The sequence below is a fragment of the Lithobates pipiens genome, unplaced genomic scaffold (assembly GCF_037356315.1).
Source record: "Lithobates pipiens isolate NorthernLeopardFrog02 unplaced genomic scaffold, aLitPip1_a1.2 Scaffold_8, whole genome shotgun sequence".
Classification (NCBI taxonomy): Eukaryota; Metazoa; Chordata; class Amphibia; order Anura; family Ranidae; genus Lithobates; species Lithobates pipiens.
The window spans coordinates 49,855,140-50,143,497 of record NW_027507903.1 but is presented as its reverse complement, the minus strand read 5'-3'; the positions used below and the strand labels follow the sequence as shown (position 1 = coordinate 50,143,497).

Here is a 288,358-nt window from a genome sequence, read left to right as displayed (position 1 = left end):
CTTCTGAAAACAGTCTGAGTATCGGCAAGTGTTTTTTAATCAGTACATTATTCGTCTAGAAAAAAAAAATCGGAAGAGCAAGACCACACATGCTCAGAAACGAAAGAATACATTACAATATAACACATTATATCGCTTCCGAAGTTATATTCTGTCGTACAATATTTTTGTACGTTTAGTAACCTCTTCATTTTTGATATGAGACTAGCATGCAAAAAAAACAGACGATCATTCGTCTAATATTCTCATCATGTATGTATGTCTTAAGGCTATGTTGGTCCAAATGTGACTGTGTTGTCTATAGGGATGAGCCGAACACCCCCCGGTTCGGTTCGCACCAGAACTTTCGAACGGACCTCAAATTCGAACGAACTTTAGAACCCCATTGACGTCTATGGGACTCGAACGTTCGAAATTAAAAGTGCTAATTTTAACAGCTAATATGCAAGATACTGTCCTAAAAATGTTTTTAAAAATGGCCGTTTTGGCGGGAGGACTGATTTTAATGATGATTAAAGTGAAAAAAAAGTGAAATATTCCTTTAAATATGGTGCCTGGGGGGTGTCTGTAGTATGCCTGTGAAGTGCCACGTGTTTCCCGTGTTTAGAACAGTCCCTGCACAAAATGACATTAAACAGAAATAACATAATTGAAAACTGCTTGCGGTTTTAATGTTATATCTGGTTCCTGCAATATGGTTGAAAACCATTGAGAAAAATGGCTTGGGTAGCCCTCCCTGCCCATTACCAGCCCCTTTGGGTCTTGTACGCATATCAAGGGGAACCCTGTACCCATATTAAAAAAAGGAAATGTGTGTGGCCCCCAGGCCCTATATACTCAGAACAGCAGTATACAGGCGGTGCAAACAAGACAGGGACTGTGTAGGTTTGTTGTGTTAAGTTGAATCTATTTGTAATTTTCAACTGGTACATTTTTAAAGTGTAGCTCCAGTCAAAAAAACTATTTTTAAGCTTTTTGGAAAACATAGGGAAGGGTTATCACCCCTGTATAATTTGTTTTGTCGTACGTCTTTTTTCATCTCACTTGCTGTTGTCTCCTTCTGTTTGCAAGTAGGAGATGTTTGTAAGTTGGATGTTTGAAAGTAGGGGCCTGCCCTATATGCTCTGCAGAAATGGCGGAACAAGGTGTTGGTTTTGCCACAACATTGTAAGCCCTCAAAGTGACTCTTGGTGGGCGCTGGAGCGCCCTGCTGTGAACGATTATATCAAGAATTGTAATTACATGCCATTGTTGAACAGTGGTAGAAAAATTGACCTTTGGTGGTTGTGGTGCTGGTGCCACAACACTATAAGTCCTCACAGTTACTCTGGGTGGGCACAGGAACGGGCCCTCCTGTGAAATATTATATCAAGAATTGTAATTACATGTCCCTGTTAAACAGGGGCAGAAAAATTGGGCCTTAGGCACTGGTGCTGGTGCCACGACACTGCAACCTCTCCCATATACTCTAGTTTTATTGCAGGAATTAGCCCTGCTGCAAAGCATTGCATCAAAAATTGTAATTAAACGCCCCTGTTAAACAGGGGCAGAAAAATTGGGCCTTAGGCACTGGTGCCGCGACACTGCAACCTCTCCCATATACTCTAGTTTTATTGCAGGAATTAGCCCTGCTGCAAAGCATTGCATCAAAAATTGTACTTAAACGCCCCTGTTAAACAGGGGCAGAAAAATTGGGCTGATGGCATCACCCAGAACCAGAAATGTTCTTCCAACATATCAGCGGAGGAGGAAGAGGATAGACAATCAACATAACAGGACAGTCACTCAGCATCAGCATAGGCAGTCTTGAAGGGATGTGATATTTCAAAAAAAATGATTCTGTTACATCAGCTTCAGGTGCTTGGTAGCAGTGGGTGATCCAAGACTGATTCATCTTGATGAAGGTCAGTCGATCAACTGATTCGGTGGACAGGCGCACTCTGTGATCGGTAACAAAGCCACCAGCAGCACTGAAGGTGCGTTCCGAAAGAACGCTGGATGCAGGACAGGCCAGTAGCTCAATTGCATACTGTGCAAGCTCTGGCCAGTGATCCATCCTCAAGACCCAGTAAGCCAGAGGATTTTCGGTGGGAAAGGTGTCCAAGTCTGACCTTGCCCCTAGGTATTCCTGCACCATGTAAATCAGACGCTGGCGATGGTTACTGGAACCGATCATACCTTGGGGCTGCGGACTAAAAAATTGTCTGAAAGCATCAGTCAGACAGCCACCTTCTCCACCGCTCCTTCTGACCGATGCCTCAGCAACACGTTGTCCAGGACCAGGAGTTTGTAACCTCCCAGTCTCTGGGAACGCGTTGCACAGAGCTTTCTGCAAGGCCTCCCGGAGATGTCTCCTCCTCTGCTCCCTCTGCGATGGCAAGATAAGGTCGGCAACCTTACCCTTGTACCGTGGATCAAGGAGAGTGGCCAGCCAGTAATAGTCCCTCTCCTTGATCCGAAGAATACGAGGATCCTTCCGCAGGCTTTGCAGGATCAGGGAGGCCATGCAGCGTAGGTTAGCTGAGGCATTCGGTCCAGAGTCCTCTGGGTCACTAAGGGCAACATGATCCGCAGCTACCTCCTCCCAGCCACGTACAAGTCCACGTGTTTCTTGGGACTGTAAATCATCCCTACAAGACTGCTGCTGCTCATGCTGAGTGCCAGCCTCCACCTCCATGCTGACACAATCATCCTCCTCCTCCTCTTCCTGTGTGATGGGTGGCACAGCAGGAACACTGTCTGGATAAAGGGGGCCTTGAGAGGCAAGGAAGTCCTCCTCTTCCTGCCTCTGTTCTGCCTCAAGTGCCCTGTCCATTATTCCACGCAGCGTATGCTCCAAGAGGTGGACAAGAGGTACAGTGTCACTGATGCATGCACTGTCACTGCTCACCATCCTTGTGGCCTCCTCAAACGGTGACAGGACAGTGCATCCCTGATCATGCCCCACTGGCGTGGTGAGAAAAAAACCGAGCTCCCCCGACCCTGTCCTGGTGCCGTAGTCGCACAGGTACTTATTGATGGCCCTCTGCTGCGTGTGCAGCCGCTGCAGCATGGCCAACGTTGAGTTCCACCTGGTGGGCATGTCACATATAAGGCAGTTCTTGGGCAGGTTCAACTCCTTTTGGAGCTCAGCCAGCCGAGCACAGGCATTAAATGATCGGCGGAAATGCACACCGACTTTCCTGGCCTGCTTCAGTACATCCTGTAAGCCGGGGTACCTGCCCAAGAACCACTGCACCACCAGGTTAAGGACGTGAGCTACACAGGGCACATGGGTCAGTTGTCCCTGTCAGAGGGCGGAGAGGAGGTTGGTGCCATTGTCACAAACCACCATTCCTGGCTTAAGCTGGCGTGGCGTCAACCACCTCTCGGCCTGCCCCTGCAGAGCTGACAAAACATCCGCCCCAGTGTGGCTCCTGTCCCCCAAACAAACCAGCGCAAGCACGGCATGGCATCGTTTTGCCTGCGTACTTGCGTAGCCCCTGGAACGCCTACGGAGCACCGCTGGTTCTGAGGACAGAGTACTGGAAGAGGCCATGGAGGAAGAAGAAGAGGAGGGGGTGGAGGAGAGAGGTGTGTCACAACCAATAGTAGCATTTTGGAGGTGTGGTGGCGGAACAACCTCCAACACTACTGCACCTTTTCCTGCATCCTTCCCAGCTGCCAGAAGAGTGACCCAATGGGCCGTGAAAGACAGGTAACGTCCCTGTCCATGCCTGCTGGACCATGAGTCAGGGGTAGAATGCACCTTACCTCTGACCACCCTGTCCAGCGAGGCAAGGACATTGCCTTCCACATGCCGGTAGAGAGCCGGAATCGCCTTCCGTGAGAAAAAGTGGCGTTTGGGGTCCTGCCACTGAGGAACCGCACATTGTACAAACTCATGGAAGGGGGCCGAGTCTACCAACTGAAAAGGCAGCAGTTGAAGTGCTAGCAATTTAGCCAAGCTAGCATTCAACCGCTGGGCATGTGGATGGCTGGGAGTGAACTTCTTTCGCCGGTCCAGCAGCTGGGGCAGGGACATTTGCCTGCTATAATCGGAAGTGGGTGTACCGCTAGCAGAGTTCCCGGAAGCACTTGGCTGTGACACACCTAATTCTACACCTTCATTCCTCTCAGAGCAGGTTTCAGAGAGGACTGAGGGTCTAGTGGGGTTGGAGATGCCAGCTGATGAGGAGCCAGGAGAGGTCCGCTTTGTTCTTTGGTGTGGGTCTTTGAGGTACGCTTGCCAACGAGCTGCATGGCAGGTCAACATATGTCTGGTCAAGCATGTGGTGCCCAAGCCGCTGATGTTTTGGCCACGCGAGATACGCTTGAGACATATGTTGCAAATAGCAGCGGAGCTATCTGATGCACTCGTCTCAAAAAAGGCCCACACCAAAGAACTTTTAGAATAACGCGCAGAAGCAGCGCCCTGCACAGGAGGAGCTCTGCGGTGTGATTCAGTCGGTGTGCTGCCCCTAAGCTGGCCCCCGGAGGGCATCCTGCCTCGTTGGACATGTGCCTCCTCCTCCTCCTCCTCCTCTCTCCTACCAGGCACCCACGTGGAGTCAGTGCCCTCATCATCCCCTCCCTCTTCATCGCTGTAGCAAACCTGGCAATATGCTGCAGCTTGTGGAACATGACTGCCAGATTGCTGTTCTTCTAGAGCATCCCCTCTCTCTGCGCTCACGCTACTGCCTTCCTCTAGCTGAGTGTCATCATCAGAGCCCACAAAACACTGGGCATCCTCCTGGAGCATGTACCCAACACTGTGCTCAAAGAGTTCAGGAGACTCCTTAGGAGGACGTGGTGGGTCTAGGGAAGGAGTCACTGATGATGACATTGAGAGAAGGGAAGACGATGCGTTGGCAGCTGCTTTGCTAGTACCCTGAGACTGGGTGAGAGAGGATGAGGAGGATGAAGAGGGCTTGGTCATCCACTCTACCAAGTCGTTGGCATGTTGCGGTTCAACATGTCCAGCTGCCGAAAAGAAGGACAAGCGTGTCCCATGGCCACGTGCTGATGACAATGCACCGTGTCCACGACCAGCACTGTTGTCTCTAGACACAGAGCCTGCTTGCCCTCTTTTATCGGCTCGCGCCTGTCTGCCTCTCCTTGCTGGCCTTCCAGACATGGTAATGGCCTGAAGGGAGTTGGGTAAAACAGCAGTGTAATGGAGTCACACAACACCCACTAAGCCCTGCAGATGGCTCTATTAGAGAACAGCAATAAACGGTAGATACAGGTGTATATTGTGCTGGAGTCACACAACACCCACTAACTCCTGCATATGCCTTTATTATAGAACACCAGAGATAAAGGGGTATACTGTAATTGAGTCACACAACACCCACTTAACCCTGCAGATGCCTCTATTAGAGAACAGCAATAAAGGGTAGATACAGGTGTATATTGTGCTGGAGGCACAAAAAACCCACTAACTCCTGCTGATGCCTTTTTTATAGAACACCAGAGATAAAGGGGTATATACAGATGTATACTGTGCTGTGTTGGAGGCACACACAACTTCCAATAACTCCTGCAGATGGCAAGTGGGCTCAAATAGAGAAGAGCTATGTAGGTGGATATAGCGGTGTGTACTGGGTACAGAGCATGCAGACAGCACGCACAAGCTCCTAACACTACTGACTGCAAGCTCTATTATAAAGGATAGATCACTAGCTATATAGGTGAGGTGAATATAGCGGTGTATACTGCGGTCAGGGCACAAAGACAACAACCACTACACAACAGCAAGATCGAAAATCGGCCGAAAACGATCGGTGTGTACTGTGTTGAAGGTACACAGAACACCCACTAACTGCTTCAGACGCCAACACACTACACTAGGCCGCCGTGCTGGCGACCTTATATAGTGTGGGGCGTGTACTACACAGCCTGAGCTATGATTGGCCACAGGCATCCTGCCTGTGGCCAATCATGGCTCTCCTCGCTGCTGGCGCTGTGATTGGCCAAGCATGCGGGGTCACAGTGCATGCTTGGCCAATCGTGAGCCAGCAATGCACTGCGATGACGCAGTGCATTGTGGGCCGTGAGCGCCACACGAATTTGGCGCGAACGGCCCATAACGTTCGGAATTCGCCGAACGGGCAAACAGCCGATGTTCGAGTCGAACGTATGTTCGACTCGAACATGAAGCTCATCCCTAGTTGTCTATCTTTTTCTGGTTTCTTCTAAGCTCCAGTGAGCAGAGCCCCTTTGGTCCTTTATGTTCTATATTGTCCAACTTATGTTTATTGTATTACCTTTTCATACCTGATATAAACATATTCATACTTGTGTATTGGGGTGATTATACTCATGTGGCAGATGCTTTTACCAGATCATTTCACCAATACAGACGGAATTTTAGGGCATGGCAGCCCACTTTTAATAAAACGTAAAGCTCACATAAACATTAGTTGCCCATGCCGGTGTTCTTCCACATCAATATTAATTAATTATAATTATACAGGATTTATATAGTGCCAACAGTTTGCACAATATATAAAAAGACAACTGAAAATGCCGAACCACCTGGCTCCCTTGTCAGCATCACCATTGCTCTTCTTACCAGTCCCTCTTATTGTGTTGTCCAGCTCGGTTAGCCTTTGGTTGCAGATTCCTGCTGCACGGCCCAATTCTGGCCTCTGGATAGGAATTCTCCTGCCACCCTGATAGAAGCCCATCTGACTCATGGAAGAAGACCTCCCAACTCCTGGCTGGGGCTCCTCTGATCCCTGGGTGAGACCTTCTGTCTCCAAACTGGGAGCTCTGACTTATCCTCAGGCTTTAGTATATAACGACACTGCGCATAGGCTGTGTACTTACACAGGCTGCCAAAATGACTTACTAAGCTATTGCTAGACTTGCCCGGCTTCACAAGTTTGTTGCACAATTGCAGCAAGTCCGCATTGCATGACTCCAGATCAACTTTCTTTGCACACACTCTGCAAGTCTGCTGCAAGTTCTGGTTCAGTTATGTTGTGTAATGGTTATCACACCACAGGGGTCACGGTGGCTGAATTTTCATCATTGCTCCCTGCTGTATGTAAGGTTTTTCTTTAATCGGTGCTGAGGCAGCCATGGAATCACTCTGGGAGTGATGTGCAGAGAGGTGAGCGGTAACCATGAGCTCTGATATGGAGTTCAGGGAGGTAGAAATCAAGGAGTGACTAACCTGAATATCACATTGGTGGAGCACAATTTGGAATTATGTTTCCTTGTTTATATGATGAGATTTAGCAGAAAATTTAATTAACGAGAAGAACAAACCTGGTAGTTCCACCACTGTATATAGCAGAGGTCCCCAACCCCAAGCCGTGGCCCACTACCGGGCCCTGGCCTCTCTGCAGCCAGGCTGCAGGTGTGGCAGGGGGCGAGTGGCATGAGAGAGAAAGGCAGGCGGGTGGATGGATGAGAGAGCCGGGTGGGTCAGAGAGGCAGGTAAGTGGATGAGAGAAGGGGGCTGGCGAGCAGAGATGACATCATCTCTCTCTGCCGCCCCGCATCACCACTCTTCCCCCTCATGGTGCAGGCCTCTTTAATGTCAGAGCTGCGCCGGGGAGCAGAGAGATGACATCATCTCACCGCCCGCCCCGCTTCACTGCTCTCTTGCCCTCACTCAGAAACGGCCACTGCACAGAGACCTGCCTCTGTGCTAAATGGACCAGTGCTGCCACCAATGCAGTGACAATCCATATCTGCTGGCACTGGCAGTCGACCTAACAAGTGACATTCCCAGGGGCGGGCTGGGCCGGGGGGCAGGGTGGCAATTTCCCCCTAGGCTGCATTAACAATATATGCAAAATGGCCGAAGGCCACCGCTCACGATTTTATTTTATTTTTTTCGGGTCAGGACAGGGGTTACAAGCTGAGGCAGAGGGAGGGGCGTGGAAACTCAAGAGGCACTCACACTCACTTATGTAGTGGAGGCCGCTCTGTTCCTGCACCTCCCGTCGGTCGCGCTCACACTAACCCTATGACAGTGGAGTGAGAGCCAACCTGTCAGCTCGTCTGGGGGATTCCCCCCCTCCTCTCCTCCTCCTCTCCTCCGAACACTGCAGCTTGTGTGAGCGTCCGCCCACTCTGTTCCCTCCCCTGCTTCCTCATTGGTAGAGGGAGGGAGCCCATCAGAGCCTCCAGCAGCTGCAAAGCTTCATGGGACATGTAGTCCCGGTGGCCTGATAGCAATTCCTGGGTGCAAACAATTCCCTAGCTTGACAACAGGAAGAGAACAAACGAGAGGCTGCGGGGGAGCAGACTGTCACCCCATGAGGCTGATCCTGAGGACAGAGCACAGATAATGTAAGTTTTTTGGTGAATGTGTTTTTTTTATTAAAAAGAAAAGTCTTAGTGCGCATGCGCGCGGCGCCGCGATCGGACATGCTTTGATCGGGCTCCGCACTTCTCCGGCTAAATTCAGCTACTACTAGCGAGGGGGAACGACCGGAACGCCGCCGGACCTCCAGACAGACTCCCGCGAGCGGAGGATGCAGCGGAGAGCGACGGGGAAAGGCTCACACAAACGAAAACATCCCCAGGAGCCTCGTAAGTCCCGCACTTCACAGGCCTCACAGCAGGCCAAAATGGCGCCCGGGAGGAGAGACACACAGAGAGGCAGCCCACAGCCCCCTCTGCAGCGCCCGGCACAGACTGAGCGGCAGCGAGGTGAGGAGATAACAGACAGCAGCAGGCCTAACATCCAGCGACCCCAGGCAGCACTGGATCCCACAGACACAGACAATGTTCCGGCCTATGCCTATTCCCCTCAAGCCATGCAGGAGGGGGAGAGGGGGGGCGCAGCACGAGGAGGGGGACAAGCTCTGCTGACAACACGGCCCCGCTCTAGCCTTATCACCCAGGCTGAAGTCCACAGGGACCCCTTCTCATCCCAGTCCCAGGAAGAGCTTTTTTCCTCACAGAGGGGTCACCCTCAATCGTCTCCCCTGCCAGACTCCCCTGAACTAGCTCTAAGGTTCACAGATTCCCCAGCCTCCTCCACAGACAGGCAGATGGCTGAAATGGCTGAGGCTGTGCTGAGCCAAAATGAAGACGGGCCGGCCCAATACCCCCCCCCTACAGTTGCATACTCGGGGGACACTGTCCTGTTGGCCAGATTTTCTGCCCTGTTGCAACAAGAACTGTCCAAAGCGTGTGATGTAATTACAACAGGCATAAAAAACGACTTTCAAAACATTGGAGAAAGGCTAGACACCATTGAGTCTAAAATGGATGGTACGGTGAAGCGTGTGAACCAGAACTCTAGAATGATCACATCTCTCCAAGATCAACTTGACCAAGCGAACGCAAAGATCGAGGATCTGGAGAACAGATCTCGGAGATACAACTTTCGAGTACGAGGCCTCCCAGAGACAGAGACGAATTTAGAAGAATCGATCCATGCCCTGATGACGGAATTGATACCAGATATCTCCCCCCATCAGCTAGAGCTGGACAGGGTCCACAGGGCCCTGATTGCCCCAAGAGCGGATGGACTACCGCGAGATGTGATAGTCAAACCTCACTTCTACCGGATTAAAGAAAGGCTAATGTTGGAAGCAAGACAGAGGGGAGACATTTCTATGGCGGGACACTCGATCCAGATTTTCGCGGACCTAGCTCCATCGACGATCCAAAAGAGGAGGACACTAAAACCGCTTCTGACTCAACTTATCGATCACCGCATCAAATATAGATGGTCTTTTCCTTTCAGATTGACATTCGCCTACAAGGGTAAAACCCACTACTTCACTGATTTCCAGTCTGGGGAGGAACTGCTCCAGAATCTGGGTTTGCTTTCTATGGAACCTCACGCCCCCAACATCCCTGGGGACGAGAGTCGTCCAGTGTCCCCCTTGTGGTCACGGCAAGGCAAGTCCAGGGCCAAGAAGTCTCAGTCGGTCACCTGACTTGTCGTGGGACCTCCATACCCCAAATCGGCCCTGATGGGCCTTTTCCAAAATTGTACCTGATATGGCTCAGGGATTCGGACGCTGTCCTGTGACTCTTCAGGGGTTTTTTTTTCTTGTTTTGTTTTGCTATTTTTTCCTTTTTCCTTTTTTGTGTGTCCCCCCCCCCCCTAGACTGAGAGAAGTTATTGTTCCTCTGATGGTTTTTTTTTTTTTTTCTTTGGGGGGGGGGGGGGGAGTGCTGTTTTACGGTTGCCTGGGGAGTTACTTTCCTGGAGTTTATTCGTTTCCTCTTCCAAATAGCTTGAGGATGACTATGTTAAGCTCCCTAATGTTACCTTGCTTTTATTTATCTTAGCATGCTCGGATTCCGATGGCGGCCTGGCCTGACCCCTTCAACGGCCGTGTTCTTAGAGCCGGAGGAGGGCGCACGCCACTCGTGGTGGACTTGTTGCTACACTATTAGTGGGGACAACTCCACAAAAAATAAAGGGGACTTGGTGCCCCAATAGGTGTACTGTCAGACAGTGCACGGGTTACTGCTAGTTGTAACTTTAGTTACCTCTGCCATCCTTGTGGTGGCACTAAATGCGCAGTTCTACTGTTATTGTTATGCTTCTAACCTTATGTCTTTCCTCTTTCCTCTTTTCTTTCCTTTCTCCAACCTCTTCCTCTACGGATGCGCTCTGGTTCCGGGACCGGATCCGGCCGAGAATTCCTGGCGGCCTCGGAGGGTTCCACCTCCAGCGGCAACACAGTGAGTACAACCTGCTAAACCATCATGGCCAATAATCCACAACTGACTTATTCCATAGTGACACATAATGTACAAGGCCTTAACTCTCCTACCAAGCGAGCAAAGGCTTTTCACCAATACCATAAAATGGGGGTAGACGTTTTACTATTACAAGAGACACATTTTTCACGAAACTCAGCCCCTAAATACCTGAATGCCAGATACCCCACAGCTTATCTGTCTAGCGGACCCGATAAGAAAAGGGGGGTGGCCATATGCTTTGCGAAACGCGTCCCTTTCACTCCGACAAATGTTATAAAAGATAGGGAAGGTCGATATATTCTGGTGGTCGGGAAGATAGATGACAGCGTTGTCACCTTTCTCTCCTACTATGCCCCTAATACGGGTCAATTATCCTTCTTCCGGGCAATGTTACAGGTGGTAATGCCCCATGTAACCGGCCATGTAGTGTTAGGGGGCGACAGCAATGCTTCTCTGGATCGGACCTTGGATAGGTCTAACCTGGGGAAGCCTATTCTGAAACACGCCCCAAAACACAGCTGCGAAATAGCTCGTTTATTGCACAGCTATGACCTCATCGACCTTTGGCGCAATGCACACCCCTCTGTTAGAGATTATACGTTCTATTCTCCAGTGCACAAAACATACTCCCGTATAGATCACTTGTTTACTCTGTCCCCTTTGTTCCCATATGTTTTGGAATCCAAAATTATCCCTGTGGCATGGTCTGACCACTCTCTGGTCCAGGTGGTCCTAACGGGCTTATGGACCAGACCGTGTTCGACCGCGTGGAGATTGAACGAATCCTTATTGAATGACCCAGTCATTGCGGATGAGATAGAAAAAACTCTACGTCATTATTTCCAGGACAATCCCTCTAAGGATACCTCTCCCTCCATAGTGTGGGCGGCCCATAAGGCCACTGTTCGGGGCAAATTAATACAGCTATCTGCCAGAATCAAACGGGATAGGGACCGGCTGATTCAGCAGCAAGAGAAGGAGCTGTCAGACATAACTCAGACACAAAAATCCAACCCGCAAACAGATCTTAGGAGCCAGATTGACGCAGCGCGATTGGCCCTAAATCTGAGCCTCACCACAAGAGCGGACAAATACGTCAGATGGAATAGGCACCGGTACTATTCTCTCGGAGACAAGCCTAACACACTACTGGCTAGGAAACTCAATCCAAGACCTTTTAATCCAGCACCCCCCAAATTGAGACTACAAACTGGCCACGCCTCCCAAAATCCTCAGCTCATCATGAAGGAATTCCACACATTCTACTCTAAGTTGTACGATTCTCCCAATGATCTTAATGTACAGGAAGCGGAAGCATTCTTGCGGGATCTACCGCTCCCCACATTATCTAGAGACCATGCGGAAATAATGGAGTCAGAGTTTACAGAGCGGGAAATAGCGGCGGCCATCAAATCCCTGCACCCGTCAAAATCGCCGGGCCCGGATGGTCTTTCGGGCCACTATTACCGCAAATATAGCGAGATTCTGACTCCTCATCTCTGCTCTTTCTACAATGAGCTACGCAGGGGCTGCCCTTTGCCTCCACACGAGAACAGGGCTTACATACACGTAATTCCCAAGCCAAACAAAGACCACGGTGATTGCACAAACTATAGGCCCATTTCTCTAATCAACGTGGACCTTAAATTAATGACCAAGATATTGGCTACGCGTTTGAATGGGTTCCTAGCACACTATATTCATCCGGACCAGTCGGGGTTTGTCCCTGCTAGACAGGCCCCGGATCAGACCAGACGCGTCATTGATCTTATCTCTGCATTAAATTCAGGCTGGGATGGCGGGGGACAGAGAGGAGCACTACTGGTCTCTCTCGACCTACATAAAGCGTTCGATTCTTTGTCCTGGAATTATTTATTCTTTATTTTGGGTAAATATGGATTCGGACCGAGTTTCTTGGCCACGCTTAAAATGATTTATGACACCCCCACGGCGAATTTAATGATCAAAGGTTACCAATCACCGAACATCTACATACGCAGGGGGACCCGTCAAGGGTGCCCCCTGTCCCCCCTATTGTTTATACTAGCTTTGGAGCCATTGGCAATTAAAATTCGTGAACATCCAGATATACTGGGTATTCAAAGCGGCGGACGGGAACATAAATGCGCATTGTTCGCAGACGATATCTTACTGCTCCTCTCCTCCCCAGTCACCTCTTTACCTACTTTGCACGGGGTATTGCAACATTTTACAACATTCTCAGGGTTAAAGGTAAACCATTCCAAATCCCAGGCACTTAATGTATCCCTACAACCACACATAGTCCGAGCATTACGGAGCTCTTTTCCCTTCCAATGGCAAGACAAGGCCTTACAATACTTAGGTATCACACTGACCCCTACTCTTACATCATTGTATAAACATAATTTCCCCCCACTGTTTAAGAAAATCTCTGCAGATCTCAAAAGATGGTCGAATAACCCTCCGTCATGGTTTGGCAGGTTGTGTTCAATCAAGATGACAGTCTTGCCTAAGGTGCTCTACCTATTCAGGTCTCTACCGATCTCTATTGATAGGCGAGAACTCCAGAGGTTCCAGAGTAAACTGTTGGACTATATATGGGAGCACGGAAGACCCAGGGTGAATAGACAGACGATGTTTACTCCAAAGGCGAGGGGTGGCCTGGGCATGCCGGATTTGCTTAAATACCACCAGGCGGCACTAATTTCCCAATTAATTCGGTTCCATACCTATCGCGACAGGCCGCTCTGGATGCTGTTTGAATCCTCTCAATTTCCAGGAAAAGAAATTAGTCACTTAATGTGGTTGAGGGCAAAAGATAGGCCTAAGGTGATGTGCCCGACTTTGTCCCTCTCTCTAAATTTGTGGGATAGGCTAGCTGCTACCCACAACTTCAGATCCGGACATGTTCCACTAGCCCCTTTGCTTAACAATCCCATGTTCGCCCCGGGTCTCCGCCCCCAAGATTTTTCATGGTGGACCAACAAAGGTTTACTACGTATAGCAGACTTATGTGACCATAGGGGGGCTCTGTCGCGAACATCCCTACAAGAAAGGTATCAGCTCCCGAGGTCGGAACTCTACCGCTACACTCAAATAGCGCACTTTTTGGCGACATTAAGTCGCATTTCTGCACTCACTACATACACCCCGATGGAAACTATTTGTAAGACACACGACAACCTCACGGGCCACATATCTCTGCTATACAATATTTTATTCCCTCCTTCTCAGAAATTGCCTTATATGGAGAAATGGGAAGGGGATATGCATACCACTTTGAAGATGGAAGAGTGGAACAAAATAATACAAGGTGCCTCTAAATCTTTTATTAACACTTCCTTGATTGAAGCAAACTATAAGGTACTGATGAGGTGGTATATGGTTCCAGCTCGATTGGCCACCTTCGCCCCTGGGGCGTCCCCGAGGTGTTTTAGGGGCTGTAATGCGGATGGTACCATGTATCATATATGGTGGTCGTGCCCGAAGGTGCGACGGTTTTGGATCCGTACGTACAACTTTATATATTCTTTGACCCGTGTGAACCTCCGCAAATCGCCCCTGCATGCGCTTCTGGGTCGCCCCGTAGAAGGGGCTTCAAAGCCAATGAGCAAGCTTATAGCTTTTATCTTTGTGGCAGCAAGGATTTCCATAGCCAAATCGTGGAGATCACCAATTGTCCCGTTTTATTTACTTAAAACAAAATTGTCCTGGATAATGGTGAATGAACGTTTATCGGCAATACTTGCTGATAGAATGGCTTGGTTCAACAGAGTGTGGGAACCTTGGATTAAAGATCTCGTAACTGGGTAAGAGGGTTTTTCTGGTGAGTGGCTGGGGGGTGGTCCCCGGGATCTGGAGTGCATCCCCCTTTTTCTTCCTCTTCTTCTCCTTCTTCTTCTTTTCCTCTTTCTTTGCTTTTTATCCTCTATTTCTTTATCCCATCTTACTAGAGTTACTTTTCTTCTTTTCCTTCTTTATTGGAGTACACCTGAAAACAAATGCGCCAGTACCTTTTTATTATCATTCATTTAGGATTTATTTTAGTACTGAAGTCAAAAGGGAGGGTTGGATAATCAGCGCTCAGATGTGTGCCTCTTGACCCCTAAATGAAGCAAGATCCAGGGCGATTACCTGGAGGGGGTGGGCCAGTAACTATTTGAAGTGCCCTCGCAACTTTACACATGTAATGCCAGTTTATCCTTTTCCGTCTCTCTACTTGAATTGTTTCGTATTGTTTTCTTGTACTTTTAAGTATCTTTATTGTCAGATACTGAACTTGTCATTTTCTCTTGCCGAAAATTTGAATAAAAATATTGGAAAAAAAAAAAAAAAAGAAAAGTCTTACACTATGAAGATTTCTCACTTCTTTCCCATTGTTTCAAGCTGGCAGCTGATATTATTAACCCCTTCATGCCTAAACCTTTTTTGACACTTGTTTACAAGTAACAAATCTTTTGTTAGAAAATTACTTAGAACCCCCAAGCATTATATATATATATATATATATATATATATATATATATATATATATATATATATATATATCTATATCTATATTATTTTTTTTTAGCAGAGACCCTAGAGAATAAAATGGCAATTGTTGCAATATTTTATGTCACACTGTATTTATGTAGCTGTTTTTCAAATACAATTTTTTTTGGAAGAAATACACTTTCATTAATTTACCACTTTAATACTGGGCATTTTCATCCCTTCCTGCCCAGGTCAGTTTTCATTGTGCGGTCATGCAACATTGTACCCAAATTAATTTTTCCCCACAAATAGAGCTTTCTTTTGGTGGTATTTGGTGACATCACCTCTGCGGTTTTTATTATTTGCACTTTAAACAAAAAGAGTGCCAACTTTAACCACTTCAGCCCTGGACCATTTTACTGGCCAAAGACCAGACCACTTTTTGCGATTCGGCACTGCGACGCTTTAACTGACAATTGCGCGGTCGTGCGACGTGGCTCCCAAACAAAATTGACGTCCTTTTTTTCCCACAAATAGAGCTTTCTTTTGGTGGTATTTGATCACCTCTGCGATTTTTATTTTTTGCGCTATAAACAAAAATAGAGCGACAATTTTGAAAAAAACGCATTATTTTTTACTTTTTGTTATAATAAATATCCCCCAAAAATATATAAAAAAAAACATTTTTTCCCTCAGTTTAGGCCGATACGTATTCTTCTACATATTTTTGGTAAAAAAAAATCGCAATAAGCGATTATTGATTGGTTTGCACAAAAGTTGTAGCGTTTACAAAATAGGGGATAGTTTTATGGCATTTTTTAATATTTTTTTTTTACTAGTAATGGCGGCGATCAGTGATTTTTATTGTGACTGCGACATTACGGCGGACACATTGGACATTTTTGGGACCATTGTCATTTATACAGCAATCACTGCTATACAAATGCAGTGATTCCTGTGTAAATGACACTGGCAGTGAAGGGGTTAACCAGTGGGTGGCAGAGTAGGGGTTAAGTGTTCCTAAGGGTGTGTTACTAACTGTGGGGGGCTGGGCTTTCATTTAGTGAACACTGATCTCTGCTCCAATCACATGGAGCAGAGATCAGCGTCACTTGTTGCTAGGCAGAACGGGGAGATGCTGTTTACAACGGCATCTCTCCGTTCAGCCGCCCCGTGAGATGATCGTGGGTATGCCCGCAGCGATAGAGTCCGCGGGACCCGCGACCGGACTCACAGGGGTCCCGACCAGATTGGACGTACCTGTACGCCAATATGCCTGCCTGTGCCATTGTGCCGACGTATATTGGCGTGTGCTGGTCTGGAACTGGTTAAAAAAAACACAATATTTTTTACTTTTTGCTATAATATGCCAACTTAAGCCTTAACAGTTTAGGCTGATGTGTAATTTTCTACATATTTTTGGTAAAAAAAAATTGCGATAAGAAGTAATAAGTTATAGCGTCTACAAAATAGATTATTGATTTATGGAATTTTTATAATTTTTTTATTTTTACTAGTAATGCAGCAATTTTTATTGTGACTGTGACCGCAATGGTGGACAGATCGGACACTTTTGACACTATTTTGGGACCAGTGACTTTTATACAGCGATCAGTGCTATAAAAATGCACTGATTACTGTATATCACTGGCAGGGAAGGGGTTAACACTAGGGGGCAATCAAGGGGTTAAATGTGTTACCTAGGGAGTGATTCTAACTGTGGGGGAGATGGGACTGACTAGCGAGGAGACCAATCCTATATACTAGGAACATACGATCTGTCTCCTCTCCCCTGACAGGATGTGGATCTGTGTATTTACACACACAGATCCACATTCCTACTCTGTCATGAGCGATTGCGGGTGCCCGGCAGACATCACAGCAACCGGGTACGTGCATCGGCTCCTCGGTGACGTGTACCTTTAGTGTACCACCAGGAAGCCAAGGATGGCCTATGATAAAGAGCACACTGGTGACATCTATCATAGATCCTGGTCCAGGAGGCAGGACTTCGTATGACAGAAGCCGCACTGGGTAAGCGGGAGATCACCGCTCTGTGTTATCCAGCAGCTTTTCTCTCTCTAATCCCCATGCACTGAACAGACTGCATTGATGGGTACTGACAAGGCTGAGCTGATGGGCACTGCTGAGGCTGCATTGATAGACACTAGTAAGGCTGCATTGATGGGCATTGGTGGGGCTGCATTGATGGGCATTGGTAAGGCTTCATTGATGGGCATTGGTGAGGCTTCATTGATGGGCATTGGTGAGGCTGCATTGATGGGCACTGTTGATGGTGAGCTGATTCGTGGATTAATGGGCCACTTGACTAGACTTGCCCCCCAGACCTAAGGCTGCCAGCCCTCCCCTGGACATTCCTCATCTGGTGGCAGGCAGCATGGCAAGTGATATTCCTCATCTGGTGGTAGGCGAATAAAAAAAAAACCCCCAAAAAAAAAAACACAAAACAAAAATTGCAATACTATGCTAAAATATGTGAAACGGTGATAAAGTGCACTAATTCAAGAAGCTATGCAGCAAAAATAGACAAATATGCATGCATGACTATACCTAATTTAAAAAAAAAAATACAATAATATGTAAAACAGTGATAAAAGTGCTCAAATCATAAGCAGATATTCTATTTTTTATGTAACATCAGATAAATATTTGCTTTTGATTCAAGCAATTTTATCACTGTTTCACATATTGACGCATATTAATGTATTTTTTAGGTTTTTTAAAATGAGGAATAGTAATTTATGCATATTTGTCTACTTTTGCTGCATAGCTTCTTGAATTAGTGCACGTTGTCATTGTTTCCCAACATTATTGCATATTACTGCATTTTTTTTTTTTTAATTAGGGATAGTAATTCATGCATATCTGTCTATTTTTGCTGCACAGCTTCTTGATTTAGCGCATCATTTTTTAAAATTATTATTAATATATATATATATATATATATATATATATATATACACACACACACACACACACACACACACACACACACACACACACACACAAATACACAGGGCATCCCATGATGGGAATCATGTTTTCAGATCGAGGGGCAACAGATGCATAAATACAGATATTGCAGAGAATAGCCAGCCAGGAATAAAGCTACAGAAGACATCAACAGAATGTAAGAGGGAAATGGTAGACATTGCACACAATGTATGAGACAAATCTAACCATTTAGTCAGAAACCATGAAATCAGACCAAGACAGAAGTACAATTAAATCACACTTGTTTATTAATAAAAGTAAATAGAACAAACATAGCCAGAGTTTAGGAACCAGAATGGATAGTCAGACAAGCCAAACCTCAGGGAGCCGGAGATGAGCATAATAAAACAGCAAGCAGGATCAGGAGCCAGAAGGGATGTCAGCCAAACAAGTCTTTTAACTCAGTGGTCCCCAGCCTTTTTGGCCCCGGGGACCGGCTGCGTGTAAGAAAATTGTGCCAAGGCCCAGCGAGGGACTGGGGGTGATGTATGCACACACGTGGGGGGGGGGGGGGGGGTAAGCCAATTTTGCTGGCAATTTATCGGGCAAAAGCTGGTGTTCGGCTGTTGATACTTCAGTCATCCCGGCACCATGGTTGGTATGGTGTCAGAATGATTAAAGCGCATTATTTCTTATATTACATTGTAATATAAATGAAATAGTTCAACTCAACATAATGCAGAATCAGTGGGAGCCCTGAATGTGTCACTTTCCAAGTCGCCTGCCACCAGATGAGAAATGCCACTTGTCACGCTGCCTGCCACCAGTTGAGGAATGCCACTTGCCATGCTGTCTGCCACCAGTTGAGGAATGCCACATCACCCGCCAGTGCCACCAGATGAGGATTGTCACTGCATTGGTGACACTGGTTCAGTGGTCTTTGTTATATGAGGGCAGGAGAGCAGAGATTCGGGGCGAGCAGTGAGAGATGATGTCATCTCTCTGCTCCCCGCCGCACCTCCGACATTCTGTATGCTGTGAGGGTGGAAGACCGGTGATGCTAGGCGGGCAGGGAGAGATGATGTCATCTCTCTGCTCCCCGCTGCATCTCCGACATTCCACACGTTGTGAGGGCGGAAGAGCGGAGAGCGGGGATGCTAGGCGGGCGGAGAGAGATGTCATCTCTGCTCGCCAGCCCGCTGCTCTTATTCACCCGCCCGCTTTCCTCTCAATCCACCAGTGTCTTAGAGTCTGCCACGGCCCAGCTGCAAAGACACTACGGCCCGGTAGTGGGCTGCGGACCGGGGGTTGATGACCCCTGTTTTAACTGGAATGCAGGAGAGCTTCTCTGTGATGTTGACTAAGGCGAAGGCAGAGATCCTCTGGGCTGGACGGCTTAAGGATTGTTTCACACTAGGACGACTTGTCAGGCGACTTAGCCATCTGACAAGTCGCGTCCCGTTCTGTACAATGGAACCGTTCTAATCGGAGCGACACAAGTCGCTCCGACTTAGAAACAGGTTCCCATACGACTTTGGGGGCGACTTGCATGGACTTCTATACAGAAGTCGTCTGCAAGTCGCCGCAGTGGTCGCATCTGGGTCGCCTGAGGAAGTCGCGTTGTAAGTCATGCTGCCTCAGTGTGAACCGGACCTAAGTAGGCAGGACTGACGAGCAGGATATCATCATCAGCTGAGTACCTGTGGAATGATAGTAGCTGGCAATTAGCCGACAGCTGAGCAGCCAGCTCAGAGAAGGAAGGGCTGAGCCCAGCCCTGACACATTTATAGACCAAGCACAATAGAGAAAACAGTAGTGGTGGAACCCTCCGTTCATCTCTCTGCTTTAGCTTAGGTTCAGATTGCTGCGGGTTAGAAATCGTGCGAGTTCAGCTGAACTTGCACAATTTCAATCCAGCAATGCAGTCTGACACGGCTTGATCTCCACCAGGTACGTGACATCACCCGTCATCCTGCCCAGGCCGACTTCAATCTCTCAGGCACTCGTAGACATATAACAGTCCATAATCTTTGTTATGTTTGTTATTTTATTGAGGGGATTAAACTTAGATGGGAATGGGAAATTATGGGTTGCCCAGAAATATTCAGTATAACTTGCTTGGAACCACTATATACACTCCTGTGTACACGTTCCAATCTTCTCGCCAGAACAACTCTTGCTTAACCACTTGCTTACTGGGCACTTAAACACCCTTCCTAACCAGACCAATTTTCAGCTTTCGGTGCTCTCACACTTTGAATGACAATTACTCAGTCATGCAACACTGTACCCAAATTAATTTTTTGTCCTTTTTTTCCCACAAATAGAGCTTTCTTTTGGTGGTATTTGATCACCTCTGGGGTTTTTATTTTTTGCGCTATAAATGAAAAAAGACCGAAAATTTTGAAAAAAAACGCATATTTCTTTGTTTCTGTGACAGAATTATGCAAATTATTAATTTTTCTTCATAAATTTTGGCCACAATTTATACTGCTACATATCTTTGGTAAAAATAACCCAAATTAGTGGATATTATTTGGTCTTTGTGAAAGTTAGAGAGTCTACAAGCTGTGGTGCGAATCGCACAAAATTGATCACATCTGATGTACTGGTGGCCTATCTCGCTTCCTGTGACCCGAACTCAGGAAGTCAGGAAAGTCAGGAAAGTACAAATACCCCCCAAATGACCCCTTTTTGGAAAGTAGACATTCCAAGGTATTTAGTAAGAGGCATAGTGAGCTTTTTGATGTTGTCATTTTTTTCCCACAATTCTTTGCAAAATTAAGATTTTTCATTTTTTTTTTCCACAAAATTGTCATTGTAATAGGTTATTTCTCTCACGTGGCATGTGTATACCACAAATGACACCCCCCAAAAAATTCTGCTACTCCTCCTGAGTATTACAATACCACATGTGTGGGACTTTTTCACAGCCTGGCCACATAGAGAGGCCCAACATGCAGGTAGCGCCATCATGTGTTCTAGGAACATAAATTACACATCTAACTTGTTGACTATTTATTACACTTTTGAAGCACCAGGACAATGACACGTGACACTGATGACAGATGGCACTGATACGTGGCAATTTTGACACTTATACGTGGCACTGATGACACGTGGCACTGATGACAGATGGCACTAATATGTGGCACTGATGACAGATGGCACTAATATGTGGCACTGATGACACGTGGCACTTATACGTGGCACTGATGACACGTGGCACTAATACGTGGCACTGAAGACACGTGGCACTAATACGTGGCACTGATGACAGATGGCACGAATACGTGGCACTAATACGTGCCACCGATGACAGATGGCACTAATACATGGCACCGATGACGCATGACACTGATGACAGATGGCACTGATAAGTGGCATTGATGACACGTGACACTGACAACAGATGGCACGTGACACTGACAGGTGGCACTTATGACAAATGGCACTGATACGTGGCACTGATGACAGATGGCACTAATACGTGGCACTGATGACAGATGGCACTATGTGGCACTGATGACACGTGGCACTGATGACAGATGGCACTGATACGTGGCACTGATGACAGATGGCACTGGGGACAAATGGCACTGACAACAGGTGGCACTGGGGGCAGGTGGCACTGGGGGCAGGTGGCACTGGGGGCAGGTGGCACTGAGGGCAGGTAGCACTGAGGGCAGGTAGCACTGAGGGCAGGTAGCACTGGGGTGGATGGCACTGGGGCGGATGGCACTGGGGCGGATGGCACTGGGGCGGATGGCACTGCTGGGGGAGGATGGCACTTTTTTTTTTCTCAAAGCAGAACGGCTGCCGCTGCAGCCGTTCATCTCTCCCCTCTCACACTGTCTGTGTGAGGAGGGAGAGCGGCGCTGAGAGATGATCTCATATGTTTACATATGAGATCATCTCCCATTGGACACGCCGATCACGCTGTAAACGGCCGCTGTGATTGGCCGTTTACAGCGATCTGTGTTTGCCTGTCCCCGGGGGACACGGCGAACACAGAACTTCCGCGATGCGCGCCCGCGGCGGCGCGCATTGCGTAAGTAAACATTAGGACGTCCAGGGACGGCCTCCCGGACGAACGCGCCTGCTCTACGGCCGTCATTCGGCTATAGGGCGGGCGCAAGGTGGTTAAAGCAGTGTTCCGACCAAAAAAAAAAAAAGGCCAGCAGCTAAACATACTGCAGCTGCTGGCTTTTAACAATAGGACACTTACCCGTCCCAGAGTCCAGCGACGTTGGCACTGCAGCTGATGTTTCCATCAGCTGTTGGGTGCTGCCACCGCCATTTTGGGTAAGGGTACCCGGCAGTGTAGCCTTGCGGCTTCACGCCGGGAACCCTATTGTGCATGCTCAAAGCCCCGCTCCTCTCTCCTACTGGCCTGGCGACAGGGAGAGGAGGAGGGAGCCCTGTGGTGATGTCACGGGCCGTGGCCCGGACTCCAGGAAGTGGGAACAGGATACGTATCAAAGACAGGTGTCCCTCTCCCCCCCCCCCCCCCCCGAGAGGTGCCAATTGTGGCACCGGAGGGGAGAGGAGACAAATGACTGGAACTCTTCTTTAAGACCTCTTTTCCTTCACTCCTCCAGAACTTCACTTGCTGCAGACCATTACTCCTCCAGCACTTCACTTACTGCAGATTCCCAGACCAGCTAGCACCACATGGTTAGGCCTGACACTATCTCAGCCAGGCCTCACTGAATTGCCTTTTGCAGGCAGGGACCCCGGGCCCCTATGATGCAGAAATAGTTATGGTGCTAACTGTCCTAAACTCGGCTACTGATCCCAGTAAACCCTCTTCAGGCCCTGCCAGCCCTTATGACTGCAGCTGCCTCTTTGCACTGCCCTTTTATCCACAGTCCACTCTTCTGGTTCTGCACCCATCTCAAACTGCAATCTCCCAGTTCTCTCATGTGTGCCTCCCCAGTCTTCCCGACTGTGCCTCACTCACCAGCCCTCCTGGCCAGGAGGGCCATGAGGTCGGGACAGCGGACCCTGGAAAACGAACCACCAAAAATGGCGTTGGTACCTTAAATACCCTCTCGCAGAATGCACAGCAGGGAAATCACTCCCACTGAGCCACCCCCGAGCAAGCAGTGGCACTCAAAACATCCAGCCTGCTAGATTTCCACACTCAACGGCGGTGGCAGCGACACCTACGGCTGGACTGGCACAAAAACCAGAACTTTTAAAGAAAATTAGTCTGAGCCAACTACAGCTTCAGACAACTAAATTTGAAAAATAATAGCGTCTGCCCATCAGGAGCAGTGCAGTACATTGAGTCAATACAACAAGATGCAGTAGTCTTGATAATTAAGAGTTTGAGGCGGTCAAATAGGTATTGGCATTTCTAGCAACAATTTGTGTGTCGTAAGGGAAGAAAACCTTTTTTTCTGAATTGTTATTTTATTAAGTATCCAAGTGTTTTTCATTTATAAGTTTTCTGGATTTTAATTCTGTTTGGTTTGTTACCGGCCTCAAAATGTGAATTAAGAGAGCCGATGATTGTAGACGCGATGAGATAAGGTGATCAGCTTGGCGTGGACTGCAAAGAATCACACAAACAGCATGAGATATGACCACTGACTTTATGGCTGGAAGTAGTTTAATTTTTACATAACAATACATCTTTTACATTTTTATAGTCACATGTTTATAAACATTAACAATATATATAATACCGATTTTAACTAAAGTATTTTAAAACGTAGTTATAACAATGAACATTACTAAATTTAATAACATATATATCCCTGTTATTCAGTGTTATAGATAATTATCTTTATCTCTCTGGTACACTTTAAGTGTGCAATAATCATACTAGCAATACATTGCTTTAATACAAATATTTTCATAGTAGTACTCTTTTTTAACCACTAGATGGTGCACATTGCATGTCTGTATGATGCAATACATAAGCTTTACATACAATAGTTTTTTTTCTATATTAAATAACAGAAAACATATGCTTCTATAAATCTATGCCATTTTCAATAAATCAGGTTTAAATATACCTATTTAGAAAGGTTTAGTGTTTATCATAGACATTTGTTCTGACTAATGCAGTATTTTCATGTTCTTATGCACTTTTCACTTGTTTCTGACACATGCTGTTCTAAACTTCTAATTACAGCAAAACTATAGCATAAAATCTGCTGAGACTTTTTCTGCATCTGCTCAAGATGTTTAGGAATCTTTCTATCACAGGTTAATACAGATTAGGAACAATTTAGAGTACATACCTGCAAAGAATCACACAAACAGCATGAGATATGACCACTGACTTTATGGCTGGAAGTAGTTTAATTTCCAGTCACATGGTGTGTGGCCTTATATAGACTCTGTTTGTGTACCTTCTCTGCCATCTACTGGTTATTAATAGAATAGAAGGGAGATGATTAGAAATATAAAAAAAAAATGAATATGTACTTTGCTTTGGGGTGTCTGTTTTGTGACCATATAAACCCCAGTCCGTCACAGGTTCTTTAAAAGCAGTATTAAACCCAAAACCAAAAATGTAATGTATTGCATCTGAACCAATCATTAGATGTAGTGGCTGCAGTTTTCTTTTTTTAGGCTTTTTTCCCCTGTGTTTTCACCTGGTGATAAGACCAGTAACACACCTCTTGAATTATAGTGTCCCCTCTCTGGATGAAGGAGCACAGGGTAACCTTTGAACAGCAGCATTGTCAGTATGGTGGAGAAGGGAGTGTTATCCCGCGTACACAAGACTGGACTTTCTGGCAGACTAGGTCCGACTGTCTTCCCGACGGACTTTTGGCGGAGTTCCGACGGACCTTCTGAACAAATGGACTTGCACACACACGAACGGACTAAGTCTGTTTGAAAGTCCTTTCATTTTGAACGTGATGACGTAAGACGGGTCTAAAAAAGGAAGTTCAATAGCCAGTAGCCAATAGCTTCCCTTGCGTTGTATTTGGTCCATTGGACCAGCATACAGACAAATAGTTTTTCCGATAGGAATTGAGTCCATCGGACAGATTTGAAACATGTTCTATTTCTAGGTCCGTCTGATTTTTTAAGTGGACATAGAGTTGGAATAAAAAGAGCCAAGCGCGGCGAGGCTGAGCCCGAAGTGTGGCGATCCCGCGAGGGGCCCTTTAATATCGCCAGCCCTATGTCCGCTTGGATGGTGGGGCTAGCACCTCGACTCACGGCGCAGGCGCTGTTCATCTTCGGAGATTTTCTGAAGCTTCTTTTGCTCCGTACTGCGCAAGTACTGCGCATGCGCAGTACGGGGCGGACATTATCCGATGCCAGGACACTATATGCCAGAACACCGGCTTGGCTCGGGTGCCCCCATAGAAAGCTGCTTGCTGTGGAAGCATGCAACAGGAGGGTGGGGCCAGGAGCACCAACCGGGGACCAAGAAGAGGAGGATCTGGGCTACTCTGTGCAAAACCATTACATAGAGGAGGTATAACATGTTCCTGATTTTTAAAGAAAAAAAATGAGACTTTGGTATCACTTTAATTCTATTTTCTACAACCCTCTGGGCTCCAGGTCACATCCATGAAAGTTCCTCAACTTTCCTCTCTCAGCAGCTCAGAGAGGCCACAACAGATAAGGCAGAGGTAGCTGGGCAAGTGATATGTAGCCAGGGGAGTGGCTCTCCACCATCAAAACCAGTGTGTGGGCAGTTGGGCCACAGCCTAATAGCACACAGCTTCTCCCAAAGACTCAGGTACTGTTGGGAACCACTACCCAATTACTACCAGAGTATTGCAGTTACAGTGGGGGTGATGCTTTATCCTTGAGCCTTGGACTCCTCCAGCCCTTTGCCTGTGTTACCAGAGCTACCCTAGACTTTACTGAGAGGGATGCTATTTATGAGGATAAGCAAAAGTAGTGGTTTGTGTTCCGAAATGTTTTACTGAAGCAGTGATTCTCAGCAAGACTCTGTTGTAATAGAGTTCTACAGAGGCTATGCTGTGCAGCCACATTATCCTGATTGAGCACAGAGACATTGCTGGGAAGAGTTCATGTTTGTGCAGCTTTCATGATCTGCTTTGGATTTTTCTGCAGTGAACTCGCACTCTTTGCTATATTCATTTTAACTATGCATCTGTTTAGTAATTTGCAAGTTATAATCATTCACTGTATGATCTTGCAGCCCATTACCTAGTCTGTTAAAGAAGGTCTACTCTTGTATGAACTGTTCTTGCACAATTGGGGAACCAATACTTAAAGCGGAGTTCTACCCTTTTTTTTTTAAGTTAACAGCTGCAAAAACTGTAGCTGCTGACTTTTTATAAGGACACTTACCTGTTCAGGGAGCCTGTGATGTCGCAGCCCCCCCCCCCCCCCCCACATAAATATTATATTATTATTATAATATATTCTTATATTACATATTTTATTATATCTTTTCATGTGGCAACACTGAAAATTACACTTTGCTACAATGTAAAGTAGTGAGTGTACAGCTTGTATAACAGTGTACATTTGATGTCCCCTCAAAATAACTCACACAGCCATTAATGTCTAAACCGCTGGGAACAAAAGTGAGTACACCTCTAAGTGAAACTGTCCAAATTGGGCCCAATTAGCCATTTTCCCTCCCCGGTGCCATGTGACTTGTTATTGTTACAAGGTCTCAGGTGTGAATGTAGAGCAGGTGTGTTAAATTTAGTGTTATCACTCTTACGCACTCATACTGGTCACTGGAAGTTCAACATGGCACCTCATAGCAAAGAACTCTCTAAGGATCTGAAAAAAAAGAATTGTTGCTCTACATAAAGATGGCCTAGGCTATAAGAAGATTGCCAAGACCCTGAAACTGAGCTGCAGCACTATGGCCATAAATTGGTTTAACAGGACAGGTCCCACTCAGAACAGGCCTCACCATGGTCGACCAAAGAAGTTGAGTGCACGTGCTCAGCATCATATCCAGAGGTTTTCTTTGGGAAATAGACGTATGATTGCTGCCAGCATTGCTGCAGAGGCTGAAGGGGTGGGGGGGGGGTTAGCCTGTCAGTGCTCAGACTATATGCCGCACACTGCATCAAATTGGTCTGCATGGCTGTCATCCCAGAAGGAAGCCTCCTCTAAAGATGATGCACAAGAAAGCCTGCAAACAAACAGCTTGTTGAAGACAAGCAGACTAAGGACATGGATTACTGGAACCATGTCCTGTGGTCTGATGAGACCAAGATAAAATTATTTGGTTCAGATGGTGTCAAGCGTGTGTGGCGGCAACCAGGTGAGGAGTAAAAAGACAAGTGTGTCTTGCCTACAGTCAAGCATGGTGGTGGGAGTGTCATGGTCTGGGGCTGCATGAGTGCTACCAGCACTGGAGAGCTACAGTTCATTGAGGGAACCATGAATACCAACATGTACTGTGACATACTGAAGCTGAGCATGCTCCTCTCCCTTCGGAGACTGGGCCACAGGGCAGTATTCCAACTCAATAACGACCCCAAACACACCTCCAAGATGATCACTGCCTTGCTAAAGAAGCTGAGGGTAAAGGTGATGGACTGGCCAAGTATGTCTCCAGACCTAAACCCTGTTGAGTGTAGCGGATGACATTTTGGATCAAATGTCATATGCATTGTAAATTTCGTTTTTGGCCTCAGGACAATAAAGGTTCTGAGGGTTAATTATTGTAGGTAGGCCTAACACCAGTCTGGCCAGGCTGTGTTTAAAAGTTATGCCTGGTCATGTGAATGGTGAGGTGCGCATGACAGGCCAGAACCAAGTCTGGTTGGATGTTTGGGTATCGGCCCTCTCGAAGCCAATCAGCGGGAGTGCCGGGGGCCCGCTGAGAAGTCTGGGAGGGGGTACTTAAACAGGTGTGGGTCACGTGTTCACGGTTCCGGAGTTGTTCGTGAGATCCGTGTGGTCTGTTCTGGTTCCAGGACCGGGGTAGCCCCGTGAGGGGTCCCGGTCAGGGGGTGTTCGACATCCATGTTCCTGTTAGTGGCCCCTGATAGACCTGTTTGGTCTGGGGTAGGGATCCGTCTGTTCCCGAGTCTCAGAACCTGCCGGTCCGAGGTCCAGTAACTGAGGGAGGATTCAAAGTGTCCGGGTGTGCTCTCAGCTTAGAGGGACACCACAGCTTGTGGAAGTGACCGGGGGAGGACTCTTCGGAGGAGGGCCGGTAAGTGGCATCCTGAGAAGTGCCTGGTTGCTGAGTTGGGAAGGACATTGACAAATTCACATTTTTCCAGTACCATAAAGGAAGCGGGAAACCTTCCAGGTATGGTTGGAAAAGGGTTCCTGTATACACTCAGTTGATTGTTTAAGTTTTGAGTCAACGTTCTGACTGCCATAATCTCTGGCTAGAGATCTGTTCAGCCTTTAAGTACCCAGCTGTGAGTGGCTACTCTCTGGGTGGAAATAGAGACTTTGCTAAACCTGCAGTTCAAGGTGCCTGAGTTCTTCACCCGTGCCCTCTGTTCCCTAAGAGACTGTGTTTGTGAAAGTTCTACTGCAAAATAAACCTTTTTGAAAGGACTTCATCTGTGTCAGTCTACAAGTCATTGGGTATCAACCCTGGGAACCCCTAGATGCGGAGGAGCAGGCCGAGAGAAGGTAAACGGTGAGCCCATTAAGTTAAGGCCGCCCTGCAACGGGTAGTGGCTGCTACATGAGCATCTGTGGGGCATCCTCAAACGGAAGGTGGAGGAGTGCAATTTCTCTAACATCTACCAGCTCTGTGATTTCGTTATGGGCGAGTGGAAGAGGACTCCATCTACAACCTGTGAAGCTCTGGTGAACTCCATGCCCAAGAGGGTTAAGGCAGTGATGCAAAATAATGGTGGCCACACAAAATATTGATACTTTGGGCCCAATTTTGACATTTTCACTTAGGGGTGTACTCACTTTTGTTACCAGCGGTTTAGACATTAATGGCTGTGTGTTGAGTTATTTTGAGGGGACAGCAAATTTACACTGTTATACAAGCTGTACACTCACTACTTTACATTGTAGCAAAGTGTCATTTCTTCAGTGTTGTCACATCAAAAGATAGAATAAAATATTTACAGAAATGTGGGAAGCGTACTCACTTTTGTGAGATACTGTATATATAGATACATATAGTTCTAATGCATGTACAATAATATGTATGTAGCGCCAGCTCCTGAAGAGCATGCGCTATGTTTTTGAAATTTAACGTTACACTTGAACTGCAGTTTGGTTTGGGTATAATTATTCCAAATTTGGACCTCAGCGTCAGTCTGACTGGACTATAGGGTGTTCAGCCTGGCCATAGGGGTGTCTCTTCTGGCAGGCATGGAACCACAGTCTGGTTGGGTGCTTTAACCACTTCCCGACCAGCGCACGACGATGTACGTCGACAGCATGGCACGGGCAGGCATATTGGCGTACATGTACGTCCAATATTCGTTGCCGCCGTGCCATCGGGAGCGCGCCGCCGGCGGCGCGCTCCTGCGCTGGTCGGGACCCCCGTGAGTCCGGTCGCGGGACCCGCCGACTCGATCGCCGCGGGCATCCCCGCGATCGTCTCACGGAGCGGCCGAATGGAGGAAATGCTGTATAAACAACATTTTTCCATTCTGCCTAGCAACTAGTGACGCTGATCTCTGCTCCATGTGATTGGAGCAGAGATCAGTGTACACTAAATGAAAGCCCAACCCCCCCACAGTTAGTAACACACCCCTAGGAACACTTAACCCCTACACTGCCACCCACTGGTTAACCCTTTCACTGCCAGTGTCATTTACACAGGAATCACTGCATTTATATAGCAGTGATTACTGTACAAATGACAATGGTCCCAAAAATGTGTCAAAAATGTCCGATGGGTCCCCGACAATGTCGCAGTCACAATAAAAATCGCAGATCGCCGCCATTACTAGTAAAAAAAAAAAAAAAAAAATTATTAATAAAAATGCTATAAAACTATCCCTATTTTGTAAACGCTATAACTTTTGCGCAAACCAATCAATAATCGCTTATTGCGATTTTTTTTACCAAAAATATGTAGAAGAATACGTATCGGCCTAAATTGAGGGAAAAAAATGTTTTTTTATAAATTTTTGGGGGATATTTATTATAACAAAAAGTAAAAAATAATGCGTTTTTTTCAAAATTGTCGCTCTATTTTTGTTTATAGCACAAAAAATAAAAACCGCAGGGGTGATCAAATACCACCAAAAGAAAGCTCTATTTGTGGGAAAAAAAGGACGTCAATTTTGTTTGGGAGCCACGTCGCACGACCGCGCAATTGTCAGTTAAAGTGACGCAGTGCCGAATCGCAAAAAGTGGTCTGGTCTTTGACCAGCAAATTGGTCCGGTCTGAAAGTGGTTAAGGTTACTTTCTCTCGGAGCCAGCCCAGTTCCGGTCCAGACTTCTACAAGTTCTACAACAACATCTGTGGCAGAGACTTGTTCCTGATTTAAACACCTTGTTGGCTGCTAGGCCTTGTGAGAGGGACTATCCAACTAGAGTGAACATCCAGCTGTGATTGGCTATTCTCTGGATTTAGTCGAAGTAAGCAAGTCCTTTATTATTGACTTTGACACAAAGAGTACCTGGACTTTCTTCCTAACCCTCTGATCCTATACTAAGTGACTGTTCGTTAATTACATTTTGGAAATAAAAATCCCTTTAAGCGGATCTGTCGTCAGTCTCTTAAGTTTCTGGGCCATCTACCACGGGAAACCCCTAGACACAAATCGAGGTGAAGAAGGTAACGGTAAGCCCAATCAAACCAGCAGCTCCTTCGGGGGTCAGTGCTACATGTACATATGCAGAAATGTGCAATTAACTTGTACAGAAGTATGCATGTGATTGTGTACCCTCTATTGCCAGAATGGGGCCAACAGATATTTTCATGGTAACCCCATTGCCACAGCAATTTTAATTAAAATCTTTTGATATAGATTCTGCAGTCAAAAAAGATTCATGGTGATGAAGGGGTTGAGACTTAGGAAATAGATACGTTACGCATATAAAATTGCCTCTGGTTAATAGCGCCTGCGGTACCATTTGGCCCAGTTGTAGATGTCACTAAATACAGCAAAACAGGGGTATAAAGAACTTGTGATTCTGTTCATGCATTCACACAGAGACATGTGAACAGTACATTGGTCACGTTGTTCTGTATTAACGATGTAAAGATCTTGTACACATTGAATACTTTGAGTACGTTTCCTCCATTTGTGGTTAAGAGCACATTTATTTTTTATTTTTTTGAAATCACATTATACTTCCACTTTAACCTAGTTGTGTTGGCTTCTCTGAATTACATAATCACCTTATCGCTAATTCTGTCGGCCGGGCTTATATTTTCAGTTTATTTTTGGGTTTCTTCTTGGAAATATGTCATGGAAACAGTCAGGGGTGCCAAGTTTCCACAAGATTTCAGTGAAAGGTTAGCACTGGGCTGGACAGTAACCTATTCCAATCAGCCCCATGTTCTGATATTCTCTCTAGTTTTGGTCTATAACAGTTCCTTTTGGACAGAACATAAAAATAAACTGCTAAAGCTAAATAATATCCCAAATATAAACTTCTGTTGGATGGGAGAAAACCGTATTCACTCAGTTCTTTAATTAACTTTGATTGCCTCAATTTAAAGTGAAATTAAAAGCTTTTTTTTTTTTTTACTGTAAATAACAAACATGTTATACTTACCTGCTCTGTGTAATGGTTTTGCACAGAGCAGCCCAGATCTTCCTCTTCTCAGGTCTCCTGCTGGTGCTCCTGGCCCCTCCTTTCTGCTTAGTGCCCCCACAGCAAGCAGCTTGCTATGGGGGCACCTGAGCAGGCTCGCTTCTGAGTTGCTGCTTCGTGTGTCCATTCACACATGGAGCATGGCTCGGCCTCATCCCCGTTCTATCCTTATTAGCTCACTGGCTGTGATTGACAGTAGTGGGAGCCAATGGCTACCACTGCTGTCTCAGCCAATTAGGAGGGAGAAACCCAGGAGAGCCAAGGCTCTTGTGCATATTGCTGGATTGATATGGGGCTCAGGCAAGTAATGGGGGGCTTGGGGTGCTACTGTACACAGAAGGTTTATTACCTTCATGCATAGAGGTGGTGGGAATCGAGGAAAGAGAACCAGTTGTGTTTGAGGATGTAGGATAACAGCCTCAGCACAAATGAGTAGAACTCCAAACTGTCGGTGATCCTGTTCCATTAAGAACATTTTAATGGTTTTCAAGGCTAGCTTGTGGGGGATGCTGGAATATAATGCTTCTACATCAATTGTGACCAATAATGCGTCCGGATTTTATAAACAATGTGTTGTATATGTATGAATTTTATGTGAACTATTAAAAATTTGTTATTATTTTTATACTTGCCTACAAAGTCCATTATTCCCAAATTTCAGTATTCATATAAGCTGGCATAGATAGACAAGACAGTCAGAAAGAGCAGGGCATATTTGCACTGGGAATGCCGTTATGGATGTTAACGCTGCTGCTCAGGGCTTGTGGGTTTCTAGGGTGGCAATGTCTGCCAACATCCTAGCAACCAATGACACATCCCAGGCCCCACACAGTTTCCAGCTGAGAGATTCCCAGATGGCAGTTGAATATAAACAAATGGGCTGGGCATGCTGGCTGATCTAATTTCCCAAATATATCAATGGTCAATGACGCAAATCTCCCAGCCATCAGCTGAAGAAGGCCGGGTTGCATCCTTGGTTGCTATGAAGCTGATGGCTGCACAACCAACAAGACCAAGCAACCAATAATGGATCTCCAGCCTGGGGACTAAACATGCACTGAGGATGAAGTGTCTAGTCTGGAAGCTCAGGCCTCAGTGCTGCCCCCTATCATGCCTCCATGTGATAAATTCATGTACATCTACATAAGGCCCCTTTCACACATGCAGGCCGTATGTCCGTATTTCATCCATCCATTTGTGGATAAAATACGGACATACATGCATCCCTATGGGATAGCGGGTGTCTGCGGATGTTCATCCGCAGACACCCGATATCGTCCGCCTCCACTATTGTCTGATTCTGCAGACGGAGGAAAATCCTATTCTGCAGTCCCCATAGAGGAGAGCGGAGAACTGACAGAGCGGTCCCTGCACAGTGTGCTGGGACCACCCTGTTATCCGCCGGTTCAGCGGGGACAACGGAGCGATCGCCGCTGAGCAAGCGGATCATCACGGGGCGGATCATTACTGATCCGTCCCGTGTGAAAGGGGCCTAAGTCTGCGGTGTTGCAGTATTCAACATTCCCTATGCAAGTGTTTCATTATGAAAGCTAGCATTGTCTTGTGATAATTACACAAGGGGAAATTACTAAGGGGTCTATTTATCAATCTTTTTACCCAACGTTCACCCAAGAGTCACACATCTTAAAATTGAAAACATTGCTGACTCTTAATTGTCCTATATTTATAATTACAGAATACGTATCACCTTTTACCACAATGGCATTTTGTGTCCTTGATGAAAATCATGCAATTATAATGTATATAGTCAATCAGAAACTCAAAAGACAGGTACTCACCTACAGGGGGCAGTCTCAGCAAAGTTTCGTGGCATTGCTAAACATCAGTAACAATTCACCTGAAGAATTTATATTGTTAACCAACGCATGTTTGAGAGACGATTAAAAAAAAAAAATGTCTCCAGTCTGCTAAGAAGAGGTATCACATGCAGAGAGATATCATTCTCCTGACCTCGTACAGCAGAAAATGACTATCAAGGGGTTGCAGTTCCACCCAGAGGCACTGTAAAAAGCCTACATGATCTGCCTGCAAGGGATCCTGGGAAATGTATATCAACTTTTTATTGGGCTAATATGAGTAAACTTTCTGGCTTAAAAATGGTTTCATTGCTTCGTTTCTTTTTAATCACCGAAAAAGATATGAAATATTAGGAAGAGTTGCCCATTAAAGTGGCACTAAAAGCAAAACTTTTTTCATTGTGGATAAAGTAAGGGAGGCTTATAACCACTGCCAGGTTTTATTTTGCCATCTGTGTCCCCTTGGGGAGATTTCTCTTCACTTCCTGTCCCAATAGCCAAAACTGGAAGTGAGGGGAAATCCCCTAAATGTGAGGGAATCCCTAGTTGTCACCAGAACTAGTATCCCCATTGGATGGTGCCCCCTCTATTCCTGTTCTGGTGACAACCCAAAGTTTGGGATTTTCTTTCACCTTGATTCTCAGTGATAATGTTATACAGGCCAAATAGAGAAGGTGAATCTCCCAACAGGGGCACAAACAGCCAGCTCCCCCCTCCCCCCTCCCCCCAAAAAAACACACACTCTCTAGGGTTGCCACCTGTCCCGGTGTCATCTGGACAGTCCGGGTTTTAAATCGTGTGTCCGGACACAATATTCAGAATGGACTGTGGCTCCCCAAGTCACCGAGTACCACAGTCGTTGAGTGCATAGGTGTGCACATGGGCCCCATCCCCATACATGGACAGGAGAGAAGAGAGGGCTTGATCTTCTCCTCCTCCTCCCACCCATACCCCTTTGTCCGCCCACCCACACTCCAATCCCCAGTATTCTATGCCTCAGGAAAGGGATGTGTGGGCTGAAAGTTTGAAGCTCAACAAGTCAGCTCAGTTACATTGTGGATGAAAAGTGTTGATGCCTGAGCCTCCATCCTCAGGTGAGTGAGCTCCCCATCCACTGTCTGCGAGTGCAGTCTACCCCCTTCCCTCCCTTCTCTCTCCTGCCTCCAAGCGAGTGAGTACACTAAGTCCCCTTTCACACTGGGTCGTTTTGCAGGCCCTATTGCACTTTGGTATATAGTGCCTGCAAACAACCTGAAACAGCCGCTGCTGTCTCTCCAATGTGAAAGCCCAGAGGGCGCCGAGGGCTTTCACACTGGAGCGGTGCGCTGGCAGGACGGTTAAAAAAGCCCTGCTAGCAGCATCTTTGGAGCTGTGTATACACCGTTCCTTCACCGATCCTACTCATTGAAATCAGTGGGGCAGTGCGGCTATACCACCAGCAAAGTGCCTCTGCAGAGGCGCTTTGCGGTGGTTTTTAACCCTTTCTCGGCCGCTAGCGGGGGGTAAAACCACCCCGCTAGTGGCCGAATAGTGCCGCAAATCCGACGGTAAAACGCAGCTAAAAATAGCGGCGCTTTACCGCCGACGCACCTCCCGCCCCAGTGTGAAAGGGGCCTAAGGCAAGTGGTGTCCTGTGGACTCTGATGTAATGGGTGCTTTGGGAACTCTAATATAAGGGGAAGGCTGGGAACTCTGATGAAAGTGGGAGGTTTGATGAGCAGAAACTCCCTTACTTTAGGGCCGGTTCACACTGCAGGCGAGGCGAGGCGACTCCGACTTGCCTCGCCGCGACCTGCCGCGACCTCAGCGGCAACTTGCAGATGACTTCTGTATAGAAGTCAATGCAAGTCGCCCCGAGGTCGCCCAAAAGTAGTACAGGAACCTTTTTTCTGAGTCGGAGCGACTCGAGTTGCTCCTCTCAGAACGGTTCCATTGTACAGAACGGGGGCGACTTGCGAGAGCGAGGCGAGGCGAGTCGTGTCGCCTCGCATCGCCCGCTGTGTGAACCGGCTCTTAGAGTTCCCCTTTACAGAGTCCACAGTGTTCCCCCTTAAAAATAAAATAGCTGTGTGCCACTAAAGCATTCGGGTTTGGCTTGAAGAAAAAGTGGCAAACCTAACATACTCAGTCTATCCAAAACAAAAATAAAATGCCTTTAGTTTCACTTTAAAGTGTATCTATACCCAAGAACAAAAATTTATAGTATTGCAACTTACCAGGTCTTAGATGTGATGGACACATTATTTGTCTTTTTTCACACTGCCATTAAGTCACTTACTGTTTGAGTTTTACAACCGTGCTGAGAAGCGTTGTCACACTAGGATAGGGAGTGTATTAGGACTACATAACACCTTCATCTCTTCTGCATAACAGAGGGGGAGGCATTTTGTAGTTCACAGAGATGGCAGGGGAACAATGATAACTGATAACAGTCCAGTGCAGAGAGCACAGAAGTTATCAGCTCGCAAAATTTCTGGCTGGGTGAACAGCTATTATTTTTGATCTTGTAAAACAGATACAGGGGTGGGCTGACAACTCATGGGGCCCCCTGGGCAATAGGGGAAGATTATGGGGCCCCCCGGCAATAGGAGAAGATTATGGGGCCCCCGGGCAATATTAGAAGATTACGGGTCCCCCAGGCAATAAGAAATTATGGGGCCACACACTATACACACACAGACACACAATATACACACACAGAAAAACGTACTGGAGAGACGGGGCAGCTATAATATTAAAAAACACAGATTTTTACATACTGTCCCTGGTTTTATTGAGGCTGGCAACCCTGATGGGGCACCTTAGTGGCATGGGGCCCTCGGGCAGTGCCCAAGTGCCCGAATGGTCAGTCCGCCCCTGAACAGATATAATAAAGCACTTTTCATGGTAAAATTAAAAGAATAAAAGGGAGCAAATTAGAGAAATTTTGTATCTGAGTTTACATAACACTATAAATACGCTCTGTGTTGCCCGCTAATGAGATTCATTCTCTCAGTTCCTGCCATTGGTGCCACCGTTATATAATAAACCATGTGCTGCGTTTCTGCATACTAATGGGATAGTTATTAACATGAAATATCTTCATAAAAGATAAAGGGACTTCCCTTCCCCATCATCGTTATTTATTTAATGCATTGACTTCTCTTTAGTGTTAATGAGCAGAATTGGTTGAAAGTTATTTCTGCAGGAAAATTGCGTCTTATCATTTCAGACAATGTTTAGATTCCAGCAATTCCCCTTTAATGGCAGAGTGAACTCGTCAGTTATTGCTCAGATTTGGCACTTTTTACACAAACCAGTTCTGTTTTCATCTGCCACTGGTATTTGGCATTGAGAAGTAACAGTCCTTTGTATCTGAGTGTTAAAATGTCCGTGTCAGCAATATTTCACTGACTTTCTCTGTAATTAGTATAAAAACTGATTTAGGGTTCATTTGTATGTGTAGCAGCCCTTGCCGTCCCTCTCCATACCTCCCAACATTTTGAGATGGAAATTAAGGACACCTACCAGCAAATGTATGTAGGCATAGGGCACGCCCACTGCCACACCCCCTTAAAGGAGAATTAATTTAAAAAAAAGGTTAAATAAATACACAAGGGCTTATTTTTATCCCTGCTATTCCTTTATATTGGCTTTTAAAATGTACAAATGCAGCAATTTAGAATTTGGATGAAAGGTTTAGCACTGGGAAACACTATTTGAAAGATAAAAAAGTGCATTTTATATACAGCTTTATAGATCAGATTAAAATGAGGAGGAAACAGGGACATTGCTCCAAATCACGGACAGTCCCTCGAAATCCGGGACAGTTGGAAGCTATGCCTCTGAAAAGTGATCTGCAAAGTTTCCCCTTTCAAATGTAAACAGGGGCTACTATGTCAATTTCGTTTTCAGCTGGGCTGTAGTTACCTCAGACTGATTGTATAGTTTTTCACCTGGTTTTTCCCTAAGCTTAAGTTGGCTTGTGATTTCTCACTATCACCAGTAGATATCACTGGTCATAGTATGAGATTCCACAAACAAAACGAAGTTAGGAATATTTATATTTCCTTCAGCCAATCCAGTAGGAGGTTTATGCCACTGGTGCATGGTGTGGGGGGGTTGGAGACCCAGGGGAGGTCCCCTGCTGGAGAGAGCCAGGTAGAATCCTCAGAAGGGCCTGGTGACTCACTTGGAGGATGCACTGAAATCTGGGAATGTGCTTACAGTGTTGCCAGGTCAGCTTAAAGCTTTTGACATTGTGAAGCAGGACATTGATCTGGATCTGGAGAGTCTGCAAGTGATCTGCTACAGTATCTGTGACCCATAACCCTCACCTCTATAACCATTCTGCAATATGGAATCAGCCCTTGGGGGAAATATTAGCCCACCCCTGGCCTCTGGAGGTGCTATCCTGCCTTTGGGGTGTCAAAGGGGTGCTAAACAGATATGTGTGCCCAGCAGAGTCCTACCATACATCCATGTGTGCCCAGGAGACACTCCCATACATCCATGTGTGCCCAAGAGACACCCCCATACATCCACGTGTGCCCAGGAGACACCCCCATACATCCACGTGTGCCCAGGAGACACCCCCATAAATCCATGGGTGACAAGGAGACTTCTCCATACATCCATGTGTGTCCAGGAGACTCCCCATACATCCATGTGTGCCCAGCAGAGTCCCCCCATATATCCATGTGTGCCCATAAGACACCCCCATACACCCATGTGTGCCAAGGAGACTCCTCCATACATCCATGTGTGCCCAAAGAAAACCCATAAATCCAGGGGTGCCCAGCAGAGTTATCCCATACATCCATGTGTGCCCAAGAGACCCCTCCATACATCCATGTCTGCCCAGAAGACTCCCCAATGCATTCATATGTGCCCAGGAGACTCCTCCATACATCCAGGTTGGCCAAACAGACTCCTCCCATACATTCATGTATGCCCAGCAGAGTCCTCCTATACATCCATGCATGCTCAGCAGAGTATTCCCATACATCCATGTGTGCCCGGCTGGATGTGGGTCATAGTTTGGAGAACCCTTATCTAGATTACAGCAGATGCCCACTAAGCAACCATTCTCGATAGGAAAAATCAAATGGCCACGTAGCGCACTACTCCCTTGGGAGCTGCTGGGTGTGTTCATACCTTTCTGTTAACTGCTTCCGTTCTTCCACCCCTGCATGAATTCCATTAAACAGCCGACAGTCCATTAAACTTTGAAAACTTATTTCTTGCTTGGTGAATGTTACATTGCTGTTAGAGGATATGAGTTGCCTCTAGCACCTTTGTTCCTATTTCTGTCCCACGTTCTTTCCTATAGTGAACTGGAAGCCTCAGACCTCACCTGCCTATCTTGACTACTGCAATCCTCCCGCCGTCAGTTCAGGAAAGTCCTTGATGGATAAGCACTGCTGGGTTTCACTCCCTTTGCTCTCTCCCATCGACGGTCCATGATTGCCACAGAAGGCCGATCCCAGAACTCCGTCCTCTTTGTAGCTACTTCCCGCTCTGCATGGTCGGATACATCCCAGGTTGGGATGCCCGGTCCACACCTACAGACTACATGATGGATGTGGTTGTGACTATGCAGCACTGAGGTCTCTGAACCCTCAGGCCTTCAAGTCTGTTCCTGCTATCCAGCGATGGGGTCTCTGAACCCCTAGGCCTTCAAGCTTGCCTCTGTTCGCTACATTTCTGCTCCATACTCCTCCCATCTCCCCAGAAAGCATGTGACCCCCAGCTTATATGCGAGTCCTGCCCCTGCCAATACAATTTAATGATTGGTCTAGAGCTCTCCATACAAGCTGCCTGCACCCCAGTCCCCAGTCCGCCTTACTTCCAGAGCATTTCCAATGAATGGTAAGGGAGATCTTTCAGGGTCAGAATGCAGGTGGCCACACCCTCCTCTCTCTACTCTGTCACTCCCCTCTCCCAAAACAGAAACCAGGCTTAAAAATGCAAGGCCCTCGTTAAAATTGAAATAACACTTACCCTAGCTAAACCTATTTAGCACCCACCTAAGTGTGGCGGGTGCTACAGACAGGTCAGAAAACAACTACTAGTATTGTTGTCCTCAACAGAGATAAAAAATGATGAGATCTTTCTGCACCTTCGTTCTACTCTTCATTCATCCCACCATATGAGGTGAGTTCCTCCACCCCAAACTTGCTCATCCATGTCTTTATAGACCTTTGTGCACTGGTGAGCAATCATTCTCTGCAGCTATTACCTTTTGTACCACCACCCCCTCCCTTTAGAATGTAAACTCTATGAGCAGGGCCCTCCTGTACCTTCTGTATTGTACTGTAATTGTGTTGTCCCCCCTATACATTGCAAAGCACTGTGTAAACTGTTGGCGCTATATAAATCATCTATAATGATAATAATAATAATGTTGGAACAGGAAGGGGCCACCCCCAAAACTGTTCCCACAAAGTTGGGAGCATGAAATGGTCCAAAATGACTTGGTATGCTGACGCCTTAAGTGTTCCCCACAAGCTCAACCCCTGAAAAATAACCCCACACCATAACCCCCCCCCTCCACCAAATAATTTGGACCAGTGGATAAAGCAAGGTCCTTAAAGACATGGATGAGAGAGTTTGGGGTGGAGGAATTTGACTGGTCTGCACAGAGTCCTGACCTCAACCCGATAGAACACCTTTGGGATGAATTAGAGCAGAGACTGCGAGCCAGGCCTTCTCATCCAACATCTGTGCCTGACCTCCCAAATGAGCTTCCAGAAGAATGGTCAAACATTCCCATAGACACACTCCTAAACCTTGTGGACGGCCTTCCCAGAAGAGTTGAAGCGGTTATAGCTGCAAAGGGTGGGCCAACTCAATATTGAAACCTACAGACTAAGATGGGGATGCCATTAAAGTTATTGTGTGTGTAAAGGCAGGTGTCCCTATACTTTTGGCAACAAAATGTATGTGCAAGATCATGTTGAATTAGACATTGTGGCCAGCAGGGGGCAGGTTCTCCACAATCAATATAAAAAAATCATAGAAGATGTCTGTCATTATTCTTATGTCCAATAAAAGCTAAATATAGTATCCATTCATCTTGAATGTGGATAAACCACAGTATGAAATAGGGTCATAAATATACAATATGCACAGGGAAAATGCAACTGTCCAGATTTATTAAACATGAACTCAAGACAGATAGGAAAAAAAAAAAAATTATAATAATAAAGTGTACGTAAACCCAACAATGAACTTCTTCTATTCTTCCCTTTTTTCTCTGTTGTATATACCATCCTTAAAGCGGAGGTCCACCCTAAAGTGGACCTTCCGCTCATCGGAACCCTCCCCCTCTCCGGCGCCACAATTGGCACCTTTCAGGGGGGAGGGGGGTGCAGATACCTGTACAGTACAGGTATTCTGCACCCACTTCCGGGATAGCTCTCTGCGGAAAGGGGCGTAGATTACGCCCCTTTCCGCAAGTGCCCGCCCCTTTCCGCAAGTGCCCCGCTGCCTGCTGGGAAACACACAGATCCCAGAGGCAGCGGGGACCGTCCTTATTGCGCAGCGCGGCTCGCGCATGCACAGTAGGGAACCGGGAAATGAAGCCGAAAGGCTCCATTTCCTGATTCCCATACCCAAGATGGCGGCGGCAGCACCTGACAGACGATCTAGAGATCTAGAGATCGGCTTTGGCTGCCGACATCGCGGGCGCGCTGGACAGGTAAGTGTCACTATTTTAAAAGTCAGCAGCTGCAGTATTTGTAGCTGCTGGCTTTTTAAAAAAAAAAAAAAAAACGCGGAGTCCTGACGGACTCCCGCTTTAAGTGTTTTGTTATATCAATTCAATATGAGAAAAAAGTATCTGTTGATCTTGTCAGAGATTCAGAGCTGTCCCGTGGCCTGTACACACTTTGTTGTCACCCTAAAACGGAACAAAAAGCTAAAATAATTACCTTAGTTCCAATGGTCCGACGCCCATGAGGTCCCTCATCAGCACCGACATCTCCCCATTTAACTCTGGATGCCAGTCTTTAGCTGTCTTGATTGGCCAAAGTGGGATGACATCAATCCTGCGCATGTGCAGGAGTCATGTCATCCCAGCACACAGGCAGTGTGCCACAATATAAACTGAGCTGCCCATGTGCAGCTCAGTGTACAGTCTACAGGGGACTGTGAACAGGCAGGTAAGACCCCTTTCACACCGGGGCATTTTTCAGGTGCTTTATAGCTAAAAATAGCCCCTGAAAAATGCCTCATCTGCAGTTCCAGTTTGAAAGCCTGAGTGCTTTCACACGGGGGGCAGGGGCGGACTGACAACTCATGGGGCCCCCGGGCAATCAGAGATTATGGGACCACACAGTATACACAAACACACACATATACGTATACAGGGCCGTCTTTAAGGCAGGGCAAAAGGGGCAGCTGCCCTGGGCCCTGTCATTGTTGTGGGGCCCAAAGCAGCTGCCTTATACTTGCCAACCATTCCAGTTTAAATTCCCTTGTCCCTTGAAGTTTTAGACCTGTGCTAATGCTGCCCAGCTCTGCCCTATTGTTGTGTAAAGATGACTCACCTGCACACCATGTGTTTACATGTAAATAACCATCATTCGTATGTAAATAGCAGCAGCATTCATATCTAAATATCTGAGCGCGGGGGCATTGATAGGTAAATAAAGGTGGCATTGATATGCATATCATGCCCCCCTGCAGAGAGGAGAAGATGTGCTGTAAATTATAGCAACCAGTGAGCAGTATTACTATACAGTAATCTCTAGCAACAAGCAGAAATCATGTGCTGTAACCTTTAGCAACTAATCAGTGAGCCTTAATGTGTGCTGTAACCTCTAGCAACCAGTCAATAAGCGGTAATGATATGCTGTAACCTCTGGCAACCAATCCCAATCGCTGCCTGATCTGATACAGTAAACTGATTTTAAGTCTAGCTGCTATTTATTGTATGACTCAGGGAAGGTGGAGAGTGAAATTGCATGGGGGTAGGGGGGCCCCCAAGAAATTTTTTGCCCCGGGTCCAATCAATATTAAAGACGGCCCTGTACGTATACAATCACACAGTATACACAGACATGTTTCTATTGGCTGAGAAGGTACTTGAGAGGTGGGGCAGCTATAATCTTGGGATTTGTAGACCAAAAGGATGTCGGTAAGGGACATTTCAGAGACAGATGTAAAAAAAAAACACACATCTTTACATAATGTCCCTGGTTTTACTGAGGCTGGCAACCCTGATGGGGCCCCTTAGTGGCATGGGGCCCTCGGGCAGTGCCTGAGTGGCCCAATGGTCAGTTTGCCCCTGCACGGGGGCGGTGCGCTTGCAGGACGTTAGAAAAATTCATCTTTGGGGCGGTTTGTGAGTGGTGTATATGCCGCCCCTCCACCGCCCCTGCCCATTGGAATGCATGGGCAGCGATGCCAAAGAGCCTGTAAAGCAATTTGGCAGCGGTGCTACACGGGTGCTTTTAACCCTTTTTAACGCATTCTAGGGGGTTAAAAGCACCCCACTCCTGCCCGAAAACCAGCGGTGCTTTACTGCTACCGCCCTCACGGCCCCAGTGTGAAGTGGCTCTAAATCTATTTTTTTCCCAAATAACAGTTTTATTGGATATCTCAGAAGAGAAACAGTACAAAAAAGATAAAGCAATGTGTGAAAGCTCGAAATAGCGATGAAAAAGGAGGGAGGTTCACATTATACATTTCAATGCCAGTAATGATATTGCGAGAGAAACCAGGAGATAACAACTGCAAACAACATAGTTTAGAATGGGGGTCTCAAAGTACCGCCCCCCGGGCCATTTACGGCCCGAAGACCAGTTACAAATGGCCTGCAGGCAGGGCCGATCCTAGGCGGGTGTGACATGTGGCAGTACGCTGGGAGCTTTTTCTCTCTCTGTCTCCTCTCCCCTGCATGCTGCTACAGCCCAGCGCGCCCAACACAGGAGAGCAGAGTGGAGGGAGGATCCGCTCATCGCCCTGCCCACCTAGTTCTATAGAGAAATGCCCATTATCGAATAGTGCCCGGGACGAACTGCGCATGCACCATACATAACACCACAACAGCTTATGTTACGATCAGCTGTTGTGTCGGGGAGATGGCGCCTGCGTACAATAGCCGACTGAAGATATTTTTCAGTCAGATTGTGCCGAGGCACATTTATGTAGGTGAGGGGCGGAATTTAACATGAAGGGGCGGATGTTTTCATTGAAGGCCAGTGCTGATCTAACATGAAGGGGGCGGATGTTTTCATTGAAGGCCAGTGCTGATCTAACATGAAGGGGGCGAATGTTTTCATTGATGGCCAGTGCTGCTCTAACATGAAGGGGGCGGATAATTTCGTTGATGGCCAGTGCTGATCTAACATGAAGGGGGCGGATAATTTCGTTGATGGCCAGTGCTGATCTAACATGAAGGGGGCAGATAATTTCATTGATGGCCAGTGCTGATCTAACATGAAGGGGGTGAATGTTTTCATTGAAGGCCAGTGCTGATGTAACATGAAGGGGGCGGATGTTTTCATTGATGGCCAGTGCTGATCTAACATGAAGGGGGCAGATGTTTTCATTGATGGCCAGTGCTGATCTAACATGAAGGGGGCGGATGTTTTCATTGATAGCCAGTGCCGATCTAACATGAAGAGAGTGGATATTTTCATTGAAGGCCAGTGCTGATCTAACATCTAGGGGGCGAATGTTTTCAAGGATGGCCACTGCTGCAAACATGGGGGCAGAATTTTGAACGTTTAGCTAGCTAAATAGGCCCTCCAGGAAGAATAGCAGGTAAAGATTTGTTGATTAGATTTGTTTGGCCTTCGTTAAAAATTCCGCCCCCATATTTGCAGCACTGGCCATCATTGAAAACATCCGTGCCCTTCATGCTAAATTACACCCTTCACCTACATGAACACTCCCCAGCAGCACGAGGCACAATCCGACTGAAAAATGATTGTAAAATCAGCTGTTGTGCTATCGCATATGGCGCATGCGCAGTTCGTCCCAGGCACTATTCGGTGGTGGGCATTTCTCGGCAGAACACCGGCCCCGGATCCAGGATCCTGCTGCCCCCTCAGGTCGAAAGATTGTGGCTTTCTCAGGGTGCCTTGCCACTAGGCCTGTGATGAAGACAGGATCTGACAGGAGGAGAGGACTCAGGAGGTAGAAGATCAGGCCACCAGCTGACTGCCAGGAGGAGAGGTAAGTGAGCCATCACACAGAGGCTGAGCAAAGTCCTTAGTTGCGTGACTGGGGTAGAAATTTGTGAACAGGGGTTATTTGTGGAGTGTGTGTGTGGGGGTGGTATTTGTGGAGTGTGAGGGGGGATATTTGTGAAGTGAAGTGTGGGGGGTATTTGTGTGAAGTGCAGTGGGGGAGGGATTTGTGTAGTGTAGGGGGTAATGCAGGGAGTTGATATTGCATCCGCTGAGACCAGTGCTGGGGATTAATAGTGCGTCCGCTGACACCAGTGCTGGGGGTTAATATTGCGTCCACTGACACCAGCTCTGGGGGAAAGGAAAGTTTGCATGCGGCCCCCATTGGATGTGAAAACTTGTCCTGTGGCCCTCAGGTAATTTGAGTTTGAGACCCTTGCTTTAGAATCATACAGTATTGCTGCTGGAACATTAAGACAGCATTAGACGATACATGACATCTGACATTACACAAAATGAAGCACGGAGAGTAAAGAGGAGGAAAGAAGAAAAAAGTAAAGATGAAGAGAAGAATGAAAGGTAGAGGATCATCACATTAGCTCCATCACTGGATCAAGGCGGGTCCTCTCATAGATGCCACAGCTCCCAGACCTTATTCATTGTAGTCCCCCAATCTGTCCCATATACTAGCGGTCATTTTCTCTATAGCTCCACATATTTGACCCCAACATAGGTAGGGTCATTGCTAGGTGGAAAAAAGACCAGGAGCCTCAGCCCGAAGTCCGAGCCCAGCACCGGGGGGGGGGGTGCCCCTCTCAGCCCCCCCCTCCTGACGCCACTGCATACAGGGCATCTGGGGAAGGTGGTGAGCACCTCTTCCTGTTCACGGCGATAAGGCAGTGTGCGGCCATAAGGATGTGTCTAAGTAGCTTCTTATAGGGTTTGGCTATTTTCAATGGGGAGAGGCGGAAATAATTTTGATGTCATAGGTACCGGCACCTCAAAGAGGCGAGTCAGTAATTGTTGTGTTGAACACCAGAATGGAGCTATTAGAGGGCAGGTCCAATAGATGTGGAAAAGGATGCCTCTATCCCCCTCAACGCCTACAGCGGTCAGAACTAGAGGGGTAGATAACTAGGAGCACATCTGGAGTCAGGTACCAGAAGTATAGAATTTAAGCGTTTTCCTTATAGAGAGTACATAAAGAACTCTTGGCCACCTGAGCCAGATCACCTGCCACGTCTCCACAGGAATTTCTTCATCCAACATCCTCTCCCAATGGAGCATGCAAGCATGTTTACTCTGGTCTGGTAGAGAGTTGTCATTAAGTATCCGATAAATATCGGAGATCAGCCCCCTGCATGTGGAACCTTCCAATGTAATGCGTTCAAAAGGGAAAGGCTCTGAGAATTGCAGATTTAGGGTTATGGTTTGGGCATAATGCACAATATGCAGATATGTATAAAAAACCTGGCGAGATAGATCATATTTATCCTGAAGTTCAGGAAATGGTAGCAATTTGCGGGCTCTAGGGTCTACCAAGTGTCCAAAGTGGAATAAGTTCTGTGACGCCCGGGGCGATGTCATCTGACGGGTAAGGCTAGCAGGCACTTTAGGATTGCAGAGGAAGGAGGTCAGCAGTGATTTTTTGGATTTAAGCTCATGTTCATGAGTTAACTTGTGCCAAAGCAGCCGAAGCTGGGACATCAATCCCATCTAAGTGAATTTTATTGTATTGTAAGACAAATTGCATGTCTCTTCTTCACTAAAGTGTTTGCTTGTTTGCAAAGTTAAGGAGCCTAATTATCTCTCCAAATTGGAACTATGGAACAATAAGGGGTTCATCTATAAAGAATTTGCATAGCCATTTGCCCAGTGGAGTTGCATGTACATACGTTATCTGTAAATGGGGAAAAAACAAATGTTAAAAGGCTATATCCTGTGCTTTTTAATTGTAGATTTAAAACAGTACCACACTTGTCCACTAGATGGAGCTAAGTATCATTGGAATGGCCTATAATACTTTGCCCCCAGCACAGTGACCGAGCTGTCATATTCTAGCAATAATTGGGTGGCAGCGGGACTGTGACAGCCAATCACAGAAGGTCAAATGATCGAGCAGTCATTTCCACCCTCTGGGCATAAAGACCCAGTTAAAAGGACACTGGGGTTGGGTGGGAAGGGGTTAAAGAAGAACTATAGTCATTTCATTAGTTTTTTTTACACTTTAAAGAAATCAACTTATTAAGTTTATTCTACTTTATATTGTAACTATTGCAGGCCCATGAGTGCAGTCAGATATTCTCATTATGTATACTTCCTGGTTGCACATTGCTGATCACTTTATTTCACTAAAATTGATACCAGACAGCGGTTGTCTAATTTAAAGCTGCAGACTTTCTGGGGCCTCTAATAATTTAAAATGCAAAAAAAAAAAAAAACAACAACAAAAAAATTTATATTGTGACATGCTCCCTTCTGATTCCTGTGAAGTGGGAATTTAAACAGCTGATGAATCCAAAATAAGCCAACCTGGATTCAGATGGAGGAGATTAATTATGGCGCCATCACTTCTAATTTAATTACCATAAATACAGAATCATGAATGGATGTGTATGGGTATACAATATATGGGAATATACATGGGTATATATAAGAATACATAGTTACATTAGTTACATAGTAGGTGAGGTTGAAGAAAAGACATAAGTCTATCAAGTCCAACCTATGTGTGTGATTAAATGTCAGCATTACATTGTATATCCCTGTATGTTGCTGTCATTTAGGTGCTTATATAATAGTTTCTTGAAACTATCGATGCCCCCCGCTGAGACCACCGCCTGTGGAAGGGAATTCCACATCCTTGCCACTCTTACAGTAAAGAACCCTCTACATAGTTTAAGGTTAAACCTCTTTTCTTCAAATTTTAATGAGTGGTCACGTGTCTTGTTAAACTCCCTTCTACAAAAAAGTTTTATCCCTATTGTGGGGTCACCAGTATGTTATTTGTATATTGAAATCGCACATGGGTATATATGCATGGGTATATATGTATGGGTATATATAAGAATATACATGGGTATATATGTATGGGTATATATAAGAATACACATGGGTATATAAGTATGGGTATATATATAAGAATACACATGGGTATATATGTATGGGTATATATAAGAATACACATGGGTATATATGTATGGGTATATATATAAGAATACACATGGGTATATATGTATGGGTATATATAAGAATACACATGGGTAAATAAATGTACAACACTAATGAGCATACATTTTCTGTTAGCGGGAGGAGAGATAATAGATGTATCCTTACAAATAAAAATGAAGGAAACATTGAATGGAAGGAACACTGCCAGTTTTGATTTCCATGTTTCCATTATTAAATGTGTCAGAATATCTGACAATGGAAAGCCTAACAATGAAATTCAGAGTAAGCAAAATGGAAAAAAAATAAAGGAAATTCTGTAACATCTCTTTTTACTGCCAATATCGACCGTAAGGTCTCCGGGCGTCAGACTGTGAAGCGGTCATATGGGCCTGCCTGTAACCCGACAAGAGAAGGGGGTCCAATGGTGCGCTGTCACCGCTGACAGGGCTTCCATCTTCCCCAGCTCTTCCTTCCGGGTTTGTGGGCTCTAACTGTGTGAGTGGCCGGGGCTGCGATGAGGTCAATGACCACAGTTGGCTGCGGCACAGAGCTCTGAAGGTCCGGCGTGGTATACCGAACCTTCAGAGCACATTCACCAGTGACATTACCGGCTGCTTTTAGTGTGAATTTGTCCTAAATGGTGCAACTTTAGGAGATATTCAATGTACCTACAAGTAAGCCTCATTATAGGCTTACCTGTAGATACAAGTCCAAAAAGAGGAAAAGGAGGGTAAAATGGAAGGGGGGGGGGCTTTTTTTCAACAATGGCTTTCTTCTTGCCACTCTTCCATAAAGGCCAGATTTGTGGAGTGCACCACTAATAGTTGTCTTGTGGACAGATTCTCCCACCTGAGCTGTGGATCTCTGCAGCTCCTCCAGAGTTACCATGGGCCTCTTAGTGGCTTCTCTTATTAATGCTCTCCTTGCCCGGCCTGTCAGTTTAGGTGGATGGCCATGTCTTGGTAGGTTTGCAGTTGCCACCTCGTTCTTGATGGCCAAAAGTACAGAGAACTTTTGTGTGACCATGTGTATGCAAGCCAAGCTTGAGCGGAATTCCGTCAGAAAAACCATCCGAGATTTTTCTGACGAAAACTCTGATCCTGTGTATGCAGCATTATAGACATTATGTAAAGCTTTTCAAATATTTTCAGTGCCAAAAGCATGGCACCATCACCACAAACCATGCGATAACATACATTACAAACTATTCATTACTGCATGCGCATAGGTGTGAAATGTCCCCAATATGCTGTATGTTTATTTATTTACATTATTGTCATTTCTCGCTATCCTGACCCTTCCCTGTATTCACCCCTTGCTGTATGTCATTAACACTTCTCCGTACTTTGTTGGTACTTGGCACTGTGCTGCATATAATTGAAAGTATGCAGAGGCTTTCTGAAGGATTACTACATCACAGCTAAATGTCAGTGTGAAAACTCAGTGAGTCATTAAAGAGGCATGTATTCTCCTTGTACACAATGCCATAATGCTGTATCCACAGTGTATAAGTGCCTGTACCAGAACCCTCACATTATTAGCACCCTTCAGCTGCATTTATATTATTTGTTTTATTAATACTGTATTTTTCACTCCATAAGATGCACCTTGGTTTTAGAGGACGAAAACAAGAAAAAAAATATTCTGAACCAAATGGTGTACTAAAATATTTACCAGTGTCCACGAAATGCAGCCTGAGCTGTGCCAAAGAAATGAAGCCTTACCAGTCCCAAATATGCACCCTTAACAGTCCCATAAATGCAGCCTTAACAGTCCCATAAATGCAGCCTTACCAGTCCCATAAACGCAGCCTTACCAGTCCCAAAAATTCAGCCTTACCAGTCCCATAAATGCAACCTGACCTGTGCCAAAGAAATACAGCCTTACCAGTCCCATAAATGTAGCCTTACCAGTCCCATAAATGCAACCTTACCAGTCCCATAAATGCAACCTGACCTCTGCCAAAGAAATACAGCCTTACCATTCCCATAAATGCAACCTGACCAGTGACAAAGAAATACAGCCTTACCAGTCCCATAAATGCAGCCTTACCAGTCCCAAAAATGCACCCTTAACAGTCCCATAAATTCAGCCCTAACAATCTCATAAATGCAGCCTTACCAGTCCCATAAGTGCAGCCTTACCAGTCCCATAAGTGCAGCCTTACCAGTCCCATAAATTCAGCCTTACCAGTCCCATAAATTCAGCCTTACCAGTCCCATAAATGCAGCCTTACCAGTCCCAAAAATGCAGCCTTACCAGTCCCACAAATGCAAATTGACCTGTGACAAAGAAATACAGCCTTACCAGTCCCATAACTGCACCCTTACCAGTCCCAAAAATGCACCCTTAACAGTCCCATAAATGCAGCCTTATCAGTTCCATAAATGCACCCTTAACAGTCCCATACATGCAGCCTTACCAGTCCCAAAAATGCACCCTTAACAGTCCCATAAATGCAGCCTGACCTGTGCCAAAGAAATAAAGCCTTACCAGTCCCATAAATGCACCTTTAACAGTCCCATAAATGCAGCCTTACCAGTCCCACAAATGCAGCCTGACCTGACGTCATCACATCCACCTGACAGTAGACAGAGCAGCCCGAGCAGCCGCACCCCATTCGGCCGCTCGCCCTGCGCAGGCGGGAGCTTGGGGTGTCTGTCCTCCGCTCTCCTACCTCTCTTCTGCAGGTACTAACATGGCGGCAGCGGGGGAAGGGGGATTAGTATTCACTCCGTAAGACAAAGAGACATTTCAACCAAATTTTTTGGGGGAAAAAGTGCGTCATATGGAGCGAAAAATACAGTAAGTAAGTTACAGTGGAACTATACTCACCTTATCTCCAGAGCTGTGGTTTTCCGGAGCTCCCCTCCAACCACTGTCAACTTCGGTCAGTCGGCTTCAGGTACCGATCTCTGGCCATTTTCATTGGCTCCATCAAGATGACATCGCTCCCGTGCATGTGCAGGAGTTCTTTCATCTTGGCATTCCTGAAATTGTACACTGAACTGCACATGCTCAGCTCAATGTACCAGGCTTTTCTGCATTAAAAATCCTTCCTGTTTGCCAAATTTTTTTTTTTTTTTTTTGTTAACGTTCCACTTTAACTGTATTTGAGTACCACGAACTGAAAACATGATTTGATTTTCAATACTCAAAGCAAACTTACCCATCTATCCATATCTTAATGCTTTATTTTGTTGAGATTAGGGATGAGCTTCGTGTTCGAGTCGAACATACGTTCGACTCGAACATCGGCTGTTCGCCCGTTCTGCGAATTCCGAACGTTATGGGCCGTTCGCGCCAAATTCGTGTGGTGCTCACGACCCACAATGCACTGCGCCATCGCAGTGCATTGCTGGCTCATGATTGGCCAAGCATGCACTGTGACCCCGCATGCTTGGCCAATCACAGCGCCAGCAGCGAGGAGAGCTATGATTGGCCACAGGCAGGATGCCTGTGGCCAATCATAGCTCAGGCTGTATAGTACACGCCCCACACTATATAAGGCCTCTAGCGCGGCGGCCTTGTGTAGTGTGTTGGCGTCTGAAGCAGTTAGTGGGTGTTCTGTGTACCTTCAACACAGTATACACCGATCGTTATCGGACAATTTTCGATCTTGCTCTTCTGTAGTGGTTGTTGTCTGTGTGCTCTGACCGCAGTATACACCGCTATATTCACCTCACCTATATAGCTAGTGATCTATCTTTTATAATAGAGCTTGCAGTCAGTAGTGTTAGGAGCTTGTGCGTGCTGTCTGCATGCTCTGTACCCTGTACACACCGCTATATCCACCTACATAGCTCTTCTCTATTTGAGCCCACTTGCCATCTGCAGGAGTTATTGGAAGTTGTGTGTGCCTCCAGCACAGCACAGTATACATCTGTATATACCCCTTTATCTCTAGTGTTCTATAAAAAAAGGCATCTGCAGGAGTTAGTGGGTGTTTTGTGCCTCCAGCACAATATACACCTGTATCTACCCTTTATTGCTGTTCTCTAATAGAGCCATCTGTAGGGCTTAGTGGGTGTTGTGTGACTCCATTACAGTATACCCCTTTATCTCTGGTGTTCTATAATAAAGGCATCTGCAGGGCTTAGTGGGTGTTGTGTGACTCCATTACAGTATACCCCTTTATCTATGGTGTTCTATAATAAAGGCATCTGTAGGAGTTAGTGGGTGTTGTGTGCCTCCAGCACAATATACACTACCCAACTGCTGTTTTACCCAACTCCCTTCAGGCCATTACCATGTCTGGAAGGCCAGCAAGGAGAGGCAGACAGGCGCAAGCCGATAAAAGAGGGCAAGCAGGCTCTGTGTCTAGAGACAACAGTGCTGGTCGTGGACGCGGTGCATTGTCATCAGCACGTGGCCATGGGACACTCTTGTCCTTCTTTTCGGAAGCTGGACATGTTGAACCGCAACATGCCAATGACTTGGTAGAGTGGATGACCAAGCCCTCTTCATCCTCCTCATCCTCTCTCACCCAGTCTCAGGGTACTAGCAAAGCAGCTGCCAACGCATCGTCTTCCCTCGTCTCAATGTCATCATCAGTGACTCCTTCCCTAGACCCACCACGTCCTCCTGAGGAGTCTCCTGAACTCTTTGAGCACAGTGTTGGGTACATGCTCCAGGAGGATGCCCAGTGTTTTGTAGCCTCTGATGATGACACTCAGCTAGAGGAAGGCACTAGCGTGAATGCAGAGAGAGGGGATGCTCAAGAAGGACAGCAATCTGGCAGTCATGTTCCACAAGCTGCAGCATATTGCCAGGTTTGCTACAGCGATGAAGAGGGAGGGGATGATGAGGGCACTGACTCCACGTGGGTGCCTGGTAGGAGAGAGGAGGAGGAGGAGGCACATGTCCAACGAGGCAGGATGCCCTCCGGGGGCCAGCTTAGGGGCAGCACACCGACTGAATCACACCGCAGAGCTCCGCCTGTGCAGGGCGCTGCCTCTGCGCGTTATTCTAAAAGTTCTTTGGTGTGGGCCTTTTTTGAGACGAGTGCATCAGATCGCACCGCTGCTATTTGCAACATATGTCTCAAGCGTATCTCGCGTGGCCAAAACATCAGCCCCTTGGGCACCACATGCTTGACCAGACATATGTTGACCTGCAGCTCGTTGGCAAGTGTACCTCAAAGACCCACACCAAGAACAAAGCGGACCTCTCCTTGCTCCTCATCAGCTGGCATCTCCAACCCCACTAGACCTTCAGTCCTCTCTGAAACCTGCTCTGAGAGGAATGAAGGTGTAGAATTAGGTGTGTCACAGCCAAGTGCTTCCGGGCACTCTGCTAGCAGTACACCCACGTCCGATTATAGCAGGCAAATGCCCCTGCCCCAGCTGCTGGACCGGCAAAAGAAGTTCACTCCCAGCCATCCACATGCCCAGCGGTTGAATGCTAGCTTGGCTAAATTGCTAGCACTTCAACTGCTTCAACTGCTGCCTTTTCAGTTGGTAGACTCGGCCCCCTTCCGTGAGTTTGTACAATGTGCGGTTCCTCAGTGGCAGGTCCCCAAACGCCACTTTTTCTCACGGAAGGCGTTTCCGGCTCTCTACCGGCATGTGGAAGGCAATGTCCTTACCTCACTGGACAGGGCAGTCAGCGGTAAGGTGCATATTACCGCTGACTTATGGTCCAGCAGGCATGGACAGGGACGTTACCTGTCTTTCACGGCCCATTGGGTCACTCTTCTGGCAGCTGGGAAGGATACAGGACAAGGTGCAGTAGTGTTGGAGGTTGTTCCGCCACCACGCCTCCAAAATGCTACTATTGGTTGTGACACACCTCTCTCCTCCACCCCCTCCTCTTCTTCTTCCTCCATGGCCTCTTCCAGTGCTCTGTCCTCAGAACCAGCGGTGCTCCGTAGGCGTTCCAGGGGCTACGCAAGTACGCAGGCAAAACGATGCCATGCCGTGCTTGCGCTGGTTTGTTTGGGGGACAGGAGCCACACTGGGGCGGATGTTTTGTCAGCTCTGCAGGGGCAGGCCGAGAGGTGGTTGACGCCACGCCAGCTTAAGCCAGGAATGGTGGTTTGCGACAATGGCACCAACCTCCTCTCAGCCCTCCGACAGGGACAACTGACCCATGTGCCCTGTGTAGCTCACGTCCTTAACCTGGTGGTGCAGCGGTTCTTGGGCAGGTACCCCGGCTTACAGGATGTCCTGAAGCAGGCCAGGAAAGTCTGTGTGCATTTCCGCCGATCATTTAATGCCTGTGCTCGGCTGGATGAGCTCCAAAAGGAGTTGAACCTGCCCAAGAACAGCCTTATATGTGACATGCCCACCAGGTGGAACTCAACCATGGCCATGTTGCAGCGGCTGCACACGCAGCAGAGGGCCATCAATGAGTACCTGTGCGACTACGGCACCAGGACAGGGTCAGGGGAGCTCGGTTTTTTCTCACCACGCCAGTGGGGCATGATCAGGGATGCATGCACTGTCCTGTCACCGTTTGAGGAGGTCACAAGGATGGTGAGCAGTGACAGTGCATGCATCAGTGACACTGTACCTCTTGTCGTCCTCTTGGAGCATACGCTGCGTGGAATAATGGACAGGGCACTTGAGGCAGAACAGAGGCAGGAAGAGGAGGACTTCCTTGCCTCTTAAGGCCCCCTTTATCCAGACAGTGTTCCTGCTGTGCCACCTAACACACAGGAAGAGGATGAGGAGGAGGAAGAGGAGGAGGAGGATGATTGTGTCAGCATGGAGGTGGAGGCTGGCACTCAGCATCAGCAGCAGCTGTCTTGTAGGGATTTACAGTCCCAAGAAACACGTGGAGTTGTACGTGGCTGGGAGGAGGTAGCTGCGGATCATGTTGCCCTTAGTGACCCAGAGGACTCCGGACCGAATGCCTCAGTTAACCTACGCCGCATGGCTCGTATTCTTCGGATCAAGTAGAGGGACCATTACTGGCTGGCCACTCTCCTTGATCCACGGTACAAGGGTAAGGTTGCCGACCTTATCTTGCCATCGCAGAGGGAGCAGAGGATGAGACATCTCAGGGAGGCCTTGCAGAAAGGCCTGTGCAACGCGTTCCCAGAGACTGGGAGGTTACAAACTCCTGGTCCTGGACAACGTGTTGCTGAGGCATCGGTCAGAAGGAGCGGTGGAGAAGGTGGCCGTCTGACTGAGGCTTTCAGACAATTTTTTAGTCAGCAGCCCCAAGGTATGATCGGTTCCAGCAACCATCGCCAGCGTCTGATTTACATGGTGCAGGAATACCTAGGGGCAAGGTCAGACTTGGACACCTTTCCCACCGAAAATTCTCTGGCTTACTGGGTCTTGAGGATGGATCACTGGCCAGAGCTTGCACAGTATGCAATTGAGCTACTGGCCTGTCCTGCATCCAGCGTTCTTTCGGAACGCACCTTCAGTGCTGCTGGTGGCTTTGTTACCGATCACAGGGTGCGCCTGTCCACCGAATCAGTTGATCGACTTACCTTCATCAAGATGAATCAGTCTTGGATCACCCACAGCTACCAAGCACCTGAAGCTGATGTAACCGAATAATTTTTTTTGAAATATCACATCCCTTCAAGACTGCCTATGCTGATGCTGAGTGACTGTCCTGTTATGTTGATTGTCTATCCTCTTCCTCCTCCGCTGATATGTTGGAAGAACATTTCTGGCTCTGGGTGATGCCATCAGCCCAATTTTTCTGCCCCTGTTTAACAGGGGCGTTTAATTACAATTTTTGATGCAATGCTTTGCAGCAGGGCTAATTCCTGCAATAAAACTAGAGTATATGGGAGAGGTTGCAGTTTGGTGGCACCAGCACCAGTGCCTAAGGCGCAATTTTTCTGCCCCTGTTTAACAGGGGCGTTTAATTACAATTTTTGATGCAATGCGTTGCAGCAGGGCTAATTCCTGCAATAAAACTAGAGTATATGGGAGAGGTTTCAGTGTGGTGGCACCAGCACCAGTGCCTAAGGCCCAATTTTTCTGTCCCTGTTCAACAGGGGCGTTTAATTACAATTTTTGATGCAATGCTTTGCAGCAGGGCTAATTCCTGCAATAAAACTAGAGTATATGGGAGAGGTTGCAGTTTGGTGGCACCAGCACCAGTGCCTAAGGCCCAATTTTTCTGCCCCTGTTTAACAGGGGCCTTTAATTACAATTTTTGATGCAATGCTTTGCAGCAGGGCTAATTCCTGCAATAAAACTAGAGTATATGGGAGAGGTTGCAGTGTCGTGGCACAGGCACCAGTGCCTAAGGCCCAATTTTTCTGCCCCTGTTTAACAGGGACATGTAATTACAATTCTTGATATAATATTTCACAGGAGGGCCTGTTCCTGTGCCCACCCAGAGTAACTGTGAGGACTTATAGTGTTGTGGCACCAGCACCACAACCACCAAAGGTCAATTTTTCTACCACTGTTCAACAATGGCATGTAATTACAATTCTTGATATAATCGTTCACAGCAGGGAGCTCCAGCGCCCACCAAGAGTCACTTTGAGGGCTTACAATGTTGTGGCAAAACCAACACCTTGTTCCGCAATTTCTGCAGAGCATATAGGGCAGGCCCCTACTTTCAAACATCCAACTTACAAACATCTACTACTTGCAAACGGAAGGAGACAACAGCAAGTGAGATGAAAAAAGATGGATGACAAAACATATTATACAGGGGTGATAACCCTTCCCTATGTTTTCCAAAAAGCTTAAAAATAGTTTTTTTGACTGGAGCTACACTTTAAAAATGTACCAGTTCAAAATTACAAGCAGATTCAACTTAACACAACAAACCTACACAGTCCCTGTCTTGTTTGCACCGCCTGTATACTGCTGTTCTGAGTATATAGGACCTGGGGGCCACACGCATTTGCTTTTTTTAATATGGGTACTGGGTTCCCCTTAATATGCGTACAAGACCCAAAGGGGCTGGTAATAGGCAGGGAGGGCTACCCATGCCATTTTTCTCAATGATTTTCAACCATATTGCAGGAACCAGATATAACATTAAAACCGCAAGCAGTTTTAAATGGTGTTATTTCCGTTTAATGTCATTTTGTGCAGGGACTGTTCTAAACACGGGAAACACGTGGCACTTCACAGGCATACTACAGACACCCCCCATGCACCATATTTAAAGGAATATTTCACTTTTTTTTTCACTTTAATCGTCATTAAAATCAGTGTTCCCGCCAAAACGGCCATTTTTAAAAACATTTTAGGCATTGACCCATGTCCCCTGGGGCAGGAGCCAGGTCCCCAAACCCTTTTTAGGACAGTATCTTGCATATTAGCCATTAAAATTAGCACTTTTAATTTCGAGCGTTCGAGTCACATAGACTTCAATGGGGTTCTAAAGTTCGTACGAATCTGGGGTCCGTTCGAAAGTTCTGGTGCGAACCGAACCGGGGGGTGTTCGGCTCATCCCTAGTTGAGATGTAGATTACTTCAAATTTCCACTGTATCACATCCTTAAAGATATACTAGCAAAAGACAGCGGAGAGACAGGCTTATTAAGAAATGTGTCTTGTAAAAAAAATTAAAAATTAAAAAATTGTATAAAATCCGTTAAAAAAATCCCTTAAAAGTCAGTACAAAATACATAGACACCGCCCAGAACGGGTACTAAATCTCTGGAAAATTCTACAACCAGTATCCACCAATTTACAATCACATCTGTGAGAATGGGTGTCAAGACATTCTTCCTGTGTTCCCCATTGATGAATTTCATGACAGATGCTGCTTCTTCAGGACAAGACGGTGATATGATGACACACTGAATATTAATCAGAATATGGATAAGTATTTTCATCAAATTCTATATACAATATACAGTGCCTTGAAAAAGTATTCATATCCCTTGAAATTTTGCACATTTTGCCATGTTACAACCATAAATGTATTTTATTGGGATTTTATATGATAGACCAACACAAAGTGGCACATAATTGTGAAGTGGGAGGAACATGATAAATGGTTTTCAATTTTTTTTACAAATATGTGAAAAGTTTGGCGTGCATTTGTATTCAGTCCCCTTTACTATGATACCCCTAACTAAAATCTAGTGGAATCAATTGTCTTCAGAAGTCACCAATTAGTAAATAGAGTCCACCTCTGTGTAGTTCAATCCCAGTATAAATACAGCTGTTCTGTGAAGCCCTCATAGGTTTGTTAGAGAACCGTAGTGAACAAAAAGCATCATGAAGGCCAGAAACACACCAGGTCGGGGATAAAGTTGTGGAGAACTTTAAAGCAAGGTTAGGTTATAAAAACATATCCCAAGCTTTGAACATCTCACGGCACACTGTTCAATCCATCATCCGAAAGTGGAAAGCGTATGGCACAACTGCAAACCTACCAAGACATGGCTGTCCACCTAAACTGACAGGCTGGGCAAGGAGAGCATTAATTGGAGAAGCAGCCAAGAGGCCCATGGTATCTCTTGAGGAGCATGTCGAGATCCACAGCTCCGGTAGAAGAATCTGTCCACAGGACAACTATTAGTCATGCACTCCACAAATCTGGCATTTATGGAAGTGTGGCAAGAAGAAGGCCATAAGAAGTCCTGTTTGCCGTTTGTGAGAAGCCATGTGGGGGACACAGCAAACATGTGGAAGAAGGTGCTCTGGTCAGATGAGACCAAAATGTAACTTTTTGTCCTAAAAGCAAAACGCTATGTGTGATGGAAAACTAACACTGCACATCACCCTGAACACACCGTACCCACCGGGAAACATGGTGGTGGCAGCATCATTTTGTGGGGATGCTTTTCTTCAGCATGGACAGGGAAGCTGGTCAGAGTTTTTATTTATTTATTTCAGTTACTTATATAGCGCCATCAATTTACGCAGCTCTTTACATATACATTGTACAATCACATCAGTCCCTACCCTCAAGGAGCTTACAATCTAAGGTCCCTAACTCACATTCATACATACATACTAGGGACAATTTAGACAGGATCCAATTAACCTACCAGCATGTCTTTGGAGTGTGGGAGGAAACCCACGCAGGCACAGGGAGAACATGCAAACTCCAGGCAGGTAGTGTCATGGTTGGGATTTGAACCAGCGACCCTTCTTACTGCTAGGCAAAAGTGCAACCCACTACACCACTGTGCCACCCCAACACCACTGTGCCACCCCAACACCACTGTGCCGCCCCAGAGTTGATGGGAAGATGAATGGAGCCAAATACAAGGCAATCTTAAAAAAAACCTGTTAGAGTCTGCAAAATCTTGAGACTGGGGCAGAGGTTCACCTTCCAGCAGGACAATGACTCTAAACATACAGCCAGAGCTACAATAGATGGTTTAGATCAAAGCATATCCATGTGTTAGAATGACCCAGTCAAAGTCCAGACTTAAATCCAATTGAAAATCTGTGGCAAGACTTGAAAATTGCTGTTCACAGACGCTCTCCATCCAATCTGACAGCTTGAGCAATTTTGCAAAGAAGAATGGGCAAAAATGTCACTCTCTAGATGTGCAAAGCTGGTAGAGGCATCCCCAAAAAGACTTGCAGCTGTAATTGCAAGGACAATTGGTTCTACAAAGTATTGACTCAGGGGGGCTGAGTACAAATACCCTCCACACTTTACACATATTTATTTATAAAAAATGATGAAAACCATTTCCACTTCCACTTCACAATTGTGTGCCACTTTGTGTTGGTCTATCACAGTGATGGCGAACCTTGGCACTCCAGCTGTTTTGGAACTACATTTCCCATGATGCTCCTGCACTCTGCAGTGTAGTGGAGCATCATGGGAAATGTAGTTTCAAAACATCTGGGGTGCCAAGGTTCGCCATCACTGGTCTATCACATCCCTAAAAAATACATTTACGTTTTTGATTGTAAGATGACAAAATGTAGAAAATTTCAAGGGGTAGTAATACTTTTTCAAGGCACTGTGTATATAAATATATAGCGCACTACCCCCTTAGGAGCTGCTGTGTTTGTTCATTACTTTTTAGTCAATGACCCTGCTTTCAATCCCCCAGGCAATTTCAGGACACCAAACAAACTCTGGATTTTATAAGGCTTTATTCTGGTTGTAATCGGTGGGCTGTTGAATGGAATATATGAGATGCCTCATCCGACCCCAGCTCTGAAACCAAAAAGTTGATTAGTTGCTGTAGTATTTGGTAGTTAAACCCTTCTAGCGATCCTTTACTGATTCAAATTCCTATTTCAGACCTTGGCACTTCCAATATGGACAGACCAGCATCACTCAGAATAATGCTGTGGATGTAGACTCCAAAGTCACAGGCCACACTGCCTATTTTCATGACTCTTGTTGTCAAATTTCCCATCCTGGAAAAATTCTTAATACTGTGGTCCTTGGATGCACAATATTAAGTTATGGAATAGCACCACTGGGTTGCACTTCCTTTGCTCTCTCCCAATCAACAGTCCACATTCTATTCACAAAAAGTCAATTCCCAGTTTTCTCCATCCGCTTAGATCCTACTTCCTCCTCCGCTATCCGTCACATCCCCGCATGGGACACCTAGTCTTCCTGCAGTACTACATGATGGCTGTTCCTCCAGGGACCACAGGTTGGCCTCCCTGGAATCCTCCTCCGGTTATCCAGCTCTGGGGTCTCTGAACCCCCAGGCCTTCAAGCCTCTGCCCGGAGGCTCTGGGGTCTCTGAACCCCCAGCCCTCTTGACCTTCTCCCTCTCAACTCTCTGGACTCCCCGGGACTCTCCCTGGAGCATGTGACACCCCCCCTTTTTATATGAGAGACCTCCCATTGACCAAGAAAATTAACCATTGGACAACTCTCTCACATGGGTTTCCTGTCACTCAGGTCTCAGTCCTTCCTCCCTTTCCAGCAAATTCCACTGTCAAGCAGAGGAGGTATCCCTGAGCCTAAGTGTAGGCGGTCACACCCCCATCTACTCTGACACTCCCATCCCCAAATAAACAACCCGGCCTAGAAAAGAATAGGACCCTGGCCAAATTTACCTATCTCTACATCCTACTCTCTCAAAAAAAACACCACTAAGCACCTTCCTAAACAGAGGGGACGCTGACACAGGAGCCTGCAATGTCACCGTTGTCCCCTCTTCCACGAAGCATCCATCTTCCTTCCGGGTATCGTTGTTCCGGCACTGTGATTGGCCGGCGCCACAATGACATCACTCCCGCGCATGCGTGCGGGAGCCACCGCTAACGGCATGATTGCTGTTAGCAGCGCCATAGACAGTGGTGCCTGCCTTTTGCAAATATCACCTAAACTGTGTAGGTTTAGGAGATATTTCTTTCACCTACAGGTAAGCCTTAATCTAGGCTTACCTTTAAGTAAAAGTGGTCTGTAAGGGTTTACAACCACTTTAATCTCTTCTTATATATCTATGTACTTTTGGTTAATGTTATATGCTGGTTGCAGTAGTTTTCATGCTCTCATTTACTTTGTTTATATTACTGATTACTAATTTCCCAGGAAGGGAATCCCTTTTGTTCACAGAGTCCCTGTCCTGGGTGGGGGCACTGCCAACTTTATTATCAAACTCACTCTTCCACTTAGCGAAGGTTTTGGCTCTCTTATTTAACCCTATGTTTAGTGCTATATCCTGTTGGGGAGAGCGATTTGTCATACCCCCCCCCCCCCAAAAAAAAGACAGCTCCACATGAAAAGGGTTTTATTGCTTTAACATATATTTTATCACTGTTGTTTCATCATACAGTATATGGCTGTTCACAAGCAAGATTTGGGGGAAACCTAGAAGTTGGCAGAGTGGGAAAACATACTTTCCAAGAAATCCAAAATCCAATGCTTTACATTAAGTGTTTATCCTCTTGGGTTTTTCTCAATTTTACAGTTTAGACTGAACCCACTGACTGCCCTAGCATGTACTACACATATCCTAGAGAGCCAATGATGTGTTCTAACTGATTTTGCATGGCAGGTGTTCCGTAAATCCCCATGCAGGCAGTCCCATTGATGTCTATTGGGACGCAGCAGCTGCATGGACACAGATGCTGCCTCCAATGTGACATCTGTGTGGGTGCAGGTGCAGATTCACGTCAACTAACAGACACTGTCTGAGTTCATAGATACCCACAATGCTGCCAGATTGGAAGCATTGTGTAATTGTAGCCACTGCTCCCAATTGGCATCTATGGGATTCCCTGCACCGGGATGCATGGGGCATCGGCAGCCTGCCTGACAGGGCCTCCCAAACGCCGCAGATCCTAATTTGACAGATGTGTGGATGCAAATGTATGGCCCTGAACACAAAGAGTGTGCATTAGGGCCCCTCACCCACCCCTGTAAACCTGTCATAATTGGACCTGCAGCTGTGTGCGTACAGCCACTGCATCCCCATAGAGTAATAGGTGGCTTTAGCCGCAAACAGACTGTTCATTCACACTGCATGGACCAGAGAACCTATGTGAATGATCCCTTAATTATGTGTGTTTTATTTTGCACAGTCCTGTTGTAGGGCTTTGGTGAAATGTCAGGGGTGTAAATAGACCCTCAAGGTCTCTCTTTTGAGACAAAGAAGGTGATTGAGGTCACAGCCCTCAATCTCTATTTTTGCAACTTCAGTTGAAATAGATCCCCCATTTACTGAAACTGCCCAGGCCATCCTGTTGAACTGATGTGGCCCACGTCCCATACAGGGAGACTAGTGGTAGGCTCTGTGTGTGGTTAAACATGACCCTCCATGGGCATACACATTAGTATGCTCGTATGAACAAAGCCACTTTGCAGTACACCCGGGATCCCATAGGACAACCTGCAAGACATATACACTGAGGTAAACTGCCTACACTTCTGGGACTCTTCAGTGGGTTCAAAAATTATTGCCAGCTATGCCCCCTTGTCTGTATAGTTGTCAAGAGTTTCCTATTTTACAAAACAGTTTGGATATGGTAATATGTGTAAAATGCAGAAAATGTGTACTGTACAAGGCTCTATTCAGGTCTTAAAGTATATCCATCGCCAAAATACTTTCTTTTTTTTTTTTGGATGGCGTGAGAGAGGATTGAAACCACTGCTGGGTTTTCATACTGTATACGGTGCCTTGAAAAAGTATTCATACCCCTTAAAATTTTCCACCTTTTGTCATGTTACAACCAAAAACATAAATGTATTTTATTGGAATTTTATATGATAGACCAACACAAAGTGGTACATAATTGTGAAGTGGAAGGAAAAACGATAAATGATTTTTAAAACTTACAAATAAATATCTGAAAAGTGTGGCGTGCATTTGTATTCAGCCTCCTTTACTCTGATAACCCTAACTAAAATCTAGTGGAACCAATTGCCTTCAGACGTCACCTAACTTTTAAATGGAGTCCACCTGTGTGTAATTTAATCTCAGTATAAATACAGCTGTTCTGTGAACCCCTCAGAGGTTTGTTAGAGAACCTTGGAGAACAAACAGCATCATGAAGGCCAAGGAACACACCAGACAGGTCAGAGATAAAGTTGTGGAGAAGTTTAAAGCAGGGTTAGACTATAAAAAATGATCCCAAGCTTTGAACATCTCACGGACTACTGTTCATACCATCATGCGAAAATGGAAAGAGTATGGCACAACTGTAAACCTACCAAGACATGGCCGTCCACCTAAACTGACAGGCCAGACAAGGAGTTCACTAATCAGAGATTTTATCTGGCCCTCTGATGTAAGATGGACTCTGATGGGGGCTCTAATGTAAGGGGGACTTTGATGGGGACTACCATGTAAAAGGGGACTCTGATGGGCACCCTGATGTGATGGGGGACTCTGAAAGGGCTAAAGTTTGTTTTCAAATTCTTTGCTTTGTTTTACTGTTTTGTTTTTTCTCTAAACAATATTATGTTAATTACAAAAAAAAATCCAAGAAAAAACGTACTCCTTAACTTTTTATTTGTTCATTTATTATAAATATATTCATTTATTATTATCATTTATAATAAATAAAAAAATATAAAAACACATTTTTTTTCGTCCCGCAAATATTTATAAAATATATGATTTGACAGTGAAAAGTTTGGAGATCCCTGCTCTATACAGTTGCACCTGAAAGAGCGCCAAACAAATGTTCCAAGAGTCCAACAATGAGTCATTGGTTCAATGCATGACCAATAAAAGGACAACAGTCCATAACAAACTTACTTAACCTTTTCAACACAGAGGAACCCTTGAAATAACTTTCTGGTCTCAGGGAACCCATACTAAAAATGACTATATCTACATCTCATGGTACAGTGTAGCACTGAATCCCGAAGGAGCGGCTGATTTATTGGGCTTACCGTTACCTTCTTGACCTCGTGTATATCTAGGGGCTTTCCTGAGGTTGATGGCCCAAAGGATTGTAGAAGCTGGCACTGGATCCAATTCAAGGGTTTTTATTTGCAAAAGAGGGTAGACAAACACAGTCTCTCAATGAGGGTTAGAGGGTTTTAGGTAGAAGTTCAGGTACTCTTGGAACTTAGTCAAAATAGGTAGTCTCTCACAGTAGAAATCCAGAGAATAGCCATTCACAACTGGATCCTCACTGCTAACGGGTAGACCCTCTCTCACTAGGCCTAGCAGCCGATAGAGTGTTCAGATAACGCAAAGTCTCTGCCACAGACTTGCAAATAGAACATTTGGGTAAAGTCTCTGCTACAGACTTGTTGTAGAACACTTGTGAAATAAAGTCTCTGACACAGACTTATTGTAGAACACTTGTAAAATAAAGTCTCTGCCACAAACTTGTTGTGGAACACTTGTAGTAACTGAAGGATGTAGACAAATTTAGAGAGCCCTCATACGGTACCAGTATCTTGCAGCCGGTACGGTGATACCGTACAAGTGTAGATTCACTTGGGGTCTTTCAACTAAGCCTCCAGGCTCTTTCTGAGAAGCCAGCCTTCCACGTGGCCTTCTCCGAAGAGTTCACCCTGGTTGCTTCTTCAGTTGCTGGGCCTCTCCACAGATAAGACGGCACCCGACCACCTCCGAATCCTCCCTCCAGTTACTTTGCCTCAGGCTAGCCAGCCTGAGACTCAGAATTGGATGGATCCGCACCCAAGGCTATAAGAGCCATGGGGGCTGGTCAGGAGGACCAGGACCAAACAGACAGAAAGATCTTCTGGACCGGAACCCAGAAGCACGTGACAACACTCCCACTAGGCTGATTCCAAAAAATAATTTCCACTCAATGCGCCTAGCTGAACTGCGTTCTCACACCTGCCAGTGATGACAGCACCACCTATGGCCAAGCAGAACACAGTGCAATCCAGTTAGACTGGTGCTGAAACCATAATTTGGTATAATTAAACCCAAAACCAAACTGCCGTTGTAGGAACTTTAAATAGAGAAAAACACATAGCGCGTGCTCTTCAGGAGCCAGCGCTACATTAGTGTGACAGTCACTGGTAAGAATGCTCTATAACACAATACTAAGCTTTGTACAGCCCCGGGGTCCCCACACTCGCATTCCGTGTCACAATACTAAGCTTTGTACAGCACCGTGGTCCCCACACTCGCATTCTGTGTCACAGCACAGAGCTCTGTACAGCATCAGGGTCCCCACACTCGCATTCCCTGTCACTCCGCAGCCATGACGCAACGAAGAGCTCTGTACAGCACCGGTGTCCCCACACTCGCATTCCATGTCACAGTACAGAGCTCTGTAGAGCACCGGGGTCGCCACACTACAATTTCGTGTCACAATACAGAGCTTTGCATGGCACCGGGGTCCCTGCACTCCCATTCCGTGTCACAATACAGAGCTCTGTCACCACACTCACATTCCATGTCACTCCACAGCCGTCACTTAACAGCGCTCTGCTCTTGTTAAAAAAAAAAAAAACAGCGCTCTGTATGGCACTGGGGTCACCACACTTACATTCCATGTCACTCCCCAGCCGTGACACAACACAGAGCTGTGTACAGCATCGGGGTCCCCAAACTCCCATTCCGTGTCATAATACAGAGCTTTGTATGGCACTGGAGTCCCCACACTCACATTCCGTGTCATAATATAGAGGTCTGTACAGCACCGAGGTCCCCACACTCACATTCTGTGAAGCAACACAGAACTTAGTATGGCACCCGGGTCCCCACATTCACATTCCGTGACGTAATACAGAGCTCTGTACGGCATCGGGGTTCCCACACTTACATTCCGTGACGCAACGTCAAGTGGTCCTGAGATATGAGCCTCGGAGCTCTGTACGGCACCATGGGGCCACCACACTCACATTTCATGTCACTCAGCAGCCATGACGTTACAGAGCTCTATATGGCACCAGGGTGCCACCACACTCTCATTCCGTGACAGTCCACAGCTGTAGTAGAACACAGAGCAATGCTGAATAATGAGACAGAACTCTGTATGACATCGGGGGCCACCACACTCAGATTCCGTGTCATTCCCCAGTCATGATACAACTCAGAGCAGTGCAGAGATACGAGACACGGAATTCTGTACAGCACCAGGGACCTCCATGCTCACATTCTGTGTCGCACATAGAACTATATGTATGATGTTACTGTTTCCTGCTTGGTTTGTGCAGGTTCCAGCTGCTGTATTGTGTTGCAATTCATTTGTTTTATTATTTATTATTATTATTATTATTATTATTATCTGTATGGTTTTAGTTATTATTTTAATTAGTAAATTATGGTCAACCTGCAAAAAAAAAAAAAAAAAGAATGCTCTATAAACTTGTGGTCATTGGGAAGAATGATCCACTTACAGATTCCTATAAATATCAATGACGTCCTTGGGAAATTATCTGAAAGGCAGAAATTGCTGATTGCTCAAGGAATCCCTAGCAACCTCTGGAGGAACCTTAGGGTTCCATGGAACCCTGTTTAAGAAACCCTGGTCTATACGCTTCCTCAGGGCTTAGGTACAATGAAATTCTTTAGGGTCTCAAAAGAGTGTTAAAATTCCTTGATTTACCGATCCTGCTCATATCTGACTTCTCACCAGTGGTGGTGCATCCATTAAGGATGCACGGGCGCCGCCCCCTCTGTCACGCCTCCCCCCATATGACTAATGTATAGATTCATGCGTTGCATAAATCTATCCATGGCTGCCGCTGCCACCCCCTATTCAGGCGTGTTTTTGAAGCACCTGATTAGAGCCATAGGCTCTAATAGGCTCCAAAAAAGGTGGACTTGGAGCGCAGAGCATTGCTCTCAGAGCCCACCCAGGTGTGTTAGAAAATCAAATGAATATTTGCTTTTCTAACACGGAACCGCCTCTCCGCCAATCAGGAAGTGCGGGTCTAATACCGTCACCTGATTGGCTGAAGGCAGAGCCGATCCTATTGGATGCCTAGCAGAATGGAAGAAGAGACGCAGGGCAGCATGGAGGACCCGCATGCTAGTCCCACACAGCTCGCCGCCATCACCTGGTTCCTGACCTACCACCAAGATGGGGTAAGTGCCGGGCAGACAGCCGGGGGGGGGGTCAAATTGGCTGCATCTGATGGAGCACAAGTGGCTGTATATTATGGGCACAAGTGGCTGCATATGATGGTCACAGGTGGCTGCATATTATGGGGCACAAGTGACTGCATTTGATGGGGCACAAGAGGCTGCATTTAATGGGGCACAAGTGGCTGCATATTATGGGACACAAGTGGCTGCATATGATGGGATACAAGTGGCTGCATATGATGGGACACAAGTGGCTGCATATGATGGGGCACAAGTGGCTGCATATGATGGGGCACAAGTGGCTGCATATGATGGGTCACAAGTGGCTGCATATGATAGGCACAAGTGGCTGCATATGATAAGCACAAGTGGCTGCATATGAGGGGCACAAGTGGCTGCATATGATGGGGCACAGTGGCTGTATTTGATGGGGCACAGTGGCTGCATTTGATGGGGCACAGTGGCTGCAATTGATGGGCACAAGGGCTGCTTTTGAAGGGGCACAAGTGGCTGCATTTGATGGGCATAGTGAGGTTGCAATTGATGGCCTTTTTTTCTGTATTTTTCAGTTTGTTTGTGCCCCACAAACATTTTGAGTACCAGCCGCCACAGCTTCTCACACAGTAAGCAACCGCATCCTGGTGCTCACGTCACTTTTGAGTCCTTAAAACATTTCATTGTGCTCATGCCCTGAGGAAGGGGGACATCTATGAGCCACCTGAATGTGTTGGTTATCCTTTCCATGGTCATTTACTGTTGGACTCTTGGGTCATTTCCTGACACTCTTACTCGTGTAACTGTATATTGACTACTTACGTACTTTAGACAGGGTTACCCCTGTTTTTCAGGACCCCACTTTGTGGAAAGCTGCCGAACCCAAGCCATTTGACTCCACTAGGGACTTACTTTCTATTGGTAGAGAACCCATATCCACCTCACCCCCATCTTGTCTAGGCTTTCGTTGTCCCCATTATAGAAATTCAGCTTCTCAGCTTTGATGACCATTGTCACAAAGACAGTAAAAAAAAGAAAACAAAAACAATAGAGAATACAATTTTTTACAGTTGTCCCTGGAACAGGAACAGGGACAGGGAGGTAAATAAGGACACATGTTCTGGAGAAAACTATCTTAAAAGAAGAGTCACCCCTGATTTTTTGTAGAGTTCCCATATTTTTCCTGTTACATCTCCAGGGCAAGACGTGAAGGGTAGCTTCCCCAATGGGACACAATTGGCAAAAAATAAACTTACAAGAGTTTTAACCCTTCCTCACTGTATCCAGAATATAAAACATTTTGGTTATACATACAGTTTAATTCTGAGGTGCCATTTCTTGAGTGCAGTAACCCCAGTGACCAGCCATAATTCACCTTGTACTTGTTTGATTTAGGAATTAGCACACAAGAATAAGACTGAATGTGGCAAAAAAAACATATTTAGGCCCCAATTACACTATAATGTGCAGCGTCATGCATACGAGCATTGTCGACTACATGCCCAAACTATAACGTGGCATTAGGCATTGCTCATTGTTGCGCCACAAGCATAGGACAGTCCATTAATTAATTGGGCTGCCCTATGCATGCCAAATGTTGCATTTTGTCATTGAATGATACTACAAGCAAGAACGTTTTTTTTCAATGTTTTGTGAATGCATAAAAAATTGCCTGATATTTTGCGCACGTTCATACGCCCCTATAGTGTGAAAACAGCCTTTTATAAGAGCTCTTTTATACTGTACAGGGGAGATCAAGCACACAACTCCTTTTTCCTGCCTTTTAATTCCTAATATGTGCCTGATGAACCCTGAAAATAAATGAATTGTTGCAGATTATCCTGTAGCAATTTTTCCTATCTGCAGCTCCCAGGTTAAAGATAGCTACACTTAGCACTGAGCCAGTGTGTACTGCCAGCTCCGCATGCATGAATGCTTCTTAAGTATCACTGGGCACTTTACTCAGAGGCACTGGGCACATACACTTATTGTTATTACATTCGGAGCTTGGCTGAACCAGTTCTTGTTAGATAATTGGATCTGTTGCTACAATATCTGCTATAGGATGTACAATATAATTGGTAAGAGACTGCATCTGGATAATATAAGAACAATAGGTAATATGAAGCATAGTGGTTTAGCACTTCTGCCTGGTAGCACTAGGGTCATTGGTTTAAATCCCAACCACAACACTACCTGCATTGAGTTTGCACTCTTCTGCGAGGAGCTGACATTCTGTAGCAGTCATTAGGACATAGAACGCCAGCATATAAATACATAAGTCATCCTCCCTTAAAACCTCCTGTTTCCTTGGGAGCTCCACAGTGTTGGGATCAATCTCCCTGTTTACTTGATCCACAGCATTCTGCTTCTGTCATTGAGATTAACTGTGGTATACCAGTATACCAGTATTCCTGGCCGACCACCCTGATATCAGCATATTCATGAAATCAAGTTGAAAGGGTTATTTCCTGTGGGACAGACCAGCTGTTTTAACCCTCCCTGGCTTATAGGTATCATATTGATACCAAACAGTATTGGCACTTTCAGAAAAGGAATTGTTCAGGTGGCATTTTTCTGAAGTTTGTTGCTAGCATATGAAGTATGCATCCTGGGGAGGATACTTGTGTCAGTCTACTAATTTGTCAAACTTCCCGATATAATAGGGTGTAAATACAGGGTTATTTACGGTACATAGACACCTCATTAGAGCTCTTGATGGGCTCTGAGGACTCCTTGGAACCATGACCTTCATAAAGGGTGGTAATGTAATAAGGTCCTACAAAAGCTCCAGAAGAAGCCACGATAGAGGCACCTATTCTTTTCTATAGTGGCCACTGAGCTCTATTGTGCTCTTTTTTTATATTAATTGTTTTCTTTTTATATTTGTTTAATAAAATTATATATTTTTCTTTGATCAAATTTCTATTGATTGTTTGCACCTTCATACTCCAAATTTGTCTCTGTTAATATTTCTGTAGTATATCAGTCTTTATGTCCCAGACTATAGCTTGGCCTCTTCTGAGCATGCTACCAGATGTCATTCTCACCCCCAGGTGTCCTGGAATCACGTCAGAAGACATTTAGCCTGGCCCAAAAAGGCCTTTTACATCCCATTCACACTCCATATAAAACAGTAAAAAGAGTCAGGGTGACCACAACTGGTTCTTTTGGGTGTTGTATAAGGACACTTACCTGTCCAGGGATCCCGCGATGTCGACACCTCAGCCGATTTTCCAATCGGCTCTCGGGTGCTGTCGCTGCCATTTCTTCTAAGGGAGACCGGCAGTGAATCCTTGAAGCCAGTTCCCTACTGTGCATGCGTGAAGCACGTTGTGCTTTGCGAATGGCTCAGCGGTGGGAAAAGGAGGAGGGGGGCCGAACTTTGGGGACCTCATTGCGGCAAGGTCTCCGGGAAAGTGGGGGATGGGTGCCTGTCAAAAATTCCCCCCTGGAAGGTGCCAGATGTAGGACCGGGGGAGGCAGCAAACAAGCGGAACACAATTTAAGCACAATTACATAATTCCCTTGACCATACTGTTTTGGGACAGAACCCCCTAGTGGCAGACTAGCTATCTGCAACTGCTAACATGCTGAGGGCAGGGGTTTATGTGAATGTGCAATACAGTATATATGTAAAGCACTGTGTAAATTGTTGGCGCTATATAAGTTCTTGTAATTAAAAATATGAACAATGCAGGAAGAAAATCACAGTCATTGCAGGTACTTAGTGCTGAAGTCGTAAGGCCTTTTGATAAGGTGACCAGATTTTTAAAATGGAATCTGGGGACATATATTTTTTTTTTTATTGGCAAATGGTAAACTATTTTATAAGCATATTTTCCTAAAATGATATATGTAGTGTATGTGGTTTGTGTTTATAGAATGATTGTATAATATATATGTTATTTTTCACATTTTATCCATGAGATAAGGAAAAAAAAAATAGTGCTTAGAATTTTTTGAGATATGACTACCAAATGTTATGAAGATAAAACAGAGACAGAATGTAGAGTTTACGAGTGCATTACATAAGCTTCACCAGTGCCCATCTATGCAGCCTCACCAATGCCCAGCAATGCAGCCTCACTGGTGCCCAGGAATTCAGCCTCACCAGTGCCCAGAAATGCAGCCTCACCTGTGCCCAGAAATGCAGCCTCACCTGTGCCCAGCAATGCAGCTGTGGTCTGCCCCGGGTGCCACACAATGGAGGTGTGTCAGGCCGGTGTCTCGGTTGGCAACTTTAATTTGATTCGCCATGCACTTGCCGTCACTCAAGTCCTGCCTCCTGAACGGCTCCTACTTATGATAGACAGCACACATGTCCCAGCATTGTATACGTGTGTTGTCTGTCAAAGGAGAAAAGCAGGAGGCAGGACTTGTTTGATGGCAGATTCAATAAAGTTGACACAGCGGGAGGCGCCGGCCTCACACCCCCTCCGTGAGTAGCACCTGGGGTGGACCATCCCCCTCTGCCTCAGCACCAGTCCAGCGGCCCAGGGTCGATCTGCACTTGGCACCACCCCTCCAATCCGGGGACAGACGGGCTCCAGGGACAGTGTCCTTAATCTGGGGACTGTCCCCAGTAACTGGGGATGTCTGGTCCCCCTAACTTATGAATCAAATTTGCAGACAGATAGGATGGAGTGACAGAAAAGAACAGTGCAGAGGTTTTCTGTTTTGTCATGTGCCTGTTCTTGTATACTAGTGTTATGACTTCTTAGCATCGGTTTTCGTCCGTCAGACTAGCATACAGACAAACGGATTTTTCGCCCGGACTCAAGTCTGTCGTAAAGATTTGAAACATGTTCTAAATCTAAAGTCCGCCTGACTTTTCGACAGCAAAGGTCCGATGAAGCCCACACACGGTCGAATTGTCTGACGGATTCATTCTGTCGGACCTTTGCTGTCAAAGTCTGAACATTTATGTGATATTAGCCTATATGGAATTTTTTTTTTTTTATTATTCCAGGTTGTTAATTTCTTTTGATCACAGAGATTTCTATTTATTGATTGCATTTTTGCACTAGAATCAGTCTACTTATATAGATAGGTAGCGAATGGTACTATAATTTTATGACCTTTTTTTACACTTTTGTGTTCATGGAATTTGAATGAGCCTCACTTCTGACACATTACCCCTGCCCTTTATAAACTCCCCCCCCCCCCACCTTTCCTTTTCTTCCTTTTTTTCCCCCTAGCCCCTTCTCTTCACCCCACCCCCCTTTTCTTTCTTTCCTTTTTTTCTGCGCAGCGTATGCAGCAATACCCTCCCTTATCCACTTAACTGGCTGGCGCAGAGATACTTCCAGGTATGGCATGGTGGCATGCATTTTCTCAATGAATGCAAAGCACTCTCTGAATGGTGCCCATGCCAAGCCACCGACTTTCTGAGTTCAGAATGCACCAGAGCAGCCACTCGGCACAGGACATGGAAGGTATTGGAGATCACTGGAAAAACTGTGTCTTCTACAGTGGTTCCCAGCTTCTAGAGTAGGCATATGCAATTAGCGGACCACCAGCTGTTCTAAAACTACAAGTCCCATCATGCCTCTGCCTCTGGGTGTCATGCTTGTGGCTATTAGAGTCTTGCTATGCCTCATGGGACTTGTAGTTCTGCAACAGCTGGAGGCCTGCTAATTGCATACCCCTGTTCTAGAGGGATCCCAAGCTGGGCCAATGTAACTATGTGAAAAAAAGTCATACGTTGAATTCTATCTGAAAGTTCATATGTTGGTAAGCTTACACTTACTTCCCCATTTAACAGCTGTTTGCTATGGGACAGTTAGTGCAGGTTCACACTGGGGCGGCTTCAAAGCTGTCCGACTTGAAGCCGCTCTGCACAGTGCAACCTCAGCATGGCTTGCAAACAACTTCATTGATAGAAGTCAATGCAAGACGCTCCGAAGTCGCCCCAAGTAGTACAGGAATCTTTTTCTAAGTTGGAACGACTCAAACCACTCCCATTAGAATGGCTCCATTGCACTGCATGGAGCGCGACTTGCAGGGCTGTTTTTAAGGCAGGGCAAAAGGGGTAGCTGCCCGGGGCCCTGTCATTGTTGTGGGGCCCAAAGCAGCTGCCTCATACTTGCCAACTATCCTGGTTTAAATTCCCTCATCCCTTGAGGTTTTAGTCCTGTGCTGTGTCCCAATATCTCAGTGTGAAGTGCTGCTACTAATGCTGACCAGCTCTGCCCTATTGTTGTGTACAGATGACTCACCTGCAGACTCTGTGTTTAAATGTAAATTACTGGCATTCATACGTAAATAGCAGCGGCATTCATATGTAAATAGCGGTGGCCGGTGGCATTAATATGTATATCATGCCCCCCTGAGGTGATATACACAGTAATCTCTAGCAACCAATCAACAAGCAGAAATCATGTGCTCTAACCTCTAGTAACTAATCAGTGAGCTGTAATGTGTGCTGTAACCTCTAGCAACCAGTCAGTGAGCGGTAATGATACACTGTAACCTCTGGCAACCAGTCACAATAGCTGCCTGATCTAATTCAGTAAACTGATTTTGAGTCTAGCTGCTATCTATTTTATGTCTCAGAGCAGGTGGAGAGCAAAATTGCATGGGGGGGGGGGGGCCAAGAAAAGTTTTGCCCAGGGTCCAATCAATATTAAAGACGGCCCTGGCGACTTGTCTGAGTTGCCTGATAGGTCGCCCCAAGTGTGAACCGACACTAAGACACTTTACTTTTTCAAATGATAAATTATCCTCACATTTTGACAGGAATGAGACTTGTAATAAAGCTCAGTAGATGGGAGTGATTCAGGAAACCAAGCCTCATAGCCACACCACAGCGAGATATCGTACAAAAACTGTTTAAGGAATTACAGACTGAAAAAGACAAAACGGAGCCAAGAACATTGGCTGCCAAGAGAGAAAAATGTTGTACAGTCAGATAACGAAGTTGAAAATAAAAAGAAATTTCACTTAACAAATACCAGGTCTCCTGTGCTGTTTATCTTCCAGAAACAGGCCACCAAGAGGGGGTTTGGAAGGGATGTGATGAGCTGAGAAACAAGAACTGAGAGAGACATCATGGAATTAAGTACGCAGGTGAGGACACAAGGGCAAAGGCTGAACATTTTTTAACAGGATACCAAATGTGGTCAGAGATTATACTTGGGAAGAGCTGAAAAGAGGGAAAGTCTACTGCATTTCAGAAAATAGAAATCCTATTCATACATAAGGCATAGCTCCCAACTGTCCCTGATTTGGGGCCCCGTCCCTCATTCCTCCTCATTTGTCCCTCATTTTGGTCTGATCTATATAGATGTATATAAAATGTGTTGGGAGGTATGCATAAGGGAGGATGTCATTAAATTCTATGCATTTACTTTAAAGGTATGTCCATGACTAGGGATGAGCTTCGAGTTCGAGTCGAACTCATGTTCGAGTCGAACTCATGTTCGACTCGAACATTGCCTGTTCGCCTGTTCAGCGAACAGTGAACAATTTGGGCTGTTCGCGGCAAATTCGAAAAGCCGAAACACCCTATACAAGTCTATGGGAGAAATCTAAAGTGCTAATTTTAAAGGGTAATATGCAGGTTACTGTCCTAAAAAGTGTTTGTGGACCTGGGTCCTGCCCCAGAGGACATGGATCAATGCAAAAAAAAGTTTTAAAAACTGACGTTTTTTCAGGAGCAGTGATTTTAATAATGATTAAAGTGAAACAATAAAAGTGTAATATTCCTTTAAATTTCGTAGCTGGGGGGTATCTATAGTATGGCCCTTCAGGTCTGACATGGATATTAAGGGGAACCCTGTGTCAAATTTAAAAAAAAATTGACGTGGGGGTCCCCCTAAATATCCATACCAGACCCTTTATCCGAGCATGCAACCTGGCAGGCCGCAGGAAAAGAGGGGGGACGAGAGAGCGCCCCCCCCTCCTGAACCGTACCAGGCCACATACCCTCAACATTGGGAGGATGCTTTGGGGGTCTGTGACCCCTCAAAGCACCTTGTCCCCATGTTGATGAGGACAAGGGCCTCATCCTCACAACCCTGGCCGGTGGTTGTGAGGGTCTGCGAGCGGGGGGCTTATCAGAATCTGGAAGCCCCCTTTAACAAGGGGACCCCCAGATCCCCCCCCCTGTTTGAAATGGTAAGGGGGTACAAAAGTACCCCTACCATTTCACAAAGAAAGTGTAAAAATGGTTAAATAAGACAAACACACTTTTGAAAAATTCCTTTATTAAAAAAAAAAAAAAAAAAAGATTCCAGCGGTGGTAATCCACTCTTGCTATCCAGCGACAAATCTCCGGGGTTCAGCGATGGATGATCATATCCAGCGACGGGGGGTCTCTCAGTCCAGCGCTGTTGAGGGTATGTGGCCTGGTACGGTTCAGGAGGGAGGGGGGCCACTCTCTCGTCCCCCCCTCTTTTCCTGCGGCCTGCCAGGTTGCGTGCTCGGATAAAGGGTCTGGTATGGATTTTTAGGGGGACCCCACGTCAATTTTTTTTTTAATTTGTTGCGGGGTTCCCCTTAATATTCATGTCAGACCTGAAGGGCCTGGTAATTGAATTTAGGGGAACCCCCACGCTTTTTTTTTTTTTATCAATGAATGAATGAATTGTCGGCTAATGCAGAGAACACTCCTTGAGTGTTCTCTGTATTACGGGACCCGACAATATAGCCGCAAGTGATTTTAAAAGACTTTTTTTCCTGCACAAATGACACTTTGTGCAGGGACAGTTCTAAGAACGGGAAACATGCGCCCCTTCACAGGCATACTATAGATACCCCCCAGGTACCACATTTAAAGGAATATTACACTTTTATTGTTTCACTTTAATCATTATTAAAATCACTGCTCCTGAAAAAACGGCCGTTTTTAAAACTTTTTTTTGCATTGATCCATGTCCCCTGGGGCAGGACCCGGGTCCCCAAACACTTTTTAGGACAGTAACTTGCATATTACCCTTTAAAATGAGCACTTTAGATTGTGAACGTTCGAGTCCCATAGACTTTAATAGGGTTCGAAAGTTCACACGAAGTTTAGGTCTGTTCGCAGGTTCTGGTGCAAACCGAACAGGGGGGTGTTCGGCTCATCCCTATCCATGACCAATGTATTAAAGATATCACCAACTCTCCCATGATCCCCTTATTAACCTTACCAGCTCCTTCCCCCCTTTTCCCTTACCTTAACCCATCATTAACCAATAATGGACCACACAGGAGTTTGGAGTATAAAACTGGCCAAAGCAGCCTTTATTAAACAAAACTATTCAAACCAAAAATAACTTCAGTTAACATATATACAACCTTTTTAACGACAATTTCAAAACTCCCGGTCTGTTGGTCTTTGACGGTTCCCCCGAACTTCACCTTTTCCACTTAAAACTTCACCAGTACACTGCGGGACCATATATTACCATACCAGGCTTCCGGCCGTTTATCAGCCTGGAGACAACCCCCTTTCCCACAGTGCAACCATTCTCGTATTCCAGCCTACCCTTCCGCGGGAATACACCAAAAAAGGGACACATACCACCTATGAGCCCCCCACCACTTCCATCACATCTGTTTTCTTGCCACCATCAAAGACCAAAGACACCACCGCTACAGCTGCTATGACAACCCGAATCCTGATACCCTGTAAAAAGAAACAGACAAACAGACACACAAGAAGCGAAATACAGGAAAACAATACTTAAATAACCCCAGGTATAAAAGGCGAGGGTGGGTGGGAATCTTCCCCTTCGTTGAACCTTCCACTGGTCCCGATCATCCCCGCCCACGTTATTTATATTGCTCCGCCCCCCTCCAGCTCCAAACATCCTGCCTCCTCCCTTTCCTTCCTTTCCTCACCACTTAACACCTTAGTTTCTTACTTTTAAACATTTGTCATGCCCGGCCCTTCATTGATTTTCTTGTCTCTTATTCTGGCCCTCCCTTTCTGATTGAGCATGTTAGATGAATGTAGCATGCATTCATATCATTCATAGCAAGTAATTTGAAGGAACCATTTTGTCAACACTTGCAGCCAGGGCCGGCCCAAGACATTGGGGGTTATTTACTAAAGGAAAATTCACTTTGCACTGCAAGTGCACTTGGAAGTAAAGTCGCTGTAGATCCCAGGGGGACATGCAAGGAAAATAAAAAACAGCATTTTAGCTTGCACATGATTGGATGATAAAATCAGCAGAGCTTCCCCTCATTTCAGATCTACCCCTTCAAGTGCACTTGTAGTGCAAAGTGGATTTGCCTTTCGTAAATTGTGCTGCCTGGGCCCAGGAATGAAGCACTGCCCCAACCCCCCCATCCAAAAAATAAATAAATCAGACCCACCAAAAGGCCCCCACATTAATTATTTCATATCATGACAATTAAAACCAAAATTGTATTTATCAGGAAGTCTGATTTACATGCAACAGTGATGGCGGGGTTCAAACAGAGGCGATGGGGGTGAGGCGGGGGGGGGGAATTAAGACACAGGCAGGGGTGGTAGGTGGGTTTAGACTCAGTCAGGGGTGGTATGGAGGTTTAGACTCAGTCTGGGGTGGTAGGGAGGTTTAGACTCAGTCTGGGGTGGTATGGAGGTTTAGACTCAGTCTGGGGTGGTAGGGAGGTTTAGACTCAGTCTGGGGTGGTAGGGAGGTTTAGACTCAGGCAGGGGAGGCGGGGGGTTTAGACACAGGCAGGGGTGGTAGACACAGGCATGGGTGGTAGGGGGGTTAGACACAGGACAGGGTGGTAGGGGGGCTAGACACAGGCAGGGGGGTTAGACACAGGTGGGGGGGTTAGATACAGGTAGGGCGGGTTAGACACAGGCTGGGGTGGTAGGGGGGGTTAGACACAGGCAGGGGTGGTAGAGGGGTTAGACACAGGCAAGGGTGGTGGAGATGGGATTAGTGACACTTACTTTCTCTGTGTTAGCCGCGCCTTTAGCGATCCCTCTTTCATCATGGGGTCTCTGCTCAGCAGAAAGCTCCTCCCCCTTCATGCTGTTGGCCGTCAGCCTGTCAGCTGACTTTACCTTATCGGCAGCAATGGAGGGTGAGCCGCAGAGAAGATGGGTGGGCGGCCAGTTGTGCTCTGCCATTACATGTAATAACAGCGGCGCCAGGCCATAAACACGTGGAATGAGGAGGTGCGGAGCGAGGCAGAGCGGGCGGAGCAGGGCGGGCATGTGGAACAGAGCGATCGGGTGGGACCACTGTCTTACTGGGAGTCAATGTGCCGCCCCTTAGATCCTGCCACCCTGGGCCAATGGTCCCATTGGATCCCATGGTAGGACCGGCCCTGCTTGCAGCCATAAGTAAGAAATGACCACAAAAATATATGAAAAAAATAAAATAATTTTGGATTCCAACAAGAAAAACAGATATACTGTGGTTCATAGTGGTAAAATTCAGGCATGTTTATACATAATATCAACATAGTCAATTAAAAACTACAAGCTAATTTTATATACCATCAATTACAAACAACCATCAAAGTGCTTAAATCAGTTTTTCTGCATTGATACTCAAAATACAAGAGACCTCCAATGTAAAATTATATGTAAAATACACACGTAGTATACTGTATATAATGTCTACATCTTTAGAAAATTAAACCCCATGAAAGAATTGGTAATGAGCTCAAAGTCCAAACAAATAAATCTACTCAAAAATACTAATATTTAGCATTCTTGAGGGATGCAAGAAGAGTTATAGAAAAGGAGATTGCATTTTTCCTTATTAGGCTACTCAATCTTGTACTTGCACCTATAGGTAAGCCAAAATGTCATACACATGTAAATTTAGTTTTTGCCGCAGAACAGTAGGGGTTCTGAGGGTTAATTATGTAGGTAGGCCTTAACACCAGTTTGGCCGGGCTGTGCTTGGAAGTTCTGCCTGGTCATGTGAACAGGGGGGTGCACATGACAGGCCAGGACCAAGCCAGGTTGGATGTTTAGGTATCAGCCTTCTTGGAGCCAATCAGTGGGAGTGCCGGGGCCTGCTGAGGAGGTTCCTGTTCACCCTTAGTTGAAACTTGTACACGTTCATAGGATTGTTCAAGTTTTGAGTCAATGTGCCTACTGCCATGATCTCTGGCTAGAGATCTGTTCAGCCTTGAAGTACCCAGCTGCGAGTGGCTACTCTCTGGGTGGAAATAGAGACTTTGCTAGACTTGCAGTTCAAGGTGCCTGAGTTCTTCACCCGTGCCCTCTGTTCCCTAAGAGACTGTGTTATTGAAAGTTATTACTGCAAAATAAAACCTTTTAAACGGGACTTCATCTGTGTCAGAGTTCAAGTTGTTGGGTATCAACCCTGGGAACCCCTAGACGTGGAAGAGCAGGCCAAGAGAAGGTAACTGGTAAGTCCAATAAGTCAAGGCTGCCCTGCAACGGGTTATGGCTGCTACACCTATAAAAAGGCTTACCTACAGGTACTGTAAATATCTCCTAAACCTGCACCGTTTAGGAGATATTTACTATCTATGCAGCCAATGACATCATCGGCGCAGGCACTCCGAAGGAACTGTCATCCAGGCCGTTCCTTCAGAATTCTGTCCCATAAATGACGGCTCCCCTGCGCATGTTCGGGAGTGACGTCATCGCAGCTCCGGCCAGTCACACAGTCGGAGTCCACGAAGGGAGACAGGTGAACATAGAAGCGGCCTCGAGCGAGGACATAGCTGGAATGTTTAGTTTTCAGGTACGTTTCACATAATGTGCTAGAATGCATCGCATACTAGCACATTATGCCTTTACCTTGCAGGTCTGGCCAAAAAAAAGCAAAAACACACAGCAGTTTACAACGGCTTTAAACAGAACATCTCTCTTCCTGCCATAAATGGCAATAATATGTAAGAGAGTGTACTTAAAGCGGAGGTCCACCCTAAAGTGGACGTTCCGCTCATTGGAATCCTCCCCCCCTCCGGCGCCACAATTGGCACCATTCATGGGGGAGGGGGGTGCAGGTACCTGTACAGTACAGGTATCTGCACCCACTTCCGGCATAGCTATCTGCGGAAAGGGGCGTAGATTACGCCCCTTTCCGAAAGTCCCCCGCTGCCTGCTGGGAAACACACGGATCCCAGAGGCCGCGGGACCATCCTTATTGCGCAGCGCGACTCGCGCATGCGCAGTAGGGAACCGGGAAATTAAGCCGAAAGGCTCCACTTCCTGATTCCCATACCCAAGATGGCGGCGGCAGCGCCCGAGAGACGATCGAGAGATCGGCTTTGGGTGCCGACATCGCGGGCGCCGACATCGCGGGCGTGCTGGGCAGGTAAGTGTCCTTATTTTAAAAGTCAGCAGCTGCAGTATTTGTAGCTGCTGGCTTTTAAAAAAAAAAAAAAAAGGCGGAACTCCCGGCGGACTCCCGCTTTAAAAAGGATCTTCAGTTTCTTCAACAAAATTAAAAGTCAGCAGCTACAAATACTCCAGCTGCTGACTTTTAATATAAGAACACTTACCTGTCCAGGGGTTCGGAGCTGTCCTCACCCAAACTAGTTTTTGACCGGTCTTCGAGTCCCTGGCGTCGGCATGCTTATCAATGAAATAGGAAACCAACTGTGTAGCCACTAGGAGCCACAGCCGGCTTCCTACTGCACATGCACTCCCTGCGCTTTGTGAATGGTCCCACAGCTTTTTCGGACCTGTGACATGTCCCAGAAAGCTGCCGAAGAGGGTGGGGTGGTAGAGGTGGGGGGAAGGATGCCCTTTTTTATGGTTCCCTTTTTAGGCTGTCGCTGCTCCTGTACCTCCATTTCAAAAAATGTATGGAGTGTATGATGTCATGTGCCTTAACTCACGCATGGGCCATACAACATTATATTCATCTGTTAAAAAAAGCCTTCTCCCAAGACCTTGGTAAAAAAGTTTTTTTTTCCTTTAAATAAAAAAATCTGTTTAATTCCATACAGCATATTTCTCTTAATCTTACGCATGCACAGTATGAGAACACTTGCACTTGGGGGATTTGGAAGATTTGGCAGCTTAGATCCCGAATCTCCCTGAAGGTACTAGTGGCGTTACCTTCTCAGGAATATCCCAGGAGGCAGAAATGCATGCTGATGGGAATTTTAGTAAAAGGGGAGAAAGGTCCACTTTAAATCCTGCCAGTACAGAAATTATTTAATAGAATATGTATTCGGCTGAATAAACAGACAAGGGAAAACTGTAATGTGCAGGTGTCAGGAGCATCTGCTCCTCATTCCAGCATCCTGGTTTTGGCTATGGCAATCTCCTTGTCCGTCTGTCCACCTGCAAGGTGATTTATGTGGTCAGTCTCTGGGTGAAGACCAGACCTGATTTAAGCATGCCAAACCTGCAGTCTCATGCTTGTGATAGAGAGTGATAACATTTATAATATCTGATCAAGTCCCCTGTCTGCCTGCCATGCTCTGCTAGATTGGATTTCATTGTGTATGACCTCAGACCAAATATACTCTAAACTCTGCCTGCCTCTTACCTGGACTATCATTGAACCACTCTGTCTGTCTATCAACTGCAAGTACCTGTTTGCTTTGCTCAGTTCACGCTGGCCATGGCATGGTAGCCAGGCACTAAAGAATTGTGTATAAGACCTGTGGGCAACTAAGTACCGGTAGGCCTGATTTCCTTATGGGATAGGGGGCTGCTATAGACCACAGTAGCCAGCTATAGTGTCTGACCACCTGCATTAGTAGTAAGCATGATAGCAGGGTACTAAACAGGTGCAAAGTTACAGTATAAGGAATAATACAAAACAAGTTCAGGGTGACAAAAGGCATGCATACACTGCAGGATATCACAAAACAGATTATGAAAGCTGCACAAACATGGACTCTTCACAGCAATGTTGTGGCACCAGGGCCGTTTTTAAGGCAGGGCAAAAGGGGCAGCTGCCCTGGGCCCTGTCATTGTTGTGGGGCCCAAAGCAGCTGCCTCATACTTGCCAACAATCCTGGTTTAAATTCTCTCGTCCCTTGAAGTTTTGGTCCTGTGCTGTGTCCCAATATCTGAGTGTGAAGTGCTGCTACTAATGCTCTGCCCTATTGTTGTAACCTGCAGACTCTGTGTGTACATGTAAATTACCGGCATTCATATGTACATAGCGGCGGCATTCATATGTAAATAGTGGTGGCCAGCGGACTTAAAATGTATATCATGCCCCCTGAGGTCATATCCACAGTAATCTCTAGCAACCAATCAACAAGCAGAAATCATGTGCTGTAACCTCTAGTAACTAATCAGTGAGCCGTAATGTGTGCTGTAACCTCTAGCAACCAGTCAGTGAGCGGTAATGATACACTGTAACCTAAGCAAACAATTACAATAGCTGCCTGATTTGATTCAGAAAACTGATTTTGAGTCTAGCTGCTATTTATTGTATGTCTCAGAGCAGGTGGAGAGCAAAACTGCATGGGGGGGGGGCCCCAAGAAAAGTTTTGCACAGGGTCCAATCAGTATTAAAGACGGCCCTGTGTGGCACAGTCGGGTAACGTGGATGCATGGCATTGTCTCTATGAAACTGTATAATAGCAGAGAATCAAGCTGAGAATCACTTTATCAGTAAAACACTAAAGGAAGGCTGGCCACCAGCACCATGGAAAGGTATGATGCTAATCCAGGGCAGGCAGCATTTAGGGGAGCCAAGCATTCTAAAGGGGGTGGAAGGCCACCCCTGTTTAGACCTGCTTCTCCTCCTACACACATAATGCCACAGCTGTGCTGTGGTGAAGATTGGAAGGTAGGACTCTCTCGTGAAAAGATGGTGATGGTGGAGGAGGGTTGGATCTGAGGACTCTGATGTGGAAGGGAGGATTCTGTGTGATGGTGGACCCATTTAAGCCCTTGTACACACGGTCGGAGATTCCGACGGAATATGTCCGATCGGACTGTTTTGTCGGATATTCCGACTGTGTGTAGTCTCCATCAGACTGTTTCCATCGGAGTATCCGATGTACCAAGTTTTCCAACTTGTTGGTAAAATTTTCTGACAAAATGCTCCGATCGGACATACTCCGATCATGTGTAGAGAATTCCGATCGGACAAAGTGCCACGCATGCTCAGATCAAATTCCTACATCAAAGCTATTGGCTACTAGCCTGAACGTAGTCTCGTCATAACGAAATAACGTCACCACGTTCTGAACGATCGGATTTTCCGACAACTTTGTCCAACCGTGTGTATGCAACAGTTTCGGACAAAATCCGACGGACAAAATCCAACGGATTTGGTTGTCGGAATGTCCGACCGTGTGTACAAGGGCTTAGACTTTTATGGCTGAAAAAAGGTTGATAAACACTGGTCTAGTATTTCCAATGCCATTATAGTACTCCTAGAGCCGCGTACACATGTAGCCGTCTGTCCGACGTACTTAGTCTGGCGGACGTCCGCCAAACTGTCCGTCGGAATTTTCGAACGGGCTACTTGCCCACACACGGTACTTTTTCAGCGGACTAATACGGCGTACTAAGACCGCCGTACTAAGTCCGCCGTACTTTCGAAATGAACGGACTCGCCCACACACGCGGAGGAAAGTCCGCTCATTTCGAGCGCGTCTCCAGGTAGGCGGGGCCCGCAAAGGAGACGTCGCTGGCCCCGCCGCCTGGTATGGACTTAAAGGGGAACCCCCAACGCCGAAAAAAATTTTTTCGGCGTGGGGGTCCCCCCAAGTCCACAACAGACCCTTGTCCAAGCACGCTACCCGGCCGGCCAGGAAAGGGGGGCGAGCGAGCGCCCCCCCCTCCTGAGCCGTACCAGGCCGCGTGCCCTCAACATGGGGGGTGCCTTGGGGAAGGGGGGGCCGCGCGGCCCCCCCACCCCAAAGCACCTTGTCCCCATGTTGATGAGGACAAGGGCCTCTTCCCGACAACCCTGGCCGTTGGTTGTCGGGGTCTGCGGGCGGGGGGGCTTATCGGAATCCGGGAGCCCCCTTTAATAAGGGGGCCCCCGGATACCGGCCCCCCACCCTATGTGAATGAGTATGGGGTAGAATGTACCCCTACCCATTCACCTGTAAAATAAAAGTACAAAAAAAAACACAACACACGAGATAAAATACTTTATTGCACAGCTCCGGGGGTCTTCCGTCTTCGGGTGTATTCTCGCCGGACTCCTCCGCTATCTTCTTGTAGCTCTTTTGCTAGTGGAGGAGTCCGGCTTTCTTCCTCGCCACCGGCCTCTTCTCCCGACTTCGGGGGTCTTGTCCCCCTCTTCGGTTCTTCTGCCGGGCCACCGCGCCTTCTTATAGCTCTTTTACAGGCGGTGGCCCGGTCTTCTGTCACCGCTGTCGCCGCTGCCGCCTTCTGTTCTTCTTCTTCTTCTTCTCCTTCTTCTCCTGGAGATGTTGACTCGACGCTCTCTCCGGCCACAATGCCAGGGACGCGCTGCGCGGCCACTTATATAGGGACAAGGGGCGGTGTCACATGGCTTTATGTCACATGGGTTGGTGTCACATGTGACCCCGCCCCCTTACGATGTCACAGTCCCCATGTGACATCAACCCATGTGACCAACCCATGTGACATAAAGCCATGTGACACCGCCCCTTGTCCCTATATAAGTGGCAGCGCAGGGCGTCCCTGGCATTGTGGCCGGAGAGAGCGTCGAGTCAACATCTCCAGGAGAAGAAGGAGAAGAAGAAGAACGGAAGGCGGCAGCGGCGACAGAAGACCGGGCCACCGCCTGTAAAAGAGCTATAAGAAGGCGCGGTGTCCCGGCAGAAGAACCGAAGAGGGGGACAAGACCCCCGAAGTCGGGAGAAGAGGCTGGCGGCGAGGAAGAAAGCCGGACTCCTCCGCTAGCAAGAGAGCTACAAGAAGATAGTGGAGGAGTCCGGCGAGAAGACCCCCGAAGACGGAAGACCCCCGGAGCTGTGCAATAAAGTATTTTATCTCGTGTGTTGTGTTTTTTTTTGTACTTTTTTTTTACAGGTGAATGGGTAGGGGTACATTGTACCCCATACTCATTCACATAGGGTGGGGGACCGGTATCCGGGGGCCCCCTTATTAAAGGGGGCTCCCGGATTCCGATAAGCCCCCCGCCCGCAGACCCCGACAACCAACGGCCAGGGTTGTCGGGAAGAGGCCCTTGTCCTCATCAACATGGGGACAAGGTGCTTTGGGGTGGGGGGGCCGCGCGGCCCCCCCTTCCCCAAGGCACCCCCCAAGTTGAGGGCACCCGGCCTGGTACGGCTCAGGAGGGGGGGCGCTCGCTCACCCCCCTTTCCTGGCCGGCCGGGTAGCGTGCTCGGACAAGGGTTTGTTGTGGACTTGGGGGGAACCCCCACGCCGATTTTTTTCAGTGTTGGGGTTCCCCTTTAAGTCCATACCAGGCGGCGGGGCCAGCGACGTCTCCTTCGCGGGCCCCGCCTACCTGGAGACCCGCTCGAGATGAGCGGACTTTTCTCCGGGCGGGAAAAGTCCGCTCATTTCAAAAGTACTGCGGACTTGCATACACACGGCCGGATTGTCCGCCGAAATGCGAGTACGGCTTGCAAATTTTTGTGCAAACCGAAATTCTAAGTCCGCCGTACTGTCGGGTCAAAAAAGTATGCCGGAGGCTACACACGGGGGGATTGTTTGGCGGACTTGAGTTTGCCGGACTTTTCCACCGGATTGTTTGATCGTGTGTACGCGGCATAGGTTTACTTTAAATTGTTCATGATGATATTTCTTTGATATTAAACAAAATGGATGGATACGCCTCCTGTCAGCGCAATTTACAGTTACTATGCTTCGTACTCAGTTAAAAACACTTTTATACCTACTCCAGTTGTATCTCCTTAGTTCCAGCTATCAGATAGCAAACCCAATTTGCCTGTTAAATGTAAGCGCTGAACTGAAATAAGATATGTATTGCATCAGTTAATGTTTGTCATTTCACAGTTTATTGTTCTTTTATGGCCTGATGATTGGCTTGCATAACTCTTGCCATCTGAGCTTGACATCACAAATTCATCATCGGTCACCTGTTTTGGATCATGAAAGCCATCAGTCATTGTTATTAATGGTATTAAAGCAGCTCTATCACCCATTCTTACTGGTCATCTCACATTCAAATAATTTCTTAAATGTCTTCTACCACCCGTTTTGCAGATCATCATTTCTATGTGGCAAAGCTTCAGACCAAATGGCCTCTATACATCACTGAGTTATTGTAGCTAACAATCTGGCCAGTGTGGGTATGTTTTAACAAGGGTTTCTACACCCCTTTAGAATCTTGTCTTTCTTTTGAAGGATGCTACTGATTTCCCAAAGGAGGCCATCAAATAAGTATGGTGGACAACAAGCTGTTGTGTCCTCACTGAGACCACAGATGTGCTGTCTGGTCTGCCACTCAAATCCTTTTTACTTCCTCTGTTGAGTGCCATTACCTGACATATAATTAATTCTAGTATGGCTTCCTGACCCCTACTGAAATGCTATAAAGGTCACATTTGCAGGATGTATGGGCACCCTGAAGGCTTGAGGTCCTTGACAATTGCCCCTTTGTGCCTTGGCCAAATAATAGCCTTGCAGGTGTCTTGATGTGAGAGATATGTATATTTCCTTCAGTTTACTTCTATTTTAAGCTAGAGATAAGCCAATATATTACATCAGGCCCAACTATTTTACATATGATTTTTTAAAAAAATCTGTACAGCATGCAAGGATGATAGATCTTGTTCCTAATGTGTGCCAACCACTCACAATGAGTAATAGTCATTCCAAGGACCAAAGAAACTCCACAGGGTATTAATTAACTAAACAACAGCAAAATTACTGCCTAAGGTGTGCAAGTTGGGGCCTTCTACTTTATAAAATAAAACATTCAAAGAAAACAATTTAGTATGTACTGCACAGTAACATTAAATTATTAGACATATACAGATTTAGCAAAATAAATGTATTGAAGTCTGTAAACTAGATTCACATTCATTATTTTCTAATGTGAATTGACTGTTCTGCCCCTGGATTCTGGTATAATAGTATGGTACATACTGGCTCACCATATTGTGGATTATAGTATTGGAAACGACCAGATTCAAAAAAAAAGTATTTGGTATTGTATACTCCATAATAAAAAATATCTTAATATTTTTTTACAGGCTACCCGTACATTTCCTCTAATCCATATTGCACTGTTGTCAGCATGCAGTGACTGGATAGGTTTTGGTCTGTTTTACTTTTTAACCGCTTCAGCCCCTGAAGATTATACCCCCTTCCTGACCAGAGCACTTTTTGCGATTCAGCACTGCGTCGCTTTAACTGACAATTGCGCGGTCGTGCGATGTTGCACCCAAAAAAAAATAGATGTCCTTTTTTTTCCTCCACAAATAGACCTTTATTTTTGGTGGTATTTGATCACCTCTGCTGTTTTTATTTTTTGCGCTATAAACAAAAAAGAGTGCCAATTTTTTTTAAAAATTCATTATTTTTTACTTTTTGGTATAATAAATATCCCCCAAAAATATCTAAAAATATTTTTTTCCTCAGTTTAGGCCAATATGTATTCGTCTACATATTTTTGGTAAAAAAAAAATGCAATAAGCATATATTGATTGGTTTGTACAAAAGTTATCCCATCTACAAAATAAGGGATAGATTTATGGCATTTTTGTTTTTTAGTAATGGCGGTGATCTGCGATTTTTATCGTGACTGCGACATTGCAGCGGACAGATCAAACACTATTTTGGGACCTTTGACATTTATATATGCTATAAAAATGCACAGATTACTGTGTAAATGTCACTGGCAGAGAAGGGGTTAAACACTAGGGTGCAATCAAGGGGTTAATTGTGTTCCCTCAGCGTTATCTAACTGTAGGGGGGAAGGGCTCACTAGAACATGACAGAGATCACTGCTCCTGATCACTGAGAGCAGTAGATCCCTGTCATGTTGCTAGGCAGAACAGGGAAATGCCTTGTTTAAATAGGCATTTCCCCATTCTGCCTCTTCGTGTCATGGTCACGTGCGCCCGCTAGCCTCTGATTATGGAGTGACCTATGGGTACGTCGTTTTGCGCACCCGCGCCACTTTGCTGACGTATATCGGCGTGAGCCGGTCAACCAGTGGTTACGTGTACACTCCTGTCAAAGATAAATATTTTGCATGAAATTGAAACTACCTACCATTAGACAGGCTGATTGTCAACTACTGAAGCCTGAATGCTTGAATGGATCTTGATGCGTGTATGACATTACAGCATTAATATTCTGAACCTGCGTCCATTTATTTTGCTATATTTTTGCCACTGAGACTCATATGTTTGAGGGTCCATTTACTCCGGCCCACTGTGTTGCATTAACGTGTCTTATATTGGACAATACATAGGTTAAGGCAACACATTCGTTGCAAAGAACGCAGTGCAAAAAATTGGACAAAAAAACGATTTTCTCCAATGCACCATGCATTGTGGTGCTGCAGTTTATGTATGTTGGAGGTGTGTTTCCCTCCTGCATTGAAGTCACGCTGAAAATGAATGGAACTGTAACTCACTTAGGCATGTATAGCGCATTTTATGCTGTAGTGCCCCATGCCCAACCTTGGACCTCCAGTTGTTGCGGAACTACATATCCCATCATGCCTCTGCCTTTTCGGTGTCATACTGGTAACTGGCAGCTTTGCAATGCCTCATGGGACTTGTAGTTCCGCAACAGCTGGAGGGTCACAGGTTGAGCACCCATGTAGTGCATTAGCTCAACACACAGCAAATGAAAGGTGCGAATGGGACCTACTAGGTATCTGTGCTGGGACCAATCCTGTTTAATTTGTTCAGAAATGACCTGGAGTATGGGGTAAACAGTTCAATCTCTGTATTTGCGGACGATACTAAGCTAAGCAGGGCAATAACTTCTCCACAGGATGTGGAAACCTTGCAAAAAGTTCTGAACAAATTAATGGGATAGGCAACTACATGGCAAATGAGGTTCAATGTAGAAAAATATAAAATAATGCATTTGGGTGGCAAAAATATGAATGCAATCTAAATACTGGGGGAGAACCTCGGGGGGGGATCTAGGATGGAAAAGGAGCTGGGGGTCCTAGTAGATGATAGGCAAAACGTTTTTGCGAAGGGGAGTTTAACAAGACTCGTGGCCACTCATTAAAATTAGAAGAAAAAAGTTTTAACCTTAAACTACGGAGAGGGTTCTTTACTGTAAGAGCGACAAGGATGTGGAATTCCCTTTCACAGGCGGTGGTCTCAGCGGGGGGCATTGATAGTTTCAAGAAACTATTAGATATGCACCTGATGACCGCAACATACAAGGATATACAATGTAATGCCGCGTACACACGAGCGGACTGTATGGCGTACTTAGTCCGTTGAAACACATTTCAGCGGACAATCCGCTCGTGTGTGGGCTTCAGCGGACTTTTTCAGCGTGCAGTCCAGCGTAGTAAGAATTTCGTTTTTTTCGAAATTCTGTCCGTCGTACTCGCATTTCGGCGGACAATCCGGCCGTGTGTGTGCCAGTCCGCCGTACTTTTGAAATGAGCGGACTTTTCCCGCTCGGAGAAAAGTCCGCTCATTTTGAGCGCGTCTCCAGGTAGCCGGGGCCCGCGAAGGAGACGTCGCTGGCCCCGCCGCCTGGTATGGACTTAAAGGGGAACCCCAACGCCGAAAAAAATCGGCGTGGGGGTCCCCCCCAAGTCCACAACAGACCCTTGTCCGAGCACGCTACCCGGCCGGCCAGGAAAGGGGGGCGAGCGAGCGCCCCCCCTCCTGAGCCATACCAGGCCGCGTGCCCTCAACATGGGGGGGGGCCTTGGGGAAGGGCAGCACAGTGGTGTAGTGGTTAGCACTCTCACCTAGCAGTAAGAAGGGTCGCTGGTTCAAATCCCAACCACGACACTACCTGCCTGGAGTTTGCATGTTCTCCCTGTGCCTGTGTGGGTTTCCTCCGGGTACTCCGGTTTCCTCCCACACTCCAAAAACATGCAGGTAGGTTAATTGGCTTCTGTCCAAAAATTGGCCCTAGTATATGAATGGGGACCGTGGATTGTGAGCTCCTTGAGGGTAGGGATCAATGTGAGTGTACAAGGATAGGGACAATTGTAGACACTCACTCAGGTTGAACTGGATGGACTGGTGTCTTTATTCAACCTAACTAACTATGAAACTATGAAATAGGGACAAGGGGCGGTGTCACATGGCTTTATGTCACATGGGTTGGTGTCACATGGTGACCCCGCCCCCTTACGATGTCACAGTCCCCATGTGACATCAACCCATGTGACCAACCCATGTGACATAAAGCCATGTGACACCGCCCCTTGTCCTTATATAAGTGGCCGCGCAGCGCGTCCCTGGCATTGTGGCCGGAGAGAACGTCGAGTCAACATCTCCTGGAGAAGAAGGAGAAGAAGAAGAAGAAGAAGAACGGAAGGCGGCGGCGGCGGCGGCGACAGAAGACCGGGCCACCGCCTGTAAAAGAGCTATAAGAAGGCACGGTGGCCCGGCAGAAGAACCGAAGAGGGGGACAAGACCCCCGAAGTCGGGAGAAGAGGCCGGTGGCGAGGAAGAAAGCCGGACTCCACCGCTAGCAAAAGAGCTACAAGAAGATAGCGGAGGAGTCCGGCGAGAAGACCCCCGAAGACGGAAGACCCCCGGAGCTGTGCAATAAAGTATTTTATCTCGTGTGTTGTGTTTTTTTTTGTACTTTTATTTTACAGGTGAATGGTTAGGGGTACATTGTACCCCATACTCATTCACATAGGGTGGGGGGCCGGTATCGGGGGGCCCCCTTATTAAAGGGGGCTCCCGGATTCCGATAAGCCCCCCGCCCGCAGACCCCGACAACCAACGGCCAGGGTTGTCGGGAAGAGGCCCTTGTCCTCATCAACATGGGGACAAGGTGCTATGGGGTGGGGGGGCTGCGCGGCCCCCCCTTTCCCCAAGGCACCCCCCCATGTTGAGGGCACGCGGCCTGGTACGGCTCAGGAGGGGGGGCGCTCGCTCGCCCCCCTTTCCTGGCCGGCCGGGTAGCGTGCTCGGACAAGGGTCTGTTGTGGACTTGGGGGGGACCCCCACGCCGATTTTTTTCGGCATTGGGGTTCCCCTTTAAGTCCATACCAGGCGGCGGGGCCAGCGACGTCTCCTTCGCGGGCCCCGGCTACCTGGAGACGCGCTCAAAATGAGCGGACTTTCCTCCGCGTGTGTGGGCCAGTCCGTTCATTTCAAAAGTAGGGCGGATAGTACGGCGGACTTAGTACGCCGTATTAGTCCGCTCAAAAAGTGCCGTGTGTGGACAAGTAGCCCGTTCGGAAAATCCGACGGACAGTCTGGCAGAAAGTACGCCAGACTAAGTACGCCATACAGTCCGCTCGTGTGTACGCGGCATTATACTGACAATTTAATCACACAAATAGGTTGGATTTGATGTCTTTTTTCGACTACCGTATTTGCCGGCGTATAAGGCGACTGGGCGTATAAGACGACCCCCTATTTTTCAAGTGAAAACATAGATTTTGGGCAATACTCGCGGTATAAGACTACCCCCCTTCTGAGGCAACACCATTTAAAAAAAACATTAGAACCATTAACCACAACAATACAGGGCACTTTCACCCCCTTCCTTCCCAGCCCAATTTTCAGCTTTCAGCGCTCTAGCGCTTTCAGTGACAATTGCGCGGTCATGCTACACTGTACCCAAATGAAATTGTTATCATTTTGTTCGCACAAATAGAGCTTTATTTTGGTGTTATTTATTCACGACTCCGTTTTTTTTCGATATAAGCGCAAAAATAGCGGAAATTTGGAAAAAAAACAATATTTTCTTTTTTCTATTTGAAAAGAAATCCAATAAAATCAAATTTTGTCATAAATTTAAGCCAAAATGTATTCTGCTACATGTTTTTGGTAAAAAAAATTCCGTTAAGTGTATAATAATTGGTTTGTGTGATCACGGACATATGTACGCAAATGATCATGTACATATGTGTGCAGGTGATCACGTACATATGTGTGCAGATAATCATTGGGACATGTGATTTTAGTGGGACATATGTGGGGGACATGTTTTTATTATTAGGGACATGTGTTTTTATTATTTGGGGACATGTATGTTTTGGGGACATGTGTGTTTTGGGGACATATGTGGGGACTGTGTTTGTACTGTGTGGTGTGTTTACACTACACTGATGATCAGTGAGTAAAAAGCTGTAAAAAGCAGCCCATACTCACTGATCATCAGCCGGCTGCAGCGTTCTGCTCTCCTCTCCTCAGCGGTGACTTCCGTGTGAGGAGAGGAGAGCCGATTGCCTAGCAACCGGCTGTTTGTTTACATCACATGACGGCCGTGATTGGACACGGCCGTCATGTGATCAGGAGGGCCAATCACAGAGCCCTCCTGCCGATCTGAGATGTGACGTGTCCGGGTGACACGAGCACATCGGGATCGCGCCGCTGCGCGAGCGCGCGCAATCCCGCTACTCCTGAAGGACGTTCCTGAACGGCCTGTCAGGAGTAGACGGCTCCCACCCGGCCGTATATATGCATTGGCCGGGTGGGAAGTGGTTAAAAAACACAAAGCAAGAATGCCAACTACTCATCCGCCATGCTGTGATATGTCATAAAGTAAATCAAACAATAATAACACAAACAGAGATCTATTGAATGCCACAACTCTGGAAAGTAGAATTTTTCACTAACCAAACCTATACCACTTTTGGGTTACATTCTATGGGAATTGTCCACCAAAACGCATTTAATAAACCCCCTGTTGTATGTCCCAGATTTACCTGTCCCTCTTGGGTGCCTGGGATCTTAAAGGCAAACAGCAGGATGTATAGTAGTAGGAGATCAGTGAATGGATTTACCCAGGGAAGTATGGTGAGCGGTGTACTATTATAATGAATACAACGCCTGCTTGGATTGGCAGAGGCTGTAGCATTATCAGCCCTTGCCTCTTTCTCTCAAAGCCAATCCGAGCAGGCTATTCTATGTAGCCTGCTCGGATTGACAGAGGTTGTTACTCCAATCCAAGCAGGCTCTGTATTCATTAATAGAATACATCGCTCGCCGGGATTGGCTCAATGGCGTATACTGTATTAGCAGACATTTGGGGGCTGACATCCATTGGTGAGCATTGTATACCTGGCGTATAAGACGACCCCCGATTTTTGGGCATTTTTTTTAAGTGTAAAAGGTAGTCTTATACGCCAGAAAATACAGTATGTAACTATGTATCATCTTATTCCTGCTTAAAAAACAAAAAGTAAGTAATTTAATCTTAGTCTTAAACCTCAGTGTAACTTTTTAGCCTTTGACCTAACCCCTACAGTCAGTCCTATCTCTAATCTTTAACCTTAAACCTAACCCTAACCCCAACCATTAGGGTCCTTTCACACGGGGCGGATCAGTTCTGATCCGCCCCGTGGATATCCGTTTGCTCAGCGGGGATCACTCCGCCGATCCCCGCTGAGCAGAGAGATGACAGGTCCGTCTCTGCACACTGCGCAGGGACGGACCTGTCACAGCGCCGCTCTCCCCTATGGGAGATCGGATGACGACGGACCGCAGTGCCCGTCGTCACCCGATCCGATCCGCAGACGGATGGAAAAATAGCTATTTCCTCCGTCACACTTTTTCAGATCGGAGCGGGTCGGATGTCAGCGGACATGTCACCGCTGACATCCGACGCTCCATAGAGCTCCATGGAGCACCCGTTCAGGTCTGCCTGTAAAACTGACAGGCGGGCCTGAACGGGACGTCAGTGTGAAAGGGGCCTTAATCCTTAAAAAGGTTCTTCACCCTGTAAATAGAAATGTAAAAGTCAGCAGCTACCAATACTGTAGCTGCTGACTTTTAAAAAAACAGACACTTATCTGTCCCAGGGTCCTCACCTGACCCGGCTCTTTGGTGGTCTTTGGGTGCAGGCGTTGGCATCTCCTTGCGGCTTCACAGCCAGCTGCCCACCGTGAATGTGACATGTTCCAAGATCCTGCAAGGGCATGGGAGGGGGCGAACTTCAAAATCAGATACTTGCTCCTCTTCCCCCCCCCCCCAAAAAAAAACATTCCAAATATTGGAGAGGAGGGGGCAAATTAATAGCAGAACTTCCAATTTTTGAGTGAAGTTCTACTTTAAGCGTAGTCATGCAACTCCCTTAATCCTTACATTAATATTACTTTGACATTTAAAAATTCCCTAAAACATATTAAATCTAAGCTGGAACTGGCATACAAAAATCCTGTGCCAAAATGATGTCCGTGTCAAAACCATTGTATTTCAATTTCACCCAGGCATTCATTCTTTTGTCAGTCATACACAGTAAAATGTGTGGCCAGTGCAGGGACAAGGTCATCTGTAGTACAGTTTGTACACGCCAAACTATGCCCCCCCCCCCCCAGATGTATGAGCATTAAGTGTCAGCAAAAATCCCCCTACAAAAACTCTGAGCACTCATCTGCACGCTTACCCCTAAGCATAAATTCCCTCTCCTCCCAGTGCAAATCTGCCCCTGCTGAAATCCATCCCTCCTCTCAGTACAAATCTTTGCTCCCACCCAAATGAAATTCACCCCTCCTAGCACAAATCCTCTACACCTAAAATTTCCCCTCCTAGTACTCATCTTTTGTCCTCCACTTTAAATCCTCCCCTCCCAGCAGAAAAAGAAATTCCCCCAAATCCACCCTCCTATCACAATTCTTCCCCCCCCCCCATTCCCCCTCTCAACACAAATCACCCTAAATCACCACTCTTAGCACCCACCATCCCAAATTTCCCCTCCTATAATACTTGCCCCCTGCCGCCTCCCAAATTCCCCCCTCCAACACAAATCTCCTCTCCGTCAATCTCTTTGTGACACCCCCCCACCTCATATGATACCACAGTGCCCAGAGCAGTCACCCCTCCTGCCTCCCCTTGTCCTGGCCCTGTGTGTGGCCCTTTGGTGATGTCAGGTGCTACACTTCTGGCCCCCTGTGTCAAGAGAGTTGACCACCAATGATTTAAACCATAGAAATGATACTGGGATTGTAGCACCTTTGCTGAGTTTTATGGTTCAAAAAATAGTGCATTTACTGATTGCACTTATTACTTAGTGTTGCTTATTTAAAGCGGGGTTAAGGTGAATTATAATCTTCAAAATCTAAAAAATATTTGTTTTGTTTTTATAACCATCGACAGAATGAGTTTACGGCAATATAGAACAATAGTGGTCATTCACTTGAGTTCCCAGCAGCTGTTTGGTTATTTCATTAGTGTTTGAGAAACCTAACTGAAGGCAGATGGATCTGATAAAGACTTAAGTTGACCAGGTCTTAGTTCATTCCTATTACTTCCTAAATTAAACACACGGAGGTATATCCTAAGAGGCAAAAATCTTTGATACTTTATTATCATAGTGAAGCAATGTGTTGTCAAAGTGATGGAAATGGAGATGAATGGCGTAATCCTTGACTCTGATCTCTCCTTCAGCCCCCACATCCAATCACTGGCTAAATCTTGCCGCCTTCACCTCCGCAACATCTCCACAATTCGCCCCTTCTTGACAAACAACACCACAAAGCAACTTATCCACTGCTTGGTTATTTCCCCGGCTTGACTACTGCAACTCTCTCCTTAAAGGGTTTGTAAACCCCCGTGTTTTTTCACTTTAATGCATCCTATGACACTGACCAGCCCCCACGTTTTACTCACCTGAGCCCATTTGTTCCCCCGGCAGAGATGCGCTCTACCTCTCTGCCCGTTGTCTTGGCTCTTGATTGGACAGATTGATAGCAGTGCAGCCATTGTCTCCCGCTGCTGTCAATGAAACCCAATGACGCGGGCATTGGGGGGCGGGGTCGAGTCCGGAATTCTGTGTCTATGGACGCAAATACTGGACTCTAGAGCAAAACGAACTGCACAGTGGAGGCAAGTATGACATGTTTGTTATTTAAAAACAAAAAACAAAAAAAAAAACGAGGGTTTACAACCCCTTTAACCACTTAACAACCGGCCCATAGCCGAATGATGGCTATAGGGCGGTTGCTTAACTCTGGGAGGATGTAGTATGACGTTCTCCCAGAACTCTGCTCTTGCGCGCCCCCTGGGGCGCGCTCTCGAGAGCATCCGTGACCGCCGGGTCCTGTGGCTCATTTAATGACGGAGCGATCACTTGTAAACAAACCGGCGTCATGCCAATACTCTGCAATGCCCTGCCAATACTCTGAAATACCCTGCCAATACTCTGCAATGCCCTGCCAATACTCTGCAATGCCCTGCCAATACTCTGCAATACCCAGCAATGCCCTGCCAATACTCTGCGATGCCCTGCCAATACTCTGCAATACCCAGCAATGCCCTGCCAATACTCTACAATACCCTGCCAATACTCTGCAATGCCCTGCCAATACTCTGCAATACCCAGCAATGCCCTGCCAATACTCTGCAATACCCAGCAATAATCTGCAATATCCAGCCAATACCCAGCAATACCCAGCAATACTCTGCAATAGCCTGCAATACCCTGCCAATACTCTGCCATAAACTGCCATACTCAGCAATACCCAGCTATACCCAGCAATACCCAGCCATATTCGGTGATACCCTGCAATACCCAGCCATACCCAGTGATACTCTGCAATACCCAGCCATACTCTGCAATACCAAGCCATACTTGGCCATGCTCAGCCATACTCGTGATAACCTGCAATACCCAGCCATACTCGGTGATACCCTGCGATACCCAGCCATGCTCGTGATACCCTGCAATACTCGGTGATATCCAGCCATGCTTGGCCATGCTCAGCCATACCCAGCCATGCACGGCCATACTCGGCCATGCTCAGACATTCTCTGCCTCTGTATGTGGCCAGGCTGTGGAAGTCTCACACATGTGGTATCGCCGTACTCAGGAGGAATAGGAGAATCTATTTTGGGGTGTCATTTTTGGTATGTACATGCTATGTGTTAGAAATATTGTATAAATGATCAACTTTGTGTTAAAAAGTAAAATGCATTTTAACCACTTCCCGGCCACCGGCTGTCATATGACATCCTTGACTAGCTACAGGCATCATTCAGATATCAGCTTTTTCAGCCGGCGATTCCCTACACCATAAGAATGCTCATAGCGGCTGTTCCGCTGCTTGATCGTTCTTACGGGAGGCGAGAGGGGACGCACCCCCCCCCCCCCCCGCCACCCTCCGATTCTTCTACCGACTCGCCAATACGATCGAAGCCAGAATCCTTTTTTTTATTTTTATTTTAGGCTTCCCAGTCTAGAGGTGAGATGTGGGGTCTTATTGACCCCATATCTCACTGTAAAGAGGACCTGTCATGCCATATTCCTATTACAAGGGATGTTTACACAATAGGAATAAAAGTGATAAAAAAAATTATTTTTGGGGAAAAAAGTAACAAACTAAAATAAATAAAGTAAAATGAACAATAAAAATTTTTTTTTTTTAAAGCGCCCCTGTCCCCATGTGCTCGCATGCAGAAGCGTGTGCAATTTTGAAGGGTGACATGTTAGGTATCTATTTACTCGGCGTAACTTTATTATGCAAAAACATTGGGCTAACTTTACTGTTTTGTTTTTTTAAAAGCACAAAACAGTTTTTTTCCCCAAAAATAAAATTGAAAAATTGATGCGCAAATACTGTGCGAGATATAAAGTTGCATCGACAACCATTGTATTCTCTAGGGTCTTTGCTAAAAAAACATATATAATGTTTTGGGGTTCTATGTAATTTTCTAGCAAATAAATTATGATTTTTACATGTAGGAGAGAAATGTCAGAATTGGCCTGGGTGCTCCAGAACGCCTGATGGTACTCCCTGCGTGTTGGGCCTCTGTATGTGACCACGCTGTGTAAAAGTCTCACACATGTGGTATCGCCATACTCGGGAGTAATAGCAGAATGTGTTTTGGGGTGTAATTTGTGGTATGCATATGCTGTGTGTGTGTGAAATAACCTCATAATATGACAATTTTGTGAAAAAGAAAAAAAGAAAAAAAAATCTTTATTTTGCAAAGAATTGTGGGAAAAAATGACAACTTCAAAAAACTCATCATTCCTCTTACTAAATAACTTGGAATGTCTTCTTTCCAAAAAGGGGTAATTTAGGAGGTATTTGTACTTTTCTGGCATGTTAGGGTCTCAAGAAATGAGATTGGCCGTCAGTCCTTCAGGTGTGATCAATTTTCAGATATTGGCACCATAGCTTGTGGACGATATAACTTTTACACAGACCAAATAATATCCACCAATTTGTACTTATTCTTACCAAAGATATGTAGTAGTATAAATTTTGGCCAAAATCTATGAAGAAAAATTACTAATCTGCTAAGTTTTAGAACAGAAATGAAGAAAAATTATTTTTTTTACAGGATTTTCGGTCTTTTTTCTTTTATAGCACAAAAAATAAAAAACCCAGCGGTGATTAAATACCACCAAAAGAAAGCTCTATTTGTGTGAAAAAAAAGGACAAAAATTTCATATGGGTACAGTGTTGTATGGCTGAGTAATTGTCATTCAAAATGTGAGAGCACCGAAAGCTGAAAATTGGTCTGGTTATTAAGGAGGTTTAAGTGCCCAGTGGTCAAGTGGTTAATGGCCTACCCTTACACAGGCTATCCCCCCTTCAGTCTATTGTGAATGCTGCTGCTAGACTCATACACCTCACTAACCGATCCGTGACTGCTGCCCCTCTCTGCCAATCCCTTCACTGGCTATCCACTACCCCGTCGTATAAAATTCTAAATACTAAACACAACATAAAGGCCATCCACAATATCGCCCCCAGCAACATCACCAACCTCATCTGCAGATATCGCCCAAATCATCCCCTCCCAGGACCTCCTGCTTTCTAGCTCCCTTGTTACCTCCTCCCTTGCTCGCCTAGAGAACTGCACTAGAGCCTCTCCCATCCTCAGGAACTCCCTGCCCTGGTATGTTTGATCAGCCCCTACCTTGTCCACCTTTAGAACATCTCTGAAAATGAATTTATTCAGGGAAGCCTATCCCACACCCACCTAAGAACTGTACCTGAGCCACCCCCATCAAATCATCCCCCGCAGCTATTAGCTTTTGTACCAACTCCCCCTCCCCGTAGAATGTAAGCTCCACGAGCAGGGCCCTCTTATCCCTTCTGTATTGAACTGTATTGTACTTATGCTGTCCCCCCTCTACATTGTAAAAGCGCAGCGCAAACTGTTGGCACTATATAAATTGTGTATAATACAAATAATACACCATCGGTAACGATTGCTTCCAGATATAAATGTGTGATGTATCTGTAGACATGACAGGAGACAATCTACTCAGGGATCCCTTCATAGTTCATGTAGTTACCTCTAAGGGTTCCATCAGCTCCTGAAATTATATTTTTTTAAATAAAAGTTTAGTTCACCTTAGGCCCCTTTCACACAGGCTTTTAGATCAGGTCCACCTGTCAGTTTTTCATTTGGACCTGATCGGAAGCTCCATGAAGGTCTATGGCAGCCTTTCTCAACCTTTTCAACACAGAGGAACCCTTGAAAAACGTTCTCAGGGAACCCCTGCTAAAAATGACTATAGCTACAATTCATGATACATTAGCATGATGGTCAGTGGGAAGAATGCTTCTAATGCCCCATACACACAATCGGAAATTCCGCCAGCAAAAGTCTGATGTGAACTTTTGGTCGGAAATTCCGACCGTGTATATGCTCCATTGGACTTTTGCTAGCGGAATTCCCACCAGCAAAAGATTGAGAGCAGGTTTTAAATTTTTCAGTCGGAAAAAGTTCAGATCGGAAATTCCGACACGCAAAATTCCTACGCATGCTTGGAAACAATTTGAAGCATGCTCTGAAGCATTGAACTCCATCTTCTTGACTCGTCGTAGTGTTGTATGTCACCACGTTCTTGATGGTCAAAAGTTCAGAGAACTTTTGTGTGACCGTGTGTATGCAAGCCAAGCTTGAGCGGAATTCCGTTGGAAAAACCATCCAAGATTATTCCGATGGAAATTCCTCTCGTGTGTACGGGCCATTACACTTGTTGATATTGGGAAGAATTCTCCTCTTACAGATCGCTAAAAAGATCAATGCTGTCAGTGGGAACTTCTCTGGTGAGCAGAAATTGTTCATTACTTAAGGAACCCCTAGCAACCTCTGAAGGAACCCTGGTTGAGAAACCCTGGTCTATAGGCAAGTGGGTGTAAACGGATGTGAGTCCATTCAGGTTTGAACTTAAACAGGATTGATCAGAGGTAGCCTAATGTGAACAGACACAAGTTCATTTATATCTGGTCACCCATAGAGTCATCAAAGTTCCACCAATTTCCACAAAATGCGGACAACAAAAGTGACATCTGTCCCATTCAGCTTCAATTCAGCTGCTCACAGATCCCATGCTGAACAGAGCAGACACAGCCATGTGAAAGGAAAACTAATATTTTCGTTTTTTGGTTGATGCTGGAGCGTTAAAGATAAAGTCTCATAAGTTATAACTTTCTCTGGCCCCCTAGGGTACAAAGTGCATATGGCACTTTGTCCAATATGTGCTATCGAAGCTGAGATCCAGTGGGCGACAGTGCCTCCCTTCCCCCCATGACATAAAAAATCTGCCATGAATATGGGGAGCAGCATAGAAGGAAGATGTTCATAGAGAAGTATTGGCAGCTAATCGCCGGGAACCCCTTGTGACATGGGGTTGTAGTTCACAAATTGTGAGTTTACTCCACTGCAGAAGTATATTTCAGGGCTTTTCCTGCACACTATTATTTAAAGAAAGAAAAAAGTTCACAAATACATATCTTCACCATCAATATGACAAAAACTATATTCAAGCCTCCTGGCTCTCTTTATCAGCCCTGTGGCTCAGACCTCATGCCTTGGTCTTCTAGACCATCTAGCATCCATCACCAGTGCTAGCACACAAACGCTGTACCTCTTTCAGCTCAGTGTCTTTGCTCTACAGCTCCCAGCTGTTCTGTATCTTATAGGCTTTCTCTCAGACTCGGGCCTCTGGTTTAATGCAGTTCTGACCCCAGGGTGAGACCCTGTCTCTTGGCTTCTTTCTCAGACTCGGGCCTCTGGTTTAATGCAGTTCTGACCCCAGGGTGAGACCCTTTCTCTTGGCTTCTTTCTCTCAGACTCGGGCCTCTGGTTTAAGGCAGTTCTGACCCCAGGGTGAGACCCGGTCTCTTGGCTTCTTTCTCTTAGACTCGGGTCTCTGGTTTGGGGGCACCTCTGACCCCCAGGAGAGACCCTGTCTCTCAGCTTCTTGGCCTGTCCCGTCCTGGACAGCAAGGTGCAGGAGGGTGTTGCACTGACCTCTCATCCTGAAAAGAAAAGCACACTGTCATTTCTTTTTGCCATTAGTGGGCCTGAAACTGGTCATATATGGAGTGAGTTTTGTCTAAAATTCACTCCATAGCTGGCCCTATCAGTACTATCCCAACAAATAATCCTTCATTTCAAAAAGGTGGAAAACTGTTGGTTGATGAACTGCTCCAGAATCCAATCAGATGCAGACCCTCTTCATGTATCTTGACAGCTGACAGAGTCGACTGTCAGAGTACAAATGCTGTAGCGAGAGTTTCATCCATCTGATCTGTATAGTGTGGATGGAAGACATTTCTTTTGTTCAACTTGCAGGCTAAACAATAAAAAAAATGTATAAGTGTATGGCCAGCTCAATACTCAACCTAGACCTACTACTATGGCATTGAACCAGTAAGGTGTCACTTTACACCTGAGGGAAAGTAGCTGTTGTATGTATATTGATTATTCTGATAGTGGTGAATTGTTGTAGCAGTGCAGTCAGCAGTGTAAAACAGATCTTAAAGCGGAGCTCCACCCAAAAGGAGAAGCTCTGCTTGTCTACGTCCTCCCCCCTACATTTAGAACCTTTTGGAGGGGGTGCGGGTACCTGGTTTGATAGGTATGCTGCGGCGTACTGAGTTGAAAGTTCCCCTCCCTCCTTCCCCCGCAGTCATCTGGGGCACTTCACAGGTCCCAGAAGACTGAGGCCCATTTACAAAGCACAGCATGCTTCGCACATGCGCAGCAGGAAACCAGCTGTGAAGCCACATAGCCAGGTTCGCTTAGGCCTGCCATACATGGTTCGAATCTTGGCTGGTGCAGCAGGAACAGGCCGTGATGCGAACCATTTATGGGCAGGTTGAATGTACCAAGTTGATCAATCGATCAACTTGGGTACAACCAGCCTGCTGGATTCACTTGCAATTACTGCTAGTGGCTGCTATAGCAATAAATACTGTCTCCTCCCAGCTGACTTCCCCCGGCCTCCCCTGCTCCCCCCCCCCCCCCCCCCGGCGGGAGAAGACAATGGCCCGGTAGGAGGAATTCCCACATTAACACTGTCTGTTGATGTGGGAACGCGAGCGCATGGTTGCAGGAAAGAAATTCACTCCATGTATGGCCGGCCATAATCAAGATGGCAGCGCCAGCACCCGATAGCTTATTGAAGGATCAGCTTGGGTGAGGACACTGCTGGACAGGTACAGTATTTGTAGCTGCTGACTTTTAGGCCAGGTTCACGCTTATGAGAATTGGATGTGGGTTTCCCTGCATCCAATTTGCATGACAGGAGAGTGTGACCGGATCTCAATGGGGCTAGTTCACACATCTCTGGGGCGGCTGCTTAGCGCACAGCAGAAGGGTCCTGTGCGTATTTGGCTGCATTTTAGGTCTGAATTCGGACCTGAAATGGTAAATAGGGATGAACTGGACCCCCTGCTGTGCCCCGCAGCCGCACATAATTAATCTTTTTTGGGGGGGGGGGGTGGGGGGGAGCCTGGCATTAACTCTAAAGAAATATTAAACCCTGAATGTTTGTTTTTTAAAGATTACCTTCCAATTAATTTGTCTAATGCCCCATACACACGGTCGGAAATTCCGTGGAAAAAGTCCAATCGGATTATGTTGTCAGAAAATCCAATCGTGTGTGGGCTCTATCAGACTTTTTCTGTCAGAATTTCCGATGGAAAAAGTTTGAGAGCTGGATCTAAAATTTTCCCACAACAAAATCCGACGGACGTTTTCCGATCATGCGTAGAGATGCTCAGAAAAAATTTGGAGACAAAAGCTATTGGCTACTGGCCTCTATGTAGCCCCGTCATACTTGATTTATGTCACCTCATTCTGAGCGATTGGATTTTCCAACAACTTGTGACCATGTGTATGCAAGCCAAGTTTGGGCCAAAATCTGTTGGAAAAATCTGACGGATTTTGTAGTCGGAATGTCGGACCGTGTGTATGGGCATTACATTGCCCAGTACCTCTTTTTGTTCTTTTCAGTGCCCAAATGCCTCAATCACGTTGAGTGTACTACAAAGTACACTTGTGTGAGGCCATGTTTACCCACTCTGGGATACACAAGGCATAGTGCATGTATAGGAGAGCATCTTTCTGCTAGGGCTTTCTGCTTCAGTGAACACATGGGGACTCCTGTATAATGATGTCCAGGAGCAGGCATGCAAATGTGGCTCCATGGGACCCTAAGGGGACGGATCCATCAGAAAACATGGTAAATGTTGATTTCTGCAACACTATATGGCAATATGAGGCAGAACAGGAAACTTTTCTCGAACAAACAAAATTCGAACTGTGAATGTTGTTATCGTTCAGGAAACATCATACATATGGTAATGAAACCTGTTTAACCACTTCAGCTCTGGAAAGTTAACCCCTCTTAATGACCAGGCCATTTTTTGAGATACGGCATTGTGTTACTTTAACTGACAATTGTGCGGTCCTGCGACCCTGTACCCAAATATCACCTCTGCGTTTTTTATCTTTTGTACTATAAACAAAAAAGGACCAACAATTTTGGAAAAATACAATATTTTTTACTTTCTGCTATAAAACATTCGCTATACATTTTTTTTTATATAAACTAAATGTGCAAAAAACACAATAAATTTGTGAAATTTCATAAACACGCATGTCGCCAGTGAAAATTCAAAAATGTGCAAAAAATGCATAAATACAACTCCAATTTTGAAATTACTTTACCAAGTGCTAGGCTTGAACTAAATGTGCCAAAAAATAAAAATAAATAATGAGATACATAAACAAGCAAGTTCAAATAAAGGTGCAAAAAATATATACAATTCCAATTGCAAAATTTCTTTCCCAAGTGCTGCTGTACTGACACAGGTGACAACGTGCTGCACTTTACTATTGAACAGCAGCAGCAAGTTTATCACTAATTACTATATATTGCGTGGGTGATTTATGGTTTATAATAACAAAATGTAAAAATTCTAATTTCTTCATCAATTTAGGCCAATATGTATTCTGCTACATATTTTTGGTAAAAAATCCCAATAATCGTATATTGATTGCTTTGCACAAAAGTTATAGTGTCTACAAACTATAGGATATTTTTATTTATTTATTTTTTAATTAATTTTTTTTTTTTACTAGTAATGATGATCAGCAACTTATAGCGGGACTGCGATATTGCAATTAATCGGACACCTAATTGACACTGTTTGGGGACCAGTGACACTAATACAGTGATCAGCACTAAAAAATATGTGCTGTCACCAGGGGAGTAACTAGGTCATGCCAGCGGGGGGGGGGGGGGGGGGGGTCGACTGGTGGTAAGAAATTTTTCACAGGCGATGGCTGGTGTCAATTGCCACCGTCGCCCGTCACCAGATGCAGCATGTTACTTACCACAGTCACCTGCCACTAGATGTGGATTGTCAGAAAATGTGGATTGTCACTTGCCATGTCTCTTGCCACCATTTGCAGATTGTCACTTGCCATGTCACCGGCCACCAGATGTGGGTCACTTGCCACCTGATGTGGCCATGGCAGCCAGAGATGATGTCATCTCGCTGCTCCCCGCCGCACCTCAGACATTGAAGCAAGGGGGTCTGGCTGCAAAGTGGCGCTCCACGATAACAGGAAGCATATGATCTCCACTCCACTGTGCTGTGAGGGCAGAAGAGTGCTGATGTGTGGCGGGCAGTAAGAGATTATGTAATTTCTCTGCTGCTTGCCACAACTCACTCCCAAATTGAAGAGGCGCCCGGCTGTGAAGAGTGCTGATGTGGAGTGGGCGGAGAGAGGTGTAATCTCTGCTCATCTGCCCACTCGCTTCTCTTTTCTCCTCTGCCTCTCTCATGCAGCCAGCCCGCCTGCCGCAGCAGCTGCAACCCGCTGGTTAGGCAGGGACCCTGCGGCAAGAGACTCGGGGCTATGGGCCCCAGATTGGGGGCTATAGCCCCAATAGCCACCCCCTAGCAACGCCCCTGGCTGTCACTGTACTAATGACACTGGCAGGGTAGGGGTTAACATCAGGGGCGGTTAAATGTGTGCCTAAGTTGTGCTTACTTTGAGGTGCTTTGACTAGGGGAAGGCAAAGATCTGTGTTCCTGCTTAGCAGAAACACAGGATCAGTACCTTCCCCTCTGACAGAATAACAATCTGCCTTGTTTACATAGGCAGATTGTTGTTCTGCCTCTGTATTGTCTAATCAGCAGGCGCCGGTGGATATTGAGTCTTTGGTATTTGCCGCTGGGCTTCCGCTGTGATTATGTCACACACGTATGCCCTAGACCTGGAAGTAACAGATCATATACCTAGTACGTGATCTGGCACAGAGCGACTGCCCTGCCGATGTAAATGTACGTTGGGCAGTCTGCAAGCGGCTAATACATCTGGGATTACATTTAAAGAGAAGGTGTGGATGAAATTGTAAGGGCTTTTGAACGACATTAGTCAACTCAAGAATGGCAAAAAAGAATAACGAATGCTTTTTCTACGTTCCTATTAAAATCTTTACAGCTTTACTCTGCAGCTAATGTTACAGACTTAGGCTTAGGCTTTAATTTTTGCAGCTAACATTTGCTATGATAAATTATAATGAATATATGGACAGTATCATTTATTCACTCTGTCTGCTAGCAAGGACTGGCCTACTATGACTGTTGCCGGCCTACACTTCCTCTCCTCCTTTCAAGCTGCAGGACTGAATGCAAGCACAGAGAGAGCTGGAGGAAAGCCCCGCCCACCACCTGGGATCACAGAGAGGAAGAGGAAACTGAGCTGCTATGGATTGTGGGAAAAACAGAGCCTGCTGGGTGCAGCTATGATATGTGGGAGATGTAGTGCCCAGAAAGCCTGAGCCTGTACTACAGATTGACAATGGAACTACACATACCAGCAGGACTGAGGCTCTGTGGGAAGCAATCTATTCCTGGGCCTGAGGCAGATGTGGTGAGGACATTGTGGGGGACAGACTGCTTTGCAAGCTGTTAGTAGAACATTTCACTATCCCATCAATGACCCAGATAGGCAGAGTAGAAGATATCTTCTTATAAATGAGAACGCCACTATCACTGATCGGTCCTGCTATCTGATTGTTGGGGAAAGCACCTCTGCCACTAACTTTGCTGAGCCGCCGAAAGGAAACCTAGGAGTTGGTGAGAGGCTGCTGGTCAAACCCTACAGCACCCTATTAAAGAAGAACAGTACTGTTTGCTTGGGACACAGTGCAGGGGACCTTCCTGAAGTTAGGATGACTTTATTTTGATTCTCCAATGCTGGATCTGGGTCCCAATGTGCTGGCTAGCAGGGAAAGAGTTTAATGCAAACTGACAGACTGTTATTTTGAAATTGTCCCTTAAGCTGGCCATACATGTCTCTATCAGTACTATCCCAACAAATAATCCTTCATTTCAAAAAGGTGGAAAACTGTTGGTTGATGAACTGCTCCAGAATCCAATCAGATGCAGACCCTCTTCATGTATCTTGACAGCTGACAGAGTCGACTGTCAGAGTACAAATGCTGTAGCGAGAGTTTCATCCATCTGATCTGTATAGTGTGGATGGAAGACATTTCTTTTGTTCAACTTGCAGGCTAAACAATAAAAAAAATGTATAAGTGTATGGCCAGCTCAATACTCAACCTAGACCTACTACTATGGCATTGAACCAGTAAGGTGTCACTTTACGCCTGAGGGAAAGTAGCTGTTGTATGTATATTGATTATTCTGATAGTGGTGAATTGTTGTAGCAGTGCAGTCAGCAGTGTAAAACAGATCTTAAAGCGGAGCTCCACCCAAAAGGAGAAGCTCTGCTTGTCTACGTCCTCCCCCCTACATTTAGAACCTTTTGGAGGGGGTGCGGGTACCTGGTTTGATAGGTATGCTGCGGCGTACTGAGTTGAAAGTTTCCCTCCCTCCTTCCCCCGCAGTCATCTGGGGCACTTCACAGGTCCCAGAAGACTGAGGCCCATTTACAAAGTACAGCATGCTTCGCACATGCGCAGCAGGAAACCAGCTGTGACGCCACATAGCCAGGTTCGCTTAGGCCTGCCATACATGGTTCGAATCTTGGCTGGTGCAGCAGGAACAGGCCGCGATGCGAACCATTTATGGGCAGGTTGAATGTACCAAGTTGATCAAGCGATCAACTTGGGTACAACCAGCCTGCTGGATTCACTTGCAATTACTGCTAGTGGCTGCTATAGTAATAAATACTGTCTCCTCCCAGCTGACTTCCCCCGGCCTCCCCTGCCCCTCCCCAATTCCAATTGCAAAATTTCTTTCCCAAGTGCTGCTGTACTGACACAGGTGACAACCTGCTGCACTTTACTATTGAACAGCAGCAGCAAGTTTATCACTAATTACTATATATTGCGTGGGTGATTTATGGTTTATAATAACAAAATGTAAAAATTCTAATTTCTTCATCAATTTAGGCCAATATGTATTCTGCTACATATTTTTGGTAAAAAATCCCAATAATCGTATATTGATTGCTTTGCACAAAAGTTATAGTGTCTACAAACTATAGGATATTTTTATTTATTTATTTTTTAATTAATTTTTTTTTTTTACTAGTAATGATGATCAGCAACTTATAGCGGGACTGCGATATTGCAATTAATCGGACACCTAATTGACACTGTTTGGGGACCAGTGACACTAATACAGTGATCAGCACTAAAAAATATGTGCTGTCACCAGGGGAGTAACTAGGTCATGCCAGCGGGGGGGGGGGGGGGTCGACTGGTGGTAAGAAATTTTTCACAGGCGATGGCTGGTGTCAATTGCCACCGTCGCCCGTCACCAGATGCAGCATGTTACTTACCACAGTCACCTGCCACTAGATGTGGATTGTCAGAAAATGTGGATTGTCACTTGCCATGTCTCTTGCCACCATTTGCAGATTGTCACTTGCCATGTCACCGGCCACCAGATGTGGGTCACTTGCCACCTGATGTGGCCATGCCAGCCAGAGATGATGTCATCTCGCTGCTCCCCGCCGCACCTCAGACATTGAAGCAAGGGGGTCTGGCTGCAAAGTGACGCTCCACGATAACAGGAAGCATATGATCTCCACTCCACTGTGCTGTGAGGGCAGAAGAGTGCTGATGTGTGGCGGGCAGTAAGAGATTATGTAATTTCTCTGCTGCTTGCCACAACTCACTCCCAAATTGAAGAGGCGCCCGGCTGTGAAGAGTGCTGATGTGGAGTGGGCGGAGAGAGGTGTAATCTCTGCTCATCTGCCCACTCGCTTCTCTTTTCTCCTCTGCCTCTCTCATGCAGCCAGCCCGCCTGCCGCAGCAGCTGCAACCCGCTGGTTAGGCAGGGACCCTGCGGCAAGAGACTCGGGGCTATGGGCCCCAGATTGGGGGCTATAGCCCCAATAGCCACCCCCTAGCAACGCCCCTGGCTGTCACTGTACTAATGACACTGGCAGGGTAGGGGTTAACATCAGGGGCGGTTAAATGTGTGCCTAAGTTGTGCTTACTTTGAGGTGCTTTGACTAGGGGAAGGCAAAGATCTGTGTTCCTGCTTAGCAGAAACACAGGATCAGTACCTTCCCCTCTGACAGAATAACAATCTGCCTTGTTTACATAGGCAGATTGTTGTTCTGCCTCTGTATTGTCTAATCAGCAGGCGCCGGTGGATATTGAGTCTTTGGTATTTGCCGCTGGGCTTCCGCTGTGATTATGTCACACACGTATGCCCTAGACCTGGAAGTAACAGATCATATACCTAGTACGTGATCTGGCACAGAGCGACTGCCCTGCCGATGTAAATGTACGTTGGGCAGTCTGCAAGCGGCTAATACATCTGGGATTACATTTAAAGAGAAGGTGTGGATGAAATTGTAAGGGCTTTTGAACGACATTAGTCAACTCAAGAATGGCAAAAAAGAATAACGAATGCTTTTTCTACGTTCCTATTAAAATCTTTACAGCTTTACTCTGCAGCTAATGTTACAGACTTAGGCTTAGGCTTTAATTTTTGCAGCTAACATTTGCTATGATAAATTATAATGAATATATGGACAGTATCATTTATTCACTCTGTCTGCTAGCAAGGACTGGCCTACTATGACTGTTGCCGGCCTACACTTCCTCTCCTCCTTTCAAGCTGCAGGACTGAATGCAAGCACAGAGAGAGCTGGAGGAAAGCCCCGCCCACCACCTGGGATCACAGAGAGGAAGAGGAAACTGAGCTGCTATGGATTGTGGGAAAAACAGAGCCTGCTGGGTGCAGCTATGATATGTGGGAGATGTAGTGCCCAGAAAGCCTGAGCCTGTACTACAGATTGACAATGGAACTACACATACCAGCAGGACTGAGGCTCTGTGGGAAGCAATCTATTCCTGGGCCTGAGGCAGATGTGGTGAGGACATTGTGGGGGACAGACTGCTTTGCAAGCTGTTAGTAGAACATTTCACTATCCCATCAATGACCCAGATAGGCAGAGTAGAAGATATCTTCTTATAAATGAGAACGCCACTATCACTGATCGGTCCTGCTATCTGATTGTTGGGGAAAGCACCTCTGCCACTAACTTTGCTGAGCCGCCGAAAGGAAACCTAGGAGTTGGTGAGAGGCTGCTGGTCAAACCCTACAGCACCCTATTAAAGAAGAACAGTACTGTTTGCTTGGGACACAGTGCAGGGGACCTTCCTGAAGTTAGGATGACTTTATTTTGATTCTCCAATGCTGGATATGGGTCCCAATGTGCTGGCTAGCAGGGAAAGAGTTTAATGCAAACTGACAGACTGTTATTTTGAAATTGTCCCTTAAGCTGGCCATACATGTCTCAGGTATTTTCATTTAGCCTATGGGCTGAACGAAAAAAATCTGAACCGATTCCCTCATCCACAAGTTCAAGGTGGATGTGGGAATCCTCCATGTCCTATCACTGTATTCTGACAGCGGAGGAGTCCGAATACACTGATCAACGCTGCAGCCCATTGGCTGTGGCACTGATCGAACTAAAGTTTTCCAGCAAACCCCATCCTGACCAGTCCATCAGTAAGTTGATTGCTGTTGAGCAGAACTGGCCATATAATGATTGGAATAGGGTCTGTCCCTGCTGAACCAGCAGAATTTCAATCCATCTGTGGCTAGCTTGAGGCAGGACCCTCTCTAATATAGAGTTTAGGGGTCATTCTCTGGACCATTGTCTTATTACCAACTGTATACCCTATTTGCTATATATTTGTTTGAGGGGTTGTTGTCAATTCCATTCCTCTGGTTTCTGCATATATACAGTATATATTGTCACAATAAATATCTCTTCCTGGGTGTGTCAGTGAGCAAGGTGCTGCTTACAGCAGTCATGGACTCTGGGAACACGGTACAAGAGATTATATAGCGGCCCCTTTAGGGTAAGGCTGGGTTCACATATATGCGAATTGGACTGCGCCCAACTCACATAACATGTGAAGTGTGACGTCTTTCAATGGAGCCGGTTCACACATGTTCGGGGTAGATGCGGTGCGGTTTTGAAAAGGGTCCTGTGCGTTTTTGGGTCCAGTTCAGGTCCGAATTTAGGGAACAATTCGCACCTGAATCGCATCTGAACCAGTGAAGAGAAATGCACATGACATCAGACTGCAAACCACACCACAGGTATGTGAACTCAGAATAGGCACTGCAGTAGTGATGCTGCAGATTTTCTTTTGCTTTCATTCTTGCAATCAGCGGCGGCTCGTCCATAAGGGGCGCATTCGTTCTGCCCCCCTAATGAGCCCGGCCCCTAATCTACATGCAGGGCATCGGACGCATAGAGTTCTATGTGGGTTCTTTTTTTCCTCGAAGCACATGATTTGGGTTTATTTCACGCCTCACCCCCCAAAAAAAAAAAATGGAGCACCGGCTGCCAGTGCTTGTAATTAACATTCCACTCACCAATGATGGTGAGTATCTACATTACTTTTCATAGCATCACAGGTCCTTTTCAGTACATCAAACATAAACTATTTGTGTGCCAGGGGCAGATCCAATGGGGCAGGCCACGCGAGCTGGCGGTTGGGGGAGCAGAGAGATGACATCATCTCTCACCGCCCGTCACCCACCCTGCATCCCTGCAGTTCCACCCTCACTGTGCAGGCAGCCACGGGCAGCAGAGAGATTACATCATCTCTCTGCTGCCTGAGTTTGGAAAAGTAATATGATAACTCCTTTATTAAAGAATGGAGTGTCGCAACTACTATCATCAATTTGCAGCCAATATGTGTCAGAGGAGTTAAGTCTTGCATCCACTTTGAGTAGGTCACAAATCTTTAAATTATACTTCATGGGTGGCCTGACTTCCCTCTGGGACACAGGAAGTGACAATCACCAACTTAGCAGGTAAGTGACAATCCGCAATGTGTGGCAAGTGACAATGCGCAACATGTGGCAGGCTATGTGGCAAGTGACAATCTGCATCTGATGACAGGCGACGTGGCAAGTGACAATCCGCAACGTGTGACAATCTGCATCTGGTTACAGGTGACGTGGCAAGTGACAATCCGCAACGTGTGACAATCTATATCTGGTGACAGGCGACGTGGCAAGTGACAATCCACAACGTGTGACAATCTATATCTGATGACAGGTGACGTGGCAAGTGACAATCTGCAATGTGTGGCAAGTGACAGTCCACGACTTGTGGCAAGTGACAATCTGCATCTGGTAACAGGTGATGTGGCAAGTGACAATCTGCAACGTGTGGCAAGTGACAATCCACAACTTGTGGCAGGTGACGTGGCAAATGACAATCTGCATCTGGTGACAGGTGATGTGGCAGGTGACAAGCTGCAACATGTGGCAGGTGACGTGGCAATCCACGACGTGTCACAATCTGCATCTGATGACAGGCGATTTGACAATCTGCATCTGGTGACAGGTGACGTGGCAAGTGACAATCCGCATCTGGTTTCAGGCGACGGTGGCAAGTGACACACTCACATAGCTCCCAACTGTCCCTGATTTCGAGGGACTGTCCCTGATTTGAAACAACGTCCCTCTGTCCTCATTTGTCCCTCATTTTGATCTGATCCATATATAGTTGTATATAAAATTACCTTTTTTATCTTTCAAAAAGTCTTTCCCAGTGCTAAACCTTTCATCTGATTTCTAAATTGCTGCATTTGTTAATTCCAAAAGCCATTTTAAAGGGATAGTAATGGTAATCAAAAGCACTTGTGGGTTTAACTAATATTTGTTTTTGTATAATTCTCCTTTAACGGGACGTGGCAGAGTGTCCTATGCCTACATACTTTTGCTAATGGGTGTCCCTCATTCTCATTTGAAAAATTTGGGAGGTGTGCACTCGGGGCTCCCACTGATTCTGCATTATGGTGAGTTGAACTATTTCATTTTATATTACAATGTAATAATAGAAATAATGCATTTCACTCATTCTGAAACCATAACAACCATGGTCCCGTGATGATTGAAGCACCAACACCAGCCATTTCTCTGATAAATTGCCTGCAAAAAAATGATTTTCTGGCAGTGCCCCTCCCGAGACTAGACTCTGGATCCGCCCCTGGTGTGTGCTGGTAAGTCCCTAATTCTCCAGTGTGAGAAGAGGGGCTTCCCGCACAGGTAAGCGCACCAATCATCAGGTAAGAGCCAGCCCCTGTGTTCTTTCTTATTGCTTAAAATTCAGGAAAAAAACAAGAATCTGTCACAAGCAGTAACATTTGTCATGCCGAGGTGTGACAGAGTTCTGTGACATTCATATGAATTCTGGGGATACAGGAGTAGTGCCATGCATTAATGTACTTTGCGGTACTATTCATTCATATAGGGTGGCATTTAAAGGGCCGCCCAACACACATATTCATTAGCTGCCAGTGCACTGCAAAGTACACATCATGTGTTGTGGAGCGATGCGTTCCTGAAAATGCTGCAGGTGCGATTTTCCATACATTGAGGTGTGCTACCAGCCCATTTGAAATAAGGGATTACAATAGGATTATTCTTTAATGTTTCTTTTTTTTAAATGTATATACACTTTATTCATTTTCTTAAAATTTACAACAAATATTACATTTATGTATCAAAAAAATTCAGCATTAAAAAAAATCAGCGGTCATTTCTTTAACTACTTTCAGACCAGACCATTTTGCTGGCTTATGACCAGAGCACTTTTTGCAATTCGGCACTGCGTCGCTTTAACTGACAATTGCGTGGTCGTGCGATGTGGCTCTCAAACAAAATTGATGTCCTTTTTTTCCCCACAAATGGAGCTTTCTTTTGGTGGTATTTGATCACCTCTGCAGTTAGTTTTTTTTGTGCTATAAACAAAAAAAAGCAACAATTTTGTAAAAAAAACGAATTCTTTTTTACTTTTTCTATAATAAATATCCCCAAAATATATATAAAAAAATTTTTTTCCCTCAGTTTAGGCCGATACTTATTCTTCTACATATTTTTGGTAAAAAAATTGGTTGGCGCAAAAGTTCTAGCGTTTACAAAATAGGGGATAATTTTATGGCATTTTTATTAATAATTTTTTTTTCCTAGTAATGGCGGCGATCAGCAATTTTTATTGTGACTGCGACATTATGGCAGACACATCGGACATTTTTGGGACCATTATCATTTATACAGCAATCAGTGCTATACGAATGCACTGATTCCTGTGTAAATGACACTGGCAGTGAAGGGGTTAACCAGGAGGTGGCAGTGTAGGGGTTAAGTGTGTCCTAGGGCCGTGTTTCTAACTGTGGGGGGCATGGCTGTGTTTTACAGATCACTGATCTCTGTTCCAATCACAGGGAGCAGAGATCAGTGTCACTTGTTGCTAGGCAGAACGGGAAGATGCTGCTTACATCGGCATCTCCCCATTCTTCGTTCCTGTGAGACGATTGTGGGTATCCCTGCAGCGAACGAGTCCGCAGGACCCGCGGTCATATTTACGGGGGTCCGACTGGCACGGCGGCGCACATGCGATGGCACGGCAGCAAATTCAAAGGCAAGTACCTGTACGCCCATTTGCCTGTCCGTGCCATTCTGCCGACGTACATCGCCGGGCACTGGTCAGGAAGCGGTTAATGTTTCTTTAGTTTTTTCCTTTAATATATGGATAATAATTTTTCTAACTGATGTGTCTACTTGTTGCAGAACTGCAAGAGGATGGTGAAGAGGATGGGACCCTGAATAATCACTGGGTAAGGATCCCTTTAAAAGGATGCTCCCATTTTTAGCCTCTGTCCCTAATTAAAAGGGTAATAAACCCCAAACCAAACATGTCATATATTTCAGTTTACCAATCACTGCATCAGTTTCTTTTTGACATTGTATGAGCCTCTTGCAGTCCCTGTACAGCAGAGCTGGAGTGTGGGAGAAAAAGCAGCAGAAGAAGCCAATCCGTGCTGACAAGAAGCATGTGGATAGCAGGAGCGGACTGACCAGTCGGTCACTCGGGCATCGCCCGAGGCCATTAGGGGCGTGGACTAGGCCACATGAAGCGGCTGTACTACATGCAGTGATGCCGATTATAATACTTCTAAAGGTGCACTGCTCCCCGCCGCCCCTCCTTCCCTCCCATCCATCCCAGGTGCTTGTACTGTATGTGTCGTGACATCACCTGGGACGGACGAGAAAGAGTGAAGGGGCCGGCGGGGAGCAGCGCGCTGTTAGAAGTATTATTATCGGCATCCAGTGAGTGAAGCCGAGATTGAGACACCAGGGCTGCCACAACTGATTGGGGGGGGAGCGGTACAGATGCATGGGTCCCCCCACACCACATTGTCCCCCTGTGTCTGTGTGTCCCCCTGTGTGAGTGGCCCCCTGTGTGAGTGGCCCCCTGTGTGAGTGGCCCCCTGTGTGTGAGTGTCCTCCTGTGTGTGTGTCCCTGTATGTGTGTTTCCCCCTGTGTGTGTGTGCCCCCCCTGTGTGTGTGTGTCCCCCTGTGTGTATGTTCTCTCTCCAGTGTCCCCCTGTGTGTGCATTCTCCCTCCAGTGTCCCCCTGTGTGTGCGTTCTCCCTCCAGTGTCCCCCTGTGTGTGCGTTCTCCCTCCAGTGTCCCCCTGTGTGTGCATTCTCCCTCCAGTGTCCCCCTGTGTGTGCGTTCTCCCTCCAGTGTCCCCTTGTGTGTGCATTCTCCCTCCAGTGTCCCCGTGTGTGCATTCTCCCTCCAATGTCCCCCTGTGTGTGTGTTCTGCCTCCAGTGTCCCCCTGTTTGTGTGTCCCCCTGTATGAGTGTCACTCGGTGTGTGTGTGTGTCTCCGTGTGTGTGCATTCTCCTTCCAGTGTCCCCCTGTGTGTGCATTCTCCCTCCAGTGTCCCCCTGTGTGTGTGTACTCCTGTCTGCGTGTCCCCTGTATGTATGTCCCCCTGTGTGTGCGTTCTCCTTCCAGTGTCCCCCTGTGTGTGCATTCTCCCTCCAGTGTCCCCCTGTGTGTGAGTGTCCCCTGTGTGTGTGAGAGTGTCCCCCTGTGTGTGTGCGTTCTCCCTCCAGTGTCTGTGTGTGTGTGTATGTTCTCCCTCCAGTGCCTACCCTGTGTGTGTGTTCTCCCTCCAGTGTCCCCCTGTGTGTGTGTGTGTGCGTTCTCCCTCCAGTGTCCCTCTGTGCGTGTGTACTCCCCCCCCACAGTGTCCCCCATTGTTCTCTCCCTCCCCAGTGTCCCCCTGTGTATGTGTTCCCCCCCCTCCAGTGTCCCCCTGTGTATGTGCTTCCCCCCCTCCAGTGTCCCCCTATGTGTGTGCTTCCCCCCCTCCAGTGTCCCCCTGTGTGCTCCCCCCCCCCCCGCAGTGTCCCCCTGTGTTCATATACAGCACATGCAGAGCCCGCCAGGAAGTCGGCATTGTGGATCGCTAATCACAGGCAGTGATACCTTTCCAGATGCATGGCTGCAGAGATCGGGAAATGTCTCACTGCTTGTGATTAGCGCTGTGCAGTGCCGATTTACTGGCGGGCTCCGCATGTGCTGTTTGCGAACACGCCTGAGCTCATCCTTAGTTCAAACAAATCTACAGTGCATGTGTGTGTTAAAATGTAACCCTAGACTGTGTCATCGATTGAGGAAAAATGTACGAACGTGCATGCGATAACGCCATCATTGCATCGATAGATGTCATCCAATTTTGACATATTATCGATTGTTTATGTTGTTATCGATCGATAATATGTCGAAAAATTGGGCGACATCTATCGATGCAATGATGCCGTTATCGCATGCGCGTTCGACAGATTTTTTTTTAATTCCGACTATTTTTGACGAACGATTTTCTACCCATGTATGGCCAGCATAAGTGAACAGCTTCGATCCCTTTTAGTAAATTAGCTCTAATATTGTTTTTCCTGCAATCTATGGCTTGTCTCGCCCTTGGGGGATTTCCGTCTACCTCTATGCGTCCTCTCCTCGCTGGGGATCACACATTCCGCCAGTGCTGTCATACAGAGTGAGCTGTGCTGCACCTCCTCCCTGCAGGAGCTCCACACACCTCCATCAAGTGAGTGGAAGGAGGCAGACAGAGAGGGTGTGGGAGAGCTCAGGGCGGGAGGGCAGAGCTCCTGAACTGCTCTCTACTCCTTTCTGCTGCTCACAAATACTTTACTCAATCAGTGGCTGTGTAGAGCAAAGCACAGAGTAGGCTAAGCTGGAGCTAGATCCATTGAAGCTATGGGCTAGAGGACACACACACACTGCCTGGCCACCCCTAGTCCAGTCCCCTGGCTGACCATGGCTGTGGGGGCATTGCTGTGTAGCACTGAGCCTGGACCCAGCATAGACAACCACTGTGGACTCATCACTTGTGGATCTTAGAACTTTTCCCTGAGCACTTTTGGGACCCGTCACTGATCAGCATTACTGCTGTTACATTGGAGCTGCGTTCATGTGATTTAACCTCTGCACCACCACCAAGCAGGAGGATGCTTCCTAGCTGTAGGTAAGTCTATGGAAGGCATTGCAAGGATGCCCCAACTGCCAAACTTTGACAATTCCCAAACAAGGGTCTTTATTTTCAGCCATGTGACTCTAATGATTAAATCTTATTGGACGCAGCTGGAAATAACTGTCACTTATTTTTTTTTTTACATAAAAATGGTCGCTTGGGTTCGAATCCCAACCACTACACTACCTGCCAGGTGTTTGCATGTTCTCCCTGTGCTTGTGTGGGTTTCCTCCAGATACTCCGGTTTCCTCCCACACTCCAAAGACATGCTGGTAGGTTAATTGGCTTCTGTCTAAATTGGCCCTAGTATGTGAATGTGAGTTAGGGACCTTAGATTGTAAGCTCCTGGAGGGTAGGGTCTGATGTTTAGTATATGAATGTGAGTTAGGGACCTTAGATTCTAAGCTCCTGGAGGGTAGGGGTCTGATGTTTAGTATATGAATGTGAGTTAGGGACCTTAGATTCTAAGCTCCTGGAGGGTAGGGGTCTGATGTTTAGTATATGAATGTGAGTTAGGGACCTTAGATTGTAAGCTCCTTGAGGGTAGGGGCTGATGTTCATATACAATGTATATATAAAGCGCTGTGTACATTGACGGCTCTATATAACTACCTTACATAATAATAACTTTTGAATTTAAGTCACCTTACTGTGTTAGCTTTGTTCATTGAGTCTTTTATAACTTCACATGTTCTTAGTATGTTAGGAATATCACGTACAAAATAATCGCCCTGCCAATAAAGGTCGTTACAAATTAATGAACAACTCATTTTATCCCAGAGGCATTCACCTGGAAAAGATAATTTACATGAAAGGAGCTAATGTGATGTGTGAGAATGTGAGTAGGAATGAAAATGTTCTGATGGTGAAATGTCACTTCTTTGCTTTACTACCTTCCCAACGTCATTGCAGGGAGACGAGCAAAACCTTTAAAAGGTGTGAGTAAGACCCTATACACACTATTAGATTTTTGTCTTCAGATTTACCAAAACCATATAATATGAGGTCGAACCTTAAGAGTTTCAATTTGTATGCAATCAAGGCAGGCTCTTGTGCTACATGGTTTTGGTAAATCTAAAGGAAATCGGACAACAAAAGTTGTGTAGGGGGTCTTAAGCCATAGCTCCCAACTGTCCCTGGTTTGGAGCAATGCCTCTCTTTCCTCTTTATTTGTCCCTTATCTTGGTCTGATCTATATAGTTGTATATAAAATGCACTTTTTATCTATCAAAAAGTCCTAAACCTTTCATCTGATTTCTAAATTGCTGCATTTGTAAATTCCAAAGCCAATATAAAGGAATAGTAGTGCTAAAAAAAAAGCAGCATTTAACCAATCTTGTGTGTGTTTTTTTTTTTTTTTTTACAATTCTCCTTTAGGCCGGGTTCACACCGCTGCGATGCGGGAACGCCGCGAATCCGCGGCGTTTTCCCGCATCGCACGACTCCCGCCGGCAGTTCACACTGCCCTATGCGAATGGCTGGGAGTGTCAATGATATGTTAATGACACCCCCAGATCCGATCGCATATCGCAGTGCGATCTGCCGACTCGCACAAGAATCGGATCGCATGGTGTGAACGCCCATGCGATCCGATTCTGTTGCGGACGAAAAAAAAGGGTCCCGTGCGAGTTTGCTGCGGGACCGCTGCGAGTTCAGCCATACTATCTGTATGGCTGAACTCGCAGCGCTACGGAGATCGGATGTGATTTGCGGTGCGAATCACATCCGGATCTCCCCCCGCAGCAGTGTGAACCCAGCCTTAAGGGGCGTGATGGGGGTGTGTCCTATGCCTGCATACTTTTGCTGATAGGTGTCCCTCATTCCCATCTCCAAAAGTTGGGAGGTATGCTTAAGCCCCATACACACTATTCGATTTTCTGCAGATTTTTGTCTTCAGATTTACCAAAATTATGTAGTGCAAGAGCCTGCCTGATTGCATACAAACTGAAACTCAGCCAGGCTCTTGCACTACATAGTTTTGGTAAACCTGAAGACAAAAATCTTCAGAAAATCGAATAGGCATAGGACACACCCCCATCACGCCCCTTAAAGGAGAATTGTAAAAAAAAACACACAAGATTGGTTAAATGCTGCTTTTTTTTAGCACTACTATTCCTTTATATTGGCTTTGGAATTTACAAATGCAGCAATTTAGAAATCAGATGAAAGGTTTAGGACTTTTTGAGGAAATAGAATAGTGTGTATGGGGCTTAAGACCCCATACACACTATACAACTGATTTCCTTTAGATTTACCAAAACCATGTAGTGCAAGAGCCTGCCTGATTGCATACAAATTGAAACTCTTATGCCATGTACACATGGATGGATATTCCGCCGACGGATTTTGTCCCAAACTTGTCTTGCATACGCACGGTCGCACAAAGTTGTCAGAAAATTCGATCGTTCAGAACAAGGTGACGTACAACACGTAAATCGGTACTATAAAGAGGCGAGTAGCCTATATCTCTCATCTCGTAATTTATTCTGAGCATGCATGGCACTTTGTCCGTCGGAATTGTCTACACACGATTGGAATTTAAAAGATCGGATTTTGTTGTCGGCAATTCTGACAGAAAAAGTCAGATGGAGACCACACACGATCGGATTTTCCGACAGCACATTCCGATCGCACATTTTCCGTCGGAAAGTCCCACCGTGTGTACAGGGCATTAAGGTTTGACCTCATATTATATGGTTTTGGTAAATCTGAAGGAAACAAAATGTACAGAAAATTGTATAGTGTGTATCCAGCTCAAGGTTCAGGAGGGCAATATTTTCATTAGAAACATGAGATCAGAGATATGACCGCACGTCAGGAGAAAAGTCCAAGAGTAATATTAGAAGGTAATATGTTAATAAAAGAGTAGTAGTTTCATAGAGCTGACTTCCAGTAAAGGTAGCATGTCACTCGGGGGTAAGAGAATTTTAAGGTGCTTAGGTATAGGTCTATACTCCCATAAAGACATGGCAAGGGGTCATTTGGTCTGCCATCAGTCGTCTGTGATTCTATATCAGGTTATTGGACTTTTTAAATTATGGGGGTATACGTTTCTGTAGCCTGAAGAGCTTACAATTAAATGATATTGATATGGCATACGGCCCCCTATTTTCTTTTCTGCAATGTATGGCAAGATGCCAAAGAGAGTCTGTACTGTAGGTCTGGTCCTAAGCAAATTTTGTTCTATGATTTTTTAGAACTGACAGCTTCCGGATTGTATGTACTTTTATCACTTTGTAGACCCCCTATGTGTATAAAAATATCATTTCAGCAACTCCTGATCCTTATCAAGCTCAGCATTTTTGAAAACTAAAGTTGTTTAGAAGTGGGTGCACTCCTCCCTTTTTTTTTTTTTTTCGCCGTATTTGAATAGATTGCCCACCCGCTGGAAGCTGCAATTAAACCGTAAATTGGCACACATGATGCAGGCTTCTTGTGCAATCTTCTTTTGATTTACCAACACCTATGAATTTTAAGTTTCTGCTTGGCTGAATATAAAGTATCCTTTAACCCTCGTCACACTGATGTAGCTTCAGTGCAACCTCAAAGCTGCACATCAGTGTGGTTTTCATTGCGACTTTATTTAACAGAAGCCTATGCAAGTCGCAATGAAATTGGTAAAAAGTCGTGTCTTGCATTACAAAGTTGTTGGAGATTGCACCATTGGATTGTCCCATGTATGTGCATACTGTATATTGCCAGCTGTACTTTTATCTTGCTGCTCAGTGATCAGTGTTAGAATCCTGCCCTACTAATACTATATATGATGTGTGTGTGTGTGTGTGTGTGTGTGTGTGTGTGTGTGTGTGTGTGTGTGTGTGTGTGTGTGTGTGTGTGTGTGTGTGTAATAAATACATATAAATAAATAAATATATCTCCCGCATCCTTCCGTTCAGACCTATAGGATGCATTGCATCTATGGTCTAGGTTAGCCATTCTCAACTAGGGTTAAGTGAAACTCTAAGGTTCCTTAATGGCTGACTGACCTCCGATCTGATGGCACCAGCACAGTTCCAGGGCCAATGCCTCTTGGCAGACATTCTTCATACTGACCACCAATGTAAGAGGGACTTTTTCCCCACTTACCACAAGTGTAAGGGGGGAGGGGGGGTATTCTTCCCACTAGCCCACAATGTAAGGGGGACATTCTTCAAACTGATCACAAATTTTGGGGGGACGTTCTTCCCACTGACCACCAAGGTAAAGGGGGGGGCGCATTCTTCTTCCCACTGACCACCAATGTAAGGGGGGGGGTCATTCTTCAGACTTTTCTACTGACCACCAATGTAAGGAGGGGGGGACATTCTTCCCACTAACCAACAATGAAAGAGGGGGGCCTTTTCCCACTGACCACCAATGTGGGCGGGGGGGGGCTTTTTCCACTGACCACCAATGTAAGGGGGACCTTTTCCCACTGACCACCAATGTAAGGAGGGGGACCTTCTTCTCACTGACCACCAATGTAAGGAGAGAGACCTTTTCCCACTGACCACCAATGTAAGGAGAGGGACCTTTTTCCCACTGACCACTAATGTAAGGGGGACCTTTTTCCCACTGACCACCAATGTAGGGGGGGACCTTTTTCCCACTGACCACCAATGTAAGTGGGGTCCTTTTTCCCACTGACCACCAATGTAAGGGGGGGTCCTTTTTCCCACTGACCACCAATGTAAGGGGGGGTCCTTTTTCCCACTGACCAATGTAAGGGGGGTCCTTTTTCCCACTGACCACCAATGTAAGGGGGGATCTTTTTCCCACTGACCACCAATGTAAGGGGGGATCTTTTTCCCACTGACCACCAATGTAAGGGGGGGACCTTCTTCCCGCTGACCACCAATGTAAGGAGGGGGACCTTCTTCCCGCTGACCACCAATGTAAGGAGGGGGACCTTCTTCCCGCTGACCACCAATGTAAGGAGGGGGACCTTCTTCCCGCTGACCACCAATGTGAGGAGGGGGACCTTCTTCCCGCTGACCACCAATGTAAGGAGGGGGACCTTCTTCCCGCTGACCACCCATGTAAGGTGGCATTCTAACTGCTGACCACTGACTGGGGTAAAAGTTTGAGAAAGGCTGGTCTAGGTACATCAGTTGTATTGCATGGTGACTGTATACAAACATTAAAAGCTAGAATAAATATAAGTTCTTGTTAAAAGGAGAGTATGAACTTCTATGTCCCAAAATGTCACTCAGTTAATGGAGAATGTCCAACTTATTGTGGATGACAGGTTGGGATTCTGGGCAACATTCATTATAGTTATGTGCTATATATATATATTATTTTATTTTTTTTTATTTTTTTTTTATAGCTAGCAGTGATCATATGTGTTATGCAGATAGAGAGAATCAGGATTGAATGAAGCAAATGACAGCTGCTGCACTCTGTGTATTGCATACCATGTGTATTATCCGGAGATTTGCAGCGATTGCCTGGGTATAGAGTGTCATTTGTGGTAAGAAGCATCGCCAGAAGCTCAGTAAGGCCGCGTACACACGGGCGGACTGTTCGCCCAACCTTGTTCGGCAAACAGTTTCATCAAACAGTCCGCTCAAAATTTGCATGAGCGGACTTGCCCACACACGAGCGGACTGTTGACGAACAAGGTTGGGCAAACAGTTCGCTCAACTTTTGAAATGAACGGACTCGCCCACGTAAGGCGGAGGCAAATCCGCCCATTTCGAGCGCGTGTACAGGTAGGCGGGGCCCGCGAAGGAGACGTCGCGGGCTCCGCCGCCTGGAAAGAAGGGGGCCCCCGGATACCGGCCCCCCACCCTATGTGAATGAGTATGGGGTACAATGTACCCCTACCCATTCACCTGTGAACTAAAGTACAATAAAAAACACAACACAGAGAAAAAATATTTTATTGCACAGCCGGGGGTCTTCCGTCTTCGGGGGTCTTCTCGCCGGACTCCTCCGCTATGTGTGTGTAGCTCTTTTGCTAGCGGAGGAGTCCGGCTTTCTTCCTCCCCGCCGCCGGCCTCTTCTCCCGACTTCGGGGGTCTTGTCCCCCTCTTCGGTTCTTCTGCCGGGCCACCGCGCCTGGTCCGGTGGCCCGGTCTTCTGTCGCCGTCTTCCGTTCTTCTGTCGCCGCCTTCGGTTCTTCTGCCGGGCCACCGCGCCTTCTTGTAGCTCTTTTACAGGCGGTGGCCCGGTCTTCTGTCGCCGCTGTCGTCGCCGCCGCCGCCGCCTTCCGTTCTTGTTCTTCTTCTTGTTCTTCTTCTTCTCCTGGAGATGTTGACTCGACGAGCTCTCCGGCCGGAATGCCAGAGCCGCGCTGTGCGGTCACTTATATAGTGACAATGGGGCGGTGTCACATGGTATATGTCACATGGGTTGGTCACATGGTGACCCCGCCCCCTTACGATGTCATAGTCCCCATGTGACATCAACCCATGTGACCAACCCATGTGACATATACCATGTGACACCGCCCCATTGTCACTATATAAGTGACCGCACAGCGCGGCTCTGGCATTCCGGCCGGAGAGCTCGTCGAGTCAACATCTCCAGGAGAAGAAGAAGAACAAGAAGAAGAACAAGAACGGAAGGCGGCGGCGGCGGCGACGACAGCGGCGACAGAAGACCGGGCCACCGCCTGTAAAAGAGCTACAAGAAGGCGCGGTGGCCCGGCAGAAGAACCGAAGGCGGCGACAGAAGAACGGAAGACGGCGACAGAAGACCGGGCCACCGGACCAGGCGCGGTGGCCCGGCAGAAGAACCGAAGAGGGGGACAAGACCCCCGAAGTCGGGAGAAGAGGCCGGCGGCGGGGAGGAAGAAAGCCGGACTCCTCCGCTAGCAAAAGAGCTACACACACATAGCGGAGGAGTCCGGCGAGAAGACCCCCGAAGACGGAAGACCCCCGGCTGTGCAATAAAATATTTTTTCTCTGTGTTGTGTTTTTTATTGTACTTTAGTTCACAGGTGAATGGGTAGGGGTACATTGTACCCCATACTCATTCACATAGGGTGGGGGGCCGGTATCCGGGGGCCCCCTTCTTAAAGGGGGCTCCCGGATTCCGATAAGCCCCCCGCCCGCAGACCCCGACAACCAACGGCCAGGGTTGTCGGGAAGAGGCCCTTGTCCTCATCAACATGGGGACAAGGTGCTTTGGGGTGGGGGGGCCGCGCGGCCCCCCCTTCCCCAAGGCACCCCCCATGTTGAGGGCACGCGGCCTGGTACGGCTCAGGAGGGGGGGCGCGCTCGCTCGCCCCCCTTTCCTGGCCGGCCGGGTAGCGTGCTCGGGCAAGGGTCTGGTGTGGACTTGGGGGGAACCCCCACGCCGATTTTTTTCGGCGTTGGGGTTCCCCTTTAAGCCCATTCCAGGCGGCGGAGCCCGCGACGTCTCCTTCGCGGGCCCCGCCTACCTGTACACGCGCTCGAAATGGGCGGACTTTCCGAGCGGGAACAGTCCGCTCATTTCGAAAGTACAGCGGACAGGCCCACACACGGGCGGACTGTTCGCTCAAACACAGTTTCAGCGGACAGTTTTTCGGAATTTCCGAAAGACTTTGTCCGTCCAACTGTCCGCTGAAACTGTCCGCTGAAAGCCCACACACGAGCGGACTGTCCGCCCAAACACTGTTCAGCGGACAAGGTTGGGCGAACAGTCCGCCCGTGTGTACGCGGCCTAAGAAGTCATGATGACCATCAGTTATTCTGACAAATATCAACAAACTGGATTAGTGAGGCCAGCAGGTCATTATGATGCTGAGCAGATCTTTGTCATTCTATCATTAGTCAGAGGTGTTGTTAGAAATGTATAGACTAGGCCCAAGTTACATCTTTCGTACATTTTATTGAATTCAGAGAGCTGCCACAGTGAGTAACATTATACAGACTTGTGTATTAATGTGCATCCTAAAGTCAAGATGCTAAAGCCTCATACACACGGTCGGACTTTGTACAAACTTTTCCGTGGACTTTTGTACAAAGGGCGTGGTCCACAAGTTTGTATTGCATACACACGGTCGGACTTTTTGACAACAAACACGAACGTAATGACGTCACAACGTACTGACGCCACTTCAAAAGAGGACGTTCAATGACTCCAGCGCCACCTTTGGTGAACTTCTGTATTGTAGTCTGATCTTTTGCATTGGTTCTGAGCATGCGTGTTTGTACCTTGTACAAAAGTCCGATGCTTTTGCGTACACACGGTCGGACTTTGCTCCATCAGACTTTTGTTGCCAGAAAGTTTGTCCGTTCGCACAGCCAACAAAAGTCCGATGAAAACAGAAAAAGTTTGTCCGATGGAGCGTACACACAGTCGGATGTTGCTCCAAAACAGCTAATTTGCATGTTTGTTGTCAAAAAGTCCGACCGTGTGTACGGGGCTTAAGAGTGCATGTGGCGGGACACCCAGGGATCCAAACCTATAAGTGAAAGAGTTGGTAAGTGTAATATACTTGACAAGTCATAGACAAAACAATTTGGTACTACAGTGGGTTGTATAGGACTTCACTGGGATAGGTGAATGGGTTCTCTTGACTATTGGAAGAATTCACTCAAGCTACATAGTTGGTGAGGTTGAAAAAAGACACCAGTTCATCCTGTGGTGTGGGTGTATGTGTTTATGTCAATAGTACAATGTATATCCCTGTATGTTGTGCTCATTAAAGTGCCCATCTAATAGTTTTTGTTAAACTATCGACGCTCCCTGGTGATACCACTGCTTGTGGAAGAGAATTACCGCTCTGACAGTAAAGAACCCTCTACATAGTTTTACGGTTAAACCACTTCTCTTACGATTTCAGTAATAGCCACATGTCTTTTTAAACTCTCTATGCTAGGGTCACCAGTACGGTATTCGATATCATATCTCCTCTCCAGAGAGAATAAGTTCAATGCTTGTAGTCTTTACCCATAACTGAGATCCTCTAGTCACATTATTGGCTTTGTTGCTCTTCTATGGGTTCCCTCCAGTTCCAGCACAGTCTTCTTGAGGACTGGTGCTCAGAACTGGATGTCTTACTCAAGATGCGGCCTGACCAGAGTCTTGTAGAGCGGGAGAATTATCATTTTATCTTCTGGAGTGAATCCCCTTCTTAATGCATGTCAATATTATGTTGGCTTTGCTTGCAGCAGCTTGGCATTGTATGAGCCTTTTGTCTACCAGGATCCCCAGGTCCTTTTCCATCCTAGATCCCCCCCAGAGGTTCTTCCCCCAGCCAGTAACTTGGCTTTGTATTTTTGGCACCCAAATGCATTGCTTAACTTTTGTATCATCCGCAAATATTGAGCTTGAGCTATTTTTCCCTTTCTCTATATCATTTATAAATTATATAGAATAGGTCCTAGGACAGATCCTTGGGGGACCCCACTTACCTTACTGGACCATTCTGAGTACTCCCTATTTATCACCACCCTTTGCACCCAACTCTGTAGCCAGTTTTCAATCCAGGTACTCACCCTATGGTCCATACCGACAGGCCTCAGTTGGCATGGACTATAGGGTGAGTACCTGGATTGAAAGCTGGCCATACACAGTGACTTTTGTGTAATTCCTAAGGAACTGTCCAAAATTCGAGCTGTGAGTGGCCATGTTGACACCCAGCTGCCCAATATCATTCAATTTGAAAATCAAAGGAGCCAGGCAGAAACTTATCAATAAATCAGAAGCAATCACTATTGGGTATTCAGTTGCATGTGCTGGCTGTCAGAATACAATAGCCGGCAGGGAGATTTGTCCATCCATGCTGTATAGAATGGATGGTAGAAGATATAGATTTGTCTCGTTGAGCCCCACAGGTAGTGTATGGCCAGCTTGAGATCCAATTCTCCAACTTGGCTGCAACAGGATAAAAACCTACCTCTGAACTCTTCTTAACTGTGTATTTGTTTGAAGTAAATTTCTGTCTCATCTCGATAAAAATGTCTAATCTTCAGTGTTCAAGACAAAATAGGTCTCAGAAAACATTTGAGGGTCTTAAATGATTGTGGTGTTTTAAGGGGTGATCCAAAGTAAGTTATTGTAAAGGGTCAATAAACTAACGTATCCTAGCCCCTACAGCACATAGCCACCTTATCCTAGCCATAAGCCAGGATGGAACACATGGGCCGAATGTTGGGAGACAATGGCCGCTCCAAAAAAAACATAAGTCCGTGTGTGGCTTGTGTGTAAGTTGGACGTGCTTGCTGGAAATCCAGCAGCCAACCAACTCCTGATCAGCACTCTCGGCCAATGGCTGGTAGGGGGGCTGTCCCCCAGTCGGATCACAACAGCTCAGCAGTGGAGATCGCTGAACTAACCTTGCATGGTTAGTATAACGGCTCCGACTGGAGCTGACAATGAAAAAACCTAATAGTGTGTTCCCGGCTTTAAGCTGGCCATAGATTATGCCATTTGCTTTCCTGCAACCCATGATTCAATGCACGATACCACACATTGATGGGGGAATCCCTACAGCGGCGCTATTGTGTCCTCCTGGCAGGGACACATGGGGAGCGGTCCCTGCTGAGAGAACACAGTGATTACTGCTAGCAGCTATAGTCTCTGGCAATAATAGCATGCTAAAATTTCAACATGTTGAATCGACTTGGGTACAATTAGCATGCCGATAGATGATCATGGAGATATAATCCATCTGGCTGGCTTAAAAGGCGGAGGACATACAATATGCCAGTAAATTCCTCTAAAGCAAAATTTGGATAAAGTGGTGAAGAGTTTGAACCTCAGTCAGGTGTCTTTTGCGGTCTGAGTTCCCACTTGGAAGATTCACCTTCCCTAAATGTCCTGGTGTCCATTATCACGGGAACTGAAAATGGGGGAAAATCATATATATTTTGAGTTGCCACCAGAGCAGGAAAAGTGAGAAACCCCAATGGGGGCACTTGTTGCGGTGTAAACTGGCTTAATGGGGACTTTGTTCAAATTTTGAGGATTTTCCTTGCATTTCCTGTCTACACTACAGGGAGTGAAAGAAAATCTCTTGAAAGAGCCACCGATGGCAAAAAACATATAAAAACTTTTTGGCTATAAAGTGGTTCTAGAGTCCACCCTTCTTCTTCTTCTTTTTTTTTTTTTTTCTTTTTACCTTAATACATTCCCTGCATCAAGGTAAAAAATGCCCCACTACTTGTCCCCCCCCCCCCCCCCAAACACTTACCCGAGTCCTCTCTCTATCCAGAGCTGCTCTTTCTTCTTATAGAACACACAGAGAGCAGTGGGGGTATTGGTTCCTGCTGCCGCAAATCGAATCCTGCGAGGACACACACAGCCCAGCTCAGGAGGGCACCCACACAAGTGCCCCCTCAATGCACTACTTGCTTAGGGGGCACTCAGAGAAGAGTGCTGGCGGGGGACTCCAGAATGGGAAGAACAGGGCCGTTCTGTGCTATGCCATGGCACAGAACGGGTAAGTTTAGCTTCTTTTTATTTTAGGAGAAATAAAATTACCTTTGGAACAACTCGTCCGGGTGTATGTTGTAGGATACCCCTGTAGACAAATACTTACTGTTTTCTTTAGAAAAGAGCCACAGCCTGAGTAGAAAACCCTGCCTCCAGGCTATATGTGAAATTAGTGGCCTCCTGCAGAGCTCTGCAATAAGTAGGGGAGCATCAGTTTTACCTAATTGCAAAGTTATAGCTCTAGATCAGCAGGGGCTGTGTTGAACTTCCGCAGAGAGACCACTGCTTGCACTAAGAGTTCAGTAGGGCTTTAAAGATACAGTGGGACCTTGGATTGCGAGTAAGGCGGTTAACGAGCGTTTCGCAATACAAGCTACTATTTATTTATTTTTAAATCCTGACTTGGTTTGTGAGTGTTGTCTCACAAAAAGAGCAGGATTCAAGCCTCTGCCGTGTGCAGTACCGGATTTGGCCAGAGGTGCGGGGGTGTCGGTAACACTCTGAGCCGTTCGGACCTTTTTTTGTAAATAATTGGAAATACTCAGATCCCAAGTGTTTCCGAGCCCTTCCAGGGATTTCCGAGCGTTCTCCGAGTCTCTCCGGTGCCCCCCCCCCCCCCATCCTCTGACCACATGCGGTAATGTGCATGCAATAGAAGTCAATGTGGAACGAATTATCTTCGTTTTCCATTGACTTCTATGGGGAAACTCGCTTTGGATTACAAGCATTCTCCTGGAACAGATTATGCTCCTAATCTAAGTGCACTAAGCTGGATGACTAACTTCTGCTAAGCACTTTGGCAAAAAAACAAGTTCAGAAAAGGGGAGAGATTATGAGAAACTCACCTCTTCTACTGAAGTCTGGTGACTGAAGAGCAAGAAGGCTGCCAGAGTCAGTGGTCAGTAGTATGTTGTCACCAGGAGCTGAGCTGGAGATTAGCCACCAATCCTGGAACCTAGAAAACTCATAAAAGTTAAAGCAGATATTAAAGACACACATTTATTGCAACTTTGGAACCATTCATACAACATTACTTACAGATAAACTCAGGGTAAGTAAATACAGTATCAGTATTGGAACCTTGGGGAATTGGAAGCTGTGAGTCTGACTGTCCAGCCAACAGTGATTTTCAAGTTCATAAAGTTCATGGCACTGCTGTGAGCAATTGAGAACTTTCTTTTTCCTCTGAAAGGCTGAAGGTTTTCTGTATATGTAGCCGGATTACCAAATAGGCAGAGTAGGCACTGGTCTATGGACCCTACATCAAAATGCACACCACTTAGTTCAATGTTATCCCACTACAGGGCATGCACCAGAAACCTTTGAGGGAGGCCCCAAGCTTTTGACTACCTTAGGGGCTCCATAGAGTTGAATCCAGCACTGATGGCAGCCAAAACCCAAACTGCAACCTCAGAATCTAGTACTAAGGATAGTGGCGCCTGAAGAACACACAAGATGAGCTGTATAGCAAATAGAATGGTGACCCCTTACTAGCTACCTCTGCATTAATTCAATTGTTACCTGGGATTTAATTACTAAAGGATTATAAAAGTAGTGGGCAACTTTCTCAATCTAGGGGCCTCAAGTGCAGCCCCTGACTTCACAAAGAGACCGCACATAATTAGTGAATATAATGCTATAGAAAGCTGTAAGAGATGGAAGATGCAACAGGAGCTGGTCAAAGACTATAGACATGAGATTGTCAGACAGACATATTACAGGCCTGGTTGGAGGCTGGGTATATACTCCAGGAAGATAGTTCTAGATTATGGATGTTGGGGATGTATTACAGTCCCCTTATAAGTCAGTGCCTTACAGCCCTATAAAAATTACTTATACTATATTTTGGTATTTTTCTTTAAAAATGATCAGCGAAAAAAAAAAATACAAGAAAGGCATGGACAGCACAAAAAAAAACGTCTTTTTCCTTCAGGCTGGGTTTACACTTATGCAAACTGGATACGGGTTTCCCCGCATAAAATTTACATGACAAGAGAGTGTGATCGGTTCTCAATTGAGCCAGTTTACACACCTCTGGGGCAGCCGCGGTTCGCATTAGGAAAGGGTCCTGTGTGTCTTTGGATCTGTTTTCAGGTCTGAATTCAGGCAAAAATTGAGACCTGATTTGTACCTGAAACAGAGAATAGGGATGCAACGGACCCGCTGTGAGCCGCAGCTAATGTGACCCCAGCCTTAGTGACCCGAGTAAGGAAAACACGAACTATGATCTGCAGGACCTTAAGGTCCACAGATTGGGCACAAAAAGATTAGGTTGTTCATCTAGGCCAGGGGTCACCAAACTTGCTAAACCAAGGGCCAGTTTACTGTCTTTCAGGCCGCGTACACACGCGGGGACTGTTCGGCCAACTTTGTCCGCTGAACAGTGTTTCGGCGGACAGTCCGCCCGTGTGTGGGCTTTCAGCGGACAGTTTCAGCGAACAGTCCGCTGAACAAGGTTTTTCGGAAATTCCGAAAAACTGTCCGCTGAAACTTTGTTTCAGCGAACAGTCCCCTCGTGTGTAGGCTTGTTCGTCAAACTAAGTTCCGCGCATGCTCAGAAAGGATTTACACGCCGAAAGTTATAATGCAGTGTATAGGACGTCGTATTTTTCGTCCCGTCGTACATGCCGTTTACGTCATCGCGCACGGTTTCAGCAAACTGTTCGTTCGTCGTGTGTGGCCATGTCCGTCCATGCTAATTTTGAGCGGACTGTTTGCTGAAACTGTTTGACGGACAAAGTTGGGCGAACAGTCCCCGCGTGTGTACGCGGCCTCAGACTTTAGGGGGGCCGCACTAGGGCCAGTGGGAGTAGAAAATGTCCTGGCATCCAGTGGGAGTAAACATGGCTCTCTCTTTGGTGTCAGTGGGAGCACTAGTGCCACATTGTTGTTGTAAGAATAGTGCCCGATCGTTGGTGTCATTGGAAGAAATTCTGCCTGATCAGTGGTGACAGTGGGAGAAATTCTGCCTGATCGTTGGTGACAGTGAAAGGAATTCTGCCCTTTCGTTAATATCAGTCCTCCCGAGTAGTGCCCCATTGTTGGTGTCAGTGAGAGGAATAGTGGCCCATTATTGGTATCCATTGAAAGAACTGTGCCACATCATTGGTGTCAATGGAAGGAATTGTACCCCGCTGCTGGTGTCAGTGGGAGGAATAATGCCCCATTGTTGGTGTCTGTGGATGGAATAGTACCCAGAGGACTGGATAAAAGCAAGCAAAGGGCCACTTCCAGCCCCCTGGGCCACAGTTTGGAGACCGTTGACCGCTGATGTATTGTCACTTGAATACGTGTTGGTGAATTAGGTGAAAGTGTTCCTTTTGAATACCTTGAAAAAAATCTGTAGAAGGCATTGTAGTAGCGCTGACTAAAACTGTGTTAGTCAGCTTTCCCAGTGCCACCTCAGGTGTGAGATATGTATACTTACTGCACATGGGCCTAAGCTGGGCCAATGTGCGTCTGCAACAGATCATAACTGGAGTTCAGCTTTACTTCTCTTCTATACCCAAAGTGAATACAGCTTTACCTTATGCATGAACATTCACTTTTGCAAGGTGAATATACAATGTCCTGGGAGAACAGCCTCTATTTTTTTTTTTTAAGTAAATCTACCCCATGGTGTGTGAACTATTGATATGATTGCAGTTGAGATAAAAATTCAAGAACTCAAATGTTTCTTTGGTGTTCAGGGACTGTTGCCCGCTAAACTTTTTCCCTTCAGATATTTTTGATTGATGGCCTCCATGGGTATGAACATCATATTAAGCGATCTGTATACACAGCTGTCCTGCAGTCATTATACAGAGCATCTTTAGTTCCAGTAAATGTAAGGTCTGTCTTCTGGTCAAGAATTGTTTATTTTTCCTCTAGTATTTGATGTATAGTAATGTTTCAGGATAACATACAAAATACTGGTACAGCCTTGAAGTTGCTGACCTTTTTACCTGCATCAGCCTGCATTCAGTTCATCTGATCTGATCTCCAGCATCAGAACCTTCAAGCTTGTCTCTCCTCCATCATGCATGATGGCTCCTCTCCGATCTTTGGTCATTGCCTGCATGTTATATCTTGTATGTCCAAGTATTCCCATTCTCTAATAAACCTGTCCCTTTTCTGTGCAAGGACATTTCGTTATTTAGTTTGTGTACACATTCTTTTTCAGACTTGAGTACTTCTACCGCTAATAAGAATTGGGTTCTTGTAAGTCTAATTGGCCTGGGGAGGAGTAAGACCTTTGCTTCTGGGCTAATTCAGTCCTTTTATTCTTGGCTGAATACATCAAGCCTCCATTGTGAAGGCACAATCACTTGGAGACTAATGATGACTAATGCCATTGACATGTGGAAGAGGTTACATCTGGACAAACGGTGCATATCATGTAAAAAAATACAAGTTAATTAGTATATTTAATGAGCTGAGAAGCAGATTAGTTGTTCCTTTCTTTCTGTGACATTTGGGCTAATTCTGTGTATTTACTAGAGTTTACACACGGGAAACACATGACCATGAAGGCATTTAATTACACATTGGAGTCAATAAGACACTTCATCACATGCTTTGTATCAGATAGTTATCAGCGTTCCCTTTGAACAATTTTAGCCGAGAAGTTTTCTGTCAGTTCTGATGGTGATTGGATCAAAGGGATGTAGGCAGAAGTCATTGAGATGCTGGTCTGTGGTTTGGCCAAATGTTTCTACAAAAGCTTCTAAGGTTTCCAAAATAACCATGCTTTCAAATGGACCCTCAGCCTAAAGTACACACAAAAGCCAGGGCCGTCTTTAATATTGATTGGACCCTGGGCAAAACTTTTCTTGGGGCCCCCCTCCCCCCATGCAGTTTCACTCTCCTCCTGCTCTGAGACATACAATAAATAGTAGCTAGACTCAAATTCAGTTTATTGAATCAGATCTGGCACCTATTGCGATTGGTTGCCAGTGATTACAGTGTATCATTACCGCTCACTGACTGGTTGCCAAAGGTACAGCACACATTACAGCTCACTGATTAGTTGCTAGAGGTACAGCACATGATTTCTGCTTGTTGATTGGTTGCTAGAGATTACTGTGTGGCATGATATACATATCAATGCTGCTGGCCGCTGCAATTTACATATGAATTTCACCACGATTTACATATGAATTTCGGCAATTGACATTGTGAGGGGTTAGCTCGGTAGCGGGTGTGTGTGACCCCCTGGATGGGTTCACAACACAAAGTCAGGCACAGCAGACAGCGGTGTAGGTTCAAAAAACAAAAGATCCGGTTTATTTCTGCTACATGCAGTGATACATAAACAGCCAAACAAAATAAAACAGGAAAATAAATCCTGGTCAGCTTGACCTCTAACTACACACGTAGACTCCCTGTCTAACAACTGGGTGCAGCCTTGTGCTGCCCCAGTCCCTGTCTCTATTGTAGGGGTTTGCCACACAGGCGTTAACTCACCGCACAGAACAGATCTCAGACTCCCCAGTCTATACACACAAAACTGGTTCCAGGATGGAGCATCTCCCTATGCATGCTGGGGTTTTTTGTAGAGGTCTTAATGAGCCCACTTACTACAGCTGGGCTCATTAACTCTTCCCCTCTAATTGTAAAAGTCTGCATAAAGCCTGAATCTAGGACACACATATTTCCCATCCTGAATACAACCAGGTGATTTTACCTGCGTGCTGCCACAACATGTAAACACAGGGTCTGCATGTGAGTCATCTGTACACCACAATAGGGCAGAGCTGGGCAGCATTAGTAGCAACACTTCACACTGAGATATCGGGACACAGCACAGGACTAAAACCTAAAGGGACAAGGGCATTTAAACGAGGATAGTTGGCAAGTATGAGGCATCTGCTTTGGGCCCCACAACAATGACAGGGCCCAGGGCAGCTGCCCCTTTTGCCTGGCCTTAAAAACGGCCCTGACAAAAGCCATTGTAGCCACCATATAAAGCTGACCATACACTACTAGAATTTATTTACAAAATTTGAAATACTGGAATTTTTGTTTGATTTGTATTTATTTATTTTTTATGGCTCAATTTTCTTTTTTATGGTAACAAAATTTGAAGCGCAAAGGGTCTTGGGATAATCCAAGACTTGTCATGGAAACATCCTTAAATAGAACAGAGATAGCGTGATGAATAAATTGAACATATAGAGCTACCGTCCAACATCGGATTGAGCTACAACATACAACACCGAGGTTATGAAAATGACTAGCTGTGAATGTGCTTTTCGTTCTAAACAAAATTGTACATAATGTAATGCAATTAATATGTCTGGGATTCCTCAAGTAGTAAGTGTGAATTAAATGTAAATTTTCTGCTTTCACATTTGAGCTAATGTAATTTTCCAGGCTTTTTTTAACGTTTGTACAGGTGTATTTGTAGGCATCCGAAGCTTAAGCATTTTTTAAAATAATTTTTAGCCGATGGAAAGCTAATGGGTTAGTGGGAGAAAAAAAAAAGGTGTGATATGTATGCTTTCCCACGTTTGCACATTTTTAAAACACGCGCAATGCTCAAAGGTTGTAGTCAGTGCCAGGACAAGATCATCTAGAGCCCAGGGCGAACATGCCAAACTTCTCCCCACAAAAACACTAAGCACTCATTTGCATACTTACCCTGTAAGCATAAATTCCCCCTCCTTCCAGTACAAATCCACCCCCTGCTGAAATTCTTCCTCTCAGTAAAAATCACCCCTCCTAGCATAAGTCCTCTTCCCCCTAAAATTCCCCTTTTACCAGTGCACTAGTTCCCCCAAATACCTCCTAACAACCCCCCCCCCCACACCCCTGCTCCAAACACAAATCCCCCTAGATCACCACTCTAAGCACCCCCTCCCAAATTTCCCCTCCTAGAACAATACTTACCCCCTGCCTACTTCCAAATTCCCCTTTCAACACAAATTACACCCCATCTCCTTGTGGTGCCCCCCACCTTACATGATACTAAAGTGCCTAGGGCAGCTGCCCCCGCCTGCCCACCCTTTGTCCCGTCCCAGGTTGTAGCTCAAAAGAAGCTCTTGTACTTTTTGGAGTTACAAGCTATAGTTATAAAGCCTACTGGATTGAACAAAGCCTGTACACAATCGCTGGGTTGAGCAAAAAAAACAAAAAACTGACAGCCCAGGTCAGAGCCACTGTACTAACAGTCCAATATTAATACAGCAATCTCCCTCGTTGAGCTATTGTGTTCTGACAGGAGGGCGGCACCCAATCAACCCCCATGCCGGAACACTCCGGTCAGCGCTCTCCCATTGGCCACTGGTTTTCCAGCATGCATGTCTGACAGAAGCCAGCTGTCATACACACGGGCCAGATGTCAGGCGTTTTTTATCAAACCGGACTATGTCGCCCAACATTTGGCCCATGTGTACTAGTCTTAAGCTTCAAACAACACTATGCTTAGGTGTGAATGAGTCCCAAGGTCTTTCAAACTAAATTAGAAGACTCAATAACTCTTTCAAAATTTCCATAGGAACGTTCAAATGAAATTCTACTGGTGTATAGACAACATAAGCTCCAGCTTTAGACAGTAGGCTGTGGTTAGACATGAGGGTATGATCTGGCCAACAAGAGTGCATGTTCACAGTAGTTTATTCAGGTTTTGTGCTGCCCTAGGCCTGACTAAACTTGTGTACCCCCTAATTAAAATATGACCCACCCTTTCCTGTCAAGGCCACACCCCTTACAATTTAAGACCCGTCCTGGCATTTTGAAGTGAGGGCACTAGTTCTGAGGGCTTGGGGGCAATGGATTCCCTTAATTTGCATAGATTTCCTCTCACTTCCTGATTGGCTATGGGGCAGGAATTGAAGGGAAATCTCTGCAATGGGAGGACAGAGATGGTAAAAAAAAATAAACTGACAGGGGCTATAACCCTCTTACTCTTTCCAAAATGAAGAAAAAAAAGTGTTGCCTATAGTCCTACTTTAAGCACAAATTTCTGATAATTTTATGGAGAGGACTAAGAAGATATAACCTATAACCATGCCAATGGTGCAGCAGAAAACATATAGCACAGTGAGGAAGGTTTGTGGTCCAGGATGATAGGACAGTCAAAATTAAAAGCTGCGCCCCCCCCAAGTTGCAGAATGCTGGCTGCCCGCATACCGGAAGCAGTACGGGCACTTTATGGGGGGCCTAGACTAATTTGTCTCTAGGCCCAGTCTGCAACATAAGACTGGCACTACACTAATGGCGAAAGCCGGCGGGGACTCTTTCCATGCTGCCCCCCTGCAAAGTGCTGCTCTAGACCTGGGCCTTGTTGGCATATTCATAAGAGCTGAGCATATGAGAGTATGCTGACAGAGAATGGATTTATTCATTCATGGAATATTTAACCATCATTAAAGCTTTGATTTTGTAGAGCTAAAGTCGTATTCCCATTTTCCTAAGTTTATTTTGATCACATGGTTTCAAATAATTCTAGATCTTTTCTTTATTTTTTTTTGTGTTGAATGCTTGCATAGAGAAAAGGCTCTGAGGACTCTAGTCTATTACCTGGATGATTTTAGTAAGTTCCAGCATTTAAACTTGGGATTTTATTAGCATGTTGGAAGTTTTTTCCTTTCGATTGATTAGTCCCATGCATGGTTTTGTTTTTTCCCACCTTACCTCTTTTCCCTATCTAATTCTGTATTAGGCTGGCCATACATGGTGGAATTTCGAAAGAACTTTCTTTTTAAAAAAAAAATCTGAAAATTCATGCATTTTGTGATCCGATGGTGCCACCGTTGATTTCGAAATTTGACCAACCAAGCCTTAAATTTCACCTCCTGTTGCTACAGAAAAGAATTTTCGTGCCTGGGAATCTTCTTTTCTTTCCGGGAATTTTTCTTTTATTGCACATGCACATTTCTTTTTCGATTACATGTCTCGCACGATTCTCCCATCATTGATTAGAAAATCATTAGTCTTTCAAAGGATTTCCAACATGTCCGATTTCTCAAATTCGATGGCCACACGAAAATCGGCTGTTGTGAAATTCAAACGAAAATTCTTAGATAAGATTTTTGAAAGAATATTCTTTCGAAATTGGACGGGCCTGCCTTAATGCCTCTGTCTTATTCAACGACACTGCTCAATTGTCTGCCTGCTGTAAACATCTATATGAGTTTAAGCATGGAGCCTGCTTTGATCTACAATGGCTTAATAAGTCATAAAGTCTCGCTCCTCTCTATCCCTCCCATTGTTGGCCCACCTAATAAATCTATTTGTATTATTCCCCATTATCAATCGTTTTTTTTTGCTTTTATCATGTTGGGGGAGTGCTCATTCTGCCTCCATGTCGGTGGTGGCCATGGTTACCTGTGTCCTGCTGCCTTGACGGCCGTTAGCTTGAGCAGACTTTATGGACAAACAGCCCACCCAGGAACACCCACTCATTGTGACTCGCTTGTCAATTGCCCATACACCTGCAAACAATATCACCCACTATTATGGCTAGAATTACTGTGAACCCATCTAGCATCCTGCCCACTGTTTGGGAGGGCTCCTGCATGGCAGAGTAATATGTTGAGCCTCCCGCTTCTCCCACCAAATAGGAAGTTGGTGTAAAGCAAAAACTGGCATAAGAGTCTCAACGTTGATGGATCTATAAATGAGTATATTTGCAAAACTATACATTTTCATTAAGAAATGTTTGTTTGTACATTAGAGGGAGGATTTGGAATCATTTAATTCAAAGCTATTTTAACCATATACTAAATTTCAGCACCACTTGCTGACCAGGCCTTTTTCTGACATTTGTTGTTTACAAGGCCTGTATTCTTTCCTAAGTGCACACAATATAACTGTGTACTGACATTTATAGGTAAAGTTGATCCAGGGAAAATTCGATTGCCTCTCTGGGGGTCAGGAAGGAATTTTTCCCCCGCTGTAGCAAATTGGATCATGCTCTGCTGGGGCTTTTTGCCTTCCTCTGGATCAACTGTGGGTATAGAATTGTGTATATGGGATTGTTTGATATTATTTTTTATTTATTTTTATGGTTGAACTAGATGGACTTGTGTCTTTTTTCAACCTGACTAACTATGTAACTAAGTAACAAGTAAAACTCAGTATTTTTTGCTCGAAAATTACCTAGAACCCCCAAACTTTATAAATATATAGATGGATAGATATAGATATATAATCTGGATCTCAATTTTTATTTATTTATTTTTTTTCTTTTAGCAGAAACCCTATAGAATAAAATGGCGGTCATTACAGTTTTTGTTTAGCGTTTTCTCAAATGCAGTTTTTTTCCTGTTAAAAAATACACTTTTTAACCATTTCAGCCCTGGAAAAATTTACCCCCTTCCTGACCAGAGCACTTTTTGCGATTCGGCACTGTGTTGCTTTAACTGATAATTGTGCGGTCGTGCAAAGGGGCTCCCAAACAAAATTGACATCCTTTTTTTCCCACAAATAGAGCTTTCTTTTGGTGGTATTTGATCCCCTCTGTGGTTTTTATTTTTTGCGATGTAAACAAAAAAAAGCGACAATTTTGAAAAAAACGCATTCTTTTTTACTTTTTGCTATAATAAATATCCCCAAAAAATATTTAAAAAAATATTTCCTCAGTTTAGGCCGATACATATTCTTCATATTTTTGGTAAAAAAATTGCAATAAGCGTTTTATTGATTGGTTTTTGCAAAAGTTATAGCATCTACAAAATAGGGGATAGTTTTATGGCATTTTTATTGATAATTTTTTTTTTTTTTTACTAGTAATGGCAGCGGTCATCGATATTTATTTATTTATTTTATCGTGACTGCGACATTATGGCAGACACATCAGACAATTGACACATTTTTGGGACCATTGGGATTAATACAACGGTCAATGCTATAAAATTGCATTGATTACTGTAAAAAATTCACTGGCAGTGAAAGGGTTAACCACTAGATGGCACTATAGGGGTTAAGTGTGTCCTAGGGAGTGATTCTAATTGTGGGAGGGGGGGGGCTGTGTGTGACACGTCACTGATCAGCGCTCCCGATTACAGGGAGCACTGCTCAGTGGCAGTGTCATTAGGCAGAACGGGGAGATGCTTGTTTACATTAGAATCTCCCCATTCTTCCTCACCGTGAGACGATTGCGGTCACGGAGCTCCCGACGGGCGTGCGCCCACGAGCCGCCTCTTAAAGGGCACCGTACAGGTACATTAATCTGCCTGTACGTGCCCTTCTGCCGCAGTATATCTGCGTGAGGCGGTCGGGAAGCGGTTAATGGTAGTGTGATGGTCTGGGGCTGTTTTGCTGCTTCAGGACCTGGAAGACTTGCCGTGATAAAAGGAACTATGAATTCTGCTGTCTACCAAGAGATCCTGAAGGAGAATGTCCGACCATCTGTTTGTGTACTCAAGCTGAAACGAACTTGGGTTCTGCAGCAGGACAATGATCCTAAACACACCAGCAAGTCCACCACCGAATGGCTGAAGAAAAACAAAATGAAGACTTTGGAGTGGCCTAGCCAAAGTCCTGACCTGAATCCTATTGAGATGTTGTGGTATGACCTTAAAAAGGCTGTTCATGCTCGAAAACCCTCTAATGTAACTGAATTAGGACAATTCTGCAAAGATGAGTGGGCCAAAATTCCTCCAGGACGCTGTAAAAGCCTCATTGCACGTTATCGCAAACGCTTGGTTGCAGTTGTTGCTGCTAAGGGTGGCCCAACCAGTTATTAGGTTTAGGGGGCAATCACTTTTTCACACAGGGCCATGATGGTTTGGATTTTTTTTCACCTTTAATAATAAACACCTTCATTTACAATTTGCATTTTGTGTTTACTTGTGTTGTCCTTGACTATTGTTTAAATTGGTTTGATGTTCCGAAACACTTAAGTGTGACAAACATGCAAAGGAACAGGAAATGAGGAAGGGGGCAAACACTTTTTCACACCACTGTATGCCATACCTGTAGGATCGCTGTAGAAGCGGAGAATCACTGTAGATGTTGCCACTATTACAGTGATCACTGCCGTATTCTGGATCTTTGATTGAATGAGGTGGAGATTGTGATGTTACAGTCCTGCCTCTCCACCACATCCAATCATAGAATGCCTTGCATTCATTGAAAAATTTCAACAGATACTCTGAATCATATCTGTGTCGAGTGAAAGACCCACAATCCCCCCTGCGCCCCCAAACCCCCTGGTGGTTCTATGCAGCAGGGCAGCCACTCAGCATTGGACCCAGAAGACAAGGGCGATCACTTCAGTAGCGGTGAATACTACAGGGATCTTACAGGTATGACGTGTGCATATTTACATTGGTCCAAGCTGGATCAATGTAACCATATAAAATCCATACCTGAAAATCAGAAGTTAGATTTCTCAGTGTCAAATGGTGTTTTTTTGTTTTCTTTCTTTTAACCACTTCACCCCCGGAAGGTTTGCCCCCCCCCCTTCCTGACCAGGCCATTTTTTGCGATATGGCACTGCGTCTCTTCAACTGACAATTGCGCAATTTTTGTCCTCCTTTCCACACAAATAGAGCTTCTTTTGATCACCTCTGCGGTTTTTATTTTTTTGTGCTATAAACAAAAAGCAACAATTTAAAAATACAATATTTTGCTATATATATATATATATATATATATATATATATATATATATATATATATATATATATATATATATATATATATATATATATATACTTTTGCTATAATAATATCCCCAAAAAAAAAGTTTTCCTCAGGTTAGGCCGATATATATTCTTCTACATATTGATTGGTTTGGACAAAAGTTTTAGCATCTACAAAATTGGAATTTTTTTTTTTCACTAGTAATGGTGGCAAGTTTTATCAGGACTGCGACATTGCGGCAGACAGATCATACACTTTTGACATTATTTTGGGACCACTGACATTTTATACAGCGATCAGAGCTAAAAATAGCCATTGATTACTGTATAAATATCACTCGCAGGGAAGGGGTTAACGCTAGGGGGCGATCAAGGGGTTAAGTGTGTTCTCTAAGTGTGCTCTAACTGTAGGGGGGAAGGGACTGACTAGGGGAGGACACTGATCAGTGTTCATACTTAGTATGAACACATGATCTGTCTCATCTCACCCTGAGAGAACCGGGATTTGTATGTTTACACATAGCTCTGTCGCACGCGATTGTGGGTGCCCGGCAGTCATCACGCGTGCCTGCTGTGATGTCTTAAAGGAGCAACCTACAGCTACGGTGATTTTCACAGCCGTGCTCACCTGCCGCAGTTGTGGCGGCTGGTCGGCTAGTGGTTAAGTGATTATAAAGCTTTTTTTTTATTTATTAAAGTAACAAAAAGGTTATACTGGCCTGCTCTGTGTAATGGTTGTGCACAGAGCAACCCCAAACCTCCTCTTCTCAGGTCTCACGCTGGCCCTTCTTGCTTCACCCCCTGCCGAGAGCATGCTCATTCCCGATCCATAAGTCACAGAATGGGGTTAGGCCCGGCCCCGTCCTCCGCTCCCTTGTCACTGCCTCTGATTGACAGCAGAGGGAGCCACTGAGAACTGAGTGAGCCTTGGCTCTTTTGCGCATCGCTGGATCAAGATCGGGCTTGGGTATGTAGTGTGGAGGGGGGGGGGGGGGGGGAATGCAGAAGGTTTTTTTACCTTCCTGTATGATACAGGAAGGTAAAAGGCTGTCTCCTTTACAACCACTTTGAAGTAAACCTATACTAAAAAACACAGGGCTGTTATTGCTGAGCTCTTTCTGAAAGTTGCCTAGCAGTTACACTTATTTTTGGCTTTCTCTGCCTAGTGCACAAGGAAAGTAAAGGGATCTCCAGTAATGGCATATTTTTTTTCTTTTTTCCCTTTTTTTTTCTTTTTTTCTTTTTTTTTTTTTTAAGATTAGGCATTTGGCAGACATATATCCTTTTTCTTGCCAATTCTGGAAATAACTAGATCTCTGCTTGAAGTTTTCATCAGAGTTTCCTAATGCGATTTCTGAGGTCCTACCACCTAGAAATGATTGGGAAACATTACTACCACCCATGCAACAAGACAACAGAATTTACCATTTAAATCTTACTAGTTGTTGACCAGCATGAAAAACATTTCATCAAGAAATTTAATGTAGCAAAGTGTTTATTTCTTGGTGAGTAATCTGCAAGGACTCTTGTGTGACGGCCTGCTGATAGGATACACTATAACAAAGTACTGGGAACCGTTACCAAGTAAATGGCACTTCAAAATGAGTCAGTCGGCACAGATTGCATTTGTCTGACATCCCCTTCAGTCAAACAAATGCTGAGGTCCGTAGTCCATGAATGGGCTGAGTATGTATGTGGCTTGGACCGGCAAGTGCTGCATGCAGGTAGCCCATGTAAGTGAATGGGGGGACAGAGACTACATGGACACATCCAGGCATCACTGGTGTGTGGGCGAGTGGTTCCAAATGTACACTGGGCATTCAGGACAGGCCACTTGCACCCAATCACCTATCAAATTGGGAGGACCAACTGTGTCTGTGCAGCCACTGTGCTCCTATATACTTACACTGCCTGCACCCAGCACCTGACCGCTAAAGCCACATAAAAACAAAGCCCTCTGCACAGTTATGTATTTTTAAGTTTTGTGCTGCCCTATGCCTGACTAAACTCATGACCCCCTAATGTAAATATGACCCACCCCTTCCTGTCAATGCCACACCCCTTCCTGTTTATTACCTGTTATCTGTAAACCTCACCTCATCCTCTTTATGCTCCACCTCTTCCTCTTAGAGCTCCACCTCAACTGCAGTGGACTCCTTTACATGTGTTTGCATATAGTTGAAACTGCTCATGCTGTTCAAAGCAATAAAAGGCTGACAGCAGCCGCAGCTGTCCTCCATGTTTACGTGTAATCTCTTTATGGAATGATCATCTATGGTGAGGAACAGAAGATTGTCCTTGGACACAAGCTGTTTGTGTCCCGGATTGATCATCTGTCCCTAACCTGAGGTAAACGCTTCATGTGAGATGACATTGGAATACCAGTGGACAACTTCTGGCAGCCTGTCATCGGTTTGCTGTATTTTTTTTTTTGTGCAGGAGCAAGAGCTTTTTTGCTGCGATTGCCCCCTCTGCAAAGTGCTGCCCTAGGCCTGGGCCTTGTTGGCCTAAGCCAAGATACAGGGCTGCCTCTGCACCCGTGTGAATAAGACCTTAGTTTCACATAGAAGCATAGTTACATAGTTGGTGAGGATGAAAAAAGTCCATCAAGTCCAACCTGTATGTACTTTTATGTCAGTAATTACATTGTATATCCCTGTATGTTGTGGTCGTTTAGGTGCTTATCTAATAGTTTTTTGAAATTATTAATGCTCCCTGCTGAAACCACTGCTTGTGGAAGAGAATTCCACATTTTTACCGATCTTACAGTAAAGAACCCTCTACATCATTTTAAGGTTAAACCTCTCCTCTTCTAATTTTAGTGAATGGCTGCGTGTCTTTTTTATTTCCCTTTCGCAGATGTTTTATCTATTGTGGGGTCACCAGTATGGTATTTGTACATTGAAATCATATCCCCTCTCAAGCGTCTCTTCTCCAGAGAGAATAAGTTCAGTGCTCGTAATCTTTCTTCTTCTTCTTCTTTAAAGCGGAGGTCCACCCTAAAATGGACCTTCCGCTCATCGGATTCCTCCCCCCCTCCGGCGCCACAATTGGCACCTTTCAGGGGGGAGGGGGGTGCAGTTACCTGGATAATCCAGGTAACTGCACCCACTTCCGGGCTAGCTCTCTGTGGAAAGGGGCGTACATTACGCCCCTTTCCGCAAGTGCCCGCCCCCTTCCGCAAGTGCCCCGCTGCCTGCTGGGAAACACACAGATCCCAGAGGCAGCGGGGACCGTCCTCATTGCGCAGCGCGGCTCGCGCATGCGCAGTAGGGAACCGGGAAATGAAGCCGAAAGGCTCCATTTCCTGATTCCCATACCCAAGATGGCGGCGGCAGCACTCGAGTGTCGATCTAGAGATCGGCTTCGGGTGCCGACATCGCGGGCGCGCTGGACAGGTAAGTGTCACTATTTTAAAAGTCAGCAGCTGCAGTATTTGTAGCTGCTGACTTTAAAAAAAAAATAAAATACGCGGAGTCCCGGCGGACTCCCGCTTTAAACTAATATCCTCCAGACCCTTTATTAGCTTTGTTGCCCTTCTCTGTATCCGCTCTATTTCCAGTACATCCTTCCTGAGGACTGGTGCCCAGAACTGGACAGCATACTCCAGGTGCGGCCGGACCAGAGCCTTATAAAGTGAGAGAATTATCAGTTTATCTCTGGAGTTAATCCCCTTTTTAATTCATGCCAATATTCTGCTGGCTTTTCTTGCTGCAGCTTAGCATTGCTGAGCCTATCATCTACTAGGACCCCCAGATCCTTTTCCATCCTAGATTTCCCCAGAGGTTCTCCCCCCAGTGTATAGATTGCATTCATATTTTTGCCTCCATATGCAAAATTTTAAATATTTAATTTGCCATGTAGTTGCCCACCTCATTATTTTTTTGCTCTTAAAAAGCACCCCCCCCCCATTCATTGCAGTGTGTCTTATCACACTGGGGTGGTGCGTTTGCAGGATGTTAGGAAAAGTCCTGCAAGCAGCAGCTGTCAATGGTGCTCCCAAAACGCCCTGCCCATTGCAATGAATGGGCAGTGCTTCCAAAGTGGTGCCTGCAGAGGTCAGGTGTACATACAATGGAACTCCGATTAGAATGCAGAGGTCAGTCATATTTAATCTGCATCTCCAGAGTTCAGAGTGCAGAGATCAGGGGTATGTAATATGCATCTCAGATTGCAGAGTGCAGAGGTCAGACATAAGTAATATACAGCCCAGATTACAGAGTGCAGAGGTCAGGTTTATGTAATATACAGCCAAGATTAGAGCGCAGAGGTCAAGCATATGTAATATACAGCCCAGATTACAAGGTGACAAGGTCAGGATTGTGTATGGAATGATAGACAGTGTTTAGTGTACTACCCCCTTACATTGGGGTTCTCTGCAGAGGGGACCCTTCACACTAGTGGTCAATTAGAGATCCACTAAATGGATCACTGATATTAGTGGTTACTTGAGAAATGGGAGGTTCTGTTGCTCCTGTGGCCCACTTCTGCTAAGTGATGTTGGGGACTAAAATATGTGGGTGATGCTAGATTCAGTCTCTACAGGCAATAGACCCCCTTATTGATAGCCCTCATTGTGGACCACTACCTCCCTTGGTAATCCATTGGCAGATTGAAATGAAGAGTTGATTTATTAATAATAATAAGGCAAAGTTGTATAGAAATGATACATGTTCTCCCTTTAAACAGCTGTCATCTTATGTGCCTTTCTCCATTTTTCATCATCACTATGGATAGAACATACAAATAAAGAATAGTAGGAGTAGTGTGTAAATTGCAAGCACATCCTTATCTCGTATTCTTCTGCTTGAAGGGTACTTTGTGACCGTTTCCACAGTAGAGATTTCTCCGAATCTTTTTTGTGGCCTAAACCTGATGATGCCTTTTTGGACTTTTTTGTAAATATATGAATTTTTCTCTTTTGCACATTTTTTTCACTTTTTGCACTTTTAGCACTTTATGCACTTTGGAAGATTGTCTTCCTTTTTTTCCACAAGAGTTGGACTTTAATATATATGGACTACTGTGTGATACATGGTTTCTTCCTTTTTGAGGATTTATGGAGGTATATAGTGTGTAAAAATTGAGCCACAGAACAACACTGTTTGTTTGATTTAGCATGTCACATTTCTATCATCTCCCTTCCTGAGATTTATAGTCACGATATGGTTTAGAATTATTTATCTTTTCATATACTTTTTTTTTCACTGCAGCACTGTATATTTTATAATTTTTCACTGTGGTATAGTACATTATTTATATTACACCCTTTGTGAATGGGTTTGCAGAGGCCGGATTGGATCACTGGCCTGCTGTGAAAGTAGGATTTGTATGTGCAGAGGGAGGTACTCTGAGAATATAAGCGTGGGCTCACTGGAGTTTATATTTTAACACCAAGCTCCACGATATATAATATATCAATCTGTCTTCCATCACACTCACCTTTGTATCCCTGATCTACTTTTTAAAAACCCTGAGCCAATTTCTAGGACCTTTGCTCTGTGTCATCATCAGGTTTAGAATTTTAAAGAGTATAACTGTAAGGTCTATGGCGCTGCCACAAAGAATGATATAGTATTACCCACGCCCAATCAGTAATGGATGGGAACAGAGAGGCTTTTGGGAATCCCGTCCATTACTGATTGGGCGTGGGTAATACTATATCATTCTTTGTGGCAGCGCCATAGACCTTACAGTTATACTCTTTAAAATTCTAAACCTGATGATGACACAGAGCAAAGGTCCTAGAAATTGGCTCAGGGTTTTTAAAAAGTAGATCAGGGATACAAAGGTGAGTGTGATTTACACACTACAGCAGGGGTCTCCAAACTTTTCAAGCAAAGGGCCAGTTTACTGTCTTTCAAGCTTCCAGGGGGGCCGGATTCTGACCAATGGGGGTAGAAAATGCCCCGGGGCCAGGCATCAGTGAGAATAAACATCGCCTCAGTGTTAGTGGTCAGTAGGGAGAGGGATAAGGCTCCATCATTGGTAGTAGTGGAAGAAATAGTGCCCCATTGTTGGTGTCATTGGGAGGATTTGTGCCTCATATCATTGGGAGGAATAGTGCCCCAAGGGCCGGGTGAAGGCAAGCAAAGGGTCACATCCGGCCCTTGGGCTGCAGTTTGGAGACCCTTGCACTACAGCATCAAGCAATCCTCCAGCCATTCTTGCAAATACGTTTAGCTGCAAGTTCCTCTTTCATTTTTGAATGCTTGAATGTGTTTGAAATTCATGTAATCTGACTGCTGATGGGAAAACAGAACGCTTTTTTATTTATTTATTTATTTATTTTTTTAATGATCCTAGTAAATGAAATGGCTGAGCCAAAAGTAAAAAAAAAAAAAAAAAAAAAGCAAACAGATCAGTGTTGATTTTATGTCCTAGAAGGTATTATGCGTAGTAGGTCTATGCCTCCTATCTAGATATCTTTTCTTTGGAATGTAGACGTTGTAGAATTCTGTGTGTTTTTGTTTTGTTTGCATAATCTTAGAGGGTGAAAAACACACACCATGGGGGTGAATGGGAAGATTGATATGTCTGGAGATAGAAAATACCTTGTCAGGTGTAATAGCTTTGCAAACAGAAAACCGCACATACAAGATTTTAACTGGGATCGTTGATGTTGACTTGACTGGCTTGTATAAGCAGAGGGAATATTTTATTTTCCAAAACCCATTATGTTGTTATTTTTATGTAGTTTTTGATTTACACTATTTGAGGAGAGATGATGTCACTGATGTGCGAAGTTCAATTAATACTGGATCCTATGATTTTAGAAACCAGGTAGCCAATAAGCCAATGTTGTCAGTTTAAATCTCTTCCTGCAATATCCGGCATATTTGAAGCTGTATGTATACCTATCCAGTTACAAGTATTTCTAAAGATATTAAAAGAACTAATTTACTAATTGACATATCAGTATGGGTGTCAAGTCACTTCCTAAAACTCGTCTTTCAAAAACTGAGCTCATAATCTTTCCTCCCCCGCATCCCCTCCCCAGACTTTTTCCATCAAGATTAATAGCGCAACTATCCTTCCCTCCCCTAAGGCAAAGGTGTAATCCTGGACTCTGACCTCGCCTTTCAGTCCTAAATCAAATCACTATCCAAATCCTACTGCCTTTGCCTCCAGAACCAATGCAATTTAGTGTGCCGCTCAGGCTGTTTGAGTGGGGCAGGCCTGTACTGGCCATCGGGACTACCGGGAGATTCCCGGTGGGCCGATTGGCTCAGTGGGCCGCTGGGCTGGTTGTCAGTTTGAGTCAGTGTTTTTTTATTTTTAAGGACGGCCGCAGCTCCGCTACAGCATCTGGGCCGGCCCGCACACAGGTTCCACCCCCTCGTGACGCTGCCACTCACTAACCTTACTGGCAGCCTCCTTGTCCCAGCGCCGTGACGTCACACACGGCCGGAGGGCGGAGGCGGCCCGGGGATATGGGAGGAGTCAGAGTGTAGCAGCTGCTGCCCAAGCTTAGCTGCCTGGCCTGGGACTGAAGAGAAAGCGCCGCCGAGGAGGAACGAGGAACCAGAACATTGCTCCACAGCTCCAGGACTCCACTCCAGACAGCAGCACAGACAGGGTCAGGGTCCATCACCTCACCAGTGTCATTAAAGTAAGTAAGGTAATCAAATGCTATACTGGATGCAGGCTGCATGGCATGTCTGCATGACATGTCTGTGATATCTTTAAAGCGGTTGTATTTTTTTTACTTTTACCTACAGGAAAGCCTATAGTAAGGCTTACCTGTAGGTAAAAAAAATATCTCCTAAACCTGTACGGTTTAGGAGATATTGCCCTCGGTATGCGCCGCTGACTGCAGCGGCGCATGCGCACAAGGGGATTCTCGGCTGAAAGTCCGGCAGTGGCCGGACCCGGCCGGGGATGAAATCTCCCGCGTGCATGCGCAGATACCCGGAAGAAATGCAGAGGGAGCATGTCAGCTCCCTCGGCGTGGATCGGGCCAGATGTTGGGGCCTCGTTCTAAGGTAAGTATTTCATAATGAGCTAGTATGCGGTGCATACTAGCTCATTATGCCTTTTGCTTTGCAGGTGGTAAAAAAAAAATAATAATAATTTGCGGGTTTACTACCGCTTTAGGCTGGGTTCACACTGCAGCGATGCGGGAACGCCGCAAATCCGCGGCGGGTTCCCGCATCGCATACCTCCCGGCGGCAGTTCACACTGCCCTATGCGAACTGCTGGGAGTGTTAGTGAAACGTTAATGACACCCCCAGATCAGTTCGCATATCGCAGTGCGATCTGCAAACTCGGACAGAAATCGGATCGCATGGTGTGAACACCCATGCGATCCGATTCTGCTGCGGACCAAAAAAAGGGTCCTGTGCGAGTTTGGGATGGGTGTGATGCGAATTCAGCCATACTATCTGTATGGCTGAACTCGCATCGCACAGAGATCGGATGTGATTTACACTGCAGTGCGGTGGGAATCACATCCGGTTCTCATAGCCGCAGCAGTGTGAACCCAGCCTTAATATGCAGCATAGCGGGGGGAGGGGGTAGGGGTAAATGTACTGCCACTGACCATGGTAATTGATTAATAATTTATTGTCACTGTCCACGGTAATTGATTAATAATTTATTGTCACTGTCCACGGTAATTGATTAATAATTTAATGTCACTGATCACGATAACTGATTAATAATTTATTGTCACTGGTCACGATAACTGATTAATAATTTATTGTCACTGGTCACGGTAATTGATTAATGTATTGTCACTGTCCACGGTAATTGATTAATTTATTGTCACTGTCCACGGTAATTGATTAATAATTTATTTTTTTGCGCAATTGCGTATAGTTTATATACTGTTTTTGTGTGTGTTTGCAAAATTAAAGTGGGCCGGTCTGGATGAAGTCCAGGGCCAAATTTTTGTCCCAGTCCAGCCCTGGAGTGGGGTGTATAAATCCTTGAGCATCCACCACTGGGAGTGCTGGGAGAGGATGGAGATCCCCCCCAGCTCCTGCTGTGACTCAGAACAAAAGAGGGGGAATCCCTGTAACCGCACATTTGTGTAGTCCCTAGAATCGGTGTAAGAGTGGCAACCTCGGCTTGGGTTCATGTATCTGCCTCTGACAAGTGGTGTTGACCCTGGAACTATACAGGTACCATCTAATGGCAGGTCAATTGACCAAAGCTCAAGGAGCCCCCAGCAACTTCAGGAAGAACCCTAAGGTTTCACAGAACCCTGGTTAAGAATGGCTGATCTAAGAGAATGGCAAGTAATACAAAAAAAAACCCAAACAACTGTGAGTGGAAGCGCTGTTCGAGAAATAGCTGTAGGTAAGATGAATTAGTCTGGCAGCAGCATTCATGGTAGGGCCCTTCAACTTATCCAACCAACTCAATTATATGCCCGATCTTACAAACGGGATTGGATAGTTCTGAAGGCCCAAGCCTGTGCACCACATCCCTTGATGTGGATCCCCTCGAGAACCTGTCAGGCAATGCTCTGCCCTATCCTATACTATACTTTACATTTGTGAGACTTAACATATAGGTCGGCCTCTCTCTGTTGTCTCCACACTCCTCTCATGCCTCTTTTCGACAATCCAGCATTTCCACCTGGTCTACGCCCTCGAGTTCCAATGATGGCTGAAGAAAGGTCTTTATTGCATTGCCCATTTTTGGGGGGGGTTTACATCCCGCCTTTTATGCACAGCAGCTTAGAATGCTGGCCTCTGAGACTTACTGCTTACAACAAATACTGCATTATCTCTAATCTGCAATGTTCTACCACTGATATCTCAATGTGGATGGCTTTTAAAAACAAATGCCATCGTGGTGAGGATCGGAAGGGAGGCATTTCGGAGCTGTATCAACATTATGTCAATACCGCAGGCAAATTGCCCTATATGCTAGCTCGAGAGGGGGATTTAGGGATGGAATGTGATGAGGAAGACTGGACAGATTGGTCAGCCGGGACATACAAAGGAGTTATATATATTTCACTGGTAGAGGCAGGCTCTAAAGTCCTGTCCTGCTGGTACTTGGTACATGAATGCCTTTTTTTTTTTTTTTAATGTTCCTAGATTCTTCCTTACTCTGTTTTCAGGGCTGTAGCCAAGTGGGTTTGATGTTTTATACATAGTTGTGTAGTAAAGTCAAACGCTTCTGGATATGAGTTCATGCCCCGATATACTATGTTACCATTGTAAACATTGTAAGGGATCCCAAAGTAACCTTACTTGATTAACCTGTAGCGGAGGTGCCCAGACACGCTCAAACCTTGAATTTTTCTTTATGTTCCTTGTGGCCAAAATAGCCATTGCAACCACTTGGAACAAACCCACAGATGACTTGGCAATAAGGCTAACCTGGATCATGACCAATGTAAAGTTGGTTAGCATGCTACGAGATACCTTCCCACAATTCTAATAAATTTGGAATCCATGGATACAATATCTTCAATCCCTTTGAGGGCGGATGCTGAGTGGCCAGGTGGGCTACAGCTCTCTTCTACTCTTTCCTCGCCTCTCACCCATCTTGTTTCTTCACTTCCTTTTCTTCTCTTTCCTTTTCCTTTCTTTTCTGTTGCTGTTTCTACACATCTTCTACAAGATGTTAATCATCTAGCTGATGGTTACTAAGTTATTCATGCTTTCTAAGCCTTAATGGGCACTTGGAGTTTTCCTTCTGTTTGGGACTTGTTCCCCTCAATTGTATTGGATATATTACACAGGCACTGTTTTACATACATATATTGGATTATGTAAAATTGCGACTAATTTTTGTTGTTCTTATTTGTTTGTCAGTAGCATGCTCTGTCTGCGTTGCAGACTATTTCTTGATTTCCTGTTTGGCTAGTGTCATTGTGCCTGTTATGGCTTATGCCTTTTTTTTATGGAACTTGTATATTAAATATTGAAATAGAAACTGTAACTCAAAATGCATGCAACCACATTGCGCAAACATAGGTGACGTGCACTGCAGCACATTAAGGAGGTACCATAGTGTAAAATGGCCCTAAATCATTTGAGTGTGTAATAGAGGAAACAGAGCACCAGGCTTATCTTGTCTGGGATCAAAAGAAAAAGGCCAATAAAAATCTAGTCTGCGTGAGTATTTCCCTGAAAAAAATATGCTGGGTTATCTGCTGTTCTATAATTCTGATTGAGCATCTTCATTAACCTTGGACTTGATCAGTGGTGGCTGGTGCTCAAATTTCTTTGGGGGGGGGGGGGGGGTGGCCTGTGGCCCCCACCCACCCAGCCAGCTAGCCATCCATCCACCTGACCACCACCAAACCCCGCATGAGCAGCTGCCACTGGACTTTGTACTCAGCTTGCCATGATCTAGAACAGGGGTCTCCAAACTATGGCCATCCAGTTATAAAGGAACTACAATTCCCTTGTATTATGAGATACCATTCACCACTACCTTCACCACAACACTAAGCAGTTCATCAGGCAAGAGTGGATGTGGAGTAGCAGTAGCTCACTCTAAAGCTAAGTACAAACTGTGAGAAAATCGGAAGACAAATTCCATACCAGGCACGATCGTTCAATTTTCGTATAGTGTTTACACCACTTTAGATATCCGATTCAGACTTTCCAAACAAAAAATTATGAAGGGACAAACTTGTATGTGATCTGAACAAACTATTTTAGTTTAATGTGTACTGTTTTTAGTATGGTTTTTGGTATGAGAAAATCCGATACGAAAGATGATCAGAAACAATAAACAACAAAAAAAGCCTTTGTCGTATGAGAATTTTCTTACATCGTTTTTTTTTTCCATTCTCAGTTCCAATTTGCTTTAAAACATTGGGGAATTGTCCGCCCAATTTTCTTATAGTATGTATTTACCTTTACTTTCAGTTTAACAAATCCCGACATTTATCTTTTCTAACCTAGCCTAAAGCCTAGTATACATGGGCTGAATGTCGGGGGACATCCCCTGGTTCAATAGAAACCGGTGGACGTTCGGCCCGTGTGTATGGCAGCCGGTCTTGTCCGGCTTCTGTCAAAGGGTCATAACCGAAAACGGTCTGACGACCGGCTCTCAATGGCTGAGAGCGCTGTCCGGAGTGTCCTGGTAGGGGGGCCGCCTCCTTGTTAGAATACAATAGCACAGCAGGGGAGATGGATTGTTAGTACAACGGGTCCGACGTGATTTTTTTTTTTTTTTTACGTTCAACCTGCTGAGTTGAGCGAAAAAAAATAGTAATGTGTACGAGGCAGTAAAGCAGCAGTAACCCCGCTGACTTTTTTTATTCTACACCTGTAAGGGAAAAGGTGCATACTAGCTCATTATGCCGCATACTAGCTCATTAAGAAATACCTTAGAACGAGGCGCCGGCATCTCACTCGGTCCAAGCCGAGGGAGCTGACATGTTCCCTCGGTGTGTCTTCCGGGTATCGTGGCTCCAGCGCTGTGAATGGACGGAGCCGCGATGATGTCACTCCCGTGCATGAGCACGGGAGTTTTCTTCCCAGCAGGGTCTGCCGTCTGCCGGACTTTCAGCCGAGAATCCCCAGTGCACATGCACCGCTGAAGTCAGCTGCTCATTGCGAGGGGAATATCTCCTAAACCATACAGGTTTAGGAGATGTTCTTTTTACCTATAGATAAGCCTTATTATAGGCTTACCTGTAGGTCAAAGTTAAACATTTGTCTATACAACCGCTTTAATGTTAAAGCTGAAGTTCATTATGCTTGTAAAATCAGACAAAATGCTTTCAATACAGGACAATCGGTTTGTACAACTGTGCAAGACTCGTGGCATACCTCCCAACTTTTTGGAATGATAGGGACACCTTGTGGCACACAGTATATGGGCAAAGGCCACAGCCCTGGTTACATGGACCACAAAGATCTAATGTATAGAAAATGATAAACCACACAAGTTTATTTTTTTTTGTTTTTTTTTGTTTTTTGTTTTTTTTTACTTTTTCTATTGGCTTTTCAAAATAAAAAATATAGTAATATAGACGTTGGATGAAAAGAAAAGTGTAGCGCTGCTAACAATTTTGGTTGTAAAATACTACATTTTGTATATAGATGTACACAAAGTCCAAAAAGTGGGACAACTGAGGCTACATAAGGGACAGAGGGGACAACTGGGAGCTATGCTGAAGGTAAGGTTTAAGTTCAGCACAAACATCTCCATTCACCTATAAGCAGTTGTATTAGGTTGGCCATGCCAGGGTCATTGAAGGAAAAGATAGGGCATTTTCAGTTATGTTTTACTTTATATTCTTCAGACTAAAAGTAAGCCCAAATCCCTCCATAATGAATCCATTATACTCCTAGAAGGTCTTTGTGAGTCATGTATGTTGTGTTTTATGTGATGTTAGGTGTGGGATATGTGATTGTAATCTTATAACATTGTAAAACCGGGACAAAGGATACGTGGTGTGTCCGCGATTTAACTTCTATGCAATAAAAATGGATGTTTGCAGTCATTGTTTTGGAGGATGGGAAATGCAGCAATCATGAAGACACATCTGGTTGTCATATTGTTTCAGAGTTGAACTCTAGAGCAGGTTATGTCACACGTGTCAGATTATTTTCATATATAGATCAGATCAGGTCAAGTGATAGACTAGTGAAAATGCCTTCTATTGTCTTTATTAATGTATCTGAGATTATTTCATGTTACTAGCAGTGGCAGCTGGTGAAATTTTAGGATGGGGGGGGGGGGGGGGGGGGCCAGACCCCCCCCTTCCTTTTTGACCCCTCCCAGTTCTAATAAGCCACACCCCTTATAAAATCCACCAATCCCCTGTATTCCACCCATAGCATCAGGAGTATTCGGCGCAGCCTCACATGACATAGTATACACCTCATCCCTTTAAACCCAAACACCTTTGAAACCCACAGGTTCTGAGGCTAATTAAATGCACATAAGGCACCAAGTGAGTTTAATTACCACCTTAAGCCACAGAACCTGTGTAATTAATATGTGTCCGGGCTTAAAGGGATGAGGTGGCAACTCTAGTATACAGTTCAGCCTCACTAGACATATAGTATACAGCTCAGCCTCACAAGACATAGTATACAGCGCAGCCTCACAGGACAGCCTCCCACTCTACAAGACTTTGGTCCGGCCGCACCTGGAGTATGCTGTCCAGTTCTGGGCACCAGTGCTCAGGAAGGATGTACTGGAAATGGAGCGAGTACAAAGAAGGGCAACTAAGCTAATAAAGGGTCTGGCGGATATTAGTTAGGAGGAAAGGTTGTGAGCACTGAACTTATTCTCTCTGGAGAAGAGATGCTTGAGAGGGGATATGATTTCAATATACAAATATCATACTGGTGACCCCACAATAGGGATAAAACTTTTTCACAAGGGAGTTTAACAAGACTCGTGGCCTCTCATTAAAATGAGAAGAAAAGAGGTTTAACCTTAAACTAGGTAGAGGGTTCTTTACTGTAAGAGCGGCAAGGATGTGGAATTCCCTTCCACAGGCAGTGGTCTCAGCGGGGGGCATTTATAGTTTCAAGAAACTATTAGATAACCACCTGAATGACCGCAACATACAGAGATATAAAATGTAATACTGACATATAATCACATACATAGGTTGGACTTGATGGACTTGTGTCTTTTTTCAACCTCACCTACTATGTAACTATGACATAGTATAGAGCTCAGCCTCGCAAGACATAGTATACAGCTCAGCCTCACAAGACATGGTATACAGCTCAGGTTTGCAGGACATGGTATACAGCTCAGGTTTGCAGGACATGGTATACAGCTCAGCCTCGCAGGACATGGTATACAGCTCAGCCTCGCAGGACATGGTATACAGCTCAGCCTCGCAGGACATGGGATACAGCTCAGCCTCGCAGGACATGGGATACAGCTCAGCCTCTCAGGACATGGGATACTGCTCAGCCTCACAGGACATGGGATACTGCTCAGCCTCACAAGACATGGGATACAGCTCAGCCTCTCAGGACATGGGATACAGCTCAGCCTCACAGGACATGGGATACTGCTCAGCCTCACAGGACATGGTATACAGCTCAGCCTCACAGGACATGGGATACTGCTCAGCCTCTCAGGACATGGTATACAGCTCAGCCTCGCAGGACATGGTATACAGCTCAGCCTCGCAGTACATATAATATACAGCTCAGCCTCGCAGGACATGGTATACAGCTCAGCCTTGCAGGACATATGGTATACAGCTCAGCCTCGCAGGGCATGGTATACAGCTCAGCCTCACAGGACATATAGTATACAGCTCAGCCTCACAGATCATGGTAAGATAGAGAGGGACTCAAATTTCTCAGCTCTCGGCACCAGCAGACATCCACTAAAGCCTGTTAGCCTTCCCTGTACTCTCAGTTTTGTGTGAGGGCAGAGAAGGGCTGTTGGTGGGGGGGGCAGGGTTATCACAGAGGATATTGCAGGTCTTTCAATGTACAATGTTCAGCTGCTTCCCCTGCTCAGACTACCTCCTCCTCCTCCCCTTTTTTTTACATTATGTTCTCTTGTTCCTCCAGCACAGAATGCCATCCTCTGGCTCTCCTACTCGCAGCTCTCAAACTTTTCCATAGTCACTGTGAGGGGGGCGGAAGCTGGAGGATGTGGAGTAGCTCAGTAGAAGGAAAGTGGAGCAAAGAGGATTCTGAGCCAGCCATGATGTGGCCCCAATGCACAGGCAGCGCGGGTTACCTACAGACTCCCTTGAATGCAGCCTATCAGAGGAGCCCAGGGGGAGAGAGAGACACACACTCAGCGATGCTCATTACTGTCACCTCTGATCCCCGCACTCACCTTAGATACACTGAGCTCAGACTCAGCACTGCTTGCTCCATGCCCATCTGCCGTATCAGTGATCCGCTGCCCGCCTCGCCTCACATCACAGGGTCCCAGTCAGTCACTCTCCGCAACACAGTGAGCCAGCCGGGAAACTGGAAGTGATGCTGCAGCGCCAGAAAAGCACCGCCTAGTCGTCCTCCGGTCCCGACCAATTAAAAAAAAAGCACAGGAGCCAGAGGCAAATCAGTTTAGAGTGAGGGTTCTTGCGCCTCGAACACGCCCTAAACACGGGCAAATCAACTTCCCAGCTTGCAGTCAGCTGATTGCAAGCTGGGAAGCTTCCCATAGACTGCCATGTGTCCGGCGCCAGTAAAGTCTTAAAGTGACCTTTTTTTTGGTAAAAAGCTTGGGGGGGGGGGGGCGCCCATGTGCCCCCTATGGACGGGCCACCACTGATTACTAGATAGGCTGCAAACCTACACAACCATATCAGTATATTTAGAAATGTGCCTTTTATTGAACACTTATGTCATACAATCATAATATCAATGCTAGGTGAAAAGAAATGTGTATATATATATATATATATATATATATATATATATTTTTTTTTTTAAGCTGAACTCAAAGAATCAACTTTATTGAATACTTATATTGGTCCAGCTTGGCACAATGTAAGTATACATATCCCATACCTAATGAACCTCTGGGGAAGCTGACAATTGCTGTAGTAGTTAACGCTAGTGATAGTTGTGATCTTGCGGGTCCTGCTCAGGTTCTGTGCGAGATCAGCTTCCCCTCTCACGCTGACCACAGGAGGTCACTCACTTGGCACTGCTGTCATTCATAGAAGGCCTTGTTCTTTTTCAATCAATAGAAAGTGTTCTACGAATTAGACACACACTTCATCAAAACAGTTGAACTGTTTGAGATATATTTGCCTACTGTTCAGCTATATTGCTATTGTTTATTACCATTTCAAAGCGCTACATATATACAAACTGCCAGACCTAAACTTAAACTTTGTCTGAAGATGAATACAAGTCTGGATTGCAAGCTGCATACTCATTACTTAGATCCCTTTCACACTGGGGCACTTTGCAGGCGCTATGCCTGCAAAGCGCCCTGAAAGAGCCGCTCCTGTGTCTCAAATGTGAAAGCCCCAAGGGCTTTCACACTGGAGCAGTGCGCTGGCAGGACGCTAAAAAAAGTCCTGCTAGCAGTATCTTTGGAGCGGTGAAGGAGCGGTGTGTATACTGCTCCTCCATCGCTCCTGACCATTGAAATCAATGGGTAGTGCGGCTATACCGCCAGCTAAGCGCTGCTGCAGTAGCCCTTTTCGAGTGGTTTTAACCCTTTCCCGGCCGCTAGCGGGGGGCAAAAAGCACCCTGCCAGCGGCCGAATAGTGCCACGAAATTGACAGTAAAGTGCCGCTTTACCGCCGACGTACCCACCGCCCCAGTGTGAAAGGGGCGGCCTTAGTGCACCACTCCACCTCAATAGTTCTAGTTAGAACTTTTTTGTAATGCAAGAGAGGAATTCTGAAACATGCCTACAGCTGCCTCTTGGCTGTCTCTTCCAAAAATGTCATGACTAGAAGTTTCTCCCAGCTACCATTTGCATTCAAACATTCCTGGAATCCTGAATCTGATTGGTGGTAAAGCCTATAGAGATAGAAGAACACAAGAGATTGTGGCAGCACCTCCCAACCAAACATATAAGGACCTTTTATAAGCTCTGTCTGTTTGCACTTGATTACAGAGAACGCAGATAGGACTAAGACAAAAGGAATAGATCTTCTAACTTTAGCCCAGTTGTAGTGGTTCATGGATAGAACTAACATTTACACAGGTTTACTACAGCTTACACCCATGCGAGGGCCATTTTTGCCCATATGGGGGGTGCACAGGTGTTTCCAAATGGGCATGTGCATGGCCAATGGAGAGCCTCAGGTGTTTCCAGTGTGGGTGCAGCCGCAGGGCTGGTGCAAGGATTTTTGACATCCTAGATGAAACCTCATTTCGCCGCCCCCCCCCCCCTCCACCCCTGACTACAGCCCCTTTACCCTGCCCATGTATACCCCACCTTTTTAATAAAGTGCCTATCAAAGGCAGCCCACCAGCGCCCCCATCAAAGGCAGCCCACCAGCACCCCCATCAAAGGCAGCCCACCAGCGCCCCCATCAAAGGCAGCCCACCAGCGCCCCCATCAAGGGCAGCCCACCAGCGCCCCCATCAAGGGCAGCCTCACCAGTGCCCATCAATGCAGCTTCACCGGTACCCATTAATTAAGCTTCACCAGCACCCATTAATTAAGCTTCACCAGCACCCATCAATGCAGCCTCACCAGCACCCATCAATGAATGTTTGTTTGCTTGCTTCCATTCATTTAGGAGTCAGGACACAGGCACAGTCCTCCGCTTCACCTCTGACACTATGTGCGAACGGAGCGGCTGGCGCCTGCTGATGCTGAAACTTAGTTGCGTGCTGCAGAGAGAAGAGAGTAAGAACACCAGTGGCTGAGCACCCTATGTAGTAGTGCACCCTAGGCGGCTGCCTAGTTTGCCTAGTGGTAGCACCGACCATGGGTGCAAGTGCATGGCCCCGAATGCTGACAGTGTGCATTTAGGGCCGTACACCCACATGGATGTTAGATTGGGAATAGCAGCTGCGTCTATGACTGTCTGGTCAAACACTGCTATTGCACGGTTGTACGTTCTTTTACACCTAATAGTTCACTGACTGGTGTCACTAAATGCATCACATTTCTTTTAAGATGGACAATTATAAATTTATTGGTGCCCCTGTATATTCCAGTCTGATAGGTTTATCTAACTGAGCTCTGAATCCCTATCAAAAACATCCAATTGTAGCTGAGCGTATGATGATAAAAATTAATAAGCAGAGGTTACCTTCAGTGAAAACGAATGTCAAAGCCATCAGCTAATCCGGAGCTATAGGTAGATGAAATGATAGGAAAGAATTTTTATATGAAACTTTATCTTGGCTCTTCCTCTCCATCTGTGAAGCCTCCCTTGTGGCCCTTTAGTGCCCATTCACAACAGCAGCTGCATTAGAATACAACCACTAATGTGCATTGAGAAGACGGTGGAAACTTTTTTCTTGCCTCTAATGAAATGTCACAAAGTTATATTTCATTAAAGTGGATGTAAATCCACTCTCATCCTTTCTAAAATACTGCAATATTGGTTATCTAGAAGGATATACACGCCTCCTGCATGTATACTTATCTGTCAAATGTCTCCCCTCTGCTATGAGACCCGAAAAACTGCAGATTTTGGGGGTGGGTCTGTTTTCCAGGGCTCAGTGGGTGGAGTCGTGATGTCAGTAGACTCCCCGCCCACCTCTACACTCCCCCCTTATCAACATGAATTTTCTCCTGTGTATTTCTTACACTGAACTTCTGCTATAATCACTAACTTCCAGTCAAAACCCAGAAAAGTCCCCGCCAGGATGTGGAACAGCCAATCCTGGCAGAGCTGCTGAAGAAAGGAGTGGGGGTGGGAATTAAAAAATAATGCATGTCTTAGGCTAGTCAATCACCTGTCACTCACAGCAAGGGGGAAGAACGGACAAAGATTTCACAGTTTTATTTCACTGAAAAAAATATAAGGATTGCTCAGAGCTGGATTAACTCTTTGTGGCAAGACTGGACACAGCTGATCTGAAATCCTATACTCTATATTGTGCCAGATAAAAAAATTTTTTTTAAATTTTCGGATTTATATCCACTTTAAGTTCTTACGCCCATAGAGTGAGGCAATGTGATGGGTTGTGTTGCACCTCCTTTCTCTGTGCACATCACCGCATCACCATGGTGTGAACTGCGCTGATTGTAAATAAGGCAAATTGTCTGGTCTTGTGCTGGGACTGCGCTGAGAAAGCCGTGAAGGGGAGCGTAATGTGAGTGCAGCCCGGGGACAAGCTCAACCTCTACAGGAAAAGTCCATATTTACATCTAAACTCTGCTGATTATATTGTTTGAATCTACTAATCATTATGACATGTAGTTTTTACTGCAGGTACCCTAGAATTAAATGTATCTGATTATATCTTTGAATCTACTGATCATTATAGCATGTCGTTTATACTGCAGGTAACCTAGATTTAAATAATTCAGCCGATGATATCTCTGGATTTACATGTAGTATTTACTGCAGGTGACCTGGGTTATGTAGATGTTTCATCACGTGCTTAGATTGAGTTGCTCAGGTTTGTACAAGCTTAACTACAAGGACAACACTGAAATATATATATATATATATATATATATATATATATATATATATATATAAATTTTTTTTTTATATTTACCTAGCAATGATAGAGCATACAAAAACATTACTTTTAGGCTGACCGGTGGTGGGCCGTCCAATAGGGGCGCAGGTGCCCCCCCCCCCCCAATCCATTCACCTGGGCCCTAATCTGCATGCAGGGCACCAGGAGCGTGGATTTCAATGTTTGTTTGTTTTTTGAAGCACATGATTAGAGCCTGAGGCCGCGTACACACGTGGCGGATTGTCTGGCCAACTAAGTCCGTCAGACAATCCGACAGACAGTCCGTCATACTTTCGAATGAACGGACTTGCCCACACACGGCTTTTTTTGAGCGGACTAATACGGCGGACTAAGTCCGCCATACAATCCGCCCTACTTTTGAAATGAACGGACTCGCCCACACACGCGGAGGAAAGTCCGCTCATTTCGAGCGCGTCTCCAGGTAGGCGGGGCCCGCGAAGGAGACGTCGCTGGCCCCGCCGCGTGGAATGGACTTAAAGGGGAACCCCAACGCCGGAAAAAATCGGCGTGGGGGTCCCCCCCAAGTCCACAACAGACCCTTGTCCGAGCACGCTACCCGGCCGGCCAGGAAAGGGGGCGAGCGAGCGCCCCCCCTCCTGAGCCGTACCAGGCCGCGTGCCCTCAACATGGGGGGTGCCTTGGGGAAGGGGGGGCCGCGCGGCCCCCCCACCCCAAAGCACCTTGTCCCCATGTTGGTGAGGACAAGGGCCTCTTCCCGACAACCCTGGCCGTTGGTTGTCGGGGTCTGCGGGCGGGGGGCTTATCGGAATCCGGGAGCCCCCTTTAATAAGGGGGCCCCCGGATACCGGCCCCCCACCCTATGTGAATGAGTATGGGGTACAATGTACCCCTACCCATTCACCTGTGAAAAAAAGTACAAAAAAACCACAACACAGGGTTAAAATTTTATTGCACAGCTCCGGGGGTCTTCCGTCTTCGGGGGTCTTCTCGCCGGACTCCTCCGCTATCTTCTTGTAGCTCTTTTGCTAGCGGAGAAGTCCGGCTTTCTTCCTCCCCGCCGGCCTTTTCTCCCGACTTCGGGGTCTTGTCCCCCTCTTCTGTTCTTCTGCCGGGCCACCGCGCCTTCTTATAGCTCTTTTACAGGCGGTGGCCCGGTCTTCTGTCGCCGCCGTCACCGCAGCCGCCGCCGCCTTCCGTTCTTCTTCTTCTTCTTCTTCTTCTTTTTCAGGAGATGTTGCCTCGACGATCTCTCCGGCCGGAATGCCAGAGCCGCGCTGCGCGACCACTTATATAGTGACAATGGGGCAGTGTCACATGGCTTTATGTCACATGGGTTGGTGTCACATGGTGACCCCGCCCCCTTACGATGTCATAGTCCCCATGTGACATCAACCCATGTGACCAGCCCATGTGACATATACCATGTGACACCGCCCCATTGTCACTATATAAGTGGCCGCGCAGCGCGGCTCTGGCATTCCGGCCGGAGAGATCGTCGAGGCAACATCTCCTGGAGAAGAAGAAGAAGAAGAAGAACGGAAGGCGACGGCGGCGGCGACAGAAGACCGGGCCACCGCCTGTAAAAGAGCTATAAGAAGGCGCGGTGGCCCGGCAGAAGAACCGAAGAGGGGGACAAGACCCCCGAAGTCGGGAGAAGAGGCCGGCGGCGCGGAAGAAAGCCGGACTCCTCCGCTAGTAAAAGAGCTACAAGAAGATAGCGGAGGAGTCCGGCGAGAAGACCCCCGAAGACGGAAGACCCCCGGAGCTGTGCAATAAAATATTTTAACCCTGTGTTGTGCTTTTTTTGTACTTTTTTTCACAGGTGAATGGGTAGGGGTACATTGTACCCCATACTCATTCACATAGGGTGGGGGGCCGGTATCCGGGGGCCCCCTTATTAAAGGGGGCTCCCGGATTTCGATAAGCCCCCGCCCGCAGACCCCGACAACCAACGGCCAGGGTTGTCGGGAAGAGGCCCTTGTCCTCATCAACATGGGGACAAGGTGCTTTGGGGTGGGGGGGCCGCGCGGCCCCCCTTCCCCAAGGTACCCCCCATGTTGAGGGCACTCGGCCTGGTACGGCTCAGGAGGGGGGGCGCTCGCTCACCCCCCTTTCCTGGCCGGCCGGGTAGCGTGCTCGGACAAGGGTCTGTTGTGGACTTGGGGGGCACCCCCACGCCGATTTTTTTCGGCGTTGGGGTTCCCCTTTAAGTCCATACCAGGCGGCGGGGCCAGCGATGTCTCCTTCGCGGGCCCCGCCTACCTGGATACCCGCTCGAAATGAGCGGACTTTTCTCCGGGCGGGAAAAGTCCGCTCATTTCAAAAGTAGGGCGGACTGGCACACACACGGGCGGACTGTCCGCTGAAATGCGAGTCCGACGGACAGTCTTTCCAACATTCCGAAAGACTTAGTCCGCCAGACTGTCCGCTGAAAAAGTCCGCTGAAGCCCACACACGAGCGGACTGTCCGCTGAAATGTGTTTCGGCGGACTAAGTTGGGCAGACAGTCCGCCCGTGTGTACGCGGCCTGAGGCTTTAACTGGCTTAAAAAAAAGGATAGACTCAGTTGTGTGACAATAGCGAATTAGTATTCACTATTGTCTTTCTGATTCTCTTCCCGGCCATTTAGGAAGCGGGTATTGAGACTCGATTGGCCATTGGTCTTAGAACTCCCAGCCAGTCGAGTTTTAGGACCCACTTCTTGTTCAGCCAGAAGGAGAGGCAACAGCCCCGGAGCTAGGAGTAACTGGAGCGAGGAGCAGCAGCCCTACCCCGGATCCTTGTCATCTGTCTCCTAAGGTAAGGAGGCCTTCCCGTCTGTCTCTGACAGGGGGGGGAGGAATCGACGCACTACAGGGGATACCTGCTTGTTTTGCCTAGGGGCTTAGGAATAAGGTGATACGCTTACTTTATTCCTTGCTCCTGCAGGCTTCCCCCTTCCTCCTCCCAGCTTATTTTTATTTTTTTCTATCCTTTAGTTTTACTTTAACCTTTGCAGTAGAGAGGGAACCAACTACAAGGGCACAGATTTTTCATATTTAAAGTATTACTAAACCCGCATCATAAAAAACTATCAATAAATAGTGTATTACATGCTGTTCATACTCCGTCACTATGAGATTTTTTTTTTCTGTATTTTGCAAAAAACCCTGATTAATCCTGTCTTATGTTCATGTCCCCAATTCAGCTAGTGATTTTTCAGAGCAGTGTTGGCAGCTCTGCACATACTCAGTTTTCAGTGAGTTTCTTTGCTGAGTGTTTCCTTCCTATCACATCTGACTAGGCCATGTGACTATGGAGGCACACATGTGGGTGTATACAAAGTGGTAAATGATAGCCAATTCCTTCCCTCCTCCTCCATGACCACTAACTAGCTAAACACAACGGGGGTGGGATATTAAATGTAGATTGGTGGAGGCTTCACCTCCCTCTTATTCCAAGACACAGGGTGGAGGGGAGTGACACAGCCTGTGACTGGCAGAATTCTGCCCACACAATGTTATTGCCAAAAAAAATAATAAAGATTTGATTTAAAATATATATTTTTAGGACAATTTTTAAAGCAATTTATTGATATTAATTATTTATTTTTACTCTGTATTCCAAAGGCTGTTTTTTTTTTTTTTTTTTTTTTTTATATTATTTCAAACATGTAATCAGCAGTAGAGAGCTCCTCCTGCTTATGTTTCCATGCAGACAGGCTGGGAAAGATCTGGGGCATGTGACAACCGTATAGTGATTAGTAGGGATGAGCCGAACACCCCCCGGTTCGGTTCGCACCAGAACTTGCGAACGACCCCCGCGTTCGAAACGAACGTTAGAGCCCCATTGAAGTCTATGGGACTCGAACGTTCGAAATGGAAAGTGCTAATTTTAACGGCTAATATGCAAGATACTGTCCTAAAAAGGGTTTGGGGACCTGCCTCCTGCCTCAGGGGACATGGGTCACTGCAAAAAAAAGTTTTAAAAACTGCCGTTTTGGCGGGAGCACTGATTTTAATGACGATTAAAGTGAAAAAAAAAGGTGAAATATTCCTTTAAATATGGTGCCTGGGGGGTGTCTGTAGTATGCCTGTGAAGTGCCACGTGTTTCCCGTGTTTGGAACAGTCCCTGCACAAAATGACATTAAACGGAAATAACACCATTTAAAACTGCTTGCGGTTTTAATGTTATATCTGGTTCCTGCAATATGGTTGAAAATCATTCAGAAAAATGGCATGGGTAGCCCTCCCTGCCCATTACCAGCCTATTTGGGTCTTGTACGCATATTAAGGGGAACCCCGTACCCATATTAAAAAAAGGAAATGCGTGTGGCCCCTAGGCCCTATATACTCAGAACAGCAGTATACAGGCGGTGCAAACAAGACAGGGACTGTGTAGGTTTGTTGTGTTAAGTTGAATCTGTTTGTAATTTTCAACCGGTACATTTTTAAAGTGTAGCTCCAGTCAAAAAAACTATTTTTAAGCTTTTTGGAAAACATAGGGAAGGGTTATCACCCCTGTATAATTTATTTTGTCGTCCATCTTTTTTCATCTCACTTGCTGCTGTCTCCTTGCGTTTGCAAGTAGGAGATGTTTGTAAGTTGGATGTTTGAAAGTAGGGGCCTGCCCTATATTATAGCGGTATGTACTGGGTACAGAGCACGCAGACAGCACGCACTATCTCCTAACACTACTGACTGCAAGCTCTATTATTAACCACTTGACCACTGGGCACTTAAACACCCTTAATAACCAGACCAATTTTCAGCTTTCGGTGCCCTCACATTTTGAATGACAATTACTCAGTCATGCAACACTGGACCTATAGGAAATGTTTGTCCTTTTTTTCACACAAATAGAGCTTTCTTTTGGTGGTATTTAATCACCTCTCAGTTTTTATTTTTTGTGCTATAAAAGAAAAAAGACCGAAAATTCTGCGAAAAAATGAATTTTTCTTCGTTTCTGTTATAAAATTTAGCAGATTAGTAATTTTTTCTTCATAAATTTTGGCCAAAATTCATACTACTACATATCTTTGGTAAAAATAAGTACAAATTGGTGGATATTATTTGGTATTTGTGAAAGTTATAGAGTCCACAAGCTATGGTGCCAATATCTGAAAATTGATCACACCTGAAGTACTGACGGCCTATTTCCTTTTTTTTTTTTTTTCCACAAAATTGTCATATTATCAGGTTATTTCACACACACAGCATATGCATACCAAAAGACCCTGGAGAATACAATGGTGGTCGTTGCAAATTTTTATCTCACACGGTATTTGCACAGCAATTTTTCAAACGCGTTTTTTTGGGGGAAAAAACAGTTTTGTGCTTAAAAAACAAACAAAAAAAACAGTAAAGTTAGCCCAATGTTTGCATAAAGTGAAAGATGAAGTTATGCTGAGTAAATAGATATCAAACATGTCACTCTTCAAAATTGCACATGCCCGTGGAATGGCGCCAAACGTCGCTACTTAAAAAATCCCCATAGGCGACGCTTACATTTTTTTTTACTGGTTACATGTTTTGAGTTGCAGAGGAGGTCTAGGACTAGAATTATTGCTCTCGCTCTAACGTTCTCGGCGATACCTCACATGTGTGGTTTGAACACCGTTTTCATATGTGGGCGGGGCTTACGCATGCGTTCGCTTCTGCATGCGAGCACATGGGGACATGGGCGCTTTAAAAAATTTTTTTTTTTTTTTATTGTTCATTTTACTTTATTTATTTTAGTTTGACATTTTTTTCCCCAAAAATATATTTTTGATCACTTTTATTCCTATAACAAGGAATGTAAACATCCCTTGTAATAGGAATATGGGGTGACAGGTCCTCTTTACACTGAAATCTGGGGGTCAATATGACCCCACATCTCACCTCTAGGCTGGGAAGCCTGAAATAAAAAATAAAAAAAAGATTCTGGCTTTGATCGTACTGGCGAGTTGGTAGAAGCACCGGAGGGCGGTGAGGGGTGGGGGGCGTCTATGGCTGGGTATTTCAGGGTATCACCGAGTATGGCTGGGTATCTCCGAGTATGGCTGGGTATGGCAATTTATGGCAGGGTATTGCAGAGTATTGGCGGGGTACTACAGAGTAATAGCAGGGTACTGCAGAGTATTGGGGGGTACTCCAGAGTAATGGTAGGGTACTGCAGAGTAATGGGGGTTACTGCAGAGTAATGGGGGGTACTGCAGAGTAATGGCAGGGTACTCCAGAGTAATGGCAGGGTACTGCACTGCAGAGTAATGGCGGGGTACTGCAGAGTAATGGCGGGTACTGCAGAGTATTGGGGGGTACTGCAGAGTATTGGGGGGTACTGCAGAGTAATGGGGGGTACTGCAGAGTAATGGCAGGGTACTGAAAAGTAATGGCAGGGTACTGCACTGCAGAGTAATGGCGGGGTACTGCAGAGTAATGGCGGGGTACTGCAGAGTATGCACTGGTATTGCAGAGTATTGGCAGGGAATTGAGGGGTTAAATTCGGTGAGCAGCGATGTGGGCACTGCAGATGCAGCCCACATCGCTGCTGACACCGATCTCTTTCCCCTCCGCTGTACCGATCGGTACAGAGAGGGGAGGGAGGAACCGGCGTCATAACATGACGCCGGTTTGTTTACAAGTGATCACTCTGTCATTTGACGGAGCGATCACGTGGTAAACGGCCGCGACGAGCGGCCGTTTACCGTGATCCGTGACAGGACCCGGCGGTCACGGATGCTCTCGAGTGCGCGCCCCAGGGGGCGCGCGAGAGCAGAATTCTGGGAGGCCGTTAATTAACGGCCTCTCAGAGTTAAACAACCGCCCTGAAGCCGTTAATCGGCAATGGGCAGTTGTTAAGTGGTTAAAGCTAGATCACTAGCTATATAGGTGAGGTGAATATAGTGGTGTATACTGCGGTCAGGGCACAGACAACAACCACTACACAGCAGCAAGATAGGAAATCAGCCAAAAACGATTGGTGTGTACTGTGTTGAAGGTACACAGAACACCCACTGCTTCAGATGCTAACACACTACACGAGGCCGCCTCAAAGGCGGCCTTATATAGTGTGGGGCGTGCACTACACAGCCTGAGCTATGATTGGCCACAGGCAGGATGCCTGTGGCCAATCATGGCTCTCCTCGCTGCTGGCGCTACGATTGGCCAAGCATGCTTGGCCAATCATGAGCCAGCAATGCACTGCGCCACCGCAGTGCATTGTGGTCCGCGCGCGCCACTCGAATTTTGACGCGAACGGCCCAAACGTTCGGAATTCGCCGAACGGCCGAACAGCCAATGTTCGAGTCGAACGTACGTTCGACTCGAACACGAAGCTCATCCCTAGTGATTAGGAAAAAGGTACTTAAGGTATTTAATTAGTGACGTTATCCATATACAGAAATAGAAGGGACAATGTAAATTAAACAGTGTGTGTTTTAGTATCACTTCAAGCAATTAAAACCAATCTTTTCAAAACACTATTTCCCCCAGAAAATATGCAAAAGCAAGTGGTTCTGGTTCATGCATCCTGTTTCTTGCTGTTGGAAATAGTCTATGGTAAAGCTTTTACTCTCATTGAACTCCTCTGCTGTTTACTTTTCATTTCTGGACTACATATCCCATGGTACCTTGCTGCCTGCAAACAGTGGTTCCTGTACTGACTCTGCCTCCAAAATCTCCTCCTCTCAGCACCTCTGTAAGTCAGAAGGCAGGCTCTGTGGCATGTGTGACACAGCAGTGCGTACTCGCAGGGCATAGTAAATACGTGTCACAGAATTCAAGGGAGTAAGGACGTGTACACACTGGACATTTCTGCATTTATAGGGGCATCAGTCATTTTTGTTTCCTGCCTCTAAACTCCTCTGCATGTTAGCCTATTTGCCCATGCACGCATAGGCTTTTAGCAGCATTTAGTGGCTTTTCAAGGCAGGAAAAACGTCACTGCCAGTGTGTCCAGGAGCAGCAGTTTTGGCAGAAAAAAACGATTGATGCATCTAAATGCGTCTTAACCACTTCAGCCCCAGAAGGATTTACCCCCTTTCTGACCAAGTAATTTTTTGTGAAACGGCACTGCGTCGCTTTAAGTGACAATTTGCACGGTTGATACTTTAAATCAGGGTTGTCCAACATTTTGACCTTCCTGGGTCACATTGGAAGAAGAGGAATTGTCTTGGACCACACATAAAATACACTCACAATTAGGATTGCTGGTGAGCAGAAAAAAGTTGGGCAGATCAAGTTAAAGGAGAAGTATGGCCAAAGCTAAGAACTAACTGCACCTCTGTGACCCGGTTTCACGCGACAGCAGGCTAAAGTCCACTGTTGGCTGATGTCACAGAGCAGCTCAAGACTCTGAAAAGATCCCAACCATATGGTCAGGATCAGCCCAGAAGCCTGGACCTACAGCTGGCTCAGCCTCTTAGCGAGCCACCGAGAGCCTGAACCAGCCGCTCCCATCCCCTCTACAGCCCAGTGCTCTAATGAGCACTGGAGGGGCAGAGCAGAAAGCCGGTGACCAGCAGTCTTCAGGCTGACGACTGACTGATCAGCAGTGCTCGATCACTCAGTTCTCGGTCATGGAGGCAGCAGGGGATAGCTGCAGCCATCTAGTTGAAATATATATTTTTCTATTATCTTGTGATTCAGACTCTTCCATGTACCACTGCCAGAACACAGCACTGTATACTGCATGTAGCTGGTGCTACACACAATTTATATAGCGCTGACAGCGGGCGCTTTTCTTAGTTCTGGCTCAAATGAACTATTCAAAGTAACACAAAACCTAGACTTTGACTTTAAATGATGAGTTTACTTCCTCTTTCATTCCCTGCAAAGGTAAAGCATAACGGACTACTATGCGATGCATAGTAGTCCATTATGTGTCACTTACCTGACACAGGAGCCAGCGAAGTCACCGCTGCCCCCTGTAGTCCGGCACATCTATCTTCTCGGTGGGTCTGGCTGCTCCGCCGCTGTCATTCGGTGAAGCCACGATGACGTCACTCCCACGCATGCGCACTGGAGCCGCCACTCGCGACATATCGCCGTTGACCGCAGCGCGCTTAGTGCACCTGCGTGCCGCTGTCTATGCGCCGTAGACAGCGGTGCCTGTCTTTCGGCAAATATCTCCTGAAACCGTGTAGGTTTAGGAGATATTTCTTGGACCTACAGGTAAGCCTTAATCTAGGCTTACTGTAGATCAAAATGTGTTGTAAGGGTTTACAACCACTTTAACCTGGCCATAAACTATGTACATTTCAGCTAGAACACACTATCATTAAATATGAAGGTGGCTCACCCTAATTCATCCTTTGCTTTAAAAAAATGTCTAAGGAGCTAGACGTACATTTTTTTGGCCAACGGCGGTTGCAACCGGCCGCTATCAGGAAAGCAATAGCCAGAGCAGCAGATCGTCCGTCTTCACTATCCCGAAGAATGATGATGCAGTTGGCTTTTACCCGCGGTAACAAAGCTCTTTATAGGTAAATTCTCCGTCAGGCTTGAGATATAAACTCCAAAAACAGCATTGTGCCGTGTCTTATAGCAGCCAACTAGAAATCCGCCTTTACTGGCTGAGGATTACCAGCTCAATGTCAATGATCATTGAAGGCTTGAGACGGTTTGCTGCTCACCACGGTTCTGCACTCTCAAATAAAGTATGCCCACATGTGGATATTGTTCAGAAGTTCCATGGACATTTTTTTTATTTCTTTTGTTTCACAATATTTTTCAATTTTATATATAAACATTATAAAATGGTTTTGCAATCGTAGAAAAGAAGATAATTTGTCATCCGACCTTTTCAATGCTTTTGAATGGTTCCTGTCCGTGGGGCCCTTCTGACACCATCACTTCCCCTTGTCAGTCATACACGCTTATTTAAAGAACGCAGCTCCCAATGCATCTCCTTCAGTGACTAATCTCTGCAATCAGGAACAGTTCTTTCATGCTGATTGAATCTAACAGGCTGTTATGACTGCACATTACAGGAACTGAGTCCTAATGATGTGTCTAAACATTTCACATACGGTGCTTGAACTATTCCCCTCATTACTTGTACTCCTTGCCCTTCTCTTATTTCGGGGATTTTCTTTGTGTACGAGAAACCAATGTTCTTCAATGTGTCTCATAGTATGTCTACAACAATGTACAATGTTGGCAATTTAACTTGCTATAGTTTCTTGGACGTTGGGGGTTTAGAATAGGTAAACGTATAGACAGGTTGAAAAAAGACACAAGGGCATTTAGCTCAACCAATAGAAAAAAAAAAACCTGAAAAAAATAAAGCTTCCATATATATCCAGAGGAAGGCAAAATAACATGACGCGTGATTCATTTTGCTCTAGTTGGAGCAAAAAAATTCCTTCTTGATCCTCTGGAACAGTGGTCTCCAAACTGTGGCCCAAGGGCCGGATGCGGTTTGCTTCCGATTATGCGGCCCTTGGGGTAGTATTCCTCTCATTTATACAAGGCCTCTTACTGACAACATTGATGAGGCAACATTCTTTCCATCAATCCCAACAATGGGGCACTATTCCTGCCACTGACACCAATGATGGAGCCCTATACGAGGAAGATTGTGAGGGGGACTTATGGACTTTACAGGTACCCGTAATGCCGCGTACACATGAGCGGATTGTATGGCGTACTTAGTCCGTCATACAATCCGACGGACAATCCGTCGTAGTTTCCACTGAACGGACTTGACCACACACGGATACACAAACAGTCCGTCGAAAGCTTGCGCAATGACGTGTACAGCACGTACGACGGGACTAGAAATAGGAAGTCCAAGACACAGCAAAGCACCCTTCCGCCGTGTAAATCCTTTCTGGGCATGCGCCATTCTTAGTCCGTCGAACTAGCATACTGACGACCGTATTGTCCGCTGAAACCAAAGTACGACGGACAGATTTTTGGAAAATCCGAAATTCTTAGTACTCCGGACTGCACGCTAAAAAAGTCCGCTGAAGCCCACACACGAGCGGATTGTCCACTGAAATGTGTTTCAACGGACTAAGTACGTCAAACAGTTCGACCGTGTGTACGCGGCATAAGAGACAGAATTCCATTAAACAATTTTATTATTCCAAAAACATACAAAATATGAGATTAAAAATAAATAAGTACATTAATCAATAGAGACCACAATCAGCAAAAAATATGTCATTGGTTCTTATTATATAAATATTGTGACTCCATACAATAGCCATCAATATAGTATAATGAACTGGAACATAGGTGTATATTCACACAGATGATATGCTGATGTGGGTCCCATGATGGAGCCCTATTCCTTCCAATGACAAGAATGTTGGGGTTCTATTCCTCCCACAAATACCAACAAAGGGGCACAGTTTCTCCTCCTACTGACCACAGCCACTATGTTATTATTTTACTCCCACTGACACACCAAGCCCGAGGCATTTTCTACTCCCATTGACCATAGTGGGCCATTGACCCTCCTAAAGTCTGAAGAATAGTAAACAGGCCCTTTGTTTTAAAAGTTTGAAGACCCCTGCTCTAGAAGACAATCAGATAATCCCTGGATGAACAATATCTGTTATTACTTAAAATATAACTGGATATTATCATTTATAAGCATTTAGGAATGCATCCAGCTCTTTTGTAAAACGATCTGGCCTGAACTATTTCTTAAGGGAGTCTATTCTAAATTTTCACAGCTCTTATTGTGAAGAAGCCTTCCCATATGTGGAGGTTTAATGTCTTTTCCTCCAGATGTAAAGAGTGCCCCTTGTCCTCTGTAATGACCTGCAAGTAAATAACTGTACACCAAGTTCACTATACAGTATAGACCACTTATTTATTTACACATGGTGATCATATTCCCCATCAAAGTGGTTCTAAAGGTAAAAGATTTTTACTTTAATGCATTCTCTGCATTTAGGGTAAAAAAAACTTGTTCATAGTGGAACTACAAAAACAAACAGGAAGGCAAATGAAAATGGGTAAAAATGGATACTCACAAGAGTGCAACTTATAAAAGCCCATAAACCACAAGATGCCATACAGTGTAGGACAAGCGTACTACAAATACATCCTGCAGTGGTGCCAAGCTGATGTGTTTCCAGGGCGCACCCCTTAGAGCTGCACTAAAAAAAAAACTGTTAATAGTGACTCCACAGCTTCCCCCCCCCCCCCCCAAATACTCACCTAAACCCGATCTCCGTCCAGTGCTAGGCACTCTGCATCAGCTTTTTTCCCCTCTCTCGGCTCACAGGCTTGGCTGTGAGCAGAGAGAGGGGATGGGGTGAGGCCGAGCCAGGCTGTGGGTCTAAATAAATGCAAAGAGCCTAGCTTGGGATTGAGCATGCACAAGTGCCCTTATAGAAAGCAGCTTCCTATGGGGGCACTGAGTTGGGGGGAAACCAGAAGCACCAGCGGGGGGACCCGAGAAGGGGAGGATCCGGGCTACTCTGTGCAAAACCACTACACAGAGTAGGTAAGTATAACACGTTTGTTGTTTTTTTTTAAAAATAAAGCTTTACAATCACTTTAATCTCCTCTTCTCAAGAGAGAATAAACTCAGTTCATCTAATATTTCTTCATCATGCATGTAAAATACTCCTTTTAAAAAGAAATGCAAATTTTTATGCTTATGGTCATTCACTAGTTTAGGAACTTTGTTCAGGATCATTCAGGTCAGTAGCTGGTGAGTGGTGACATTGCTCATGTAGAATTACAGTTTTCCCCATTCTGTCCTTTTCCTATAGTAGAATAATTCAATAGATTCCAGCCTCCAGTTGGTATACCCCAACCAAATACATAGTTTAAATACTAATTATAGCGTTAGCAAACTTGCTATACATACTGTAAATATATATATCCTATCATCCTTTTTGCATCCAAGCAGAAGCAGCGAAGCATATCCACAGCCATCCCTCAGATCAAAAAAAGGACCATAGCAAAAAAGAGACGCCATAAGCAAGAGTGCCCACTGGAATACGGCAAAATCTTACTACACTCTACATCAAAGAACAAGGATTATAATTCTTTATGCAGGGATACTGAGATCATCTAATGAAACCAAAGGCCAGGTAGACATCCGGGGATGTACTTTCCCCTGGATGGCACGGCAGTCATCTTTTGGAGTGAGGAAAATACTGGGCTGCCATATTCAAACGCCCTTGGACTAGTTGAAATGTTTTGTTTTTTTACAGGATCTCATTATCCCTGAAGAAAGAATTATATATTTTTTTCTTTGATGTGGCAGGCCATCTTCCAGTGGGCATTCTTGCTTATTCTTTCCCCTTTGATCCATTTTTCAAGCCAAGGGGGTCACTGTAGGTACACTTTGCAGCTTCAGTTTGTCCACCATTGCGGCTGTGGGTGTTATTGGACTGAAGAACTTTGCTTACACATATTCTGCTTTCTTCCTGATGACGCTGGTTATCATGTTGGTGAAACGCATCTAAGAATAAGTATCCCCGCCTCTTCAATAGGGACAATAGAAAATATATGTGCTAGGACATCTCATAACATTTGAATATCATCAAAAAGGTAATTTATTTCAGTAATTCAATTCAAAAAGTGAAACTCCTATATTATATTATTTAGATGCGTTACACACAGTGAGATATATTTCAAGCATCTCTTTCTTTTAATTTTGATGACTATGGCTTACAGCTAGTGAAAACCCAAAATTCGGTATCTCTGAAAATTTGAATATTACATAAGACCAATAAAAAAAAAGGATCTTTAATACAGAAATGTATTAAATGTTTGTCCCAAATCGGCACTGACTGTGGAAACTTCACACTCATGCAACTTGGATTCTGTGCCTCTCCACCCTTCCTCCAGACTCTGGGACCTTGATTTCCAAATGAAATTGGGGAGCCAAGTCATATGCTGGTGTTGGTTAACTTTGTCCAAAGTCAGCGCAGCCCACTACCAGGAAATTCTAGAGCACTTCATGCTTCCCTCTGCTTACCAGCTTTATGGGGATGCTGATTTAATTTTCCAGCAGGACTTGGCACCTGCCCACACTGCCAAAAGTAGCAATACCTGGTTTAATGATTATGGTATCACTGTGCCTGATTGGCAAACAAACTCGCCTGGCCTAAACCCTAATCTGTGGGGTATTGTCAAGAAGAAGATGAGAGACTCCAGACCCAACAATGCAGACAAGCTGAAAGCCGCTATCAATGCAACCTGGGCTTCCATAAAACCTCAGCAGTGCCACAGGCTGATTGCCTCCATGCCACGCCGCATTGATGCACTAATTCATGCAAAATGAGCCCCGGCCAAGTATTGAGTGCATACTATACTGTACATGGACATACTTTTCAGTAAGCCAACATTTCTATATTAAAAATCCTTTTTTTTATTTCTGAGATACTGAATTTTGGATTTTCACTAGCTGTAAGCCAGAATCATCAAAATTAAAAGAAGGAAATGCTTGAAATATCTCTGTGTATAACGCATCTATATAATATAATATGAGTTTCACTTTTTGAATTGAATCACTGAAATAAATTAACTTTATGATATTTTCATTTTATGAGATGCACCCAGGGGCAGACTGACCATATGGGTACTCGGGCACTGCTCAAGGACCCCATGCCACTAAAGGGCCCCATCAGGGTTGCCAGCCTCAATAAAACCAGGGACAGTATGTAAAAATCTGTGTATTTTTAAAAATCCCAAGATTATAGCTGCCCCGCCTCTCCAGTACCTTTGTGTATTCTGTGTGTGTATACTGTGTGTCTGTGTGTGTATACTTTATGTGTGTGTGTGTGTACTGTGTGGCCCCATAATCTATTGCCCAGGGGCCCCATAATATCCTATTGCCTGGGGCCCCCCATAATCTCCTATTGCCCAGGGGCCCCATAATCTTCTATTGCCCGGGGGCCCCATAATCTCCTATTGCCCGGGGGCCCCATGAGTTGTCAGTCCGCCTCTGGATGCACCTATATATGTATCTATCTACAGTAAGAAGCTAGAAGCTCAAACCTGAATATCACCAGTGTATCTGGGAAAACTATAACAAACCAAGCATTGCAAACCTTGTAAATCAATTTTTAACAAGCAAAGCAAAGGCACACCATGGTGGGAAAATTTGCTAGATGTAACAAATTCTCCGGCTATCCAGCACAAAAACGAATTAGGAACTGCTGTGTAAGTGACCCAGTTATGGTGGACCATGCAGGAAAATAAATTATAATACAACAAAACCCATTTTTATTATTCTGTAGCACAAATCTATATTTTCGCTGAAAGAGTATTTGTTACATATATAATTTTATTATAATTTATAGTATAGGTTTGCCAGACTTATTTACGTTTCTTTGTTTTCTCCTCCAGGTTGATATATCGATGTCTGGCTACTCTGTATGCAGTTTTGTTCCTTCATATTATCCCATCTTCCTGCCAGGTACAGTTAATGAGAGCCTGATCAATTTGGCAAGAATATTTCCCCCTTTCTCAGGGGCTACATATTATTTATAGTTTGAGTTTATTAAAAGCACTCTTATGCTTCTTGCTGTGTATGTATTGTATTTGCCCAGCCAAGCCTTTCCAAGAGAAACAACCTTACATACTATTGAGATGTCAGTTCAGGCTGCACAATATCATTATGTTGTATGCTGCTAAGGCAGGATCATCCTGTAATGACTTTTCTCTAAGGGCACTGTAACCAGGATTTGTACACCTTAAAGCTGAACTCCAGGTATGATCCTAATTCCATAGTTATATTGGTCAAGCTTGGCACAATGTAAGAACATGTAGCTCATGCCAAATGGACCACTGTGACAGCTGTCAATCAGTGTAGTAGTTGGTTCTTCTACAGCAGTGATTCTCAACCAGGGTTCCGTGGAAGCCTAGGGTTCCTCCAAAGGTTGCTAGGGGTTCCTTCTGCCTCTCTGAGAAGTTCCCACTGACACCATTAATTTTTTTAGCTATCTGTAAGGAGATAACTCTTCCCAATGACCACAATTGTAAAGACCATTCTTCCCACTGAACATAACACTATTGTATCATGAGTTGTAGACGTCTAATTTTTAGCAGGGGTTCCCCGAGACAGGAGAACTATTTCAAGGGTTCCTCTGTGTTGAAAAGGTTGAGAAAGGCTGTTCTACAGTGATCTCTGCAATCTTCTGGGTCCTGTGCCCAGCAGCTCCCCCATTGCACACCGACTACCGAGGGGTTGCTTACTTGGCACCACCTCCACTAATGGAGAATCTTGCATTTTGTTAAATGAATACAAGGTGTTCTCTGATTGGACAAAGTATAGAGGGTGATGTCTCCACCCATCCTCTTCACCTTGTCCAATCATAGAACTCCTTGTATTCATTTAAAAAGCACAAAGTAGGAGACTTACTAAAGTTGGACTGTGCAAAATTTAGTGCAGCTCTGCACCAGCTTCCAGGTTTTATTGCCAAAGCTTTATTAACCTGTTATGGACCGCCCCACACAGATATACTGTGGCAGGGCGGCCCTCCTGCGCAATATCCAGTACCTGTACGTGATTTTGTGCGCTGGGTCTGGGGCCCGTGTGATTGGACACAGCGGGAGCCAGTCAGTGTGTCCGGCAGACGGGATGTCCGCCGGGACACACCGATCAATCTCAAGATAGGCAGAACAGCAGTCTGCCTATGTAAACAAGGCACATTTCACCCTTTGATTGCCCCTAATGTTAACCCCTTCCCTGCCAGTGTCATTAGTACAGTAACAGTGCATTTTTTTTTTTTTAGCACTGATCACTGTATTAGCAAGACTGGTCCCAAAAAAGTGACACTTATTGCAGCGGACAAATCTGACACTGTCGCAGTCATGCTAAAAATCACTGATCTACGCCATTATTGGTAAAAAAATTAAAAATTCAATAAAAATATCCCATAGTTTTGTAGGCACTATAAATTTTGTGTAAACCAATCAATATACGCGTATTGGGATTTTTTTTCCCAAAAATATGTAGCAGAATACATATTGGCCTAAAATGATGAAGAAATCAGATTTATAAAAAAAAATAATTGGATGTGTTTTATAGTGTAATGTAAAAAAAATATATATATTTTTTCAAAATTGTCTGTCTTTGTTTCTAGCGGGGAAAAAACCCCCAGAGGTGATCAAATACCACCAAATGAAAGCTCTATTTTTGGGGAAAAAAGAACATCAATTTTATTTGGGTACAGCATCACTTGACCATGCAATTGTCAGTTAAAATAAGGCAGTGCCATATTGCAAAAAATGGCATGGTCATGAAGGGGGGGGGGTAAACCTTCCGGGGCTGAAGTGGTTACACAATCTGAAGTTAGAAGCTGATTGGCTACAATGCACAGCTACACCAAATTCTGAGATTCAGACACAGTCCTCCGCTGCTGCGCCTCTGACACTATGTGCAAACAGGTGGTACAAAGTTTTCCCCATAGGGGTGGGACTTTTAAAGGCATAGATTGTCAGACATGTAGTGTAGTAAAGATATAAAAAATGATTTTATTTAGACAATATATCAAAAAACACTATGAAAAAAATCAAAATACTATAATATTCATACAAATATATATAGAAAAGATAAATATATCTGTGCAAAATAGCTTTGTGTGAACAGAGCGTTGGCTGCTTGCTGATGCTGAGCCTTAGTTGCTTGCTGCAGAGAGAAGAGAGTAGGAACACCAGTGGCTGGGTGCCCTGGCAGCAGTGCACCCTGGGCGGCTGCCTAGTTTGCCTAGTGGTAGCACCGGCCCAGAATGTAGGTTATGCAATTATGATCATATCGTAAGTTCAGATTTGGTATTCATCTTAGTTCTTTGACAAGTGAAGCTTGGTCACTAACACAGACTTTCCAGTGATGCATTGGGATTGATTTAATAACGTGGAAGAGAATGTTCACTTATCTTGGTAAATATGCTGACGCTCTTTTCATTTTAATCATGTGCAGGAAAAAAATCTATTTTTTTTCCTTCACACGTGATTGGGCATTCAAACTAGTGAACATTATTATTCATTAAGCTAACTGTGTGTTTGCTTTTGGAAAGTTAAAGGCATAAACCACCTTTCATACAAAATGAATAAATATGCTCAACTTTTTTTTGCATTCAAGGCAGCAGCACATTGCAACCGCGATCAGTGCATAGTGGGTGCAATGCAAAGGCTCCTGCAGACTCTTACCCTAGCCCCAGGTCCATATGGAAGTATACACTTACCATTATGGGATTGAAGGAAATGATGAGTTCACTACAAATGCAATGAAGTCACCACACGTGTGCTCCATTGATATCCTCTGCCACTGTAGAAGATGGGACTTGTAGTCTTCCATTCACAGATCCTTGTGAATGGATGACGTAACTATGGAGTAGGACCAGAATGTTTCAGGGAGAAGTGATTAAGGTAAGTCTGGGCAGTTTGAGGGTGATGGGTTTGGGAATGTGACCGTGTTGCATGCTAAGTATGGGTGTAACATACTGTACAACAGGGTCACAAAGGTGGACAAAGCCTTTGAAGTGATTGCAAAAGCCACAGTTTTTATTCTTTAAAAAAAAAAAAAATAACAAACATGTTATACTTACCTGCTCTGTGCAATGGTTTTGCACAGAGCAGCCCTGATCCTCCTCCCCTTGAGTCCTGTGCTCCTGGACCCTCATCCTTGTGGAGTCGTCCCCATAGCAAGCTGCTTGCTATGGGGGCACTCGTGTCTGCTTGCTCCCAAGCTGATTTTGTGTGTCCATAATACACAGAGAGCATGTCTTGGCCCTGCCCCCTGCTCACTCCTCATTGACTGTGATTAAAAGCAGCTGGAACAAATGGCTCCCGCTGCTGTGTCTGAGTCGATGAGGAGGGAGAGAGCTGAGAGTACTCTCATGCACATTGCTAGATCGAGATGGGGCTCAGGTAAGTACTTGGCAGAGAATACATTAACATAACAAACCTTCTGCCTTTTAGAACAGTTTTAAGTCTTTATTCCTTATTTTCTGACATACAATTCCCAAAATAGATGGTCTCCATTCTTTTAGTAAATCAACCCCTCTGTGTGATCACAGGTATTACATCCAGCAGGGAAAGTGAGGGTCCTTTTATAACTTCCACAGTGGGTGGTTGGACAGCTCATGCACAGCTGTATCATTGGGAAATAGAAGAAGCTTTGCAGAACATGTAAATTTGCACAAAGGAATCAAGTATGCAACGGTGTATGCCTATTATGGTGAATAATAATTCAACTGCTATCTAAAACTCACAGTACCTAATTACCGTACTTTCTAAAAATATCCATAGACAGAAGGTCACCTTGAAAGTAAATACTGGTTGCAGACTTGACTGTGTTGTTTAAGAAGTGTACATGTCATCATCCTCTTGAAGCTCTCAGACAATATAGACGGGTACAAAGTACATGGCTATCAGAATCTTGTCAAACTCCACCTTATTCTTCACACTATCCAGGTGATCTGTGGATTGGGAATGAACAATATTTACTTTAGAGGCAAAGAAGCTAATCCGGTAATAGCAAGGTTTTCTTGGATACATGTATTGGTTGGCTTGATATGCCATTTTACTGAAAGCACTTGAGTTCCAAAGAAGTTATACTCCTCTTATCATAGGAATTATTAAGCATTGTGCCCACAAGGAGCAGCTGCCAAAGACACATTCAAGCATAGCAATTTAGGAGACTATTGGGCAGTCTAGAGCAAGGATGCCCAACCTTTTTAAGAGCAAGGACCACTTAAGCGACTTGGAAACCGGTCACGGGCCACAATGAGCGGACTCTGCATATGCAGAGCGGACAAGGACACAGTCCACTCTACCCTATGGGCCCTCCAATCTCCTCAGATGGAAGGGGAGGAATCCCCTTATGTTCAGGTTTGAGGTAGGTAGGTGTAAAAGAATACAAGTCTGTTTACATCTGCCGCTCCATAGAGGCGAATAGAGGGCACAGATTTGGTCAGACCGAGTGTATGAAAAGGGGGTATAATTCCGCCTGTGACAGGAGGTGATACTTTACAGAAATCAGCGGCTTATGCCTCTCTGCTCCGTATCCACTTGATTCCTCTACCGCCACCTTCATTCACAACACTGATGCTCTGAGATGGCCATCAGCAACCCGCAATTCGGGCTTGCCAACCAGCCATCCCAGTGCAAGAGTTTGCGGGCCACATTAGAGGGCTCCGTTGGGCACCCCTGGTCTAGGGGGTTACCTAGAGGGCAATAACGGGCACATTCATGAGTCATAAGTACTTATTAAACACAAAAATGTTCCAACATGAGCCCTTCATTGTGCCTATGCTGCATCCACACATCAGCAAAGGTCACCAGAACTAGTGTCCCCCATTGGAAGATTGACCCTTTATCACTATTCTGGGGACAACCCAAAATTTGGGATTTTCTTTTACTTTCACTTTCAGTTATAATGGTAAACAGGACAAATAGAGAGGGTGAATCTCCTTAATGAGGACACAGGGAGCAAAGCAACTGCCAGGGATTGTAATCCATCTCCATATAAGAAGAAATGAATAACAGTACATACATCCAATGTACAAATGGGTAATAGCTAAGGGCCCAATAGGAGTTTTGGGGCAGTCGTGTACATATACCTGGGTATACTTTGTTATTAATATGGTTACTGCCAGATGCATGTTCCAGCAAAATTCAGTTGGAAAGGCCACTGAGTATGTGGCGTCTGTGTTTGTGTTGGAGCTCTGAAATGGTTAGTGGTCACGGGTATCCTCCAGCTGTTGTCTGACCAGACTGGAATGGGACTTCTCCAGGCAGGAACTGTGGTATGGCATTGAAAAATCAGAGCTAGCCTATCTGCTCTGTGCTTTGGTCCATCCCTAGTAGTTTATAATACTCTCTCTGGTCTAGGTGAAAATAGAACGCCTTCAACTCCATGGACTGGACATGTGGCTCAGTTCTCTCTGTCTACTTCCTGGAAACACACTTTTATAAAGATATCTAAGCCCTCCAATGTGGAGTTTCTGACCCAGCTAGCAGGGACAGGAAGTGATGTACAAATCACAGAAAGTTGAGGGCAACAGATCCCCTACTCTAGCATAGCGCGATCACAGCTATCTGCAGCAATCTTCCACTACATTTTATGAGTCACTCGCAAAGCTAAATCCGTTGTACAGTGTTCTTTGGCGTGTCCTCTGCGTAATATTACAGAGAACACTCCATGATAAGAGGAAAGACCGATCACATGACAATGATGGGCCACATGCTCAGGCTGTGTGCATCCTGTCACTTTATTTTTACTGTTGAAACGGGCCCCTTGCTTGCTTTGGAGTCCTTAAGGATAGGTTTAAAGCAGTAGTAAACCCGCTGACTTTTTTTTCTACACCTGTAAGGGAAAAGGCGTAATGAGCTAGTATGCTAGTATGCATACTTTAAGAGGTTAGCACGGTGCTTTCAGAGTTGAGCTCCCAAGTTAAGGACAACCGGTGACCCTCTTTATTTGCAGTTTGTATGTCTTTTCACGTGTGTTTGAGTTTTATCCCACAATGCACATTAAAGAAACATAATGGTAGTTCAGTTTTCAACTCCGTATTAAATTGTCTCAACCCTCTACTAAGATTTTTTGTTGTACATCTTGGTCTGTTAAAAAAAAAAGAAAAAGAAAAAAATGCAGACTGGATCACCAGGTGAAAAAAGAAAGCCAAAGCAGTCAGCACATCTAAAAATCTGAAAACTGCAATATGTCATATTTTTGTTTTGAGAATTAAAACCTAATTCTAGAAAAGAACACAATTATAGTTTTGTATTAAAGGGGAAACAATCTTTTAGTTCCAGCTCTAGACAAAATTCTGTTTCCTTCCAGACAAAGTGGACAATGGTTACAACTACTGTCAGTTTTCTACAGTCCAAACCTTTTTTTATTTTTTTATTTTTGATCGAGTAGAGATAATTAGAAACTTTTTTCAGTTTTTTTTTTTGCCATTTTTATCTCTTTGAAGAGGTTTCCTCCTCCTTATGTTGTGAGTACAGGTACAAGGCAGTCAGTGAAGGGAAATATGTCCAAAGTGAGGGAAATGCCCTTATAGATAGTTTTCACTAAACTGTAAGAATTCCTCTATATTCCTATGCTAGTGGCAACTCTAAACTATGGATTTTTCCCCTTCCCCTGAACAGTCCCCAAGTGTTTCCTTCATGCTGGAACTCCTATGAGATGTGAAGTGCTCACCCCCAAAAGGACCTGCTGATTTGCCGCAGGTTCCTCTCCCAGTTTAGTGCAGCGGCAGCCAGGCACACAGCAACAATCATTCTTTATGTCTCAATTAACAGACTAAGGGTTGTCTCTTTTTTAAGATATATTGCTGAATAAACTTGGATGGGATGCAGGGAGTTGGGATACTCTAGCAATACTGTACAGTAATAAGAGGACACTCTTCACCTTGTCAAAGATTTTTAGTACAGTCCCTCTAGTAACAGCCAAGGGAATGAGCAGCACTGAGACAGGGAATTGTCCCAGTCCAAGCAAGCACTGGAACATTAGTTCTGTACAAGGGATAGTAGCAGCAAATGGTCACTAGGATCTCACACTCAGGTCTGTAGTCACAATGTCCCTGGAGAGGGATTTTTTTTTCTCAGAAAATACGTGCAGGAACTCCATTGCCACCCCCTCGCAAACCCACACGCACCCTCCAAACCTCATTACATGTTGGGTTAATAGTGTGGTTAAATTTTACTAACAGTGGAAGAGTCTTCTGGGGCATTAAATGCTAGGAATGCATTACATACAGAGTGCAGAGTACAGGGGTGCACTACAAAGAGAGTGCAGAGTTCAGCCTTCTTTCACAGCCGCTTACCTCTGCATCCCCCATTCACATCCCACTTTCACCCATCTTCAGCTCTAACCTCTCTATGCAACCACAACTTCCCTAAAAGCTCCACCATCGTCCACATATCTTACTTTTGTTGCTGTTCTAAGTTGAAGCACCCAGCCAGCTCTAGTACCTCCACTGTAGGTTACTTCTGTGTTTACTGGTAATAGTGGTAGGCAGAGAGACTGAGCCAGAGGTGGCGGAACTGAGTTCTACCAAGTTCCAGCTGAAAAAAGCCCTGTCCCTGGATACTTGAAAACCTCCTTCCAATATCAGTCAGACATTTCTACCTGTGAACACTTCAGACCAGATCCTCTGTGAAATCCCTTACTTTGTTCCAGAAAGTCTCAGCAAAACAGGCCCCCCAGCTTTAGTATAGCTGGGGCCTCGACGAGCACATGTATAACTTCAGCTGGGCTGCCTAGAAGGGCAGTAGCCATTCAGGCTGGACATTTCTCTTCCTGGACAGGAAAGCTAAGGCAACATGTTGGCTGAGGCAACAGAAATATTCAAGTTGCTGATTTGCCTTTCTAGCCCACTACATTCTAGAATCCTCCAGAAGGCAGGGGGAAGCAATCAAACTCACAACAACCATTGAAGTCCAGAACATCACACTCTAGTCCACTAATTACAGAGGGACCGAAATAACTAAATTTACCCAACCCACCTAGCACTCTTTCTTGGACGGTGCTACAGAATACTTTATTAATGCCAAGGGAAATGGGTACAAAAGCCTTTTCTTACTCCAAACTCTTATTGCCACTGGTTCTTGGATTTTGTACTGCATTATAATCCATTATCAACGTCCAAATGAGTCCTATTGTTTCTGGATTGTGGCCAAATATGGACTTAGCAGTGGCAATGACAGTATACATTTGTTTGTTTTTGGATATGCCAGCTGCCTTGAGTATAGGGTGAATAGACTTCCATTTCATTGAAATTGGTTATCAATAGCATCTCTTTGCATGTACAGTCATTATACTCCCACCTTTATTGCCCCTGTGTACTATACCATCTCTCTTTTACCCTAAAATCTGAATAATGTGGGTACCTTGCTTTTCTTTTCCATTGACTAAACAATTGGTCTATATAACATGAGCACAATTATTTTTCTCATTCTTAAAACAGCTAAAATTCCTCCATTTTTCTTTTTTTTCTAACACAAGTGCTGGTTGCCAGAATAGGTGCTTGAATGTCCTTTGTGCCCCCACTCTATAGAAGATCACAGAGGGGCTTTATAATGTCATGATTTGTATTATTATACATATATTACACTGAGCAGGTGAGTATTATCTGCTGTCAGTTTCTTTGTTTCCCTTTTGTAGGTTGTGGAACTCGGAGCGTATTATTGAACTGTCACAACGCAGACTGATTTCCCTGTCACTGGTGCATAAAGCTGATGTTGCCACCTCATTCATTTTCTGGCACTATTTCATTGTCCCAACATGCTGTTTTTATTGTTGGCTTGTCATCCTGCAAATCCATGTTTTACTAGGTTTGGAAACACAAGACGAGTGTTGTTTTTCTCTTGTGATAAGGCTATTCTCTCTTCAGAAAATGGATGATGGAACCGGCAGACCATATTCTCATGTTCACACTGCTAAGTATATATGTAAACACCATTGGCCTCAATCCATTCTGGGTCTACTGCATACCCCCGGGGCTATATACCCTGTGCTGCTGTCACTGAGTGATAAAGAGAGAATTCTACGAGAAGAAGGAACTACAAATATAAATCATGTTTGGGCTGTTTACTGTTTTCTGGAGGCAGAAGTTTTCTTTAGTTACGAATGGTGGAATCCAAATTTCAAATGACATTTCATGTTCTACAGTTATAAATATAAATGTTTAACTTATAAGGTGAATGCAGATTTACTGTCTTTTTTTGTTTTTGTAGGTTCAAAGACCATTGTTTCACAGAGGAACAGTCATCAATTTTGGCCCCGAGCATAGTCTACCACAGAGGTCCAGCAATGAGTGGGGTTCATGGCAAAGCTGGTCTCCTTGTTCTCGGACATGTGGAGGGGGAGCTGCAGTCCGCACGCGGCAATGTATTGTAAGGTATCGGTATATGATAATACTCATACAGACCAACACACGAAGACATATTTTTTGTTTACTGACGTTTCTACAAATGTGGATAATAATAGAAAAATATTACTGGGGTTTGTGTCTGTGCACACAACCGAAAGGTTAGTACCCCAGGTGGAATTTTTGGGACTTTTTCTTTTGGAATTTTTTTTTTAGCATAGTTCTGTTTAATTTATATATATATATATAATATAATATATATATATATTCAGAATATGAGGTAATGCACTCTGTTTGGAATGATACCAAAAGTGGAGGTTCTATAGTCTAAGTTTTACAGTTTGTTGCAGCTCTAATTCTAGAGATGAAGGGAATTTCTGAAAAGTTTGATCAGTTGCTTCAGTGAAAAAGCCAACTCTATAAAAAAAAATTGGGAACTTCTGAAATCTGGAATTTCTGAACTTGAAGACCTATTAAAGTCCATCATAACCAAGTTCCAGGAAACTGGATGTTAGGCAACCCATACGTTCATCTTTTTTTCCCCTTCCACCAGTGGGAAAGAAAAATAAAATGACCCCAGTGGATGGGGGAATCCTTTCCACTGTGTATTGTGTTCTGACAGCAGGGAGCCTTCCCATAATAACACACTGATCAGTGTTGCCGGCTATAGCTGGCACTGATTGATGATTGATCTGGAAAAACCCAACAGGCTGGTTGTATGGAAGTCAACTGGTAGACCAGGGTGCCCATGCCATGTATCAAAATTCACCCAACTTTATAGCAGCAAATGTGAAAAAGTTTGCGTATGGTTTGAGGAACCACTTCTTTTGAAAGGGGATACTATGGTAGATGGGTGGGTCATAGGTGGCACTGGAGGTGAATCTAAAGGTGCACAGAAAGCAGCTGCAGATATAGGGCAGATACAGCCTTTAGTACCCATCTCTTGAAAACATTTTGGAAATCCAGACTACCAAAGATAACATTGAGTTTCGGATTAGACTCAAGATATCTGAATTCATGAAATTAGGTCAGAAGTTAACATCATCCAAATGGTGGAATCAACTTTATTTCTAATATTTCTAGCACTGAATGTAAGGGAAATTCTTCTAGCTAGCTGGCTTTCCAAGCCTACCAGAACCCAATTTAATATATGCATTAATCATTATTATACTTAGAAGTGAGAACAGAATGGCCCATAAAAATCAATAGCAATCTTACTCCCCTCTAATGGCTCTGACCTAATGAGATGAAAAGCGAATGAGTTGGTTTTGGTTATTACCCTTTAGACATTGCTCTTTTGGTTATTTCATAAGCCCATTGGTGTTTGGGGGCTTAAGTGCTTATAGGATACGTCATTACCGGAAAGTATATGATTGGGTGTAATTTTATGATGCATGTCTTAAGACATAGTTTATAGGCTTTCATTATGCAATATAAGAAATGTCTTTTATCTTACACAGCCAAACTATGTGCTCTTTGTGAGACAAACTCATTATTTAGGACAGCTATCTTTGTTATGACGCCTCTTATTTATATGCTGAAAACATGTCCTTTCCTGCTAAGTTGTCAGCGGAAGAATTTGTATGTCTGTCCTCAAATCTTCAGATGTATTTCTGTAACGAGATAATGTCATATTGGTTTCAGGTTACAAAGTTAACTCTTGCTGCTTTCATTCATAATCGTTGCTGTTTCTCAATAGAGATGCTGCAGGACCAGACTGCCTGGGAGACATAAGACAGTATCAAGCATGTAACATGAAGGTAAGTTCTTAAAGTTCCTGTCCTGGGCGCGCTCAGATCTCTAAGACAATTTAACATTCGGTGACCGATTTTCTTTCTGTGCAGGACTGTCCATCAGGAGTGACTGATTTCAGGCATTTCCAATGTTCTGCATACAACAGTAAGCCTTTAATGGGGAATTATTACAAATGGACCCCTTTCCAGTCAGGTAAATAATGATTCTTTTATACTTGTTGAATAAGCTAAATAGCAAATCCATCTATAAATCAATAAATAAAATAATAAAAAAATTATAATAATTAAAACTAATTAGCAAAAATAATTTAAAAGGAACTAGGTAAAGTAAATCGGACAACTTGATGTTAATTGGTTAAAGTTTAACTCCGGAAATTATCTTTTTAACAAAAAAAATAATAATTTCATAATGATCCAGCTTGGTTACATTCTTCATTACCCCACATTCGGATGGATGCAGAAATTCACTGTAGTAGCCTGTGATACTGTACATACAGTCAGCGCTGATCTCCTCCATGCACCGCTTGAGCGACTTGTCTTCTGTATGCTGAACCTGGTGGGGTGCTTGCTTGGTACCTCCGCCATTCAGAAGATGTCTTGTATTTTTAAGTAAGTAAGTGTAGGGCCAACTCCTGAAGAGCACGCGCTATGTGTTTTTGAAATTTAAGGTTACACCTGAACTGCAGTTTGGTTTGGGTATAATTATTCCAAATTTTGACCTCAGCATCAGTCTGACTGGACTATAGGATGTTCAGCCTGGTCACCGGGGGCACTGTCTCTTCTGGCAGGCATGGAACCACAATCTGGTTGGGTGCATTAAGGTTACTTTCTCTCAGAGCCCGCCCAGTGGGAGTGTCACTCTTGCTGTGCTTTCTGGGAGAGGATACTTAAAGCGGAGGTCCACCCTAAAGTGGACCTTCCGCTCATCGGAACCCTCCCCCCCTCCGGTGCCACAATCGGCACCTTTCAGGGGGGAGGGGGGTGCAGTTACCTGGATAATCCAGGTAACTGCACCCACTTCCGGGATAGCTCTCTGCGGAAAGGGGCGTAACTTACGCCCCTTTCCGCAAGTGCCCGCCCCTTCCCGCAAGTGCCCCGCTGCCTGCTGGGAAACACACAGATCCCAGAGGCAGCAGGGAGCGTCCTTATTGCGCAGCGCGATTCGCGCATGCGCAGTAGGGAATCGGGAAATGAAGCCGAAAGGCTCCATTTCCTGATTCCCATACTCAAGATGGCGGCAGGACCCGACAGACGACCTAGAGATCGGCTTCGGGTGCCGACATCGCGGGCGCGCTGGACAGGTAAGTGTCACTATTTTAAAAGTCAGCAGCTGCAGTATTTGTAGCTGCTGGCTTTTAAAAAAAAAAAAAAACGTGGAGTCCCGGTGGACTCCCGCTTTAAGATGCGGATGTCACGTGGTTCGGGGTTCTTGTCCAGAAGTATGTTCTGACTCCACGGTCCTGGTCCTCCTGACCAACCCCCAGGAATGCTATGGCCTGGGGTGCGGTCCCACCTGACTTTAAGTCTCGGGGCTGGCTAGCCCGAGGCAAGGAAACTAAAGAAAGGATTCTGAGGTGGTCGGGTGCTGTTTCCGGTCATGGAGAGGCCCAGCGACTTCGTAGCTATCCAGGGGAGGACTCTTCAGAAGAAGGCCACGCATGGGTTGGCTTCTTAGCAAGAGCCTGGTAGGGCTGAAGTACCTAAGTGAATCCAATCTCGTGGGTATCGCCGAACTGGCTGAAAGATCCAGGTATCACACGAGTGTTCTACAAGTTCTAGTTTCCTACATGTTCTACAACAACGTCTGTGGCAGAGACTTGTTCCTGATTTAAGCTTGTTGGTTGCTAGGCCTTGTGAGAGAGGGACTATCCAACTTGAGTGAACATCCAGCTGTGAATGCCTATTCTCTGGATTTAGTCATAGTAAGAGAGTTCTTTATCATTGACTTTGACACTAAGCCCCTGTACACACGGTCGGAGATTCTGCCAACCAAATCCGTCGGATTTAGTCCGACGGATTGTGTCCGAAACTGTTGCATACACACGGTCGGACTAAGTTGTCGAAAAATCCGATCTTTCAGAACGTGATGACGTAATTTCGTTCTATCATGGGAACCCCTAGACACAAATTGAGGTGAAGAAGGTAACGGTAAGCCCAATCAAACCACCAGCTCCTTCAGGGGTTAGTGCTATAAAAGAATAGGAGGCTTTCTCTAATTGGAGGAGGTGGTGATCTTGACGTCATCCTCCTCTCTTTTCCTCATCCAGTCAGAGAAGGTCTTGCATGACGAATACAAAGTTGTTCTCTACATGGCGAAGGGGCCAAGTGAACAAGTTCCTATGTTCAGTATAGAGAAGGTAATCAAAAGTCAACAAACCCCACTAGGTTTTAAATGTAGCATTTGCCTTTCAAGGATATTCAAAATACTTCTAATGCATGGACAACAAGATATGAATACTGAAAGTTGTCAGTGATGCATATCGATAAAAACATTACTATTGTGTACTATGTATCTAATCTGTAGTTAAAATACCTGTGTATTTGGTTTTAAAAATAATAATGTGGAGCAGATTTGCATTTTTTTTTTTATTGCTGATTAAATAAACATTGTTTTTGGTTGTCCCCATACCAGTAATAGAGGGGAAATCTTGCAATGAGGATACTAATTCTGGGGACCTGGGGGTTCCCAAAGGATTCTCTTCATTTGATGGCATTTCCTCTCACTTATTGTGGCTTTTTGACTGGATGTGAAGGGAAATGTCCACAATGGGACAAAGATGTCCTAAAATTTATTAAATCTTCCTTACTCTATCCAAAATTTAAAAAAAAAAAAGTTTTGCCTTAAGATCTACTTTAAGTATACAGAAGGTAAGTTACTTGAACAACTGGAAGAGACCAGCGCTGATTGTAAGTAGCACATACTACTACAATTAATTTTCTGAATCCTTAGCAACCCTCTAGAAGTGAGATGTGAACTTAGATATGAACAAGCTGGACCATTGTAAGTTACAAAAAAAAATAAAAAATTCCCAGAGTTCAGTTTTGTATTATAATTAATTACATAATTGTTGTTATAAAGCAAAGCCTTTGCAAGTGTCTCGACATTTTAAGCTTCAAAATTTTAGCATAGGTCCAAGTGTAAGCATGAACACACTTTTTTGGTATCCAATACTGACACTAGTCTCACACTATGAACCTGTTGGGGCTCCAAAGCGGTTCCAAAGATCGACACTTGAGGTTCCTAAAATGAGGACAAAGTAGCATGAAGATGTTTGGTACCATATCATAGAATGCACTGTAGGTCTCTACATTAACCCCAGAGCTCTTGGAGCCATGGATAATTGTGTCATTCCCAGCCTTAATAGGTTTTGCTCTGCAGGAAAGAAATATTGGTACTTGGTAGCAGTTCAAAGCAAAGTAGCAAGTGGCATGGTTTATATACATCAATACAAAGGCAGATTATGTGAAATTAGAAGTGCAGAGGAGGATTTGTGCCACTGGACTAGCTGGTGCCATTTTCGGGGTTTGGCAGATCCATTAAAAATATTTAGCATAATACCACTTTTAACATTCCTCTAAACTAAACTGATATGTGTTTCTGCTTTCCAACTTTATAATCTCAGGCAATAACATATGAAAATCTACTCTGACTGTTTGTTTCTTGTTAAGGACAAGGAGACTGTGAGCTAAGTTGCTTGGCACAAGGGCAAAACTTCTATTATAACTTTGGCAGAGTGTTGGATGGAACATCATGCCATGTGCAGTATGATGGCTTTTGCATCAATGGCCAATGCCTGGTAAGTCTCATTATATGATGGATCCATTAAAGTACTACATAAACGTTTAATAAAAAATTCAGAGGACCATCAGTCCTTCAGTAAATTAACTGTACATCCCTCACCTTATATGCCAACTGCATTTTATTTACTAGGTCAAACCTTCACATCTGTTTCTGCTAATCCGTATAACCTTAATACATCATCCACATTTCTTACTGAAGCGGTGACTGATTTATTACAGGTGCTAGAAGAAATATTTTCTTTACAAGGATGAAATATTGGCAAGTTGAGAGAGGCGGGGTGGAGTGACCGCAATGTTTTCTAGTATAATATAAATGAAGGTGTTCGATCTCCATGCACCTTGTTTGTACCTGTTGGCCAATTTTTAAGCTTACCGTAGTAGCATAAAGATCCGCAGAGATTATATATTTTTTAACAGGTAGCATACTCATTTATCAAAGTATATAGCTCTCAAAGGACACCAGAAGGAAATAAAAAGCTTCTTGAAATGCTTAGGTATATTGAAGGGTATAAGGCAGTGCCAGGGTTTGATGGTACTCTAGGGTTCCTCCTGAGGTTGCTAGAGGTTCCTTTAGCAATGAGCAAATGTTTGTTGATCTTCCATCTACTTTGAAAAATACATCTCAGCAGGTATAGTAAAAAAGAAGGCTGAGGTGGGATATCCCACCTAATGATATCCTGATAGATAAAGAATCCATTGACGAATGCTCCCATCTACACTAACCACAATTGCAAAGGAGCAATTTTCCACTAACCACGTAAGGGCTCACTTCTATACCAACCATTAATCGAGGACATCACAATTTATACAATGTAGAAAAAACACACCCAAGCTCTACCACATGACTGAAGAATGAGCTGAATAACTGTGCTCAGGCTGTGTGTCCCATGAACATCAAAATAGCAAGAAATTCCAGAAACACAATTGCTTCTTCTTAAATCTTTATTGAGCACTAACAGCAGTGCTACATCTAAAATGCTAATATGTTTCAGCCGAAACCTTCCTCATAGCAGGAATGCATAGATGCTATGAGGAAGTCTTCGGCCGAAACATATTAGACTTTTAGATGTCGCACTGCTGTTAGTGCTCAATAAATATTTAACAAGAAGCAATCGTGTTGCCAGAATTTCTTGCTATTTTGACCACAATTTATATAAGTATTATTTCATTTCTGCAGTTATTTTTTTAACAACATTACTAAAAATAATTTTGCAAAGGGCTGATAACAAAAATATGTGCCCTGGGCGTCAAGTATGCTAGGTACACTTAATTATTTTATTTAAAACTTTTTTCAAATTATTGAACATGCTAATGTACCATGAACTTTATGTATCATTCTTTTTAGCAGGGGTTCCCTGAGAATGTGACATTTTATTTCAAGGGTTCCTCAGGGGTATATAGGTTGAGAAAGGCTGGTCTATTTTTTATTTAAACTTGTTATATTTTAATGCATTTTCACCTGTTGCTACAAAGGTAGAGGAAAATATTTGCAAAAGTAAAGTCCGCCTTTTGTGGTTCAGATATTAGATGTCAAAGCTGAACTCCAGCCTTCCTTTCAGTCTTGCACAATTCAGGAGTATTCAAACTTTGGGAACAAAAGGCCAGTTTACTGTCCTTAAGATTCAGGGGCCGGACTGTGGCCAGTGGGAGTAGAAAATGCCCTAGCATGAATGGTAGTAAAGAATGTCCCATCGTTGATGTTAGTTGGAGGAATATTGCCCCATTGTTGGTATAAGGGAAATAAATAGTGCTGCATCATTGTGTCATATGGTGGACTAGTGCCCCATTGTTGTTGTCAGTTGGAAGCATAGGGCCCTACAGTTGGTATCAGTTGGAAAAATAGGGCCCCATTGTTGATGTAAAAGGGATAGTGCCTTGTTTCAGTGGGAGGAATAGTGTCCCAAGGGCCTGGTAAAGGCAAGCAAAGGGCCACATCTGGTACCGCGGCCGCAGTTTGGAGACCACTGGCACAGTTGTACAGGTTCCTCCCGTGTACTGAAATGTATTACTCTGATTTCACTGCATACTGTGAGCTTCCTATATATGCATAGATGTTGCAGCAAGTAAGACAGCGTCCACCTCATTTCCTGGAATGTCCATCAGGCCAAAAGGTGCCCATTCAGGAGTTCAGGAAAAATAATATGGTAGGTGTGTGGTAGCATAGAGTACTAAAATGATCCAAAATTGTTTTTGTTGCGGGAACTTAAACCAAACCAATGAATTCAAAGAACATTTTTCACCTTTTTTTTGCAGCAGGTGGGCTGTGATTCCATCTTGGGATCAAATGAGAAGATGGATATCTGTGGAGTCTGCGGAGGAAGAAATGTATCATGCCGACACCACCACAATGTCTATACTACAAAGTACCCAGCCTCTGGTAACTGTCACATTACACTTGGCTTAGGCCATACTGCAAGACTAGAATGCAGGGCTGGGCTTGAGATATGGCACATACTGTAGCTCCATAATCTAATTGTATCTGCACAGAATAGCGCATGAAATAGGTCAGTCTATTGTATCTGCTCGTCCAGACATTGTCATAATAGATCACTTTGTACAGTACATCTTTGTAATGTCAGTCACTCCTCTGGCTGTCAGTCTAATAACCTGGTGTGACATGAGCTTTATCTATACTGTAGTGCATGTCTGGTTCACAATCATGGCTGCTTTCCCATACCATCTGTAGGTATTGTGAGAAATGCTCCCTGGGGTTGATTTACTAAAGGCAGATAGGCTGTTCACTTTGCAATTTAAGTCTTCCATAGGTTAGTTAATGTAATGAAAAGTCACATTGCTAAGAACATCCAATCATGTGCAAGGAAAGCAGCATTATGTGTGAACATGATGGAATGATCAAGTCAGCAGAGCTTCACCGCACTCACGAAAGCTCTGGGGAAATTTCCCTTGCAAAGTGAACAGCCTATTTTGCCTATACTAAATCGACCCCCTGACTCAAATAGGAATAGGGATAAGAAGGGGAAAATGTCTACAATAGTTTGGTATCAGAATGCTAGACAATGCAATGCGATAGGTGTATGTGGAAAAGAAAATGACCGATATGTGCTATAGAGAAGAATAATGGGAAACAAGTTTGAGAACAGGAGTAAAGGAAAAATGCAAGCAATGACTAGACCAACCAGCCAGCTTCTTGTTTTCCCATACCTACCCCTCTGTTGCAGCAGCTGGACTTTACTTGTGTATTAAACTGGCCATATTCGGATTTAATTTTGGCTGATTCCTGTTGAATCAGTCAAGATTCAAGCCATGGATGTCCCTGTTGGCATCGCCCAGCTCAACAAAAGTCAACTGAAAAAATCAAAGGGGCTTGTTGAAGAATTTTCTGCTGATCAATGACTGTATCCTATTACAGGGCTTGAGGAATCTAGGAGCCAGTTTGTCCGTTCTCCCCTACCCAGCGGCACCTGCTAGGCTGGTCCCCGACTCATGGATGGGCATACGGAGCCCTGGATATATAGTATAGCAGGGGCTGGGAGTATGGAAGCATTTGGGCAGCAGCCGAGGCTCCAGGAAGCAATTTCTTGTCGCTATGGCGACCTGGCGCCTGGGATTTGTCCTATTAGATACAGTCGCTGTTCAGATATTCAAGTAGCTGGGGGTGTAGCGGATGCTTGAGTACAATAGCTGGGGGCAGCAATTCCTCTATGCCCTGTTTAGCATGGATGGAGGATACTATTAGATTTCTTTCGGTCAGCCTGCGGGCTGAACTAGAAAAATATTTGCATGCATGACTGGCTTTAGCCTTTTGTACATTTATGTTCTGTTTGAATTAATGCCTTGCAGGTATAGTACACATTTGTGGTCCTTACTGACTCTACAGTCATGGGAATAATTGATATTTATGCTACTTATAGCCATAGAGAAAACCTGCACTTCTCTGACTAAGACAGCTATAACTATGATTTTTTTTTTTAAGTAGGAAAATGCCAGAAATCACTAATTGGGACTTATTATGTATATGCATCCGTTTTTTGTGACTTTTTCTTCCTTGAACATTTTTGATATGTGGTTTTCATTTTACTGTATCATAGTACAAAACCTATAATTTCTGAAATACATGTACATTTCCCCAACACTGTAAGTGTAGAAAAAAAAAATGTTCAGCAACCAATTGTGCTCTTAACTTTCTATAGGGAGCTGACAACAAGTTTTTGCAACATTGAAATCTCAACCACTATTGTCAACCCTGCCTGACCCTTTCACATTCTTCCATTGATTTCTTGCCCAGTAAAACAACGCTGCAGTTCTTGGAGATGTAGTTCTGGGGGCATGCCTATGTCAATAGGAAATGAGCTCCTAGCCACTGCCCCTGCATTAAGTTTAGTAACCTGGTAATGATTTCACCGAGAGTAATACAAGCTACACCAATAAGATGACAGAAAAAACATGAATGCTTAGACTTGCTCTAAAGAAGCATATGGAGTTTTTAGGGTAAATTTGGGTAATGCCTGGGCATACACGTTAAGTTACATTTTTTTTTTTTAAAGCTGAACTCCAGATATGATCTTATTTGTACTAGTGTAACACCCTCTAGTATGCAACTAGTGAAGGTAAATTTATTTTGTTGACTCATAATAGTTGTGTGTCTGTAATTGGGTCGATTTACTCTAGGTCAGACTGGAGGCCTCTACAGGGCAGGTCTCTGGTACATCCCACGGGTTCCAGAAGCTTGGAGAAGCTTCTGGAAGTTAGTGTGTGGCGGTTGGGAGGTCCTGATTTGCATACTTAAGGTAATCTGGCCAATCCCCAAGCAGAAGGCCCTGGCAGGGTGGCGGGATCCTCTCTTAAATGGCCAGCAGGGGAGTTGGGTGGAGGATGGAGTGATGAGGTTGCTGTTTTGAGACCTGGGAGGGGACCCCAGGGCTGGGGGGTCTGCCTACAGGCTGGAGCTGAGGAAATCAAGGGACAGTGTGAGCACCTCAGCACACCCAGGGGTATACAAGGGGAAAGACTGCCAGACCTTTGCTTGCTTTTACAGGGACAGCATTCAGCTAAATCCCAATCCATTGTCCTGGGCATTCCTTAAAGCAGCCAGGTGGGACTGGTAGTATCTGCATGTGTCAGAACTCTGTGAGGTTCTACTGAGGAGACACGATACTCCTGCATACAGTTTGGAACTTTGCGTTATTTCACTAAAGAGGACTGAGAGCTCCTGATTCGTAAAGAACGTTGCCACTGATCCATAGAGACTTCAATTATTCCAGAGAAAGTACAGTCCAGGAGCTTCATTTTGTGTACATAGGGAAGGGCGTTTGTCCTCATTTGTTCTTCAAGTCAAGTTGGGCATTCTATAATCCCTATACCCTATACAAGTTGCTTCCCCCAATAAAGCAACAAAAACAAGCCCATGGACTGATTTGTAGTGTCCAGATGAGAGTTGAAAATGCGTGTTGCCTAGCTGTGCAGGAATAGGGGGACTCAAAGTACAGCGACTCCTGCAGGGATCAACTTGGACTAATGTACATACACACATCTCATACATGAGGGGCTGCTTTTAGGGCTGGGGAAAAAATCAATTTAAATCTTGAATCGAGTTGAAAGGGCAAATCGATTCAAAATGTCAGAAAATCTATATATTTTTTTTTTTTTGATTTTTTATTTTTTTTCACCAGGACCGGCGCTGACACCGCGGACTAGGCCGAAGCCGCGGCCTCGCCTAAAAACTCCTGCCCGCAGCTCCTCAGGACCGGCGCGGTGTCCATCAAAAAAATAAAAACTCGATTCGAATTGTGAATCGATTTTTTTTTTTTTTAAATCGCAGATTTTTATTTTTTTTTTGAAAATCACCCAGCTCTAGCTGCTTTGAAATTTGACAATGACTGTGGTAGTCTGCGCTACTACAATGATCATGTTCTGCCCCACTTTTATATAATGTTCTTGTGTTGTGAACTATTATGTGTCTTTACGTTACCTTACTGAGCTGTATGTCCGGGCAGTCAGGGAGTGGTATGCCAGAGGTAAGTCTGTCATAATGTGCTAATATGCTGTGCATACTAGCACATTATGGCACATTATGGCATATACAGTGCTTGCAGGGGGCCACTAAAAAGAAAAATATACTGGACTTAACTAACATTTTAAATTTGACATTTAGCTAGAAAAAAAATCTCTATAGCTCTAGTGAGCTTACTTACCAGTGGTAAAGGTTATCCCAAGCAGCTGGATCCTGGAGAATCTTCTGTGCAGGGATGCGCCATCTTCTTCTAGTCGCTGAACTTCCATTGCAGGGGTTAATAGCCTTTAGGTCTTCTGTGAAGCTCTTCCCCATTCACATATGCCCCCCCAGCACACTTCTTCCACTAATGCCCCCCCCCCCCCCCACACCATACATAAGAATCTGTAATCATCCAGCACTATTCTGCCACCAATATGCCCCCAGCAGACCTCCTTCTCCAATGCTGCCCCACCACACCTATGCCTTCAACCCCCTCCTCATCCAGCCCCTCCCCCCATCCAGCCCACCTATGCCTCCAATCCCCCCTCCATCCAGTACACCTGTGGTTCCAATTCACCCCTCCCCACTCCCCATTTAACAAACCTGTGGCTCCATTCACCCATCCCCCCTCCTCATTCAGCACACCTGTGGCTTTATTCACCCCTTCCCCCCTCCTCATTCAGCACACCTGTGGCTCCATTCACCCCTGCCCCCCTCCTCATTCAGCAGACCTGTGGCTTTATTCACCCCCTCCTCCTCATTCAGCAGACCTGTGGCTTTATTCACCCCCTCCTCCTCATTCAGCACAACTGTGGCTCCATTCACCCCTCCCCCTCAGCACACCTGTGGCTCCATTCTCCCCTCCCCCTCAACACACCTGTGGCTCCATTAACCCCTTCCGCTCAGCACACCTGTGGAATCACGATTCTCCTGGTGCATGCCAGGTCAGGCAGCGGTGCTCACTGAGGGCGGGCCTAGAGGACTTAAGCCCGCCCACATGTGACTCCCTTGTACAGACACTCCTCGGCGTCTATGCAGAAGCCGAGGAGTGGCCAGGAATCGTGCGCCGCCCCACTCCCTAGATGTACTGGTTGTCATATCATATTGTCCAGACAGACTTAAGGCTGTGTACATCAATGCATAAAGCTGCATCTGAATCAGAACAGATCACTGTGAGCTTCCAGGTCCTGCATCAAGCAACTGCCCACTGCATACTAACTGCAGGGAATTGCTTGCTCAGCACATAAAATTGTGTATTTTTGAATGAATACCAAGCATCCTCAGATTGGATGAAGTGGAGAGGAGGGGAGGTGATGTCACAATCTCCACCTTATCCAATCAGAGAAGGCCTTGTATTCATAAAAAATACATTCTGTGACTAGTGGAGCTGCTGAGCAAGTCACTCTCTATGGTCAGTATGCAGTAGGCCAGGCGCTCGGCACAGGACCTGGAAGATTGCCAGCTATTCTTTAGTAATGACCTTTACTACAGTGATTGTCAGCTTCCAGAGCGCTCCATCAGATATGACATATGCATACTTACATTGATTCAAAGCTGGATCAATGTATGTATGCAATTAAGATCCTACCTGGAATTCAGCTTTAAATTTTCTGTAAAACTGCTCTACATTGATTTTTGCTTAAAAAATAAATCACTTGCTTAAAGTGTTAATTAAAGCAGAGTTCCACCCAAAAGTGGAACTACCGCTTTAAGCACTCCTCGCCCCCTGACATGCCACATTTGGCATGTCATTTTGGGGGGGGGGGGCTATTTTTAGTGGGACTTCCTGTCCCACTTCCTCCTTCCTGTCCACCAAGATGACTCCTCCTCTCGCCCTAGGCAGCCCCTCCCTGGCCAATAGCAGAGCGCAGCACGACTCGCGCATGTGCAGTGCGCACCCGGCCGTGAAGCCGTAACACAACACAACACTAAAATCAGTCTGTATATGCAATAAAGCATGCTTGTTATACTCGCTGTGGAACCTAAGGGGTTAATCCTTTGCATTGTGTAAAAAGGTTGTTTGATCCTGTGTTCTCTGATCCGCCCCTTCTTCCACTGTCCCCAATCTATCTCCTGATAAGACAGTGGCTTTGGCATTATTCTGTACATACTCAGTTTGGTGTGTATTGCTAGAGTGCATTTCTTTTTCTTGGGTGGGTCAATGTGAGTGTGCAGTAGAATGAAAACTCCTGCAAGTTATAACCAGACACTGATAGAAGTCACAATACTGTTATATACTGCTGATTAGCAGTTTATATTTACTAAAATAATTGCATTTCCATGTACTGTGGGAGATCAGATATAGTAAATGCAGGGTCCTGGGTTTAGTAATGCTTTAAAACACATAGCTGCATTTTGCCAGTAGTCCAGCATACTGTCCCTGCTACCTCTGAGAGATAAAGTGCAATGTAAATAAGCAGGTGTACGTGCGTGAAGAAGGTTGGCTTGCTATGCCACACTGGAAACAGCTGAGAACAATCACGTTTCTTCCCAGTGTTAGTAAATGGAATTCTTCACATTCATGTATAAATATAACTACTAGAACAAACATACACGTCAGTGTGTACACCTCCCTTTTTTTTAAACTTTGTACCAGGGCAGTGAGCGAGCCTGTATAGGACATGCCAGTCAAGGAAAGGATTTGCCTGGAGGGGAAATTGTAATGTTTGTGTTTGCTAAAGTATGTAATCCTGCGTCCAGACTTACTTTCTCTCATTACTTATTTCTAGGGCTGTTTGGATATAATGAAGTGACCATGATTCCTGCAGGTGCCACTAATATCAGGGTGACTGACAAGAGCAATAATTATCTGGGTAAGTGCAGGCTGTTATTTCCCAGGTGTCTGTTCAGGCAGTTGGGCAGGTACACATCAAGCTTTTACAGAAACACTGGTTCTTGTGTATAAAGCTGTTTGTTTTACAAAAAGCTGGACAAGTGAAGTAAGAAATATGGACGTTGCCCTTGCTGACTTATTCATTTAAAGATTCAGGCATTACGACTGTCATCCTAATCCTGTGTTCACTACCTAATGAGTAACTAGTCAGTAATGTGTGAAAAGACATTCATGGATAGTGACTGATGAGATCAGGATACTCTCTAAAGCCTAATCCTTTAGACCAGCCATTCTCAACTGAGGTTCATGGAACCCTAGGGTTCCTCCAGAGGTTTCTAGGGTGTTCCTTGAGCTGTGGCTAATCGACCTCCCATTTGATGGTGCCTGCACAGTTCCAGGGCCAGTGCCACTTGGAAGAGCCAGCAGCAAGACGTCATATTTTATTATAGTTGTAAGAGTTGCATCCTGACCACCGCTGTAATTGGAGCTTTCTTCCCACTGACCACCAATCTAAGGGGCAACCCTAAATAGAGTCATTTTAGAAGGGGTTCCCTGAGGCCTGAAAATTTATTTCTAGTGTTTCTTTGATGTTAAAGGGTTGAGAAAACCTTTAGAGAAGCCTGCTTTAAAGAATCTGTCACTGTAATCACCAAGTTCTGGGGAAAGTGTGACTTCCCATGAAACACAAACAGCCATTTTGCCTTTATTAGATCAAGCCAATGGTATCTCCAGTAAATTTGCCTCATATCTCTACACCGTCATTTAGACTTCTTGATAAGGGGAAGTACTAAAAGTCCCTGACAGACAATGGCTGTTTCACTTGATCACAATAAAAACAAATAAAGTGGTAGTGAATTCACTCTGATGATTTTCCCTTATATAAATCTTTTATAAACATGTTACTGATTATTCGTGTAAAATTATCCCAATCCTTTCCTTTTGCTTGTAGTTTGTCCTGTTTCTTTTCCTTATGTCCCCGGTGCATGCACTCTGAAGGAATGACATACTTGTGCCCATCCTTCAGAGCTCTGTGCCATGGGCGATATTCCCATACACGTGTGGGATTGACATCATTGTGGCTCGGCCATTCCAGCGGCCGGAGCCCACAAACCCAGAAGGAAGAACGGGGAAAAATGGAAGCCCTATAAGTGGTGACAGTTTGCTGCTGAAGGGCTTCATTTCAAGGTAGGTCTTTCATAATTAGCTAGAATGCAATGCATACTAGCTCATTATGATATTACCTTGTGTGACGGAACGTACCCCACACTCCGCTTGAGTGCTTCCATCAGTATACCGCTTCCTAAGTCCTGGAACATGAGTCCAATGGATCTGGCTATAGGAACTCCCAAGAATTAGACAACACCAGTCTTGGAGTACATCAGGAATAGCCTTTTATTTGAGATCTCCCACAAATATATACAGCAGATGACTAAAACCCAACCTAATTAGCATGAGCTAATTATCTAATCATTGACCCAGAATAGTTGTCTGAGAGATGAGACTTTTAAGGGTATGTCTCCTAGCTCACTGACTGACTATTCAATACACCTTACCATAAACATCAACACAGGGTTAATTAGCACAACAATGTATGGAATACTCTTACAAGCCAGACTAGACTCATTTACTCAACAGACAGATGGCTGGAGTTGATGACATTAGCATCTAACAGTTTGTGTCCCAACAGTGTGATTCAGTCTATTGCTAATATGGCAAATACATATCCAGAGTCTGTATGTCTTGGGGGGGGGGGGGGGGGGGGCACGGACCTGAATCCAAGTAACACCACCTCAGGGGTCCCCAGGCATACAGCTCACAAAGTGCACCGTTCCCCAAAATGCCAGGGCCCATAATCGGTGGGCAAGAGGCTCGCATTCAGTCCCCTCCAACAGCCTTGGTCCCGGCTAGGTCTGTCACACCTTGCATTATATTATCTTTCCAAAAGTTTACAACAGCTTTAAAGATTTTTTGCACTTATTTGCTATTGCTCTTGCTCTGACATAATTTTTGCATTTCTTACTTTCTGGACTATGGGTCCTCCAGCTAAAGGTACCTTGTTTCCTGAGAGTAGTCAAACAGATCTAATGAGCTCCATCAAATGGACTGACTTTAATATATATTATGATATTGATGATGTAAGATTCATTGCTTCTTGTTTTTTTGTTTTTGTTTGGGTCTCCGGTGAAGAGAAACACCATCACTAGGCTTTCTCAACCTCTAATTGATGAACCCTCGAAATAACGTTTCAGGCTCAGGGAACCCCTACTAATAATTACTATAGCTACAGCTCACAGAACATTATTCTGATGGTCAGTAGGGAAGAATGCTACTTTATTTTCCTTGTCAGGAAGAATCCCCCATACAGATAGCTAAGGAGATCATTGGTGTTCGTGGTTACTTACTGGAGAGACCAGATTTGCCTGTTGCTCAAAGAACCCCTGACAACCTCTGGAGGAACTCTAGGTTTTTATAGAACCCAGGTTAAGAAAGACTGTCATCTTTATTCCTCCTGGTGACAATCGTCACCATGAAAGAATTTGAAAAGAAAAATTCAAAATTTTGACCTTTTTGCCAGAAGAGCAATACAAAAGAAACCTTCCAATGGGGACACTTGTTCCAGTGGCAACTAAATTGGGATTTTCGTCACTTTGAATGGATTTCCTCCTACCGTCTGTTGTGTCTAAAGTGCGGGAAGTAAAGGGAAATCTATCCAATGGTATACAGATGGCATAAGAAAAGCTTGGCAGGGTTTTACGCAGTTCTTACTTTATCCAAAATGTAAAAAAATAAAGATGTGTGGCTTTACATATACTTTAACAATTTCATCCATCCACAGTAAAATATTTCAGATTCATAGTGGAGAATGGTGCGACAGCATGTGGGTGGAAAGTGTGATCCTAACGCTACAGTAAATTCTAGGGAATTATATTGTCATAACATGTCTCTTTGTGAAATGAAGTTCTCAGAAACTCTTTCAGTACAGGGACACAGGTGTCATTATATTATTCCAATGTGGACGCAGCACTGGGTACATATAATTCTATTTCAGATTTATGTCATGGAAAAAGAATTACCTACTTTCCTGAAATTATCAGCATAAGCTTGTATATAATCTCATGTGCAGCATCTCATTAGGAAGCCTTTCAAAGCCCTCTGGCTTTTAGTTGAACATATTCTTATCTGTTCATTGGCCTCGTGAGGCAGACAGGTAAGATCTTGCCCAGGAATCAGCTCTATGGAGACAGCAGGCTGTTGTATGTCTTCTCAGGCTACTATTCACCTCTTGGAATGATATCTGTTCTCTGCTTTCATATGTGTTGAATGCTATGTATGAATTGGGAGCGTGTTCTTCTAACTGTCATGCTTTAGATGTACATCCCGGTCATTGCCCCATCATTGGACTGGAATTTTTCCATTTACTATAATTTTTCCATTAGAGGTTTAGTGTTTTTTTTATTTATTTTTTTGGGTGGAAAATTATGAATGTCTGTATCAAACACACATGACTATTTCTGTAACTTGCAAGTCTGAAGTCGGTTCAGAATTCAGATTAGATCCTTCAAGTTATTGTATGTTATGGTGTCAAATGGGCACGTGAAATATTGTATAGCGTTTGATTGAAGGAAGTTTTCACCTTTTTCTCATTAAAAATAAGCTATAATGGCTTTTCTACGTTTATAGACTGATATTTAAAATATTTTTTATATGTAGAAAATCTTTATTTTACATAAAGATATTTCATTCAGAGTGTCCCCATGACATTGGTGTCCCACAGCACACTAGCGAGCATTTAAAACCGTGCATAGTAAATCAGCTTCTAGCTTTAGCTTGTTCAGTTGAAATACATTTTTTTGTTTTAGATCGCGTGGAGAGGACTTTGAACCCCTATCAGATTTGTATTGCTGTTTGTGCCCCTGTTAGGTAAATGTGTCCTCTGTTTGTCCTGGTGACCCTTCACACCAAAAAATGCCAGTTAACCACTTGCCTACTGGGTACTTTTACCCCTTTCTACACAGACCAATTTTTAGCTTTCAGAGCTGTCACGCTTTGAATGACAATTGCGCGGTCAGGAAACACTGTAACCAAATTAAATATTTATCTTTTTTTGGAAACCGTAGAGAGTTTTTTGTTGGTGGTATTTAATCACTATTTTTTTTTCTATTTTTTTGCTAAACAAATGAAAAAAGTGTTCTAAAAATACACTTTTTCTTCATTTCTGTTATGACATTTTGCAAATAAGTAATTTTTCTTCATTGTTGTGCTCTGATGGGGTTTCACTAATGGGCACTGATGTGCGCTGATGAGGCTGCACAGATGGGCACTAATGAGGTGGCACTGATGGGCACTAATGAGGTGGGACAGATGGGCAGGGATATGTTGCACTGATGGGCACAGATATGTTGCACTGATGGGCACGGATATGTTGCACTGATTGGCACTGATATGCTGCACTGATAATCAGGGCAATGATGATCAGTATCCTGATTATCAGTGTAAATGCCCCCTGTCACAGTATAGTCGGTTATCGGCTTTCCTTTCCTCACACAGTAACAGCTCTGAGGAAAGAAAATGCCAATAAGCGCCATTTGTATACATGTGATGAGCTGTGATCAGACACAGCTGATCACACGATAAAGGGGCACCATGATTGGCTCTTTAGAGCAATCACAGAGTGCACATAAATACATGCCCCAAGGGCGGATGGGGTCGGGGTTCTGGGAGAACATCAATAGATGCCTCTCCAGAACTGGATGACCGCGCTGTAGCCTACTTTCGGCTATAGTGCAGTCGGCAAGTGGGTAAAGAAAATTCACAGTTTGAGTGTTCATCAGAACAGGAATGGAGGGAATATCTTGCAATGGGGTTCCCTGACTTTCACATTTCCTGTTTTGGCTGCGAAGCGAATGGAAATCTCTCCAATGGGACGTGATGGCAAAAAAACTGACACAGGTTATAACCCTCCCTTACTCTATCCAAAAATAAAAAAAATTGCCATTAGTTCTACTTTAAGCTTTGAAACTTGAAGCTAGTAGCCGATTGATTGCCATGCACGGCTGCTCTGGTCTTAGTCCATTCCTCTCTATGAGCTTTCTAAACTGAGGGCAAAGCGGATGCTGTTTGCTTGCAGACTGTCTCTCTTGAAGATCTGAACAAAGCCCTACAAAACAGTTACAGGAAGATGGGCAGACAAGTTGCATCTCATTACTAAACAAATCCAGTTGAATGTGACTAATTTCTATCTTTTTTTTTTATATGTGTAAAATCTTTACTTATTATTTATTATAATTAATTATTGGTATTTACATATAAACATTTAATACAGAGTGTAACCATGACACTGGTTTTACAGAGCACTATGAGTTTTCTAAATGGAGAGCATAGGAGCAGTTGTTTGCATGCAGACTGTACTTCTTGGAAGTCTGTATGGAGCCCTAGAGGAAGATGGGGGGACAAGTAATTCCTCAGTTCTAGATCTGAAGAAGTGACTTGGATAATGAGACTTCCTTAACATTACAGAAAGTACTAACTACTACTAAATATTGTAGATGGCGTTTTTACTGTCTTTTCAAAATAGACCCCCCATTTAAAAATGTCACATAACTAAGTGGAGGGGTTTAAAGCAGGAATCCATTTTTAATTTCCATTTTAGAAACCACATTTAATGTGTAGCCGTCGGCGGGTATTATCTGCACACAGTAAAATAAGACCGCTGTAATTTTATGTAATTTTTATACATTTTTTGCCCCATTGGTCTACTAGATATCTACATATACTGTAGAATATGCATATTGCTAGTTCCTGGAAAAAGTCTTGTCTATTTTGTCAATCAGATCTGAATAGAGGGATAATATTTATATGTAAAAATGTCCTTAATTTTGCAAATATGGTGGTAAATAAAAGTTTGATTCTCCAGAAGACTATAATTATAGGATTACTTTTATACCGTCCATGGTGTATTTTCTATCGAAAGGCTACACCAACTGGCCGAAGGTAAAGGAAAAACAGTGTCCGTCATTATTGAACAGCCGTGTGTTGACTTTTTAATCTGTTTTGTTGCCTTGTTTCCATAGAACTGTTTCCTGTATGATCCATGCCCTTTCCCAGTATTAAAATACACAATTCAAAGGCTTGCAATTGCTAAAATTGAGCTACTTAAAACTTTTTAGATGAAAGAACTACTTAAAATAAATCATTGTTATTTAGTTATTGAAGCAGATGAGACCTCTAGTTTGTTGTCTCCAAAACAAGAAACAAGAGCGCCCCAGGGAAGGCGATGGAGCTATTTGTGTTCCTGTTTTCTAAAGAAAGGCTGGCATGTAGAGTTATAAATGATCTGACACAAGCCTCCCAATCATAACTCTGTGTTAATGAACAAGTGATTGAATATCCATTGAGCAAAGGTTCCTATGTGGCAATAACTTTGCTGCCAAGACAAAAATAAATCATGGCATACTGTTAACGTTGGTTAAATCCAACACTTTTATTATAACAGTTTACACATTACAAAAAAAATAGAGTTGGCTTTATTTTCAGGCCTATTTAAATTTGAACGCTAGGCTAAAAAACGAAATGCACATGTGAAACGCATAGGAGTTGTAATTCTGTCCAACTAGGCTTGTGATTCACACAACACAATCACGTTGGTGACCTCAATTTCCCCTACCGCAGTTGAGCAACACAGCTTGGTCACCAACCTGTGACCAGACAATGCAGGGAGAAAAGCACACTGATGAGGTCATCACTCTACACTCTTGCAAGCCTGTTTCCATCTGTTGACGGACAGCACTGAGCAAAGTAATAGAGCTATGATTGACTTCCAGTGCTTGCCTGGGATCTGCCAGTTTGAATGTTGTAGTGTATGGGATTACAGGGAAGCTTCTCTCAGGAAACTCCCAGTATTTATGCCAGTTGTAAGAATGATTTAACGAATACACATGTCCACAAGAAGCTTTAAATATTAACATATATCCTTTTTGGTTGGAGGAGGGAATAGTTTAACCGCTTTGTATGCAGGGCGATGTAAAAAAATTTTTTAACACGCATGATCAAATCTGAATTTTTTTCTAGAAAATTACTTAAAATTCCCAAGCAATGTTACATTTTCTAAAAGCAGAGGCCCTGTAGCATAAAATGATGGCAGTTGTATGTTTTTATGTTGCACTAACTGTTTACCAAATGCCTGTTTTTAGTAAACATTACATTAAAATGCATTTAGTGCACACATACAAAATATAATACTAACCTTTAAGCAAAATATAAAAGATGGTGTTGCGCTGAGTAAATAAATATCAAACATGTCAAGCCTTAAAATGGCAAAAAAACTATGGCACCCAAAATTGTTCACAGTGTCAGGTTATCAATTTAGGGATAATGATAAATTATGCAGTGTTTTATGCCTATCAGACCCCCTAATGTCACGTACCTGGTTGGAGGCCTAAGTGATGGGGAGCCTTCCCTTGTGGCTATGGTCGAAGCACCTCTGGAGGTGATTACAGGGAGTACAAGGCTCAGAGGCGCATGGGTGCTCCAGGAGGTGTCCAGCTGGGTAGTCCTCAGGCAGGAACACAAGATACACCATGGGAGAGCAGGTCAGGCCCAGCAGCTGGCAGATTGCCAGCACTCGCAGTAGGTGAAGGTGATGGGTGCAGGATATGAAGGAACTGAAGTGGCATTGTCAAGGTCAGGATTCTGCCTTAGGCCATACACGGATGGTCAGTATGATGAGAGACAGCCATACACAGTGGATCACAAGGGTGAAGATCGTAGTGTAATCAGTTGATCCAGAATCATGGACGGTTAATTGAGAGAAGCAGAGTTCTTAAACAAACCAAGGTCACAACCAGGGGTTAGGCAGAGAAAAAAATCCAGGGGAAAGCTGAGCCGGTAACATTGTCAGGATAAACACAAGAATACATGTAAGCAATGGGCACAGATCGTGCTTGATTAGCTGCTTGCCTGGCCACAGCAGCCAGAGAAAGGCAGCTCTGAACCTGGAAGTGATTAAATGCTCGTCACTTCTGGTTCATTAGTCACAGAGGAGAACCTCTCCATTTCTCCATTTTGAGACTAGTTACCCTTGTTCCATTTTCTGTGGAAGAACAGAAGAGCCTGGGAACCACTGCAGGCTGTACATTGTCAGTAGTATAAAAGTCACCGGGTGTCTTTAGAGCTGCACAGTTCACTTTTACTGAAAGTGCAATGTCCCCATTAGAAGATTTCCCCTCTAATCCTATTCTAGTGACAAATCAAAAGCCGCGTACACATGAGCGGACTTTTCAACGTCCAAAGTCCGACGGACTGAGTCCGTCAGACTATTCGATCGTGTGTGGGCTGCAACAGACTTTTGACTCGTCAAAGTACGAAGGACTTTAGAATATGGAACATGCTTCAAATTTTCCCGACGGAACTCCGCCGGACCCGGGTCCCTTCGAAAACTCCGCTCGTGTGTGTGCTATTCCGACGGACTAAAACCGACGCTAGGGCAGCTATTGGCTACTGGCTATGAACTTCCGTATTCGAATCCAGTCGTACGTCATCACGTTCGAATCCGTCGGAGTTTAGTGTGATTGTGTGTGGCCAAGTCCGCTCCGCCGAAAAGTCCGTCAGAACTCCGTCGGAACTCCGGCAGAACTCCGACGGAACTCCTTCGGAAGTCTGTCGGACATAAGTCCTCTCGTGTGTACGGGGCTAAAGTTTTTTTTTTTGTAAGATTCTTTTTTGCTGGCGTATATCCCTAGCAGCAGAGACACAGACTGCAATAAAAACCAGAGGTACGAACTGGTTATCCCTCTATTCAAAACTAAAGTAAAAGTATTGGCTTTAAATCAGGGGTGTCCAGCCCACAGGTCTCATGAGGCTCAGGAGAGTTCAGCATGCAGCCTGGGCATGTCTGGAGGAACGCCGTGCAAGAATATAAGTAATTGGGGCTAGCAGGGACAAGCTGGCACAGACACATATTGAGGGACACAGGGGATGCTGCATATGCATAGAGCTCAAGGCGAGCAGCACAGAGAATCCAGGATCAGGTAGAGCTGACGGTATGCTGGGAATGCAGTTTTAGTAAAAGCACTGGCAACAGTGAATGCAAGGACTCCACTTAGCGTGAGGCAAGTAAATGCTGCATGGCTGTATCAAGGGGGTGCTGGGTTGGACAGCGCCCAAAAAGCCCCCACCCACAACCTCCCCTCTACCTCCCCATACAGCACATACCAGGGTTGCCAACCAACACTAAATTCAAGGACAGTTTGTAAAATTCATGATTTTTACATTTGTCCATGAATGACAGTTTGCATGTCCATAACGGATATTCACAGACAGATGTGAAAATCATGGATTTTACAAACTGTCAGTGAATTAAGGCTAGGTTCGACTACTGCGGGTGTTTGTGGGTGCCGAAATCTCAGCTGTACCTGTGCTTCCAACCACCCGGAGCTAAAATGAGCTGCTCTTTACAGAACCGTGGAGCTGCCAGTCATTCTTAATCGGACCTCCCACGCATCTTTAAAAATGCAGAATGTTTTCAGGTGTGGGAACTGCCGGCAAATTGCATGGTACAAAAGCACTATGCGAATTCCTGGCCTCTGCGGTTCAAAAATAGTGCAGGAACCTTTTTCCTGCATGAAATGCAGGCACAGCCACCCATTCAAATGAATGGGCTGCCATGCCCTGAGCAAATGCAGCCCAAGACAAGTCATCTTCTTCCAATGTAGCCCCGGATGGTCAAAAGGTTGGACAACCCTGCTTTAAATCCATCTTTGTGGGAAAAAAAATTACAGATTTTCTTGATGGCCGACGCTTGTTGCTCTGTTAATTGTCATTTAAAAACCACACATGACTTTAGTGAATGTTCAAAAACTTGTTCAAGAGCAATCATGTCTAGAGGAGGTGAAGGGAGAGGAGAGAGTGTTTTCTGTCTTATATCAATGGAGGCACCCTTAATATGCATGCTCCTTGTTCATTCCGGAGTGCTAGGTGTGAGCTAGTCTAAGCAAATTGCACTTTGAAGGGATGCAGCAAATGCTTTTAGTAATGCTATATGAGAGCTCAGCCTGTTCTAATGTTTAGCCCTGGTGCATCTCCTCCAGTAGAGCTGTGCTGGAGGATGAGAAGATGGAGGATGAGATACTTGTCTGATAATAAACTATTTCTAGTCAGTCCAGTGAGTTGAAGTAATTTTTTGCGCTGTAATGAGATTTTCTGTTGATCCATTCAAGAGGTGGTTGAGCAAAATCAGGTTTTTATTCTCAGATATTGCATTATGTTTCTTTACCGATAGATCCCATATTCTTTATATTTTATATAAAATATTCGTTTATGAATTTTTGAATTTTGATTTATGATCAGGGATGGTATCTTGATCCACTTCTTGAGTGTGTTTTGTATAGCAGGGATCTTCTCCCTCCGCTAGCTGTCAAAATTTAAATAAAATGTGTCCATGCGAGGCTCCATCCAGCTGCGTCACTCATTCACAGGGTTCTGTGAATGGAAAACTGCAAGTCTCCACAGCCTTAGCGGCTGTTGACTTGCAGTTCTCAATGAATTACCATGGTGCTGTGAGCACTGTGGTAGTTCTTTGTTTCTTCCTGTCAGAGTATATTGGCTTGCCCGTGCAAGGTACGAGCAAGCAGATTCACTGACAGGTCTACAGTAGTCCTGCATGGTATCGGTGATCTGCTGATCACTGATGCAATGCTTTACAGGCTCCTACTACAAGAAATTATAAATGCACATTTTTTACCTGGAAAAAAATGCTTTTATTACTTTTTGTAAAAAGGTGAACTTATCCTTAAAAATAATCACCTCTTGGTGCAAAGTCCAGAGGCAGCAGTTTTTTACAGGTTGCCGGTAGCCACGCTGGATGGTGTGCCTGTGCCTTCCACCCACACCTAAATGCCAGAGCATTATGCACTGGGACTAGACGCCCAGTGTACATGAAGCCTACATGGGATGCCATGAATGATTTATTCCAATAACTATTTGAGAACCCTACAGATGACTTAACCAAAAGCTATAAATTTGAACTGACAAGACTTTTTAAGACCCCCAGTACATTTCTCAACGTGGGATAAAGGAAGAAGATTAAATGTTTTATTTGGTAAATCTGGTTGCTGTGAGTTACTGCACTTTGCACATTATTCCCGATTGCATTGCCACGTTGAAAAAGCCATCAGATGCAAACATTTTAGGGTCTGCTCTTTGTCTGGTTTTATGATTTCTAAATGTATTACTTAATTGTTGGTAATAAAAGGATGATGTACTGCCACTTTTCATATTACTGCAGCAGCTACAAATTAAAAGCCCTAATAAATGTAGTAAGACTGCTTAGTCAGGCACTTTCTGGAGGCAGACATCATCTTATGTTTTCTTGTTAAGTGAGCGATGGAATGTACATTTTGTATTATGTGCTCACCTGAGTGTTTCTCTCTTACAGCCCTGAGAAATAGGAACTATCACTATGTGATCAACGGCAACTGGGCCATTAGTTATCCTGGCGTCTTCAATGTGGCGGGAACCAAGATCCAGTACAAACGTTCTGCTGACAATCAGGAGAGCTTTGAGGCAACAGGACCAACAGAGGAGGATCTGCATGTCATGGTTTGTGTGAATTACATATGCATAGTTTGTACAAAGGGTCAACCTCATATAAATGTGCTAATTTTTTAAAGCCACTTTGGAAATTCAGTAAAGCAGTTCTAACACTTTTCTGGTGGCATAACCCCTTTAAAATGGCTTCTGCCCAATTCAGGAAAGCTGTACAGTTTGGTTGGGATATCCAACACATGCACCAGATTCAGGCAGTTTTTATTCCTGCCGCCTTTAAAAACACGTTGCTACAGCTGAGACAGATTAAAAAATAATTACTGACAATATGAAGAAACGCAGACTGGTGGTAACTAAGACCAATGCTGAGCTGGAATACAGAGAGATGCCAGTGCCCAGAGTGGGGCGTGTATGTTCTGGGAAGCTTTCCTGAATGTGATTGCTTCCCACATAGGGCTCCTCGGTTGCTAAGAAGCTGGTGGTCATCAGCATCCTAGCAACCAGTGACTCATCCCATTCAGCAGGGAGATTTCCTGACTGACAATGGAATGTAAACAAAGGAGCCATGATGCTGGTGATGTCATTACCCTAATATGGAATAATATACCCTAATATAATATACCCTAATATAGAATCTCCTGGGTCACTGGTTATTATGATGCTGTTGGCTTCACCGCTGATGTCAATGTCTTAGTAATGCTGCTGTTTGGCGGGTGGTTGGGTATGGGAGTCAGCCTGTACTGAGGATGGAGTGACCAGTATGGACACTCCGGCCCCAGTGCCAACCCCCACCATTCCTCCAAGCAGCAAATTCATGTACCTGTTTCCGACAAGTACATGAATTTGTTGCAGACACTAATATTTGTCATGTGAAGGCATGATCTAGCGAGCAGGGCACTCTGATACCTTTTTGTACCAAATTGTAATGTAACTGTAATGTATGCTTTCATTTAGTTAAGAGCTGCGCAAACCTTTGGCGCCATATAAATCCTGTATAATAAGAATAATAAATTCTAAAGGGTGTCTACAACAATTTGTGTAAATTGCAGGAATTTTTTCTAATGTGTCTTTGTATTTTGTATACTCTCTGGGTGGTTCTTCCAGTAATAATTTTATATGAACAGATGGCAGATGTTTATATGAACAGTTGGCTATCTTGACCCGCTGCCCGATATGGCCAATCCGTAGAACTACACAAGAAATATAATGATAAAAATGAAATGGCAGTTGGCTTTCAAAAATGTAGAAATTACACAAGGGACACGAATGAAGCTTGAGACCTTCCCATATAAGGAAAACATAGAAGTAGTAATCCTAAGCCAACAAGATAGGAAAAGGTTTCAAATTTATCATTAAACTCCTCTAAAAAAAAACTATTTCACATACTTCAATATTTTCTTATTGCTAAAAAAGATTCGGGATTGGATGCAATTCAGCTTTAGTAGTTTGTTCAAAATGATGTGCCATTTTTTGACTAGGGAAAGCAAGATAACAATTTAACTCTACTGAGCTCAAAGTACTGGCATATGTAGGGCTTGGTGCCATTAACCTTAACCCCCAAGTATAGTATTACATTAATGAGCATCTTGGTGGCTGAATAAGCAGAAAAACAGAGCAGGTATTTGCTGATCTGCAGATGGATGTTTCCAATTAAAAGTCTTTTACTATATGAATCAAGCCATTATTTTTGGCAGGCCATTAAAGATACCCCGAAAAAGGATATACCAGATATAAAACAGAAAAAAGCAAGCATGTTATAATCAGAAATCATATTAGTCAATGTGATATTTAATTTAAATTAAAATATCACATAAAATATCACATAATTTTATTAAAATTTGAGTAACTGCAGTTGTAACAAGAGAAACCAATGTGCCACTGTCTTCCCTTTTGCTGCCAAGATTATAACTGCAGCCTTAGCAGACTTTTATAATTGCTAAGACTAGGAGTGCTATTGTCATAGAGGCCCAGTACTGTGTGGCTGTTTAATGAGACACCCAGTAACCGGTAGCATCGAGAAATATTTTTCAATAAGTGTGAATGTTTGCAGTATATTCCAAATACCTTTTATCAGATTGCTATGAAATTAATTAGAATGCTCAATTCGTAATTACTGTTTAAAAGTGCAGAGGACACAGGGGACGCAGCTTGGCACTCATAATTTTTGTTTACTGTCTGTTATGCAAGTAGCATTGCAAAACATGCATCTAGAAAGATGCTACAGTTGGAAATGGCCGTCCCAGGTTTGTCCTGTCTAAATATGGCCTGAAGTAGATTCCTGTCCAGCGATAGACAGGTAGTATATATTCACCACACTGCGATATATAAGCCCTTGTGTGTAAATATGATTTATCCTAATTCTGTATTGTGCCTTATGTTGTAGGTCCTCTTTACAGAGCAGAATTTGGGTATAGAGTATGAATACTGGCTTCCTAAGGATTATTATATTTACCACCAAAGAGATCGCAGTTCCTTGCAAGACACTGCAGAGACAGTTATCTCACCAACTCAGCCTCCTACCACTACACCGGCTCCCACAACAAGACACAATGGTGAGTACAAGGCTAAATGCCTCTAATTAACTTGCTGTGAGCCCTAAAGCATAGTCAGCCTAAACACGGTGCTCCCAAGGAGGAACAATTTTCCAATACTTGAACCTATGTTTCGTTATTCAACGGAATTTATCTCCTGGGCGGAGGGTGATTCTACCAACACCACGTGTTAGCCTGGGTGGAGAGCCCCCTCTTTATAATTATTCTACCTTACTATCTTACTCCCCCCCCTCTTTTTTTTCCTTTTCCTCCTCTCTTCTTGCTATGTTTCCAACAATATCATCGACTATGAATAGTTCTCTTCCCACAAATTCTTATAGCATGATTAGTTCCCGACAGCTTTGCCAAAGTGTCATCTGAATGAGACAGAGGTGACTTTTCTTTACTGATATTTATTTTCTAAAACATTTTTGTACTCTCCTGCTCAGGGAAACAGGATTATGTTGTAGCTGCATTTACAACATATTATAACATAGGATTCAGGGTAAGAGAATTAGTTAATTAGTTACCCCATATATAACCTCAGCTCAGCTTCAGCATAGCACCCCCCAGAAATAAGAGAAATAGTACCCCATCTAAACTGCAGCTTACCGGTCCTTAGTGCAGGGGTGTTCAAACTTTTTTCAAAGAGAGCCAGATTTGATGAAGTGAACATGCGTGAGGGCCAACCATTTTGCCTGACATTCCTTGAACCATTTAAATTCGGTCTACGTGTGTTCGTCCGAGCACTAATATACTGCCCAACAAGAATTGCCTTGCTTTTGTGGCTGTGTGTGGTGAAGAGATGAGCTTGGGCATGTTATTTGGATATATATCTTTTGTTGCCCCCAATGAATTCCCGAGCGCCACTCAGGACTAAGGATAAGCTTGGGCATGTTATTTAGATATACTGTATTTATCAGCGTATAACACGTACCTTGACTTTAAAAGGGAACTTTCTGGGAAAAAATTAAATTTGAAATAAAAAAATGTGAAACAAAATAAGGGTCAGTGCCCATCGATGCAGCCTCACAAGTGCCATGAATGCAGCCTCACAAGTGCCATGAATGCAGCCTCACAAGTGCCATGAATGCAGCCTCACAAGTGCCATGAATGCAACCTCACAAGTGCCATGAATGCAGCCTCACCATTGCCATGAAGGCAGCCTCACCATTGCCATGAAGGCAGCCTCACCATTGCCATGAAGGCAGCCTCACCCTGGCCATGAATTCAGCCTCACCCTGGCCATGAATTCAGCCTCACCCTTGTCATGAATTCAGCCTCACCCTTGCCATGATTTCAGCCTCACCCTTGCCATGAATTCAGCCTCACCATTGACATGAATGCAGCCTCAAATGCAGCCTCACCATTGCCATCAGTGCAGCCTGATTGATGCCCATCTGCAGCCTCAGAGGGGACAGCGAGGGGGGTGGTACGAGCACCAACCGATTACATAGAGGAGAATCTCCTGTTTACTCAGCAGACTCTTTAATACAAAGTCCCACCTCCTATGATAGACAGAACAGTCGTCCAATAGCAGCCCAATAGATGGGACTTCCTATTACAGAGGCTGCCATGTAAACAGGAAATTCTCACTGTATGTATCCTCCCTGTCCTCTCCGAGGCACATATATATACTTAAATACGAGTATATATCCTTTGTAGCCCCCGCGGCGCTTGGGGATTGGCTGTGGACCACAAAAGATATATATAGTCAAATTACCAGTGGGGCCGCTTGAAACTGGAAGGCAGGCTGCAATTGGCACATGGGCCGGACTTTGGACATGCCTACCTTAGTGGTATTGCCTACATTCATTTTTCACACTTCTTTTTCCTTTACTATAACCTGCCAATTCTTCCTTTAACTCCCTTCCTGTCCTAGTGTCACCCTAAGATGGGGAGTGTGCTAGGACTAGACTACGTAAAAGTTCACTTTCTTCGCCATAACAGGGAACATTGCTTTGTCATCCATGGAGATGGCAGGGAACAGTGCTAATTGATAATTATCCCGATGCAGAGAGTAAAGCCCCATAGACGCAGACAGAATTTCGGGAGACATTTTGCGGGTGAAAAAAAAATGCCCGACATTTGGCCTGTATGTCAGACGTGCATACTTGAAAACCAGCAGCCGACCAACTCCCGATCAGTGCTCTCAGCCAATGGTGGCTGAGAGTGCTGATCGGATTGTTCTGGTAGGGGGGATGTCCCCCCTGTCGGATCACAACAGCTCAGCGGGGGAGATCGCTGAACTAACCTCGCTTGATTAGTATAGTGTCTTTGACCGGAGCTGTCAATGTTTTTTTTTTTTTGGTGTGACCCACTGGGTTAAAGTGGTTGTAAACCCTTAAACCAACTTTGACCTACAGGTAAGCCTAGATTAAGGCTTACCTGTAGGTCCAAGAAATATCTCCTAAACCTATACGGTTTAGGAGATATTTACCCGAAGACAGCCACCGCTGTCGATATGCCGCGATATGCCGCGAGTGTCAGCTCCTGTGCGCATGCGCAGGAGTGACGTCATCGCTGCTCCGGCGAATCACAGTGCCAGAGCAGCGAGACCCGGAAGTCACTCCGGGATCCATGTCAGCGGTGGACGTGAAGACGGAGAACCGCTTCGGGGGCTTCGTTCTCGGGTAAGTTATTCATAATGAGCTAGTATGCTATGCATACTAGCTCATTATGCCTTTGCCTTACAGGGTGTTTTTTTTTTTTTGTTTTTTTTTGCCTTTACTTCCTCTTTAAGAAGGTTATCAGCTCACAAGATTTCTGGCTGAATCAACAGCTGATTTTTTATTTTATTTTTTTTACTTGTCAAACAGATATAACAAAGCTCTTTCAATGGTATATTTAACAGACCAAAAGCAAATAAGATAAATTTATGGTTAGATTTTATGTACATTTTAATATTGTCAACCAGCTCTTTGGATGATCTATATTATGATAATCGCTCAAAAAATGAAAACTGAAAAGTATACCAGCAACAAAGAAAGTTTATCTTGTGTCATTGAAAATAGTCTCTGCTATATTGTTTATGAAGAACATGACATTTGTGGTCTGGCACAGACGCATAATAACGTCTGTGCTATCTGCAGGAAATGTAAGCGAAAGCATTTTTGGTGTCCGCAATGCCAATGACATTGTAGTTTATAATGTGGAAGGGGTGAATCATCTTATCTGGGTTTGTAATGAAGCTGTGAATGACTGTATTAGCCGTGATAACCTGTGTGTCATGTATATTGAAGTGTACGTAAAACCGAACAATTAACTTTTGGTCTGTTAAATATACAGTGGGGGTATTTTGTTATATCAGAAAGTCAAACCCTTATGTGATAGCAATAGAGTTAGAAGAAAAAAGTTAAAAAAAAATGTAATCTACTGTAAAACCTTTTGCTCCTTAAACTTGCACATTTGAATGTACAGGTAAAATCTAGGATTGGGAGCATAATTCATTCTGGAAACATGCTTGTAATTCAAAGCGAATTTCCCCATAAGAAATAATGGAAACTCAGATGATTCGTTCCACAACCATTTATTCAGAAGTCCTTCAGTTTATAGTCCATATAAATAGATTATAGCAATGTGATAGGTTTGTAACCATAAAATGTCTATCAACAAATGGAAGCCTCCAAAAGGGGATTAGAAGCAAAATTCAGCAAGAGCTACAGAGTATAAAAGGGAAGAGAGGCACCTCGAAGTGTAGCAAAATGGTTACATTTAATGAAAGTACAACATTTAGCATGGTTGATGATTAAAAGAGGTACATCTAAGTATGCTGGCATCCGGGGTAAAGCTGTCCATATAGAGCGTCCTCCGCAATCATGGCCGGGAAGACCACCCTGCAGTAGAGCGATCTGAAAGCAAGGCTTGAAGCTCGCGTGGAGTGCAGCGTGGAAGGGATGACGTAGATGGTGGTGCAGAGGACTGTCTATGTGGACACCTTTACCACGGATTCCTGCATACTTAGATATGGCAGTTTTAATTTTTGCATATGGAGGTCTTCTAATTTATTGATTTATTTTTCCTAATGATTGAACTAGATAGACTTTTTTTTACTCTGACTAACTATGTAATGGCTTTTAAACCGTCACCCATGGAGAATTTTGTGCACTGAAGTTTTCTGCCATTTTACAAGTGCGCATAACATGAAGGCTTGACATGTTTGGTATAAATGTATATGTTGCAACCTCCATTTTAACATTTTTTAAAAATATCCCTCCATGCTCATCTGCCCTCTATCTATCCATTATAATGCATGTTCTTCCACTGTGGAGGCTCTCAAATAGAGTTAGGACTGCAGATAATACTGGAGTGCTGTAAAGTGGCTCTTACGCATGTATTTGCAAATTTGCGCAAACTAAACCCCTGTTTTTAACTTGTACTGTTAAACAGGAGAATTTGATTGGTTGCAGGCTGGTTGGTAAGTTGAGCTGGGAGTTTTCTTTCCTTTTGTTTGACACGTGTCACCCTCGCTCCTTGCTGCAAAGGCCAGTTATAGGTGGGAGCGGTGGCCATTTGCACTATTTGTAAATTAACGTTAGTGTTTTTTTTTTTTACTGAAAATATGTGTAGCGCCGGCTCCTGAAGAGCACGCGCTATATGTTTTTCTCTATTTAAAGTTCCTAGAATCGCAGTTTGGTTTTGGGTTTAATTATACCAAATTATGGTTTCAGTACCAGTCTAGCTGAATTGCACTGTGTTCTGCTTGGCCACAGGTGGCGCTGTCATCACTGGCAAGTGTGAAAACGGAGTTCAGGTGGGCTCATTAAGTGCCACTTTTTCTCAGAACCAGCCCAGTGGGAGTGTCATCTTGCTGTGCACACTCGGAGACGGTACTTAAGGTACTGACACCACGTGCTTTTGGGTTCTGGTCCAGAAGATCTTTCTGTCTGTTTTGGTCCCGGTCCTCCTGACCAGACCCCATGGCCCTCATGGCCTGGGGTGTGGATCCATCTAATTCCAAGTCTCGGGGGGCTGGATAGCCCGAGGCAAAGTAACTGGAAGGAGGATTCAAAGGTGGTCCGGTGCCGTCTCATCAGTGGAGAGGCCCAGCAAATGAGGAAGCAACCAGGGGAGGACTCTTCGGGAGAAGGCCACGCTAAAGGCTGGCTTCTCAGAAAGAGCCTGGAGGCTTATTTGAAAGACACCAAGTGAATCTACGCTTGTACGGTATCGCCGGACCGGCTGCAAGATACTGGTACCATACGAGGGCTCTCTAAATTTGTCTACATCCTTCAGTTACTACAAGTGTTCTACAACAAGTCTGTGGCAGAGACTTTATTCAAACGTTCTATATGCAAGTCTGTGGCAGAAGCTTTGCTTCATCTGAACACTCTACTGGCTGCTAGGCCTAGTGAGAGGAGGTCTATCCTATAGAGGTGAGAATCCAGTTGTGAGTGGCTATTCTCTGGATTTCTATAGTGAAAGACTTCCTATTTTGAGCAGTTCCAAGAGTACCTGAACTTTCTACCTAAACCCTCTAACCCTCATTGAGAGACTGTGTTTTGTCTACTCTTTTTTGCAAATAAAAATCCCAAAAGTGGATCCAATATCAGTTTCTGCAGTTCTTTGGGCCATCTACCTCGGGAAACCCCTAGACGTACACGAGGTCAAGAAGGTAACGGTAAACCCAACAAAATCAGACGCTCCTTCGGGGGTCAGTGGTACATATGGGTTTGATATAAACTGCTGTGCTAATATTGTGTGACATAAAAAATTGTCACTACCACTATTTAATTCTACAAACTAATCATTAGACCTAAAATGTGAATTTTAATGTGTTTGAAAAAAAAAACACAAAAAATCTAGGGCAGTAAATGTGTTAAAGGGATAAACCATGGTGTATTGCAGAGATGTACTGCATATGAGTTTTTTTTTGCCCTGGTAGACACTTTCAGTAATGAGGCACATAGATTATCCCCATGGTGGGGTGTCTGGAAGAAACTAATTGGCCTCCAGTATTTGTCAGTTCCTTGTCTGCCTCCCACAGGCATACTAAGTAAACACCTGTTTGTTGGACCCAAATAGCAGCGGGGTTCCATTTAAAATTTGAAAATATTTTTTGCTGTCTGCTAAACCTGATAAAAGCAGCTTTGATGTGTGTTCAGACTGTAATCTCTCCTTCCCCTTTATGTTTATACACAGTGTAAACATCTGAGTGCGCCTGTCACTGAATGTAATGAAAATAGTCAGCGGACACACATTCCTGGCACATCTGTAGCTGTGCATATCCCGATTAGCAGAGGTTCAGTTTTATACTCCGATCCATGCCATTTCATTTCTGCATACTTCTAATACTGCTAATAATAGTAGCTATACCGGTGGCCCATGCATTAAGGGCGCACGGGCGCTGCAACCCCTCTATCACCAATAGATAGATTCATGCACAAATTACAGGAAAATGCTAAGGATCAATGCTATAACAGCCTTTTGTGCTCCCCACAGCCTCTTTAAAAATCATTTGTGCCACATTTCATACTTCCCTTGTCAAGATCCATTATAGAAAAAATGCCAGTGTAAACCCACTTACTCATGTGAGGTGGTAAGGGACCACCAGGTTGCTTGGTGGGCTATAATTTCAAAGTTTAGGGCAGAATGCATGACTTTTTGGGAGAGTGTAAAAAATTGGGCATCAGTAACTTTAAAAAGTTTCACAGAGTTTATTAGACACTATAAACTCAGAGAGAGAGAAGGGATACCCAACAGCGACCAAAAATACAGCCTTCGGACCTCTTTTTACAGGCAATGCAGAAGAAGGGACTTTTAAGCCGCTCTTGAGCAAGCAAACCAGAGCCTTCTGCAATGTCCACTGGCAGCAACTTGTACCCAGAACTTAAAGGATAAGTTCACCTTTACAAAAAAGTTATAGAGGCAAATTTTTTTGTTTTTTTAGGAGCCTATAAAGCATTGCTCCCACGGGTGTAATGCCACAGTCCTGCAGAAAGTGTAGTTGTCTGCCTGTGCCTCCAATATGGGCAGGCATTTACTGGATAACAGTAAGCCCCTGTACACACGGTCGGACATTCCGACAGAAAATGTCCGATCGGACCGTGTTGTCAGATAATCCGACCATATGTGGGCTCCATCGGACTTTTTCCATCGAAATGTCCGACCAACAAAGTTTGAGAGCTGGATATAAAATTTTCTGACAACATGATCCGATTGCACTTTGTCCGATCGTTTGTAGAGAATTCCGATCAGACAAAGTGCCACGCATGCTCAGATAAAATTAGGAGACCAAAGCTATTGGCTACTAGCCTGAATGTAGTCCCGTTGTAACGAACGAACATGATCACGTTCTGAACGATCGGATTTTCCGACAACGTCCGACCGTGTATATGCAACACCAGTTTCAGACAAAATCCGTTGGAAAAATTCAGACGGATTTTGTTGTCGTAATGCGCGACCGTGTGTACAAGGGCTAAGACTCAATGAACTACCTAGAGCACTCAACAGTGCCCTGGTAGTTCATTGAAGGCTGCAAAGGATGTTGGTACTTGTAGTTCATTGATTCACAGGGATCTGTGAATCAATGACGCCGCCATGTGGGCGAAGCCCTGCACGGCTCTCGCTCTGTTTGAATTGTGATAGCGAGTGTGAGGAGAAGATCTGGGGGAGAGGCGTCTGATACTAAACATGTTACACCCTACAGCTTTATATCTAAAGATTTTTTTGGCTTTGGATATAGTAGGGAATATTTAAAACCATAGATCATATGGTATTATGAGGGAGCATTATGAAAAGGCTAAAAAAGCCTTATATCAGAAAATCGTGAACCTAGGTGTCGGAAAATAGAAAGCACATTTGGCTTTACTGTGATTTCTTGATATATATAATAGCATTAAGTATACACAGCTCATTCATATAAAAGAATATTTTTTATTACAAAAGGTGTTTGAAATGGGACATAACATCCATAGGGCAACACACAAGCCAGCAAATATAAAATCAGATATAACAGTAGCAGATTGCATGTAGCGCTTGCCTTCATGTTTCATGGTATTAAGCTGCTTCTTAACCCTTGTACACACGGTCGGAGATTCCGACAACCAAATCCGACGGATTTTGTCCGACGGATCTTGTTCGAAACTGTTGCATACACACGGTCGGACGAAGTTGACGGAAAATCCGATCTTTCAGAACGTGATGACGTTATTTCGTTACGATGGGACTATGTTCAGGCTAGTAGCCAATACCTTTGGTATAGGAATTTGATCTGAGCATGCGTGGCACTTTGTCCGTCGGAGTAGGCTACACATGATTGGAGTATGTCTGATAGGAGCATTTTGTCGGAAAATTTTACCGGCAAGTTGGAAAACTTGGTCCGTCGGATATTCCGACGGAAACAGTCCGATGCAGACCACACACAGTCGGAATATCCAACAAAACGGTCCGGTAGGACACATTCCGACGGAATCTCCGACCGTGTGTACAAGGGCTAAGAGTTTTTGGCCAGGATTTTGGCAGTACACAAATGGGCTACATCTATAGCAAGAGCATTATTCAACTATTTGGTTCGAGCTCGGAACTCGAAGTCCGATCGGAATTCTCTACACATGATCGGAGTATATCCAATCGAACCAGTTTGTCGGAAAATATTTCCAGCAAGTTGGAAAATTTGGTCCGACGGATATTCAGACGGAAACAGTCCAATGCATACCACACACAGTCGGATTATCCGACAAAACGGTCCGATAGGACACATTCCGACGGATTCTCCGACCGTGTGTACAAGGGCTTAGGGGCTTCAGTCTCCTCATCTGAGTGAGTGGGCAGACCTAGTGTTCATAAACAGAATAAGTACAGTAATTAGACATATCATTAAAATACATATATATATATACAGTGCCTTGCGAAAGTTTTCGGCCCCCTGGAACTTTTCAACCTTTTGCCACATTTCAGGCTTCAAACATAAAGATATAAAATTTTAATTTTTTGTGAAGAATCACCAACAAGTGGGACACAATTGTGAAGTGGAACGAGATCTATTAGATTTTTGAAACTTTTTTAACTAATAAAAAAATGAAAAGTGGGGCGTGCAAAATTATTCGGCCCCCTTGCGTTAATACTTTGTAGAGCCACCTTTTGCTGCGATTACAGCTGCAAGTCGCTTGGGGTATGTCTCTATCAGTTTTGCACATCGAGAGACTGAAATTCTTGCCCATTCTTCCTTGCAAAACAGCTCGAGCTCAGTGAGGTTGGATGGAGAGCGTTTGTAAACAGCAGTTTTCAGCTCTTTCCACAGATTCTCGATTGGATTCAGGTCTGGACTTTGACTTGGCCATTCTAACACCTGGATACGTTTATTTGTGAACCATTTCTTTGTAGATTTTGCTGTATGTTTGGGATCATTGTCTTGTTGGAAGATAAATCTTTGCCCAGTTTCAGGTCTTTTGCAGACTCCAACAGGTTTTCATCCAGAATGGTCCTGTATTTGGCTGTATCCATCTTCCCCTCAATTTTAACCATCTTCCCTGTCCCTGCTGAAGAAAAGCAGGCCCAAACCATGATGCTGCCACCACCATGTTTGACAGTGGGGATGGTGTGTTGAGGGTGATGAGCTGTGTTGCTTTTATGCCAAACATATCGTTTTGCATTGTGGGCAAAAAGTTTGATTTTGGTTTCATCTGAACAGAGCACCTTCTTCCACATGTTTGGTGTGTCTCCCAGGTGGCTTGTGGCAAACTTTAGATGAGACTTTTTATGGATATCTTTGAGAAATGGCTTTCTTCTTGAAACTCTTCCATAAAGGCCAGATTTGTGCAGTGTACGACTGATTGTTGTCCTATGGACAGACTCTCCCACCTCAGCTGTAGTTCTCTGCAGTTCATCCAGAGTGATCATGGGCCTCTTGGCTGCATCTCTGATCAGTCTTCTCCTTGTCTGAGCTGAAAGTTTAGAGGGACGGCCAGGTCTTGGTAGATTTGCAGTGGTCTGATACTCCTTCCATTTCAAAATGATCGCTTGCACAGTGCTCCTTGGGATGTTTAAAGCTTGGGAAATCTTTTTGTATCCAAATCTGGCTTTAAACTTCTCCACAACAGTATTACGGACCTGCCTGGTGTGTTCCTTGGTCTTCATGATGCTCTCTGCGCTTTCAACAGAACCCTGAGACTATCACAGAGCAGGTGCATTTATACAGAGACTTAATTACACACAGGTGGATTCTATTTATCACCATCAGTCATTTAGGACAACATTGGACACTTCTGGAGTGAGTTTGCTGCCCTGAAAGTAAAGGGGCCGAATAATTTTGCACGCACCACTTTTCAGTTTTTTATTTGCTAAAAAAGTTTAAATTATCCAATAGATTTCGTTCCACTTCACAATTGTGTCCCACTTGTTGGTGATTCTTCACAAAAAATTAAAATTTTATATCTTTACGTTTGAAGCCTGAAATGTGGCAAAAGGTTGAAAAGTTCAAGGGGGGCGAATACTTTCGCAAGGCACTGTATACCCCTGAGGAACCCTTGAAATATAATGTCCCATTCTCAGGGAACCCCTGCTAAAAAGAATGATACCTAAAGTTCATGGTACATTAGCATGTTCAATAATTTGAAAAAAGTTTTAAATATGAAAACATTTTTCCTGTCCAGTGGCATAAAGGGGAAAATGCACACAAAAAAAAGGGCGGGGTTAGGAAGGAAGGGGTGTTACCTTGTGGATGCATCAGGTACATTTAAGCTAAGTGGAGACCATCAGCAGAGACCTATTTCATGGAAGCCGACCCATAAACATGTGTACCAAACAACCAACTTCAAGGCGATGTTAACTGAAATGCCTATTGGGGCTAATCCGAGGTTTGAAATGCACGTGTGCATTGAGGCCCAGCTGAGGTCTGATGTGCATGTGTATGTGCATTGGGGCTAATCTGAGGTCTGAAGTTATGGCTGACCTGAGATCTTTATATGTAGCTGTATGGTTATGTAGAATACTTGAGTTTAACTTTACATTAACAGTACAACTATGATTGCAAAAAATTGAAAACTACCTAAGGCTATGCCACTTTTGTTTACCTACACACCAGCTGTGTAATACTTATAGAAATGGCACTTGATGTGGAAAAGGTTGCTGATCCCTGCCTTACCTTATACTATACTAAGCTAGCATAGATGGATTATCTGAAAAAAAATCTGTACCTTTTTCAAATGTGAATTTAAATTTGAAGTTATTGTGGTTTTGATGGGTGGCGAGTCCACTCCTGGTCTCATTTCACTCTCCTCCCTTCTTTTTCACCATCATTCTTTTTTCTCGTAAACATATTTTTAAATTATATCTCAAGAAATTCCAAGACTCTCCTGTCATTGTTTTCCATTGTCATTGGCCTGTGGTTCTTATTAGGTTTCACCCTCCTGTTGTTTTCTGTTATGTGATTCAACTGATTTTTATGTACCATATTTCTTTTTCATACATCATGGGACACAGAGTCAGGCTAATGTTCATTACCTATTGGGTTATACTCCATCTCCAGGTGAATGGGCACTGGTAGACCAAAGGTCTTCAGACAGGAAGTGATCCCATATATAACCCCTCCCATACAGGAAGCACTTCAGTTTTTTCTCATTAAATAATTTTTATTTTTATAGATTACATTGAATTACAATAAATCAGTAAAGTAAGAAAATAAGATGAAGTCAAAACATACAGTAAAACTTCTTGTGTAAGCAAGAGTCAATAAAGTAAAGATAAAATTATAAAATTATAGATTATATAATAATGTATTGTGTTCGATTACTCACATTGAAAAATAAAATAAAATGCACAAGATAGAAATTAGATTACAAGTGTAAGAATAATAGCCAGAACACTTCAGTTTTTTACCAGTATCTGCAAGGTGGATGGCACGGTTTGTTTGAGCTCTCTGAGCTCCAGGTCTCATGTCCCACAAACGATTCTTAAATGATTCTAGGGATTGACAGATCGGATCTATTTGACACAGGCTTTATATGCTTAGATAAATGGTACCTGAGCCTCGCAAAGAAGACTCAAGATCCTGCGAGGTTTTGCCTGTAATTCAGCCTCCGGGCTCTGAACCCTGCAAAGTGGAATCCTGGACACTTCAGTGCTAAGGTATTCCTGCAGGGTGCTGTACAGGTCCAAGGGTGTGGACCCTAAACATGAAAAGGGTACCCAGTCCTTGAAGTTCCTCAAGTGACAGGAACCCACCGTGAAGGGTGAAGATTGTGCTCTTAGATTCTATGCTGCCCTGCGCCTAGACTGGTAAGTGAAAAACCTTTACTTATTGCGGGGTGTCCCAGTGATTGTAACAATCAGTCAAGCTAGCTAGAGGCTGGACACCTGTGTGCAGTGACCATACGGTCGAATTTTGGGCTAGCTGTGGGTGTTTGCAAAGTGTACTTTTTTTGCTTGTGTCTGGCTGTTCTTTAGCTGTATGATGGCACACATTTCGCCTTGGTTCACCGCCCTGAGTGCCGCTATGCTCGCTAGAGTGCCGCTATGCTTAGTTAGCAGTTTGTTTGTTTGGCGGCCATGGCACTCCTGGCTCTGTGCAGTAGCCTTTTATCTGAACGCACGAGGATTTGCGCCATACGCAAATACAGTCACCGGGGCCATGCATATGCGTGCGCATGCATGCAGGGAATGTTCTGTCGGGCACTCCTCTTATTTAAGCTATATAGGCCAAGCATACGGTGCTTCCTGAAGGCAGCTGTGGGACACACACCAGGCTCTGAACAGACACTTGCAGTGGTTAATTTTTTTTCTTACCCGGGTCATGTGAGTCACCAAGTGTTGCTTGGCAGGCTAAAGGTGCTTAGCAGGATTGTTGTATAGGGGCTTGGCGAGCCCTATTAAAGTGTCTCCCTTCTGAGGTGTTTTAATACTACACCCAAGTACTCTCTTTTTGTGGCTAGTAAATGTCTTCAAAAAAGAGGAGCGGGACTAACACTAGAGGGAAGGGCAAACCAATGTCGTCAGTAGTTCCTGATGAACCTAGTCGTATCCCTAGTTTTGTATCCCCTGAAAGACCAGAGGCTTCTGGGCAATCTGAGCTGCTGCGCCTATCTGGTATTGTGCCTGCAGTCAACGCTGCTGCTTCACCCTTTATCACTAAGGATGAACTGCCCTCGGCCCTAGCTGGGTTAGAGCACAGGATTGCTGGCATGATGGCCTCCATCCCGCAGGGTAGCAGGAAGCGTAACAGATCCCCCTCCCCGAAGCCTCCTAGTCTGGAGCAGAAATGGGTTGAGGATGGGAAAGAGCTTAAATCTCCGGACTCTGTGGAGGCCCCGGCAGATGGTATGCTTCCGAGCAATCTGGACAAGAAGATATCCAGTTGATGTCTACCTCTCAGTCACAGACGCTTTTGATCCTGACTCTGACTAAAATGGTTCTTTCTGCCTTTAAGTTACCTCTTGCAGAGGTGACTGAGCCCCCCTGGTCCTCTTTGGAATCCCCAAGGCCTCTTCAGGCTGCACAGGCTTTACCCCTACACCCCCTGTTGGAACCGGCGGTGTTTGCCGATTGGGAATATCCTGACAAGATTTTTGTTCCTCCTAAGAGGTTTTCCCTTTTATATCCCATGAATGAAAAGTTTGTTAAAAAATTGAGCATGCCAGCAGTAGATGCAGCAGTCTCTTCCTTAAACTAGAACTTAACTTGTCCGGTAGATAACGCACAGGGCTCGAAAGACCCTGTTGACAAGAAATTGGAGTCATTACTAAAGGCTTCCTTTTCATTGGCCAGTTCAGCTATTCAGCCAGCTGTTTCAGCAATTGGTATCTGCCAGTCTGTAAAGGTTCAGGTCAAATGGCCTGATAGGCCTAACCAGGAGGATGATCTGCCTGAAAGTAATGCCCTGTACGACTTTCCAATGGAAAATGTGCGATCGGATTTTGTTGTTGGAAAATCCGATCGTGTGTGGGCTCTATCAAACTTTTTCCGTCACACACAGTTTGAGAGCTGGTTCTAAAATTTTCCGACAACAAAATCTGATTGTTTAAATTCCTATCGTGTTTACACAATTCCGACAAACAAAGTGCCACGCATGCTCAGAATAAATTATGAGATGAAAGCAATTGGCTACTGCCCTCTTTATAGTCTCGTCTTGCATGTTTTAGGTCACCTCGTTCTGAACAATTGGATCTTCCGACAACTTTGTGCGACCGTGTGTATGCAAGACAAGTTTGGGCCAAAATCCGTCAGAAAAATCCGATGGATTTTGTCGTCAGAATGTCCGACCTTGTATACAGGGCATAAGACAGATATTGACGCCTTAAAGGATTCAATACAGCAGGTTTCTCGTTTTGGCTCTCATCTGTACATATGCACAAAAGCTTCTGGGTTAAGAACTGGTCAGCCGAGCTTCCTTGTAAAAAATTATTGGCAGGTTTCCCTTTTCATGGGGGAATGTTTTATTTGGTGATCATTTGGACAAATATATCCAAAGATTTCCAGAGGGAAGAGTACTCTACTTCCTGTGTGGAAAAGCACTAGACGTCCTCGATTAAAACCTCAGGGACTGCTTCCTCTCAGCATCAAGGCGGTTCTGCTGCCAACAGGGCAATAGGGCCAGGGGCAAGCTGCAGGGCCTGGGCCAGAAGAATCCCTGGGTCCAAGATTCTTCTAAACCCAGCACCCAGCCCTCTTTTTGAGGGGACGTTCCCACTGCATCGATTGGGGGAAGGCTGCTGCACTTTGCGTACATTCGGAGAACAATAATTCAGGACAAGTGGGTCACCTCAATTGTATCTCGTGGTTACAAGCTGGAGTTACAGGGTGTTCCCCCTCAGAGGTTTTTGAGATCCAGCGTTCTGTTGGATCCTCCAAAAAGAAACTTATTGCTTCAGGCACTACATCATCTAGTGCATCAAGGAGTGATTGTAGAAGTTCTGGTATCCGAAAGGGGCACAGGGTTTTACTCCACGTCGCCCCAATCTACTGTCTCAAGGTTCTATATCCCACCCCAATTTACAATCTCTAAATATGACAGCATGGCCATTGAAGCCAGTGTGTTAAAGGACCGTGGCATCTCTGGATCAGTAGTGTCTACCCTAGTGAATGCTAGAAAACCTATCACTAGGAAAACTTATCATAAGGTCTGGAAGACTTACATTGCTTGGTGTGAAGCCAGAAAATGGCATCCTCGGAAATACGTGATTGGGAGAATTCTCTTTTCTACAGTCAGCTGTGGAAATCAAATTGGCTTTGAGAACAATCAGAGATCGAGTTTCAGCTCCATCAATATTCTTCTAAAAGCCTCCCATTCACTGGTTCGAACCTTTATACAGGGGACAACTCGCTTACTTCCCCCCATTAGGTCACCTATGTGTCCTTGGGACTTGAACTTGGTGCGGTCTGTGTTACAGAAACAACCATTTGAACCTATCTAGGAAATTCCATTAGACTTACTGTCATGCAAGCCTGATGGCTATCACCTCGGCTAGAATGGTGTCGGAGTTGGTGGCCCCTTCATGCAGGGAACTGTACTTGATCCTTCACCATGCCAGGGATGTGTTACGACATGTCCCATCCTTTTTGCCAAAAGTGGTGTCGGCTTTTCATTTAAATCAGGACATTATTTTGCCTTCTTTTTTCTATCAGCCTAGTTCGGCAGAAGAGAGACAAATGCACTCCTTGGACATTGTCCAGGCATTCAAGCTTTATTTGTCTAGATCTGCGGAGATCCGTGGATCAGACCTCTTTTTTGTTTTACCAAAAGGATACAAGAAGGGGCAGGCAGCTTCCAAGGCTTCCATTGCCAATTGGGTCCGTCAATTGATCATTCAGGCCTATGGTCTGAAACGTAAAGCTCCTCCCTTTGGGATGAGAGCTCACTCTACCAGGGGTGTAGGAACCTCCTGGGCTTTTCGCCATCAGGTATCTGTGGCTCAGATTTGTAAGGCTGCTACCTGGTCTTCAGTGCATACGTTCACAAAATGTTATCAAGTGTATGTTCGAGCAGATGATGATTCAGCTTTTGTACTGTGGGCTGCCATATAAGTTCTGATGGCTATTGTTTGGCAGGGTGTCTCCCTCCCCTCAAGGGCATCCCAGTAGGTAATGAATATTAGCCTGACTCTGTGTCCCATGATGTACTCAAAGAAAAGGATTATAAAGATAAGTATGATGAAAAAGTCCTATTTTTTATCTTCCATTGGTTTACTGTATAAAGAATAAATGGAAAATATGGATTTTGGAATCTCACAGTTTTGAAATGCAAACAGATATGTAGGAGTATTATAGTGGTGAAGGGGAAATCACATGAACTAAGCCTTACCAAATCCTACTATCTGAATCTCTTGTCATATGGACTTGTAAGAGCAATAACCAAGTAAAGTATGAAATGCTAATTGTTTACCATTTGTATTGGTAGCTCTGAGGCCAACAACAATGAAGAACAGACCACACCAACCTCGGCTTGAAAGAGATAATATGGAGCTGAACCGTATTGAAGAATCTAGTAGAAAAGATGGTAATTGGTTTTCCTGTTATTGTTGTAATTCGGTCTATAAGCAGATCAATGTAGTGAGTCCATTCCAAATGAAAACCATAACTTAAAGACCTCAGGTCTGAGCAAACATCCTACTCTAAAAATAAATAAAGGGAAAACATTACTCACCCCCCCCCCCCCCCCCAATCCATAGCCTGTTATCCAGGGTTGTCCTCAATTTACATATACCCTTGCCCTAGCAGATCTACAGTGTTTTCCTGCAGTAATCTGCTGTGCCACTGCCATATGCATTGTCCCATGCCGCCATCTTTGTTCCTGATGCCATTGGGTACCTATTCCTGGTTTAGGCGGCTCAGCTTCCTGATGATTTGTGCCAGACGCACCATTCTCTGGCAGCTGTGAATGGAAAATTAAGCATTTTGGGATATGTGTTGTGAAATGTGTGGTGGAGACATCAACCTTGCCTAGAAGTAAGAAATGGCAGCCGGGGGGGGGGGGTGCAGAGTACACACATTAAAAAAAAAAAGTAAACAAATCAAGAACTGTGGATAGGGGAGGAGAGCAACCATGCCCATTGTGTTCACTCGTTGGGTGAAGGTCCATGTTAAGGTTTAACTAAAGGCAAAATGAGATATTTTTTAGTGTTGGATAGTGTGGAGAGGGATTAGAACACCTGTCTGCATTTTATTGTTGTCTGCATCCCTGTTAGGGAGATTCACCTCCTCTATTTATCCTGTTTACAATCCTTAACAAAAGTAAAAGAAAATTCCACATTTTGGGATGTCCTCAGAACACTAATAGAGGGGAAATAGTCAAATGGGGAAACTAGTTCTGTTGACAACAAGGGATTCCCTCACTTTGGAGGGATTTACTCTCTTTCTGTTGTGTCTGTGGAATAAAAAGGGAAGGGAAATTTCCCCAATGGGTCACAGATAGCAAAAAAGAAAAAAAAAAAAAAAAAAAAAGATGGCAGGGGTTATTGCTCTCGCTATACAAAATGGAAAAAAATAAGTTTTGGCTTTATCTCTCATTTTAAAAAGGACCTCCAGACTACCCCCCAAAAAACTAAAAGCAGCCACAAATACTGTAGCTGCTGACTTTTAATATAAGCAGCCTGTCCAAGGATCCAGCGATGTCTTCACCAGAGCTGATTCTTCAATCGGCTTTGGGTGAAGGTGTCGGTATCATAACTAAGGGAAACTGGTTTTCTACTGCACATACACGAGCCACGCTGTGCTTCAATGGTGCTGTAGTCCTCTGGGACCTGTGATTTGTACCAGAAGGCTGCAGGGGAAGGAGGGGGGGGGGGCGATCTTCCGGCTCAGATTGCCACGGCGCATCTGACCAGGATTGGGAGCGGGTACCTGTCAAAGCCAGGTACCCGCTCCCCCCCCCAAAAAAAAGTGGATGGGGGAGGATCCAAACAAGCAGAACTTCCTCTTTTTGGTGAAGTTCCTCTTTCAGCTAAAGCAACGTTTTTAATCGTCAGATGTGACGTTTAAAGCCATTCTCTGAAGGTAGTATGTCAAATAATGTAAAATAATGTTTAGTTGTATGCGGCCATGCCATTTAGAGTAATTCAAAGTGGAAAATCAGCCCTTTCAGTACAATTACGTCGTTTTAAACTCTCTGTTTAATGCGGATTCGACTTTGGTCATTGTATGTTGTGTTGAAATACTAAATATCTGCTTTTTGAACTGACCTTCACCTGGCAAAATGTTAATGTAAAATATATTTTTCAGGAATGTACTTATTGCTTTTTTTGTTTCTTAAAACCAATCCAAAGGGGTCCAGACGGATGATTAGAAATATTCAGTGTTTTTTTTTTGTTTTTTGTTTTTTTTTAATGTCAGTGGCTTTAGAAGACCTCCTGTTGTTTTTTGGAATTCTACAGAACAAAGAGGAAATGAGACTTAAAAAAAAAATGTTTAGTTTATTAATCTATGATTAAACCTCTTTATAGTTGTATCCAAGCAGAAAGAATTCTCGCTACACTCACTGAGATGTGTAACCGCCTTCATGGTCTGGTTCTGCATTGATTATGACATGGGTGTAAAGTTTTTGTTTTTCTCCTCGCATGAACTCACAATCCTTAGCTTGTCTTTCCATCATGGGACGGGCTTCATGATATCCTGATCTACACCTTGACTCATCATATAGGTGTGAAGAAAGGTGAAGCTGGCTTGCAGGAAAGGAGTGTATCACAGAATACAACAAATAAATGACTTTAGAGAGTGTAAGACCAGACATGTCATACTCTCATTAGGGTGTGTGTTAAATTAATATGACTAAATTATTAAAGTGTATATATATACATAAAACCTTTTTTTCCAGTTTTGAATAGAGAAAGTATAAATTATACCCCAATAGGGAAATTCACCATTCATACTGACAATTATGCCGCGTACACACGATCAAACAATCCGGTGGAAAAGTCCGGCAAACTCAAGTCCGCCAAACAATCCCCCCGTGTGTAGCCTCCGGCATACTTTTTTGACCCGAAAGTACGGCGGACTTAGAATGCCGTGTTGCACACCAATCTTCCCGCCGGACTCGCATTTCGGCGGACAATCCGGCCGTGTGTGTGCCAGTCCGCCGTACTTTTGAAATGAGCGGACTTTTCCCGCCCGGAGAAAAGTCCGCCCATTTCGAGCGGGTCTCCAGGTAGGCAAGGCCTGCGAAGGAGACGTCGCTGGCCCCGCCGCCTGGTATGGACTTAAAGGGGGAACCCCAACGCCGAAAAAAATCGGCGTGGGGGTCCCCCCCAAGTCCACAACAGACCCTTGTCCAAGCACGCTACCCGGCCGGCCAGGAAAGGGCTCGCGCCCCCCCCCTGAGCCGTACCAGGCCGCGTGCCCTCAACATGGGGGGTGCCTTGGGGAAGGGGGGGCCGCGCGGCCCCCCCACCCCAAAGCACCTTGTCCCCATGTTGATGAGGACAAGGGCCTCTTCCCGACAACCCTGGCCGTTGGTTGTCGGGGTCTGCGGGCAGGGGGCTTATCGGAATCCGGGAGCCCCCTTTAATAAGGGGGCCCCCGGATACCGGCCCCCCACCCTATGTGAATGAGTATGGGGTACAATGTACCCCTACCCATTCACCTGTAAAATAAAAGTACAAAAAAAACACAACACACGAGATAAAATACTTTATTGCACAGCTCCGGGGGTCTTCCGTCTTCGGGGGTCTTCTCGCCGGACTCCTCCGCTATCTTCTTGTAGCTCTTTTGCTAGCGGAGGAGTCCGGCTTTCTTCCTCGCCGCCACCCTCTTCTTCCGACTTCGGGGGTCTTGTCCCCCTCTTCGGTTCTTCTGCCGGGCCACCGCGCCTTCTTATAGCTCTTTTACAGGCGGTGGCCCGGTCTTCTGTCCCCGCCGCCTTCCGTTCTTCTTCCACGGCGTTGGGGTTCCCCTTTAAGTCCATACCAGGCGGCGGGGCCAGCGACGTCTCCTTCGCGGGCCCCGCCTACCTGGAGACGCGCTCGAAATGAGCGGACTTTCCTCTGCGTGTGTGGGCAAGTCCGTTCATTTCAAAAGTAGGGCGGATAGTATGGCGGACTTAGTACGCCGTATTAGTCCGCTGAAAAAGTGCCGTGTGTGGGCAAGTAGCCCGTTCGGAAAGTCCGACGGACAGTCTGGCGGAAGTCCGCCAGACTAAGTACGTCGGACATACCGCTATGTGTGTACGCGGCTTTATTGTCTCCTAGAAATAATGTAAGGAAAAATACAAAATTTTAGAGTTTTCCCCCCCAAAAAAAGGTTAGACCCTTGTTATAAGGACAACTGTCAAGAGAAATCCCCTTCACTTTTGAAGATTTCCTTTAATTTACTATTGCATCTCTGAGGTAGGAAATGAAGGAAACATTTTCAAGGGTATACAGACAGCAAAAAACTTCCAGGGGTCTTAATCGTACATATCATGGCACTTCAGAACTTACCAGTGTGTTAAAGAGTGCCACTTACAATATTTAATCCCAGAAAAAAAAGCCGTTTGAGAGGTCCTCATGCCCAAAAATAGGTGTGCCAAGTTTGTAGCATCATATTTAAAATGACTTGAGGCTGTAATTCATGCCAAAGGTGCTTCAACAAAGTATTGAGCAAAGGCTGTGATTACTTATGTACATGTTTATATATATATATATATATATATATATATATATATATATATATATATATATATATATATATATATATATATATATATATATAAATCTGCAAAGATGTTAAACAAACTTCTTTCACATTGTCATTATGGGGTATTGTTTGTAGAATTTTGAGGAAAATAATGAATTTATTCAATTTTGAAATAAGGCTGTAACCTAACAAAATGTAGAAAAAGTGAACAATAGGGCACTGTTCCTCCAGCTAATAGCAAATGTGATGTTTACTCCCACTGATGCCAGAAACATTTCCACTTTCACTGGCCACAATCTGCCTGAAAAATAACCAACTGGCCCTTTGCTTAGAAAGTTTGGAGACCCCTGTTCTAGAGAAATGAATGTATCAAGAGCTATAACTCTGGGAGCTGTCCAAGGTGAAAATGAGACTTGGTTTGCAGTATCATAATGCAATAAAAAATGAAGCTTTCCATCCTGTGTTTAAAGAGAGGCCTATACCTAGTTTGAACAAGATGCTGTTTATCTTTCCTTTCTTACATATGTTTATTGCCAGGTAGCCACACTTATTTTTACTCTAGTATGTTTATCAACCCCTTCCCATCTGCTCTATAGCAAAAAGACAGCTACAGGCCGGGCTTAAAATGCCGGAAGGGCATTCATGGACGTCCTCTTGTGCTCGCGCAGCCCACACCACCCTTTGAGGCATGCAGGCGGCAAGCTCTGTAATCATTGAGTCCTTCAGGTTCAGCTGACCACAGATCGGGGTAAAGGTCCAATCACAGTGGCTCTTTACCACGTGATTAGCAGGCAGCCAATGACAGCTGATAACACAATGTAAACAGAAGCTGGTTATCGGCTTTTTTCCCCTCACACTGACAGTAACAAACTATGAAAATTTTTATTTATTTTTTCCAAAATTTTTGGTCTTTTTTTGTTTAGCAAAAAAAAAAGAAAGCGGTGATTAGATACAACCAAAAAAAGCTCTATTAGTGTGAAAAAAAATTATAAAAATTTTCATATGGGTAAAGCATTGCATGACTGCACAATTGTCATTCAAAATACGACAGTGCTGAAAGCTGGAATTTGGCCTGGGCAGGAAGGGGTTAAAACTGCCCAGTAAGCAAGTGCTTAATATTGCTGCTGTCACCTTCTGTTCTTCTCAGAATCAATCTGATGTCTTTCCTTGTCAGACTTGATTTTTGTGGTGGCTACATGCACAAGTGGAGCCTCTATGGAGCCCCATCATAGACATGGCAATGTGCTTATTACCCCCCTTGGACTATCGATGTACAGTATGTCAAGCCACTCTGTGTACAGGCAGAACAGTGGCTTCTGTTGAAAATGTATTCCATCAACCTTTCCTCCCCACCAGACTATAAATTACATTTATTGCTGCCAGTGATTTGTATCACAGAATCGCAGAAGTCAATGAAACTCCCACACGCATGCACGTAATACATACACCCAAATACTCATGGCACATGTAGTCCCATGATTAGTGCATCTGGGAGTGATTGTGCATGTGCACACTAACTGAAAGTTTGGGGAAGCAATGCACCCATTTGAAAGAGTGGAGGACACTTGCAAAAAAAAATGTAGCAGAGTAGATAGAAAATAAGGAAAATGCTGCACATAGTAAATGGGTTAATTGGTGAATGTTGGGTTTATTACTGCTTTAAAGAGGACCACTACTAACCAAGCTGTGCCCAAAAATAGAAAGCAGAAGGTAAAGGTACTCTAAGCTTCCTGATTATCTTTTCTCATTTACTGACGTATCATGTCTTGTTCTTCACTGCCTCGCTGTATGAAGGTGGTCCTCTTGGTAGAGACAGGGCTTTGCTTCCTCTTGTCAGGGCTAACCCCTGATTACTGGTGGTCTAATGCAGTGTTTCTCAACTCCAGTCCTCAAGGCGCCCCAGCAGGTCATGTTTTCAGGGTTTCCCTCAGATGAAACGGCTGTGGTAATTCCTAAAGCAGTGAAACTGATCAAATCACCTGTGCAAATTAATGGAAAGCTTTAAAACATGACCTGTTGAGGTGCTCATGAGGACTGGAGTTGAGAAACATTGATATAATGACTGACTGGATGAATATATTTAAGAAATGGCAGGAGCAGTTGAGAAAGCCCAGACTCAGACTGAATTAAGGTCAGGCTCAGCTCAGACTGGTTTGCAGGTTCTCAGGTACAGCTTCCTGTGTAGCACACTTGTGGCATCACCAACTCTCACTCCAAACCTAGTAAGACTGGTAAATCTGTTAAGTCAAATGCAGCAGTGCCTTAGATCTTACACTGCAGCTATTTACTCAAGGCACAGGAAGTGCACTACTACAAAGGAAACTAAAGTGTTAGTTCACCTTTACCAAAAAAAAATAAAAACTGCCTATGCAGGTAAGGTGCGCTTGTAGACTAAACCAACTTGTGCAGCTCGAACCAAATAGTTGAATAATGCCCTTTCTATAGATGTAGCCCATTTGCGCACTGCCAAAATCCTGCCCAAAAACTCTTGGAGATGGAATCCTCCCATTCTGCATTGTTGCTAAGATGTTGCTAAGACACTCCCAGTCAATTCATGCCCCTTTGTATGCGCTCTCTCCTCCCGTCACAGTAGCTCTGAGCTCAGAAATGCTGCGATGGAGGAGATAGTGAACCACATATGTGTGGGGGTTTGAGAGCTTGCTCCTGTGATAGTGAAGGTGAACATTAATGACTGAGAGTGTCTTAGCAATGTTCTACCAACCAGGCAGGTTGGATTGATGTCATCTATGGGAGTTTCTTGACCAGGCTTCAGGAAGTAACGGCCTACACCTGTACCAGGGCATTATCAAACTTTAGTCAAAGCTGCACAATTTTGTTTTTATTTATAAGCCACTCCTTATCTGTTTAGGCAGCTTTTTAGTAAAGGTGAACTAATCCTTTATCTTTTGAGGTATGAGCAACATTTCTGAATGTTCCATATAAAAGATAGTGTGTTATATCAGAGCTGCGCTAAGCTGACAGCAAATCACAGTGACAAAAACAAAAAAAGAACATACAATGTAATGAGTCCACATGAATAGGTATAAATTCTTCTTTAAAAGTTCATTAATAGACATCTATCACCAGTGGGAACATGAAGCCTCCTTGTGCAAAAGCCTCCACCTCTAGTAATTAAGAGCGTTTACCAGATAATGTCGACTCTCCATCTCTAGAGAGGTCTAATGAGCCCTGAACATAACCCTCAGCGAGATCACTCAGGCACTGATTAGGGGTACACTCCTATGGATATCAGGACCAATGGTCTTCCTCCAGATCAACCTCCCCTAAACAGAGTAGCAAATGAAAACTCTTGTTGTTAAGAAAGACCCCAAGAATCTTCTGCATCCAACACACTTCCAGATGTGCCTGGTGCCTAGTCCTTCACATAATTTTGAGGTTCTACCGGCTGGTCTCTAAATCACAATGAGTGCTGGCTTTGGCAGTTGTCACTGAAAGAGTTGTTCCCATTGGAAGATATCTCCATACCTCCTGAGCTGGTGACATCTGTACAATTTTAGGTCTCCATTCACTTTCTATTCCATTGACAGTAGTTCCCTTGCAGCTCTAGCAGACACAAACGGTCTGTTCCCCCAGGCTCAAGCCATATAAGATAGGAAATGTAGTCTTCTCTGCACATATAGCAGAATGCTTAAGATGTCCTTCAGTTATATCGAAGAGCTATATTGGCAAAACAGTGCTTTTCAATTACAGTTAGACATAAACTAAACAAGTGATATTTTCACCTATCACTTGAGCAATGTAACCTCTTATGAGCACTTCATGTCTACCAGTTTGAAGTCCTTGTTTTGTGAAGGAGATAATTCCCAACAAGTGGTTAACCAGTATATAGAAAGACGTTAAAACTGCCTCGGTAGTTTAGGCCTGGGGGTTATGTGCTCCTAGTCTGATCCTGTTCTTAACAGATTAAGATATTAATAAATGTGTTTTATCATGCCCTGATGCTAACAGGATAGTTTACTTATCAAACTCAGTGACTAGAAACGTGGGACTGATTTTCCAAAAATATCCTAAAGGTTCCCGCTGTTGTCTTCAGTAAACATCCATTGCCTGATGCTGAATTCAGACTACAGAATAGCTTATTAGTATTATTTTAAAATTACATTTTGGTTCTGTAGTATAGTGTAGAATTATGTGGCTAATAGGCATAGAGCTTGGCATGTGTTCCATGTTTTGCATATGTTATGGTTGTTATTTTTTTAAGTATATCTAAACCCAAATATTCAGTTTGGCATTGTGACCAGGACTATAAGCAAGGAAAAACCCCAAATTTTGAGTTGTCAATGTAACAGCAATAGAAAGGAAATCTTCAATGGGGGGCAACTGGGCCTTTTGAAGAGATTTCCCCTCATTTTCTGTTGTGTCTACAAGACAGGAAATTAAGAGAGATTCCTCAAATGGGACACAGATGCCAAGAAAACATGACCAGGGTTTTACCCACTGCCCGCTCTAGCCCTCCAGCCAAAAACGAATTAACCCCCTTCCTGCCCAGGCCCATTTTAAGATTTCAGCGCTTTCACACTTCGAATGACAATTGCGCAGTCGTACTACACTGTACCCATATGACATTTTTAGCATTTTCACACTAGAGCTTTCTTTTGGTGGTATTTCATCACTACTGTGTTTTTTATTTTTTGCTAAATAAACAAAAAAAGACCCTAAATTTGGGAAAAAACAAAAAAAAGTCATAGTTTGTTATAAAATTTTGCAAACAGGTAACTTTTCTCCTTCACTGATGGGCACTGATGAGGCTGCACTGATGGGTGCTGATAAGGAAGCACTGATGAGGCTGCACTGATACCCTCCCAGAACCAACCGTGCTGTAGACGTAATTCGGCTGTAGCACGGGCAGAAAGTGGTTAAAATCCCATATTTTCGGTCACCAGAAAGGAAAAGAGGAGAAGTCTTCCCCTGTTCTGGTGAACCTGGGGCAACTAGGGATTCCGTCACTTTGGAGGGATTTTCTCTCACTTCCCGTTTTGACTATGGGATGGGAAAAGATGGGGAAAAAAACAATAGTGGTTATACCTTTCCATTACTCTATCCAAAATGAAAAAAAGATTTGCCTTTTCTACATTTAGGGTTTCTTAATTGTCAGACAAGTGCAATTGATAAAAAATGGGACCTATAGTTTACCATGCATCTTTAAGCTCAGGTCATATTTAACACCTGACAAATTGGCCTTACCTGTAACTCCCTACATTTGGTGGCAATTTTTATTACTATTTAGGTTTTGTATAGTGCCAAAAACGTTACAAAGTATAGGGAGACAGTACGTTTACAATGCAATTAAATTCAAGAGAATTATGGGGGCCCTGCTCCAGAGAGCTTACAATCTAAAAATGCTCTCTTGTATAGTCTCTATGGTCTTATGTACTGTATATCATTGCATTTCATGGACATTGGAAAAACAGCATATTTAAAAAGACAAATAATATCTGTAGCAATAAATGTCTAACTGACTTATTCTTCAATACTGCTAGGACTGTAGTTACCACTGTGGCACCTATAGGTCCGTGTTTAGGACAGCAGGAGTGTCCCAGGCTAACTTTACATAGTGTTTGTCCAGTCCTTGTTTCCTTAAAGTGGGAGTAAACTCCCATACATGACCTTTACCTATAGGTAAGCCTTACTATAGGCTTACCTATAGGTATAGTAAATATCTCCTATTCATAATACTTTTTTATGCAACTTCAAGTTTAATAAAATACAATTGATTCAAACGTGTACCATTTAGGATGTCACTAGCACATGTGCTCTGAAGGAATGGCATACTGTGCCATTCCATCAGAGTCCTGTGCCATGAACGGCGGCTCCCACATGTACGTGTGGGAGTGACGTTCATCGTGGCCACTCACACAGCCGGAGTCCGCAAACCTTTAAAGGAGACCGGGTGAAGATGGAAGCGCCTGCTGGATGGCTTCGGTCCAAGGTAAGTTTCACATAATGTGCTAGTATGCAAAATACTTTACCATGCGGGATTTAAAAACAAAACAAAAAAAGATGTGTTTTACTACCACTTTAGATAAATGACACATTGATGCCGAAAGAAAATGCTTGTTCTTTGGATGTATGGGTTGATTTATTGACTAGTTACAAAATGTATAGAAGGATATCCTGCTCTCTGTGGTTCCTCCTGCTGAACCCTATGCCACCACAGGACACAGCGGTAATTTAGATGTCACTGCAGACCCTGCCACTGAGTGCAAATCCATCTAAATCTGCTAGTGCATCCAACAATACCCTCTCCCGAGACTGTCAATGTTGCAGTCCATAGGTGTCTCCATTGTTCCTCCAGTGGAGTGGAGACACCATAGGATAGGAAGTGTTAGTGAACCCTTTGCCACTACAAGACATAGTGGGGACTTGGGTGTCAGCAAATCATGCCACTGAATGCAGTGGGGGACCAAGAAAGTGAAACTCCTGGTAGCATTGCATTATGAAAGGTCTTTGGGTGGTGGTTTCTCTACATTACAAAGGAATTTGATAATGCAGGTAGTGGGAGAGATGAGTATTTACAGTCTCCATTCTAGAGGACAATTTTTTGACAATTATTTTTTAGCAACAGACTCGCTTTAAGCCATTTATTTTACATATATTTAAAATAAACCAAATAGGTGGTAAGTTTGCTAAATTAATAATCATAAAATTACCGTATATACTCGAGTATAGGTCGATCCGAATATAAGCCGAGGCCCCTAATTTACCACAAAAAAAATGGGAAAACTTATTGACTCGTGTATAAGCCGAGGGTGAGACATGCCTGTCCATCCCTGTGTGTCCATCCCTGTGTGTCCATCCCTGTGTGTCCAGCCCTGTGTGTCCAGCCCTGTGTGTCCAGCCCTGTGTGTCCAGCCCTGTGTGTGCAGCCCTGTGTGTGCAGCCCTGTGTGTCCAGCCCTGTGTGTCCAGCCCTGTGTGTGCAGCCCTGTGTGTCCAGCCTACCTGTGTCCCGAGCCTGTGTCCCGAGCCTGTGTCCTTCTGCACATACGGCGGCCATGCCAGGATCGCCGCACCTCTTCTCGTCTGTGACAGACGGCGGCCATTCCACTGTTCAAAAGCCGCGCCTCCGTCTGTGATAGGCGGAACACTCAATTTCCCAGCAGTCTGTGTTCCGCCTATCACGGACATCCTCTCATCCTCGTCCGTAGTATGAGGATGAGCGGATGTCCGTGATAGGCGGACCACTGACTGCTGGGAAATTGAGTGTTCCGCCTATCACAGACAGGGAGGCGCGGCTTTTGAATAGTGGAATGGCCGCCGTCTGTCTGCTCGACATGCTGATCGGGTAGACAGACGGCGGTGACTCGAGTATAAGCCGAGGGGGGCACTTTCAGCCTAAAAAAAGAGGCTGAAAATCTCGGCTTATACTCGAGTATATACGGTATGTTGCGCTCAGAGCCCTACATAGCATCTAGCACATCTATAGACATATATAGACTTAATTGAAATCGAGAAATAAGTGCAGAGCTTAAAATAAATTTAAAGTAAGAATACAACATCCAAAATTAATCTTTTGTGAAAAAATAATAGTAATATATGCCATATCAGAAGAAAACACCACTGTGAACCATAAAAAAAGTAAGTCTGTGATAAAACAGTCGAAAATAAGAACACTCCAGCGAGGAGAGGGAGCGTTCCTCTTCTTCATATAGATAGTCGTGAGACAATCTTCAGAGGAAAGCTCCCATCGATGTTTATCATCACCGAGGTAGGGGGCAAATCCGCGCTTGCCAGCCCAAGTGGACTCCCTATACCTGAGGTATGGAGTCAAACTCGCTTGATGTATGTAATTTTTTACAAAAAAAAATCTGAAAAGTGTGACGTGCATTTGTATTCACCCCAGTGAGTCAATACTTTATAGAACCACCTTTCACTGCAATTACAGCTGCAAGGGAAAGGATTCTGGTGGTAGGGGACTCAATTCTTAGGACAGAGAGGCCAATCTGTAACAAAGACCTGAAGCGTCGAACAGTATGTTGTCTACCGGGCGCTCGGGTTCGGCACATCATGGATCTGGTGGACAGATTACTGGGAGGGGCTGGGACGTTGGCACCAATGACAAAGTCAGAGGCAGATGGAGTGTCCTAAAGAATGATTTTAGGGACTTAAGAGCTAAATTGAGGAAAAGGACCTCCAAGGTAGTATTCTCAGCAATACTACCGGTAAATCGAGCCACACCAGAAAGGCAGAGGGAAATTAGGGAAGTAAACAAGTGGCAGAAGAACTGGTGTAGTAAGGAGGGGTTTGGGTTCCTGGAGGACTGGGCCAACTTCTCAGTCGATAACCGGTACTATAGAAGGGACGGACTGCATCTAAATGAGGAGGGTGCAGATCAGCTGGGAATGAAGATGGCTGAAAAGTTAGAGCGGTGTTTAAACTAGGTGATGGGGGGGAGGGTGCAGAGGTAGAGATAGTCAGTGCGGAACATATTCCAAGGGTAGTATTGGGGGCATTAGTGGTAGGTTGACCAAAGTACATAAACCCAAGGTAAGTATAGTAGCAAGTCCTAGTTGCAATCTCGTAACACCCAATAAGAGGATAATATGTGACCGATCTAAACTACATGGCATGTTCACTAATGCCAGATTCTCCCACCTGAGTTTTGAATCTCTGCAGCTCCTCCAGAGTTACCATGAGCCTCTAGGCTGCTTCTCTGATTAATGCTCCTTTACCCGGCATGTCCGTTTAGGTGGATGGCCATATCTTGGTAGGTTTACAGTTATGCCATACTCTTTCCATTTTTGGATGATGGATTTAACAGTGCTCCATGAGATGTTCAAAGCTTGGGAATTTTTTTTATAGCCTAATCCTGCTTTAAACTTCTTCACAACTTTATTCCTGACCTGTCTATGGTCCTGTGGTGTTTATGATGCTGTTTGTTTACTAAGGTTCTCTAACAAACCTCTGAGGGCTTATTAGAACAGCTGAATTTATATTGAGATTGCATTACACACAGGTGGACTCTATTTACAAATTAGGTGACTTCTGAAGGCAATTGGTTCCACTACATTTTAGTTAGGGGTATCAGAGTAAAAGGGTCTGAATACAAATGCACTCCACACTTTTCAGATATCTAAAATTTGAAAACAATTTATCTTTTGCCTTCTACTTCAGTTATGTGCCACTTTGTGTTGGTCTATCACATAAAATCCAAAAATACATTTACGTTTTTGCTTGTAACATAACAAAATGTGGAAGATTTCAAGTCACTTTTTGAAGGCACTGTACATCAAGCGACTTTGACTCCATAGCTCAGTTATATGGAGTCCACTTACTCTCCTAGCCCTCCCATTTTTGAACACTAGGTGAACTATCTTATTGGAGAGTTGTTTGATGTGGTACCATTTGGGGTGATGTCCCTTGGAGATGAGATGACCCCATGTCGATTGGACGCCCTTACATACATCAAGCAAGTTTGTCATACCTCAGCTATAGGGAATCCACTTGCACTGGTAAGGGTGGAGTTGCCCCCATACCTTGGTGATGATAAACACTGATGGGCACTTTTCTCTGAAGATTGTCTCACGACTATCTATATGAAGAAGAGGAACTTTCCCACTCCTCACTGGAGTGTTCTTTTATCACACAGTGTTATTTTACTTTTTTATGTTTCACAGTGGTATTTTCTTCTGATATGGCATATATTACCTTTATTTTTTCACATAAGATTCATTTTGTATGTTGTATTCTAACTTTAAATAAATTTTAAGCGCTGTACTTAGTTCTCGATTTCAATGACTACAGTATAGCAACAGATGAGTTGATGTTAAATAAACTAGTAGACAGATGGGCTGGCTGTCGGTCAACTCACATCCAGATCTCCATATGTTCCAATTGTTGTGCTGTACAGTATGTGGGGATTGCGTGAGATTTCAGGGGGAGTTGTGGGTCCCATAGTGACGTCAGTGAAAGGACGAGCCAGCACCAATGTTAGGGGACTGTTTAGACTAGAGACCACAAGCAGAGTTGCTGAATTAAGACCAGAACTTCTCTGCAGAAAGATGGGACACAGATGCAAAAGATCGATAGAATATAATGTAACTGTGTTATGATAATGGTCTTACATTAGCTGGCAAGAGTTGACATGACCACAGGTTCACTTTACCACTTGACCTCCAGAAGATTTACCCCTCTTCATGACCAGGCTGTTTTTTGCAATGCGACACTGTGTGACTTTTACTGACAATTTATGCGGTCGTGCGACACTGTACCCAAATAAAATTTGTAATTTTTAGCTCAAATAAAGCTTTCTTTTGGTGGTATTTGATCACCACTAGGGATGAGCCGAACACCCCCCGGTTCGGTTCGCACCAGAACTTTCGAACAGACCCCAAATTCGTACGAACGTTAGAACCCCATTGAAGTCTATGGGACTCGAACGTTTGAAATTAAAAGTGCTAATTTTAACGGCTAATATGCAAGATACTGTCCTAAAAAGGGTTTGGGGACATGGCTCCTGCCCCAGGGGACATGGGTCAATGCCTAAAATGTTTTTAAAAATGGCCGTTTTGGCGGGAGCACTGATTTTAATGACGATTAAAGTGGAAAAAAAGTGAAATATTCCTTTAAATATGTTGCCTGGGGGGTGTCTGTAGTATGCCTGTGAAGTGCCACGTGTTTCCCGTGTTTAGAACAGTCCCTGCACAAAATGACATTTAACGGAAATAACGTAATTTAAAGCTGCTTGCGGTTTTAATGTTATATCTGGTTCCTGCAATATGGTTGAAAATCATTGAGAAAAATGGCATGGGTAGCCCTCCCTGCCCATTACCAGCCCCTTTGGGTCTTGTACACATATTAAGGGGAACCCTGTACCCATATTAAAAAAAGGAAATGCGTGTGGCCCCCAGGCTCTATATACTCAGAACAGCAGTATACAGGCGGTGCAAACAAGACAGGGACTGTGTAGGTTTGTTGTGTTAAGTTGAATCTGTTTGTAATTTTCAACTGGTACATTTTTAAAGTGTAGCTCCAGTCAAAAAAACTATTTTTAAGCTTTTTGGAAAACATAGGGAAGGGTTATCACCCCTGTATAATTTGTTTTGTCGTCCATCTTTTTTCATCTCACTTGCTGTTGTCTCCTTGCGTTTGCAAGTAGGAGATGTTTGGAAGTTGGATGTTTGAAAGTAGGGGCCTGCCCTATATGCTCTGCAGAAATGGCGGAACAAGGTGTTGGTTTTGCCACAACATTGTAAGCCCTGAAAGTGACTCTTGGTAGGCGCTGGAGCACCCTGCTGTGAACGATTATATCAAATCACATGCGATCTCTGTGCGATGCGATTTCAGCCATACAGATAGTATCGCTGAATTCGCATTGCATCTGGCCCAAACTCGTACAGGATCCTTTTTTTGGTCCGCAGCAGAATCGGATCGCATGGGCGTTCACACCATGCGATTAGATTCCTGTCAGAGTTTGCAGATCGCACTGCCATATGCGAACTGATTCGAGGTGTCATTAACTTTCAACTGACACTCCCAGCAGTTCGCATAGGGCAGTATGAACTGCTGCCGGGAGACATGCGATGCGGGAACCCGCAGTGGATTCGCAGCGTTCCCGCATCGCAGCAGTGTGCACCTAACCTCAGTCTTGATGTTAAAGCCAAAAACAAAAATGTATTATATTGAAGTACTAATTCTTAAATGTGGTGGCTGCAATGCTTTTATAGACTTTTTTTCCATTTATTTTCACCTGGTGATCTGGACAATAAGTCTGCTATTTTTCAACTTCCTTTGACAGACCAAGATGCCCAGCAAAAGTGTCAGTTTGAAGTTTCAAACAAAAAAAAAAATACTGTGTATACAATGATCAACTTGGATTAGGTTATATGAAGTCTTTATCCCGTGGTAGGGGAGGTACCGTATTCATTTTGTGACTTCTTATTCTCAACAGTAGGGATGAGCTTCGTGTTCGAGTCGAACGTACGTTCGACTCGAACATTGGCCGTTCGGCCGTTCGGCGAATTCCGAACGTTTTGGCCGTTCGCGTCAAAATTCGAGTGACGCGCGCGCGGACCACAATGCACTGCGTTGGCGCAGTGCATTGCTGCCCGATGATTGGCCAAGCATGCACTGTGACCCCGCATGCTTGGCCAATCGCAGCGCCGGCAGCGAGGAGAGCCATGATTGGCCACAGGCATCCTGCCTGTGGCCAATCATAGCTCAGGCTGTGTAGTGCACGCCCCACACTATATAAGGCCGCCTTTAAGGCGGCCTCCTGTAGTGTGTTACTTTGCATCTGAAGCAGTGGGTGTTCTGTGTACCTTCAACACAGTACACACCAATCGTTTTTGGCTGATTTCCTATCTTGCTGCTGTGTAGTGGTTGTTGTCTGTGCCCTGACTGCAGTATACACCACTATATTCACCTCACCTATATAGCTAGTGATCTAGCTTTAACCACTTAACAACTGCCCATTGCCGATTAACGGCTTCAGGGCGGTTGTTTAACTCAGAGAGGCCGTTAATTAACGGCCTCCCAGAATTCTGCTCTCGCGTGCCCCGAGGTGTGCGCACTCGAGAGCATCCGTGACCGCCGGGTCCTATAGCGGCCGTTTACCACGTGATTGCTCCGTCAAATGACGGAGTGATCACTTGGAAACAAACCGGCGTCATGTTATGACGCCTGTTCCTACCTCCCCTTTCTGTACCGATCGGTACAGCGGAGGGGAAAGAGATCGGTGTCAGCAGCGATGTGGGCTGCATCTGCAGTGCCCACATCGCTGCTCACCGAATTTAACCCCTCAATTCCCTGCCAATACTCTGCAATACCAGTGCATACTCTGCAGTACCCTGCCATTACTCTGCAGTGCAGTACCCCGCCATTACTCTGCAGTACCCCGCCATTACTCTGCAGTGCAGTACCCCGCCATTACTCTGCAGTGCAGTACCCCGCCATTACTCTGCAGTGCAGTACCCTGCCATTACTCTGCAGTACCCCGCCATTACTCTGCAGTGCAGTACCCCGCCATTACTCTGCAGTGCAGTACCCTGCCATTACTCTGCAGTGCAGTACCCTGCTATTACTCTGTAGTACCCCGCCAATACCCCGCCAATACTCTGTAATACCCTGCCATAAATTGCCATACCCAGCCATACTCGGTGATACCCTGAAATACCCAGCCATAGACGCCCCCCACCCCTCACCGCCCTCCGGTGCTTCTACCAACTCGCCAGTACGATCAAAGCCAGAATCTTTTTTTTATTTTTTATTTCAGGCTTCCCAGCCTAGAGGTGAGATGTGGGGTCATATTGACCCCCCAGATTTCACTGTAAAGAGGACCTGTCACCCCATATTCCTATTACAAGGGATGTTTACATTTCTTGTAATAGGAATAAAAGTGATCAAAAATATATTTTTGGGAAAAAAAATGTCAAACTAAAATAAATAAAGTAAAATGAACAATAAAAAAATAAAATAAAAATTAAAGCGCCCATGTCCCCATGTGCTCGCATGTGCCACACATGTGAGGTATCGCCGAGAATGTTAGAGCGAGAGCAATAATTCTAGTCCTAGACCTCCTCTGCAACTCAAAACATGTAACCAGTAAAAAAATATTTAAAGCGTCGCCTATGGGGATTTTTTAAGTAGCGACGTTTGGCGCCATTCCACGGGCATGTGCAATTTTGAAGAGTGACATGTTTGATATCTATTTACTCAGCATAACTTCATCTTTCACTTTATGCAAACATTGGGCTAACAAGTGGTTAATAATAGAGCTTGCAGTCAGTAGTGTTAGGAGTGCGTGCTGCCTGCGTGCTCTGTACCCAGTACATACCGCTATAATATAGGGCAGGCCCCTACTTTCAAACATCCAACTTACAAACATCTCCTACTTGCAAACGCAAGGAGACAGCAGCAAGTGAGATGAAAAAAGATGGACGACAAAACAAATTATACAGGGGTGATAACCCTTCCCTATGTTTTCCAAAAAGCTTAAAGATAGTTTTTTTGACTGGAGCTACACTTTAAAAATGTACCGGTTGAAAATGACAAACAGATTCAACTTAACACAACAAACCTACACAGTCCCTGTCTTGTTTGCACCGCCTGTATACTGCTGTTCTGAGTATATAGGGCCTGGGGGCCACACGCATTTCCTTTTTTTAATATGGGTACGGGGTTCCCCTAATATGCGTACAAGACCCAAATAGGCTGGTAATGGGCAGGGAGGGCTACCCATGCCATGTTTCTCAATGATTTTCAACCATATTGCAGGAACCAGATATAACATTAAAACCGCAAGCAGTTTTAAATGGTGTTATTTCCGTTTAATGTCATTTTGTGCAGGGACTGTTCTAAACACGGGAAACACGTGGCACTTCACAGGCATACTACAGACACCCCCCAGGCACCATATTTAAAGGAATATTTCACTTTTTTTTTTTCACTTTAATCGTCATTAAAATCAGTGCTCCCGCCAAAACGGTAGTTTTTAAAACTTTTTTTTGCAGTGACCCATGTCCCCTGAGGCAGGAGGCAGGTCGCCAAACCCTTTTTAGGACACTATCTTGCATATTAGCCGTTAAAATGAGCACTTTCCAATTCGAACGTTCGAGTCCCATAGACTTCAATGGGGTTCTAACGTTCGTACCGAACGCGGGGGTCGTTCGCAAGTTCTGGTGCGAACCGAACCGGGGGGTGTTCGGCTCATCCCTACTCAACAGTACAATCGGATTGTTGCGATCATTAAACACTGCCTCCCTGTTCTGTATGCAGATAAAATTCTGTATGATATTTTAAAGCAGGGATGCAGGTTTTCTAGCAGGAAAGCCCCCACTTTAGGGGTGGTTGGTTCCTATATTTGTGGTTTCACCACTTGCAGACAGTGTAAGCCCTTGTACACACGGTCAGAGATTCCAACAGAATGTGTCTGATCGGAACGTTTTGTCGGATATTCCGACTGTGTGTGGTCTACATCGGACTGTTTCCGTCGGAGTATCCGACGGACCAAGTTTTCCAACTTGTTGGTAAAATTTTCAGACAAAATGCTCCGATCGGACATACTCCAATCATGTGTAGAGAATTCCGATCGGACAAAGTGCCATGCATGCTCAGATAAAATTCCTACACCAAAGCTATTGGCTACTAGCGTGAACGTAGTCCCGTTGTAACGAAATAACATCACCACGTCGGATTTTCCGAGAACTTTGTCCGACCGTGTGTATGCAACAGTGTCGGACAAAATCCGTCTGACAAAATCCGACGGACAAAATCCGACCGTGTGTACAAGGGCTAAAAGACACTGAAAAAGCAAGACCATTACCTAATTTTCAACAGGAAAGACATATTCAATAAAAAAAATACGTAGACTGTAACTCAAAAAAGGTTGTTTATGTAATTGAATGTAGTACTTGCGAAATGCAGTATGTGGGATGTACTATCTGATAGGATATCGGAACATTATAATGATACCCTTACTAGCAATGCTAAAAATATTTCAAACTCATCCAAGCACTTTAGAGCAGTTCATGGAGGAAATCTGGATTATTTTTCCTTCTGAGGTTTAGAACAAGTGAAAAGATCTATAAGAGGGGGTGACACACACCGTACCCTGCTTCAACAGGAGGTGTGGTGGAGTAATAAATGAAATACTCAACTTCCTAGTGGAATGAATAACGAAATGGATATCAACTTGTTTCTAAAGTAACAGAGTTTGGTATTGGAATGGTTAATAATCCTTTGTTTCCACAATTTGTCTCCTTTTTCCATCTCCTCGCCCTCTTTTCTTTCTGGTTCCACCAACCTCATATTTTTTTATTATTTGATTTTAATTAGGATGCACTGCCCCTAATTGTTAGACGATTGTAAAGTTTCCTATATAAGCTTGATTTTATTATAACTTTGTATGCTATGAGGAAGACTGCGGCCGAAACGCGTTAGCATTTCAGATGTAGCACAGCTGTTAGTGCCTAAATAAAGGTTTACAAGAAGAAGCATTCGCATTGCTGGCAATTATTTGATGTTTATGGGACATAACAGCCAGTGCACCGATACTTAGCTCATTATCCTTTTATCTTGCGGTAGAGCTTGGGTGAGTTTCTGTCTATAGGTTATTTCTAACACATTGCATGTACACAGCAAAAATTACATCCCAAAATACACTCTACAACTATCAGACCTATCATCTATCACATTTTTTAAGGCTCCTGCGCCTCTTTGTTAGGATTCTGTCCTCCTCAGTTTGCATTTCAGAGCCACTGCTTTCTGCTGGCTTATACTCGCTTTCCGAGGCGAGAGAGTTCCACACTACTTTCGTCTGACATATTCTGGGGTATATGGAAAGCCTCTTCTCTGCTGAATAATTTTTTAGCCATGTTGACAGATTAGTGGGACAGATGTGTCACAGATGTAGATCACTGGGACAGATGTGGCAGATGATCCTGGATAGATGTGTGACAGATGTGGATCACTGGGACAGATGTGGCAGATGATCCTGGATAGATGTGTGACAGATGTGGATCACTGGGACAAATGTGGCAGATGATCCTGGACAGATGTGTGACAGATGTGGATCACTGGGACAAATGTGGCAGATGATCCTGGACAGATGTGTGACAGATGTGGATCACTGGGCCAAATGTGGCAGATGATCCTGGACAGATGTGTGACAGATGTGGATCACTGGGACAAATGTGGCAGATGATCCTGGACAGATGTGTGACAGATGTGGATCACTGGGCCAAATGTGGCAGATGATCCTGGACAGATGTGTGACAGATGTGAATCACTGGGACAGATGTGGCAGATGATCCTGGACAGATGTGTGACAGATGTGAATCACCGGGACAGATGTGGCAGATGATCCTGGACAGATGTGTGACAGATGTAAATCACTGGGACAGATGTGGCAGATGATCCTGGACAGATGTGTGACAGATGTGAATCACTGGGACAGATGTGGCAGATGATCCTGGACAGATGTGTGACAGATGTAAATCACTGGGACAGATGTGGCAGATGATCCTGGACAGATGTGTGACAGATGTGAATCACCGGGACAGATGTGGCAGATGATCCTGGACAGATGTGTGACAGATGTAAATCACTGGGACAGATGTGGCAGATGATCCTGGACAGATGTGTGACAGATGTGAATCACTGGGACAGATGTGGCAGATGATCCTGGACAGATGTGTGACAGATGTGAATCACTGGGACAAATGTGGCAGATGATCTTGGACAGATGTGTGCGCAGATGTGCACTGGGACAAATGTGTGCAGATGGGCACTGGGACAGATGTGTACTGGGACGCGTGTGCCAGATGTTCACTGGGACAGATGATTTTATTGGGACAGATGTCTGTCAGAATTTTTTTTACTGTGTGGGGACACTGAGATAGGAAACTGAGTGGGGACACTAGCTGGGAGATCAGTGTGTAAAAAGCTGTAAAAAACAATGTATACACACTGATCCCTGGCTCGCAGCACAGATCCGTTCTCCTCTTCACTGACAGGCTCTGTGTGAGAAGGAGAGCTGATTGCCTGGCAATGGCTTTCTGTTTACATTACATGATGGCTGAGATTGGATACTGTCATCATGTGATCAGTAGGGCCGATCCGAGATACGGCCTGTCTGGGGGACACGAGTGCTTCGGGATCATGCTGCTGCGCGATCCCGCTCCTTCTGAGGGACTTTCAAGAACGTCCACTCAGAAGGATGAAACGCCCACCCGGCTTTTTATATGCAGTGGCTGGGTGGGAGGAGGTTGAAAATGTAAGCTGGAGTTTAGCTTTGACCACTTCAGCCCCAGAAGAATTTACCCCTTCCTGACCAGATCACTTTTTGCGATTCGGCACTGCATCGATTTAACTGAAAATCGCATGGTCGTGCGACATTGCACCAAACAAATTTGATGTCCTTTTTTTCCCCACAAAAAGAGCTTGCTTTTGGTGGTATTTGATCACCTCTGCGGTTTTTATTTATCTATATATATTTTTCTATAAAAAAAAAAGCGTGTCAATTTTGAAAAAAACACAATATTTTGTACTTTTTGCTATAATAGATATCCCTATTTTATTTTTTTTAAAAAGCTAATTTTTTCTCAGTTTAGGCTGATATGTATTCTTCTACATATTTTTGGTAAAAATCACAATAAGCATATATTGATTGGTTTGCGCAAAAGTTATAGCGTCTACAAAATAGGGGATAGATTTATAGCATTTTTATTATTATTTTTTTTTTACTAGTTATGGCGGCGATCTGCGATTTTTTTTTTATTTTTTATTTTTTTTTATCGTGACTGTGACATTATGGGGGACACATCGGACAATTTTGACACATTTTTGGGACCATTGGCATTAATACAGCTATCAGTGCTATAAAAATGCATTGATTACTGTAAAAATGGCACTGGCAGCGAAGGGGTTAACACGAGGGGGCGATCAAGGGGTTAACTGTGTTCCCTGGGAGGTGATTCTAACTGAAGGGGGAGGGGACTGACTAGAGAAAGTGACGGATCGTGGTTCCTAGCTAATAGGAACACACAATCTGTCACTCCTCTCAGAACAGAACAGGGAAGTGTGTTTTTACACACACTCGTCCCTGTTCTCTGTCTCCTGCTCGCGATCACTCGTGGCCAGCTGTCATCGTGACTGTCGGCACCCCAGTTGTGCAGCAGGTGCGTGCAACTGCTATCCCGGCCCCGCAAGCCAACTTATAGCTATGACGGCTCGCTCAGTAGAGCCAACCTGCCGCAGTATAACTGCGGCGGCTGGTCGGGAAGCAGTTAAAGGGATTCTAAAGGAAAGATTTAAAAAACAAACAAATATGTTATGTTATATTTACCTGCTCTGTGTAATGGTTTTGCACAGAGCAGCCCCGATACTCCTTTTTTGGATCCCCCATCCAGCAGTCCTGGCTCCTCCCCCTTGGTGAGTGCCCCCAATTGCTACGGGGGTACTCGAGCAGGCTTGCTCCCAAGCCATGCTCTGTGTGTCCATTCACACACAGAGTGCAGCTCTGCCCCACCCCCTGCTCTCTCCTCATTGGCTCACTGGCTGTGATTGATCGCAGCGGGAGCCAATGGATTCCACTACTGTGTGAGCCAGTGAGGAAAGAGAGACACGGGAGAGCTGCTGTTCCAGTACACAAAGCTGGATTGATTATTGGACTTGGGTAAGTATAAGGGGGGGCTTAGGAGGGAGCTGCACCCAGAAGGTCTTTACTTTAATACATAGAATGCATTAAGGTAAAAGACCCTGAGCCTTTAGAACCACTTTAAAGTGTAAGTTCATTTCATCTTTACAGAAAAGCTGTAAAGTGAACTTACACTGGATTCCCCCCCATCCCCCCCCCCCCCCGGGTCGGTCCCTCTGTACCAGAGTCACCGCTTCTCTGGGGATTTGAAATCCCTGTGGCTTGCTTAATCCCCTATTTCAGCATGCATGGATAGGAGGCATTCTAATTAGTCCATCCAACACTACCCTTCCTCTATATTAACAATTCTGTTGTCCAAGGGTGGCTCTCTTGCTCCCCCAGTGGTGTGGAGTCACCCTAACACAGGAAGTGGGTTACTATCCAGATCTCCAGGTAAAAAAGGGGGAAAAATAGAAAAGGAAAGTAATGCAGCCATCAAATCTAAGAATCAGTAAGCTGCAATATATTACATATTTATTTTTGGATATAATGCCGCTTTAATTTCAGGTTTAATGATGCTCAGTGTTGACAGTAGCAATGGATGTGCAGTTTGTTTCTGTTTTGGACTTTTGCTTTTTGCTAATTCTGCCGTAAAAATTGAAAGCCCATTTTTCCCTCATAGTTTCTGCTTGGCTGCCAGTAAATGTTACCTTTGATCTGTTAACAGGATATCATTTCAGGAGTGGCAAAGCGAAGATGCAAAAAAATTTATCTGGAAAAAAAAAAAATGTCAGGATGTCAGCTATTTGGCAAAAACATGCTGGCATAGTGCCAGCCTCACATTTCCCGAGCGGGGTTGTATGGTGAACTCCCACCAGTGTGGAAAGGAATGGGGTGTGTGATCATTCACAGCTTTGTTTTTTTAGATGATACTGTAGCAGACTGATATGTGGTGAACACGAGCTATATCAGAGTCTCATTCTCTGGAGGCAGGAACACGGCCTCACAAGTGTCTGATTTTATCTCTGTGTACCCTGCTGGAAGAGATCCTGTAACGCAGAGATATTAATGGTGCCTCCGCTTTAGTCCCTAGGTGAACTTTCCATTGTTATGCTTGAAATCAAATATCTTCAGTCATCACAGATTCATATTTTTAACATTGCAGCAAAAAAAGTTTCAACATTCGACTTCCCGCTGCTCAAAGGGCATGTTCTTGCTCACAGTCAGAGGGTATACACCAGTGGTTCTTAATGGCTTTGCTCAGGACCCACTAACAGGCCAGATTTAAAGTATAACCTTGGGGGAGAGGCAGACTAGAATATGGCAATCACTGAGAAGCAGATGATATCACATGTGATGTATTTGATTTATCTTGCAAACCTGGTCTGTTGGTGGGTCCCGAGGACACAGGTTGTGAACCACGGGTATACACGCTTGGAGACTGGTTATTACATTTTTTTTGGTATAAAACGCTGAACCAGCATACATTTGACCAGGGCATCTGTCCACTTCAAAATGGATCTTCATGATAGTCTTTGTATGGTGTACAAACTACCAACAGACTCTTGCAGCCCTCCATCGGGAGTCTCCAGTACAAGTTATACTATGAAGCATGCAATGTTTATTGATGATGGCTTTAAATTAGTTTAGAAACAGTTTACATTTCTTAAACAATGGATATTTATTAACCAGTAGGTTCTATTTCACATGAGCATTCTAGCTGTCCATTTTTTTTACCCATGATTATACATGTTCAAAACAGACAGCAGTACATTCTTATGGGTATCTGTCCACCACCAGTGGACTTGAATGGAATAAGTTTGCATTTAGGTCCACCTTTACTGACCAAACTGGAGGTGGACAGATGTAGGTGGCCACAAGTGCAAAGGATAAGAGTCCAAATGAATGTATTGGTTTACAAAAACAGCCAATACATTTCAGGGGCCAGAAATGTCCCCATCATCAGGGCCTCAGTTAAAAAAGGAACCTTGAAGTGATTGTAAAGGTCTTCTTTTTTTTTTCCTTTTTTTAATAACAAATATGTCTACACTTGCCTGCTCTGTGCAGTGGAATTGCACAGAGCAGCTGCAAACGTCCCCTTTGTGGGCCTCCCCGCTGGTGCTCCTGGCCTCTCCCCTCTGTCAAGTGCCCCCATTAGAAGCCACTTCCCATGGGGACATACCTGCTCGCACCTGAGCCCCATTGCTGCGTCCATTGACACAGACAGTGGGACTTAGCCCCACCCATGCTCACTCGTCACAGGCTTTGATTGACAGCACTGGAAGCCAATGGATCCTGGTGCCCCAGCAAAGCCAGAGAGACCCAGAAGTGAGGGGAGAGAAGATCTGCAGACGTGCACAACACTGAATAAAATGAGGGCTGAGGTAGGTAAAGGGGGGGGGTGAGGGTGGGTGATGCTGGCACCTAAACATTTTTTACCAAAGTGGTTGTAACCAGCTGGTTCCTCCTCTCTGCCAGTCTTGCAGAAGCAAGGGGTGAGGTTGAGGTTTCCCTGCTGACATCAGTGGGACGTGGGGAGGAGAGGAGAGAGGAGACACAGCCGGTCATGTGATCGCCGGGAGCTGCCGTGAAATACGGATGCATTAAGGTGAAAAAACACAAGGGTTTACAACCCCTTTAAGTATAATCTGTACTTAAAATCTGTATGGAAACCTTATTTGCATTGTTTTATCTCTAGAGGCGATTGTAAAGTGTCTACAGTTTGCGTGTTAACTCAGGCATATCTGGTTACTAGTGCTGATAGCTGTGGTTAAGCCTGCAGGTAGATTGCTGGTAAATTCTTTAAAGTGGGGCTAAGGTCCGGTTCACACTGGTGCGACATGCACTCCTACTTTGAGAGCACAACAATTTACACCCCATTAAGTGCAATGCAACCATTCTAATAGGAGCAACTTAGTAAAAGATTCCTGCAGTATTTTTGGTGCGACTTCGGCATGACTTGCATTGACTTCTGTTAAAGAAGTTGTGGCAAAGTCGCAATGGGATGTCGGCTTTAACCTCTAGAGGTCCACGCTATAGCCGAATGACGGCTACAGCGTGGACCTGCTTTGCCGGGACGACATCAATAGACATCGTCCCGTGCACGAGCGGCCTGCGTGCCCCTTGAGGGGCGCGCACGGCGTGCTCTGTGATCAGCGAGTCTATGAGACTCGCCTGATCATAGATCGAAGCAAGGGGTCGATCCTGACCCCTTACCACGTGATCAGCTGTCAGCCAATGACAGATGATCATGTGATCGCAACAGAGCCGGTAATTGGCTGTTTTTCCTCCTCGCGCTATCAGAAAAAAAAAAGCCGATCACCGGCAGCCGTGAGAGGGACTTCAGTCACGGCCAGATCATCAGTGCCCATCTGCCCCCTGCCAGTGCCACCTAAGTAGGGGAAAAAGTGAAACTCATCAGTGCCACCTATCAGTGCCCACAGTGCCACCTATCAGTGCCCACAGTGCCATCTATCAGTGCCCACAGTGCCACCTATCAGTGCCCACAATCTGCCGCAAAAACAGTGCTGCACCTCAGTGCCACATACCCGTGCCCATCAGTGTCATCTACCAGTGCCCAGCAGTGCCGCCCATCAGTGCCCAGCAGTGTCACCTATCAGTGCCACCTATCAGTGCCCATCAGTCCCATCTATCAGTGGTACCCATCAGTGCCCATCCATGCCACCCATCCGTGCCACCCATCCGTGCCACCCATCCGTGCCACCCATCCGTGCCATCTTATCTGTGCCCATCTTTGCCCATCAGTGCCGCCTTATCTGTGCCCATCAGTACTGCCTTATCTGTGCCCATTGGTGCCACCTTAACTGTGCCTATCAGTGCCCAACAGTGCAGCCTATCAGTGCCCACCAGCGCCGCCTCATCAGCGCATTTCAATGAAGGAGAAAAATGACCTGTTTGCAAAATTTTATGACAAACTATTAAACTTGATTTTTTTTTTTTTTTTAGTTTGCATCTTTTTTTGTTTGTTTAGCAAAAAATAAAACTCCCAGCTGTAATTAAATACCACCAAAAGAAAGCTCTATTTGTGGGAAAAAAATGATAAAAATTTAATTTGGGTACAGTGTTATATGGCTGCGCAATTGTCATTCAAAGTGCATCAGCGCTGAAAGCTGAAAATTGGTCTGGGCAGGAGGGGGCTTTAAGTGCCCAGTAAGCAAGTGGTTAAAGTCGCATGACTTTGAAGTCACGGCAGTGTGAACTGGGCATAAATCCTCTCCTTTACGGCCAAGGAAGCTCCCATCTTATCTCAGGAATGGTCAGCAGAGTACAGACCACCAGACTGACACACTACACTCTGGTACTGTGAGCTGCCTATATGCACGCTGTCTGCATGATTTAGACCTCCGGGAGGCTCACCACTCTAACATATCTGCCCACATCATGTAACACCAGCCCAGGGGACCCCAAGGCACTGAATGTCTAGTGCAGCCCACATCTGGATGCCGGTCAACGGGTGAGGATCAGGTTGAAGGGTCATACCATCACCATCTATTTGTGTGCTGCAACGAGTAAAGACTATTGCAGCAGGAGGACGACTATTTCCCTGAGGCTATACCATCCATCCAGTCCACTACTTCTAAACATACAGACCAAACTCTGTTCAATAAGGCTCTGAGGAAGAGGAAAAATCCTTGAAACGCATCAGTAAATTACTCCATCTCACCATCCCATGAGATATGGGTTTTGTTTTATGACCTCTTAGAGGAATTTTGTGATGTTATTCAAGATACCAAATGTGAGTATTCCACTTCTGTTTTTTAATAAAACGTTTTACCAAGGATAACACACCAGGCCACGTGCCTTTATCTTTATTTCCATGCTTTAGTTCTTTGAACTCCCCCTAGTTGGCTAAGGCAGCGGGGCGTGCAAAATCCATCCAGTAAGCACGTTATGGAACTACAACATTTTTATCTAGGCCCTCCGCACAGCGCAGGAGAGATTTTTCATTTGACGTTGCCCTCCTATCTCTGTTTGATCCATAAGTGCCATGGTGCTGCACATGTGATCGGTTATGACTAAAGCCATTTGATGGCTTGACAGTTCAAGTGAGAGCAAAAACAATTGTGACAGTTATCATTTACAGAATGGTTTGAATGTAACTGTTTTGAGAAACCTTTTAAATTGATGGTTCTAGTTCCACTTTAATTACAAGGGTTTGAATTTTATAAGATTTTGGAGGTATGCCGGTCATTTTTTATTTTTTTTTGCGAACATATATTAATTTATACATTTTGTAGAAATAAACTGACTTTTGTAAGTGGCTGTAATGTAAGAAGTTCACATGGGGGGACAATAAGCTATAAACGCTATGAAATATGCCATAAAAAAAACTGTGAAAAGCCAGTTAAGGAAGCAGCCATTCCATGATTTCTGGAATTGATCATCATTTTCTTCTTCATTTCCTCAGAGTTTACAATCAAAGATAAGTAATTGCCATCTAAGGCCTCACAAATAAATTTTCCTAGATTCCCTTAAAGCATGTGGGCCTTATCTTTTGCGCTAGCACTCTATTGCAGATAATAAGCAATGCTTCTTTGTCATTTAACCTTGTTGCTCCCTGCCAGTACCTTCTATGTTTAACCATATGCAATATTTAGTCTTGCTGACCAATAAGAAGACCTAGAGAGAGGGATAAGACAAATATTGACCATTGAAGTTGTGAGTAATGGTTGCGTAATCTACACTTGGATGTCAGAGATACACAAGCACTCTAAAGATAAGGTGACCATTGGATACATATATTGTAATGTGAATTTGTGATAGATATTTCTAGTCAGTAAAATGTTATTGACTATGGGTGGAGGCTCCAAATAGAGTTTTTGTTTGTGTTTGAGTGTCCTTTGTACGGTATCCCATGTTTTATTCATACAGCTTGTAATTAATCAAAAGGTAACTGTGCAGTTTAATCATTTAGTTTTGAACAAAATGACTGATCTTCTGTAGACCTGAACATCTATTGGAGGCTATAAGCCCTTGTACACGCGGTCGGACATTCCGACAACAAAATCCGTCAGATTTTGTCCGACGGATTTTGCCCGAAACTTGTGTTGCATACACGCGGTCAGACAAAGTTGTTGGAAAATCTGATCGTACGTAATGTGATGACGTTATTTCGTTACGACGGGACTACGTTCAGGCTAGTAGCCAATAGCTTTGGTCTAGGAATTTGATCTGAGCATGTGTGCCACTTTGTCCGATCGGAATTCTCTACACACAATCAGACAAAGTCTGATCGGATCATGTTGTCGGAAAGTTTTATAGTCCAGCTCTAAAACTTTGTCCGTCCGATATTCTGATGGAAACAATCCGATGGAGCCCACACACAGTCGGATTATCCGACAACACGGTCCGATCGGACATTTTCCGTCAGAATGCCCGACTGTGTGTACAAGGGCTAAGACATCTGTAATAATTTGATGTTGAGTGTGTATAAGTTTTTAACCTTTTTAAGGCTAAAAATATAACCTGGTTTACTCTCTCTAATTGCAGACAAATGTGGAAAATGCCGGAAAATCAAAGGAAGGCAAAATAAAATGAAGCAATATTGTCAGAAGGACTTTGGTAAGTCAGCATCATTTCTTTTCTAGCTCTGCCAACAGACATGCAGGCCCTGCTCGGCTGAAGCTTTAGTGATGAACATTCTTTTATGTTTGCTTGAAATGTGCAGTGTTCCGAGGAAGAATCATCAGCAAGAAGCTAGTGGGGAAGGAGACACGTTATGATGTGCAGGTGGTTATGACGTATAAGAACAAGTTCCCTATTCTGAGAAGGGAATACATCTGGGTTCCCAACGCCTGTGATTGTCCCAATCTGCTGGAGAAAAGGGAGTATATACTGATGGCCAGGAGACATGTTAACTATGAACACACTCTAAACCGAATATTGCTAGAGACTCACAGCTTTGTGCGCCTATATAGACCAAAGGAGGACAAAATGCTCCGAGATCTTGACCAAGAATGTGCCAAGTATGGATACCAAATCAGCCAACAGCAGAACCAGTAATGCTTGTGATAAGAGGACAATGCGACCAGGACAGCTGATGATAACAGTTCTTAACTAATTGTATTGGTATGGGCTGTTTTTTTGCATACAGCATATTTGAAATATTATCGGTCCAGTTATAAAGGTGGGCATAATGTACTATTTAATAACTGCTGGTGCTAGAATGAATGACATTGTATCCAAAGGAATGTGGAGCTAATCTGCTTAATAACAAAGTAAAAGCCATAAGGAGAGCTACATTACCAAGGAAATTAGAAAAGTTCATTGGTTCACGTCAAGCCAAGCAAACCAAATAGAAAAAAATATTTTTGTTACACATATGTTCACATATTATCTATAAATCCATATTATGTACGTGTGCGTGTATACCTACACACATGAATAACAATGCTGAATTAGGTGTGACATTGCTAAAGAGCAGTTTGAGCGCATAATTGTTACCAATGATCCTTTTATCCAGGGCAAAGTTCAACTATGCTTAGAGATGTTGCCCCCTTGCCCATTAATGGCAAAGCGACAGTCTATGCATAATGCCCCCCACCCCTCCCCTCTCAAACTTGGTTGCCAATCCAGTGTGGATCAGCTGCTTCTTCCTCCATCACGAGCACCATAAAAATATTGGTTGTGAAATCTCACCCCTGCCTCATGGATAGGTCTGAGCACTGCATCATGAGAAAGGGTCACCAGCTGCGCTAGGTATCCAGCAGCACCAGATATTTTTGCAATTGTGGCCACAGAAAAAGGAGAGCTAAGGAAGCACTAAAGAGGTATATATAAAGTGTTCATAGGTTGGGCTTTACACAGACATTGCCACTTTGCCCTAAATGAACAAGGAGACAGTGGGGGTTATTTGCTAAAACCAGAGAGTGCAAAATTTGGTGTAACACTGCATAGAAACCAATCGGCTTCCAGGTTTTAATGTCAATGCTTAAATGAACAAGCTATTAGAGGCTGATTGGCTACCTACCACGTACAGCTGCACCAGATTCTGAATGCACCAGTTTTAGTAAATCTCACCCAGAGTCTCTCTAAAATGAACCGGAAAATATGCAGCCACCTTGTGATCTTCAAATCTGTGCAAAGCCCATTGGATTCTAGGTCAAGACTATATGTAGTGCCTCATCTTCTTTCCAAGCCAAAATTAAGCATTGCCCTCACCCTTGCTTACTTGGGTCTGTCATTTGAGAGTAAAATTATGACTTATCATTTCAAAGGGGCAAGATTTATCTCAGCTTGGAGAAAAGTGTGCAGTCTTGGCCTTGAATCCATGCACTCCATACAGATATAGGGGTAGATACTTCAGGACTGTTAAAACTTTTTGACTAGGTCAGGATCAGTAGGTTGTGACATCATCAGCCCTCCACATCCAGCAACCTCACATGTTAGGCCCAAATGAACTATGTAAAGTCAAAATCCTGGAGTTCAGCTCTAAGTGAGACAGTCCACTTTGTTTACCTTAGTATGAGTTTTTGAATTCCAAAGAGTTCTCCACTTGAAAGAAGAGTAGGTAAACATCCTCATATCTGTGCTGTCTGACCTCTGCTTTCCACTCTTGATGTATCACTAGCCGGATTCAAACTTCTGGGGCAGGTTTGAAAGTAATTGATGGTTGTGAAAAACCTCCAATGCATTAGACTCTTGTTATGTGAGAGATAGCAGAGAGCCTACAAAGTGTTCATGGGACTACCTCTACCACAGGTGACAAAGGTATGCAGCCTCATAGAAATGCCAGACACCAAGTTATTCACTTTTAATGTACAGGTACTGTTTGGTGTAGCATCATGGTTTTTATATTGAATGGATCTCTCCTTTTTAAATACAATTCTACCTTTTTACTAACCCCTCCAGCTGCTTACCGTACTTACTTTTTTGTGCTGTTGCCACCTCCTCTGGTTTTTATAGCCCTTTGGATTAAATTCTCGTCAACGCTGGCTGTGACTGCACATTTGGTCACCATTGACTTTAACTGGGCTGAAAATGATGGAGCGGGCCACAGCCCTGCCAAGGTAAGTAAGCAGCTGAAAGGGGAGAGGATGGGTTAGTCCAGTTTCGCTTAGGAAGGCCAGAGGTCAGTTGGGTTAGCATAGTGTTTAACAGGTAGACCTTTAAGGTTGCAAAGGTTTTCTTTAGAACAAAACCTGCCAACCTGTACATTTTACCATTTGAACCAAATGCAGTTTCTAGATGTCATATTTTTACATGCTATATTAAGATGTATATTAAGCTCTATATTTATATGAAAAAAAAAACAGAGAAATGCATCTGCAGTATGCATAATTTATTTTCACATGCTTTGGAAATGAAATTTCACTTATAAATGCAACAAGTCATGTAAACGTGTGTGAGTCCTTATATTTATACAAGGTATTATGAACAAAAAGTGTATGTGAGGTTTGGTATGAATGAGATTGTAAATTTGGGATATGTTTACAACACATTTATTAAAAATAATGAACAAAAACAGAATTTGTCTGTCCTGACATCTTCCTCCTTTTGGTGCACAACACAATATGAAAGATACATGTAAACTTCTTTCCTATGGACATCTATCATGGGATCCACCTAATCCTGTATAGCACATCTTGTCTGAGCTGTTAGTGAGAGATTTACACAGAAGGGATTCAGTGCCAAGACTCTTGCATTCAGAAGTGTACAGTGTCTATAGGTAATGAATGGTTATCTAATCCCATCAATATCAATGGAGTCTCCTAATGATTGGAAGGTTTATGGGACATCACAGACCTCAGAAAGCACACATAGTAGATTTCAGAATGAATGGTGCTGGTGGCATGGTTGCCTTTTTAAAGATGCTAGCATATTGTTCCAGGTGATGGGGGAGGCCCCACAGTTCACACTTACATCTACAAGTTGGAAAAAGACTTAACGTGCAAGCAGAACCGAGGAGGACAGGCAGCAGATCTGGTCCACAGTTTCCCCATTCAATTAACATAATTTCTTCTGAATTAACATTCAAGGTACATGGTCCCACCCAGGCTAACATATCGTTACTCACCCCGTCCCAATACATACTTCAGAATTTGTAACACCGCAAATGATATTATGCACATTTGGTGGGCATACTTAATGCTGACCAAGCTCTTACAAATCCTGTTCAAGTTTCCATGGCATGCACTTCTCTATTTTAAACCTCTTTTTTTCACTAAATCACCGTTCAGACTGGTAACATATGTCCTGCTGGCTGCCAAACCATTGGCAAGGTATGGAGGAAATCGATCACTCAATTTATGGAAGTCAGTCAAAGCATTGACTCATTTTAATTAAATGAAAAGCTTAGTTATGACTTTATTAAAGCGCACTTATAAATACCTATAAAAGTTTCCTCCGGGTATGGACACCATGGACCCAATATGCTCATGCCTAACTCCCACCTGAGAGCTATACCTCTCTGTATGGCTCTTAACTTGGTGGAGAGCACAAAGAAGACCCCTGGCACCTTCCTTTCTACCCCTTCCACCCTTTTTTCAGTTTCCTCTTTCTTTTTTTTATAGAGCTTCACCTATGAGACCACATTCTCCTTTCCTATAGGGATGAGCCAAACACCCCTCGGTTTGGTTCGCAGCAGAACATGCGAACAGGCAAAAAATTGGTTTGAACACGCAAACACCATTAAAGTCTATGGGACATGAATATGAAAAATCAAAAGTGCTAATTTTAAGGGTTAATATCCAAGTTATTGTCATAAAAAGTGTTTGGGGACCCGGGTCCTGCCCCAGGGGACATGTATCAATGCAAAAAAAAGTTTTTAAAAATGGCCTTTTTTTCAGAAGCAGTAATTTTAATAATGCTTAAAGTGAACCGATAAAACTGAAATATTCCTTTAAATTTCCTACCTGGGGGGTGTCTATAGTATGCCTGTAAAACGGCGCATTTTTCCTGTGTTTATAACATCCCCTGCACAAAATGACATTTATAAAGGAAAAAAAAGACATTTAAAAGTAGTAGTGGCTATAATGAAATGTCGTTCCTGGCAATACAGATAAAAGTCATTGAAAAAAAGGCATTGGATCCCCCACAGTCCATTACCAGGTCCTTTGGGTCTGGTATGAATATTAAGGGGAATCCCGAACCAAAAGTTTTTAAAAAAAATTGCATGGGGGTTCCCTCAAATTCCATACCAGGCCCTTCAGGTCTGGTATGGATATTAAGGGGAACCCCGCGCCAATTAAAAAAAAAATGCTGTAGGGGTCCCCTTTAAAATCCATACCAGACCCTTATCCGAGCACGAAACCTGGCAGGCCGCAGGAAAAGAGGGGGGCGAGAGAGCGCCTCCCCCTCCTGAACCATACCAGGCCTCATGCCCTCAACATGGGGAGGGTGCTTTGGGGTAGCCCCCCAAAGCCCACTGTCCCATGATGAGGACAAGGGCCTCATCCCCACAACCCTTGCCCGGTGGTTGTGGGGGTCTGCGGCTTATCGGAATCTGGAGGCTCCTTTAACAAGAGGACCCCCAGATCCCGCCCCCCTGTTTAAAATGGTAACGGGTACATTGTACCTGTACCATTTCACAACAAAATTTTTAAATGTTCTCTGATGCATGGGGACTTCCCAATGGCTTCCCCGTGGCGTCAGAGGGGGCAGGCAACCCATGTAAGTAACCGTGTGGCCCTGCCCTCAGTTATATAAGAATTGTCACCTGCGAGGACACTTCAGACAGTGGGAGACTCCCATGGAGGCGGATTGGTTTGGGGTTTTGTTTTTGATTTTTTTTTCGGTCCGTCAGTGGAGCCAAAGAAGATGAATGGACTTTGTGGGACATTTTTTTTTTTTTTTACTTTTTATGACAATACCATGCATATAAGCCTTTAAAATGAGCACTTTTGTTTTCTATCATAGACTTTTAAATGGTGTTCTGCGCTTTCGAATTTGCTGCGAACACCCCAGATTTTTTTCTATGCCATAAACAGGCGAACGCTCGAAGTTCAAGTCGAAAGTAACTCGAACGTCGGGCTCGTCCCTACTTTCCTACCTGTCTACGTGTCCACTTATACATTATCAATAGTTGGGCACCCAAATTGATCACCAGAAAGGCAGGGCTTCACTGCAGAGGTTTTGGTAAGTCCAGCTTCCCCTCACCCTTTTATGGAACTATCTGACCCACAGCTCCCTCACACTGATGCTCCATGGACGTGACCATTTCCTATTCTGGTAAAAAAGATCAAGACTCCTCTCCTGGTTTTATATTAATCATCTGTTGTATAGCATTTGGCCAATGATTGTCTGTACTTAAGAATCTTTGTAGCTCTGTTGAATTGAACCTGTAAATTTCAATTAAAAAAACGATTTAAAGTGAAATGGTGGGGGAGGGGTAATCATATATTCGGGTTTACAGAATATAATATATCAATGTGTAGGGTTGAACAGGTCCAGGTAGACACCCTTCTAAGTCACCCCTTGTCTCTGCCCCCTACCTACCTCCAAGCTCCTTGGTTCCACTCCCTGCCCAGCTCTCAATATTGCCCCTTTTAGAAAATACAGAACCAAGTATCATTTTATGGTGCTAAGTATATTGTATGGAAGGTATTAATGATAACTAGAAAAGCATTAAAAAATTCCCCTGCAGCCAACAACAATAAATCCTCCAACAACAATAGATCCCCAGTAACAGCAGATCTTCCCAAGCAACAATAAATCTCCGCCAGCATCAATAGTTATTATTATTATATATTATTATACAGGTTTTAAATAGCGCCAACAGTTTGCTCAGCACTTTACATGAGGGCAGACATTACATTTACATTACAATTTGGTACAAGAGGAATCAGAGGGCCCTGCTCGTTACAGCATACAATCTAAAAAGGAAGGGGCAATTGATACAAAAGGTAATAGCTGTGGGGGATGAGCTGATGGAGGAAGTAAAACAGTGTTAGTTAGAAGCAGGATAGGCTTCTTTGAAGAGAAGGGTTTTCAGGGATCGTCTAAAGATGGATAGATTAGGGGACAGTCGGACAGATTGGGTTAGGTAGTTCCAAAGGATGGGAGAAGCTCTGGAGAAATCCTGGAGGCGAGCATGGGAGGAGGTGACAAGGGAGCTAGAGAGCAGGAGGTCTTGAGATGACCGAAGAGGGCGGTTTGGTTGGTATTTTGGGACTAGGTCAGTGATGTAGCTGGGGGCAGAGTTATGGATGGCTTTGTAAATTATTGTTAGTACTTTGAATTTTATTCGTTGGGTGAGTGGAAGCCAGTGCAGGGATTGGCAGAGAGGGGTGGAGGGCACTGAATGGCTGGTAAGGTGGATGAGTCTGGCAGCGGCATTCATTATGGACTGGAGGGGGGATAGTCTGTGTAAAGGTAATCCAACGAGGAGGGAGTTGCAGTAGTCGAGGCAAGCGATGACCAGGGAGTGAATTAGAAGCTTGGTGGCATCATTAGTTAAAAAGGGGCGTATTCTGGAAATGTTGCGGAGGCTAAGACGGCATGATTTGGACAGGGCTTGTATGTGGGCCTGAAAGGACAGTTCAGAATCTAAGGTTACCCCTAGCACCCTGGCATGTGGGGATGGACTGATAGATGTGCCATGGATCTTTACAGAGAAGTCATAGTCTCTCCAGCAGCCAGCAACAATAGATCCCTTCCAGCAACATAAGACCTCCAGCAACAATAGATACCCCACCAGCAACAGTAGCCCTCCCCAGCAATAATAGAACCCAGCAACAATAGATTCACCCCCCAGAAAATTGGACCCTCCAGCACACCCCACCTTCACTTGCTATTACGTATCAGTTCAGTGATGGAGGTGGCAGACCTGTGTTCCTCCATGTTCCCGAAGAAAAAAAGCCCTGTCACTATGCATGTTGGGAAGATTGGAGGTAATTTGTTAGTGAGCTGGATTTTCATTGTTTGAGTGACATTGTAAATGTTTTGGTTCCTCGAGTACGGTAACCAGATCCCTTAAAAATAATTTAGATATTTCAGAGGAAGACAGCCACCTAGCACTAATTTGGGGTTGATGGAGGTAAAACCTGTAATATTCCAACTAAAAAAGATTACTCGGCCTCAAGGACTGTACCCTCTGACAGCTCTAATTTGCCTGTTTGAGGAGCTTATAAAAACTGAATGAAATTATCTTAGCTATTAAGAATGTTTTTTCATTCCCTAGTCACATTTTACATGGCTCCCATTATCCAGACAAGGTACCTGTACAGGCTGATCCACATGTACGCAATCGCATCCCATGCACAATCCAAAACAATGACATTGCTCATTCATGTTAATTTTGATTTGAGCACTGTCGCTTCCATTCCTGGTCGTGCACGCATGCATGTGCTCTTGGATCCACCAATGTACCTTTAAACTTGACCTAAAATTTTACCAGAAGCTCCAGGCATGTGCACTATTCAGTTGCTTTGTGTAGAAATCTATCAGTGCCATGTATATACATTCACCAGAACAGGGTGAAAATCTATATGTGCCATATGTACATGCAATATTGATGTGTCCTCAAACATATTTTACTATGTCAATGCATACTGAAGGTCAAGTAATATAAAAAATGCTAATTACTATTTTTGTCCAAATTTCATCACAAATCATTTAATTGTGGTTCATATCTGTACATCAATCTCCTACATTCCCATAATTGGCTATAGTTTAAGCCAAAACATAATTTTTATTGGGCCTTCTTTGTGTAGTCTGTGTATATAGATTTTTTTCTATTACTTCCTGTCCTGTAGATACAACGGGAAGTAAAGGGGAAAATCTCTTCAAAGTGAGGGAAATTCACTCTTGTATGTCACTGCAACAAGTTAGAAATTGGAATACTTCTCTAGTGCCAGTGATAATTGTCACCAGGACAAATGAAGAGATACAGTAATGAAGAAAGCAATAAAAACCTGACAGATGATCAAACCCTTTTCCCATTCTATCTAAACTAAAAAAAAGGCTTTAGATACATTAAATACCATAAAGCCCCATACACACTATCAAATTGTCTGCTGATTTTTTCCTTTAGATTTACCAAAACCATATAATATGAGGTCAAACCTTAGGAGTTTCAATTTGTATGCAATCAGGCAGGCCCTTCCACCACATGGTTTTGGTAAATCTGAAGACAAAAATCAGCAGAAAATCTGATAGTGTGTATGGGGCTTTATACAGGATATTTGAGCTTATTGCACACTGGGTAAAGATGGTAAGTAAATTAACTAGCTGGGTAATGCAGCTTGAGTATTTAAAGTGTTACTAAACCCAGGACCCTGTATTCACTATATCTGGTCCCCCACAGTACACAGAACATGGATACACAGAACACAGAACATGGAAATGCAATTATTTTAGTAAATATAAACTGCTAAATAACCTTTCTCAACAGTATATTGTAATGTTGTGACTTCTATGAGTCTCGGGTTAAAGCTTGTAAGCCCTTGTACACACGGTCAGACATTCCGACAACCAAATCCGTCGGATTTTGTCCGAAACTGTTGCATACACACGGTCGGACAAAGTTGTCGGAAAATCCGATCATTCAGAACGTGATGACGTTATTTCATTACAATGGGACTACGTTCAGGCTAGTAGCCAATAGCTTTGATGTAGGAATTTGATCTGAGCATGCGTGGTACTTTGTCCGATCGGAATTCTCTACACATGATCGGAGTATGTCCGATCAGAGCATTTTGTCGGAAAATTTTACCAACAAGTTGGAAAACTTTGTCCGTCGGATACTCCGATGGAAACAGTCCGATGGAGACCACACACAGTCGGAATATCCGAAAAAACTGTCCGAGTTTTCATTCTACTGTCTTATCAGGATGCAGGACCCCTGACCTTCTGTCTGCCCAGTGCTAATTGACCCTGTGCTGATCACATGCACCCTCCCAAGGAAAAAAAAAACTCTAGCAATACACACCAAACTGAGCATGTGCAGCCTGTCCCCTAGTTCTGTATTATCAGGAAATATATTGGAGACAGCGGTAGAAGGTGAGAATCAGTGAAGACAAGATCAAACAGCGTTTTTACACAATGCAGAGGATTAACCCCTTGGGCTCCACAGTGAGCATAATAAACATGCTTTTCTGCAGATGCAGACTGTTTTTATTGTTGTGGGTTTAGTAACACTTTAATATTAAAATAAAAATCGTTCGGTGGCCCCCAAGATAATGACAGGTAAAACTGTATGCAAAGTTAAGCTTTTCTTGAAATTGTCAATGTCAACATTTCAAGCCTTCCTATTGGCCATTTAAAGGCATCACCTTCCTACCTGCACCACTTGCTTTTAACCTGCATAAGATGTAAGTGCTCATATTTATTTGCCTAAGTTTGTGACAGTTTTACAGACAAGAATGTTAGCTTTCTGGAGTCTATTAAAATTGATGATTTTTTATTTTTTTTAGCTCCTTACACTATGTTGGTAAATCTAGTAGTAAATTTTTTTACGTGCATGCATTCATGATTTTCCGATACAGTCAAGCTGTGTTAATCATAAACAATATTTTGAAGTCACAGTTGACTTATCTTGCTGATACATAAAGATTAACAATATTTCTTTTTTCAGTATGACGGGATGCTTAGAGGATTAGTCTGTAGGATCACTTGATTACTTCTTATGGTTTTGTAAATTGCCTTGTGTGAAAACTGTATCCAGCCTATGATGAAGTATTATTATACAGAAACTGGAGGCATTTTATAGAGCAAAAATGAAATTGCTGTCACTATGATTGGAAAGCTTACTATGGAATATCCATTAATTTGGAGATGCCCCAAAAAAAATCTTGGTTTTCAGTAAATCAAATGAGAAAACTTGCCAGGTACCCACATGCTGTCACTAATGAGAAAATTTAAAGGAGAACTAGTATTTTATTTTATTTTTTTAAAGCGGTTGTATACCCGCTGAATTATTTTTATTTTTTACTCACCTGAAAAGGAAAAGGCATAATGAGCTAGTATGCACTGCATACTAGCTCATTATGAAATACTTACTTTAGAACGAGGCCCCGACATCTGGCCCGATCCACGCCGAAGGAGCGGACATGTTCCCTCTGCGTTTCTTTCCGGGTATCGCTGCTCCGACGCTGTGAGTGGCCGGAGCCGCGATATCGTCACTCCCGCGCATGCGCGCAGAAGATTTCTTCCCGGGAGGGTCCGACGTCTGCCGGACTTTCAGCCGAGAATCCCCTGTGCGCATGCGCCGCTGCAGTAAGCAGCGCATTGCGAGGGGAATATCTCCTAAACCGTACAGGTTTAGGAGATATTTTTGTTTACCTACAGGTAAGCCTTATGGTAGGCTTTCCTGTAGGTAAAAGTAAAAAAATTGACTATACAACCACTTTAATGTTCTGATTTACATAAAAAAAAGGCATCATCTTAAAGTGACAATAAACTCTGGTTTAAAAAATATATTACAAAATTATGGAAGATGAGAAATGGGTTTGTACTAATAGTCATAGACTGGAAGATTTCCAGGCTAAATGGGAACCATGGGTTCAATTATAGCACAGCGAACAGGAGTACATCGTTTCCTTTCCTATGAAGGAAAGGGAAACTAAACCCCCCACCCCCTTTTTTTTCTCTTTTCTCCATGTTTGTTGGTTATATGCTTTGTTTATTGATTGTAAAAAGAAAAATGAATAAATAAAGATTATAAACAAAGATTAAAACATTTATTTTTAATATATATATATATATATATATATATATATATATATATAGAGAGAGAGAGAGAGAGAGAGAGAGAGAGAGGGAGAGGGAGAGGGATCTATATATATATATATATATATATATATATATATATATATATATATATATATATATATATATATATATAGATAGATAGATAGATAGAGATATATATATATATATATAGATATATATAGATAGATATATATATATATTTATATATATATATTCTATTAAAGTATGTATTCTCATCAAATTTGTTTATAATTTTTTAAATTTAACAAAGATTGACAAATTGAGTACATACAAGGGTGGTGGTACAATATTCAAATAGCAAAAAAAAGCTAAACATATCGCTTTATGAACAGAATGAGTGCATAACAATCTAAAAATGTAAAGAGTAGAGCAATGAATAAACCAATAAAATATTACATCGAAAGCATTAGAAAATTCCATCAGAAGGAAAAAAGTAAGCTAGTGACTATTGGTTCATTTTGCAAGCGCAGTAATTAGGAGACAAAGCTAATAGGTAAATATTTAAAACAGAGAGATAATTGGGACGACTTGCTAAAACCAGAGAGTGTAAAATCCGGCAAACCTCCGCATAGAAACCAATCAGCTGCAAAGTTCTATTGTCAAACCTTTATTTCACAAAGCGAAGTTAGAAAGTGATTGCCCCCCCCCCCCCCCCCCCCATGCACAGCTGCGCCAGATTCTCAAGTATGTATTCTTAAAGTGGTTGTAAATCCCTGAAATGAAAAATGAACAAAGCATATACTTTTATAGTGTGTACTTGTCTTGATTCAACGCACCAGGTCTGGTTCCTATCTGATCTCTTCCCTGTGCTATCTGCATGAGTCACTGCTGACAGTCTATGCCTAAACCAGATAATCCCCAGGAGAAGTCCCTGTCCCCTCTTTGACACATAGGAGGTGATTGACAGCCTTAGCTGTGCATGTTTACCTATAAGACTGTGTAGGGGTGTGTAATTTCCCTCCACTCAAGTCTCAGATTACACTCAGCTTCCTGCTGTGCAGTGTGGGATCCCTGTCCCCTGCTTTCAGAAATGCTTTGCAAAATGTGTGCTCTAGAATGCTATAGAGAACAGAAGGCACCAGATAAACAGGTACACCTTATGTAGGAGGATTTGATTCAACTCTGTGCATTGCCTGAGCCTAGTGACTTTACATTACATATTCTAGTTAGGATTAGAGACAGAATGTTGTTCATATTGAACTGTATGCTGCATCATGTTCAATAAAGTTATGTTAACTGTTATGAGACTGGTCTGAAGTGATTCAAAGGTGTGCATGTTGGTTTTGGCCTATTCCAAAGAACCTGGGTCTGTAATAGCATTATGGGGTATGAAGTAACACTACTACAAAAGGGTTAACTCCACTAGTTAGGAAGAGGAGTGTAGTTGCTTTGGGTAACAACATGAAAGAACAAGCCACAGGCAACCAGTTGTTAAGCATGGCACTTGGTAAGGTGACAGGACCTCCAGTAGTGAGGTTGTTGATGTTCTGGCTCCCTCCTCTGCTTGGTATTCAATAGCAACTGGATCAAAACCCACGTTACAGAGATCTAAGGCCTGATCACAAAGTAAAGGAAGGAAAGAGTAAAGTGAGAGCACATATGAGGTCCGCGGTGAGACCCTATTCTGTTACTGGGAGTGAGATAACAGAGGTATGCTGGACTGATTGAGTGGGTGCAGACTTAGCACATCCCTCTTAATGCAACATACATCAAGTTACAGTGGGGGTTATTTACGAAAGGCAAATCCACTTTGCACTTGGAAGTGCAGTTGCCGTAAATCTGAGGGGTAGATCTGAAATGAGGGGAAGCTCTGCTGATTTTATTATACAATCATGTACAAGCTAAAATGCCGTTTTTTGTTACAGAGCATAGCGATTACACTGTCAATATGGTCTAATTACATCACAATTGGACAGAAGACTCATACATTTCCATTTTGTTATGATGATACATAAAACCAAAAAGAAAAAAATTGAACAGTGTATCATAGATGACTCAGCTCAGGAATGCTCTACATGTTACGCGTTATAAAAATGCTTCATCAGGAGCTTTTGGCGTTTTTCTAAAAATAAACAAACAACATTAAGATTTTATATATAATATTACAGAATACAAAAGACATAATACATGATATTTTGAGAAAAAAGAAGAAAGAAGAAAACAAAAAACTTGCTCCCAAGTCCAGAGGAAAAAAAAAAAAGGAAGTGTAGGACTAAAAGTATCTGGGGCATCATGGGAACGGGTGTGACAATTCCAAACGAAAATTAGTAAAAATAAAATACAATAATAAACCATATATATGGAGGAGTGGATGCAGTCATTACTTACATTCCCTATAGATAAACGGGGATCATCTATACAAAGATGGGGAATAGCAGTATAAACTTTAAAAACATACAGCTAGGGTACAGGAGACTTCATACAGAAATGAGAATAATCTGTGCAATAAATCAAATACATTTTAATGAATTATTTGAAAAAATAATACAAAACTATTAATTAAATAATTACTTATATAATAGGCTATTCATCGATAATAAAAGTGATCCAGTAATGATATTACAAAGTGTTTAACTTAATTTATTAATGTATTTCTTAAACATTCAATCTTATATAATATATATAATATATAAGATTGAATGTTTTTGTACATTAGATCATATTGACAGTGTAATCGCTATGCTCAGAGGCAATTAATGTATATCTTGCTTTTATAAATAAATATTGTTCAAATTTGTTTTAAAGAAAATTTGTGTTTATAAAGCCTATAAAGTCCATCACCTTCAACAATACTTTTTCTCTTCTGTCACTGGGAGGCACTGTGCTAGTGACATTAGATAAGACAGGGGCTTTGCAGGCTCCGACATGAATGGATTGGGTGTCTCAGCCAATGGGCAGGGATGTTCTTTGGTCCCTTGGCCTACTGGGAGAGCCTATTTATTTGGGTGGAGTCAGGTGTTTTGTACTGCCATGGGCTGCTAGGCTGGATGACTGAGGCTTATCCCAGGGACATCTGGCTGCTGGGCTGTCTGAGGCGTATGCAGAAGCAAGAGTGCAGCGTAGGGTTGGCATTGCTGGCTTGCAGTCCAACCAGATGTAGCAGTTCCGCCGGATGGGGGAACCAGCTGTGGTCGGAGGTAGAAGGGGAAGCTGTTGCCACTAAGGGACCATCCACCTTGTTACCGAAGACCACCGTGAGTAATTTGAAGTCAGTACCAGAGCAGTTTTCTCACCAGCCAGGGACAGTGAAGAAGTGAGAAAACTTCAGAGAGTTCCAAGCCAGGGACGCAGCGGGACAACAGGTGATGCTTGCGGAGCATCAGCTGGTGCCAAGCCAGGGACCTAGCGGGTCAGCAGGGGTGACGCTTGTAGAGTATTTGTGAGTGCCAAGACAGAGACTCAGCAGGGAAACGGAGGTGACGCTTGAGGAAGATACTGAGTGCTAAAAGTGGAAGAGCTCAGGGGAACCATTGGCTATTGGATCTGAAGTCTAGTGAAAGACTGGGAGTTTTTCAGTGAAGATCCACAGTGAGTGATTGTGGAGTAAGCAGAGAACTGTTTGTGTTGCCAATAGTTGAATACACTACCATTAGTAACTACTACAAGATTGTTGCCATAGGAGACAGCGGTCCTACCTATACAGAAGTGGTGTCCGGCTGGAGGCCTACACCTGTAAAGCTGTCTTCCTATAGAAGTCTCGGAGTCCGCCAATTATCATTGCATCTACTTAAGGTGTCCTGGCCCTAACCCTCTCTCCCATAGTTCTGTTCAAGAGACAATACATCTCTTTGCATTCAAAAAGTATCCGGCGCCCACAATTTCATCTTGCATTACACCCACCATGCCTTGCAACCCACTCTACACAGACTGTCCCTAACTCTGGAGGGTCACCATTATGCCTCAAGGGACTCGGGACTTTGCTACACAGGCTATATCCTGCAGTGATGATCAAGCTGGGAAAATCTGATAAGCCAGTTGTACAGGAGGTGATCAGTGGATTGACTTTGATGCAACCACAGTGCCTACACATGGATCGAAATTCAGTTGGTCCCTGCTGAACCGGCCGAATTCCGATCCATGTATGGGGGCTGTTTGCCTGTAGTCTCACTTTATATGTCCTTGCCAGACCTGGCCACCAACTTATGGCTTCAAAATACTTTGTCATTTGGCCTCAGAAGTAGAAGCAGCATGTCCCCAAGTCTGTAGGTGTTGATAAATAGAATTAGTCTTATCCAAAGGTCACACCTAAATTATACCGAACAAGATTGACAAAGCACTTACCTTGATACATCAACAAACATGGTATTAGACAAAGGGGCTATATTGACAGTGGACGCCATAACTAATATGTACTAAAAGAACTGATAACTATTAGGCAGTACCAGCTTTTTGGTCACAGTTTTTTTTGGGAGCCCCAAATATTCTCAGATACAACTGTCACAACACAGTTGGAGTGAGCAGATTTACATGTCTAGCCGCTTCAGCCCTGGAAGATTTGGCTGCTGAATGATCAGGCCATTTTTTGCGGCACTGCGTTGATTTAACTGAAAATTGCATGGTCGTGCGACGTTGTACCCAAATAAATTTGGCGTACTTTTTTTCCCACAAATAAAGCTTTCTTTTGGTGGTATTTGATCATCTCTGCGGTTTTTATTTTTTGCGCTATAAACAAAAAAAACACTATTTTGTACTTTTTGCTATGATAAATATCCCCATTTTTTAATTTAAAAAGCTATTTTTTTCTCAGTTTAGGCCGATATGTATTCTTCTACATATTTTTGGTAATAAAAAACGCAATAAGCGTATATTGATTGGTTTGAGCAAAAGTTATAGCGTCTACAAAATAGGGGATAGATTTATAGCATTTTTATTATTACTTTTTTTTTTTTACTAGCAATGGCGGCAATCTTCGATTTTTATCGCGACTGCGACATTATGGCAGACACATCGACAATTTTGACACATTTTTGAGACCATTGGCATTTATACAGAGGTCAGTGCTATAAAAATGCATTGATTACTATAAAAATGTCGCTGGCAGTGAAGGGGTTAACACTGGGGGCGATCAAGGGGTTAACTGTGTTCCCAGCTATGTGTTCTAACTTAAGGGGGATGGGACTTGCTAGGGGAATCAATAGATCGGTGTTCATACTTTATATGAACACACGATCTGTCTCTTCTCCCCTCAGAGAACCGGGATCTCTGTGTTTACACACAGAGATCACGGTTCTCACCATGTCACGAGCGATCGTGGGAGCCCGGTGGTGATCGCGACCGCCGGGCACTCGCATTGGGTGCGTGCCCCTACTAGCCACAAAGAAAAGCGATGTAACATGACACTGATTCGCGCAGCTGAGCCAAGTTGCCGCATTTCAACTGCGGCGGCTGGTCGGCAAGTGGCTAGACAACTCAATTCCACAGAGATCATTCACAGCATATGGCCGCTGTACAGCAATCTAACCATGAATAGATAGAAAACTGATGTGACAGATGAACATAACTCATTGGGATGTTGATCAGATGAGCTGTAAAATCCTCCGGCCATTGCTATTACTCTCTGTCTATTGTGCACAAAGAAAATGGTGGCACCATGAATACTAATCAATAGAGATTTGTCTGTCATACAATAATACAATGAATTGTTTGCTAGAAAAATGTGACCATTCTGTGGTTGCTGATGAGATGATTATACCTGCCTCTGTATAGAATGCATATCTTACACTGAACCTGTCAGTAGAGAAATATGAGAGCTGCTACTGCTGACTTGTTTTTAAGGTACATGCTCCAATGTCACCATCTTCATCCTATTTTCACTGACCCAAATTGAATATGCTCAAGAATCATAATGGTTCTCTGGCTGTATATCTATTTATATATATTATATTATATATAAATATATTATATATATTTATATCTTAGCGTTGTATTGTTGACACACATTGCATAGCTCCCAACTGTCCCCGATTTGGAACAATGTCCCTCTGTCCCTCATTCCTCTTCATTTGTCCCTCATTTTGGTCTGATCTATATAGTTTATATAAAATGAACTTTAAAAAGTGTTTCCCAGTGCTAAACCTTTTATTCAAAATCTAAATTGCTGCATTTGTAAATACATTTTTGTATAATTCAACCTTAAATGGGGGGGGGGGGGGTGTAGGGTGTGTGTCCTATGCCTACCTACTTCTGCCAATAGGTGTCCCTCGATGCCATTTCAAAATGTTGGGAGGAATGCACATTGCATTATTTGAATGGGGTACACAACGAGCCAAAATGTACCACGAAAGGTGCATGCACTGTTTTTATAAATGCAGCACACACAATCAGGGCTCGAGTCCTGCGGGAACGCATGGGAACGGCGTTCCCGTACTATTTCCACAACGGGAACGCCGTTCCCATTAGCAGCCGGAGGAGCCTGCTGCTCGTGCGTAGCCCGCCGCTCCTCTGCCGCCCGAGTCAGTGACTGGTTGCTAGGCTAGGGCCGCTCCGCGTCTAGCAACCGGTCACATGACATCGGCCGTACACGCGGGCACGCACTGGAGTCAGTGCGCATGCGCCCTCCAGCGCAGCCAGCGGCAGACACACGCCGCTGGCATACGGACTGTCTCCTCCCTCCCCTCTACCCAGTTCTATCCCGAGCGAGAAGACTAGTAAACCAGGTTAGTCACTCAATACTCTGCAATACTCTGCATTACCCCGCAAATACTCTGCATTACCCCGCCAATACTCTGCATTACCCCTCCGCCAATACTCTGCATTACCCCTCCGCCAATACTCTAAATTACTCTGCCAATACTCTGCATTACTCTGCATTACTCCGCCCATACTCTGCATTACTCCGCCCATACTCTGCATTACTCCGCCCATACTCTGCATTACTCCGCCCATACTCTGCATTACTCCGCCCATACTCTGCATTACTCCGCCAATACTCTGCATTACTCCACCAATACTCTGCATTACTCCACCAATACTCTGCATTACTCCACCAATACTCTGCATTACTCCACCAATACTCTGCATTACTCTACCAATACTCTGCATTACTCTACCAATACTCTGCATTACTCTACCAATACTCTGCATTACTCCACCAATACTCCGCCAATACTCTGCATTACTCTACCAATACTCTGCATTACTCCACCAATACTCCGCCAATACTCTGCATTACTCCGCCAATACTCTGCATTACTCTACCAATACTCTGCATTACTCTACCAATACTCTGCATTACTCCACCAATACTCCGCCAATACTCTGCATTACTCCACCAATACTCTGCATTACTCCACCAATACTCTGCATTACTCCACCAATACTCCGCCAATACTCCACCAATACTCCGCCAATACTCTGTATTACTCCACCAATACTCTGCATTACTCTACCAATACTCTGCATTACTCTACCAATACTCTGCATTACTCCACCAATACTCTGCCAATACTCTGCATTACTCCACCAATACTCCGCCAATACTCTGCATTACTCCACCAATACTCCGCCAATACTCTGCATTACCCCGCCAATACTCTGCATTACCCAATACTCTGCAATACCCCGCCAATACTCTGCATTACTCCGCCAATACTCTGCATTACTCCAACAATACTCTGCATTACTCCAACAATACTCTGCATTACTCCAACAATACTCTGCATTACTCCAACAATACTCCGCCAATACTCTGCATTACTCCACCAATACTCTGCATTACTCCACCAATACTCTGCATTACTCCACCAATACTCTGCTATACCCTGCCAATACTCTGCAATACATAACCTGCCGATACTTACTCTGCAATACTTACCCTGCCAAGACTCTGCAATACTTACCCTGCAATGCCCTGCCAATAATCTGCAATACCCAGCAGTAATCTGCCATACCCTGCCAATACTCTGCAATACCTTGCCAATACTTATCCTGCCAATATTCTGCAATACCCTGCCAATACTTACCCTGCCAATACATATTCTGCTAATACCCAGCCATACCCATCCATGCTCAGCCAAAATATTATTGGGGGAGATGACGTGGATATTACAGTAGGGGAGATGTATATTGCAGTGGGGACTATATGGTGGTGACATTTTTCACAGGTTTTTGCAAATTTATTATTTGCTGATCCGAAAAAAGATCCGATCTGTGACTCAGATCCAAGGAATGATCCGATCCATGAGTTTTTTGATCCGTTGCCAATAATCTTGCACGGCAAGGGCAACGTTATTCCAGTTTGTGTGATATTTTCTAATTTGCTGTATTTGAATTTGGAACAGGGTGTATTTGTGTTAGAAATTCCCTGCGAGGGAAAGATCATCAACCATTGTGTTGATTATTCTGTTTGACAAGTTAACTTATTTTGTATTTGTAAACTGGCACTTTACTATATATGTACTGTATTTTCTGTGAAATATATATGCATATGAGCGTACCTTTATTTATTTATTTATTTTTTTGGTGGGGGAGTGGATCTTGGGTGAGAGTTCCCACACTTTTTTCCCCAGCACTTGACCCCTGCACACAATACATTAGTGCATTACTATGGGGGAATTTACTAACAGTGGAGAGTGCAAAATCTGGTGCAGCTATGCATAGTAGCCAATCTCCTTCTAACTTCTAACACTCAACGCAGCCTGGTAGTTCATTGAGAACAGGGGTGTACTCACTTTTGTTGCCAACAGTTTAGACATTAAAGAGGAAGTAAACCCCACCGAAAAAAAATCCTAATTTTCAACTGTTTGTATTATAATCAACATCAGCATTCATAATATCTATATTTTGTCCCAAAACGAGCGTTATAAATACCTTTTTTTTAAGTTATAAAAAGCAGTGTCTTCCGGTTATCGCCCGCGCCATTGTTGCTTCTGTTTTTCCTCTCCTTTGCGGACGTCATTTCCGCCCTTAGTTTGACTCCCTCAGGAAATCTTGCGCATGCGCCGTAGCGTCATAACCAATCATAACCAAGCCTCGATCTCGATTGCCGTTACTAAGGCAACAAAGCATTTCATGTATGAAATGCCGATCAAGGCTGTATCAGGAAGAGCAGGCTGATGTGTAGATCGCGAGACTTCTCCTCTGCCGCTCTGAGGAAAATGTCACGTACAAAAAAAAGTCTGAGAAGCAGGAAAGACACAGGAGGAATATATGCCGCGCTCAAAAGTCCATACTGCGCAAGCGCGCATGACGTCATGGACAACAAAACAGCGATTTTAATGAAAAGTATACAAGTAAGTGCACTTTCTCAGGCAGCAATCAACTGCCTGAGAAAACTATTAACTAACAAGCTAAACATGTTTAAGAGGGTTTACAACCACTTTAATGGCTGTGTGTTATTTTGAGGGGACGGCAAATTTACACTGTTATACAAGCTGTATACTCACTACTTTATATTGTAGCAAAGTGTCATTTCTTCAGTGTTGTCACATGAAAAGATAGAATAAAATATTTACAAAAATGTGAGGGGCGTACTCACTTTTGTGAGATACTATAGATACACTTTAAGGCAATGCAAAATTGTCAGTGGGTCCTTAGGGTCTCTGAACAGATGTAATTAAATAATGAAGAGTGCAGATGTGTATTATTACAATCAACAGCTGCATCCCCTCCATCGCCACAAGGATATTATTTCACATTGTTTGGCCGATTTAGATAAGGTCACCAGGGCCAGATGCAAAAGCATATGAACGTAGAATTAAGAGACAATCTGAAAATAGAGTTTATTGCATTAATTCTTAGTTAGAAACAGAAATTAAATAATTATTATTATATCTGTGTGTTTTATTGTTTTAAGAAACACACACATATATACAATGTACTGTATATGTGTTTATATAGTATATACAGTATGTAGTATATACACACACCCATACATACACAAACTATTTCTGTACATACTGTTAGTACTAGACATGTGCGCCGTCAATAAATTTGTTTTGTTTTGTTCCGTTCCATTTCGTATTCACTGCTAATTCGTAATTTGTGTCCAAAATTAAATTTGGATCTGTACGAAATACGAATGTTTGTTAAATTTTTGTAACAATTACGAACGTTTTTTTATGATGAATTTAAAAAGCAAAAAATACCTTTCTCAATATGGCAGGCGTCAACTCATTATGCTCATTATGAGGGGCTCCCACCATTCCTGTGCTGTGCTTCCTCCTGGGGCTGTACCCCTGCTGTGCTCATTATGAGGGGCTCCCACCATCCCTGTGCTGTGCTTCCTCCTGGAGCTGTACCCCTGCTGTGCTCATTATGAGGGGCTCCCACCATCCCTGTGCTGTGCTCATTATGAGGGGCTCCCACCATCCCTGTGCTGTGCTCATTATGAGGGGCTCCCACCATCCCTGTGCTGTGCTCATTATGAGGGGCTCCCACCATCCCTGTGCTGTGCTCATTATGAGGGGCTCCCACCATCCCTGTGCTGTGCTCATTATAAGTGGCTCCCACCATCCCTGTGCTGTGCTCATTATGAGGGGCTCCCACCATCCTTGTGCTGTGCTCATTATTAGGGGCTCCCACCAACCCTTTAAATTAAAAAATAGTTAAAAAAAAACTGCATCTTCGATTCACTCGGGTTGTTTTGCGTAATATTAAAATTAGTTTGAGGATCGGAATCATTCAAGTGTGAGAAATATGCAAAAATCAGGAAGGGGGCAAATGCTTTTTCACACAAGTGTATACAAAGGTGGATATACAGCACATTGCAGTAACCAGTGGACAAGTAATAATAAAATAATTGACGATGTAGTCTAGATGGAACTACAGATAAGTATACATGGTAGCATCCTAGTGTTCAATGCATTTTTTGGACAATGCCACTTCGTCAGGAGCAGATGCATCCAAAAATCTATAGAAAAATGAAGCTTATCCAGTACTGGAACTACAGTATCACATGTTCCTATATCCTAGTCCTATGTGAGTAGTTAGGACTAGGACCATTCTTTTCCCCTACTATTACTTTTTTGACACAGTAGTTACTATTAGATTATATTGATATCTACATTTTTCTACAGATTTTTGGATCCATCTTCTCCTGACAAAGTGGCCATGTCCACGAAATGCATTGAGCACTAGGATACTGCCATGTTTTAGTATGCTTACCTGTAGTTCCATCTAGACTACATTGTCAATTATTTTATTGTTTTTACCAATTTTACTATATGAAGTACTCTTACCTTGTACACTGGTTACTGCAATTTGCTGTATAGCCACCTTTGTATATGTATGGACACCAGTTACTGCTATGTACCGTTTATCCACATATGTATATCTACGAATACTCATTACTACCATGTGCTGCTTAATTAGTTATGTATATATATGAACTGCTACGTTTTATGACTTGTACATATATGAAATAGTTCCACATATGCATTAATTTGCAATGTGATATGATATAATAAATAATAATGAAAGTGTTACTATTATTCTTACCTAGTTTCTATTGTAAGCCTCATATAAAGTCCCAAACTTTTTTCCTTTGTGACCGAATAAAGGTATCACAAGGCTGTATGTGGTTAACGTTCTTGACTTGAAATCCTCAATTAATAACATGGCTCTTCATTGGTCGCAGACCCCAACACTGCTCCAACAGTAATAAGGAACACTGTTCAAACTAGCCTGGCCCTGTGTGAAAAAGTAAATGCCCCCTCCCATGCTGAATCATGAATGAACTGAGATTAACCACAATTTTTTGGAAAGCTGAGTTAAATTTCACTTGCCACACCCAGGCCTGATTACTACCAGACCTGCTGAATCAAGAAATCACAAAAAAAATAGAAGCTGTCTGACAAAGTGAAGCACGCTAACAGATCACAAACAGCCACACATCATGCCACGATCTAAAAAAATCAAGAACAGATTAGAAAGTAATGTACATGTATTGGTCTAGGAAGGGTTTCAAAGCCATTTCTAAGGCCAGCACTCCAGTGAACCACGGGGAGAGCCATTATGCACAAATGGAGATAACTTGGAACAGTGGTCAATCTTCCCAGGAGTGGCCGGCCTACAAAAATTGCTCCAAGACCATGACTATGACTCATCTAGGAGCGCATAAAAAAAAAAAAAACAGAACGTCTAAAGAACTGCAGGCCTCACTTGCCTCAGCTAAGATCAGTGTTCATGATTCAACAATAAGAAAGAGACTGGGCAAAATTGGCATCTGTAGGAGAGTTTCAAGGCCAAAGCCACTGCTGACAAAAAAGAACACAAAGGCTCATCTCACATTTACCCAAAAAAATCTTGATTATCCCCAAGACTTTTAGGCAAATATTCTGTGGACTGATGAGACAAACATTTTACTTTTTGGAAGGCGTGCGTTTCATAAGAAGAATATCATACCAACAGTCAGACATGGTGGTTGTAGTATGATGGTCTGGGGCTGCTTTGTAGCTTCAGGACCTGAACGACCTACCATAATTGATGGAACCATGAATTCTGAGCTCTACCAGAAAATCCTGAAGGAGAATGTCCGGCCATCAGTTTGTGACCTCAAGCTTAAGTGCACTTGGGTTATGCAGCAGGACAATGATCTGAAAAACAACCACAAAGTCCACCTCCAAATTGTTCAAACAAAGCAAAATATAGGTTTTGGAGTGGCCAAGTCAAAGCCTGGACTTAAATCCAATTGAGATGCTGTATCATGACCTTACACAGGCCGTTCATGCTGGAAAACTCTCCAATGTGTCTGAATTAAAACAATTCTGCAAAGAAGAGTGGGCCAAAATTGCTCCACAGCAATGTGAAAGCCAGTTATCGCAAACACTTGATTGCAGTTGTTGCCATCAAGGGTGGTACAACCAGTTATTAAGTTTAGGGGCCAATTACTTTTTCACATAAAGCCAGGCAGGTATGGACAGCTTTTTTGCCTTAATTAATTAAACCATCATTTAAAAACTGAATTTTGTATTTACTTGGGTTATCTTTGTGTAATAATAAAATATGTTTGATGATCTGAGTCATTTAAGTGTGACAAATACGCAGACCCCAACAAGCAACGGCCAGGGTTGTTGGGAAGAGGCCCTTGTCCTCATCAACATGGGGACAAGGTGCTTTGGGGGTGGGGGGGCCGCAGGAGAGAACTGGTTAATCTATAAAGAACTCCATCAACAGATACTTATTGAGGAAACCTTTGAGTATTTTTATATTGCTTTTGAAATTGTATTGAGATCTATGTATTTTTTTTTAATATATGTAATAAATGATTACATTTTTACCAAAATTTGTTAATGTGTATCAGTACTTTTTTACGCATAACTTTAGGCTGTGTTATTTGAGGCTATACTCAAAAACTTCTCATTCTAGTACACAGATTAGTCCTGTCAATTTAGGAAGGTACTCCTAACGACAACTCGTTATGTGTATTAAAGACACCTGTCCGCAGAATCTCTTTCTTGTATTCAAACCTCCCCATCATGGTTAAGACCAAAGAGCTGTCAAAGGACGTCAGGGTCAAGATTGTAGACCTGCACAAAGATGCAATGGGCCTACAAGACCATCAGCAAGAAGCTTGGTGAGAAGTAGACAACTGTTGGAGTGATTATTTTCAAATGGAAGAAATACAAGATAACCATCAATCGCCATAGGGCTGGAGCTCCATGCAAGATTTTGCCTCATGGGGTAAAGATAATCATGAGAAAAGTGAGAGATCAGCCCAGAACTACACGGGAGGGACTGAATGATCTCAAGGCAGTTAGGACCACAAACCAATGGTAACACAATACGCCACCATGGATTGAAATCCTGCAGTGCCCGCAAGGTCCCCCTCCTCAAGAAGGCACATGTACAGGCCCGTCTGAAGTTTGCCAATGAACATCTAAATGATTCAGAGAAGGATTGTGAGAAAATGCTGCGGTCAGATGAAACCAAAATTTAGCTCTTTGACATTAACGTGACCCGCCATGTTTGGAGGAAGAAAAATGCTGACTATGACCCTAGGAACACCATCTCTACGGCCTAGCAGTGGCGTCGCTGGAGGGGGTGGGTGCAGGTCACACTGGGTGACACCCGACAGAGGGGTGACACCTGTGGGCAGCGACACCGCTCACTAACACCGCATGCCGCACAGTCCTTACCCCTACACAGCACACAGTGTAGCTGACAGAAGCCGCATCCCTCTCCTTTCTGTTTACATCTATGGAGGAGAAGGAAGAGAAGGGAGTCAGAGGAACACGCGTGCCTTTCCCGTGCTGTTCTGAGGTCTGTAAAGTTTTTAATTTAATGCAAATGGACATGTGCTGGGCGGGCACTATGGGAGGGGAGAGAGGGGTCTGCACTGATGGAAGGGGTTCTGCACTGAGGAGAATCTGCACTGATGGAGGAGGAGGGTCTGCACTGAGGGGGGTCTACACTGATGGAGGGGAGTGATCACTGATGGAGGGGGGTTTGCACTGATGGAAGGGGTCTGCACTGAGGGGAGTCTGCATTGATGTAGGGGGGTCTGCACTGAGGGGGTCTACACTGATGTAGGGGGGTCTGCACTGAGGGGGGTCTACACTGATGGAGAGCGGTCTGCACTGATGGAGGGGGTCTGCACTTAGAGAGGGTCTGCACTGATGGAGGAGGGTCTTCACTGATAAAGGGGGTCCGCACTGATAAAGGAGGTCCGCACTGATAAAGAGGGTCTTCACTGAGGGGGGTGTGCACTGATGGAGGAGGGAGGGGGGTCTGCACTATTTGAGGGGGGTCTGCACTGATTGAGGGGGGTCTGCACTGATGGAGGGGAGTTCCCACTTATGGAAGAAAGGGGTCTACACTGATGGAGGGGGATCTACACTAATGGAAGGGGGGTCTATACTGATAGAGGGGGTCTGCACTGAGGGAGGTCTATACTGATGGATGGGGGTCTGCACTAAGGGTGGTCTATACTGATTGATGGGGGTCTGCACTGAGGGGGGATTTATACTGATAGATAGGGGGGTCTGCACATAGTGAGGGGCTGTCTGCACTGAGAGAGGGGATCTATACTGCGGGAGGGGGGTCTATACTGAGAGAGGGGAATCTGTAGTTCGTGGAGGGGGGTCTGTACGGAGGGGGGACTATAGTTAGTAAGGGGGGGACACTAATTTTTTCTGCCACGGGTGACACCAACCCTAGTGACGCCACTGCAGTCAAGCACTGAAGTGGAAACACTATGCTTTGGGGCTGTTTCCCTGCTAAGGTACAGGCCGACTTTGCCGCACTGAGGGGCCAATGGACGGGGCCCTGTATTGTAAAATCTTGGATGAGAACCTTCTTCCCTCAGGCAGAACACTGAAGATGGGTCGTGGATTGGTCTTCCCACATTACAATGACCCAAAACATACCGTCAAGGCCTATAGAAAATTTGTGGAGAGAGCAGAAACTTCGAGTTGCAAAGCGACATCCAAGAAACCTTAAGGATTTAGAGAAGATCTGTAAAGAATAGTGGACCAAAATCCCTCCTGAGATGTGTGCAAAGCTGGTAACCAACTACAAGAAACATCTTACCTCTGTGCTTGCCAACAAGGATTTCTCCACCAAGTAATAAGTCATGTTTTGCTTGGGGATCAAAAACTTATTTTACTCACTGATACATTTGTTTTTTCTGGATTTTTGGTTGATATTTTGGATGATATTCTGTCTTTATCATTTAAAATTATAGACCCTTCATTTCTTTGTAAGTGGGCAAACTTACAAAATCGGCAGGGGATCAAATCATTATTTTCCCTACTGTATGGTCAGATTATGAGATCTAAAATCCACAGCATTTTGATTTGAAAAAAAAAAATGACTGTTTGCAGTACTGGGAGCTTAAGCTACAAGACGATAGGGAGCAGGTTTCCCGTGTTTTATATCTGTACATAAGTGCCTAAACGCAAAGTTGTCATGACATTTAACAACACTGTGTTTCTAAACAGATCCGATGGACATTGACCCCTCAGCTTTAGAAGGCTTGGCTTTTCCAGTGCTGTACACATCCAGCCTGACCTTGTAAAACAAGGTAATTCCCTCCCAGGATATTATGGGACACTTCAGGTAGCTCTGGTGCAGTAATCCCATTATGTATAGATGAGAGCAGAGGTATGCAGACTGCACAGCTTGTACGCACGTTCTATTGTGTTGCCTGTAGTTGTCAGGTCTACATGGCTCGCTCCCAGGATACTTTCTCGACAAAACTTGTTTGGCATTTCATGGTAAGAGAAAAAAAAAGATGGTTGAATAAAGCTTTAGAAACACTAGAAGAGTTAATAGCTTGCAGTCATTCACAAAAATTAAACTCACAACAAGGACACTCTTACAAAAACAACCTTTGTAAGCAAGTGTCATTCATTCCTGGAGCATTCAGTGCCTTTTGTAAGGGTCAGTGCAAGAATGTCAGTTCACCAGAGATTTTCCACAGTAATGCTTCTTTAAAGCTTAATTTATTGGGCGTTGGAGGAGCTTTGAATATACTGCCCACACAAAGGCCTCACCATCACCGCTCTGCTATACTGTCTAATATATGGGTGTATGGGATGTCCACAAACTGTATATACATTCACTTTATACCAAATAATATGATAATGCATTTACTGCCTGACCACATTGTACTGCTGTGTTTTGGAGAATCCCCTTCCACTGCCCGTATCAGTGTTCCAGTTGCTCAATCGCAGCTTGGGTCCATTTTACCATACAGAGAATCACCAGCTGAAAACAACAATATCAGAATCATTGTTGTA

General features: G+C 44.5%; 1 protein-coding gene across 1 annotated transcript; it reads left to right on the top strand.

The window, feature by feature from the left end:
- The first annotated feature begins 116,797 nt into the window (after window positions 1-116,797).
- LOC143962683 (ADAMTS-like protein 5) lies at window positions 116,798-263,347 on the top strand. Its single transcript, XM_077472047.1, has 13 exons — window positions 116,798-117,232; window positions 176,467-176,536; window positions 185,809-185,972; window positions 187,642-187,702; window positions 187,787-187,889; window positions 191,366-191,493; window positions 193,751-193,874; window positions 200,180-200,263; window positions 211,715-211,878; window positions 214,208-214,376; window positions 230,686-230,784; window positions 260,499-260,570; window positions 260,677-263,347. Exons 1-13 carry the CDS (start codon window positions 117,216-117,218, stop codon window positions 261,009-261,011), a joined length of 1,590 nt encoding a protein of 529 aa, XP_077328173.1. The 5' UTR covers window positions 116,798-117,215; the 3' UTR covers window positions 261,012-263,347.
- Window positions 263,348-288,358: the final 25,011 nt, after the last annotated feature.

Bases quoted from the DNA above. Each gene is read 5' to 3' on its own strand.
- LOC143962683 (XM_077472047.1), top strand. The intron at 187,703-187,786 runs GTAAGTTCTTAA...CTTTCTGTGCAG, and splicing joins ATCAAGCATGTAACATGAAG to GACTGTCCATCAGGAGTGAC. The intron at 214,377-230,685 runs GTGAGTACAAGG...TTGTATTGGTAG, and splicing joins TCCCACAACAAGACACAATG to CTCTGAGGCCAACAACAATG.